The sequence below is a fragment of the Salvia splendens genome, chromosome 6 (assembly GCF_004379255.2).
Source record: "Salvia splendens isolate huo1 chromosome 6, SspV2, whole genome shotgun sequence".
NCBI lineage: Eukaryota > Viridiplantae > Streptophyta > Magnoliopsida > Lamiales > Lamiaceae > Salvia > Salvia splendens.
Genome location: NC_056037.1, coordinates 37442870 through 37705468, shown reverse-complemented (window position 1 = coordinate 37705468; position 262599 = coordinate 37442870). Strand labels below are relative to the sequence as shown.

At 37.7% G+C, this 262599-nt stretch overlaps 33 protein-coding genes, 2 long non-coding RNA genes, 2 other non-coding genes and 3 pseudogenes across 82 annotated transcripts; 20 read left to right on the top strand and 20 right to left on the bottom strand.

The window, feature by feature from the left end:
* The first annotated feature begins 817 nt into the window (after positions 1-817).
* LOC121807706 (serine/arginine-rich splicing factor SR34A-like) lies at positions 818-5540 on the top strand. Of its 7 annotated transcripts, none has more exons than XM_042207988.1 (15): positions 820-988; positions 1098-1182; positions 2019-2055; positions 2528-2648; positions 3282-3347; positions 3520-3594; positions 3695-3851; positions 3970-4016; positions 4107-4164; positions 4300-4349; positions 4434-4490; positions 4670-4752; positions 4867-4926; positions 5028-5088; positions 5244-5540. In XM_042207988.1, exons 4-15 carry the CDS (start codon positions 2562-2564, stop codon positions 5262-5264), a joined length of 822 nt encoding a protein of 273 aa, XP_042063922.1. In that variant the 5' UTR covers positions 820-988; positions 1098-1182; positions 2019-2055; positions 2528-2561; the 3' UTR covers positions 5265-5540. The 7 variants fall into 7 exon arrangements, with proteins under 7 accessions (XP_042063924.1, XP_042063922.1, XP_042063923.1 ...); XM_042207986.1 differs by having other exon boundaries at positions 821-988; positions 2118-2648; XM_042207989.1 differs by lacking the exon at positions 2019-2055.
* Positions 5541-6931: 1391 nt separating this feature from the next.
* On the top strand, positions 6932-8313 carry LOC121807707 (60S acidic ribosomal protein P1-like). Its single transcript, XM_042207991.1, has 3 exons — positions 6932-7090; positions 7193-7405; positions 8089-8313. Exons 1-3 carry the CDS (start codon positions 7022-7024, stop codon positions 8140-8142), a joined length of 336 nt encoding a protein of 111 aa, XP_042063925.1. The 5' UTR covers positions 6932-7021; the 3' UTR covers positions 8143-8313.
* An 8699-nt stretch (positions 8314-17012) lies between these two features.
* Positions 17013-21466, top strand: LOC121807702 (two-component response regulator-like APRR5). 7 transcript variants are annotated; one of them, XM_042207976.1, is made up of 10 exons: positions 17279-17410; positions 17806-17906; positions 18317-18479; positions 18588-18749; positions 18848-18978; positions 19116-19328; positions 19550-19721; positions 19820-20141; positions 20326-21082; positions 21239-21466. In XM_042207976.1, the coding sequence occupies exons 3-10, from the start codon at positions 18422-18424 to the stop codon at positions 21278-21280; spliced, it is 1857 nt and encodes a 618-aa protein (XP_042063910.1). In that variant the 5' UTR covers positions 17279-17410; positions 17806-17906; positions 18317-18421; the 3' UTR covers positions 21281-21466. The 7 variants fall into 7 exon arrangements, with proteins under 7 accessions (XP_042063907.1, XP_042063906.1, XP_042063905.1 ...); XM_042207977.1 differs by lacking the exon at positions 18317-18479; XM_042207973.1 differs by lacking the exons at positions 17806-17906; positions 18317-18479 and having other exon boundaries at positions 17013-17410; positions 18848-18975; positions 19119-19328.
* Positions 21467-22010: 544 nt separating this feature from the next.
* LOC121807704 (D-ribulose kinase) lies at positions 22011-24432 on the bottom strand. Its single transcript, XM_042207980.1, has 8 exons — positions 24354-24432; positions 23919-24139; positions 23596-23735; positions 23272-23524; positions 23066-23198; positions 22868-22956; positions 22444-22791; positions 22011-22374 (listed from the first exon to the last, which is right to left on the bottom strand). The coding sequence occupies exons 1-8, from the start codon at positions 24415-24417 to the stop codon at positions 22174-22176; spliced, it is 1449 nt and encodes a 482-aa protein (XP_042063914.1). The 5' UTR covers positions 24418-24432; the 3' UTR covers positions 22011-22173.
* Positions 24433-24826: 394 nt separating this feature from the next.
* On the top strand, positions 24827-27495 carry LOC121807703 (60S ribosomal export protein NMD3-like). 2 transcript variants are annotated; one of them, XM_042207978.1, is made up of 3 exons: positions 24827-24969; positions 25138-25231; positions 25760-27495. In XM_042207978.1, the coding sequence occupies exon 3, from the start codon at positions 25762-25764 to the stop codon at positions 27271-27273; it is 1512 nt and encodes a 503-aa protein (XP_042063912.1). In that variant the 5' UTR covers positions 24827-24969; positions 25138-25231; positions 25760-25761; the 3' UTR covers positions 27274-27495. The 2 variants fall into 2 exon arrangements, with proteins under 2 accessions (XP_042063912.1, XP_042063913.1); XM_042207979.1 differs by lacking the exon at positions 24827-24969 and having other exon boundaries at positions 25123-25231.
* A 643-nt stretch (positions 27496-28138) lies between these two features.
* On the bottom strand, positions 28139-31047 carry LOC121809224 (annotated as a pseudogene).
* Positions 31048-33372: 2325 nt separating this feature from the next.
* Positions 33373-33456, top strand: TRNAM-CAU. Its single transcript is given in 2 exon segments — positions 33373-33410; positions 33421-33456. It is a non-coding gene; the product is annotated as a tRNA-Met (tRNA).
* A 648-nt stretch (positions 33457-34104) lies between these two features.
* On the bottom strand, positions 34105-37376 carry LOC121806428 (uncharacterized calcium-binding protein At1g02270-like). 4 transcript variants are annotated; one of them, XM_042206466.1, is made up of 10 exons: positions 36916-37375; positions 36647-36751; positions 36475-36580; positions 35938-36158; positions 35777-35853; positions 35587-35695; positions 35388-35513; positions 35015-35125; positions 34795-34902; positions 34105-34708 (listed from the first exon to the last, which is right to left on the bottom strand). In XM_042206466.1, exons 1-10 carry the CDS (start codon positions 37048-37050, stop codon positions 34478-34480), a joined length of 1329 nt encoding a protein of 442 aa, XP_042062400.1. In that variant the 5' UTR covers positions 37051-37375; the 3' UTR covers positions 34105-34477. The 4 variants fall into 4 exon arrangements, with proteins under 4 accessions (XP_042062400.1, XP_042062399.1, XP_042062401.1 ...); XM_042206465.1 differs by having other exon boundaries at positions 34105-34711; positions 36916-37374; XM_042206467.1 differs by having other exon boundaries at positions 34574-34711; positions 34996-35125; positions 36916-37376.
* Positions 37377-38607: 1231 nt separating this feature from the next.
* LOC121809318 (40S ribosomal protein S4-1-like) lies at positions 38608-40918 on the top strand. Its single transcript, XM_042209881.1, has 5 exons — positions 38608-38702; positions 39289-39366; positions 39449-39629; positions 39870-39967; positions 40292-40918. Exons 1-5 carry the CDS (start codon positions 38700-38702, stop codon positions 40721-40723), a joined length of 792 nt encoding a protein of 263 aa, XP_042065815.1. The 5' UTR covers positions 38608-38699; the 3' UTR covers positions 40724-40918.
* Positions 40919-41802: 884 nt separating this feature from the next.
* Positions 41803-44648, top strand: LOC121809486 (60S ribosomal protein L9-2-like). Of its 3 annotated transcripts, none has more exons than XM_042210136.1 (4): positions 41803-42261; positions 42937-43059; positions 43364-43450; positions 44284-44648. In XM_042210136.1, exons 1-3 carry the CDS (start codon positions 41887-41889, stop codon positions 43448-43450), a joined length of 585 nt encoding a protein of 194 aa, XP_042066070.1. In that variant the 5' UTR covers positions 41803-41886; the 3' UTR covers positions 44284-44648. The 3 variants fall into 3 exon arrangements, with proteins under 3 accessions (XP_042066070.1, XP_042066069.1, XP_042066068.1); XM_042210135.1 differs by having other exon boundaries at positions 44233-44648; XM_042210134.1 differs by lacking the exon at positions 44284-44648 and having other exon boundaries at positions 41804-42261; positions 43364-43736.
* A 10045-nt stretch (positions 44649-54693) lies between these two features.
* Positions 54694-55469, top strand: LOC121809296. Its single transcript, XM_042209843.1, has one exon. It carries the CDS (start codon positions 54909-54911, stop codon positions 55290-55292), a length of 384 nt encoding a protein of 127 aa, XP_042065777.1. The 5' UTR covers positions 54694-54908; the 3' UTR covers positions 55293-55469.
* A 10639-nt stretch (positions 55470-66108) lies between these two features.
* LOC121809297 (protein RESPONSE TO LOW SULFUR 3-like) lies at positions 66109-66878 on the bottom strand. The gene has a single exon (XM_042209844.1). It carries the CDS (start codon positions 66715-66717, stop codon positions 66385-66387), a length of 333 nt encoding a protein of 110 aa, XP_042065778.1. The 5' UTR covers positions 66718-66878; the 3' UTR covers positions 66109-66384.
* Positions 66879-69006: 2128 nt separating this feature from the next.
* Positions 69007-70909, top strand: LOC121807322. Its single transcript, XR_006051798.1, has 2 exons — positions 69007-70026; positions 70606-70909. It is a non-coding gene; the product is annotated as an uncharacterized LOC121807322 (long non-coding RNA).
* Positions 70910-76207: 5298 nt separating this feature from the next.
* Positions 76208-79402, top strand: LOC121809679 (zinc finger-containing ubiquitin peptidase 1-like). Of its 2 annotated transcripts, XM_042210433.1 has the most exons (6): positions 76208-76341; positions 76509-76602; positions 77310-78067; positions 78175-78286; positions 78916-79012; positions 79198-79402. In XM_042210433.1, exons 1-6 carry the CDS (start codon positions 76283-76285, stop codon positions 79209-79211), a joined length of 1134 nt encoding a protein of 377 aa, XP_042066367.1. In that variant the 5' UTR covers positions 76208-76282; the 3' UTR covers positions 79212-79402. The 2 variants fall into 2 exon arrangements, with proteins under 2 accessions (XP_042066367.1, XP_042066368.1); XM_042210434.1 differs by lacking the exons at positions 78916-79012; positions 79198-79402 and adding an exon at positions 78641-78909.
* A 437-nt stretch (positions 79403-79839) lies between these two features.
* On the bottom strand, positions 79840-83730 carry LOC121809456 (transmembrane protein 120 homolog). The gene is made up of 10 exons (XM_042210091.1): positions 83373-83730; positions 83198-83276; positions 83005-83099; positions 82320-82424; positions 82156-82235; positions 81789-81879; positions 81518-81625; positions 81034-81120; positions 80839-80907; positions 79840-80285 (listed from the first exon to the last, which is right to left on the bottom strand). Exons 1-10 carry the CDS (start codon positions 83562-83564, stop codon positions 80130-80132), a joined length of 1062 nt encoding a protein of 353 aa, XP_042066025.1. The 5' UTR covers positions 83565-83730; the 3' UTR covers positions 79840-80129.
* Positions 83731-85605: 1875 nt separating this feature from the next.
* Positions 85606-88246, top strand: LOC121808098. The gene is made up of 4 exons (XM_042208456.1): positions 85606-86069; positions 86193-86246; positions 87013-87138; positions 87754-88246. Exons 1-4 carry the CDS (start codon positions 85692-85694, stop codon positions 87937-87939), a joined length of 744 nt encoding a protein of 247 aa, XP_042064390.1. The 5' UTR covers positions 85606-85691; the 3' UTR covers positions 87940-88246.
* Positions 88247-88392: 146 nt separating this feature from the next.
* LOC121808097 (aluminum-activated malate transporter 4-like) lies at positions 88393-92350 on the bottom strand. Its single transcript, XM_042208454.1, has 6 exons — positions 91800-92350; positions 91113-91250; positions 90558-90821; positions 90347-90483; positions 89985-90131; positions 88393-89270 (listed from the first exon to the last, which is right to left on the bottom strand). The coding sequence occupies exons 1-6, from the start codon at positions 92164-92166 to the stop codon at positions 88554-88556; spliced, it is 1770 nt and encodes a 589-aa protein (XP_042064388.1). The 5' UTR covers positions 92167-92350; the 3' UTR covers positions 88393-88553.
* A 1436-nt stretch (positions 92351-93786) lies between these two features.
* On the bottom strand, positions 93787-95742 carry LOC121809853 (60S ribosomal protein L13-1-like). Of its 2 annotated transcripts, none has more exons than XM_042210677.1 (5): positions 95698-95742; positions 94941-95053; positions 94664-94797; positions 94293-94451; positions 93787-94204 (listed from the first exon to the last, which is right to left on the bottom strand). In XM_042210677.1, the coding sequence occupies exons 2-5, from the start codon at positions 95044-95046 to the stop codon at positions 93983-93985; spliced, it is 621 nt and encodes a 206-aa protein (XP_042066611.1). In that variant the 5' UTR covers positions 95047-95053; positions 95698-95742; the 3' UTR covers positions 93787-93982. The 2 variants fall into 2 exon arrangements, with proteins under 2 accessions (XP_042066611.1, XP_042066610.1); XM_042210676.1 differs by having other exon boundaries at positions 95573-95725.
* Positions 95743-103683: 7941 nt separating this feature from the next.
* Positions 103684-106262, bottom strand: LOC121809559 (cell division cycle 20.2, cofactor of APC complex-like). Its single transcript, XM_042210263.1, has 4 exons — positions 105835-106262; positions 105049-105312; positions 104693-104962; positions 103684-104620 (listed from the first exon to the last, which is right to left on the bottom strand). Exons 1-4 carry the CDS (start codon positions 105934-105936, stop codon positions 103898-103900), a joined length of 1359 nt encoding a protein of 452 aa, XP_042066197.1. The 5' UTR covers positions 105937-106262; the 3' UTR covers positions 103684-103897.
* Positions 106263-108892: 2630 nt separating this feature from the next.
* Positions 108893-113130, top strand: LOC121806166. 2 transcript variants are annotated; one of them, XM_042206107.1, is made up of 7 exons: positions 108893-109087; positions 110025-110565; positions 110649-110753; positions 110851-110979; positions 111254-111430; positions 111516-112019; positions 112113-113130. In XM_042206107.1, exons 1-7 carry the CDS (start codon positions 108974-108976, stop codon positions 112544-112546), a joined length of 2004 nt encoding a protein of 667 aa, XP_042062041.1. In that variant the 5' UTR covers positions 108893-108973; the 3' UTR covers positions 112547-113130. The 2 variants fall into 2 exon arrangements, with proteins under 2 accessions (XP_042062041.1, XP_042062040.1); XM_042206106.1 differs by having other exon boundaries at positions 110845-110979.
* A 420-nt stretch (positions 113131-113550) lies between these two features.
* Positions 113551-122578, bottom strand: LOC121809613. 2 transcript variants are annotated; one of them, XM_042210333.1, is made up of 18 exons: positions 122139-122578; positions 121015-121073; positions 120798-120929; positions 120346-120486; positions 119985-120041; positions 119256-119350; positions 118932-119064; positions 118465-118620; positions 117928-118118; positions 117754-117820; positions 117255-117388; positions 117072-117138; positions 116906-116968; positions 116591-116835; positions 116331-116460; positions 114663-114755; positions 114369-114566; positions 113551-114030 (listed from the first exon to the last, which is right to left on the bottom strand). In XM_042210333.1, exons 1-18 carry the CDS (start codon positions 122458-122460, stop codon positions 113740-113742), a joined length of 2574 nt encoding a protein of 857 aa, XP_042066267.1. In that variant the 5' UTR covers positions 122461-122578; the 3' UTR covers positions 113551-113739. The 2 variants fall into 2 exon arrangements, with proteins under 2 accessions (XP_042066267.1, XP_042066268.1); XM_042210334.1 differs by having other exon boundaries at positions 120798-120933; positions 122139-122216.
* A 1210-nt stretch (positions 122579-123788) lies between these two features.
* Positions 123789-128623, bottom strand: LOC121807247 (ADP-ribosylation factor 1-like 2). Its single transcript, XM_042207468.1, has 6 exons — positions 128332-128623; positions 127326-127416; positions 126236-126351; positions 125263-125322; positions 125115-125180; positions 123789-124229 (listed from the first exon to the last, which is right to left on the bottom strand). Exons 1-6 carry the CDS (start codon positions 128386-128388, stop codon positions 124038-124040), a joined length of 582 nt encoding a protein of 193 aa, XP_042063402.1. The 5' UTR covers positions 128389-128623; the 3' UTR covers positions 123789-124037.
* A 768-nt stretch (positions 128624-129391) lies between these two features.
* LOC121808482 (NADH dehydrogenase [ubiquinone] iron-sulfur protein 6, mitochondrial-like) lies at positions 129392-132533 on the top strand. The gene is made up of 3 exons (XM_042209007.1): positions 129392-129631; positions 131873-131957; positions 132082-132533. The coding sequence occupies exons 1-3, from the start codon at positions 129497-129499 to the stop codon at positions 132189-132191; spliced, it is 330 nt and encodes a 109-aa protein (XP_042064941.1). The 5' UTR covers positions 129392-129496; the 3' UTR covers positions 132192-132533.
* A 261-nt stretch (positions 132534-132794) lies between these two features.
* Positions 132795-136960, bottom strand: LOC121808481 (annotated as a pseudogene).
* A 10201-nt stretch (positions 136961-147161) lies between these two features.
* LOC121807455 (FAS1 domain-containing protein SELMODRAFT_448915-like) lies at positions 147162-147877 on the bottom strand. Its single transcript, XM_042207691.1, has one exon. The coding sequence runs from the start codon at positions 147840-147842 to the stop codon at positions 147201-147203; it is 642 nt and encodes a 213-aa protein (XP_042063625.1). The 5' UTR covers positions 147843-147877; the 3' UTR covers positions 147162-147200.
* Positions 147878-148321: 444 nt separating this feature from the next.
* Positions 148322-148407, bottom strand: TRNAY-GUA. Its single transcript is given in 2 exon segments — positions 148322-148357; positions 148371-148407. It is a non-coding gene; the product is annotated as a tRNA-Tyr (tRNA).
* Positions 148408-148892: 485 nt separating this feature from the next.
* LOC121809453 (WEB family protein At3g02930, chloroplastic-like) lies at positions 148893-152522 on the bottom strand. Its single transcript, XM_042210088.1, has 3 exons — positions 152265-152522; positions 151515-151719; positions 148893-151349 (listed from the first exon to the last, which is right to left on the bottom strand). The coding sequence occupies exons 1-3, from the start codon at positions 152279-152281 to the stop codon at positions 149106-149108; spliced, it is 2466 nt and encodes an 821-aa protein (XP_042066022.1). The 5' UTR covers positions 152282-152522; the 3' UTR covers positions 148893-149105.
* Positions 152523-157523: 5001 nt separating this feature from the next.
* On the bottom strand, positions 157524-160654 carry LOC121806405. The gene is made up of 2 exons (XM_042206428.1): positions 160443-160654; positions 157524-157976 (listed from the first exon to the last, which is right to left on the bottom strand). The coding sequence occupies exons 1-2, from the start codon at positions 160610-160612 to the stop codon at positions 157853-157855; spliced, it is 294 nt and encodes a 97-aa protein (XP_042062362.1). The 5' UTR covers positions 160613-160654; the 3' UTR covers positions 157524-157852.
* A 4030-nt stretch (positions 160655-164684) lies between these two features.
* Positions 164685-166060, bottom strand: LOC121806765 (protein RGF1 INDUCIBLE TRANSCRIPTION FACTOR 1-like). Its single transcript, XM_042206897.1, has 4 exons — positions 165926-166060; positions 165526-165732; positions 165211-165435; positions 164685-165100 (listed from the first exon to the last, which is right to left on the bottom strand). Exons 1-4 carry the CDS (start codon positions 165926-165928, stop codon positions 164870-164872), a joined length of 666 nt encoding a protein of 221 aa, XP_042062831.1. The 5' UTR covers positions 165929-166060; the 3' UTR covers positions 164685-164869.
* Positions 166061-169996: 3936 nt separating this feature from the next.
* LOC121806580 (putative gamma-glutamylcyclotransferase At3g02910) lies at positions 169997-170960 on the top strand. Its single transcript, XM_042206685.1, has one exon. It carries the CDS (start codon positions 170201-170203, stop codon positions 170765-170767), a length of 567 nt encoding a protein of 188 aa, XP_042062619.1. The 5' UTR covers positions 169997-170200; the 3' UTR covers positions 170768-170960.
* Positions 170961-173410: 2450 nt separating this feature from the next.
* LOC121807689 lies at positions 173411-177012 on the bottom strand. The gene is made up of 5 exons (XM_042207957.1): positions 176622-177012; positions 176262-176394; positions 174836-174929; positions 173874-173954; positions 173411-173797 (listed from the first exon to the last, which is right to left on the bottom strand). Exons 1-5 carry the CDS (start codon positions 176806-176808, stop codon positions 173654-173656), a joined length of 639 nt encoding a protein of 212 aa, XP_042063891.1. The 5' UTR covers positions 176809-177012; the 3' UTR covers positions 173411-173653.
* Positions 177013-177161: 149 nt separating this feature from the next.
* On the bottom strand, positions 177162-185904 carry LOC121807688. 2 transcript variants are annotated; one of them, XM_042207955.1, is made up of 11 exons: positions 184904-185904; positions 182313-183083; positions 181641-181726; positions 181099-181562; positions 180441-180941; positions 179670-180339; positions 179343-179573; positions 179119-179243; positions 178561-178916; positions 177925-178350; positions 177162-177830 (listed from the first exon to the last, which is right to left on the bottom strand). In XM_042207955.1, the coding sequence occupies exons 1-11, from the start codon at positions 184970-184972 to the stop codon at positions 177339-177341; spliced, it is 4191 nt and encodes a 1396-aa protein (XP_042063889.1). In that variant the 5' UTR covers positions 184973-185904; the 3' UTR covers positions 177162-177338. The 2 variants fall into 2 exon arrangements, with proteins under 2 accessions (XP_042063889.1, XP_042063890.1); XM_042207956.1 differs by lacking the exon at positions 184904-185904 and adding an exon at positions 184400-184483.
* A 9038-nt stretch (positions 185905-194942) lies between these two features.
* LOC121808391 (alanine--tRNA ligase-like) lies at positions 194943-203246 on the top strand. Its single transcript, XM_042208857.1, has 23 exons — positions 194943-195309; positions 195533-195771; positions 195870-196010; positions 196484-196630; positions 196708-196860; positions 197093-197222; positions 197430-197526; positions 197727-197847; positions 198123-198182; positions 199030-199080; positions 199156-199251; positions 199527-199628; positions 199798-199920; positions 200471-200614; positions 200728-200799; positions 200884-200959; positions 201029-201171; positions 201278-201386; positions 201459-201646; positions 201894-201983; positions 202318-202500; positions 202579-202758; positions 202966-203246. The coding sequence occupies exons 1-23, from the start codon at positions 194955-194957 to the stop codon at positions 203035-203037; spliced, it is 3072 nt and encodes a 1023-aa protein (XP_042064791.1). The 5' UTR covers positions 194943-194954; the 3' UTR covers positions 203038-203246.
* Positions 203247-208501: 5255 nt separating this feature from the next.
* On the top strand, positions 208502-214023 carry LOC121807686 (septin and tuftelin-interacting protein 1 homolog 1-like). 17 transcript variants are annotated; one of them, XR_006052014.1, is made up of 7 exons: positions 208502-208671; positions 208906-211492; positions 211879-211976; positions 212074-212162; positions 212524-212603; positions 212720-212765; positions 213634-214023. XR_006052014.1 is itself a non-coding variant. In XM_042207953.1 (3 exons), exon 2 carries the CDS (start codon positions 208929-208931, stop codon positions 211467-211469), a length of 2541 nt encoding a protein of 846 aa, XP_042063887.1. In that variant the 5' UTR covers positions 208502-208671; positions 208906-208928; the 3' UTR covers positions 211470-211492; positions 213634-214023. The 17 variants fall into 17 exon arrangements, 1 of the variants encoding a protein (XP_042063887.1); XR_006052010.1 differs by lacking the exon at positions 212074-212162 and having other exon boundaries at positions 211879-211965; XR_006052011.1 differs by lacking the exon at positions 212074-212162 and having other exon boundaries at positions 211879-211965; positions 212720-213540.
* Positions 214024-214145: 122 nt separating this feature from the next.
* On the top strand, positions 214146-215614 carry LOC121809223 (annotated as a pseudogene).
* Positions 215615-216406: 792 nt separating this feature from the next.
* Positions 216407-221695, top strand: LOC121807697 (protein BOLA4, chloroplastic/mitochondrial-like). The gene is made up of 3 exons (XM_042207963.1): positions 216407-216716; positions 221172-221239; positions 221363-221695. The coding sequence occupies exons 1-3, from the start codon at positions 216465-216467 to the stop codon at positions 221514-221516; spliced, it is 474 nt and encodes a 157-aa protein (XP_042063897.1). The 5' UTR covers positions 216407-216464; the 3' UTR covers positions 221517-221695.
* Positions 221696-222128: 433 nt separating this feature from the next.
* Positions 222129-227334, bottom strand: LOC121809748 (65-kDa microtubule-associated protein 6-like). Its single transcript, XM_042210523.1, has 12 exons — positions 226716-227334; positions 225642-225845; positions 224846-225109; positions 224419-224634; positions 224190-224345; positions 223946-224105; positions 223696-223847; positions 223513-223600; positions 223358-223431; positions 223204-223278; positions 222612-222948; positions 222129-222528 (listed from the first exon to the last, which is right to left on the bottom strand). The coding sequence occupies exons 1-11, from the start codon at positions 226794-226796 to the stop codon at positions 222613-222615; spliced, it is 1806 nt and encodes a 601-aa protein (XP_042066457.1). The 5' UTR covers positions 226797-227334; the 3' UTR covers positions 222129-222528; position 222612.
* Positions 227335-232123: 4789 nt separating this feature from the next.
* LOC121806705 lies at positions 232124-238625 on the bottom strand. Of its 4 annotated transcripts, none has more exons than XR_006051702.1 (3): positions 236736-238625; positions 236517-236624; positions 232124-233638 (listed from the first exon to the last, which is right to left on the bottom strand). It is a non-coding gene; the product is annotated as an uncharacterized LOC121806705 (long non-coding RNA). The 4 variants fall into 4 exon arrangements; XR_006051703.1 differs by lacking the exon at positions 232124-233638 and adding an exon at positions 233646-235975; XR_006051701.1 differs by lacking the exon at positions 232124-233638 and adding an exon at positions 236195-236403.
* A 6770-nt stretch (positions 238626-245395) lies between these two features.
* Positions 245396-248652, top strand: LOC121807646 (D-galacturonate reductase-like). 2 transcript variants are annotated; one of them, XM_042207922.1, is made up of 4 exons: positions 245396-245885; positions 246873-247044; positions 247465-247644; positions 248345-248652. In XM_042207922.1, the coding sequence occupies exons 1-4, from the start codon at positions 245572-245574 to the stop codon at positions 248555-248557; spliced, it is 879 nt and encodes a 292-aa protein (XP_042063856.1). In that variant the 5' UTR covers positions 245396-245571; the 3' UTR covers positions 248558-248652. The 2 variants fall into 2 exon arrangements, with proteins under 2 accessions (XP_042063856.1, XP_042063854.1); XM_042207920.1 differs by having other exon boundaries at positions 245397-245885; positions 246873-247116.
* Positions 248653-256693: 8041 nt separating this feature from the next.
* On the top strand, positions 256694-260167 carry LOC121809591 (pyruvate kinase, cytosolic isozyme). Of its 3 annotated transcripts, none has more exons than XM_042210312.1 (4): positions 256694-256827; positions 257940-258215; positions 258626-259087; positions 259157-260167. In XM_042210312.1, the coding sequence occupies exons 2-4, from the start codon at positions 257955-257957 to the stop codon at positions 259967-259969; spliced, it is 1536 nt and encodes a 511-aa protein (XP_042066246.1). In that variant the 5' UTR covers positions 256694-256827; positions 257940-257954; the 3' UTR covers positions 259970-260167. The 3 variants fall into 3 exon arrangements, with proteins under 3 accessions (XP_042066246.1, XP_042066247.1, XP_042066248.1); XM_042210313.1 differs by having other exon boundaries at positions 256793-256941; XM_042210314.1 differs by having other exon boundaries at positions 256805-256922.
* Positions 260168-262599: the final 2432 nt, after the last annotated feature.

Sequence of the window (262599 nt, the reverse complement as noted above, 5' to 3'; positions counted from 1 at the left end):
GTACTAGTAGACTCTATAATGAGATCAATGTTACTCAAAAACATCCACACAATATTTATATGCCATTACATAATTGAAACTGAATTTAACAATAAGCCTATGTGACTATTTTCGAAAATATGGTTACATAATTTGGTTTCGAAGATAAACCCATATGCCTATATCAAGTGCACTACAAACTAAGCACACTAACGTCAATTATATAATCAAATATTTTAATTTTAATTTTAGTGACTAATCAATTTACTCTAATACGATATGACGTATAAGAATCAAGTCTATATAATAGACATGAAAGTATATCCAAAATTTAGCTTTCAACCACCTTCTTTTTATTTTTAGTTTAAAAGGTACACAATTTAAAATTTTGTTTGCATCTCTAAAATGCATTGCCTAATACTAACTCTGTTCTATAGAGTTGAATGCAGAATTTGAAAATAACATTTTAAAATTACCGACGATACTTTTCTAATGGTACATGCTTCAAAAATCTAAATTCAACTACAAAATTAGAGTTGTCCGTCAACAACTTTCAAGTTATTTACGTCCATTTTTAGTGACACTATCTATACAATTACAAATCCTTTATCGAAAAGGTCTTAGCAATACATTTGAAATGTATATATGATTCGAAGAATTATATTATTGATAAAATGGACTCCATACCATATCAAATTTCAATTTCAATAAAATAAAATTTTGAATTTTTATATTTGCTTTGAATATTTAACAGATAGTACGAAATGTAACTCAATTGATATATAGTCTCTCTTGGAAGGCTCGAACAAATAGATCGGGATTTGGAGTCATGGTCTCTTGTCCAATGTCTAAATACAAAGCACCAATTCATAGGTTTATGTTTATGGAGCTATATGCAATTTTACCAAAGAAGAGCACCCTCACAGCAAAACTTGAAAGGGGAATATAATATGCTGGTTGCGAAGGCTGAGCCCTAAACCAAGCCAGCAGCGAAGCGAATTCGAAAAAGGTATGTAGAAATCGCGCAGATTCTTCATTTTCTCAACCCTAATTACCGGCATTCATATTTCATTTCACGCTAAACTCACGATTTTTCATGACCGCTTCACTCGATTCAGCTGAAGAAACCCTAGCTGTACAAGGCATCGGAGTCTCTGCTTCAGTAGTTGATTTGTGTGTGAGGAGTTACTATTATTTGCTCGGGTATGTGTTTACTTCACGCGTCGGTGTAATTCGTTACCGGATTCGGGTTCATGATTGGAATTTTACCTTTTAGCATTCTAATTATGCGTGTTTTAAATTAGGCATTGTATTAGATTTCCAATTCCAAGCTTTCGAATGTAAAGCTAATTGTATCAGTAAATTTTGTTTGAATGCAATTCGTTGATGTCGGTTATGACCAATTTGACCAATTTTAAAGTGGTGGGAAATTCCAGAATCAGGCCAAAATTAGTGGTTTTAGGGACCAATACCCCAAGTTTAAAACCTTAAGAAGTAATGAGATACTAGTTTATTTGTATTTTGTGTCAACCATTTATGTAAACTTGAAAGAACGATTTCAAAATGGATAACAAGTTGAGGTATGATTACAAACAGCATTACCTGGTGTAAGTAGGCCAGTCATTTTGCTTTTCGTGGTCTTCTGGAGTGGGAGATTTATGTTGAATGCAAATCCACATGTATTCTGGGTCTTCTAGTTAAATTTAATGAACTATTGCAATGCGAGTCTTTTTTTTTGCTGACAATAGTCCAAGAAAAGGCCTAGGGAAAGAGGTGTCTATTAGTTTGTTTTGTATACACTTTTCTTTCAAAGCCCTCGTGCATATTTACTGGTTTTTAAACATGTCTTTTTCCATATCATTTCCCCACAAATTGCTTCCTGGTGGATAGCTGGCCATAGTGGCAAAATCATTAGCGATTCTTGTTTGTTCAGGCCATTTTGTTCTTTTACAAATAAACGTTTTACCTCTTACTGATATAAATATCATGTCAGAAAGGGTAATCAATACTGGATCCCTGAATGTATACATATTTTCCAGGACCATTTTTTCTGCAGCGTAAAGAGGTCTAAATAAGGTGAATACATCAGTATATGGCATTATTGTCTCATTTCATGACACACGCTTTGTTTATGATAGATGTCAAGCGCTTGGACAAATATGAGCGTTGCAATCATACATAGGGATGTAGAATGGGAGTGGGAGAAGTCAGGGTGGAGTTTTTGGTATATTTATATAATTGGAAGTACTTGCTCGCTCTCTGGAGAGTATTTGATCTGGCAAAAAATTAGAGGATGAGGAGATCATATTTTAATTCAAATAAATAATTGCTTTGGAGTATCTTGGAGCATATGAGCAACGGAGCTTGTGGAGCACTGCTCACCTCAAGGATTGCTCTCTTGGTTTGCTTCATAAGTTTTGTTCTTGTTTGATTTTTTCCCTTCATGTCAAACCATTCAGATGATGACGAAGACATATAGGGTTACCTAAGCTGGCACTGTTAACTGCTATAACTTGTCTACCCATTCATAAGTGTTTTCCATCTGCAGAATTTTTCTTTGACTTCACCTACAAAGACCAAAAATGAGTGGCCGATTCTCTCGCACCATCTATGTTGGAAACCTCCCTGCTGATATCAGGGAATCAGAAGTCGAAGACATATTTTACAAGGTTTGTCATTTTATCGTGAGCTTTGACTAAATTTGACTATGTATTATTCTGATTGCCAACTCTCCCTCTAATATCTCATGGACTTGAGTTGGGTACTTAATTGTTCTTGCTGTAGGAAGTTATTATCTGAAATTCTTCTTTATGTTTTATTCTTTTGTTTGATATGCTGAATCGCTGATATGCATGACAATTCTAATGTTAAAATAGATGGTTAGTTGCATAACAATTATGAATTTTTATCCAGTTTTCAATTGCAAAGTGAACTTCTACTGTTTCAATATCATTTAGCTTTCATGTATTTCAGTTTCAAAATAAACATTACATACTTTCTGAAAAACAGAAAGTTGACATTTATAGATTCAGGTGAGGTAAAGCCATATTTGATATTTTTGGATGCTTGCTGTATATATTAATATTTCTTCTATTCCCATTTCGCATTACTTATTTTATATTTTCAACCTTCAACCTTGAAAGTATGAATCTCTCTCTCTACTTAAAAAATTCTAATGGTATATCTATGTGATAGTAATGGACAAGATCTAGCATTTATATCAAATAGTAGTGTGATTTTGTTTTTACCTCGTCCAAGTGCATTAATAATAAATCTTATTTGCTTACACTTTTTTCATGTAGTATGGTCGCATCTTGGATATTGAACTGAAGAGTCCACCTCGTCCTCCTTGCTATTGTTTCGTTGAGGTACTTTTCTTCCCTGCGGCCTGCACAAAATTTGCTCTATGCAAGATGCATTTCAAATATAATATTCCAGATATTTCAATGCAAATTTCTATCCCTCTGATGTTATTTTCTTGTCCTGGAATGTTTGATGCAAAATATTCTATTCCTGTTTCGTCTATTTTCGTATATATAGTTTGAGAATGCTCGGGATGCTGAAGATGCGATAAGGGGCAGAGATGGCTATAACTTTGACGGCTGCCGTTTGAGGGTGAGAGCATTTTCTCAAACTTGAATATCTTCCCTATCCTTTTATTTGTAAATCGTATAGTGTCTTTTTCCTTCTCTAGCTAATTTGGTTCTGAATTCAGGTTGAACTTGCTCATGGTGGCAGAGGACCATCCTCTTCTAGTGACCGTCGTGGTGGTGGTGGTGGTGGTGGTTATAGTGAAAGGGGAGGTGGTGGGGGAGGCGGTGGTGGCAGCGGTGGTGGCAGATTTGGTGTGTCCCGCCATTCTGATTATCGAGGTATGCTGTTTCTGGTTGAAATTTGAAATGTTTCTATCGTTGTCTGAATATGGCTGCTTTTCTGAAAGTCTCTTTCATAATCTTATGATTTCCCTTGATCTGGTACCTCTTGCAACAGTGATTGTGCGTGGGCTTCCTTCTTCTGCTTCTTGGCAAGATTTAAAGGTTAGTTAATTAGGATTTTTCCATTCTAATTTTTAATACGGTGCATGTTTGACTAGGCTTGTTTACTAATCCTTGCATTAAATGCTTCAGGATCATATGCGGAAAGCTGGTGATGTGTGTTTTGCTGAAGTTTCCCGAGATAGTGAAGGTATCATTTACTGACAGCAGAGATAACAGATTCATGTTTGTCAGCTGCACTGTTGTAATCTTGATGATAATGTTTTCCATTGTCATTAATGAATGAGTAGCCTGAAATGGGTGCTGAGCTTTATTTTCTCTGCAGGAACGTACGGCCTAGTTGATTATACTAATTATGAGGACATGAAATATGCTGTAAGTTTATCTTAACTAGTCATATTATACTAATAATCACTCCAATTCTTTTAATTTCTTCAAACAAACTTTTTGATTCATCAGATGCGTAAGCTTGATGATAGTGAGTTCAAAAACCCTTGGACCAGAACTTATATCCGGGTATCCCCTTTCTTCTACTCTTTGCTTTATCTTGGTTGGGTTGTCTATAATCATTCAAAATTGCATTTCAGCCTTTGCTGTTCATTCTTATCTGTATGCCTTTGCTATTTGGTCAATGATGTTTGGTTGATCAATTGTATGCTTACATTTTTGGTTCGTCTGCTGTGAACTTTATTTAGGTGAAGGAATACAAGGGCAGTCCATCCCGAAGCCGAAGCAGGAGTCGCAGCAGAAGCAGAAGCAGAAGCCCGAGGAAGAGAAGGTATGAACATTGCTCTTGTTCAGAAGCAGACCGAGCACATGCCTCACTGCGGAAGATATTGTATGATATTCATATCTGGTCCCAGACACTGAAAAGTAGTCGTTCTTTATGCAGCAGGTCACTGCCCAGATCAGCTTCAAGATCACCCTCAGCTTCGCCTGTCAAACCATCTCGGTACGTTGGTAGATATGAAACTGCCGTGATACTGTTCTGCTGTTTCACTTTCTGAACATCTCTATTCATTTTCTTGGGCTTTGCCTGATATATATTTGCAGACCCAGATCGAGGTCCAGATCAAGATCAAGGTCCAAATCGAGGTCTGCATCTCCACTTCCGGTAATGCCCTGCTCCAAATGAAAACGGGATGTCCCTAATATATGTGAAGTGCATCATTTCACGCCCTTTGTAGTTTCTTCTCTCCTTTGGATCGGAAACGAGTAAAATGAATATTATAACTTTTTTTATATTTTCTTATTTTTTTTATATTGCAGGCGAGGTCCGGCAGTGCCTGATTTGGTGCGGGACGATGGCTTCAGCTGAAACTTCGTTTGACATCGAAAATTATTAGAACTTGGGGATGTTTGTTATCGAATTAGAGATCTAGTTTATTCACAATTTGATTTTCGATGGAGAGATTTGTTTGGCTTTATGGTTTTCTGCGACTAGATTTACTTTATTCGCATTTGGATTAGTATTGTCATTGCAGTGTTTCTAAGTGTTTTCTGTCATTAGTTAAAACAAACAGTATCTAGACAACTTTGAATGTTATGAAATTACTACTGTGGACATCTTGTTTGTTGATAACAGCATTTTATCTGATTCTATTATAAAATGTAATGTAATTGTAGAAATTGTATTTAGGACAGATGGTGGTCATGACTCATGTTTAGTGTTTTTGTAAATAAAAAATTTGTGATGGAAAAGGTGAACCTTAGAGCAACACCATGCCAAGATATAGTACATACAAATTTAAAGAGAGCGCTTCTATTCATTCTATAATATGACTAGTATATGAGAATGAATTATTATTATTATTATTATTATTATTATTATTATTATTATTTTTTCCAATTTTAAAGAGGTACATTTACCTATTCTATACACAAGATAAATATAGTAATTATTTTTTATTTACTTTTTTCAGTTAATTTTGACTACTTTTAAAAGGGAGTATCTTTATTTTTTTAAAAGGTATGATGCATATAAATTTTCAATTTAAGTTTATCCTACATAGATTTCTTATCAAATTGGCAGATTTTTTGTTTGGTAATTGCTGTTTTTACATCTACTATGTATGAAAGTGATTTACAAGTTACACTATCAAAAAGGGTTAATGGCCAATTAAACCATGAAGTTTGATCAATTATGGTTTATCCCACAAAGTTTAAAATTGGAATAATAAATCATAAAATTTCAATTTTTCTCTATTATCCCATCCATGCACAAAATGTTATCTTTTGATGATATTCAAAAATTAACTTTTTCATTAAAATAAGAAAAGGAAAGATAAAGAAACATAATTAAAAGAAGGAATATACTTATTTTCATAAAACACTTCATTTCGAATATCGATGATTTTTTGCATAGATGGGATAATTGAGAAAAATTGAAACTTCATGATTTAATATTCCAATTTTAAACTTCATGGGACGGACCAAACTTCGTGATTTAATTGGCTATTAACCCTATCAAAAATTGTTATATTGGCTATGAATAAAATTGCCATTTAGTACTAGTAACTAGTAAGGTATATGAGAATAGTAGCAGCAAAATTTATATTGAAAAAATGTAAAATTACTCTTGAACTATAATAATTTTAATAAATTAATACAAGTAATATAAACTTGTAATCCTTGTAATCCACTCTTGTTCTTAATCTTTGGCAGATAAATCAGAAGTTTGATATTTTTTATACTTGTTAGTAGTAAATTTTTTTGGTTAAACGGCAACATTTTATTTTATAAAAATTAAAGACATGGCTTTTATGCATTTTCTTTCTACCAAATACGACTTATTTTTATAAATACCAAATCATGGAATTTACCATAATAATCTTTTTTCCAGTTTTCCCTGCAATCTAATCAAGTAAATTCCCATCAATAAACCGAGAAAGCCCAAAAACTCTTTGATTTGGGCCACAGGCCTTTGCACACCTCTTCTTATATATAGATACATAGGTGACCCGTGTGTATGCAAACCCTAAATCACTCGCCGCAGCGTCTCCCTCTCTCATCTGCAAAACCCTAGTTTCCCTAACTGCAAGAGAAACATGTTGGTTGGAGAGCTCGCTTGCACCTACGCCGCTTTGGTCCTCCACGACGATGGAATTCCTATCACTGTAATTAATTTCTGATTTTACATCTTCGTATTTTTCGTTTTTGTTTTTCACTGGAATTTCGAGTTGTTCTTGTGTTTAATTTTGGTTGAATTCCCTTTTTAGGCGGAGAAAATCTCGACTCTGCTGAAGGCTGCCAATTTGTCGGTTGAATCCTACTGGCCGAGCCTTTTCGCAAAGCTTTGCGAGAAGAGGAATGTTGAGGATCTCATCATGAACGTCGGCGCTGGTGGTGGCGGTGGCGCGGTTGCCGTCGCTGCCCCTACCGCTGGTGGTGCTGCCGCTGCAGCTGCCCCTGCTGCTGAGGAGAAGAAGAAGGTATAATTTGATCTATTTTTTTATAAATTAGATTTTCTGTAGATTAATTTGAATCGTGTGTACGATCTCTAATAAGCAGGACTAGAACATAATTGTGATGCTCAGGATAGACTCGAGTATTGTTATCATGGAATTATAATTTACATAGAAGTTATTGATTTTGTGAGACTGTTTGTGCGTTTTGATATGGATTCGAGTCTTAAGCTAGTTCTCAAATAAGGCAAGAAGAGTAGAAGTAGTTTCTAATTTACATTATTTGATAATTGCAATGATATATATATTTCCTGAGATTGTTGTCAATTAAATAATTTGAGGTAGTTGTGTGTTTTTGGTATGGATTTGAATCTTGAGCTACTTCTGAAATAAGTTAAGATGATTAGAAGTAGTTTATGATTTTCTTAATTTGTGTATAGCTTACAGCTATAAAGGATTTTGGTGATATTTATAATGGATTCAAGGATTGTTATGATAGAATTGTTACTCCTATTATCTATGGTATTATATTGATCGTGTCATTGTGTGACATTGTCGATTGAACAACATCAGAAGTAATTTGCATGCGAATTAGTTCTTAATTAATTTTGCATCAGAAGATTAGAAGTAAATTTTAATTTACCCCATGTCTGTATATATTCTTATGAAGTTTTGTGGATTGATGTTGTGCTTTTTGTTTCTAATTACAGGAGGAAGAAAAGGAGGAAAGTGACGATGACATGGGTTTTGGCTTGTTTGATTAAGGGAATTTATAGTTTGAATTTGCATTTTGTTTTACATTTCTGTTGAACTTCTGTTAGGCCTTTTTGAATCTATAGCTATTATGCCTTACTGTAATGCAGTTTTAATACTGCTTGACAATTCTGGTACTCAGTTTTTGAGTGTTATCAAGGGATCTACTCATCTTACGCTAACATCAATTTTATACTACTATTTAAGTTCTGCTTTTGTATTCGTTATCTTATGTTTGAAAATCAACTAGATTGTCAATTCGAATTGTATAACGTTTAGAGTATCCACAATGGCGGATGTCCCGGCGGACGTTGGATCGGCGTGCCAGACGTTCGCCATTAGGCAGCATGCATACAGATGCGGACACGCTGATCCAACGTCTGCCATTAGGCAGCATGCATACGGATGTGGATGTCCGCTGCGGCTTGCGGTCACCGGAGTTCCGCGGCTTTCCGGGACGTCATTGCGTTGACACGATGGACGTCCCTGCGGACGTTTCGATTTTTTTAATTTTTTTGTGGATGTCTGCCATTATGCAGTTGGATGTCCTTATGACGTGGCAGGAGGTGTTTTGGGAAGTTCGTCGAGATGTCCGCCGGAACATCCGTCCCATCTATTAGTTTCATTTTTTTTCTTTGGCAAATAAACAAATTTTTATAGATTTCGCTAAAGCTGGGTTTGATTTTGCTACCTTAGGTTCTAGCATCATCCTCTGCTCCAAAACGTGCATAAATCTGTGTTATTTTACTGAAACTCTTTCCCTTAAACCATTCATGGCGTTGGTGGATTGCATGTCTATCATTAATCTTTTTGTAGACGTCATATTGTCTATTAGCAACACTCGTGTTGTACTTGTACTAGTAGATGGCTTACTGTTTACTATCAATAGTTTTGACAGTGTACATCATAGTACTATATTGTAATACAAAATATAAAGTATACATAGAGAAAATTCAAAACTGAGAGTGAGAGAAATCGAGGGAAAAATAATCGTATTAATCGAGGGAATTTAATCGTATTAAATTCCGTCTACTATCAAAAATCAGTAAGTATATATTGTAAAGCAATGGTTATTATTTTATGGCAATTTAATTGAGACTTCATGTCTCATGATTTAACTATGATAAAGTTATCCAATCACATGCAAGTATGTTTCGTGTCTAGTAAATATGAAATGGATTTTTTATTAATAAATAAATAAAATATACAATTTGGATTCTGTAAATATTTAGTTTATACATTTAAAATATGGTTATTATTTGATGGCAATTTAATTGGGAATCCATGCCTCATGAATTGTACCGAGGGATTTATACCGCAAAAAAAAATTCCACAACTATACCAAACTGATCATAGTATTATATTTCTATTGAAATTAAACCTTCACCCACCGACAAAAAGTTAAAATAAACAAATGTAGGCTTTGTTCTTGTAAGAATTCTCTATTCATGAATTGAAGAAAAGGATTTGTGTCACCACCAAATAAAAATTGAAAAAAAAAACAAATGGTTGAAAATATCCAAAACTACAAAGCAATGGCCAAAATAAATCCCACACAAAATGGGTCCTTCATAAACGCTTTATCTATACATTATCTAATCTAAAAACCATCTTCCCATTCATAATATCCCTTCCCTATATTCTCTCTTTTTAGATATTATCCCTCTCTCAATAAACACTAAAACAAACTTTGGAGCTCAAAAATCTGTATTAAAAGAAAAATCACAATGGCTCTAAATGGTGTTTATGTCACAGCACCTGCTGCAGCAGCAGCAATGGGGCTCTATTTATTTGGAAAAAACATCTCCAACACCAATGTGCGTACCTAATTTATTTTGTGTGTGTGTTTTTTTAATAATATTGGAATGTGTTGAAGTTTTGTGATTTGTAGGATGGTGAGGATGGAGGAATGGCCGGAATGACGGCCCCCAAGGACGAGGAAAATGAGAGGAGCGAGAAAAAGTCGACGGTGGCTGTGTCGCCCAAGTTGGCTCCGCAGTTTGATGGTTTGCATTGCTTCGAAACGATTGTTAGCCGTTAGCCGTGAGCTTTATTCAACCCAATCTATTTTTATTGTTTCGCAAAATATTTATTTTTCTCTCATTCATGTACATAATTAATTTTAATCTATTAAATGATGCAAATTCTTTTATTGAGGTTGAGGCTTGCCAAACTTTATTCTCTGTTACTTTTAATCTCTATTTAATTCACTAAATATCAAATTTTTAATTCACGTATCAAAATTAAATGCATCGCGTACATAGGGAGGAAGTGAATAGTATTATTTTATATTTGATATTTATAGTAAAAAAAATTTAAATATTACCATGTGCATAAAATTGAAGTATAACTTAAAAATCATACAACATAAAATAAATGAAGTAAAATACGAATTAATAATACTTCTACTTATAAAATATTGTTTCTACAATATCCTGTTTATCTTTATTTTATCCACTAATATCTAGATGAATATAAAATGGCCACTTAAAAGGTGATACATGACATTTTTTTTATAAAATCCACTTAACTTTGAACTAGTGACTTCAAAATCCTTTGGTAATGGTTTTTTTTAATACCCAACCTTCTATACTTTTTTATATTAATATATTTGTTGACATTTTGCAGGTATATTCCTAGTTGCTTCTTCGGTTTCCAAATGGCTATAAATTTATCAATGGAGGTTATTTAGTTTTGGCATATGATGTTTGTGTCGGAAGCCAAATATCGATTGTAAGATGAGGTTGTTTTTAAGCAAATTGAAATTTTTGTAGGTGATGTTTATTCCTGTTGATTCACTTCAACATAGTCCATGTGACTCTTTTTAGTGTTATGGAATAAAAACATTTGTTTACTATCATCGAACAATCTTTGAAATTTTGTCGATATAATTTTGGTGTGCTTAGAACTAGTGTAGAGTGATACAGCACTAGTGTCTTTAGTGTTCTTTAATTTTAGTTAAGACACTAAAAATAAGGATAAGAATCAAGAATAAGAATGTTTTAAAAAAAATATATTTAGACATCAAAATTTATATCCTTCACTCTGTTCTATTCTATGCCAAACATCATTAAAACCGTGGTACGAGAAACACATTGAAATAACCAAAAAAAAAACATTAGTTGCTACTTTAAATTTTAAAAGGCTCCAACTTCCGGTGAACACCACCTCAATCCACCCATCACCACGCGAACACTCTTGACTTTATTCCTTTCATTTTATGGTTCTGGATTCGCCACTGTACATATGACTAGGGCTGGGGAAAAATACCGAAATACCGAAATACCGGTCTTATCGTACCGAAAAAATATCGAAAATACCGAATTTTTAGTATACCGTGACTTTCGGTACGGTATGATACCTTACCGAAAAATTTCGGTAAGGTAACGGTATGGATTTTCAAATACCGCGGTATACCGCTCCATACCGAAATTCGGTATATACCGTAAACTAAGGTATATACCACAAAAATATAAGCAAAATTATATATAAAATATATTTTATATATTTTTAAATTATAAAATCTATTGTGAAATATAAATATAATTATGAATAAATTATATTTAATTTATTTTTAAAATTATAAAATATAAATAATATTCTAAAAGCTCTAATTTTCTATTTTAATTGATGTTGAAAGTCAGGTATACCGAACTTCGGTAAGGTATACCGAAAATGAGGTACGGTATCGGTAAGGAAATTCGTCATACCGAAAATAAGGTATACCGAAGTTCGGTATACCGAAAACTTTGGTAAGGTAAAGGTATGATTTTTTCGCATACCGTATTTACGGTAAGGTATACGGTATGGTAGTTTCGGTAAGGTATACCGTACCTACCCACCCCTACATATGACAATTTCGGAGAACATGTCAAAGTTCTTGATGTTTTCCCCTTGATTATTTTATTATTGTTGCCATAATCATGTGTTGTTAACTAGACTTAATTTCTTTGACCCATGTGTTATTACCTCTCTCAAACCAGCAACTAGAAAATATCAACGAGTCCAATGATCAACGTGACATATTCCCCTATCTTTCTCTTTGAATAGAGGCAAAAGATCCAAGAATGTAGGGTTTTAGGCATAAAGATGAATAGGCTACCTCAAAATTTAGGCATAACGAATGTTTGGGTGAGAAAGTAGGGCAAAATTTGTCCATATCTCCAACTCCCACCTCAATTGGATAATCCATGCTTTAAAATTATTCTCAAACGATGTAAATGGATATGCGTCAAATGGGCTAATGTAATTTTTGTAAATTACTTTAAAAGTCAGAAACTTCAAAATTATTAAAATATACTCCAAAAAAGAAAAAAAAAGTCATCAAAATAGAGTTAGAAGACATTGAGACATCATTAGTAGTATAATGCGTGAATATTCAAAATTATTTGATAGCTATATTAGCGCAAGTAAAGGCTTCTTATAATCGTGTGATTGGTACACATGTTTTAATCTACAGAATGAGCCATATTATTTTTATGGCTAATGAGAGTAAAATGTTGCTCTTCACTTAACTAAATTACCAAACATACCAACCAGATATATATACTAGCACAAACAATAATACATATCTTCCTACCCAATCGAAACATAGATAGTTTATCAAACAAATCCTTAGAAATAATAGTTGCTTAAGGTTACAAATTGTATATCACAGTCATTATCCTTGATGGTATTATTTGACAAAAATGAAAACATAAATCGATTTTGACTTAATGTATGCATGGCCACATTTATTTCAACTTCGATAATAAAAAGGCAACTTGTATGATACTACTTCCGTCCCACAATTAAGTGTCACATTTTATCATTTTGATCTATCCCACAAGAAGAGTTACATTTGACTTACATTTTATCATTTTGGTCTATCCCACAAGAAGAGTTACATTTGACTTTTACCATAAATGGTAAGTAGACTCAACATTCCACTAATCAATTTCACTCACATTTTATTATAAAAACTAATATATATAAGTGAAATTCATAGTCCACTAACTTATTCAACCCACTCTTCTTTACATTTCTTAAAATTCGTACACACACTAAATATGACACTTAATATGAGATGGAGAGATGGAGGTAGTATAATATTTCTTCTTCAATATGTGGAATGTTCTAGTTATTGCGGACTAATATTATTGATTCTTTTTTGTAAAAAACATAATGTTCTAATTATTGCGGGACTAATATTATTGATTCTTTTTTGTAAAAAATCTTAGAGCATCCGCAGCGGTTGAAGGACGGCGTCCGTCCGTCCGTGCCAGCTGCACGACACCCGTTGTCCGCCGCTGCGCTCTCGCCGCTGGCACGGCACTGCTCGATGCATCGAGCACGTCCGTGCCAGCGATCAGCTGACGTGTCCTCCTCTGATTGGCCAACGGCAATACCGTTGGCAATTTTCTTTTCTTTTTTTTAAAAAACTCGAATTTTAATTAAAAAATCTGATTAAAAATATAAAAAAAAAATATTTTCCCACTTCTCAAAAAATTATATCCGTTTTTTCTTGACTTTTAATTTATTTTTAAATTTTTCCCCCAAAAATTCGCATTTTCATCTATAAATACCCCCCACTTCCACATAAAAAATTTCACACCACACTACACAATTCTCATCTAAATTCTCTCATTTCCATTGTTACAATTCTCAATCTTTCTTTCACTCTTACAACAAAAAAATGTCCGACTCTGGCGATCACCCCTCCGACTCCCGAAGTTGGAACCACAAATGGTTCGGCTCGCAACCATTTCCTAGTAGGGTTGGCCCGAAACCCGGTGGGCCGGCCCGATTGACATCCCTATGTCCATGTGTCCAGGTCTTATCCACAAACCTCAAAAATATCTTCTATTTGGGCCCACATTAATATTAAAATTTGGGAAAATATTATGAAATAAAATGTGACCGAATATCATATTAGGAAATAAAACGAGGGTAAAAGCACTAAAAACCAATAGGCCGTTACTTTTTGATGTGGGGGTATTTTCGGTATTTTGATTATTATGGGACGTGGCATATTTGGGCCATACATTGGAGGCTTACAGATATTTTATATATTCAGCCAGTTTTACCCCTCACCATATTTGCATAAACCCCTAAAGTTTTGTATATTGCACTTTCCACCCTGTAGTTTGAATAAGTTCACACTATACAATTATTCGTATGTCAATCGCTTCCGAATATAAACCAATTGCTTTTGACTTAGCGTCTTCCCCCACCCTCAATGAATAGTGTCGTTCCCGATAAAATTTCCCACATCTTACTAATTCTTTGGAACTTAGAGCATCTCTACTGTTGCGCTAAAAATAATTTTATATAATGATGCTGCAAAACAAAAAGAAAACATTTTTTGTGTATTTGAACTACAGGGGCACGTCTTTGTGCTTCTCCAGCTCACACACATAAACCATCTTTAAAATTTATGGACTATGTAAGCAAATAGAGAATACAACTAGAAAGATTAAAATGATTAATTTTTGTCAAAAGAATAAATGACTCGTGATATTTAGAAAATAAATACAATGAATATATTAATTTGAGATAGAGGGAATACATGCAAAGCTAAATTATTTTGTTATTCTTGTTAAACTCTTGAAATTTTAGGTTTAACTATTTTTAATATACAAAATTATTCATTAATAAGATTAATGTATAATTTAGATAATAAAAACCATTTGCCTAACTTTTGGGGTGAAAAGGCATACATATAATTTGTTTAGGGGCAAGTCTGCAAAGACGTTAACATCAGAATTATGTCGAAAAAAAAAGTCTGAGATGAAAATAGTGAGAAAAAGGCGACTCCATTTCGAGGAAATCGGGTTTATAGGGTACTTTACGTTTAAAATAACGTAAATGTACCCATTTTGTTATCTCTTCTACATATGGGAAAAACGCCACCCACATTGGCGTTTTTTATTAGTGAAGACGCCACCCGCATTGGCGTTTTACCATTTTGAACCGTATGTCATCATATTTTATGGAAATACAGGTAAGTTAAAAAACGCCGATATGATTGGCGTGTTACAATAAAAAAACGCCGACGGGGTTGGCGTATTTAGTAAATAAGAAACGCCGAAGGGAACATCGTGTTTATATAAAAACGCCATCACGGATGGCGTTTTTCACAGATAAGCTGACATGCAAGGGAGAGAAAGTCATGGCTGTTTGATTTTCGTAGATTGTGCCGTAAAGGCTGTTTACACTACGTATGGAAAGTGGGAGGTTTTAGCAGCCAAATCTCAAATCAAAATTTGTCACATCGCTCACATTTAATGAATGCCATCATTTGATTTGATTGTAATCCCAACATTTATCTTTCTGAATTTTTATATTGTTCTCTCCATCATGTTGGTTGATCCATCCCACTAAATCGATGACATCCTTACGCAAATTGTGTATGATTAATACGTTACGGACAATTTTATATATAATCGGTTAAGATCAAAATAGTAATTTTATGTCAACATTTATAATTTACAATAATCTTTGTATCCTATGTGAATATATAGTCACATTAATTTATTCCCTATTAAGAGTTTTATTTCTTAGTGATACAAATTTTAAGAAATATTAAAAATAAAAAAAAAGTTAGTGGAATATATGTCCCAATTTTAAATGAAATATGACTGGAATAACTTAGTGGAATGTGTGACCCTATTATCATTGATTGTAAAAATGAATTAAAACTCCTGTTCATGAATGAACTAAAATGGAAAATCAAGACTCCTACTCCTATGCGTGAACGCATAGAGTATATAGTTCTCCCTCCGTCCCAACTTTGTTGGGAAGTCCCAAAAAGAAATACGACTCAACTTTGTTTGAGTTTATTGACGGAACGATTACATGTAGAAAAAACAAAGATAGTAGTTGACTCGATGTATTACATGACGTTGTTGAAGTAGGTAAACGTTTTGTCTAGTATATTTCGTTTGTCACATTATACATAACTTCTCCCAAATACGTAATTATGGTACAAATGAAAAAATATGTCAAAATTATTACTCCCTCCGTCCCGTGCTACTCGCACGTTTGCTTTTCGGCACGGAGATTAAGGAATGAGTGTATAGCAAAGTCAACAATTGCGGCTGTAGGTGATAATTTTTATTAAAAATGGAAAGAGTGCAAATAACTTGGGACGCCCTGAAAGGAAAATAGTGCAAGTAACACGGGACGGAGGGAGTACAATTCATCATATTCTTTGAAGTTACAAAATTAACCGAAAATTGCTTGGACTTTGCAGTTTTTTCAAATCTTAATCTCAATACATAAACCACAAATCTTACTATCAATATGTATAGGTGATCAATGTAAACTGCAAAGTAACAAGTTTCGTAGGTTTTTACTTTAACTTAAATTTTTTACTTTAACTTAAATTTTTATATGAAAAATGAAGTTTGTTTGCCAAATCATAACTCCACATATTTGCAGTAGTTCCATTTTGACGGAGTCAACTAGTGACTCTGACTACTTGTCCTATCTTCAACTAAAACTAGAACTAGTCATTATTACCCTCTCCCTCTCCCTCTCCCTCTCCCTCTCCCTCTCCCATCTCTCTGTTGACTTTCTGTCCCTTGCCTCATCTCCCTTAAGTGAAAAACGCCATCCGTGATGGCGTTTTTATATAAACACGATATTCCCTTCTGCGTTTCTTATTTACTAAACACGCCAACTCCGTCGGCGTTTTTTTATTGTAACACGCCAATCATATCGGCGTTTTTTAACTTACCTGTATTTCCATAAAATACGATGACATACGGTTCAAAATGGTAAAACGCCAATGCGGGTGGCGTCTTCACTAATAAAAAACGCCAATGTGGGTGGCGTTTTTCCCATATATGGAAGAGATAACAAAATGGGTACATTTACGTTATTTTAAACGCAAAGTACCCTATAAACCCGATTTCCTCCTCCATTTCTGAGATATTTTGGTGCTGAAGAAAGTATAATTCTCCAGTCGATTCAATTGTTGATCCTTGCTCACATTGCCACTCCTCCTCCCTCCTCTCAAACCACCACCAATCTCCAAAGAAATGGGACAAGTTGTGTTGAGCAGTGAAGACGGAGCCATAGAGATGGAAGCAGCCGCAGCTGAAAGCGACCGCCGCCAGAATATCGCGTCTGACGCCGCTGAAAACGTCGCTTCGGCGGAGGATGCTGCCGGCAGCTCATCTCTCGTCCGGTGGGAGAGGTTTCTGCCGAAATTGGCTTTGAGAGTGTTGTTGGTGGAAGCTGATGATTCCACTCGACAGATCATTGCTGCGCTTCTCAGGAAATGTAGCTACAAAGGTTGCTTTTAATTTTCTGTGATTGCTCTTATTTTTAGCTTTTGAGATTTTGATTATAAGGCATGCAGTGTGTTGGGGATATGTTTGGTTAGGTATTTTGTTGATTAGCTATTTTGAATTTTAGGTGAAGCTAGGGTTGATTGGTTAGTTATATATAGCTTCTATATAGGAAAGGTGGAAAAAGGTTTATTGTTTCTGCAAATCCTGAAAGCCTCTCAAGGTGATCATTTCATATGCTTATATGAGTAAATCATGTGGTTGTGTATTGGCACCATTGAGTCTGTTGTCACAAGAATTTGGAAAGCTTGGATCCATCGTACCGATACTTGGAACTGAAATTGTTGATTTGGACGTTTGAATTTACGCTGACACTTGAAATTAGAAACATATTCGCAGGATATATTTATTCGCTTTCGAATTCTGCTAGCATTTAAGGAGCTTTATATGTGGCAAAGAGGATAATCTCTAACTTGCAGCAACCAGGTTGAGCTGGAGAGGTAAAAGATGCATCGAACTTGAACTTGGGCCGTGGCCTTCAATCTTTAGATACGTTTGTTTTTAGCCAGCTGGGTGTAGATTTGCAGTTATATTTTGTTAATATCTATGTCAGTTTAATTCTGAGCTGTACAAGGTCAGAACAATAAATTTGGTAGACAACGCTTTCATTCCTTCAGGAAAGAGGATATGATCTATATACAGTTATCTTTCTGCCCTCATGGTGTTCATTATGATGGTCAATCATCAATAAAAGAATAAGCTCGATACCTACTAAGTTCTGGTTGGAAATACCTGCTTAAAAGATGTGATGTGAATTGCATCCTGTTTATCAAATACTGAGTCCTTCTGTGCATTCTTTTATCTCACTCCAGCTAATTATTGACGTAAGTAGTTTCCTGTCGTGGTTCAGATAATGCCAGCTAAACTCCTGGATAGTTGAATCTCAACTGACAGGGGCTTTAATGAGATACTGCAAATTTGGTCATCAGTACCTGTTTATGTTTGGACGAGGGAAATGCTCTACGAGGGATTTCTTGCGTCCGAGCTTTACTTCCGGCAATTTAACGTTTCTGGTTATTTAGTCTGTTTGATCTTGATTTAAATCTTCTACATGTGGATTGATACTGTTGCATGGTAGTTCAGAAATCACATACTAAGCACCTCTTCTTTTTTTGAAGCAGTTGCGGCAGTATCTGATGGTTTAAAAGCATGGGAGGTATTGAAAGCGCGAGCTGAGAACATTGATCTTATTCTGACAGAAGTTGAATTGCCATCAATCTCTGGATATGCTCTTCTCACTTTAATTATGGAGCATGATATTTGCAAAAAAATTCCAGTGATAAGTGCGTTCAAATATGCGCTGCCTTGTTTGGCTCTTCAAATATTTCTTCCAATATGGTTCAATAGTGATAGATTCAAACACCTTTCCTTGATAATGCAGTGATGTCTTCATATGACTCGGTCAGTATAGTTTACAAATGCATGCTGAGAGGTGCAGCTGATTTTCTCGTAAAGCCTGTAAGGAAAAACGAGCTCAGGAACTTGTGGCAGCATGTGTGGAGGAAACAAGTTGTGATGCCTTATCCATTTTTCTTAAACAATTTGCAGTTTCTTTTTTTTTTCGCATTTTTCTTACTTTTAGGAACAAAGTTTCTTGAAGATCAAGAATCTTATCTCTCTAGTTTCCTTCGTTTTTTTTTATCATGAAGCAGTCAAGTGGTGCTGGCCGTGTACCTCTGGATGAGAGCATGGCTCAACAAAAGATCGAAGCTACAGCTGAGAACAATGCTACTAGTAATCATTCAAGTCAACAGAAAATTGAAGCTACAGCTGAGAACAATGCTGCTAGTAATCATTCGAGTGGTTATAGGGCATGTGTTCAGAGAAATAGGGAGTGCATCGAGAAAGGAACCGATGCCCAGGTATTTTCAATTCTGTACACATTCTTTTTTTTCCTTCTAGGAGTTGATGCATCTCTGGATTCCAAATACTCTATGCAACCTCGCCTTATCCACTAGTCCATGTGATGGTACAGATGATAAAAGCATCAATTTTTATATTATCAATACCAAGTTGAATGAACACATGTCCAAATCATCCTGTGCGGTTATGATTAAATAGAACCTCTGGATTATATCTGCAGAGTTCATGCACAAGACCAGAGCTGGAAACTGATGAACCAGATGTTGAGCATCTGCATTCCCTCTTACAACCAAAAACCAATAAATGTCTTTCAGACGACGTAAATATTTATGTGCACAAAGAATCTCAAGAAGAAATTAGAAGAACAATAGCTCATGATAATGAGGGGGGAGGTAATGGTCTTATTGCCTTTCCTGTCTTTATCATTTACTCTTTCAGCTACGGATAGTTAAAGGCTTAACAATTTGCATTTTTGTCATTTTGATATTAGGGCTGCAGACTGTGGCTAGCATAGATGTTAGCAATGAAACGACACGAGGACAGGACAAGAACTCTGCTTCGGAACAAGTTAATGTCAATGGTCAGAGTTCTATGAATAGTCATGTCAGAGAGGCTATTGACTTAATTGGAGCTTTTAGTAACTGTTGTAAAGGCACTTTGCCCAGTCCCGCCTCAAATACTAGCACAAACAAGTTCGATATGTTGCCCCTGTTGGATCTGTCTTTGAGAGGATCTCATCCTAGTGGCTCAGTGAATCAAGAAAATGACGAAACCCACAGGATAAACCATTCTGATGCATCAGCATTCTCTCGGTGAGTTTGCACTTGTTCATCAATCTCATTGTTGTATCTTTAAGTATGATATCCTGTTAAGTATGGTCCCTCCACCACCATCATCTCATCGAAGATCTTCAAATCAAGTGTTCCCCCTACATTCCTTATGACTTTTGTTATCAATGTGAATGCAATTGACAGTGATGGATATGAACTCATACAGGTATGTGAACAAGTCATTGCCCAACTCCACATCTCGAAGCACTTGTAATCAACAGAAAGACCTCGAGACCAATTCTGAGAAACAACAATCCAATCATACCCCTGAGTATACTTCCGATGCACATGGTTCGAGAATAAGCTCACAGAAATATGCTTCCGTGACTGGGATCCAACCCGAACTACCTGAAACTCCATTTTCCGACCCTCAGCTAAAAGAAACATCTCAACCATTTCCAGTTAGAGGCGTAAGATTTGAAAATGTGATCAACGGATCAGGTGCTGTGATGCCTGAAATGCATTCTGCACAGTCTGGCCTGTCGCCTTTGCCTAGTCCAGGCGCAGCTAGTAACTCACAACCTTTTGCTTATTCGAATCCTTTCCATCAAGCAGACCATCAGCCCGCAAATTCCCAGAGTGTCCGTGACCTTCTTGATCAAAGGATCAACTGTACCATGCATCAGACTGATAATAAACAAGGGCAGGAGCAGGAAACTTTTGAGGATACAGGACATGTTTCTTTTGCCAATGATCAGAGTCGTAACAGTGGTTTCTATAACAGCTATACAAGCCACCATCACAGCATAGGTTCTGGTGACATTGGCAAGATTAATTCGATCTCAGTTGTCAATGCCACATCAGATGCTGCTAGCGAAGATGGAGTTCATGTTCATGATAGTACATCAAGCCGTTCCGTGCAAAGAGAAGCAGCTCTAACAAAATTCAGACTGAAGAGGAAGGAAAGATGCTTTGAGAAGAAGGTTTGTTGGCATTACTTACTTCAGGTCTTTTTCGTTTACCAAACCACAGTATGACGAAACTAACTAACTTGTTTGGTGATGCTGTGACTATATGTGGTGGATTTCCTTGAAAACTCTGGTCTACTTTTATAATCAATACCCGACTTTGTTTGACAGGTGCGCTATGAAAGCAGAAGGAAGCTGGCTGAGCAGTGTTAGTTAATAGCCGTATCCCGTCCCTGGATATAATGTTAGTTAATAGCCGTATCCCGCCCCATCACTCCCGATACATCCATTCCACAATTCTTTCAAGATAATCGACGTACATTGCCCCTTGTTTGGAAACCACCAGCCAGTCATATCACTATACTTTATTTAAATAAATTGAATTACTTTTGTTGTTGATCTGACTTGATGATTTACTTAATTACATGATAATATCGAATGTCAACCACGTGTGTTACATTACATTGGTGGTAGTGAATTGACATAAGATGATAATCCTACTAAATTGAATAATTTATTTGTTGAACAATAATTTATATTAAGAAATAATAAGATGGAACGAAGAAAACGAGAAAATTTGTTTATACTAATATAAAAGGCTGAGTTTTGGAGTTATTTTCAGAAGAACAAAGTCTATTCTTGGTGAACAATAATTTATATTAAGAAATAATGAGATGGAACGAAGAAAACGAGAAAATTTGTTTATACTAATATAAAAGGCTGAGTTTTGGAGTTATTTTCAGAAGAATAAAGTCTATTCTTGGTTATAAACGTATGACCATTTTACGTTTTGGTTCAGAACGTTATCTTCTACTAGATTTTTGATTCCCGAACAACGAAAACGGTCCGAAAATGGTCCTTTTTTTACGATGCCGTCTCAAAACTAACGGGTCAAATATAATTAAGTCATTTTTGACCTAATTAGTAGTAGTATGATAATCCATGATTAATAATTTCTTAAATAATTGACCATAAAGAACATGCCTTCTTATAATTACATAATCATTTGAAGTTGTAGTATGAGACTTTGATATCGGACAAAATTTGGTTAAGTTTGGGGGCCAAAATACTGTGGTTTATATATGTATAGATAAATAAGCATGTAATTATAGGTGGGCAGCAGCACCCTTGATGGCTAGCAATGCAGCTCCATAAGCAGCTTCCGTGTGCAGTGCCTGACTCACAGGCAGGCCCAAAACGCGCTGTCGGATAGCGATCCATTTCTGGTTTCTCGAACCACCGCCCGCAGTGAAGACCTCATCAGCAGGAGTGGCTCCCAATTCCTTCAACAAGGTGTAACCCTTTGCCTAGAATAACATGCAAGGATATAACTACTAATGTGAAATGGAGGAGTTGATTATAAATTTATTGACTACCTCAATGCGCGCTATGGACTCCAGTATACCGTGTAGGTAGTCGGCATCATTTTCTGGGCGAGGTTGCAACCTCGGCTCCATATTCGGGTCAGCACTAGGAAACCTCTCCCCGATATCTACGAGGGGATAATAGTCCAAAGGAGAGGCTTGTGCGGGATTTATCCTCTTGCTTAGCTCTCGTAGTTGTTCGTCTGTGAAAATTTTCCTTAGAACAGCTCCTCCCGTGTTTGAAGCTCCTCCAACTAGCCATTTATCGTCAAGCCTATGGCTATATACCCCAAAACGCGCATCTTCCACTCGCGTAGTGCTTAGTAGTTTGATTGCGAGAGTCGAACCCAAAGATGTGACCTGACCACATGAAAATTTTCTAATTCATAGATTAGTTTCAAACAATGAATCCATCCATCATGTGTTTGCATCTTACAGCTTTTCCAGGTCGATCGGCACGTGCTGCAAGGAAGGCCGCGATACTATCCGTCGTCCCTGTGCAGATTACACAATCCTTTCCGAAACCTAACAACAACAACAAAATTAATGAATGCCCTTAAAAACCTAGCTAGATTTGCATGGATTTGGCTTATAAGTTATATATATCTTGATGGAGTGAGATATTATAGTATACCATAACATGTTCTGATATTCTCTTTCATATAGCCAATTGTGGTTCCGGGAGCTTGTACAAGAGGCAGAACGCTAGAATACGGCTGAGCCAGCAACCAACGAGGATACGACTCGACTTCAGGATCATAACCAACCTGCCAAACAAGATAATCTTTTTCACAAAATCTTCACATGTTGTATAGAAAAAGCAAGAAATATGAGTACTACTTTCAAAGCATTGTTGTAATCAGAGACTCCAATCGTTCCGTGGAGAAGCGACAACAACCAGTCCGCTTGGTGCACCAGCACTGCAGAACTTGGACGCGTCTCAGCAGCATGCCACCATGAGACGAGCTTGCACAGCGTGGAAGAGCCAGAGCAAACCGTGTGATTCAGAGGAGCCACTTCCTTCACAGTCGCCAAAGCTTCTGGACAACTCTCGTTGTACAGGAGCGGTCTACACAACGATTCACCTGTTTCTCTGAATCAAACAAATATATAAGATGCATTTTTTGCCCATATTGGACGCAATATAAGAGCTTTTTATCCAACCTATCAACAATCATCGTCGTTGCAGAAGTGCCATCAATTGAAATCGAAGCAACAAATGGCCGAAGGCTAACTGGGATATCCTCCAACAGACTGTATAGTGTTGCTCTCCATGATTTCACCCAATCTACTCTTTCCTCACTCTTTCTAGAAAACACAAACAATCACTTGCAAACTCATCTTTACCAAAAACATGACACAACTAATCTATCAAATACTAGTAAAGTAGTAATAATCAAGTACAACAATAGTTGTGTCATTAAAATACTATACATTTCACTTTTTACTATAAACGGAAAGTAAGCCCAAAAAGAATGAGAATGTACCATAGACAAGGGGTACTCTCTCTTCCCCTCGGCATGTATCTCGCCTTCCTTGTTGATCAGAGCATACCGAGCACCAGATGTGCCGAAGTCCATTCCGAGATACAGCTTTTCCCCAACTTCAACGTCAACATCCATGTTCACACTTCTCATAATAAGCTTGCTTGCTTCTGATTTACTATTATTATTTATTGAAAATGATTTCCTTGCATTATAGCTCTTACCTGTTTATATACATCAAATTAGTACTATAATTTAGATATCAATAACTTAATTCAACTCCTCCTCTTCAGTCATTAAATCATGATTTTCTACATATGTAATCATATGGAGTATATAAGATTATAGAGTAGATTCATTCATATATGAAACGCCTCAACAAAGCTACAATAATGATAAAAAGCAGCAGAGAATATAAAATAGTTTGAGATAAATTACTAGGAAATTTTTGGTGAAGAAGCAAGGAGCATGTGCAAGAGCAACTGTAAAGTGAGGCCACCATTTCTCCAGCTATGGATAATGAGAATTCCTCTCTTTATGGACTATATATATACATAGCCAGATAGTTAAATTAACATTTCTTATGAAAATAAAAGAAAATTATCTACTCTGATAGGTCAAACTTTCTCAAAAATATTAAAAAAAAATTGAATTTTAAATATTATATGGTGTGAACCAGATCAAACTTATCACCGGTGTGCAGCCTAGCCAACAAGTTCGATTTTTAAAACACTGCCAAAAATTATAGATAATTTAGCCTTTTTCAAGCGATGAAATAAAAAAGTTTACTTATTACGAAAATAATTATTTTATAGTTCCTCACTAAAATTAATAACTAACTTACAATGATAGTATGATACTACTATACAATTAATTAGAGCATCCATAGCGGAGAGAAGAGGGGGAGCCCCAATGCCGGGAGAAAGTGCGGCAAGCGTCCCCCTCAGCTATGGGGGCCTGAAGACGAGCATCGCAACGAGTGCAGGGAGGGGTACAACATCCAATCGAACCCAAAATCCTTGGATTGGTTTGAATAACCCGGCAAAATTAACAGGTTAGAACTGTAGTTTTGCAATTCGAATACCAAACGGGCTAACCTATTAGGTTTTGATGAGTTAAATAGGTTGGCCCAAACCCAATTCCGTCTCAAACTCAAATAGTACTACTAATATTTTGATATATTTGAATCGAATCTTGCTAAATTTAAATCATGAAAAAGCAGTGAGCTGTGATCCCAGCCCAACCCTAATGGAGTATTAAAAAACAGAGCCCTTTTAAGCTAAACACACTCTGCCTCTCTGTTTGCTTCGGCACAGGTATTCTCTCTCAATTGTGATTGTTTCTTTATTCTTGCTTCGTTATTTGTTAAAATTGTTTCGTATGATGGTGAGTTACTATAGATTTTCGTTGACAAATTATGTAGATTTTACTTGTTATTTTCGGATTAAAGGCAGAGCTTCTGTTAATTTTATGAAGCATATGAGAACATAATCAATTTCACTGACAATTAGCTATAATGCTTTCTGAGTAGTAATAAACTAATACTATCTTGTTTTTACGATCCCCAGTTTCAAGTTTATGATGCTTCACATGCTATATTTGCGATCATTAGGTTAATTGCTGAAATTCATTTTGTATGATGGCATGATTCATAATCAATTTCACTCGCAATTAGCTGTAATGCTTTATAGAGGAGTAGTAATAAACGATCCCCAATTTCAAGTTTATGATGCTATATTTGCGATTCTTAGGTTATGGATGATTGTTTTTGGGTGATATTTAATTTGTATGATGGCATGATTGATGATCTGTTAATTTGCTCATCTTGTGCATCGTTTGTGTAGCTATGGCACAAGTAGCAGGTATGTTTACTGTGCCACAGACCATCGGCAGCGTTTTATGCTGCCGATGCGGCATTTTGATGCATCCGAACGCTGCGAATATGTGCGCCAACTGCCTGCGCTCTGAGATCGACATAACGGAAGGCCTTCAGAAGCACGTTATCATCGTTTTCTGCCCCGGCTGTAACTCCTTTATGCAGCCTCCGAGGACCTGGATAAAGGCAGAGCTCGAGTCGAAGGAGCTGCTGACCTTCTGTGTCAAGAGGCTGAAGAATCTGAACACTGTTCGGATGGTGCACGCGGAGTTCGTTTGGACAGAGCCTCATTCCAAGAGGATCAAGATCAAGTTGAGAGTCCAGAAAGAGGTTCTTCACGGAGCAATACTCGAGCAAGCTTACACCGTGGAGTATGTTGTGCAAGATCAGCTGTGTGAGTCTTGTGCGAGGGTGCAGGCTAATCCCGATCAGTGGGTTGCTTCTGTGCAGCTGCGACAGCATGTTTCGCACAGGCGCACGTTTTTCTACCTGGAGCAGCTTATCCTTAAGCACGACGCTGCGAAAGATGCCATCAGAATCACGCAGATGGATCAGGGTATTGATTTCTTCTTTGGTAAGCGGAGCCATGGTGTCAAGTTTGTCGAGTTTGTTGGTAAAGTAGCACCGACTAGGAGCCGTACGGATAAGCAGCTCGTGTCGAAAGACTCGCACACAGATCAATGCAATTACAAGTACACTTTCTCGGTGGAAATCAGTCCTATTTGTCGCGAAGATCTGATATGTCTTCCGCCTAAACTCTCTGTCAGTTTGGGGAATCTCGGACCGCTGGTGATATGCACTAAGGTAACGAACAGCATAGCTCTATTAGATCCACGGACCCTTCGCCAGTGTTTCCTCGACGCTGAGCAGTATTGGAGATCATCTTTTAATGCCTTGTTGTCGAGCAGAGAGCTTACAGAGTACGTGATCATAGATATGGAGGAGGTTCGGAACGTTGGTGGGTCGAATTGTGTTTTGGCCGATGCACATGTAGTGCGCGTATCGGATTTGGGGAGGAACGACCGCCACTTCATCGTGAGAACACATTTAGGGCATGTCTTGAGATGTGGGGACTACGCTCTCGGTTACGACCTGTACAGTGCCAATAGTAACGATTTCGAATTGGACAAATACAGAGGTGTGATCCCCGACGTGATACTGATCAAAAAGAGCTATGAAGAGACGCGACGGGAGAGGCAGCGCAAGTCTCGTTCGTGGAAGCTCAAGTCTCTTAACATGGAGGTCGATAATGGTAGGGAACACGAGGAGAAGATGAACACCGAGTACGAACAGTTCTTGAGAGATCTGGAGGAGAATCCTGATTTGAGATTCAATCTGTCCCTGTACCGCGATAAAGAATACGAGCCATCAATGGCTTCCGTGGCTGATGACGAGGACGTTCCTTCCGTTCCATTGGACGAGCTGCTTGCAGATCTTGATCTAGGTGATGAGGAATCCGAGGAGGATGAAATGATGGAATGAGTTGGAATTCGGAATCGCTGCTCGACTCCTCAGGTATTCTATTTTTTGACATGTTTTTGCAAGTTTATACTGTATTTAACCATTTATCCTGCTGTTATAGGCAATCAACAATTTTGTTCAATTCTGCGGTTAGAGAATTTACAGTTTGAAAATTGAAACATAGTTTATTTCAATTATGAATTTATATGCTAAAGTGTGTTTAAGGGTGAGGATTTATTATTATTTCTTGTATGATCTGCTATTTCACTTATGAGGTTCAATTCTGGTTCGTCTTGTAACTCAGCGGCAGATGCAAAAAAAAATGTTGTAACGAGCTTTATTGATAGTACTAAGTTCTTATATAGTCGAATATGTATATACATATTAAAAAATAGTTATATGGTATAAAGAATCACATCAATAATAGTGCATGTAAGAATATTTTTTAACTTTCTATTTTTCATTTTGAATTTTTTTTCTTCCTTTCTCAAAGCAATTTTTTCGATAATTTCAGCCACTTAACAATTTTGATAAAAGCGAATAGAAAACAAGGAAAAAGTTTGTGTGGTAGGGGCTTAAGCCCCTTCGACTTTATAAGTTGTGTCTGCCCTTGGCTTTAACCTTAAAGTTTTTCTTATCAATTATCTATGGCAAAAGATGCAGTCATCTGTCTAGTGTTGTTGATGTTTTTCAACTAAATGATTGTGTTTTCTTCATAACTCATTGACGGTGATATTATTATAGTATGATTTTACGATTGTCATATCATATCATATATAACTTTGAATGTTATATTGTGAACACGTATTAAAATAAGCTATAACTTTACCCAAACCAGGTGTATATATGATGAATTATTTAGAAGAAACAACATAAAGACTGTAAATTATTCAATCATGCGGTCTGCGACTATCAGTTTTCCGTCACCGGGTAGGGCTTCGTAGCAGTTTTTGAATAGTTTCAGGCAATGCTCATTGCTCCAATCATGGCAAATCCACTGCCAAGAAGAAAAGAGAAGTAACTATTTACGATAACTGAGTTAGGTGTGGAGAAAATTAAGAAGAGAGATAAAGAGTGAGGGTAAAGTAGAAGAAAGTAGATGTTTTATTTTTATTTAAAAATGGAAAATAATCATTCGTAGGGAACAACCAGAAAAGGGAAATCAATCATTTGCACTGAGCTGTCCATTTGAGTTGGACCGACCCATTTAACAAGTCTATTCATAATGAATAAAATCAAGATAATAGTTTGTTAGGGCACCCGCAACGCGGGCCGTGGGCGTTCCGCGTTTCGTTCCTCCGGAACGAAACCGTAGCAGAACGCGTTGCGGCGCTACGTTTCGTCACGGTTCCGTGCCCATGCCGTCCCGGGTGCCGTCGGCACGAGACGCGGCACGGTCTGTGCCGCCACGCGCTTCGGCGACGTGGCTCTCCCCGCGACGTGCGTGACGCCCACTCGCTGCCCCGCGAGTGGGCGTCGTCACGGTGACGCAATAATTCGATTTTTTTTTAAAAAAAATCGAATTTTTAAAAAAAATACTTTTATTTATAAAAATTGTTTTTATAATTAAAAACAATTTTTACAAATAAATGAATACAAGAAATTCGTAATATCCCATATATATTTGATGGACTTGCGAATTTATGAAACCATTCTTGGTTGTTTCTTTTTTATAGAGACAACCTTGAATGTTTTATGTTCCACTTTCGATGTGGGACAAACTCATTCTTGGTTGTTTCTCTTTTATAGATACAACCTTGAATGTTTTATGTTCCACTTTCGATGTGGGACAAACTCATTCTTGGTTGTTTCTATTTTATAGAGACATCCTTGAATGTTTTATGTTTCACTTTCGATGTGGGATAAAATCATTCTTGGTGGTTTCTCTTTTATAGAGACATCCTTGAATGTTTTATGTTTCACTTTCGATGTGGGACAAACTCATTCTTGGTTGTTTCTCTTTTATAGATACAACCTTGAATGTTTTTATGTTTCACTTTCAATGTGGGACAACTCATTCTTGGTTGTTTCTCTTTTATAGATACAACATTGAATGTTTTATGTTCCACCTTCGATGTGGGATAAAATCATTCTTGGTTGTTTCTCTTTTATAGAGACATCCTTGAATGTTTTATGTTTCACTTTCGATGTGGGACAAACTCATTCTTGGTTGTTTCTCTTTTATAGATACAACCTTGAATGTTTTATGTTCCACTTTCAATGTGGGATAAAATCATTCTTTGTGGTTTCTCTTTTATAGATACAACCTTGAATGTTTTTATGTTTCACTTTCGATGTGGGACAAACTCATTCTTGGTTGTTTCTCTTTTATAGATACAACCTTGAATGTTTTATGTTCCACTTTCGATGTGGGATAAAATCATTTTTGGTTGTTTCTCTTTTATAGAGACATCCTTGAATGTTTTATGTTTCTCTTTCGATGTGGGACAAACTCATTCTTGGTTATTTCTCTTTTATAGAGACAACCTTTTTATTTTTTTTTTATTTTTTTTCTTTTATAGAGACAACCTTGAATGTTTTATGTTCCACTTTCGATGTGGGATAAAATCATCCTTGGTTGTTTCTCTTTTATAGAGACATCCTTGAATGATTTTGTCTCACATCGAAAGTGAAACATAAAACATTTAAGGATGTCTCTATAAAATTATATTTTAAATTATGTCATTTTTTTTAGGATTTTAATTATGTCTTTTTTTATTTTTTGAATTTTAAGTTGTATTTATATTTTATGTTGTAATGTTATTTTAATTTTAATGAAGTGTGTTTGTTTTAATTGAATTGGATTGGAAATAAAAATAAAAAATGAAATTGAATGAATAGTAATTTAAGTAACGGTTAAGGAACGGATAAGAAACGGAGGGTTGCAGGTTTCGTTCCTTAGTTAAGGAATGGAGTAAAAAAGTACAGTGGGGCCCTCAAATAGTGGTTTAAGGAACGAGATAGGAACGGTATAGGAACAGCGTTGTGGATGGCCTTATATAGCCAATTTGGGCACACTGACTAACAAACATATCCCAGCTAATATGCTCCATCCCTACAAAATATTTATAGCCAATTTGTTATAAATAAATATGTTAGTAACAAGGGTATATGTGTTAAATCATGTCTTAACTATTAATCAATATATCCAATTAACTTAATAACATCCATCCTTACACTATTCTAACTATCTTATTATATCCAATCTAGTACTACTACTACTACTATATTAGCTAATTACCCGGATGAGATGGAGCCTCGTTGATAACGTGGGGCAAATCGAATCATCCAACATCTTAAGTGAAGCTCCAATTCCTCCTCCAACATCCACTAGTGATTTCACACCCTCAAATCCTTTGTATTTTTCAAGAATCTCTTGTACCAACATAGTGGAATGCCCTGCCTGACATAGCTTGATTGAATAGTTTATTAAATCTTGGATATTCGAATCCACCCATTCCATGGGCTCTTTCAAATGCGATTCCTCCTTCAACAATCGCATCTTTCAGATGATACCTACCAACAAACCAACTATATATGTAAACTCAAACCTACCATATATTTTTATCTGAACAAGTGAGTTTATGATACATACCAGGATTCAGCAAAGACCTTGTCTAAGTTGAAGAGCAATAAAGGAGCCATGGAAACACCATCATCATTCTTGATGAAATACTTACACACGCCCCCCAACAAATAGCGGCGGTCGGCGCACTCCATAATGCCGGCCGCGGCCAGGAGGCGGAGGATCCGGTCTATCATGAGGTGGTTATTAGCCTGGATTCGGGCAGCCATTTGAAGATTTAGTACTATGTTGAATTGAAGATTTATTAAAAATTTTGTATTATTATTTTTTTATGAATAAATAAATAATAAGTACAAGATTTTTAGTTTGATGTTTAAATCAAATATAAAATATTGATATTTTTCAAACACTGGAAAGTAAAGCTACTAGGAATCATATTCCTGAGATTCATTTTTCGAGAAATCATTTTCCTTGTCAACTTTACTTTCCGTCAACCAAACATGACGCGTAGGAGTATTTTTATACAACTAGTACAATTTAACTTAAATACAAACTAATATACTAAACATAAAATTAAAATAACTCATTCATATAAGTTAATCACCCAAAACTAAATAATTTATTTAGTACTACTATTATTTAAGAAGCATTACAAATCTCAACCCAGCTACTAAATGAGGCCTCTAAGTATAAATAAAAGGGAAATATTGTAAAAAATATTTTACTAAATACGTAGCAAGAAATGGAAGGATAAATGGAAATGGCCAGCTAAGAACAACCCATTAACTGATATGCTGTATATATTCAGAAATTAAGTAGGCCGAGTCTTTCTTTAGCCCAAAACATTAGACCATCCACTACGCGTCCCGCGCCGGGCTCGCGTCTCGTCCCGGAAGGACGGGTCCTCCGCGGGACGCGTTGCAGCGACCATCCCGTCCCTAGCCCGCGCCCGTCTCGTCGAGACACGGGACGCGCTGTCCCGCCACGCGCCAGCGACACGTGTCTCGTCCCCATGCGTGCGTGACGCCCACTCGCTGGCCCGCGAGTGGGCGTCGTCACTGATGACGCAATAATTCATTTTTTTTAATTCGTTTTTTTTTAATTCGACTTTTAATAAAAAAATCAAACGGTAATATTACCGTTAAATTTTTATTTTCGTTTTTTTAATTTTTTTTATATATTTACTCTATAAATAATCCTATTTCATACTCATTTCAAACACAAACACACATCTATTCCTCTCAAATCCTCTCTATCACTCCAATTTCCATCTTCAATCAACTCAAACAAATGGATCCTTTTGAGCAAATGCGTTAATTAATGGAACAATCACTCGAAGAAGATCGACGACGAGAGGCGGAGGAAGCCGCGCCACCCCCACGACGCTCCCGGAAGGACACGCGACTCTAGCGCCCACACCCAACTCCAAGAGGATCTAATTGAACACATTTGGGAAAACTTTGGCGGAGCAGATTAAATTATGTCATTTTTATTTTTTTAGAATTTTAATTAAGTCTTCGTTTTTTTTTTAATTTTAAGTTGTAATGTTGTTTTAATTTTAATAAAGTGTGTTTGTTTAAATTGAATTGGGTTGAAAAAAAATTTATAAATGAAATTGAATGAATAGTAATTAAGGGACGGTATAGAGACGGTTAAGGGACGGAGCGTTGCAGGTTCCGTCCCTTAGTTAAGGGATGGATGAAAAAAGGACAGTGGGGCCCTCAAATAGTGCTCAAATAGTAGTTAAGGGACGGTTTAAGAGACGGTATAGAGACAGCGTAGTGGATGGCCTTACACGTTCACTTATTAAAGTGACAAATAGTAGTTTTTTGGACTTATCTCATCATAATTAATTTGGTTTTGGCAATATTTAGAGCTTTATAAAATTAAGTGGCGTAAATTCTAATGCAAAATTGATAAAAGAAGAAATAGATAGATAGAGAGAGATAAAAAATAGATAAAATATCACTAATGAAATATTGAACCTAGCTCACAAGAGAGGCACTTGTCATACATGTAAAGATACTGCCATACTAATTTTAGTGGATAGATCAAAATAAAAAAATAAGATTATATTTTATGGATGAATATAGAATTCCTTTGTGTCAACTTTTTACAAATAAGTTTATTAAAGGACTGATTTTTGAATGGTAAGATGTCATTAACATGTAACAAAACAAAGATCTCGGCTTGGATAAGGTACATTATCTTGTATATGAGTTTTTTAGGCCCATTATTGTTAGTCCTTTTATACATGGGCTATAGTACCCATCTGTATCATATTAATTAGTACGGACTAGTATTTCTTTCTGGTTGTGTCAAATTAAATGAGTCATTTTTTAAAATAATCAATATTTAATTTATCTAATTTTATTCTCTCTTTATTTATATATTTTGTTCTAAATATACTTTATTCTCTTTTTTACTAAAAACAACATCTTATTTAACAGAGAATAGAGGGACTATGAAAATACAATATATTAAATTAATTAAGTCCATAATACCATACTATTAAATAAGAAAATTATTGATACATAATTTAGAGTTTTACCTTGAGTTTACAATTACATGAAATAGTTGAAAAGAAACACCAAGGGGTGGTGGCGCAGTTGGCTAGCGCGTAGGTCTCATAGCTTCGAGTAATCCTGAGGTCGAGAGTTCGAGCCTCTCTCACCCCATTTTATATTTTTTTTTTAACCCATTTACTATATTTTCGTGTATTGAATATTGGTTTTTACTTCAGCTTTTAATATGGTTTTTTAACCATTGACTTCACCCTTAATATTTTTTGTTTTTAACCCATTCACTTCATTTTGTGTGGTTTTTCAATTTGTATGGTTTTAATATACTCCCTTAGTCTGTAAAATGTTGTTCCGTTTTGCCATTTTGGACCGTCCGTGGTTCAGTTTTATCTACTTTGCTTTAGTATTTTGGTAAATGGACCTTACTTCCATTAACTCCTTACACTCACATTCCATTATAAAACTAATATATAAATGTAGAACATTTATTCCACTAACTTTTTCAACTCACTATTCTTCAAAAATTTTAAAACTTGTGCCGAGTCAAATTTCGATGAATATGGTTTTTTTACCATCTACGTCATTTTGTGTAGCAGTCAGTGTTTAGTGTGTCACTATTGAATCTACTTAACCTGTCTATTTTGCAAAAGAAAACTCTTCATTTGGTAGATGAATAGATCTTCTGCAAAATCCTTCACCTTGTAGTTTTTGTACATAAACAAAAGAAAATTGTATATGAGTTACCAAAAGTCACATAAAAGATAAAGGCAACAAAATTATATGTTGGGGGCATGACCAAACAAGTTTATAGCCACAACAATATACAAATTTAGACTCATCAAACTTGTCTGGTATTTACACCAAATCCCTTTGAATTTTGATGGTCTAAACATAACTGTAAAGAATATCAGTCTACTCATGTATTCAACGAACTACACTTGAATCTCTCTAAAATTCCACCACTCAAACCACACACCCTCAAAAATTAGAGTACATGCCTTTTTTATCTATCAATCACCACTCAACGAGATACCATCAACCCTCAAAAACCTCCCAACGCCACCACACTTCCTTCATACACCGCGGCACCGTAAAATCACAGTTTCACCCTCCATCATCGTTGGTGCCCGTGGTCTCAAATAGCGTGCCGGTGCATATCCATCCATTGCCCCTCAAGTCAAGTCGCCAGTTGGGAGCGTGGCATTCTCACGGGCGAAAACACCACTGTCAGCCGGGCGTGATCAGAGAGAGAGTAATCCTCGGGCCACAACCCTTTCTCCACCTCTGTGGGGAAGAGGACTGCGTTCTTGATGCTGAATCCTATTGTTTGCTCCGTGCCAAATATGGATTCGCCCCGGACCCCCTCGTTCACCTCCTCCCCTTGCCCCGAGTATGCATTCCATATCCGCTGCTGTAATGAAACCGCACCACAGAGTAAATAAACAAACACATGGCCTTACTCGGGAGACAAACTAAAAGCAGTCTATGTAGTACCTTGAATTCATCGTAGTCAAGAACACCATTTCCATCGATATCTGCTTGCTCCCAAAGCTCGTGAATCTCTTCCTTGTGGAGCCCGTAGCAGTGACCGACCAAATTCAGCTGGGTGTACAAGAAGAAGATGTGTTACTTTGTCTGTTTTCCGAGACATGCCGTGCAACATAAGGACTTCATAAATGAGGAAAGCTAGCTGACCTAGTAGAAATGCTCCTACCTGCTGCAATGCTTCACAGAAGTCATAATATGAGATGCCGTGGCCATGGCCATTCCCCTTTAGCAACGCGAATGCACTGTCCTCTGTGAATAAAGCTCGCTTCAGGTGATACTGAAAGACAAACATGAACCTGTCAAACATTATACGGATTGAGCAGGATATGGATGTGGCGAGGAAAGAACACCATTTATTGCTATTTTCAACTCAAATGCCGAATAAAACACAAGAAAGACGAATAAAACACAAATGTGTTTACATTATAAACACTAGTTGCATATCTAAAAAAGTTAAACTACACAACAATGTATCAAAAATTCAAGCTAGATTTATGGTGAAGACAAGAAATTTGAACATTTTACTCTGCTTGGCTTACCTTGAGCAATCCTGACAATGCTTCACCCCAGCTTGTTCTAAGTAATTTCCTATATCTATTAGGATTAAGGAGCCATATGAAATCCACACCACATATGTTTCCACGGTGATTACGGTGGCTCACCCACTGCAAGAAAATGAGAATGGCATCAGAAGCAGGATTTGGTTGTGGTAGCAACAAATAACTAAATGGTAAATACCTTGTGCGCATCTGCATCAGTATAAAGATGGGCAGCATCATATGATGAAATGAATCCTTGAGACCTTAGAAACTTGTAAATATGTCCACTCTTGCTCCCATTCAAGTCACTAACACATCAAACAGATACACCAAACACTTTATTCTCCTCTCATATAGGACTTGGCGTTTAAACATAAAGCAACACGTACCCGCAAAGTAGGATTGGTAAAGGGTTGAGGTTTTTGTCTTTCTGGTATGACTCCACATATTGCAATATTTTGTAGATCTTTCAAACAAATAATGGCACAAACCAATTCAGTAATGCCAATGGCTGATTTCAGTTTAATCATGAGAAGGAGTTTCAACATACCTGCCTTAGCCGCTCCAAGCACAAACTCGAATCATGTGGAAACAACAAATGAGTGTTCACTATGAGAATTTCTTGGCGTATGCAGTTGCTTCGCAATTGAGAAAAGCGAGGAATTAGCTCGACATGAAGTAGCTGAGCCACACGGTCACCAACATCATTAAACAGCAACTCTTTGTGGTTGATGACCCTAAAGTAGTCCTTATGCACAGCAATCAAAAGACCTTTCCAAATTCAAGAAATAAAAACTTCATGATGGGATAACAAGCTTGGTTTATTTATTATTGAAACTCCAGAGCATGAAACATTGTATAACAGACTAAACCTACATGTCCTACAAATCAGAATGCAGGTTACATTAGTGAACCTATTTTCCTCTATAGGAAGAGCATTCAGTCTGATCCCAATGATATGATAGCAAACACAACATCAATATGTATAAGAAATGAAAGATTGGTAAATTTTATAATCTACCAAATCAAAATAACAATAGACAAGGTAAAGAAACATCTAATCCCACAAATAAGGATGATAGAATACCATCGCCTCGATTATTCGTCCTGGCGAGCTTGAAACTGTCATATCCAGCATCTCCAAGCCTCTTATCATATATGCTCACAAGCTCCTCGTTCCCAACCCAAAATTCCTGCTCATTTGAAATCCGATCTTAATCAAACTTGCACTATTTCAGAAAAAAGAGGGAAAACAAAACCTGAAGGCAGATAATGGAAGATCTTTCACACAACAACCAATCCAAAATCCTTTTGTTCCTCTTTTGCCAAATTTCCTTCACGTCGCTTTCTCGACATTTAGGATCCTGCTCTCAGGATTGCAACCAACATTATTTCAAGGAAGAATACGAAATGAAAATTAATCCGAAACACACACCACCAACAGCAGCAGCTAGCAGCATGAAATTGCATAATTTCAAAATAGAAAACAGAGGAAGAATCAACTATATCGAACAAGTAAAACATATACCTCATGATCAAGTCGTTTGTAAATAGGAGCAAGGATGTTGAAAGTCGTGCAGGAGAAACAAGTCGCATCCGTGATCGAGGAAGCTATCGCGTAACTGCCAATTCTCGAAACCCTGTCATTGTTCTTCCCCCCCATTAATAACAAAGTATACGTGAGAAATTGAAGTTGCGATGAAACAATAGCTGAATAATGTATAATGCATAGGAGAGAGAGGAATGAATGACGATGTTTGCTTCGCAGGTGGCGATGAGAGGGAATGCAACCAACGAATGCAGAGAAGATGTTGGAGCTCCTCAGGATGATGGCGATGGCGATGGCGGTGGCTTTATTTGAATGAGAATGAGAGAAAGAGAGAGAGAGGAGAAGGGAGGGAGGGGAATGGTGGTGGTGTGTGGCTTTGTGTGTGTGTGTTGTGTGTGTTTATTGTTCATTGAAATAATTATTATTGTGCTCGAAAATCTTGGCAAATTCATGTGGCCAAATTTTCCGCAGTGTGAATCGCGTGTTGTTTAATCTATCCTATATTTCCTTTTTGGATATTATTATGATATATTTTAGATATTTTCATGATATTATTTTGGTAAAAATTAGAGGCTTAGAGCTCGCTAAGTAATCCATGTAATTCGGACGTATTGAATCATATACGATTCTGAAGATATTATTTAGAGGATCGGCAACGCTCACCCTCGCGCATTGCATGGGGACATGACTCATTGGCGAAGTGTCGGGCCATCACGATTATGCAGGGCATTTATATAAAATACATGAATGAACGCATATTAAAAAAAAATTGATACAAGCTAACTAGATAAGTTTTCCAAATTTCACTAAAAATAATAAATTTACGTTGTTTAGATGGTTGATATGGCTTTTGCATCATAATTTATGTACTCCATATTTTTGTAAATATGACTAAATTTTAAAACTCTATAATAAAAAATTATTTGGGGCTCAAGTACCTTAACCACACATCATTTGTAGCTAATGCCATTTTTTGCTGTTATTAGTTTTTATAAAATTATTATTTTTCGAGACAACCTAAAAGTATATATTATTTAAGACAGTCTAAAATAAATACAACTCAACTATTTTGAAATGGACCTATAATATCATTATAAGTATATGCATATATCATTAAAGTCTATATAACTCATAATCTCATATCTATAATACATTGATACGCACAATATCAATATACACCATAATAATTTTTCTTATAGCAACTACCTTATCTTTAATGACTAGTCACATGATTTTTATTTAAATTAATTAAAAACACATGCCTACATGGCATGCTTTATATCATTAGATCAATAAATGTAATAAATAATATTGGTCCATAATTCTCATTTTAGTTGTGTATCTTATTTGATAAGAACTCCTCTCTATGTATATGCATATGATTACGAAATCAATATTGTTTGAGTACTATTCCGTTTTGGACAAGAATGAATCATGAAACATTGAAAAAATAACTTTCTGATTTAATATTTTGTTCTTATGAAACCAATTTAAATTTTATCAAATTTGATTTAAATACCTATTTATTATTTCTTTATTAAAATATGCGGAGTAAATGAATTTTTATGGGCTCGGTAATATTTTCTGGGCCGAGTAGCACTTCAGCCCACTTGAGAGCAAATGCAAGTACTGACCTAATATTTCGTATATAAACCTGTTATTAGGGTTTTACAATTTCTCCGCAGCTTGAGTTCACCTGAGAGAGAGAGAGGGTGAGGAGTGAGAGAGAGGAGCAGCAGTGGTTGCTAACATTCGTCTCCAATATGGTTAGTTTCCGTCTACGTTTCATGTTACTGATGTATATTTTTGATCTATTATTCTTCCATACGCCTAAGGATTTTGTTTTCCTGCTGAATTGGCGGTTTCGGAGTTTTCATGTTTTTTTTTCTGGATTCGCTAGCTGGTTCATACTCAGATTTGGTTTTCGCTCGCTTTTTATTGTTAGGGTTGTAATTTTTATATGTTTCGACAATCAGTGACATAGAAACTGCATTAGGGAAGTGATTGGTCGTTTATCCTGGTCGTTTATCGAGAAACAGTTGCTACAATTATAGCATCGTGTTGAAAGTTGCTCGACTCTGGTGCGATACCTATGATTAGTTTTACTGATTACGGTTGGGATTAATTAAATATTTTGACTCACTTTTTCTGATCCAAATTGATGTAGTCAATTAAATTTCCTTCTACAAAAATATGGAATTCAAATTGGTATTGTCCGTGTTTTGCTGGTTTATGCTATTAACTTGTCATACAAAGTAAAATTTACAGGTCATATTTTTAGCCTATTAACTTGCTAACCTGTCACACAAAGCTTGTTTTATTTTCTGTTTTTAATGCCTTGTTGAACTTCAGGCTAGAGGTTTGAAGAAACACTTGAAGAGGCTCAATGCCCCCAGTCATTGGATGCTTGACAAGCTTGGTGGTGCTTTTGTAAGTAGTTGCTAGCCTCTTTTGTGATTGAGACAATAGTTGTCAATGTTTGTATTAATCGCCCTCAACCTATCTGTTACAGGCCCCCAAACCATCACCTGGACCCCACAAATCCAGGGAATGCCTCCCATTGATTCTGATCCTCAGGAACAGGCTCAAGTATGCTCTTACTTACCGTGAGGTTATTGCTATTTTGATGCAACGTCACATTCAGGTTGATGGAAAGGTCAGGACTGACAAGACTTATCCTGCTGGTTTCATGGGTATGCATTCCCCTCTTTACCTCTATCAGCATTTGTTTTCTAAACTATGTTGGGTGATTTAGGTACTCTTTATGTTATTTTTGCCAATGTCATGTTATATGCTTGATTAAATCCTTTTTACTTCAACTTGTTTAATGTGATAAACAGCTTGCATGAACTCTTCTTTTACTTGTGGAGTAGTTTGCTACCAGTTTTTGTGTAGCTAGTTTGATACCATACTTGACTCTTCTTTCATTACAGATGTTGTGTCTATTCCAAAGACCAATGAGAATTTCCGTCTTCTCTATGACACCAAGGGTCGCTTCAGACTTCACTCTATTCGTGATGACGAGGCTAAGGTATGTCTGCTTAGTCGTTCTTGTTTTTCAATAAAATTAAGTTTCTATAGACACGATGTGTACATGCTAGTTGTTACTGTTTTGTAGTTGAAACTTTTACTGTGTTTCTTGTTCAATAGTTTATGAACAAGATAGTCACTTTTATGCTATTTTTAATCCAATTTTACTATCTTTGTAAACCTGTTATCAATGTTTTGCTTGCTACCATTGTAGTTCTCATCAAATTATTATGTCATGCAGTTCAAGATGTGCAATTTTGTAAACCTATTATCAATGTTTTGCTTGCTGCCATTGTAGTTCTCATCAAATTATTATGTCATGCAGTTCAAGATGTGCAAGGTTCGTTCAGTTCAGTTTGGAAAGAAGGGCATTCCTTACATCAACACTTTTGATGGAAGAACCATTCGCTACCCAGACCCTCTCATCAAGGCCAACGACACTATCAAGCTGGACCTTGAGAGTAACAAGATTGTCGATTTCATCAAGTATGATGTGGGCAATGTTGTCATGGTGACTGGTGGTAGGAACAGAGGACGTGTTGGTGTGATCAAGAACCGTGAGAAGCATAAGGGAAGCTTTGAGACTCTTCACATTCAGGATGCTACCGGCCATGAGTTTGCAACCAGATCAGGTAATGTGTTCACAATTGGCAAGGGTACGAAGCCATGGATATCTCTTCCAAAGGGCAAAGGTATTAAGTTGACCATTATTGAGGAGGCAAGGAAGAGGCTTCAGGCTCAGGCTGCTACAGCTTAGTTGTTTAAATTGTTTTGGAAGTTTTACGATGAGATGATCATTGTGCTATATTATAGGATCTTTTGTTGCAAACTTATGTGTTTTCCAACCTTAAATTTTGACAATTTTGATAAAGTTATGCTACTATATTTCCCATTTCGTATGTTGGATAATCTTGTATTTTGGTATTTGCTTTATGAAATTTGATTTCTTTCACATGATTACTTTTAGTTTTATTCATTGTCTTGCGTTGTGACACTCATCCTTGAAAATAATTATTCTGCAATCCCTGAATTTCTCACTGGTTGAAACTATTTATTCTAGGATTCTTTTCTATAGAAAGTGTTTACTTTGATGTTTGACAAAACACATGATTGATTAATCATTGTCACTGTTATCAGTATTTATCTTAATATTTTCAATAGTACTTTAAGAATTATGCAAAATTAGTTCAAAATGTAAGTGTTATCACTTGCCTAAATTAATTTAAGGCTCAAATACTTGTCTTTAAGCTATCTAGTGATATATGGAGAAAGGATGACACAATTAAGGGTTGGACGTTAGTCCAAAATATACTATTACTTCCACAATTATATACTGTATCAATATCATAGATGATAGAGAAAGATAGGTAATAAAAGTGGAACGTTTCATAAATATCTTGTTCATAGATAGCTAAACTTACAAACTTAAAACAAAATCTGATTTTCCAAATTGACTTTGAAATAGGTCTTTAAAATGAGCAACTTAACAACTTGTGCATATCTTCCAATTTGATCCAAATCTTGAGCTAAAATATGTGGACTCCAAAATGCTTGCAAAGTTTGAATAGAACATACATGTGTCTGAAGAAACGACCGGTCAACGGAAGAGAGAAAGTCACCATGTCACATAGATTTGAACCACGACGAGAAACACTCACCCGTAACAAATTGGCTCACACCAATCTCCTATTTTATCATACTACTACCTCTTTTTTTAATATTATTTATAACCAAATAAAGTAAGGGGCATGGTTAAAAATAGCCGGCGATAGGCCCAATTAAAATAGAAATCAATTTAGAAAACCAGCCCATTTTGCAACGACCATATTTAAATCAAATTAGGGTTCTTTACATCAAATCCGCCATAGCTAGGGTTTTTGTTCATCTTCCCAGAGCTCACACACACCCACACACGAAGAAATGAAGACGATCCTATCCTCTGACTCCATGGATATCCCCGACGGCATCAAAATTAAGGTGAACGCCAAGGTGATCGAGGTCCAAGGCCCGAGGGGAACACTCTCCCGCAACTTCAAGCATCTAAATCTGGATTTCCAGCTTGTCACTGACCAGGAAACCGGGAAGAAGAAGCTGAAGATCGATGCCTGGTTCGGCAGCAGGAAAGCCACCGCCTCCATTCGCACCGCGCTTAGCCACGTCCAGAATTTGATCAACGGTGTCACCAGCGGCTACCGTTACAAGATGCGTTTCGTTTACGCTCACTTTCCGATCAACGCTTCCATCACTGGCAGCGGCACCGCCATTGAGATCCGCAACTTCCTTGGCGAGAAGAAGGTAGCACAAGTTTTCTGTTTATTTTTTTATGTTATGGATTTTTCGATTTTATATATTCAAATGTTGCCACAAGTATTGATAGTGTTGATGATTTTGTTGATGTTTGACTTTGCGCTTTTAAATTTTAGAAATATTGTTCTCCCTTCGTAGCTGCATCAGCGGTTATATAAATCTTAATTGTTTGAGCTATGGTGATTGCTCTCCTAAATTTTGGAAACAGTTGTGATGCATTTCAGAAATCCGGTTCTTCATTTTCAGCTGTGCCATATCCTATACCGTGCTTTTGAATTTCGAGTTTCGATTTAAAGTGGAATTCGAAGAAATTTTTATGTTTCAATTGATATTTGAAATGCTAGAGTATTTGAGATGAAATTGGTAACAATATCTGGGGACATGCTATGTTTTAGAGTACTCTTTAGATTTTATTTGAAAATATATTTTTTGTGACTTAACCCATTGCTGGAGGCCTTTGCATAACAATTTTCGTAAAATTTGGATTTGAATAAATTTTAAAAAAATAACTTTTGTATTGACCTAAGCCCCTTGAGCTCCTCATTTGCGTCTGTCCATGCTTGTTATATATCTCTCGATAAAGATTGCATGTCTTTTCTTAGTTAGATCTGTCCTTGGTTCTACTAATGTCTCACATACTTGTCCCTGTCAAATTGAACACAGGTGAGGAAGGTTGATATGCTTGAAGGGGTTTCCATTGTGCGGTCTGAGAAGGTGAAGGATGAGCTTGTTTTGGAGGGCAATGACATCGAGCTCGTTTCTAGATCATGTGCTTTGATAAACCAGGTATTCCAACATTGTTTACCAATGATGTTAAATTGAGAATATATCTTTTCACTATAATAAATGAACACTATTCTTGGATGCACTTTGCTTACCACCCATTATTTGTCCTACTTTGATTTTCATACTGACGTGTCTGTGTACTAGAAAAACAACTTTCAAAAATAAACATCTTATGTACATATGCCTTTCTTTAATTGCTATGCGCAACACTGGGCTGAATTCTTTAGTGGACTATATAATTCAGACCCGGATGTGTTGTATCATCCAATGCATACATAGTTTATGCTTTTTTTTACTTGTACAGAAATGCCATGTGAAGAACAAGGATATTCGGAAGTTCCTTGATGGTATCTACGTAAGTGAAAAAGGGGCTATAGCTGTTGAAGAATAAGTAAGTTGATTGCCTTGCTTTCTTTTGATAGTCTCTTTTTTGGACTAATTTTCAATTTAGTCAAATATTATTATAGAGCTTATTATGAATAGATAGGTGCTTGTGGTATTTACAGTTTTTTTTATCACGAGAGTTGCTTAATGGAAACACAGGTCATTTGATGTAAGAATGTTACTCTCCGTTTACATATTCAACGACTTCCTTGAATTTGTAAAGAATTTCATTTTTCTTCGATGAAAAATGACCATGCTTATCTCTTTTATACATCCTTTTTTTGGTGGTGAAATGTTTGATCTTGAAATTTTATTTTGTCGGGGTTCGGTTAATTTTTTGATGTTAAATGAGTTTTGGTTATGTTGTCTCTAAGTTTCAGTGTATTCTATATAATTTCTTGAACTTTTGTTTTTCGTAGAATGTTCCCAATTTTTTTATTTTTTCCATAAAATGTTCTGCACAACTCTTGACTTAATCTTGGTTTAGCAAAAAAAACAAAAGAAGGGTGGTATTGCCTTTTTCCTAACTTAAATGTTGGGGATGCATTCTAAAATATGCTAAAATCAGAGATATTTTTTGAAATATGGTAAGGTTGGTGATGTGAAATATAGGTACTCTTTTATTTTAAAATGAAAAATTTCACCTCAGTTTTCCAATCGAAATTTTTTATGGTGTTAAAACTCTATTATTAATATTATCTAAAACATGAATTAAATTTGTTATGGTTCTGAATGTTTAATTTCTTTGTTTCGTTTTGGCTTGGTATAATGATTAAAATTCCAAATTAGTAATGTCTGGGTGCTCACCTTCTCGAGTCTGGTGGCTTCGTATCCAAGTAGATTGCGAAATTCAACCCGGAAAATGTGAGTGCGTGCAATGTCCGTGTGCTAATCTTGCTGCAGCGCCGTGTGTGCATGACACGGCGCGCTCAATGCTTCTTTGAGAATGGCTCGCTTATGCTATATTGAAGTTGGATTAAGATTGACCTATCCAAGAATAGGACATTCTTTTTTTTGTTTTTGTTTCACATGGAGATTTGATTGTTCAAATTTTCTGATATGATCATAGATAAGCCATGCCTTCCCAATTAATGTTCTTTTGAATTATACTTAATTCATTCACTTTATAGAATGAATAGCAAAACTGATGATGACATGTATTTACCATAAATATAATAAATAAATGATTAACTTTATATCCTTAAGGGGTTTGAAAGACTTTGTCTTCCAAAAGTAATAAAAAGGTAAAAAAATCCTCATATATGATTATGATTATACCCTATGTTTAGAGTATCCACAATCGTGCTCTTGCCAGCGGCAAGGTTGTGAGCCCGGGCTACTTTTTCTGCCTGCTCTCTGGTAAGAGTACAACACCCACAGTTGTGCCCTTCCGCAAGGACGAGCACAATTAATTTAAAATTCAATTAAACAAAAATATTTCCATAATACTAAAAGTCATTAAAAAAACCTAAATAATATTACAAATGACAAATAAAATAAAAACGACATAATTAAAATCCTAAAAATTAAAAATTACATAATTAAAATACTAAAAATTAAAAAAACCACTACTTGTTACCGAATTGCGCCCACATGTGTTTGATTAGGTCTTCTTGTAGCTGAATGTGGGTTCGGGTATCGCGCATTGTGTGTCTTGTCTCGATCCTCTGGCCAACCGTCGTATGCTCACCTCGGCGTGGGGGAGACCTCGCTGTTGAGCTTCCGGCTTTATCCTCGTCGTAGTATTCTTGTTCTTTGCGCTCCGCTTCCGCCATAAGATGGGTGAAATCCATTTGAGGTTTTGAGTGAGGGATGAATGTGTTGATAGTTTGTATGAGAATTATGAATGAGAGATGATTTGATGTGATAAATGGATGATGAATGTGTGTATTTATAGATGATTTTGGGGGAAAAAATAAAAAAAATTCAGAAAAACGGGCAAAAAAACGGTCATATTTTTTGGGATTTGGATTTTTTTTTATCATTATTTAAAATTAAATAACGAATTTTAAATAAAAAAATATCATAGCCGTTGCCCAATCGCGTGCTGCCACGTCGCCTGCTCGCTGGCACGGTGCTGCTCGATGCATCGAGCAGCGGCGGCGAGCCTCGTCCTTGCCGTTGGCACGAACGGACGCGGGGCCGGTGATGAATCCGCGAATTATTGAGGATGATGAATGCTCGTAAAAATAAATTACGACACGGAAATTTTACGTGGTTCGATTTACTGAGGTAAATCTACGTCCACGGGAAGAAAAGAGGGCAGAGTTGTATTGCTTGATCTGTTTTCTACAGCTTACAATACAGACTTGCTATTTTGTATTTTATCTCTAGAGATCGAGAGAAAGTAAAAAATATCTATCTGATCTAGGTTCTACTTATACAAAGGACCAAGATCGTGGCATGCAGCTATTTACTAGGTAGTGGATGTCGTGGAGATCGTGGCGATCTTGCATGGGTCCACTATCCTGCATGAGTTAATGACTGCTTGACACCACTAAATAGATCGTGGGTGTAGTGGAGGTGGAAATCCTGCATGAGTCCACTATCTCCTAGTTCGGTCGAATACTGAGACCGAACTGCTGAATTATTGCCGAGCAGCTTTTTGCCGATCTGAGAGTAGAGCTTGATGCCGACCTGAGAGCAGAGTTTGATTGGTTGGCTTTTACCGAGCTGTAAGCTGGGGCCGAACTCTTTGGTTGTGCCGGACTGAACTCTTTAGTCATGCCGGACTGATACTCTTTAGTCATGCCGAACTGATACTCTTTCTTGGGCTTTAGGCTGATGGGCTTTACTGCTGTTGGGCTTGTTTAGTACGTACTCCATCACTACCCCCCCCGAAAAGTGAAGTGAATCACTTCGGCATTCTGGATAAAGGTACGGGGTAAGTTGATGTTTGTCCTCGGTTTGATGAAGTGAACTCTTCTTTGACCGGACTTGGTTTGTGTCCTAATTTGGCGAGTTTTATCGCTCGGATCGAACTTTCCGTTGTCCTAATTTGGGGATCGGACTTTCCCTTGTCCTAATTCGGCGAGTTTTATCGCGTGGATTGGACTTTCCCTTGTCCTAATTCAGGCAAGTTTTATCGCGAGAATCGGACTTTCATTGCAGTTCGTTTCAGACGAAGTGCTTGATTTTTAAGCCGAATTGTGGTCTTGTATCCTCTTTAGAAGCTTGGACTTCACAATCGTTGGCTTATTGCAGCTCGTTTCAGACGAACTGCTTGTTTAAGCTGAATTGTGGTCTTGTATCTTCTGTAGAAGCTTTGACTTACAATCGTTGGCTTGTTGCAGCTCGTTTCAGACGAACTGCTTGTTTAAGCTGAATTGTGGTCTTGTATCTTCTGTAGAAGCTTTGACTCACAATCGTTGGCTTGTTGCAGCTCGTTTCAGACGAACTGCTTGTTTAAGCTGAATTGTGGTCTTGTATCTTCTGTAGAAGCTTTGACTTACAATCGTTAGCTTATATATGTTCTAAGAAGGGGATCAGCCTTCGAAGAACAAGATACCTCAGTAACATTTGTAAGAGACGACACGCACAGAGACAGACAAAACACATAGACAAAAACGCATAGAGGCAAATTAAAAGCACATAGAGAAACAAAGATCAAGCAAACCAAAAAAAGCACATTGACCGGACAGGACTCAAGACTGACTGACCGGACTGTCTCTTACAAATGAAACTTCTTGAGGTTGGAAATGTGCCATGTTCGGGGTACCTGTTCTCCTGACATGTGAGCCAATTTGTAAGACCCTTTGCCGAGGACTTCTGACACCCGATACGGACCTTCCCATGTGGGTTCGAGCTTGCCCAGCTTTTCTGCTCGGCTTACTTCGTTGTTTCTCAAGACGAGATCTCCCACTTGAAATTGCAGCTTCTTCACCCTTTGGTTGTAATATCGGGCTACTTGCTCCTTGTACTTGGCTGCTTTTATGCATGCCAATTCTCTTCTTTCTTCGGCAAGATCTAGCTCGGCTCTCAGTCCGTCGTCATTCATTTCTGAGGAGAAATTTAGAGTTCGGGGACTGGGTACGCCGATCTCCACCGGAATTACGGCTTCAGTGCCGTACACAAGGCTGTACGGAGTTTCACCGTTGGAGGTTGTGGGTGTAGTTCGGTAGGACCATAGGACTTGAGGGAGATTTTCTACCCATTGTCCTTTGGCTTGTTCTAACCGAGCTTTTAACCCTTTCACCAGGATACGATTTGTTACCTCCGTTTGTCCGTTTGCTTGTGGATGAGAGACCGAAGTGAACCGCTGTTGAATATTCAGCTCTTGGCACCAATTCTTGAACGTCTTGTCGGTGAACTGAGTCCCGTTATCCGAGATGAGGATGTGGGGTATGCCAAATCGGCACACTATGTTCTTCCAGACGAAATCCAATGCCTTCGAGCTTGTTATCGTAGCTAATGGTTCAGCTTCCACCCACTTCGTAAAGTAGTCCACGGCAACGATTAGGAATTTCATTTGCCGAGGAGCTTGAGGAAGTGGTCCCACTATGTCTATGCCCCATTGCATGAAAGGCCAAGGGCTTTGCATAGTGAATAGATCGGTCTGCGGCATCCTTGGGATATTTGCATGGATTTGGCACTTCGGGCATGTCTTGACGAGCTGCACTGCTTCTTGTACCAAGGTTGGCCAATAATATCCCCATCTTAGAACTTTTTTAGCTAAAGCTCTAGCTCCGATGTGGCTGCCGCACGATCCTTCATGAACTTCTCTGAGGATGTAGTCCGTCTCTTCTGGTCCTACGCACCGCAATAACGGCTGGAGGTAAGACTTTCTAAAGAGGACTCCTTCATGAAGTTCGTACCGAAGTGCTCGGCACGTGATCTTCCGAGCTTTTCTCTTATCCTCGGGCAATTGTCCTTGATCCAGATACTGCAAGATCGGCGTCATCCAGTTCGGCGAGCTGGATACTGAATGTACCTCGGCTTCATCAATGCTTCGATGCATTAATTCTTCCGCCTTTGAGCTCGGATCTGAGGCCAACTTACTTAAGGTATCTGCTCGGCTATTTTCCGCTCTGGGAATGCGGATTATCCGAAAATAGGAGAAACTTTGGCTGATGCTTTGCGCTTTGTCCAAATACTTCTTCATTCTCTCGTCACGAGCTTCACTTGTACCCAACATGTGATTTACTATGACTTGTGAATCACAATGGACTTTGAGAGATTTGACGAGTAGACTTTGCGCTAACTGGAGTCCGGCCAGGAGGGCTTCGTACTCGGCTTCATTATTAGTAGTGGGGAATAGGAACCGAAGTGAGTAGGTTACCTCGTGTCCGTCGGGAGCGACGAGTAAAATACCAGCTCCACTTCCTATCTTGTTTGAAGCTCCATCTACGAATCCGCTCCAGCAGTCTGGCGGCTCTACTTCGGATTCCAAGGGCTGTGCTAGTTCGGCATTGGTAGAATTTTTCTGTTCGGCAATGACAGGGATTGCTTGATCGAACTTGGCCTCTGCAAGAAAATCTGCCAAGGCTTGTCCCTTGATGGCTTTCCGAGGTAGGTACTCGATTGAGTGTTCTCCCAGCTCTATGGCCCATTTGGCGATTCTGCCTGATGCTTCTGGCTTGGTCAAAACTTGCCGAAGAGGCAGATCGGTTAAGACGCATACCTTGTGAGCATAGAAGTATGGCCGCAGTCTCCTTGCTGCATTTACTAACGCCAGAGCAATTTTTTCCAGAGGTTGATACCTTGTTTCTGGACCTCTTAATGCTCGGCTTGTAAAGTAGATGGGAAACTGCTTTAGGCCTTCTTCTCGTACAAGCACCGCGCTGATGGTTTGATCTGATGCCGCTAAGTATAAGAATATTACTTCGGCTTCTGTTGGAGCAGAGAGAATAGGAAGCTCGGCTAGATAACTTTTGAGCTCGTCAAAGGCCTTTTTCTGCTCGGCTCCCCACTCGAACTTTGGTGCCTTTTTCAACACCTTGAAGAACGGCAGTTGCTTTTCGGCTGCTTGAGAAAGGAATCGATTCAGTGCGGCTAGGCATCCGGTTAGCCTTTGCACGTCATGTATGGACTTCGGCATTGCCATGTTCTGAACGACTTGAACTTTTGAGGGGTTTGCCTTGAGTCCGTCCTTTGAAACCCAACAACCCAGAAACTTTCCCGAATCTACCAAAAAGGTACACTTTTGGGGATTAAGTTTGAGGTTGGCTTTCTTGAGCACGCTGAGAGTGGACTTGAGGTTGTGCTCGTACTCCGAAGTGCTTTTGCTTTTGACGACTATGTCGTCGACATACACTTCAACCTGTTTTCCGATTAGGTGCCGAAAAAGCTTGTCTACCATCCTTTGATAAGTGGCTCCGGCATTCTTTAAACCGAATGGCATCTTTTTATAAGCGAAAATGCCGAAATCGGTAATGAAAGCTGTTTTCGGAGCGTCACTCTCATCCATCAACACTTGGTGATATCCTTTGTATAAATCAAGAAAACAGAAAATTTCGAAGCCGATCAAAGCTTCTACTTTTTTATCTATATTCGGAAGGGGATAGCAATCTTTAGGACAGTGCTTGTTTAGATCGGTAAAATCTATGCACATCCGCCATCCTCCTCCTTTTTTCTTGATCATCACAGGATTGGCCACCCAAGAAGGATATTTCACCTCGAATAGTACATCCGCTTTTAGTAATTGGCGGACTTCGTCATGGATGACTTGGCTTCTTTCTGCCGCAAAGAGTCTTTGCTTCTGTTTTACTGGCCGGATTGAAGGATCAATATTTAACCGATGAGTGATTACCTCGGGGGGCACTCCGGTCATGTCCAACGGAGACCATGCAAAGACATCTTTGTACTCCTTGAGGAGCTGAATGGTCTTTTCCCGGAGTAGAGGCGTTCCTGCGAAGCCGATCTTGACCGTTCTGGATGGATCATCTTCGTATAACTGAACGGTCATTGAGTTCGGCTCTGAAGTGACTTCGGTCATCTCGCTTGCCTCTGACTCCGGTTGCTGTGATTGCTATGCTTGATGGTGCCGAACTGATTGTTCGGCACTTTTAAGCGCAATCTGCAGACATTCTTTTGCTCTCTTTTGATCACCTCGGATGACCGCTATCCCACCTTTAGTGGGGATCTTGATGGTGAGGTGATAAGTAGAGCAAACGGCCCGAACTGTGTTGAGCCAGTCTCTCCCCAGGATGATGTTGTACGGGGACCGAGCTTTCACCACAAAGAACTCGATCATCGTATTGGAGCTTGTAGGCGCTTTTCCCACCGTGATTGGAAGGCTGATAATACCTTCAGGGCGGGTGTCCTCCTGGGCGAAACTTTTCAGAGGAAGCGGAGCCGGACTGAGCCGAGCTGGATCCACTTCCATTTTATCGAAACATTCTTTAAAAAGAATGCTGACTGACGCTCCTGTATCCACAAATACTCTGTGGATCAGTTTGTTTGCCACTCCGGCTTGAATGACAATAGCGTCTTGGTGAGGAGAGATGGCTGGGACGGGATCGGCATCTGAAAATGTAATCGCTTCGTCTTTCTTCAGCCTTTTATGTGTTGGCTCCTCTTGATTGGAACCTCTGCGTTCTGCTTTTAGGGACGACTTAGTCTTCCCGGCAGGGAGAGCATCAATAGTCAGGATTACTCCATCATATTGCGGCTCGTCGTCGTCTTCGGGATCCTCATGCCTTTTCGGATCCTGAGGATTGCAGTTCGCACCTCTCTGTCTTTTGTTCTTTTTCGGCTGCTTGCTTTGGTATTTTTTTAACGTTCCTGTTTTCACAAGAACATCAATACCTGCAGCCAAATCTCGGCACTCCTCGGTATCGTGTCCGTGGGCTTGATGGAAGGAGCAATATTGATCCTGAGGTCGCCGCGCGGCCGATTTCGTCATCCGCCTTGGTTTTTCGAACATATCGGAATGTAGTTCGAAAATTTCCGCTCTTGACTTGTTTAAGGGTACGAACTGAGCGGGCGACTTCTCAGGATTGAGACGTGGTCCCAATCTGCCTTGTACCGGTGCCCTTTGAATTCTTTCAAAAGGAGTTCGGCGAGGAAGCCTCTGATCGCTATGATCGGGCTTCTTTTCGTCTCTTCGGGATGAGCTGTCTAAAGACCGTTTTCGACGGTCTGCCTCATCCGCACGGGAAAACTGGTCCGCAATGTCCCACATTTCTTGAGCTGTTTGCGGACCGCACTCCACGAGCTTTCTGTAGAGAGCTCCGGGCAGGATTCCATTTTGGAATGCCGAAATGACAAGTAGATCATTGAGATTATCTACTTGTAGGCATTCCTTATGGAATCTCGTCAGGAAGTCGCTGATCTTTTCGTCGCGACCTTGACGTATAGAAAGCAGCTGAGCCGAAGTGATCCGGGCTTCTGCTTTCTGAAAGAACCTCCTGTGGAAAGCATCCATTAGATCTCGGTAGGATCTAATGCTGCCTTGAGGAAGGCTGTCGAACCACCTTCTGGCGTTCCCGATGAGCAGCTCGGGGAACAGCTTGCACATATGGACCTCATTGAGACCCTGGTTCGCCATATTATATTGATAGCGTCCCAAGAAGTCATGAGGATCCTCTAGCCCGTCATAAGTCATTGACGGTGTCCGGTAGTTCCGCGGCAAAGGAGTTCGGGTGATGTCGTCCGAGAACGGAGTCTTTAATGCTCCGTACATGGCGAACCCGACATCTCTTCGGTACGGAGGAGATGGAGTTCTCCTGTGGTTCCGGTACCGAGGAGGAACTGGAACATGTCGGGGTTGAGGATTCTTTCTCCTGGAAGACACGTCACTACTGCGGTAGTGACTTTCATGTCTGGATGAGGAGGGAGAATCCGCCGTTGTCTTCTCCGGCTGTTGGCTCTTCTGCAGGAAGGTTAAGAACTCCTCCTGCTTCTCGGCCAAGAACAGCTTGACAGCTTCATTTAAATCGGGCTGCTGGGAAGACTCGGTGCGATGACTCCTGGAGTGGCTTGTTCCTCCTTCGTGAGAACCGGAGGTAGATGTCTCCCGAGGCCGTTTTTCAGACCTGCGAGCTGGACTAGCTTCCTCACGGTGATCACGAACGGTATTACGGGTGGTATGTGATCTGGTATGCATTTTTTTGGGGTGGAAAAAGGGTCAAAAATTCGCTTTATCACAAATTTGGTTCTCTGTTTCCCACAGACGGCGCCAGTGATGAATCCGCGAATTATTGAGGATGATGAATGCTCGTAAAAATAAATTACGACACGGAAATTTTACGTGGTTCGATTTACTGAGGTAAATCTACGTCCACGGGAAGAAAAGAGGGCAGAGTTGTATTGCTTGATCTGTTTTCTACAGCTTACAATACAGACTTGCTATTTTGTATTTTATCTCTAGAGATCGAGAGAAAGTAAAAAATATCTATCTGATCTAGGTTCTACTTATACAAAGGACCAAGATCGTGGCATGCAGCTATTTACTAGGTAGTGGATGTCGTGGAGATCGTGGCGATCTTGCATGGGTCCACTATCCTGCATGAGTTAATGACTGCTTGACACCACTAAATAGATCGTGGGTGTAGTGGAGGTGGAAATCCTGCATGAGTCCACTATCTCCTAGTTCGGTCGAATACTGAGACCGAACTGCTGAATTATTGCCGAGCAGCTTTTTGCCGATCTGAGAGTAGAGCTTGATGCCGACCTGAGAGCAGAGTTTGATTGGTTGGCTTTTACCGAGCTGTAAGCTGGGGCCGAACTCTTTGGTTGTGCCGGACTGAACTCTTTAGTCATGCCGGACTGATACTCTTTAGTCATGCCGAACTGATACTCTTTCTTGGGCTTTAGGCTGATGGGCTTTACTGCTGTTGGGCTTGTTTAGTACGTACTCCATCAGCCGGCGTCCACCGTTGTGCATGCTCTTAGGGTTAGTGGTGTGAACTAGTTTTTCTGGAGACTGTTTGTCCACAAACTCATATCCTTTTTCCTTCTGCTTTGGTTAAACATTTTCTTCAACAGTCTCTTCTTTCTTCTCCGGCTTTAGGACAACATGAGTTACTACTTCATCTCTTTTCTCATTTGGTGCAATAGTTTCTGTTTTCTCCACCTAAACCAAGAAAGGACATCAATCAATTTAAAATAACAAGAACAACAACTCATTCGAATTATGCAGTGCTTGGAAAGAGAAGAAAATACAAGAGAAAGTAAAATAAAGAGTGGTGTTTCCTTTTCAAGAAACGTGTCACTTTAAGTAAGAGGTGAGCAAAATACCCGAAATTGAATATTTGACCAATCTAAATCTAAATTTTAAATTTAGTTTGATTATTTTTTTTAATTTCGACCGGTTTGGTTTACACTTTTTGGCAAATTTTGAGTTTTCTTAGTTTGAATTTCGATTTTTTTGATAATTTGGTTTGATTTTTTAAAAATTTTTTTCCTAAATTAAACCAAACCAAAAAAACTAAATGATCAACCTTGATTTAAGTATAACGTTTTAAAAAGAAAACAAGTCACTTCAAGTGGGCCGAATGAAGTATATATATGTCTTACTGACTTGTTTCATTGTTGATGCAGGCTCAAGCAGGGCGGGAGGATTCTCGACATCGGGCAAAGGTGTACCCAAGTTCTGCAGTTTGCTCGCGGAGCCTCCCATGATCAACTAGTTAGGTGAGTAACTTCAGAGACAACAGATGAGATGACGAGATACAAATATTTTGGCTCTTGTGGGATTTTTTCTCTTCTTGAAACAAAGTTTATTGCTTTATATATATATATATGTATGTGATGATCTTGAAACTATGAGATTCTTGAATAAAGAGAGGATATTTTGGCATGATAGTACATAAATTGGCTTTGCAAAATATTAGGATCTTAATTACATGTTTATTGGTTTGAAAATGTCATGTTCAAACAATAACGATACGGAAAATAATACCCACTAATTGAAACGTGGATCCTCTACTGTGTTGGAAAACACAGTAGGGAATGACGTGCATTAAACGCACGTATTTACCTATCAAACGCAGAAATGGAGGAAGCCAAGGCCCATATGATATAACCCATTTCAATAGTGTTTTTTTTATTATTTTATACGATAATGGTGTTAAGAAAGCACTACTGAACTGGGTGATATGTGATATCATATGAGCTCCTTGGCTTCCTTTATTTCTTTCGTTTGATGGATAAAGGCGTGCGTTAAATGCACAATATTTCCTATTGTATTTTTCAACTCAACAGAGGATCCGCCTCCACGGATTGACATTTTTATATTAGACTCAAATTTACACATTTATAAAAATGGAAAAATTGAAGTTAATATACTAATCCTCAAGAATTTATAAGTCAGAGTTGTAAGGTAAACTTAACTTTTCTCTCTCAATAGAAGAAAGGAATAAGTCCAACTGCCAAACAACTCCATCCTCTACAACTAGAAAAAATCCCAAATCGGATCCTCCCAATTAAAGAAACCCTAGAATTCGAAATTTCTAGAGAGAGAGAGAGCAAAATAGCTCAATTAAGGAAACGTCGAGGGCGATCTAATCATCAGGATCGCCGAAATGGGCCAATTCAGCTGGAAACCGCCTTCAATTTGCATAATCGCCGTGCTCCTCACCGCCTTTCTCCTCCTCCCCGCCGCCCGTTCCGAGCCTAGTATCCTCAAGCTTCCGTCCGATCACCCAGAGACCGACCTCTGCCCGTTGAATTCGGAACCGGATGCGTGCCCTGTGAAATGCTTCCGCCCCGACCCGGTCTGCGGCGTAGACGGCGTCACCTACTGGTGCGGGTGCGCAGAGGCCCACTGCGCTGGGGCGCGTGTGAAGAAATCCGGGTATTGTGAAGTCGGAAATGGCGGGTCGGGCCCCGCGGGTCAGGCGCTTTTGTTGGTTCACATCATATGGCTGATCTTGCTCGGGATATTTGTGCTGTTTGGGATGCTTTGATCCGATCCGGAGGGGGTTTTCCTTGTTACTTCTCTTACATTTGGATTGAGGTTAGAATTCGGCTCTTTATATTGTATGTATTGATTGATATGAGAGGTTATTTGTTGTATTCTTTGTAGTGGAGGATGATGATGAATTGATGATGATTCTTTTCTATATAAGTATACCTGTTGATTCTGGAAAGTTATTCTTATATTTTGAATGTGGTGTTTTGAAGATTAACTTTACCAATTATGGATTCATATAGAAAGAAAAAAGTTGAAGGTAGATTGGTTCTTGAAATATCATCTTTGTTATGAGTGTGATTGTTGTGTTAAATTTATCGATTTAAGAAAGTGGTGTTTGATGATTAAGTGTATGGGAATAACGTAGAAGAAAGAATCAAGTAGGGGAAAGAAGAGTAAGTAAATCAGTATAGAGAATAAAGCAGTAATAAAGATTAAATGTGTTGTTTTTTCGCCATAAAAAGGGAATGACTAGAGTAACATGGGACTACCCGAATTGAATACAACTCAAATATCATCACAATTATTCCATCATTTTGGCAATTTCTGATCAGAATCAGTATGCAGAGATTATATTGATGTAAATGATGAATCGATGATCCTCGCTATATGACTATGATGCAACTCTCTCAATCTTTGTGATTGAAAGGTTTAGTTTGCTGAATATGGATTCAGAGAAAGAAAAAGGTTGTATGATACGATACAACTCATCTTTGTTATGAGTGTGATTGTTGTGTTAAATTTTAGGTGTTGCAAGTTGTTTGTTTGAATGAAGGTGAAAATATTGTGTTGGTTAGATTAATCCATTTGTGAGTTGTTCATTTCAAGAAAGTCAGAGCAAACATGCATATGAAATTCGTTTCTTTCTATCTTTTTTCCTCATTGCCATTTTCTAATCAGAATTAAGCATGAAACTGAATTGAGGATCCTTTCTGTATGATTGCTACAACTCTCTCAATGTGTGTTCTTGGAAGGTTTACTATGCCTTATGGATTCAGAGAAAGAATAAAGTTAAATGTATTAAGTTTAGGTGTTTCAAGTTGTTTGTTTGGATGAATGTGACATTAGATGAATTCATTTGTGAGTTGTTCATTTTAACTTCAAGATAGGAAGAACAAACATACATATGAAGTTTTTTTTTTTTTTTTTTTTGCATTTTCGGGTCAGAATCAGTATTAAACAGATTGTAAATTTTATGTAAATGATGAATTGTGGATTCTCACTATATGATAGTACAATGATATAACTCTCTCAATCTTTGTTCTTGTGGTGTTTAGATTTGCCAAGTAATTTTGCATTTTTTTTGTCCGGAAAAGATAATGTTTAACACTTGTATGATAATGTCACCTATACATAGCTAGAGTTGGGTCGTTGGTACATTAATGTATAAGTTGTAAGTAGAGTTATTAAAAGAGCATGGAGCGAGGTCCGACTCGCCCCAAGGCGATCAATATCCAGGGGTGCAGCCGGGGCTGTAGGAGCGTGGGGCGATTGGAATTCCGACCATGGCGGCTAGGGTTTCTGGAAATTAGATCGAGTTGCTGAATATATTTAAAATTTAATGACATTGAATGATATTCACTTAGTGACATTAAATACTACTACTTAGCTAATTGTAAATCTAGGATTGGCAATCTCTTATATGACGTTTATTACATTTAGTATAAAGAAATGCATGCCTTTATTACTTTCTTTTATTCATATGTTAGAATTTTTTTGAATTGTGCCCTACCTTATTGTCTCGGTTCACCCCGTCACCGTGCACTTGACAACCCTATTTATAACTTGATCGATCAATATATATTACTACCAGATTAATAAAATTAATTTGATGTACCCAAAAATAGGTCAATAACAACACACTTTTATCCAAATTCAAATTCAAATTCACCCACCAATTAAGTTATTTATTTATATTCAAATATATCCACCAATAATATTAATCACATGTGAAATTGCATCGAAATTGCGGCCTATAAATCTTCATCCGTGTGGGCCCATCCCACAACGTTCTTCAAGTAATGACTAAAAAGTTAGCATATCACTACGTTAATTTGGTCGAACAGTGGACTTAAAATAAACAATCAATTTTAAAGTATTAGCTTTGTCCCATTATAAGTCTTACAGAAATATTTACGTACAGCACTTAGCATCAATAAGTATTTATTTTATGCCAGGTTTACAAAGGCAAAATCCAATACATAATTTTCTCTTATTGTATTCTTCAATTACTATCTTTTGTTGGGGTACAAATCCATCCCACATCGGATGAGTGAGGGAAGTTGGAAGGTGTATATAATTCCTGTCCAACCCTAATTAGTTTGAGGCCTTTTGGGAGTGACCCAAAAACAAATCCGTGCGGGCTTGACCCAAAGCGGACAATATCAAACTAATGTTGCAGTCGACGATCCTAACATCTTTGTTATCTTAGTAGGTTATTAAGTGATCCATATTCATTTTTATGGGTCTCAAGCTAAATTACTCACTTTTTTTTTGACACAAGTCAATACATTTAATCTCTTTCATTTTATTATCTCCAGTAGTTCTATTCTTTTTATACTTAATCAGCTAAAATACAATTTTCTTAAATTCCATATTCAATAAAAATATCTCACTGAAATATTTATTTATATTTATTTTTACTTCACTTAACTCACTAAATATTTGTTGGTTATAATATATATCCATCATTCATATTGAAACTTCACAGTATTGAAAGGGTTTCGAAATGTCAAAAATGACAAACTTTATTTGCTACATATTTGACAAAGTTTAATTTTATTCCTTAAATTGCAAATATTTCAAATTAATTTGTTATGTCTAGTTCTAGGCATATAAACAAATCAATAATGTAAGGCCATCTGCAGCTCTGTCTATTAACCGTTTCATCTATTAACTATTCATGAGCCTCACTGTACTTTTTACTCCATCTCTTAACTATTCATGGGTCACACTGTACTTTTTACTCCATCTCTTAACTAAGAGATAACACTTGCAACTCTCCATCTATTATCCGTCACTTAACAATCTCATCCCTTAACTATTTATTCAATTTCATTTTTATTTTTATTTCCAACAAATTCAATTAATAAAAACACACGTCTGAATCGGATCACCTTATCTTCGTGCTCTATAAATATCTCACTCTCCCTCCCCTTTTTCGCCTATTGTGTGCGTGCTGCGTGTGTGTGTGTGTGTGAGAGAGAGAAAGTCGGTGACCGTTGGTTTGCGCTGAAGCTTCCTTCTGACTGTGTAAGCTCTCTCTCCCTCTCTCTCTCTTCCTTTCTTCAATATTGTTGCTATGCGAGAGATTTGTATCTGTTATTTGTGCGTTTTGAGGTGATGATATGCAGCTAGTGTTATTTTTTCTTCATTTCTCTTGTTTTGTTGATGAATCTGATTGTAATTTGAACTGTTTTGTGTAATGTTGATGGATGAAGGATAAATCAATCTGCTTAGCTACGCGAGAGATTATATTTATGTGATTTCTGCGTTGTGAGGTGATAATATGTATCAATCAAATTGATTGATACGAGCACACGTATTCATAAGTAGAAACTCTAGATATTTAGATAAACAATTAATATTTTTGATTGTCATTACATGGATTGTTTGGCAGATAATATATTGCCTAGTTGCCCAATAAACTAGACTAACTAGTCACAGTATTTATTTTTAGCAAATATGCAATGCCAGCTTAGGATTTTAACGTACGGACTTCAATGTTCCATAGTACTCCCTCCATTTCTTGTTAATTGAGACACTTTTTTTATACGGATATTAAGAATAGTGTATTAAGTGGATGGTGAATAAAATAAAAAAAGAATAAAGAAAAAATGATGAAGAGAGAATAATCTAAGTGAGAAGATTACTTTTTACTAAAAATAAAAATGACTCAATTATCTTGGTACATCCTAAAATAGAAAAATGACGCAATTAATATGAAATGGAAAAATGACGCAATTAATATGAAATGGAGGAAGTAGTACTTATATAACTAGTGTGTAATTTATAATAGATCAATTTTTCCTAATAGATTATATATATATTTTTAATGAATTCTCATATTGAAATATAGGTAACAGTTATGCTTTTGTTACCTATATTGAAATATAGGTAACATTAGCATATACTCTTCTCGAAATCAATCTCTCAAAGAAAGATTCTACTTCTTCCTTCTTATAAAACTTTTCTCCTTTTTCATTCTCAAAAATTTTCTCGTCTTTCTTTCTCCAAAACTTTCTCATAAAAATTTTCACATAAAAAAAAAATATTACCTCTTTCTTGGTTGAGCATGGTGAAGCGGGATGTTGAGCCTTCAATACACAATTATTACTCTAATTTATTATCATTTTAGTCTAGCGAAACAAGTCTAGACTAAGACTGAATAAGACTCTCGGGTCCAGAGCGGAAAGAAAAAAAGCTCTGATACCATTCTGTCACGACCGCATTTTCTAAGGATAGAAAACACGGTTGATCGCGACTAGGGGAGGGTTAAAGAAGCGGGGAAGAAAGGGGTAAAACAACGCAACTCGACCATAGCTCGAAACAAACGGGAATAGCTCGAATAAAATCAGAGTATCATTTCAACAATCAACAACTCCAAATGAAAATATCTCAACAATACATGAACTCAAAAGAAACAATATTTAGCGGAAGCATTTCGAGAGTAGAATAATGCTATGTATGAAGACACAACATATTCTAGACATTTGATAGACATTCTTCACTTTTATGCTCAACACCCACCGCACTCGTCACCGCTCAACCTGCACATTTTTAAAAAGAAATGCAGGGCTGAGTACTTGATGCAATCAGTGGACTCATGCCGAAAACATTTTCAATAAAAATATTTATCATGCCATTAACGAGTGACCTCGGGTTTTTAACTTTGAAAGAGCCCGAGTCACTAAAACATTTCACTAACATCATCATCGCCATCAACCTCAACATCATCAACATCACTATACCATATCTGAGCATACATGACAAGGAATGTGGCCACATTCCAAGTCACTAGACCGGCCAACTCAAAGAGATAGCGCACGATCTACGGGGTGTACACTAGCCTGAGTAGGGACTCACTCCCTAGTCAAACCCGAATTCGATTAACCATACATGGCAAAAGCCACTTCAGATAGGTCCCATAGCAACACAAAAATATGGCATGACAAACATATTTCGCAAAAACAAATATACTTAGGACATAGTCCTTATTTAAAAAGAAAGCCCACCTCGTTCGTTTAAAGACTTAACTTGTGTTCCCTTTCATTATCGAAAAGCGTGCAAAGAGTCACTCATTGATCTAATGTACTCCAATCCACCTCCTTTACTAAAACAAAAGGCCCAATCCAAATCTATAAATTAATTCACAGTGCCTAAAAGATTTAAATAACACAAGGCCAACTTTCTTCTTTTTCTCACCTCACGTGAAATCCAAAGATGGGATTTGAAGTCCAACTCTTTCTCCCATAGTCACCTCAATTCAGACGCCTCCGTAAACCCGCCGCCGTCGCGGTCAGCCCCTGCTACCCCGCCGCCACTGCCAACGCGGTCATCCCCACTGCCCAGCGGGATGCCGCTGCCCCCTTGCTGCTCGGTCATGACGCAGCGCCGCTTGCTGTCACGGTTGTAGACAACCCTCATTGTCTCTGGCCATTCGAGCTCCAAAAGCACTCTCATCCACCAACTCTTTCTTCTTTCCAAATCTAACTCTTCTTAACCAAACTTTTCAAATAGCTAAACTCATCCAACAATGAGAGCAACTCATTTTAAAAGATCAAAACAGCAACAAGGCATTCTTCTTTTCTCCTCAACCAATTCTCTCGTCTCTTTCTCAAATCTGCCATCTCTTGCTCTCTCTCTATTTATTTTTCCTCTCGTTTAATTCACGCCACTGCCGTCTCTATTAAGCTCCGTCCATCTCTCCTGCTGTTCGTTTCAGGGGCACGTTGCCTCTTCGTTGTCTTTCCATAGCCAAATTTCCTCGCTGGACTGCCATGGACCAGCACGGCCTCTAATCGATCGCCGCCGAGGATCAGTTGCTGTCCGCCGTTGCTTCACGTCCAGGCCAATGACGCAGGCACCGTCGCCCTGCGCTGCTGCTGCTGTTCGGAATTTGTCGAGCAGCCGAGAAATGCCATCGCTGTCGTTCCGCTCCGCCGTCGCTTCTCCTCTGTGCAGCCGTCACCACTGCCGCCGCAAATCTTCTTTGGAGTACGGCGCCAACCATTCATCTCCGTCATCTCTCTTCTATCTCCAAACTGAACAAGCTCGTTGTCGTCGTTCACACGGCGCCGAAGTCCTTTTTTCTCTAATCTCTTATGCTACACTTGATGAAACTCTCCCCTCTCTAACTCTCTATTTTCTATGAAGTTTATTCCAAAACCTCCAACGTGGAGTTGTGGGCAGATTAATGTAAATTGCGGAGTTGTATTCTGTTGGGATTTGGCGGATTTGTTCCAATTTCCAAGTCATGGTTAATAACTGATTGTTGAGGCGAGGGTTCGGCGGTTTCTCATATGATTGGGCTTTAACACACGTAGGAAAAAAATGGTTTAGGCCCAAGTGTATTTCAATTCCCCTGCTTTGTAAAACACAGATATTAATCTATTTCTAAAATTTATACATATTACACCAACTACTAAAAAGATAGAAAAAGTCGGGTATTACAAATACACAGAGAAAAAAGAAAAAAGAGGTCAAAGTAAATAAGTGAATAAAAAAATATAATATGAGAGATTAAAAGAGTTTATTAAAAACAAAAATGGCTCGTCTAATTTGAAAAACAAATACATCCGCTCAAGTAAAATAATCATGTTTAATCATTTTTAGTCGTCCATTAAAATTAATTTTAGCTATTTACGATAAGCTTCTCACTCTATTAAGATTAAATCTATTTTTTATTAATAATATTTCGAACTAATTTTATTTATTTATTATTATATACGGAGTATTAAAATTTGTGTCTATCACAAAATTGCAGAATAGTACCAGGACTCCATAATTTTATGTTATCTTTTACAGAAATAAAATTCATGACTCACGCCAGTTGAATTTATCGGACTTTTGATTACATCACCATCAAAATTTCAAATTCTATACGAGACCAATAGTATAATTTTATTTAATCCCATCACCTAAGTCAAAGATGAAGTTAGCCACTATTGATGATTCTCGTTTGCGAATACATAGTCACCACACAATATATATCTATTAAATTCCAATTTTGATTTCATTTCCTTCTTTTTTTAACAATCGAAGGTTGTCTATTCCAGTGAGTAACGCACCACTAAACCATTAAATAATCCCTAAGTTTTCCCTATTCTTTTGTGGAAAATAAAAGTAGTGGCTCTTGGTGATTTTCATGTGCTACTTGTGATTTAAAATTTCATAGGGCCAACTAAACTATTTAACAAACAAAACCATAAATCCAAAACTTTCATTTGATAGGTGGGAAGCCAATTTAATGATTTCCAATTTGCACAAAGTGGTTAAATAGTCAAAAATTAGATTTTAAGTGTCTTAGGCCGGCCATCAAATTAAACTACGTTTAACAAGGAAACCCATAGATCCAAAACTTTCATTTGATAGGTGAGAGACCAATTTAAAGATTTCCAATTAGCACAAAGTGGTAAATAGTTGAAGTTGACTCATAAAGAAAATATTTCTTCAAACACACTTGAGTGCACTAATTGATAATAATGCATTGAAATGTCACAAGCACATCTATTCATAAGTAGGAAGTCTAGATATTTAGATAAACAATTAATTGTATTGATTGACATTACATATCACTTATTGAGGAGTAATAAATTGATAGTGGGTTGAACCATCACGAGCAAACCTATTCATAAGTAGAAAGTCTAGATATTTAGATAAACAATGAATTGTGATTACATGGATTGTTTGGCAGATATTGCCAAAGTTATAGACTATGCTAACTAGTCACAATAATTAATCTTTACCAAATATGTAATGTCATCCACCAAATATTTAATTTTTTTACCAAATATGTAATGTTATCCACTAAGTATTTAATTTTTTACCAAATATGTAATGTCATCTACGAAATTAGACTTAGAAATTTTTTTGTTATAGTAGCAAGTGGTACGTGGTAGAGAAAAAAACTAATTGTTTGGAGGTTTAAATTACGATTTAAATAATAATGTCTAAATTTTCCTTATTGCTACCTAAAGTTAGAAGATGGTTGAGACACATCTGAAGTAACAATTCTCGTCCTAGTAGTTAGCACGAACAAGACCTTCAAGCTCAATCCTTTTATACTTGATGAGTTGTGGTTCTTTAACTTTGTTGTTGAGGTTTGTCTCTTAGTGGTCTTTTAGTTTGCCGAGTGTTCGGGCTTACTTTTCTTGAGGTGGTTGCTAGGTTGTATTTAGTGTGTTGGTTTTTGTACAGTGTCTTTGCTTTTGGAGATTTTTTTATATTTGTTCTAACCTTTATAATTCTTTGTTTACCATTTTCTGAATGGTTTGAGGGTTTTTTTTAAAGAAAAATGGTACGTGATATAATAATAAAATGAATTCATTATCATAGTAGATTAAATTTATTCAATGAATTTTTAGGCCATCCGCAATGGGCGGACGATGGCACGCCCGATGGCGCGCATCGTCCGCGCCATCGATCGTCCGCGCCCATTGCGGATACGGACGATAGGTCGCGGACGATCGTCGCGGCCGATACTAAGGGCGCGGAGGATGGCGCGCCCGATGCCTATCGTCCGCGCCATCGTCCGCCCCATTGTGGCGTACACGGACGATGGCTGCGGACGATAGGCATCGGGCGCGCCATCGTCCTCCCCATTGTGGCGTACACGGACGATAGGTCGCGGACGATGGCACGCGGTTTGGTTGTTTTATAAATAGAGTTCATTCGTTTTACATTTCATTTCACAATTTCACTTTCGAAACTTACATTTACATAATTACTACGAAATGGCTTCAAGTCCAAATAGTCCTATGTTTAGTGGAGATGCGCGTTGGCCGGGTACAGAACCCGGCCAATATCGTTCGTTCGACACCAACGCCCAATACGATCCCGATTTCAGTACGGACTCGTATGGGTTGTCGGACATGGAGCCGTCTCCAACCCGACCAGTCGCCCCCTCCCGACGTGACGCCGCAGCGGCCGATCCCGACCCCGCCGCGACCGCTTCCGCCCCAGCCAAAAAGAAGCGGAACCGGCAGCGGGCGCAGAAGTTGCCGCCTCCCGGTGATTGCGATGAGTACGCCCCCGGTCGTACAAACTACACCGACGAGGAAACTCTCATTTTGGCCCGGTGTTGGGTAGATATATCGGAAGATCCGATATTCGCGAACAACCAGAGGCAGTTCGCGTACTGGGAGCGCATCGCCGACCTCTACAATGCGGCCAAGCCGCCGAACGCGTACAAGCGCAAGCGTGAGCAACTCCGCAAGCACTGGGATCAAGTGAAGAAGCAAGTGAACTTGTACGCGGCGGAGTTCGAGAAGTGCGCGCGGGCACAGGGGAGCGGCGAGAGCTGGGAAGACGTGCGTGCTAAAGCGATATTGTCGTACCGGTCGATGTTCGGCGAGTTCAAGCACGAGGCCATCTGGACGCTTTTGAGGGACAAGCAGAAATTCCAAGGTGGAATTCTGCACACTAGTGCGCCAAAGAGGATGAAGACCACCGAAGTTGGTGGTTACACGAGCAGCGGCAGCGGCAATCAACCGGTTGACCTCAACCGGTTGTACGTGGACGACAGCGGTTCCGGCACACCGATGTCCTCCCGACGTCCTCCCGGCGTCAAGGCTGCGAAGGCCAAAGGGAAGGCGGCCGCGACCTCATCCTCGACCGCTGCAACCCCACCTCCGCTCCCGGAAATGCTCCCGCCCCAGGCAGCCGAAGTGTATTCGTCGTTGGCGACAGCGTCGATGGCGAGGACGTTGTTGGAGACGCACAAGGCCCTCAAGAAGTGTACCGACCCCGACGAAGCCGAATACCTCCGGGCATTGATAGATGAACTGCGTCGGAAGTTGGGAATTGCACCGACTTAGTTTTTTTTTTTGTAAGTTGAACGGTGTAACTTCTTTTTTTATTAATGTGTCCCCGTTTGTTATTTCGACCTTTTTATTTACTCGTTATTAATTGTTAGTTGAAAACATTTAAATCAATTAAACAAATAAATAAAATGATGATGTGGCGCGCCATAGGGCGCGCCTTAGGGCGCCCCACTGCAGGTGGGGAGGTAGGAGGATAAAACTGCTGACGTGGCGCGCCATAGGGCGCGCCTTAGGGCGCGCCTTAGGGCGCCCCATTGCTAATGCCCTTATGCCTAATTTGTAACATTCATGCTTACATTGAGGGCTTGAAAAAAGAGCCAATTTTGAATAACATAGTTGTGACCAATGAAATCATTTGGAGGCCACGTTGGAATGGTGGATAGGTAAAAGAAACCAATTGTGACTAGTGTGACCGTGACCAAAAAGCACATTGATCCTTAGAGGAGCGATTGAGTTCTCATAATAGTAGATGTAGGACTTATAGATCAAATGAGTTTTCTCTCCATAAACTAATCTTTTAAGATTGAGTTTGGTTTACAACAATTTCGAGTTGGAGGCATTGGATATATAAAAACTCGTATTCCAAAAATCAGGAAAACCAAAAGTCTAGTCAAATTCTTGGATCTATGACGAAGATTACACACTTGCACATTCAAACAAAAATTTTAATTTTAATTTTGGCTATCAAATCATATAGAGTACTACTCCATGATTTTTGTTCGAATCAAAACTTGGGAGACAATGGCGAAAAATATTAAAGATCAATAATTTAAAATACAAAATATTCATTATATTTTTCCATGGTTATGGAGAAAAGATCAATAGTAGGAGTAATATACAAATGCATGATTAAACATACAAAATCAATAACACCACAATACATAAAATCTCCATCCATCTCTGTTACAAGACAACACTTGATCCCAAGGAAACTCCTAAAAAATGAAAATCCCAAGGATTTCAAATCCAATCGAAACTACAAATTACAAATTCGTTAATTCTCTAATTACATCACACACACAGATCTACAGAGATAGAGAGAGATTATTGAGTGAGAGAGAAAGCATCGATTGAAGCACCTTGAAGAAGCTTGTGAGCAGCAGAGAGCTTCTCCATCAGAAGCGTAATCTGAGCCCTAGATTCCCTGACGTGATCGACGGCCTCCGCCTCCAGCTCGCCGAGCTCGCCGCAGAGGCGCTCCTCCGCCTCCTCCGCCAACCGCACTCGCTGCCACGTCATCCGCAGCTCCTCCTTCATCCTCTCCTCCCTCTCCAGGCTGCTCCGGAGCTCCTTCTCCAGCTCCTCGTTCCTCCGCCGCAGCGCCTCCGCCGCGTCGCGGCGGTTGCCGGAGATCGGCACGGCGATTGTTGGAGCCATTTGTGTTTGATTGGGAAATTTGGGGGAAAAAGGCAAAAGCAAATGCAATGTTAAATTGCTAGCGATCGATTTAATTTGGTGTGTTTGGTTTAGTTTGAAGGCCTTTTATACAGAAAAATCTAACTAAGACTATTGAATTGGTTATATTTCATTAATAAGTCATCTTACTTTACTCGATAATCTCATTTTAATAGGTCTATATTTAAATACAAATTTATCTTTTATAATTCAATTAATCTTTTTTCTACATTATTTTTGGACAAATATTATCATCAATAAAAGTAATATTATCTCTCATCAATAAAAGTAAACAATAATAGTCGTAATATTAAATGATTGCGTGTTAAATCTATTGTGATCATCGTACATGCCGTTACTTAAATAATGCAGGAAAATATATAATATAAAGTATATATGTCATTATCATGTGGATTATGCTAATAATTAATTGCCTTTTTCTTTGTGAAGGAAGGGTGTCTAGGTTCAATGTATCTGAAAATAGCAAGAAAACTGGATCTGATAAAAATTTGATCGATTATGCAAGAATGCGATTTGTGAGTATTATTGAATTTGTCTCTACCCCCTTTCATGTCGTTATATGGCTTATTTGTGGGCAAATTTCTAAAAAAATCGCCTAATTTGGTTATTATCGTCTGCTTGAATACTTTAAAATCACGTGAAAATGTTTACAATTATCCTTTAACGTTGCAAGACATACCAAAATTAGGTGATTTTAATGAAATTATACTACATTTTAATGAAATTTATTAAAGGATTATAAGTAGATAATAGATCTTATATATCTTATTAAAATAATATGTTATGAAATACTCCACTTACAACAAAAGAAAATAAACTTTCATGAACCAATTAAAATGATAAAAAGAGACTAATTTCTTTTATGTGATTGGACCGAATCATGGAAGAATAATAATCCACCATTGGCTTGAATGAAGACTTTTTTCCTTCTACAAATTCAGACCACATAAAAAGTTATTTATTTAGTACAGTACTTAATTCTTCCTTTGGCCTTCTTTTTTTTGTGAATCTCTATGATTGGATTATTCTTGACAATAATTTATACAAATATTTTTAGTTTTACTTAATATTATATACTTTATTACATTTACTCTTTTGAGAATGATTTTTTTTTTACATTTACTCTTTAGAGAACGAGAAATTTTTTTTCCTTCACTTCTCAGCTATGGAGATTCTTGAATGATCTGAAGTGCTATCCTAGAAATTTTGAAAAGGATTGTAGCAAGAATTAAAAATGACAGTAAAAAATTATATGAAATTTGGCCAAATAATTATCTATTTCCTTATAAAAAATATTAGTTGAAAATCTTAAAATTTGAATTATTTGTAACTATCCATGTTGAATTTTTGACAAAACTATACTCCCTCCGTCCACGAATATGAGTCTCATTTCTATCCGGCACGGGTTTTAAGAAATGTTAAGAAAAGCGGGTGAAAGAAAATTAGTGGAATAGATGTCCTACTTGTATATATTAGTTTTAAATGATATGTGAGTGGAATGAGTTAGTGGAATGTGGAGTCTCTTTACCATTTATGGTAATTATGAACCGAGACTCCTATTCGTGGACGTACCAAAATGGAAAAACGGGACTCCTATTCGTGGACGGAGGGAGTACTTGATATGATGGTGGAAGAAATATAGGCTAGAGTTGGTAAGTTAAATGATATCGTTTATTGAATACCAACAATATATTAAATATATTACACGAATATGACTTTTTTATCATCAATTGCGATACATACAAACTTTGTAGTTTTCGAGTGACAGATAATAATTTTTAATCAACAATATTCGACATTAAAGTTTCTACTAGTACTTTGTAATCAACGATGACGGCACTATTACCCCTATTTCAAATGGAATATTCTGTGGACATTCCATAAATGTCCATTTCAATTTCTTTAACAGTAACAATAACTAAATATCTAGAAAAGAAAAACTCTATTCTTAAATCATCTTCATCTTATTTTTGAACAAGTATGAAATATATATGCTAAAATGTGTCGACAATAAAAGAATATTATTGTAAATTTTAATAAAATATGGAGTCTATAATAAACTACTAGCCTTATTTAATGCTTAACTCCCTTTGAATTACTGTCTCTTTCCACTTAATCTATATAGCTTAGCATTTAACTCCAATACCGTATTAAGTCATAAGAAAAAATATTCCTACAATCAACTATTTAAGGTCTTACTTTACTGATTTAAAAAAATATGAAAGAAAGTAAGAATCTGATTTTTTTAAATAAAATAGGAGTATGAATTTAATAATTTAATAGAGTGTGGGGTTAACTTACTAAAAATAGGAAAAGCTAAATAAGACTTTAAATCACTAAATTCTGAAATGGTCAAATGGGATATTAGTTCATAAACATAGAAAGTATTTTTTAGACAAATTAAATACTAGTAGACTTCATTTACTAATTAATACTAGTAAATTATAGTGGGACGGAAGGAGTACTACTAGTGCTTCTTTGATATATTGGTTTTGTTGCTATGTATATTGACACCGTTATTAACGGTGTTTTAAAAACCGGACCAATCGGTCGGACCGGTTCAGCCGCGAATCGGTGCCAAGTCCCAAAGGAATTCGAACCTTATACCAACTGAATGCTAGCCCAACCCAATTACCACTGCACCACTTGTATTGTTTTGACATAACAATCATCTTATTTATACTTAACAAGTAAAATTTCGTTTGTTTAATATTTAATTATATAGTACTCCCTCCGTCCCATTAAAGATGACCCACTTTCCTTTTTCGTCTGTCCCAACCAAGATGACCCCTTACTTAATAAGGAAATAATTAAGAAAAAATAAGGGATTCTAAGAGTAATTAGTTAACCCTAATTAATTCACTAATTACCTAAACATTAGAATCCACCCACCTAATTGACCGTCACTTCCAACTTCACTTTGGAGAAACTACCCTAGATCTAATCGCGATCCCGTCCAGCGGCAATCGTCTCCAACGCCGCCTTCCAACTTCACTTTGGAGAAACCCTAGATCTAATCGGCGATCTCTTCTCCGGCAATCGTCTCCTGCTCCGACACCACTGCTTTTGATAAACTCTTTCATTGTCTTTTCCTTTCACCGATCTTCTTTATGTTTGTGCTAATAGCGCAGAGGACGCCACCCTCCCCGCAATGACCGATGAGAGCGGTGCGGTTTCCGACGGTGCCCTTTCAGTTTCCCCAAATTTCAGGCGTATAGGCGATTTTTCCGACGGAGATGATGGATTAATCTAGCCGGGCCAAGTTTGACGGTAAAATGACTGAATTTATTCGTTTTTAGCATCGCATTTGGCTTTTGGTTATTGAATTTCTTGATACTTCGATTGTTTCTTCTTTATTATTTTCAAGAAATTCTCATCTTGAATGAAAATTCCCAGGTCTCGCTGCTTTTTTTCTCGTATGAAGCTGTCACCTGCTGCAATGGCGCTCGTATCTTTCCTCGGTAGACTTCTTTTCGTCTCTTGTCATGTAGAACCACTTCTCATCAATATATATTGTGTTGTGCATGTTTCTAAACCTCATTACATTGAGCATTCTGTCAAGCTCTATAGATTCAAGTGTAAATCTCAAACGTAACAGTTTGTTAGGGGCTGTTAAATTCGGCTTAATGGCTGATGTATGAGCTCTAATTAGACCCTGAATTACCCACCTTCCGACAGTAGATTTCGAGCACCCCAAACCAACGGCAAGTCGCCTAATTGTACCTCTCTTTGTGTAATGTAGACTAGACAACAAGTTCAAATCAAGAGTAACACGTTTAGAATTGTTTCTAAATTTCTTACCACTCACTAATTGCACTGCTTTGCCTTCATCTTGTTGTTTTTTTGCAGCAGTCCAATACCGATTGACGGTTCGTCGGGACAGTGAGAACTTGCGTTGAGCGTCCTTGAAGATGCCCCGAGGTGGTGTGCCGTCAACACAAGCCCCCATAATAAATTGGACGACAAGATTAATTTTTTGTGTGGAAGACTCCTTTTTGCCCACCATGACTTCCTTTAAATCTGTTAGTGTTAGTGTTAGGAAGCAATTTAATGTTCAAAATCTATTTATAGATATTGCCTCATCTATTCTTAATTCTGCCGCCAAACTTGAATATTTCAAAATGAAATGGATGAAAGTTAAATATGCCGCCAAGTTGAATTTCCATTACTGGATCTGCCGCCTAAGTTAAATTCAGGTTTTATAATCCATGTCTATTTTAAATTCACATAATTTTACACTGTAATTTTTGAATTTATTGTTTTTCACACTTTAATTAAATGAAAAATCAAATGGACAATATTAAAAACTCATGTTTTCAGTTTTGATAACTCATTAACTTAGAAAATATCAAAATTATTTCAAAAATTTCAAAATTTTTGATCCAGCATATCATGAAAAAAAAATCGATAATATTATCAATATTTAATTGTGTATTTTGATAATTTCTCTCTCTTACTTAAAACTTCCAATTATATTTTTTTCTCTTACTTTATTGCTCTCTCATACTTAAAACACCCACCAACCTTTTTCTCTTTCTACTTAAACATCTTAAATAAGTCTGCATAAAATCCCGTGCCGTCCCAGGAAGGGGTCATCTTCCCTGGGACGGAGGGAGTATTTTAGTAAACTAATTATTATCATTGTTTATTATGTCTTCTAACCAACTAATTTGTTATAATATTCTATGTATAAGGTATTTAATAAACTTTAACGCTAGTATATTATCATTCATTAAATCTTAATATTGACATATGTATATAATAATAATTTATTAGAATTTCATTATATTTATCATCAACTAGGTTTAATACTAATATTCCGTGATTCATTAAATTTTAATGTTACAAATATAGAGTTTGACCAAAATTTAACCATATCTTGTTATAAATTTGTATATATATATTTTTTAATATATTTATATATATATAGGGATGTATTCATTTCCTTTTCCTATATTTCCTCCTATTTCCTTCTTAATATCAGCCATTAGATTAGAGAAATGGACGGTCAAGATCAACATTGGGTAATTAATCCCGTGTTGCATTATTGGTCCTATTTTGTGCATTATGAGGGTACAATAGTAATCTAATAATGGCTGGAACATTAATAATGAATTGTAAACCACTACGAATAATGCACCACATGGTAACGAGTAATTCATATAATTGACTATATAATGCACAATTTGTGAACTGCAATGCATACGAACAAGATGTGCTGTGTTATGATGTTTGACACACGTTTCTTGTTTCCCCTAAGGGTTTAATAAGCTTAAGGGCTAGGGTATAGTACGTACGCATTAATAACAAATTATAAAACGATACGAATAATTCACCAAATTGTCACGAGTAATGGATGTTATTAACTATATAATGCACAATATGTTAACTGCAATGCATACGAATAAGATGTACCATGTTATGATGTTTGACACACGTTTCTTGTTTCCCCTAAGGGTTTAATAAGCTTAGGGGCTAGGGTATAGTACGTAGACACGTATGTAATCTTCACATGGTAACGAGTAATGGATATAATTGACTATATAATGCACAATTTGTGAACTGCAATGCATACGAATAAAATGTGTTGTGTTATGAAGTTTGACACACGTTTCTTGTTTCCCCTAAGGGTTTAATAAGCTTAGGGGTTAGGGTATAGTATGTACGCATTAATAACAAATTATAAAACGATACGAATAATTCACCAAATTGTCACGAGTAATGGATGTTATTAACTATATAATGCACAATATGTTAACTGCAATGCATACGAATAAGATGTACCATGTTATGATGTTTGACACACGTTTCTTGTTTCCCCTAAGGGTTTAATAAGCTTAGGGGCTAGGGTATAGTACATAGACATTACTAAATGCACGTATGTAATCTTCACTGCGTTGATTAACCCAAATACACAATACCTCTAATAATGCATAATATACTTAGATAATGACAATTAACAACTACATAATGCACTACCTAAACCAAATAATGCACATACGTATATTCCAATAACAACAATTTGTTAGTAATGTCTACGTACTATACCCTAGCCCCTAAGCTTATTAAACCCTTATGGGAAACAAGAAACGTGTGTCAAACATCATAACATGGTACATCTTATTCGTATGCATTGCAGTTCACATATTGTGCATTATATAGTTAATAACATCCATTACTCGTGACAATTTGGTGAATTATTCGTATCGTTTTATAATTTGTTATTAATGCGTACGTACTATACCCTAGCCCCTAAGCTTATTAAACCCTTAGGGGAAACAAGAAACGTGTGTCAAATATCATAACACAGCACATCTTGTTCGTATGCATTATACAGTCAATTATATCCATTACTCGTTACCATGTGGTGCGGTATTCGTGGCGGTTTACAATTCATTATTAATGTGTACGTACTAAACCCTAGCCCCTAAACTTATTAAACCCTTAGGAGAAATAAGGACCGTGTGCCAAACAACGAAACATTGTAGTTCACATATTGTGCATTATATAGTCAATTATATCCATTACTCGTTACCATGTGGTGTATTATTCGCAGATACCAAAATGTGGCAGTTCCTTTTCCGTCAAATGTCAATAATAACCATGTAATGCATACAACTACCTTCTATAATGCAACACGGAACCAGATTTATAGAATCAATCTGATCCGTTGATGCCTTAGATCTAACGCGTAATATTAAGAAGGAAAAATGATCTAAGAGGTGAAAAAGAGAATAAGGCTCCCCTATATATATATATATTTAATTATTATGCTACAGTAAAACGGTCCGACCAGTTGAATCGTGAATCGGTAGCTTCACCGGTTCGCTTATCGGTCCGGTTTTTAAAACATTGGTTATTAGTAATATCTGCTAGTCGGTCATTGACTTTGAACATTTTGTATTCATAAAAAGAGTAGTATTCCATATAATGGTGAATTTTGAAAAGTATTTCTATTGGTCTTTTTCCTAAATACCTTCATGACTTTCTTCAGTTAAAAACTTCACACTTTAAATAAATCTTGCAAACTTTTATTTCGATATGAGATGGACACGAACCTAATTAAAATTTTCAATGTCAAACTCCCATTCTGTTGAATTGGGCTAAACTATCAAAGGGAGAGAGGGCCCGTTTATTAAGAATTGGGCCGATTACATTAGCATTGTTTAATTTTATTGAAAAATAACTAACCCTGGTCTGAAATATGGGCCTAATGGAGTGCGGAATAAATTTTATTAGATGTATCACTTTGATAGTATATTGTGAATTCAAATAGTAGTGATTCATCTAGATAAAAATACACTAGTAGGTTTGTGTTAAAATGACAACACATTTTAAAGTGACATTGTAACACCACGTATCCTGCAATATTATAAACGTTACACTCCAATAGTATAAACGCTATAGATTGCTGTCTAGCGTATTGGATATTGCTGGCCGAGAAAAATTGTTGTCTAGCGTTTTGGATATTGCTGACCGATAAATTTACCCTTGAGCATTTTTTATGATTGCCATATGGCAGCTGATTATCCGTCCACGTGTATAAATGATTGACTGTAAATAATGGTATGGTGTTACTTTAAGAGATGTTGTCATTTTACAGTAGTATATATAAAAGTTGATATAAAAAGAGCAATATAATACATGACGATGTTAATAAATAAAATTGGTCTTTTTTTTATAGATATGCCAAAATGGTCGAAATTGTTCACCTCTAAAATATATGATTCATGATTAGTGAGTACTACTACTTATGTCAACTTTAAAATATAGAATAATACATTCTTAATAGTAGTACATATCGATATTCCTCACCTTGAAAAAAATACTGATTTTTTTATATAAAAAAAGTCAAAAAGCTATCAAAAGATGTCCCGTAACAGTAGAAATAAAATTAAAAATTAAAAACAACAATAAAGACTAAATACAAGAGCATAATTTATTTACACAATCTAATCAACTACTAAAAAAAGTACTCCATCCGAACCGGTTAAGATAACATATTTTCTTTTTATTTGTCTCAACCAAAATGACATATTTCTATTTGTGATAACTTTCTCTCTCCAATGAATACATTCAATCACTTTTTTCTCACTCAGATTAAATATTCCTCCTTCTTCCTCACTCCATTTAATACCTACACCATTATTTTTCTTCCTAATTTAAACACATTAAGTAGCAACTTCAAAAATCTCGTGCAGACTAATAAAATATATCATCTTAGTCGGGACGAAGTGAATAGTAAATAGCACGACTTCAAAATCACCAACCATCCAAATAGAATGAAGAGAGGTAGTAACAAACAAGGGAGACCTCAATACCTAACTGAACCATTCAAATAAACATGTGTCACGCACTAGTGTTAAATTTCATTGCGTCCTGTCATTTTGAAGTCCTTGACCCCGACTATTGCCTCACATTATCAATTATTGATCTCGGCGAGAATGGGCATCAACCTCGAATCCAATCAACAAGGTCCGAGAATAACCATTTCTTCTTCTCCTTCTTCCAATTGGGTTGTAGCTTTTGGAATGTTCGTCTTGTGAATGTGTCAATAGACCATGCTATGACAAAAAACATAGAGATTCACAACTTTTTATAAACTTTCTGAATGGAGCATCCAACCGATGTGGAAAGCACATCTTCAGGTCTTTAGGGAGACAAATGAAAATGTTCCAGCACTCTCAACAATAGTATCATCAATAGGTCTCCCCTTTAACGGACTACTGCGTACTCTGATTGAACCCCTTTATATGATGTCAGGCCGGAGTGTGGGGGCCGCCAAAGCGACTTGCTGCAATCAAAGAGACTGCTAGACACCATTCATAATAAATGATGTGTTAAATAATTTTTTGCTTCAATTTGTAAAACACAGATCTATCATCTTCAATGCCCGGCACAGTTAACTTGAACAACTTTTATTTAGCGTTGAGCCTTCCTTAGATAATAAACCAGACATGGAGTTGTGCTCATGGTCATACCATAAAATTCATCCATCCCAACCTATCGCTATGTCATCTTTTAAATGTAGACTTATACAGTTAGAGATATTCATTTCCTTTTTATATCTTTTGTTCTTTGTTCTTTTTAATCTTAGCCCCACGATTTTGTCATCTGACGGTTAGATTGGTGCCACATGTCATTTAATAATGCAGATTTTCAGTTGAATAATGCACACCGACTAATAATGCACCATTATAGTGTAATAATACAGATCATCTGGACCGTTGATGAATGAGATCTAGCGGCCCATATTAAGAAGAATAAAGAATATAATGGATGAATAGGAGAATAACGCTGCCCCAATTATTCATATATATTGGCATTATTCATTTAATTGCCGAAATATCCAAATATTCACAATATTTTCAGTTACGTTGAAAATACAACTAAATTAAATGGATCCCCATTTAAGAATTAATTAATTGAATGCATAAATGGATTACAAAGACTTCTTTTTCCGCGGTTAATCCAAATTCCAAACAATAAATCTATACATAAAATTTCAAATTCTGAGTTGGTGTTCATGGCTTTTTCAGCTTGCCCTTTCTGTAATTTCAGCGTTCCGACTCACGAACTCGAGAGGTGATTGTGTATTCTCTCTAATCTCTTTTTTTTTTTTTGGTTTAACCACGGGTGTAACGAACTCGCCTTCGGCTGAATTCGACTAATCCTGAGTTATTCGTTAACGCGAATTTTTTACATCGGATTTTGTTGATTATCATTGATTTTCAAGTTCAATCGATTCTCAGTCACGCGAATCAGCATTTTATCGGTGAAGATGAGGCGAGAGATATGGAGTTCGCGCGGCGAATCGCTCATCTTCCGCCCAGTCCATCTCCAACTGTGTGTTTTGTTCTATCTCTATTGGATTTTATATTATTCACTTTTTTCGAATTTATTTAGCTTTGTCTCTGCTGATTAATTAATAGTATTATTTTGATTTTTCTGTTTGTCGTATTAAGATAAAGTCTGCTGAAAATAAGTAAATAAGCTTGGCTTAGTATTGATCCGTGAGCTTTGACAGATTGAAGTGCTATTACAATTGAGATGAGGTGATTAGGCGTTTGCTTTGATCATCTGTGTCATTTACTCGTAGAATCGTAGTTATTTTCAAAATCGATGAATATATGACAGCCTGTTCAGAATAAATGTTTTTTGATTTGTTAGGATAGTGCTCCGAGCAGTTCTTATGGTATTGAATCTATTGGGTAGCTACAACTGCAAGTCGAGGGAATAAAAATGATCAATGACATGCTTCTTTGGTCCTCACACTGAAACAGGAGGTGTTCACAAAATTGGTTGTGATTTGATGGTTATTTTGATTTTGCTGTTTGTGGGATTAAATTCAGCTACTTTGCAAATTGCAAATGATTAAATAAATTGTCATATTGGCTTAGTATTGATCCTAAGCTCTGCCTTATAAATTACTCCTGAAGTGTTATTATAGTAATTGAGATGAGGTGATTAGGCACTTCTCTTTTATTATCTGTGTTGTTTACTCGCAATCATTGTTATTTTCACAATCGATGAATATATGATTTCTTGTGCAGAATAACTATATTTCGATTTATGAGGATAGTGCTCCGAGCAGTTCTTATGTTATTGATGCTAGGGTAGATACAACTGCAAGTGGAGGGAATAGATATGATCAAGTTCGCGCTTATTTAGTCGTCTCACAGAGACAGGAGGTGTTCTACAAAATCGAATGTGATTTGATGGTTATGCTGAGAAAATGTTTGGAATCGGAATCAGGAAGCTCGAGAACTGTGTTGTGTGGGTATATTGATCATTTCCAGAGCATTGTATCCCACGATCATGGTTGGGGATGTGGGTGGCGTAACATACAGATGCTCAGCTCTCACTTGATCAAACAAAGACAAGAAGCACGACAAGTCCTTTATGGTGGTTCTGGGTTTGTACCTAATATTGAATCGCTTCAAAGGTGGCTTGAACTTGCCTGGGAGAAAGGGTTCGATCCTCCTGGCTCTGATGATTTTGATCGTAGAGTTCATGGCACGAGAACTTGGATTGGAACCACGGAGTGTGCTGCACTTCTCCGTTCCTTTGGTCTGCGTGCCAGAATTGTGGATTTTTCTACGAGGAAAGCCGCAGGGGTTTATGGGCCAATGGACAGGTTTCTTTCAAAGGGAGTAGGCTCTTCAATTGCAGTATCCACTGGAAAAGAAAGCGATAGAGATTATGGGAAGGGTAAGGGTCACCGGGTTCTTGCTCGATGGGTTTGGAATTACTTTTCTAGCAGCAATACAGGTAGATCAGGCAATCAGCATGTTGTTCTTAGTGAGAAATCGTAAGTGAATTCTGTATTTAACGTTAAATTCCTCACTTTGAATACGATCCACTTTAATTTGAATATGCGTTAGACATTGTTAACTTATGCTGAGAATTTCCAACCAGGCCACTGTACTTCCAACATGATGGCCATTCAAGAACCATTGTTGGCATTCAAGCTAAGCCCGAGAAGAATGGGATGCTGCAGTACAACTTACTGATTCTGGATCCTAGTGAAGTAAGAAAACTTATTTGCAAGTCATATCCATCAACTATCAATGTTTTTTTATATTTATATGGAGATATGATGCTATTGACATGTTGTGTTTAAAGGTAGAACTTTCTAGCCTTTGTGAAGCCACAATTTTGGATATCACCTTCATGACTGTAGTTTGTCTATAATTTACTCATAGCGCCCATTGGTTCCTTCTATATGTATGTGTGTATATTTACCAATTTGCTAATTGTAGGACAATGATGCTTAAAATGTGAATATTTGGAGAGTGTGTTGGGGTTTGATTAGCACATAGATTTGTTCATCTTTACTTTCGTGCTGATTTTTTTTTTAAATCTCGGGCTTGCCTTAATCTAGTTGTGGCCACCACAGCCTGGGCTCTCATTCCTAAAGACGAATGTTGAAGCAAAATGTTTTGATCTCCTTGAGTCCGCGTCAACTTTCCTTCACTTACAGAGCTAATGATCTCAGTCATCAACCAGCGAATTCCCTTATCTATGAGACCTCCTCTGTTTGATCATTAATCTTTATAAACCATTTGTTGCATACACTGATACACCACATTTACTGCAAATCAAGTTTGCCTGCTGAAAATTTCCAATGTTTTGATTTCCGGTATAATTTTCTCATAGAGGACAAAGAGCTCTGGAGAAATCTCTCAGCGGAAATGGTGGTTGGCAGCAATTAATAAAGAGAGGAGTGCACACTCTGAAGAAGCCGCAATACCAGGTTCGTAATAATGTCTTTTACACTCAATTCTGTTAGTCTCTTTGTGACAATGAAGCCCATCTTACCGTCTTACTAAGACGCTTATTTATCGTCCAACCAAACCTACGGGTCCAGGGTTCGAGTCACTATAGTCACAGGGTAAATACGAAATCATTATTGATCTGAGAAATTGGTTTGTTTTCCAGTTATGCTATGTTGATCCTGGAATTGCAAGTGGTGAGGAGTTGAAGGAGCTGAAGAACATCCACAGTGTCCTTCATGAGTTGTAGAAACTAATTTTTCTGTAACTACTTTCAGTTCAAATTTCAAAATGTTGTATTCTTCTAAATTAAGAAACAAGGAGCTTTTGTTGGAACATTATAATATGCAGGTTGTATGTCTATCGATTAACCCTGTAAGTATGAGATCTACTCTGCAAATATAATTTTGAATAATTTGCAGAGGGAAATTGAAGCTATAACAAAGTTAGATTAATTGTCTAAATAAATGATTATGCTCCCATGATGAAATGTATAAATACGTTGATAATATACCATTCTTATCAATCTACAATCTACATGGTACCAAACCAGTATCATAACTTTTTCTACAATACCGAATCTTATCAATCTACATGGTACCAAACGAGTATCATAATAACTTTTTCTACAGTATCATACGTAATCGCATAATAGACGATCAGCCCTACTTGAACATAAATATATTTCCGCTTTCTTTATCATTGGTATTCAACACGTATTAATGTATGAGGCCATAAAGCATTAAGCACGCCGTTGCAGATGCTTAAGCACGTAGCTAATGCACTTGTTTTCGAGCATAAGCACGCATTCTCTACAACCAATAGGTTTCATTAAATAAAAATTGTGGGAAACTCATTGTACATGGGACAACATCTATAAAAGTTAAAAAAAGAAAAGAAAAAGAAACACACAATAAATTAGAACAACGTATGACAACACGACACTAGGTATAAAACAGACAACAAAAGTCAACCTCTTCAACTCCTGAAATCCAAGTTTCCTGTCACTGTCAGAAACCAACAGCTCATGAACAAAGGTCAAAATCCCTAAGCCTTCTTCTCCCCATTATTACACAAATGAGTGCCCTTTCTCTTTCATCATAAACTCTTACCCTCAGATCCACTGTTCAATTCTTGCCTGCTTTTACCTTTCCTTATCTTCGCCTTCACCTTAGACTTAGTCGCCAGTGTCTGCACTGTGTTTGCGAAATTCCCAACAGCCATGATTATGAATAGAGTCCCGCATGTAATAACCTGAAATAAGTGTGCGTCAACACTGATTCCATACGAAAAGGGACGGATGCATAAGAAAAGATTGGCAGGGAGGCCATGTTTTCTGAGTGTTATTCAAAAATATATATTTTAGGTGAATCGGATCATTGATATGAGGCTTTTGCATAACAATATGTAGTTACACTCGAATGAATCCTTGAGAATGTATATTCTGGCCTGGTCAGGTGTGGAATGAACTTATAATCATGGAATCAACTCAATCATCAGATTATAAGTTTATGACCCTAGCCCATTCGCATTTTGGTGGGTATCGATCTACTCAATTTTTTTGAATTCTCTTTAGTAGGTATTGAACTAAGAAAAAGTACATAGATAATTCTGAAAACTCTTCAAAAAGAGAAATTATTAGGGGGGTGGGAGGGATGAGCTTGGTGGGGGGGGGGGGGGGGGGGGGGGGGGCTCGAGCCCCTTGAGCACTTCACTTTGGCCCGACAATACATATGATGATATCAACTCTTACTCAAATATCTAGGTATTCGGCAATAAAGTTGAATATAATGAATACTCTATTTACCTGCCAATCTGGACTGAATCCAGAAAGTGCGGTTTTAAGCAACAAGACCCCGACATACGCTTCGAAACCCTACAATGGAGGGAAAAGTTACTCGCTGAATTAGACTGACAGTTTTGAATGGGTAGAAAATCGAGTCTTAACCAAGCCTACCATAGAGAAGAGAATGAAGAGGGGATGGTTAGTCGTTCAGAATACCTGCAATACGAAAAGTATAGGGCAAAGCAGCAACAACTGACCCTCCACTCCAGCAGTTTCTCCCCAAACAACATCCATTCTCCTTGCCTACGACAAAAAACAACAGCCGGAGATAGCTTTAGTAAAACAAAGTTCATGTTTGTTTTGAATAGTAATGGTTCTTTTTTACGTTCAAAACGACACATAGTTAATAGCTTGGCAAAGCTCTAGGTATTTCCCAAAAAAGTGAGAAGGCTGATAACTTTAACCAAAAGTGAAACAAACAGAATAACAATGTTGATTGATCAAGCAACAATGTTTTGAAAATGACATACCTTAATAATTTGTTAATAATGCAAAAGTGCCCACAATTATAATAGCAAATGACAAAGAAAATGTACAAGGGAAAAAAAATGGGGTCGAAGTTTCCCAAAACCCAACCCCTGCGGGAGAGAGTGAACTGGCAGAGCAACTCTAAACACCAAAAAAGAGGGAAACTTGTTACCTTGCCAAGTGCAATACGTGTATAAAGTCTTTGCCTCTGATACCGATTCTGAAGAATCATTGCAACTCCTTGCATGATAGCCCATCGTAGAAACAACTCAACGCCTCTCTGCATGACAATTTTGCCTTTGATTACACGACACTCAGATGAAGCAGAAGAAACAACCAGATAGATAAACAAAACAAAGGATCTATGGAAGTTTAGTTTTCCAGCTGGCTGGTTGTTGAGCACTTCTGTTTATAAGGGAAATTATCGATAATACATAAATCACCTGTTTCTGAGCACAACCGGGTCCTCTCTCAATCTCCCAAGTAAGACTAATAAGAGCCATAGCCATAGCACAATAATGGTGTTTAATCCACCTGCATAAATGAAGTCCGAAAAGAAAATTATGAAAGTCTAGACTTCATTATATTCCTAACTTGAGCAGTTATTTATGTAGTGACGGCAGCACAATTTGTAGGAGATTAACACTAGCAAACTCTGCTCTATCAGATAAATCAAAAACCTGATTCTTTCTCAAAAGACACATAAACAGGTGGAAAAAAACATTGCTTCCTTAACACCTAATAAGATGTTTTAGCTTAAATGGCTACTTATTAATAATAAAGAACAAGGTAAAAAATGTTTTTGATTACCATGGACGTATATCACTTCCGTTAACTCGCAAGATGTTTTCTCGCAAGGCCAAACCTGTGTAGAGGTACAGCAACCATGCCTGGATGAAGACATTCAGTTCGATATAGCTTTTGAACTTCCACAAGATGCATTGGTGTAAAAGGAAAACCTCGCCACATAATACCTGGTAAAGTTGAACTGGCAATGCAGGTAAGCATCCTTCCCACATCCACGACCTAAGGACTAGCAGCAAAGACGGAAAAAACAGGAACAGATACGACGTTCTATCCTGCCATTCCAACACTCAATTACTTTAACTGGCTAAGCTCATATAGCCCAAACGACATGGTACTTACATTATCAATACAAAATGTAACGACGTCGTTTCATGTTGGCACACAAACATACACAGCACAAAATACATATACACAACATTGGACGCACACTCACAATTCACACTCTGCGAGCACACACATGTAATACACGCACTGCACATACCCAACACACATTTCACACATTGTGCTCTCATACACACATAGCGGACACATACTCACACACACTGCATATACACACACATGTTGCACACTCTCACACAACACACATTGCACACACAATACACATGTGGCACACACTCACACAAATACTCACATACACAACACACACTGAACACACATTGCACACACACTGCATATACATCGACAAACACAAACACGCGCAAACACGCCCATAGCAAACACACACTCACACAACACACGCATTGCAAACACACTACATACACTGCATACACACATGTTGCACACCCTCACACAAATACACACAATACACAGATACATAGAGATTGACATCAGAAGATGCTAATAAGATCATACTCTGAAGTTATTGTATTCTTCTTTTACTTTCAACTGCACATCCTTCCTATTCGCCCGCACATTAATCGGCCCCAAAAACATCCTCAAAAACCTCCCTACATCCACACATCAAATTAAACCACTACACTAATCCAATCCATTCCCCAACACAACAATCACAATCGAAGTAGTAGTAAACAAAAACACCACAAACCGTGAGATTTGCTAGGAAGATACGCCGCCGCATCTCCTTCACTCAGCACGTATCTCGCTCTCACCAACTCATCCTCCAACTAGCAAAATTAAACAAACAAAAACGCAATGAAAGTGATTGATATACATTATACAACCGCATGCGTTTGCTTTGCAAATTATCCACAGAAACATACTGTATCATCGTGTTTGGAGCTGCGCAGCGAGTTGATTCGGGAATCGAGCGACGCCGCGCGCTGGCGGAGCGCATCCTCTTCGCGAGAGGTGCGGGAGATGAGCGACGCCGCCGCTTCCTGCAGCTCCTTTGCCTGCTCCACAAGGCTGGAAACTTCGCCGCCGCCGAATGATTCTCGCGGCGAGTCCCCCATCGGATGACGCTGGCCGTCCGATCAACCGATTCGAGATTTCAGATTTGATCGAAGAATTTTCTTAAACTTTTTTGCTTGCTTTTTTTTTTCCTGTCTCGTACTAACGCTAAACACAGAAATGGGTGCTGCTATGTTCTTGAGCAATTATTTGGGTTTTATTTTTATTTTATAATTATGGGAATTGGGAAAACTTGTGGAGATGGGCGTTTTAAGATATGGGGTCAGCATTTCAGCTACACTACATTTGTTTACTTTTTATCTTTTTAAAAGTTGCATACATTAATCACTTTATTAGTAGTAGTATAGTATTTTGCAAACACAACAACAATTTACAATTTTCTTCTTGGGAAATTATCAGAAAATTATCAAATTTTTGTCGATTCAGTTTTACATTCTTTGTAATTATCCCGTGATGATATTTTTTGGTGGAGTTATATTTCATACAGTAGCCGAAAGATCTTGAGCATGGGAAGTGAATTAAATAATACTTACTACATATAAACAATGTTTGTTGGTTAAAAAAGTCAATGGAATCGTTCGCGACCAAATTTTTTTACCATAGAATAATTGCGAACAAATCAAATTTCATGGTATTCTTACGAATTTTTAAATTTACGAGACATATCAAAATTCAAAAAAAATCTGATAATTTATTCTATTATCAACTACACAAATTATGCGTAAATATTTTCACATAATTTATTCTGATATTTGAGTTGTTAAGAACATTGGAAGCATCTTTGTTTAGCAAAAAAAAGAAGAAGAAAAAGAAAAATATAACCTGCCAAATAACACTATTAAAAAAATACTACTGCTACTAGTATTCGTTTAATGTACTAATATACAAATATACTTGAATAAAAAAATTATTTAAAATAATCTAAAATGAAACAAAACGTCAAAACTATAGTAGTGGAGTACTATTTTTAAATAATTTTATTGTCTGACGTACGATGATGCTATGGGATGGACCATATTACATTACTACTCCTATATTAGGTACTGTACTATAATGTATAGTCACATATTATCATTGTGTATTAAAGATAATTTGCCATCTATTATGAATTAGTAAATGATTTTCTTGTCTGACGTACAATGTTGTAGGAAGAACCATTTGATTGGAATGGTGTTCAATGGATTTCGTAAAAAATATTTCTTCGGTATCCTATACATAGAGACTTTAGATATGACATAACATCCAATATGAAATTGGTAAAATATGATAAATAAAGGGAAAAAATAGTTGAAGTAGTGTTAGTAAATAGCAAGACTTGCATCATTAGTACTATAATGTATGTCCTTCTTCCACGCTTTGAACATTGCCTTCAGCCTCCGTAACTCATGACCTGAGTCCAAGCTCGCCTAAGTTAATCCAAGGTAGATTATTAAATAAACTGCAATATTTATGACAATGAAACTGCATTTTGGCACACGGTTACCTCTTGCTCCAATTTAAACAAGAGGCGATTCAAGTGTTGTTGTAAACTTTCGTTGGCATAGTCATGTGAATCCTGGTTTTTAAAATTAATATAATACAATGTCATTGAGGGTCATAGTCAGATCTGATTCAAACAGTTATCTATCTATCTATATGATGTTCAAATGCACATCTAAGATCATTGTTTTCTTCATCTTCAAAATATCTTTGCATGAGTACCTTGACCGTTGGAATTCCATGGTACTTAAATTCCATGGACTTGAATTCGGATGTGATCATTAGAGGACAATGATACTTGAATTCATTAATGTGATCATTAGAGGATAATGATACTGAATTTAGACGTATATTTTATGTTCTTCTCAATATATCGACACATATAAAATTGGTTGCGAATGCGGGCGATATATAAGGCCACAACTGTCAATCCTCATGATCTAGATTCTTTAGAAAATATAGATGCAACTTTTATTAAATTCTCAAAATAATTGAATCATGACAATTATAACATTTAAACTGTCAAAATTCTCCAATGCTAGAATATATAGAGGTAAGAATCCGGCCTAAAATTAATATTACAAAGGTAAGGGGCAAAAACGCAACATTCGAAAACCTTCTAGAAAAAGAAGGGGAAAATGAAAAACCCGAAAAAAACTTAGCTCACAATCTTAATTCTTAGCTTATTCATGGCGTCGAGCCTGCCGTGGCAACCTCCACTGGCTGCGAAGCCCCAAAATCGCCCACTCCACCGACCTAACAATCCAATCCGCCACCGCGTGAGCATACGCGCCTTCAGGCGCAGCGACTTCGACGGATTCGCCAGGCGCGTGAAGTCCGGCGAGCTGTGGCGCGACGCCTGGAGGAGCGCCAACGACGGCTTCGAGCTGTTCGTGTACGAGACGCGGAAGACGGCGGAGCGGATAGACCGGAGATACGACGTCTCCAGGCGTGCATCCGCCGTGGCGGAGTCCGCCGCCGACCGAGCGCGCGAGCTTGATCGTGAATTTGAAATCACTCAGCGGTGGCGGACGTTTTCGCTGGATTTTAGGAGAAATTTGCCGAGGGTATGTGATGTATTGCAAGTGTTTGTTTATATGATGCAATTTATTGTGCCTCGGTGAATTTGGGGTTCTGCGATGAGATTAGGTTATAATCGGTAATATTGGTTTTCTGTTCATTTTTTGCAGTACAGGAAGGAGCTCAATGATTTTCTCGATACTCCATTGGGGAGAAGTTTTGCTGTAAGCATCTTTAACATTGTTAGTTTATGTATATGTATGTATTTCAAGTTCCTAAAAGTTGGAATTCAGACTGTGTAGAACAATAAAGATGAAATATAGTGCTTAGTTTATATTGATTTTGAAGTTAAGGAAGTTCATATATGCTTGCAACTTGGGTAGTTTGATGAAGTTGGATGATGTTGAGGATGGTGGAGTTTCTCATATGAATAAAGCCAGTATTGTTTTAATCTCATGTTTGTTACTCAGTCTAATGTTATGTAGTATATACAGCAGTCTTGTTACTTGTAGCTTTTAAACCGCATTGCTTCTCACTTAGTCGAGTGCCGTTTAGAAAAAAAAATGTTACAAACTTTTCCTAGTAAAATACATGATCTGAATGACTGATCTTCTCACTTAGTTGAGTTTCTTATAAAAAAGTTGCAAACTTTTCCTGTTAAAATACATGATCTGAATGACTGATCTTCTCACTTAGTCGAGTTTCGTTTTGGAAAAAAAAGTTGCAAACTTTTCCATTATCTGAATGACTGATCTTCTCACTCAGTCTAGTTTCGTTTTGGAAAAAAAGTTGCAAACTTTTCCTATGAAATACATGATCTGAATGACTGATGTTCGCTTGTTTTAGGGATATGTTCGGATTAATTAGAATCAATATGTGTGTGCCTTTCTGGATGTAGAGGAGAGAGATATTAGATGTGTAAAGTCCTTTGCTGGTGTACACTGTACACATGCATTCTGATTTGTGATTGGTGAAAATTTCTCCTTGCAGACACTTTTCTTTCTATGGTTTGCCTTGTCGGGATGGCTATTCCGAATTCTGATTTTTGCTACATGGGTGCTTCCTTTTGCTGGTCCTCTCTTAATTGGGGCGGTGGCAAATAATCTAGTCATCAAGGTAAACCTTTTGTTCATTAACTTCCTTGTTCCTTACTTCCTTATTTTAAAGATTAGCTCTGCTATTTTCATCCATGGAAACCCTTGAATGACTTATATTCCACATTCATAAGATGTTTCTTCATCTTAATTTGGTAGGTTAGCTGCGTTACTGTTATTTCCTTCTTGGACAACCCTAGTTGATTGGGATTCCGCATTTTGTGTTCCTCAATCATAATTCAATGTATTGTATTATGCCGTCTTTAATATTTGAGTACAGAAACATTGTACATGTAAATGAATTTATGGGACTTCCTAAATAGCTGATTGGAGCTACGGGCAAACACTAGATAGAACATAGCAGCTATGGTACAAAAAAAAGATGCAAGATTCTTGTATTGTTGAAGTCTCTATTGTTTAGATAATTTCTTCTTGTTTACAAGTCATCTAAGTTTACTTCTCTTTTTAGATCATAAATCTGTTACTAGTTTGTGAGTTAATTTAGTGATAGAAAGTTTTGCAATGCCTTCCGCTCTTATGGTTTGTGATCTCCCTTTGTAATCTTTAGAAAATTTTTTGAAACTTTTTTTGTACTATTTCCTTCGATGAATTTTTCACTTGGTCTGTTCTGTGGCAGGGCGAGTGCCCAGCTTGTAAGAAGCAATTTGTCGGATACAAAAGCCAAACTGTACGATGTGCTAGCTGTGGAAATATTGTCTGGCAACCACAAGGCGACTTCTTCTCAAGAGGCGGTAAGGGCCCTTCCTCGTCAAAATCAAAGTCTCAACCAGATATCATCGATGTTGAATTCGAAGAGAAATGAGCCAAGGCTGTGAGTTTAGCCTAGCACCCTTCATGTGGATATTCTTGAATTTGTTCTCTCATAGAAACATAGGAGAACACATGATTTCCTTTTATTAACAGTTTGTGACAATCATTCCCCATACCCTAATCTTTATTCAAGTTGGAGTATTTTATAGTCTTATAAATAGAGCTTTGTTTCCTACTTTTGCAATGTTCATAAATAAGTTTAGTTCCACCATTTTTGGTGTGACCTTTTCGAAGAATGACCTTTTATTCATAGGAGGAGTATTTATCTATTTTATTTTATTTTATTTTATTTCTTGATCCGTCAGCTTCTTCGTTATTTATCATGCCTATCGTACCCTATGTTTCGTACACTGATATATTACTATATTAGCGAGCGTTGAAGGTATGCCCGCTTGCAAACTGTGACTATTATTTCACTGTGCATGTATAATGAAAAACATAGTGATGATCTGATACCATTCTCATTGCTTGATTCAATAAAAAGTTTCTGAAAAAAGGGTGAAAAATTACATTTTGTTATAACTTTTATGTCCATAATTCACAAAATTGATTTAGTGATGATCTGAATGTTTCTGGTTAATGAAATAAAACCATATCACCTGATCATCATACAACTGCTTGGACTGTGTTAGTCTCTCTGCAGCAGCACAAGCATCCGAGCACTCTAGAGCAGAAACTGGTGCTCGTTTGCATTTCCGGCATCTCAACTGGCTCCCTGAACTTAGCCTTCTCACTGAGTTCCTCGAACGAGTGAACCAGGTTCTGAAGCCTGGCAACGAACTCTATCAACAAAGAGGTGAAATTCGCGAGAGACAACGCACTCGCACTTTCATATGTTCGGACCTCGCGCTCATTGAGGATGGAATCACCGATCAGAGAGAGGCGCGAAGGCCACATGGTCTGCTGCTTAAGGACATCCTCTCCGGAACCCAGTTCGGATTGGGAGAAGTTGTTGATGCTTCGGTTTGCAGTAAATGCATCGTAGTTGCGCAGTGTCTGAGTCGACTGTTGGTTGATTGAGCTGAGAGACTTGATCAAGAATGGCTTGTTTTCATTCTCTTTCATTTCGCGTATCTTTTCCGGGTCGAGATTCTCGGGGCGTTTGTCGCTCTTCCAGCTCTCAGCATTCACCAAAAGGTACGATTTCTCGTCGATCATCATCTGCAGATTCTCCGCAGCGTCGTGAATAGCTGCAAGAGGGTCCTCTGTGTCTAGTTTCTCCATCTTTTCGACTTTTTCACTAAGCATTTTGAGAACCTTGGCTCCTTCGGTGCCGACTCTCTGAATTACATCCTTGAAAACCTGCCTTAGTTCAGAAGGTGCCTGAAAACAAAAGAAAATATTATGATTACAAATAGTAACATTCTGCAAAATGCTATTTTTGCTATATTTGCATCACATCTTTAGATATACTCAATTACTCATATACATTAGGGATAATAAATGCATTTTTTATAGGATTTGTGACAACACATTTAATGTAAAGATATGTATGTAGATGACCAAGATCACTGCACAACTGATGTGAGACACTGGAGTCCGTAACAATCAACCTCTCTCATTGGTCATGGCTGTGTTGGTCACTGCTGCCTTCTTTTTACAGCCAAGACAACCACTCTGAGTTGGCTCCCAAACGATCTTGTTGGTCACCGCTCCGAGTCATTTAGCCTCAATAAAAGCATCATAGTACCAAATACGAGAACTCAACCCTTGTTTGTGAGAGAGAGTTCATTTGGTCTATAAACCTTACAACAGTTTTCGTACATAACTTAAGTGAGACGGTGGAGTCCGTAACAATTTCACTTATGGCACGCAAGGTTCCTAAAAGGTTCTACCAAGATCAAAATTAGAGTCACTTTGAAAATGTGTAAATTCCTATCACAATTGCGTGGTAGAAGCAGGAACAACTGGTTCCACTAAGACACTCTAAAACTAACAAAAAGATCAAGAGTAACATTTTCTTGCCTCAAAAGACTGAACTTAAAAATTTGGAAAACATAAACAAACAACAATTTCAAGGCTTACAAACTAAAATACCTGTATTTCTGAAAGAATACACCCGTGCATGGCCATCACCATGAACGCACAGTGCCTCAGAGCGCCACTGACCTTCACATATTCGCCCCAAGGATAGTTCAACATCCTATAACGGCCGTGAGGTGGTTCCCAAACAGCAAAGCTCATCTGTAAAGCAGGTAGTTGCAATCAACATCTCACCCCAACTACATTCTTGCTCCGAGAATTGAGTAAAAGGAAAGATTGTTGATTATGGACTATGGAGAGTACATAGGTCCACGACCACAGCAATCCAACTTGTTTTCTTTTGTGGATATGATTATGGTTCGTTGTTTATCAAGATTCTGTTTGTGTTTATTTCCTAACAAGGTCAAGAGGCGTACCAGAGTCTCCTCTTGGCTCGTGGACTCCACTGCAGTTCGATATCCCTTGTAAAGAGGATCATCAGAAGCTTGGTAGATCAGGATCTTCGATGGTATTCTTTCGTACTCGACACATTGCAAGTACATATTGATACAACCTGGAAACAATCAAACAAACACAACGTAAAACAAAATTAAATCTGATAACTTCTGCATAAGAGACGATCTTCACCTTCCAAAGACGTGGCGACCCCTTTAAAGTTCTTCACGACCAGCTTGTGCAGATCCTCACCGGACCAAATGGGGAAAATGCAGACATTCATGACTAAGCAGACACCAGCGCCAACTGCGATCAGCACCAGTCTCGAGACAGCAGTCTGAAGAAACTCCGAAGAATCAGACACCAGCACGATGCAGAACGTCAGCATGAACACCCTGAATCCATATTCGTACTGCTTCACAGCCGGGTGCAGCTTCAGATAACTAGACAAGGACCCTGGGGTCCACACATGCATAAATCAACAATTTCGGACACAAAAACAGAGATTTGCAGCTTCTTTTCATTAGATCTAACTTTCTCAAAACTAGTTTGATTTAAGACACAAACTGACCATACTTGTGCATAAATCATCAATCATTGTCAATTTCAGACACGAAAAACAGAGATTTGCAGCTACTTTTCATCAGATCTAACTTTTTCAAAGTCAGTTTGATCATCGAAGATTCAAATTGACAATATTTGTGCATAAAAATTTCTAATATATACTCCATGTTTCAAGAAACCGACCTGCGATAAAAATACTGATGACAACCACGACTTCATGAAATTCTCCAGCAAGCTTTGCCAGTTCTGCAATCCCTAAAGATAGTGCACCAGCCGACAAGGTCCCCAGCGCTCGATTAAACCCTTTGCTTAACGTAGCTCCTACGGAATCAGAATCACACAATCCGTTACTATTGCCAAACTAAACAAACCAATACATATCAACATAATCAGCTTAAATTTGCTCAAATTTGGCAGAGGTCTGGTGCAAAAATACAACCCCCCAAGCTTCACATTACTCTATCAATTACCAAAGAAAACAAGCACAAAGAAACCCAAATCCAAACAAAGCCAAGTGATCAAATTGAGAATTTCACTTGAGCTCAAAGACAACTACAGCAATCGAACACAAACAAACCTAAATCAAAACAAAATCACAACACCCCAACACAAGTGATCAAAAATTGTTGAGATTTACCTATGATGAACTCTCAAACAACTACTACAACAGTAAGAATGGCTACTCTATCAATCACCATAGAAATAGTACACAAAGAAACCTAAATCCAAAACAAAAGCACAACACCAATCCCAACTGATCAACTTGCTTATTAATTCTCTCTCCTACTTTATTCATCTCCATTAACACACAAAACAATACCAATTAGGAAAGAGATCCAACACAAATGAAAAAGAAATGAAGAATCTGACCTATGCTGAACTCAAAGACAACCACAACAGTGAGAATGGCCCAAATGGAATGCTTGGTGATATAAGTGGAGGGCTCCTTGAAAAAGATGAGCAGCGAAACCAGAGACAAAGCGCAGCCCATCTTAGCAGCAAACATGGCCTTCCTGGGATCCGATCTCCCCATCTCATAGGCGCTCACCGCAATCTCCCGGAGCCTCTTCCACCACCGCCACAGGCTCTCTCCCATCACTCGGAACAGCCAGTGGAAGCAGCCCTCGTGCCGCACGTAGTACCCCTCCGATTCCACCTCCGAGTAGTACTTCCGCGACAGCAGCCGCTCTTTCCCTCTCTCCACGAAGCTCTGCCGCAGAGACCCGAAATTCGCCATGTTTTTGGCTGGGAGAAGTGGGATTTTGGTGTGCCCCTTTTTATTATTGAGCTTTTTGGGTGGTGGATTTTTTAATTGGGATTGTGAGGATCTTGATGTTGGGAAATGGCTGTGAATATTTACTTTTTTGCTTGAGAAGATGAATGTTGTAATGATGCTTTTGTGTTTGGGTAATAATAAAAGGAATCAATGATATTCACACCAGGAAGGATTGGGAGTCAACTTAAATATCTAGCTGGATTGTACTTGGTCTACTATTATTTTGCGTTTTCCTTTTTAATAAAATTGAAAAACTAAAGAGATTGAAATTTTGAATAGATGAAAGAAAAAAGAGTTGAGAGAGGATTAGGAAAACTTGAAAAGTGGTCGATCCTGTTACCAAATACATGAAATGGGGTCGATCTTTGTAAACGAGTTAAAATATTACTTCATTCGTCTCATGTTACTTACACAATTACTTTTCGGCTCATCATAAACTACTTACATTATTTATAGTTTAAGTTAGAATTAATGTATTTAATTAATTCTCCATGTTAGATTAAGTTAATAGCTCTTTTATTAAGTGATGTCTCATTACACTTAAAATTCTAATTTCATTATACTAAAAAATCAATCCTAAATTTACGGTCTAAAATGAAAAGTGCGAATAACATGAGACGAAAGGAGTATTATATTTACGGTCTAAAATGAAAAGTGCGAATAACATGAGACGAAAGGAGTATTATATTGATGATAAGATGAGATATTTAAAAAATATTCTATTTTTACATATTTGGTTTTTGTTACATCGCATACTACAAATTAAATTTCCTCAAGAAGTGGTTCTTTTGTTTTAGGTGGAAGGAAATTCAAAAAAAGGGAAGGGAGTCAACTGAAATATATGTCTCGGGATATATAATTAAAATAGATTAAATGAAGATATAATTAAATTATACAGAGTAATATTTGATTAAAATTTAGTCAGTTGAAAACGGAATGTTAAATCACAAGCTTAACTTTTCTAAATTATTTGATTCGTGTTGTATTTATTTCTTTGAAATATTATTCATAAAATATTACTCCTAAAATTTTGAATATATATCTAAATGGTATTTGTACATTTTAATAGTTTAGTGGCAATATGAACACATTAAATATTTGATATAATATAAAAATGATTTTATGAACTTTTGAAAATTAAATAATATAGTATAACGATATCTTTCACATATCCAATACATTTACTATCTATGTCCATCAAATAGATATGTTGGAAAAAGACATCATACAGATTAAGTTGGTCAAAAACATGACAGCAATTCATTGAGATTTTATATCATTAACCCAAGTTTTTGAATAATCAAGTGAGGAAAGATCTCACTGAATTAGAAACTGTTAATTAAAGACGTCACGCAACTTGACAAAATCAAAAAACAGCCAATATTCGGAAATATTTTTTAATTGAAAGTCACAGCTAAAGCCTAAAGCTAATTAAAAGGTGACAGCCTTTACCAAATTATTTATAAGTTTCAACAAGGCACGTCTAATATAGACAGGAAAATTATCAAATTAAGCCTGCAATAGTAATTAGTTGGCTACATTTGTTCTAATCATAGACAAATCATAAACATGACAACCACATAAAATAATATTATGATAATAATATTAATAATTATAATTGTAATAATAACTACATATTCTAAAATAGTCAGAAAACAGAGACATGGCTACACGTTGTGCCAAAAAGTAAAGCTTGATAGTGTCAAAATGCAGAAAAATTTCAAAGATGCAAATCCAACAATTTGTTTGCCTGGTAACACTCACTCTAATGTGTGATTTACTTCTTCTCTTCCTTCTCGGCCTCGGCCGCCCTCTTGGCCCTAACACCGACATGGCGGGCATTAGTCCTTTCGAGACGCAGCTTGTCATATGCCCTGAACAATTTCATCTCTTCCGTGACCTTAACAAGATCCATAGCCGGCTTCTCACTAACAATAGGCAGGTAAGCTCCGGAAACTTGTGTGGCTGTAGCCAGCTCCTCAGGAGTAGAGTCACCCGCCTGAAAGAGGAAATTGTGCAATTGAGATGGAATGCAAATGCTAGGGACAAAAGGCTCATTCATTCAACCATTCAAGGGCTAATTTTACCTTGAATTTGCGAACACGTCTTGGGAAGACAACGAGCTTGGCCTTAAAGGTCTTCAGTCTCTGGACATTAGTTTGGAAGCCCTCCAATGAACTGTTTCTACGGCGGTGATCCACAGAGATGCCGATGGTTGGGGCAAGTTTCTTAGGGATGCCAGCAGCCTGGTTGATAAATATAGCAATAGCAAATTTAGAAAACTAAGACAAACTCATTGCTACAAATGAAATCAGGGATCATGTAAGAACAATACAATCAGAAACATCACAGTAAATTATTAAAGCAAATACACTTAAATCCTGATCTGATAAGAATATATGTAGATCATATTATCAATGGGGTCAATTAGATAGAGAATCAAGATAAGGTAATTCACCTTAAGCTCCTCAAGAGAGAATCCTCTACCAGCTCTGACTTTCATGTTGTACTTCAGTGTCTGCCCACGGACAACAGGACGAAGTGGTCCAGCGGTGGGTCTGGGGAAGATCTTAACAGCTTTCTCTTGTCGTGCTGAAAACGAAACATATAAGGCAAGAGTCAAGTGTATGATACAAGATGGTAAAATGGAGCAGTTGAAAAAATGATGATATGCACAGATTTGTCAAACCAGTCTAATAAAAAAGAATGTACACACGAGAAGACAAAATGATTACCGGTCCTTCTCCTGGCCTTCCGGGCAGGCTGGTTAAACCATGTTTTTACATAGTTTTGCCAGTGCTTCTTGAAGTGCCCATTTGGGATGACATTGTTATGCTTCATGATTTACCTAAAGCAAACAAGAAAATACTTCGATTAAAACCACCGACTAATCTAAAACTAGTACTCCATAGTCCATACTAAAACAATAAGATTAAAGAGAATCATATGATTAAAATAAATTCTACTCTCAAGTCTAAAAATTACAACTTCCCCATCCTTAATTAGCCTAATGATTTCAATGATAAATCAATATCTACCTACACATACTATAGAATTAATCCAGCAAACGTAAGCATGTAGTAATGACTAATTAAACAAAACCATCAAAACCCAAATTAAAAACATTCTGAGCAAAGAGTAATCTTCAGCTAAGTAAATCAAAGAACTGCCCAGTAGACCTCATTATGCATATAATGGTTTCAGGATTTAGAAATTAAAAAGAATAACATTAAAAAAAATATTGGCGCAAAGTTATGAAATCCAGATTTCGGTAACCTTATCACAAAATCATCTTCAGAGACATGAAATGGCATACACACACACACACACCAAAAATAACATGACCAATTCAAAATCTTAGTGTTACCGCAACAGATCAAATGAGCTAAAAACCCTCAAACCAATTGGACTTGTGCATTTCGTCCCATTAGATTTAGCGGAAACTTGTGCGACAAATAAATGCAACAGATCGAGATGACAAATTGGACTTACAGCGGCGAGGGGAAGGAGAGGGGCACTAATGGCGACTGCGGTTATAATATAATGTGGATACATCAAAACAAACCCTACCTCGTAAACTATTGGGCCGAATTGGTGGGCTTTTGAGAAGGCCCAGTGATATTTAAGTAATGGACTTAATTGATATTTTTTATTTGGGCCGATTAACAGTCACAAGAGCATATATTCTAGTTTTCGGTTCACTTTTTTTTGGGTAAAACGTAGGGGTGAATATTCGGGTTTGCGATAGGAAATTAGTGTTTTAGATTCATAAACGTGTATTCCACCTTTTTGTAGACTGAGAATCGACGTAAAAATGGAGCTAGGACAAAGAGGAGTTTTTAATGAGTCACGCGCCGGGTGAGCATCATGCATGGCCAGGGAAATTCGGGTGAGCTTGGCAGATGATGGAGTACGTACTAAACAAGCCCAACAGCAGTAAAGCCCATCAGCCTAAAGCCCAAGAAAGAGTATCAGTTCGGCATGACTACAGAGTATCAGTCCGGCATGACTAAAGAGTTCAGTTCGGCACAACCAAAGAGTTCGGCTCCAGCCTACAGCTCGGTAAAAGCCAACCAATCAAACTCTGCTCTCAGGTCGGCATCAAGCTCTACTCTCAGATCGGCAAAAGCTGCTCGGCAATAATTCGGCAGTTCGGTCTCAGTATTCGACCGAACTAGGAGATAATGGACTCATGCAGGATCTCCACGACTTCCGTTACACCCACGATCTATTTAGTGGTGTCAAGCAGTCATTAACTCATGCAGGATAGTGGACCCATGCAAGGTCGCCACGATCTCCACGACATCCACTACCTAGCAAATGGTGCTGCATGCCACGATCTTGGTCCTTTGTATAAATAGAACCTAGATCAGATAGATAGGGTTAGACTCTCTCGCTTTCTAGAGATCAAATACAAAATAGCAAGTCTGTATTGTAAGCTGTAGAAAACAGATCAAGCAATACAACTCTGCCCTCTTTTCTTCCCGTGGACGTAGATTTACCTCAGTAAATCGAACCACGTAAATTCTCTGTGTCGTGATCTGCGTTTTTCCTGCATTCATCACCACCAAAAATTCGCGGACTCATCACTGGCGCCGTCTGTGGGAAACAGAGAACCAAATTTGTGATAAAGCGAATTTTTGACCCTTTTTCCACCCCCAGAAAAATGCATACCAGATCACACACTACCCGTAATACCGTTCGTGATAACCGTGAGAAAGCTAGTCCAGCTCGCAGGTCTGAAAAACGGCCTCGGGAGACATCTACCTCCGGTTCTCACGAAGAAGGAACAAGCCACTCCAGGAGTCATCGCACCGAGTCTTCCCAGCAGCCCGATTTAAATGAAGCTGTCAAGCTGTTCTTGGCCGAGAAGCAGGAGGAGTTCTTAACCTTCCTGCAGAAGAGCCAACAGCCGGAGAAGACAACGACGGATTCTCCCTCCTCATCTAGGCATGAAAGTCACTACCGCAGTAGTGACGTGTCTTCCAGGAGAAAGAATCCTCAACCCCGACATGTTCCTGTTCCTCCTCGGTACCGGAACCACAGGAGAACTCCATCTCCTCCGTACCGAAGAGATGTCGGGTTCGCCATGTACGGAGCATTAAAGACTCCGTTCTCGGACGATATCACCCGAACTCCTTTGCCGCGGAACTACCGGACACCGTCAATGACTTATGATGGGTTGGTGGATCCTCATGACTTCCTGGGACGCTATCAGTATAACATGGCGAACCAGGGTCTCAATGAGGTCCATATGTGCAAGCTGTTCCCCGAGCTGCTCATCGGGAACGCCAGAAGGTGGTTCGACAGCCTTCCTCAAGGCAGCATTAGATCCTACCGAGATCTAATGGATGCTTTCCACAGGAGGTTCTTTCAGAAAGCGGAAGCCCGAATTACTTCGGCTCAGCTGCTTTCCATTCGTCAAGGTCGCGACGAAAAAATCAGCGACTTTATGACAAGATTCCACAAGGAATGCCTGCAAGTAGACGATCTCAACGATCTGCTTGTCATCTCGGCATTCCAAAATGGAATCCTGCCCGGAGCTCTCTACAGGAAGCTCGTTGAGTGCGGTCCGCAGACAGCTCAGGAAATGTGGGACATTGTGGACCAGTACTCCCGGGCCGATGAGGCAGACCGTCGCAAACGGTCGTTAGACAGCTCATCGTCCCGAGGAGACAGAAGGAAGCCCGATCATAGCGATCAGGGACATCCTCGCCGGACTCCATTTGAAAGAATTCAAAGGGCTCCGGTGCAAGACAGATTGGGACCCCGTCTCAATCCCGAGAAGCCGCCCGCTCAGTTCGTACCGCTGAACAAGTCAAGAGCGGAAATTTTCGAACTACATTCCGATATGTTCGAAAGACCAAAGCGGATGACGAAATCAGCCGCGCGGCGACCTCAGGATCAATATTGCTCCTTCCATCAAACCCACGGTCACGATACCGAGGAGTGCCGAAATTTGGCTGCAGGTATTGATGTTCTTGTGAAAACAGGAACGTTAAAAAAATACCAAAGCAAGCAGCCGAAAAAGAACAAAAGGCAGAGAGGTGCGAACTGCAATCCTCAGGATCCGAAAAAGCATGAGGATCCCGAAGACGACGACGAGCCGCAATATGATGGAGTAATCCAGACTATTGATGCTCTCCCTGCCGGGAAGACTAAGTCGTCCCTAAAAGCAGAACGCAGAGGTTCCAATCAAGAGGAGCCAACACATAAAAGGCTGAAGAAAGACGAAGTGATTACATTTTCAGACGCCGATCCCGTCCCAGCCATCTCTCCTCACCAAGACGCTATTGTCATTCAAGCCGGAGTGGCAAACAAACTGATCCACAGAGTATTTGTGGATACAGGAGCGTCAGTCAGCATTCTTTTTAAAGAATGTTTTGATAAAATGGAAGTGGATCCAGCTCGGCTCAGTCCGGCTCCACTTCCTCTGAAAAGTTTCGCCCAGGAGGACACCCGCCCTGAAGGTATTATCAGCCTTCCGATCACGGTGGGAAAAGCGCCTACAAGCTCCAATACGATGATCGAGTTCTTTGTGGTGAAAGCTCGGTCCCCGTACAACATCATCCTGGGGAGAGACTGGCTCAACACAGTTCGGGCCGTTTGCTCTACTTATCACCTCACCATCAAGATCCCCACTAAAGGTGGGATAGCGGTCATCCGAGGTGATCAAAAGAGAGCAAAAGAATGTCTGCAGATTGCGCTTAAAAGTGCCGAGCAATCAGTTCGGCACCATCAAGCATAGCAATCACAGCAACCGGAGTCAGAGGCAAGCGAGATGACCGAAGTCACTTCAGAGCCGAACTCAATGACCGTTCAGTTATACGAAGATGATCCATCCAGAGCGGTCAAGATCGGTTTCGCAGGAACGCCTCTACTCCGGGAAAAGACCATTCAGCTCCTCAAGGAGTACAAAGATGTCTTTGCATGGTCTCCGTTGGACATGACCGGAGTGCCCCCCGAGGTAATCACTCATCGGTTAAATATTGATCCTTCAATACGGCCAGTAAAACAGAAGCAAAGACTCTTTGCGGCAGAAAGAAGCCAAGTCATCCATGACGAAGTCCGCCAATTACTAAAAGCGGATGTACTATTCGAGGCGAAATATCCTTCTTGGGTGGCTAATCCTGTGATGATCAAGAAAAAAGAAGGAGGATGGCGGATGTGCATAGATTTTACCGATCTAAACAAGCACTGTCCTAAAGATTGCTATCCCCTTCCGAATATAGATAAAAAAGTAGAAGCTTTGATCGGCTTCGAAATTTTCTGTTTTCTTGATTTATACAAAGGATATCACCAAGTATTGATGGATGAGAGTGACGCTCCGAAAACAGCTTTCATTACCGATTTCGGCATTTTCGCTTATAAAAAGATGCCATTCGGTTTAAAGAATGCCGGAGCCACTTATCAAAGGATGGTAGACAAGCTTTTTCGGCACCTAATCGGAAAACAGGTTGAAGTGTATGTCGACGACATAGTTGTCAAAAGCAAAAGCACTTCGGAGTATGAAGACAACCTCAAATCCACTCTCAACGTGCTCCGAAAAGCCAACCTCAAACTCAACCCCCAAAAATGTACCTTTTTGGTAGATTCGGGAAAGTTTCTGGGTTGTTGGGTTTCAAAGGACGGACTCAAGGCAAACCCCTCAAAAGTTCAAGTCGTTCAGAACATGGCAATGCCGAAGTCCATACATGACGTGCAAAGGCTAACCGGATGTCTAGCCGCACTGAATCGATTCCTTTCCCAAGCAGCCGAAAAGCAACTGCCGTTCTTCAAGGTGTTGAAAAAGGCACCAAAGTTCGAGTGGGGAGCCGAGCAGAAAAAGGCCTTTGACGAGCTCAAAAGTTATCTAGCCGAGCTTCCTATTCTCTCTGCTCCAACCGAAGCCGAAGTAATATTCTTATACTTAGCGGCATCAGATCAAACCATCAGCGCGGTGCTTGTACGAGAAGAAGGCCTAAAGCAGTTTCCCATCTACTTTACAGGCCGAGCATTAAGAGGTCCAGAAACAAGGTATCAACCTCTGGAAAAAATTGCTCTGGCGTTAGTAAATGCAGCAAGGAGACTGCGGCCATACTTCTATGCTCACAAGGTATGCGTCTTAACCGATCTGCCTCTTCGGCAAGTTTTGACCAAGCCAGAAGCATCAGGCAGAATCGCCAAATGGGCCATAGAGCTGGGAGAACACTCAATCGAGTACCTACCTCGGAAAGCCATCAAGGGACAAGCCTTGGCAGATTTTCTTGCAGAGGCCAAGTTCGATCAAGCAATCCCTGTCATTGCCGAACAGAAAAATTCTACCAATGCCGAACTAGCACAGCCTTTGGAATCCGAAGTAGAGCCGCCAGACTGCTGGAGCGGATTCGTAGATGGAGCTTCAAACAAGATGGGAAGTGGAGCTGGTATTTTACTCGTCGCTCCCGACGGACACGAGGTAACCTACTCACTTCGGTTCCTATTCCCCACTACTAATAATGAAGCCGAGTACGAAGCCCTCTTGGCCGGACTCCAGTTAGCGCAAAGTCTGCTCGTCAAATCTCTCAAAGTCCATTGTGATTCACAAGTCATAGTAAATCACATGTTGGGTACAAGTGAAGCTCGTGACGAGAGAATGAAGAAGTATTTGGACAAAGCGCAAAGCATCAGCCGAAGTTTCTCCTATTTTCGGATAATCCGCATTCCCAGAGCGGAAAATAGCCGAGCAGATACCTTAAGTAAGTTGGCTTCAGATCCGAGCTCAAAGGCGGAAGAATTAATGCATCGAAGCATTGATGAAGCCGAGGTACATTCAGTATCCAGCTCGCCGAACTGGATGACGCCGATCTTGCAGTATCTGGATCAAGGACAATTGCCCGAGGATAAGAGAAAAGCTCGGAAGATCACGTGCCGAGCACTTCGGTACGAACTTCATGAAGGAGTCCTCTTTAGAAAGTCTTACCTCCAGCCGTTATTGCGGTGCGTAGGACCAGAAGAGACGGACTACATCCTCAGAGAAGTTCATGAAGGATCGTGCGGCAGCCACATCGGAGCTAGAGCTTTAGCTAAAAAAGTTCTAAGATGGGGATATTATTGGCCAACCTTGGTACAAGAAGCAATGCAGCTCGTCAAGACATGCCCGAAGTGCCAAATCCATGCAAATATCCCAAGGATGCCGCAGACCGATCTATCCACTATGCAAAGCCCTTGGCCTTTTATGCAATGGGGTATAGACATAGTAGGACCACTACCACAAGCTCCTCGGCAAATGAAATTCCTTATCGTTGCCGTGGACTACTTCACGAAGTGGGTGGAAGCTGAACCATTAGCTACGATAACGAGCTCGAAGGCATTGGATTTCGTCTGGAAGAACATAGTGTGCCGATTTGGCATACCCCACATCCTCATCTCGGATAACGGGACTCAGTTCACCGACAAGACGTTCAAGAATTGGTGCCAAGAGCTGAATATTCAACAGCGGTTCACTTCGGTCTCTCATCCACAAGCAAACGGACAAACGGAGGTAACAAATCGTATCCTGGTGAAAGGGTTAAAAGCTCGGTTAGAACAAGCCAAAGGACAATGGGTAGAAAATCTCCCTCAAGTCCTATGGTCCTACCGAACTACACCCACAACCTCCAACGGTGAAACTCCGTACAGTCTTGTGTACGGCATTGAAGCCGTGATTCCGGTGGAGATCGGCGTACCCAGTCCCCGAACTCTAAATTTCTCCTCAGAAATGAATGACGACGGACTGAGAGCCGAGCTAGATCTTGCCGAAGAAAGAAGAGAATTGGCATGCATAAAAGCAGCCAAGTACAAGGAGCAAGTAGCCCGGTATTACAACCAAAGGGTGAAGAAGCTGCAATTTCAAGTGGGAGATCTCGTTTTGAGAAACAACGAAGTAAGCCGAGCAGAAAAGCTGGGCAAGCTCGAACCCACATGGGAAGGTCCGTATCGGGTGTCAGAAGTCCTCGGCAAAGGGTCTTACAAATTGGCTCACATGTCAGGAGAACAGGTACCCCGAACATGGCACATTTCCAACCTCAAAAAGTTCCATTTGTAAGAGACAGTCCGGTCAGTCAGTCTTGAGTCCTGTTCGGTCAATGTGCTTTATTTGGTTTGCTTGGTCTTTGTTTGTCTCTATGTGCTTTTTATTTGTCTATATGCGTTTTGTCTGTCTATGTGCGTGTCGTCTCTTACAAATGTTACTGAGGTATCTTGTTCTTCGAAGGCTGATCCCCTTCTTAGAACATATACAAGCCAACGATTGTGAAGTCAAAGCTTCTACAGAAGATACAAGACCACAATTCAGCTTAAACAAGCAGTTCGTCTGAAACGAGCTGCAACAAGCCAACGATTGTGAGTCAAAGCTTCTACAGAAGATACAAGACCACAATTCAGCTTAAACAAGCAGTTCGTCTGAAACGAGCTGCAACAAGCCAACGATTGAGTCAAAGCTTCTACAGAAGATACAAGACCACAATTCAGCTTAAACAAGCAGTTCGTCTGAAACGAGCTGCAATAAGCCAACGATTGTGAAGTCCAAGCTTCTAAAGAGGATACAAGACCACAATTCGGCTTAAGAATCAAGCACTTCGTCTGAAACGAACTGCAACGAAAGTCCGATTCTCGCGATAAAACTTGCCTGAATTAGGACAAGGGAAAGTCCGATCCACGCGATAAAACTCGCCGAATTAGGACAAGGGAAAGTCCGATCCCCAAATTAGGACAACGGAAAGTCCGATCCGAGCGATAAAACTCGCCAAATTAGGACACAAGCTTAGTCCGGTCAAAGGTGTTTATTTCATCAGACCAAAGACGAGTTCGGTCAAAGAAGAGTTCACTTCATAAGACCGAGGACAAACATCAACTTACCCCGTACCTTTATCCAGAATGCCGAAGTGATTCACTTCGCTTTCCGGGGGGGGTAGTGATGGAGTACGTACTAAACAAGCCCAACAGCAGTAAAGCCCATCAGCCTAAAGCCCAAGAAAGAGTATCAGTTCGGCATGACTACAGAGTATCAGTCCGGCATGACTAAAGAGTTCAGTTCGGCACAACCAAAGAGTTCGGCTCCAGCCTACAGCTCGGTAAAAGCCAACCAATCAAACTCTGCTCTCAGGTCGGCATCAAGCTCTACTCTCAGATCGGCAAAAGCTGCTCGGCAATAATTCGGCAGTTCGGTCTCAGTATTCGACCGAACTAGGAGATAATGGACTCATGCAGGATCTCCACGACTTCCGTTACACCCACGATCTATTTAGTGGTGTCAAGCAGTCATTAACTCATGCAGGATAGTGGACCCATGCAAGGTCGCCACGATCTCCACGACATCCACTACCTAGCAAATGGTGCTGCATGCCACGATCTTGGTCCTTTGTATAAATAGAACCTAGATCAGATAGATAGGGTTAGACTCTCTCGCTTTCTAGAGATCAAATACAAAATAGCAAGTCTGTATTGTAAGCTGTAGAAAACAGATCAAGCAATACAACTCTGCCCTCTTTTCTTCCCGTGGACGTAGATTTACCTCAGTAAATCGAACCACGTAAGACTTGTCTAGAAACATGTAGTATATGATTTACACTCTTTTACAACAGATATGTACACACACATATATATATATATATATATATATATATATATATGTATATATATGTATATATATATATATATATATGTGTACAAGGTATTGTCTCAACAAAGATCATCATCTGATGCGGTTCAAGTGAGAGAATGGCTCTGACTTTGTCTTTGGTGCAGGCTTAGCAACTTCAGGTGTACCGAAGACATTCCAAAATCGAAGAGTCTCGTCTCCCGCTGCAGATGCAACCGTGCACCCATCCGGGCTCTGAGCCATGTAAAGAACTCGGGAGGTATGCCCCGTGAGCTCAGCCATCTTCACCATTGATGGGTACTTCCAGAGAGTGAGCTGATTGTGTGTGAAACCGTGTGAACTCAGCAGCTCGCGCTCGTTTTTGTTCCATAGAAGAGAGCAGACTTGTGAGCCAGTGTCCACTGAGTTCAAGCACGACCCGGTGTGTGTGTTCCAGAACTTGATGCACCTATCACCAGCACCTCCGCCCGAGGCTAGTAGGTTGCTCTGGAAGGGACACCACGCGAGTGCTTTAACAGCAGCGGTATGCTCTTCGAGCCTGTGAAGCCACTGGGTAGGAGCATTCGATGCTGCCATGGATCTGTCCCAGATTTGGAGGACGTTGTCGTTTCCACCACTAGCCAACTGCTGCCCGGATGCCGACCACTTAAGCCCACAAACTTCTTGGTCATGTCCGGTGTAGGTTTCGACAATGTGAGACCTCACTCTCACATCATTGTTGAAGATCAGACCATCCTGACCTCCGGTTGTTAGGATGTGATTGTTCCAGTCCATGGCACCAACTCGTGATCTGTGCCCTCCTTTCAAGGTTCTCAGCTGTAACGAAAACAGAGTTGAGTATTTGATTTCTTGAAAGATAACAAACCATATATAGTCACAAACACTCACCAGCCTGTTAGAGGTGGAATCCCAAAGCTGAACTTCTGAGTTATTGAGACCAACAGCAATATGCCTTCCATCAGGAGCCCATTTGACACTGGTAACCGGGCCACATTCGTCATCGATGGTAACGAGTTCAGAGGTAGCCCCATCTGAAGCATCCCACAGATAAACAGTGTGTCCAAGAGCGATGGAAAGAACGTTGCTGCCACCCCAGTCCAATAGATTCAGATAGTAATCATCCACAATATCAGGGGCATCTAGTGTCCTCTCAGAAGTCTGCATAAAGATACACAATACACAAAGTTATATAACCTAGTACTACTCAAACCCCCATGTACAAGATGCTTTTCATCAGCACGGACCTGGGGAATGTGACGACGTGGTTTGGCAGATTTGACTTGGTGAGCTGCAGACGAGAAATCGCTGGGGATTGCCTCTACCGGGGTTGGTGGTTTGTTTTTGAAAGCGAGAATCCGAGTTCTGTTCATGTTGAAGGTTTCTGCAAGCTGCTTCCTGTACGCTTCTCTAGATGGAGAAGAGCTGGTGGGTGGGTTTTCCTTACCTGTAAGCATGTAATTAGCGTAGTCGAAATCCATTGCCGACCTATTTGGGATGAAGCGATCCAACTGCAGAACAGGAAGAAGCCATTACAACATGCACAAAACTGACTAAACTACAGCAGAAAATTATGCAATCAACAGTTATTAGTGGATCTATAATGGAACCTCCCCAAAAACTGCCTAACCCAGTACCAATTCAAGATCAATCAAACACTTCTATTTAAACTCTAGTAGAAAAATTATCAAGTTATTAGTGAATCTTTATTGGAGTCCCCCAAAACTTCCTAATACAGCTCAAATCAAGATCAACCAAGCACTTCTAAACTCCAGCAGCAATTATACATTCATGAATTATGCAATCAACCAATCAAGTTATTAGTGTATTCATATTGGAATCCCCAAAAATTGCCTAATTCAGCACAAATTCAACCAACCAAACTCTTCTAAACTCAAGCAGAAACTATGCAATCAGTAAATCAAGTGGATTCGTATTGAAACCCAAAACGGTTTAACACAGCACAAATTAAAAAATGACTACGAATTAGCAGATGCAAAAACTCACAGACAATTTAGGGGGAAATAGCTTACATTCTCCTTGGAATTTCTTCTTTGGATGAGCTTCTCTTGCAGCGGGAGCTGCGACTTGCTCTTGTTTGGTGTGGAAGATGAGTTCATATTTCCTGTTTCCATATGTTAACACAAAAAAAAAAAAAAACAATAGCAGAATATGCAAATATAATGCGTGTATGTATACAGTAAATCAATTTGAGATAAATCAGAGCCTGCAGAAAAAAAAAATCAGTAAAAAACAGTTCAAAATAGGATCAAATTAGTGCAAGAACAATGATCGGAGACAGATTGCGAGCGAATTTTCACGATTGAATTGCTTGTTTGTGGGAAAAAACTTGTTGAATCGATGGGTTTACCGTTTATACATTGGAAGAAATTTGTAATTAGGGTTTTGCGGGAATGGAAAGCCGCTAACGGATTAGTTGTGGAGGGTTTAGGAATAGAGCCGTTGGAATTGACTTTACGAAATTGCCCCTTTTAGTATCTGAATAAGAATAGTTGTTGGCTAATTGGTAACTAATTGTATTACTATTGGGTGTGGGATCGATTCTGAATAGCAAGATGTGTTAGACTTGATAATCGGTTCTAATCGATAATTGTTTGATTAAAATCGAATTTAGTTTGTAATGTAACTAATCAAAGTCTAGACAACCTAGAAGAAAAAGAAAAGGCTGATATATTCACCATTTAAATTATATTGTAATCTATCTTTCAATAACACAACTAATTTAGAGAAGGTGTTGAATTAGTTAGTATTGCCAATATAATATTAATATAAATTATTGAAGATTAACTACGTTTACAATTGGGACACTGACTCTCTTGGGTGTGTTCGGTTTCCTAGACAAAATAGTACCAAGATATAGGTGGCGTTCGGTTGCCATGACTAATATCATAAGACTATTCATCTAGGATTAAGTTGTGGGTTTATTTTAGTTGGAGAGGGGAGGCTATGACTAATTATCATGAGACTATCCATCTAGGATTAAGGTGAAGAGTTCAATCTTATGAACCAAATATGATACATATTTAATCATGAGATTTAATCTTGCCAACCGAACACCCTCATAATATAAGATTGAGTTGTGAGATTATTTTAGTCACACGAGGTTAGCTATGACTAATTATCCTATGATTATTCATCTATGATTGAGGTGTGAGATTGAATCTCATGAACCAAACATAAGATATATTTAATCCTGTGATACAATCTTGCAAACATGATGATTTTTTATTGAGGTGTTGTGTCCACTATAAGGTGGACACGCCCAATAGCCCCGCCCCAGTTTTTTGTCCATAGCCCCAGTTTATTGGCCACAGCCCCAAAATTCTATTTCCGTCACTATAGTGGACACCTCCAATAGCCCCCAAATTTTATAATCAACTTTCATTTTAAAATGTTTCAAGTAATTACGAACAAATTTATCGGGCTATACGTACGTAGAAGAAGTCGACTATACGAATTAAAAATAAAAATAAAATTTAAATTTAAATTTAAATACAAATTAAAGTGTAAAAAAAAAATTCAAAATGAAACCGCTGCGGCGGTTGTCCGCCGCTATAGGAGCCGCGCCTATGCTATACGTACGTAGAAGAAGTCGACTATACGAATTAAAATTAAAAATAAAATTTAAAATTAAATTTAAATACAAATTAAAGTGTAAAAAAAAAATTCAAAATGAAACCGCCGCGGCGGTTGTCCGCCGCTATAGGAGCCGCGCCTATAGGCGCGGCTATAGCCACGCCCGCCGCGTCCTCGCCCCGCACGCGGCGAAGCCTCGTCCGCCGCCCTCTCCCCCACCAGCCGCGTCCGCCCTCGCGGCGGACACCCCTCCCACTATGACCGCCACGTCGACCGCCCCCACCGCTCCCCTTCGCGGCGACCGCCGCGTCCACCTTATAGTGGACGCTCTAAGTATAAGCCATGATGATTTTTATTAAACTTGATATAAGATGGAATTTAGGATATTACGGTCTATGTGTATATGAGCCTTAAATTGAAAATTTTGAATACGTCATTGCGGATTACTACTACTACAAGGGCGTTGTCATGATACAATTGCACCGCGCTCTTATAGTTAAGTTTCAACATCAACTTTTTAAAAAATATTTTCTTTTTGTTTTAGTGAATTGTAATTCGAGAAGATGAATAAGGAGTGGTAAAATATTATTAAATGTCATTACACATTATACTCCGAGAAATAATATCACATGAAAAAATTAGTGAAATTAGAGAAATAAATATATATTTGGTCAAATTTAATCTCTAATTCGATTTCGGTCGAATAACCATCTAATTGACTACCAAAACAGTTCGGTTTCGATCGATTAACTAACTAATCGACAACCACAACAGTTCCAGTTCCGGTTCCGATTTATTAGCATTTTTTTGTCATAATCTTTCAATTTATCCTACCCCATAATCAATTACCAAAATTATAATATAATTAATTAATATGAAGGATATTGCTAATTAATTCAAAGTTATTAGGAAAAACATTGTAATTAATCATTACTCTAATTACTTTTCGAGCAATTATTTAAACATCAATCGATTCATAACATAAAATCTCCAAAACACCCCCAATCATTATTTGTTCTTTTGTTCTTAATTATGCATTTTGTGTGATTATACGAAAATAATCATCAGTTTCTATTTCTCTCATTTTTATCACAATCTTTAATTCATCCTAAACCACAATCAATTAATCTAAATACAAAACTATATAGTCTAATTAATTCATAGGAAGGAAATTGTTAATTAATTCACAATTTATTTAGAATGGCGTTAAATTAATTCAAATTAGGACATTGTTAATTAATTAAAGAAATTACTATATTTACTAATTAGAGAGATTATGACACTAATGCACATTCAAAGGAAGGGGACATTGTTAATTACCAATTCACAAATTATTATACTTTAAAAAACCAAAAAATAAATACTCGGTACTCTCCCACAAAATTCAAATTTCAAACATTCAACGGTCATATTCGACAAGGGCTTCCATCTTTCAACCCTACATTTCTCTACCCCACCGCACACTATATATACCGACGCTCCTTTCTCCTTTCTCATTCATTGCCGCGCCTTCATCGGCAGTCCAAGCTAGCCGCTAAAGGAATACGTTAATCGTGATTCTTACTCTTCGAAGCAATGGATTTCCACAGCCTTACAAGGAGAGAGCTGCAGGCGTTCTGCAAGAGGAATAAAATCCCAGCCAACATGACCAATGCTGCCATGGCCGACGCTCTCAGTGCTCTCGAGATCGTAAGCTCATTTCCTCAATTTTTCGATTTTAATTTCGTTTTTTCAATGGTAGAGATAAGGCTCGAGGCGGTATGAACATATCTAGCTGCAATCATATTCGTTCACTCTAGTTAATCGAACGCTTTTTTGTTGATTCACTGATAAATGATGTGACGCTCTCAAAGCGCTCCTGCTCACGTGAGCTAATTTCCAGAATTTGTGGATTTTAATTTCGTTTTTTCAATTAGCTCATTGGTAGAGATAAGGATCGAGGCTGTATGAACAGATCTAGCTGAAATGATGTTCGTTTCGCTCCTGTTAATCAGCTATTTGTTGTTTGAATGGCTAGTAATTGATGTGACGCTCTCAAAGCTCTCCAGATCGTGATCTCATTTCCTGAGTTTTTTTATTTTAATTTCGTTTCTCAATTACTTATTGGTAGAGATAAGGATCTATGCTGTATGAACTGATGAGCATATCCATCTGCAAACATGTTCGCTTCACTCTATTTCATTTAATTGGCTAACTCTATCTGTTTGCTCTGTCATTTCATTTATATGTGTGCGAGATGGTTGTAGTTTTAACTTTGAGCTCATTTTGCTGAACTTCTTCGAACGCCTAATTGATTGTCAAAGATATGCATATTTTAGAAGGTTTTATTTGATTTTTTAGCATATGAACGGCGAGGTGATAATGATTAGAAGATCTAATCTAATTTCAGAAATTTAATTAGCTTTGTTCCTCGAGAAATTTCTGCTGGAATTTGTGCTTATTCTACTGAACTTCTTGGAACACTCGATTGATTGTCAAGGAGCTGCATACTTCAGAAGATTTTATTTGGTGATTATGAGGTCTAATCGAATTTGAGAAACTTAACTAGCTATGGTGTTGCTTTATTCTGCTGTTATTCAGTATCCACTTTGTTGCTCAATAAATTATTCTGATATTTGATTTGCAGGTTGAAGGAATTGAGGATTTTATGCAGACATCTCAAACAGAAAGCACACAATCATCCATTGAGCTACAAGACAGCTTGGAGGTAACATCTCCATATGTTCCTCCAACTGGTGGCCGGAGCACACGCCGGAGAAATGTCTCCAATGCTGAACCTGTGGTAATGACCACGGCTCGGTGCACTACCCGGAAAACCACTGTCAAAGCTCAGGTCGATGCAATGGAAACTCCGGCAGTGGCAGCGCAGGCTAGCCGAAGGAGGGTCCAGATTGCCCCAGCGTATCTTGAACTGGATTCGCAGTTGGAGAAATGCGTGGAACAGAAGAAGGATGCTTTGATGACCCCTGCTGCAGTGGGGGCTACTAGCCGGAGAAGAAGAGCAGAGGAGACTGAGAAGAAGGTGTACAGCACGCGACGATCGGCCAGGTTGGCAGTGAAAAGTATGCCAATGTTGAGTGGAGAAACTGAGCTTTCTAATGAAGAATTGTTTGCTAAAGATTGTGAAGACCAGGAGGTGAATCAGAAAGAAGTGTCAGGAGTTACTGGTATATTTCCTTTTCTGATTCTTTGTTTTTAAATATTTCATGCTTTTTTGCAATGATTAAAGATCAAACTGTATATTTTTCAGTTGAAAATGTGGAGGATAGAGAAAAATCTGAGCTTTCCAATGAATTATGTGCTAAAGATTTTATAGATCAGGAGGTGAATCAGAAAGAACTATCAGGAATTACTGGTATGTTTCTTTTCTGATTCTTTCTTTTCATTGTTTATTTCATATGTTTGTTTGATATGGAATGGTTAATGATATAAGGTGTGTTTTTTAGGTGCAGATGGAGTTGAAAATATGGAGGTGGATATAGAAAACTCTGAGCTTTCCAGCAATGAATTATCTGCTAAAGATTGTGAAGATAAGGAGGTGAATCAGAAAGAAGACCATATTGAACTGTCGGGAATTACTGGTACATTTATTTTCTTAATCCTTTCTTTTCAATTACTCCCTGCATCCACGATTACTAGTGCCATTTTTTCCAACACGAGTTTTAAAATGTAAGTTGAAAAGTTAGGGGAATGTGAGAGTCTCACTTTTTTGTGTTAATATTAGTTTTTTTAATAAAATATGACTCCTATTAGCGGTTGAAAGGGAAAAAATGAACTCATATTGCCGGACGGAGGGAGTATTTCATATGTTTGTTTGTTGTGCAATGAATAATGATCAGAGCTGTAATTTTCCAGGCGCTGATGTAGTTGAAAATATGGAGGATAAAGAAAAATCTGAAAAGGATATAACCGTGGGAGAAGTAGAAAAGGGCACTGATTCTGCAGCTGCAGTTCAACATAATGAAGAGATATTTGATAACACAGAATATCCTGGTGATGAAGACACAGAATTGCTGGTTCAACAGAGTGAAGGTATGTTTTCATCAGATTCAAGATTTGAGCTTGTTGCATTGGCTGAACTGAATTTCAACTTATTTAAATGAAAAATCTGATACAGGTTGTGTCGATGTCCCCAAATGTGAAACTGAAGAAGTCACAGTTGAGAGATCAAAACAAGTAGAAGATATTGAGACCGATGCAGGATCTAAAGACGAGGCTGTGGAGTTTGAAAGCAAATGTGAAACTGAAATCACAGTTGAGAATTCAAAAGAAGATTATATTGAAACCGATGCAGGATCTGCAGACGAGGCAGCTGAGTTTGAAAGCAAATGTGAAACTGAAGTCAAAGTTGAGAACTCAAAAGAAGTAGAAGATGTTGAGACCGATGCAGGATCTGCAGACGAGGCAGCTGAGTTTGAAAGCAAATGTGAAACTGAATTCACAGTTGAGAACTCAAAAGAAGTAGATAATATTGAGATAGATGAAGGATCTGAAGAAGAGGCTACTGAGTTTGAAAGCAAATGTGAAACTGAAGTCACAGTGGAGAACTTGAACGAAGTAGATGATGATGAGACAGATGCAGGATCTGAAGAAGATGCTGCTGCTGCGTTTGAAAGCAAAGGTATGATAGAGATAAAATTCTTTACGTTGTTATGATGATGAGTTTAACACCTTTTGATTCTAAGATAATAAAGTTGAGCCTTTGATTTTGCAGTGGTAGTAGTGTGTGATGATGAGGTTGAGGTTGAGGTAGAGTGTGAAGATGATCATGACTTGAATGTGACATTAGGCAAACTCACAGAGATGAGTCTGGAACAAGAAGTTGATTTTGGTATTCATGAAGAGACAAAGAAGACTGAAACTGTTCAAGTCGAAGAGAGTGAAGAAACGGAAACTATGGAGGTTGAAGAAAGTGTTAAGGCTAACGGGACCGAATTGGTGATCACAGAAGATGATACGATCAAGGCAGGGAAAGACAAAGTGCGGCGTTTTGAAGAGGAGAGCTTGAGAAAGCTCTCGAAGATGTTGAAGGAGAAGCTACAGATCTCGAGTAAAAGATCAAGCAAGAATGGCGGCAACGAGGTGCGCCAGAGATCAGCTTTGCAAGAGCTCCCTGAGAACACATTGATCGGTGGGAATGGAAAGTGAAAAAACCAAGTTAGTGTGTGCACTGTGCGTGCACCATTGAGGATAGAAGAAGAGAAGTGATGTTACTGTATTTGAGTTAAAAGTTCTGATATTTCATCAATCTGTAGTACTCTACTGTTGTAGTTCTTGTGAGGCAAGTTTTTGAAATTTTGGAAGAGTGAAATTTTACTAAATACCATTATCATAATAATATTCTGGTACAGATCCAAGCCCCCTAGCTCAAGTGGTTGAGGAGGGTGGCAAGGATATGGCGCCATCCTAGAGGTCTTGAGTCGGATGGCGCGACTTTGGGATTAATTTCCCTGTGGGCCTGTTCAAGGTTGTTTCCTTGGGGCTTGGCAAGCTTTCGAGTCTGGACACGCCTGAGGGTGGCGGGTAGTCTACCGGAGCTGAACTCGTCGGAGGGGAGCAGTCTACGAGCCAACATTGGCTAGTTCACGGGCCAAACCCGTTAGAGGGAAGCTAAAGTATTCGAGCCACGAGGGGCTGTGGCGGGCTAGTTCGCTTGCCGAATGTATCTCGAACTCCTATGTATGAAAAAAATAATAATAATAATAATATTCTGGTACAGGTTCTCTCCTTAATTTAAGGTCCAAATTTAACATTTTTTTGTGATTTAATAGTATTTGTTGGTCGATTCTAATGACACCAAGTTAACAAATTTCTCTTGTATCAAATGTAGTAATAGACTGAAGTCTAAAATTGGTTTTGTACATCTTCTCTAAAATTGGGTTTGTACATTCTCTCTCTCGTATGAAATGTAATAAGAAGTAATAATTCGTGTTTGACCAACGAATATATAAATTCTAAATGGATTTCATCATTTGAAGAGAGCTATTACAAGACAATATATAACACCAAAGCACACATTTTAAGTGATCGGCACAAATTCTTTGAAATGTGAGTGATCTTCATTTTGATTTAGTATTAATTTTATAATGAGACGCGAGTGAGAATAGTTATTTGAATATGAGATCTATTTCTAAATAGTAGTAATAGACATCTTAAAATAATACAATGAGATATTTAATGGCATGCGAGAAGAATAATTATTTCCCGCGAATTATCTACATGCTATACCTACTAGTTAGAATAGTACAAATATTAGAATTTACAATGTACAGTTGCAGCTGCCAAATTATACACATGGAAAGAAAATGGAGTATGTACTTGGCCAAATGTGAGACTAATATTTACAGCCTGACTTCAACTACATCACCATCTTTCAACTCTGTGTTGGGTAACACCAGCATCCCGTTTATCGACACGAGCTTCCCGTCAAGTCCGATCCTTCTAGCAGCATCACCGGCTGTGCTACCATTGCGCAGTCTCATTATTTCCCCGTGCGGCCAGCACACCACTGCAACCTCACCGAGGGAAAGCGACTCTGCATTCCTGAATTTCCTGTCGAACTTTAGCTGTCGTAGCCCTGCTTCCGAACGCAGCTGCTCCTCCCATTGAAGCATTGTTCTTAGAAGTTGTACCTGGTATTCGACAAAAACCAGATACGGAGGATGAGTTATTCGGGTCTACTCAGCTTGGAATCAACTTTAACTGTTTCTCTTAAGATAGTTCAAAAAGACTAATAGTCCAAACGAACTTTTCAGTCCTACATAGCATGTTTGGTACCTTTTGGTTTAATATATACGGGGTAATTAATTTGAAGACTAAAGTCTATTTTTGGTCCCGAACATTTGCCCAAAATAACTTTTTGGTCTCAAACATTTGCCCAAACATAATGGGCAGGATTCAAAAAGTTCATTTGAGAGCATTTTTGGACTTTAGTTGTTCAAAAAATATAATGGCTGTGAAGAAACCATACCTTGTTATTGATGCCACTGTCCAGCAAAGCAGAATTAAAAGCAGAGGTAGGCTTCACAGAGTTTGAGTTGAAAACAGATGGAGTAGTCGGTTTCCCCTCAAAAACAGCTGAGACAACAGCCCAGTATTCAGCTTCTTCCCACTCTGTCAACTCGATGACTTGGATGAAAGTAGGCAAACATCGTTCAAATTGGTCTTGCTGCATGGTATTATATGGTACTGTTATAGTGTTCCTCTTTAGCTAGTAAAAAACACAACCTATCGTTAGGACAAGGAAAAAACTGATTAAAGTTACCTTGTGGTATATACCGTCACGACAAAGGGTGTACTTTTCCAAGTTAGTACACCAATCCCCGTGTCCTGGTGCGCACCACCATTGATCCGATACCTGGAAGATGAAAACATTCAGGGACATATAACCAAAAGCTGCTGAACTCTACTGATCTATCTATTATTGTAGTTATTCCACTGTGTAATTCAATTTTGTTAGACAACATTTGATCAGGAAATGACATTCCTCCTTATATATTTACTTGTATTTCTACAATTCTGATGACTTCAGACAAAGCATTATTTGGGTAATACAATGCCCCATACGAAGTAAGCAGCATGGTAAGAGCATCCACAACGGTGGCGTCCGTCGCCACGGCCGTCCGCGCCACTGGCACAGCGCTGCTCGATGCATCGAGCAGCGCCGTGCCGCGAACAGCTGACGTGGCGCGCTGGGATTCGTCAACCGCATAGCCGTTGTGTTTTAATTTTTTTTTTAATTAAAAAATCGGTTTTTAATTAAAAAAATCGATTAAAAAAAATTCACTTCCCAAAAAAAATATATCCGTTTATAACCGTTTTTTTCCACTTTTTAATTTTTTTTTAATTTTTTTTACCCCAAAAATACACACTTTCATCTATAAATACCCCCAATTTCACTCCCAAAAATTCACATCAAACTACACAATTCTCATCTCCATTCTCTCATATCCATTTTCATCTTCAATCTCTCATATCCATTTTCATCTTCATTCTCTCATGTAATTTTAGCTAATAATCATGTAATTTTTAATTTTTAGGAGTTTAATTATGTAATTTTTAATTTTTAGTTTTTTAATTACGTAATTTTTTATTTTTATGATTTTAATTATGTAATTTTTAATTTTTATGATTTTAATTAAGTAATTTTTATTTTATTTGTAATTTGTAATATTTATTGTGGTTTTTTAATGAATTTTAGTATTATGAAAATGTTTTTGTGTAATTGAATTTTAAATTAATTGTGTTCGTCCTTGCGGAAGAGTACATCTATGGGTGTTGGGCTCTTGCCAGAGAGCAGGCAGAAAAAGTGGGGTCGGGCATACAACCGTGCCGCTGGCAAGAGCACGGTTGTGGATGCTCTAAGATGCCGGTAGAGAGAACCTACAAAATATCTAAAGGAAAAAGGAAGAAAATGATAATTCAATTCTTGAAAAGTTAGGTTGTAAACACTGGTGTATCGGGGTATAGAAATGAATAAGGAGGCAAGCATTAACCTATTTAGTCAATTTTCAGGTATATATATTTTGAAGTATAGGATTAAGGAAATAATACCTTTTCAGAGCATTTACAAGAAAATGCATCTAATATGTGATGCTAAACATAGTAACAATAATTAAACTTCTTGCAATTTGGAAAAAGGAACAAAGTAAAACATGCTGACCTGTCAATACTTTGTCACCTTCTACTAGTCAAAGTCAAAGCAAGTTCTTGTTTTTTTTTCTGTATTAGGCCCTTCCTTACTTTTTAAATTTTGAAACTGAGTTGGTGCCTTCATGTCTGTCCCTATGTTTTTATGTGAATTACAATAATATTTAAACTTCAATTTATATTAGAACTGGACCTAATATTAATATATATGGAAATTACAGCACCCACCCAATTTATACTTTATTCCTTTAACAATGAAATTTGCTTATTACTTAAATTGCACCTTTTTAAATAGATCTGCATGAACTTCCCATCTTTTTATTTGGTATGGGGATCTTCTTTCAGCTACTGCAGCATAAGCAGCTAGACCAAAACCCACAGCAACAAGCAATTCTCTTCCATCATTATCTACGCTGAAAATCATAATTCAGTTTCTAAATCAGGGCTTTGATCTGAAGATTCTACTGACCTGTGGCGTAACCCTTGCGGAAGCAGAAAAGTTAAGAGTAACAGGTCTCGAATGATCCACGAATGATGTCATACCTGACAATAACTGCAGCAAGCAATTGGCCAGCTTCCACTCTAAGAACTGGATGACCTACTTTAAGTGAGCTATATTTTAGTAGCATATCACTCTCAATGGAAGCTTGATTTTCTATTTTCTCAGAAAAATCTGGCAAGACCCCAATGTTAGAATCATCTACAAATATCTTTGATGGCAATATATTCTCTGTTTCCTTGTATAGCCAATGTGCAGCAAGCCCATGTTCAGCATACTCATGCATTCTCTAAGTCAAATAAAAATCAGTAAGAACCCGAGATTAGCTAGTTGAAGTAAGTATATGGAGGAAATTGTACCTGTGTTCGTATTTGAACTTCAAGAGGAGAAGAGTCAGGCCCTTGGACCGCAGTATGAAGTGACTGAGACCGCGGGAATCCATCAGCATGAGAAGTCGTAAAGAAACAAAATGCAAGAAGCATTTTCTGACAAGCAAGAAGAAACACTTTATCATAAATAATTTACCTGGTAACCACTTGGTTTTGGGTTGACAATGTAATCATCAAATTCGCCATCGATTGGGGCCCAAAGTCTGGGGGATTAAAAGATGGCAATAGCCAGTTAGTATCACACCATTGACCATAACATTACCACAGTGAGAAAAGATGAGCTGGTAGAAAAGAGGATAGGCAAATTCTTGATATGTACTTGTGTATAATGTTAAGTAGATTGTAACAACATTGAACCGCCTGTCCATGCAAAGTTCCATTCTTATCTCCAACAACGACCCTCAATGCTCTGGCATCATATACTTTCCTGATTCCGACATCTTTTCTTATCATCTACAGAGTAAGACAAAAAATCAGGTGATGGTTAAAATCTAGAATAGAACAGCTAACTGATAATCGTCAATCAAAACAAATTGTTATAGTAGAGACTGCATAATTTATATAGTAGAACTTAACAACTACAAGGAAGTTGCTGGGGCCTGCGAGTGGGAGGACAACTCAACAACTAAAAGGAAGTACCTTTTAATATATTGGCTAAAAGTAGTAGATTAATCTTAGGTTCCATTCCCGTACAAAGTCCAGTTTATCTTTCCTTTACATGACATACCTATGCTTCGTGTAATTTGCAACTCAAATCTCAGAAAGAACTGAAAAAATTTGTATTTTATCTTTAAAACATCCCATAATCGCATCCATACCTTACTGTAGATGCTATACAGACTTTTTAGCCGTCCAGATAGCGATACTTCCATGCCAGGAACATAACTGCAGGACAGGATTCACAATAAAGCAAACTTTTGGCATTTAACAAACTGTGCTGAAAATTAGCTTCATGAAAATTTCAATTTGTATAGTACACAGACAGAACCTACGATGTTGAAATAAATAATTCTCGCTCCAATGCTTCTTCACAAACTACTAGTGATGCCAAAGCAACACCAGCATCCCTCACAACTTTGGGTTTTTTTGGAGTATCCAAGCATGTTGCAAAATTGTGAGAAAAATCTACACGTTTTTTTCTATCCAATAAGAGATCAAATGGAAGCACAGCTTGCAAAAGAACCTGCAGATTTAGAACAAGCGAGATTATTTAGTAGAAAGGACCAATAAAGCAAACCGGCAAATGGATACCATGGTCAGCACAAATTCCAGATAAGATGGGGAGTATTTTTTTTATCATAGCAGCACGCAAAAGGTACAGATACCCCATGATTGTTTGATGTAATCTATGAAGACCTGATTATATTATCACTGGCTATGTTTCAATTTGACAACACATTATATAGTAAGGGAGCAGTAAAAAGATCCAAAAAGAGGTTGAGTCGGTGACCTCATGCAAGTATAACCAAAGTAGTCAAAAAACCTCTATGTCATGATTGTCATCTAAGTTTAGCATCTAAGAACTACACCTTCATGCTATTTTCCTCATCCAAATCTCCAGATTCTTCACATTCTTGAAAGTGTACAACACCACTTGACTTTGTTGATATTCTTCTTAGGTTGCCATTGTTACTAGGGCTCCACATGGACACAAGGTCTGCCCTCAGTTGACGAAACACTTTAGGCTGCAACATGAAGATACATACAGGCTTACTAGATGAGGACGATCAAAAGTATCTATTTCTGGAATTCGTCCTCTTCCACAAAATATTTAAAAGATACTCCCTCCGTCCCACTAAAGATGACCCACTTTCCTTTTTGGTTTGTCCCATCCAACCAATAGTATAAATGGAAACATCTTTATCTCTACTTTATTCCCTCTCTCTTACTTTACTCTTTCCACTTAACACGCAAAATAAAACTGCATAAAACTCCGTGCCGCCCAAGGAAGGGGTCATCTTCCTTGGGACGGAGGGAGTACTTAATTAGGTCTAACCTGAAGGACAGCAAAGCACAGATCTTCAAGTTCAGCTTTAAGAGCCCATAGACCCAGTCGGGAAGCAAGTGAGCACCAGATAGCTAATGTCTCCTGTGCCACAGCCTGGGCTTTGCTGGGAGGTAGAGCATATCTGCAGTAAAACAAATATATAAGTTCCACACTCTATATTTAGCTTTCACTGTGCCGAGGAAAATGTGGAAAATAGAAAATTTAAACTGATAATATGGAAATACTAGTTAATAAAAGTATAATTATTCCTATAGATGTCAAGCCTTGTAGAACATAGAGTCAACGAAAAAGTAAAAATATTCAAATATGTACATGGTTCTCATATTGTGAAGTCGATCTGCAAGCTTGATGAGAACGACACGTGGATCGTCAACCATGCCCAGAAGCATAGCTCGTAAATTATTTGCCTACACAAGGACGAGACAAATGAGTTTTTAATTTCAATTGAGTTTTAAAATAACAAATTATCTGTTCAGCAACATATTTCACCCAGACCCTATTATTCAGGTTAGCAATGTAAAATTATTTATAAGTATGATTTATTCAGGTATATTGGTATTTGTATAACCAAACTAGATGATCAAATAGTAACAAGGGGAAGAAAAACCATCATGCTGCACTAGTAGCACTAAAAATTTGAAGTATCAGGAAGCCACGTTAAAGAATAAATATAAGGATTAAGAACATATCATATACACTTAAAAAAAACATTCACAATAATATTACTGCCATCTCCATTGTGATCCTTTGAGATGCTCTTGGTCATCTTGAGCACATATTAGCTACTATCTGTTTGGTTTTAATAAGCTAATATCTACAACATAATATTGGTTCAGGTATATTTTAGCAACTGCAAGCCTAGTCAGGAAGAATATTTTTTTACATGCCATTTTTCTTGGCACCATCTTGCTTATCTCTCATCTTGCCACCTCAACCATTCTACTGACCCTGTGTGAACAGTTAGCAAAGGCTGGCACAGACTCATTGGTCCAGCGCATGACACTTTAGTTAATACTTAACATGGAATACTTGCAAGATTACCTCTTCATGGTTGAGTGTATCTTGACCTACACTCATTCTGCGGCGTCTTCGTAGTAGCTGCAGAACAAGTAACTTTCAGTGTTAGTACATAGCATTGGTAGTCAATCCAAAGAAAGAAACCAAAGAACAAAATGATGGGAGTCAGAAAAACAAATGTTTTGTGGTAAAATATATGTAGGGCGGATTAGGTATTCATCGCCACAGGCTCATACTCCACATTTATTTGCCAGACGACTTCAAGCTCTATATTTCAGAAGTGTTTTAACCTATAATACCTTGCTACTAAAGAGTTTGGGAACCTGCAGAGGTGTTTAACCTATGATTCCCTCTGGAGTTTGGGATATGTGCATAAAGTGTTTACCTGATTAATATAGCTCAGTCGGGAGACTCCAGCCACCAACTTTGCAGCATCAGAATCAAATTCTCGCTCTATGCTGTCCAAACTTTCACACGTGTCATCAACTATGTCATGGAGGATCCCAGCTACAATTGTATCAATGGCCTGAACAAAGAGCAGTTACTACCTCTGGATATGGATCAATAGGAAACACTAGGAATTACATTATAGGCCACAAAATGAGAGACATACAGTCACACACTAGAGAAGCCTCAAATCGTATTCAACTGAACCATGTCGTCTATCGCTAACAAAGTAGTTTTCATATTCATGATTCATCTATATCATATGGACACAATTTAAACATGCATCTTACTTGTCCACATAGGTTAATGACTTGAGGGAAATTGCACCATTCACAAGATAATCTAGCAGTACAAAATGCAAAATAAATTATATGAAAGAGGATTACATACTCTTTTACCATCTGATGGGACTAAAACAGCTAAAATTTTGCCTGTGTGAATACAGTGGGATATATAGGGGTCCCCTGTTTTTCTCGTCTGACCATGGTGAGCTTTCCTTGCAAATGCAACAGCCTTTTGCACCTGCCTTCACAGGTTCAGAATCTAAGTGTCTTACAGTAGTGGAATATTTTGGTGCAAATAACATAAACGAGTGAAGATGGCAAACCTTTGTGTCATTGAATATGGGATACCCAGTAACATCTACTCCATCAAGAATATGAGATCCTGCCCAAAAGTGCAATTTCATTTCAACATAGCGAACAACTTGAAACTTCAATTGTGAGTTGTTAATCCCATGATCCCTTCATTAATAATATGGACTACTAAGATTCTAATGATTTACTATGATTCATTTGGGGACTCATCAACGATAATCAACTAAATAGATGAACAAACAACAAAACATGAAATGACTTTTTACAGCTATGGACTAGTTATATAATCATACATTAGAAAAAAAATACTTTCTGACATATAGAGCAGGACAAATCAAAAAAATATCAAACACCTAGGATTGCAACCATGGCAAGCTCATACATTGGGCCATGGGATTTCTGTCTCTTATATATTTTCCTTTGTAATTTGTACCTCCTGGCTCCAGAAACTGGTTCTCTCATCTCTTAATCCACCTTATTTCTGAAGTTATGTCCTATCAAATGAAGCTAAACATTCTCCAGTTTCTGTATCAAGTGCAGTGTTCAGCAATCCTTTCCAACTATTTTCTTTAATTCTCTACAACTCACTGTGTTCTGTTTCTAGGTTCGTTTTCATCAGTTACAAAGAAAAGTTCATTTCATGTACTAGTTGTCACATGGCAACCATCACACTGAATAGGAGTAAGAGTAACCGTACTATTAGTTAATGGAACCTTAAAATTAGAGTTGTAGCATACTGCAATGGATTTCAGAAAATTAAACATATCTTCGTTACTTGATATACTTGTAAGTAGGTAAAAGTTTCAGTTTCAAAAGGAAACATTCAGCACAAAGCCACAAACAAAACTTCAGATCAACATTTGAACCTAATATATAGGCTCAAAATTTGGCCTTCAACTGATCACAGAAATATCATTATAGCTCCGCAATTCACTTCAGTACAAAAATTCAGCACATCTTCATAAGCTAGTGAATAAAACCAAAAGCATTAAAACTTAACACTAGAAACTTATCCTTCGACCGATCAAAGAAATATCGTTATAGCTTCGCAATTCGCCTCAATACGAAAATTCAGCATATCTTTATAAGCTACAGAATATCAAAAGCATCAAAATGAAGCATTAATTCAATTTACCTGGTCGCTCATCAACTTTAGGCCACAGAAACTCCACCTTCGTGGAGAGACAAGCGCCTGAAGCAATCGCAACCGCCGTCACCGCCACTTGCGTGATAGCTGAAGTCACAGCTCCATGAGCCGTGCTCGATCCAGCGGCGGCCGCAATCATGTTTCCGGAAGACAAAACTGAGCTCAGAGACGCCGTGACCGCGAATTCCGGCAAAATTGGACTCAAAAGGCACCGAAATTTGGCTGGCTTGCCGATGAAAAAACGACTTCTCCGGATGATTATGGAAGTTTTTGGACCGATGAACATGGCGGAGGAGCGGCATGAAGACATCTCTTGCTTTGGTGGTTGTGATTTTGGGTGAAATTCACATTTTATTGTGAGAGAGAGTGAAATTGTGTAGTGATAATTTTGTTTGATAGAGTGAAAAACAAGCGTGAAAACGAGTGGTTGGGATTCGCGAACACCAAAGAAAGGAAATAGTTAATTAAATATTTAATTCTTAGCTATAGTTTATTAAATATGATATCTCCAACCAAGACTTATTTTAGTTGCAATTATTGAACTGGATAAGTTTTGAAAATATATATTAATATTATATTAGCTCTAACTAACGATAAAAAAACTACCACGATTTGTTGAACAAAAATACTACAGTATGTTCAGTCAAATTAAAAAATTAATTGAAAATAATAATAAATTTAGATTCTTGTCGAAATTATCTTAAGACAATTTCTTTGGTAATATTATATACTCCCTCCGTCAACGAAAAATTGAACACATTTGTCATTTTTTATTGTACACGAAAAATAGAGCACATTTAAAAAAGCCAAATTTTCAACCACTTTTGTCTTACTTTTTTCTCTTCTCTCATAGTAATAATATGGACCTCACATTCCATTAACACTACTTTTCTCATACTTTTTTCCCTTTTCTCTTACTTTTTTCACTTATCTCTTACTTTACCAATTCCACATTAAAACTCGTGTCATTCACAATGTGTCATATTTTTCATAGACGGAGGGAGTAGAATATAACAGCAGAAAATTATATCTTATACTAACCTTATTGTTGGTGAGTTAAACCATGTCATAATATCATAGAGAACAATATTGTTTAATTAAAAATATATTATGGAGTACATAAATAATTAGATTTTCATATTGTAGAATATTATAAACAAACCAAAGTTTATACTAATTATTTTGACTGATTTTTAAATTACTAAATGAGCTGCGTATTAAATAATAATGATAATTTACATTAGTGCTAATATGTATAGATATGTTTTCTGAATTACAATCAATATTTGATATGAAACCTTCTCATGGATCAATAACACTAATAAATAGTTCTGCTTTTAACAATTCACAAAAAGTAGTCATTTTATTTTTGATAAATTTCTCCTATAATAGTAAAATACATTATCCACTACCAATTATAGCCATTCCTTATCTCTATCTCAATCATACTTTATCGATTTTGCATTAAAAATCTTGTTTTTCTCAATCATTATATTTCGGAATTCATCATCATAAACCACACCAACAATTTCATACATAAACGCAACTGCATTTTCATACATCATACAAACGCACCAATTTGCATTAAAATCGTGTTTTTCACTATCGATCTATCGATATTTCGGTATTCAATCATCATAAACCACTCCAACAATTTCCTAAATCAACACAACTGCGTTTCCATTCATCATACAAAGCATAATCCAAGTGTTGTAGAGGCCTTGGTTAATAATACACTGCCAAAAAAGATTCAAAGGGGGGAAAAGGGGGCAGAATTTCTTTGGCAATATACAGATTTGATCAACCTACAAAACAGAGTCTATGGAACTCCGGAAACATGCTTTATAGTTTCCAGGAGTTGAGTAGGGCAAACGAGACTTAACCACGTTAGAACGACGAAGAGGCCACCGAAGAAAATCCAGTAGCCTTGTGTTCCTTCAAAGTGCTTGATAACCAGTCCAACCCTTCATACAACCCATCCCCTTTGAGGGCACACGTCCCTTGTATGTGCCATTTTCGATTCTTGAGATCGTAAAGGCCCAGCCCCTCGCAAACTTCCATCGGGGTCATTGCGCCTTTCTGAAAGGAAAAAAGCAGACTTTTCAGAGACAAACAGAAGCAAACCATGTTATAATTTGCTAATGCATATTTCAACAGACATTGTAAGAATTGGGGTTCAGAGTGAAAATATTGTTTCCCCCTATTACATTTGGTAAACTAAGTTTGTTAACCCAAACAAACAGAAAATAATAGTTATGACACAATTGGACCCGGTCAGATGTACAATGTCAATTCATATTCACACTTTCATAATTTTCGTAGTAGTAATGATAATACAGAATTACAAATTGGCAAGGAAATGTATCTATATTTGTCAATGATAGAATTTTCTAAAAATTATAGTAGTAACCTAGAGAGGCAATGTAATCAAGTAATAAATTTGAAAATTGATCGAGGAAGAATGTATGATGCGATAATGGAAGCAAATGAGATGACATCAAATTTGGATGACTAGCAAGTGGCTGGCCCTATTACCCGAGGTCAAGCTCAGAATTTCCAAACAGAGATCCAAGGACTGATGGCCCTAAAATTATCTATATATTCCTCATCAACAATCTACATCCTGTCATGTTGTAGGCGGTTCATCGTGTATTATAATAATAGTTCCCCGTTTAACCTCATATTTCTTAAAAATTTGGTCCATCACCAACCACCTTCATCTTGACGATGACCACAGTTACATAACCTAATTGTCAGATTCTCATCTTAATTTTCAGACATGAAGTTCGAAGTTCATAAGTCACCTATGTCCAAAAGAAGTTAATTTTCCCCCACCCACACATTTCTACCTTTCTCCCACAGACAAACCGAATTGGATTAATACACAGAGCCATAGTACCTATAGTTCATTAGCTTTAAAAAAAATCAAATTTCAGCTGTTAAGAGATTGACAGAGATGCGTACCATGTCTTGTTTGTTCGCAAAGACCAATATAACAGCATTAAGCATGAACAGGTCTTTGATAATGGCCTGGGGATTATTATAATCAACTTAATATAATGCAACTGGAGAAAATGAGGCATACATATGAATTTTTCAAGAGGATATAAACCTGAAACTCCTCCTTTGCCCTCCCAATTCTCTCTCGATCCAGAGAGTCAACAACATAGATCTGCATAACAGAAGAGTGGGCATCAAGGAACGGTTAGAGAATGAATTCATATGACCAAGAAAGCAAGGGCATAATTATGGAAATTATACCATTACACTGAAATAAAGAGAAGAACATTTCATAGAAGATAACAAATAACAAGTTGGCCCTTCCAAATAAAATTAAACATTTTCATTTTTTACCACAAAAGCTTTTGATATAATTGCACCAAACCCTACTCTAAAAAATCACAATAGTTGAAATTCCTTATTCTACGTTTCTCTTGTGGGAAAATCTTGATAGAAAGGTGATAAGTTTTTGAAAGGCTTGTAATAAGATAGAAGGTCAGTCAGGCTGAGAGGGAGAGGAATATATGTGATTGTAGAAATTTATTATATAGTGGAATTTCTTTCGTATGTCATGGTTTTTCTCAGCTTTTGGAGTTTTCTATGTTTTAAATTATTGTATTGGTGATTGTTATCTATCTTCTTCTTCTTACTTCTTGTTCTTTTTGTTTTTCCCAAGAATTAATGAGGAATTGATTCCCCAACATCACATAATATCTGAAACAAAACTGACAAAATCTCTGTCACCATGGATACTTCCTGTCATATAAATGATATTCCTCCACTTCATGTTACAGATCTAAATTATCACATATAGATCAGTAGAACTAGGCAGATTAAATCGGGCAAGGAGCGGTAGCAATAGAGTGGCATTTCAGGTGTTAATGTATTGCAAACAATTAAGTTTTCCGGGTATTATTTCATTTGGGAAATGTATGGGGTCAAACATGTTGCTCCATCGAACACGTTGAAATATATTTCCAAGTTATCTCTAGACTTATGTTGTTGGCATCTTAAAGATGCACCTACGTTAAGTATAACCAGTCAAAAGAGGTATAATCCTACTATCCTAGTAAATTGAACCTTACCAGCCCATCAGTATTATTGAAGTAATGTCTCCATAAGGGTCTTAACTTCTCTTGGCCACCAACATCCCACACTGTAAAGATCACATTTTTATATTGAACTTTCTCTACATTGAAACCTGCATAATAGCACAACTTTGATCAGAACAAATTCTTCTTTAGGGCTTATGAGCCCGAAAAACCATCAGAAGAAACACATAGCACATGCACATGTAAAGATGCATGGCCAGATTCTATCAATTGTGAACAAGCATCCATGCAAATCATATTATTTGTGAAGTCTTGAAGAAGACAACATCAATCACAAGGTGAGTTGAACCGAGAACAAGAACCTAGATGCAATGAAGCCAACTGTTTCTATGAGAACATCAAGTTGATGTCTATTAATATGAAACAGGAACTTGTACCCAAAGCTCATGGCACGGGAATGTGATGTATACCTATTGACTATTCACATCTGACAATACTAACACTACAACAAAAAAGAAACGGCAAATGACACTAATTTGTGTGTATAACTATACCACCAACGCCTTCATAAAGTATCCTCATTGTTGGTGTCCCAACTAAAATTAGGAGACACGAATAGAAGCGTCTTTAAAAAGCAAAAGATTATGATAATTTGTCCTCAATTTAGAGACGCTTTCTTTTGCGTCCTTAATCATGGCTATTTTAAAAAATTTCAATCGCTAGTAATAGCGTCTCAATTTTTGTGTCCTTAAAAGATACACCGTCTGTCCCATTTCATGTGACACGTTTCTTTTTCGCACGTGTTTTGGGAAAATCATAATAAATAGTTAAAGTTGAGTGTGTTACATGTTGAACATGAAACAAATTGAGTTAACAACATAGTGGCTTGGGCACATTTTGGTGATGGTTATTACACTACAAAAAAACATACTCGCTCTGTCCCATTTCATGTGACACATTTCTTTTACGCACGTGTTTTGAAAAAATCGTATTAAATAGTTAAAGTGGAGGGAAACTAAAGTAAGAGAGAGACATATGTCTCAAAATGGATATAATGTAAAAGAAATAACAACGGATAATGTGAAAGGGAGGAAAAAGGAGAATATATAAATTATAAACCAACCAATGGTAGGAACAGTTGATAAAACCTCTCCAATGTGAAGCTTATACAGTATAGTGGTCTTGCCAGCAGCATCCAGCCCAAGCATCACAACCTATGAAAGTAGAAATTATTATATGAAACTAACCCTATAGCATGAGTGAGCATAGCATCTACACATATCATTTTGGTTTGACAGAAGTCATTATGATCAAACTAACAAACAAGGATGTTGAATCTGATTACAGAGGTTGCACATACAAAATAGTAACCGCAGTCTAAGTAGGTGTAGCAGCTACCTCTGCATTTATTAAACAATAATACAACGTACTGTTCCAGTAAGTACATCAATCAACATATGCATTATTAGTTTGATTGCCTACACTAGCGAATACAGCTGATATACCACTCTAGTCTAGCTGGTTCATCAAATTCGAACATGAAATATTTCCATGTTTACATGTTTCAGCTAGATAACACATAACTATGTACCCCATAACTACAATTTAATGTTCATATACCATTTGGCACTAATTTAATGTCACATTATTTGAGATGCCACATCTGGCTATGGAGCTCAAATTTCTTTCACAAAAAAACTGCTTCATAAGTGGAGTTACTGGATATAGCCAAGGTAGATTCGACAATATAATTGAAGTGCATTTCAAATTCAGAAAACCATAAGGAAAAACAAAATTATAATGCTAATCAACAACGACTGCTAGATCAATAGAGCTAGTATACTGAAGCTCGCATAGTTTTAGAATCAGAACCAACAATTTTGACAATAAACAACCAACCTCACGCGATTACCATTTCATAAACCAAATATGAAGATTTCGCCTAATAATCACTTCTAATCTGAACAATCAAACTTTAAAGCGCATGAAACGACTACATCTGAGTTTTCTCCTTCCAATAAAGTTCATAATGTTGCAGAACAAAATACCAGCACCAAATTCTTTTAGAACAAATCAGAACATACAGTTTTCGCGAATCCAGCTCTGGCTTAGTAATGAAAAACACCTACCCGCATCTCTGAGTTTCCGAAGAAAGTATCGAAGAGTTTGCGAAACGCTTGTCCCATTCCCCGGCTTTATCCTTTTCCCGCACCTTCAATTCTCTCACTACGCAAACAATCGGAGAAAATCAAACGATCGGAGAATTAGCAAGAGTTTATGGTGTATTGAAACTTGAATTAGCTTTGGAATTGAAGAAAATGATCTGGTGAAATTTACAAAGCAGAGAAATGTCTCTATATGAGAGAGAGAGAGAGAGAGAGAGAGAGAGAGAGAGACGGATTCTTTCACGAAGAGGAGAAATTCAAGAAAGGGCTGCGTTTTGTTTTTCCTTTTAAATATCAGAGCTCGAAAATAATCAATTGATTGGATATTATGGAAATTAAATTGTGCTAATTGAAAATTTGTACAGTTAAATTTAAATTTAAATTTAAATTTAAATTTTAAGTTATACTGCAAATCTAATTTTAAATAAGTAATTGATAGTATAATAAAAGTACTCCAATTTTTTTATTTAGTATGTCAAACAATCAACCAAAATTTTATAGTAAAGAATTGATTTTGTCCTACTATTTAAGTCCGTTTATTCAGAATGACGCATCGTCTAAGGAGTGTCATTTAATACCTTTCATTTAAAAAAAATGTTGTATGTAAAAAAAGTTTTGGCAATCAAAATATTAATGTGCCAGCTGAAATTACATGTCGATTATCTAAAATTACACATCATTTACTCAATTAACATGTAAGTTCAACTGCCTGCGTTATATTTCAAATTGATAATTTTTCTAAAATTGAAACGATGATACTAAAGAAGTGGTATATTTCCAAGTAAACATTGCAAATGAGACAAAATTAATCACTTACACTTATAAATTCATATATATCAATATATTTTGAGGTGTTTTAAAAAGTGTAAACCGTTGTGTGTTCAATATTGAGTGCTTAAAGATGTATTTTTCCACAGTTGTGGACGCCTAAAATTATAAATAATTCAATTTATTTTTTTATGTAATTTCCATATAATTTGCATATTCAATAGTGAAACATAGGATTCAAATGAAACTCCCTTGAAAATTTTAGGTCCCAAACGCAATTACTGAGATTTCATTTGCCCCCTCTCTCTTGAACTAAATCGAGCTCTCTCTCTCTCCGCAGTCTGCACCTCAACCCTCGACAATGGCGGCAATCGGGAGAAGGAATGGATTAAAAATGGCCACGCACCTCATGAAAACCCTCACCGGATCTTCGAGAAGCCTCAGCGGCATCGTTAGTAGCGAAGTTGCCACCTCTCATACCCAAAAATGGATGCAGGTATCTGATCATACATACGTTGGGGAAATTCGTGTTATTTGATTTTTACTGAAGCGTGATGAAAATTATCCAATTATTTTCGAGCTTCTGATCTTATTCAATCAAAAGATCATTTTTATTGACGCGACGGCTTTGTCGATTTAGGTTTGGAGATCTGTAATCACGTTTTTTTTTCGTAGGTATTCGGTGTTATAGTTTTCAACCTTTTTTTATCAGGAAATTGATAGAAAACGCCGGAATTGATATGCCTCTTTTGTAATAATTATTTTGGCAGTTCAATATTTTTTCCGAAAAAAGGGGAAAAGTAAAAGGTAGAGAATTGTTCTTTCTAGATTGAGTCTATGTTACGGACTTACTGCTGCAGATGTTTATGGCTGTCACTCTCCTTGAGTTGAGTGTATAAAACCGAAAAACACACCGCCTTCTCTCGCATGATGAATAATGTTGTGCAATTTGGTTTAATAGAAATTGTGAATACTGTAAGCTATAGTGCCTGTGTTGCACTCCTGTTGATATTCTCGCGTATAGGCAGGATGTCTGCAAACTAATGTAGTATATTTCTTTATGCTTGCGTCTTCAATTTAGAAATATAGCTTAGGAAATGCGAGGAGTGATAAGTTTGTTGGATTTTTCCATTTGTTCCTCGTTTAGGAACATACGAGGAGTGATGAAATCTTCGAGGGTACTGAATAAGAGGACAATAAAAATGTTTTGAGTATTCAGTAGTGTATTTGGTTGAGTAGGCTGTGATGTTTAAGATCATACTTGAGTTGGCCATTGATCTCTACACAAATTGCATGAATGGTCAGTATGCATGCCGTTTACCAAGCTACGAGGAAATGGTTCCTTGTTCTATCTGGCTAGCATACAATAATAAGTTGTGATATGTGTCGTAGGTGGTTGCATACCTCCCTAAGGTGATTACTTACTTTTAGGCATCATGCGGAGGGATGATCTGTAAGCATATGTATTTGTTTGTTGGGTTTCAGTGTTGTTGTATTCAACCTTTTGTTTTATCTATTACCCAAATGGATAGGAAGGTGATAGAGGACTCAAGAACTGATATGCCCCTTTTGTCATGATTATTTTGGCAGTTCAATATTGTCTTCCCAAAACCGGGAGGGGCAAAAGGATAGAGTGTGAATATTCTCTTCTTATTTACCTTTTTGGTCCTATATTTTACTTACAGATCGAGTCTCTGTTACGGCTGCAGATGTTTCTGGCTGTCACTCTCCTTGAGTTGAGTGTATAAAACTGATTGAAGGCGCTGCGTGTGATACATAATGTTTTGCTATCTGGTTGAGTAGAAATAGTGAATAGTGTGAGCTATACAGTGTCTATACCTGCACTCATGTTGATATTCTTGTGTATAGGCAGGATATCAACAGAGTATTTTTTTATGCTTGTTCCTTCAATTTTAAAATATAGCTTAGGAAATATGAGGAGCGATAAGTTCATCGGAATTTTCCATTGTTCCTAGCTTAGGAAAATACGAGGAGTGAGTTGAGTGACAAGATCCTTGAGGGTACTGAATAAGAGGAAAAGAAGAAGTGTTTGAGTATTGAGTAGCATATTTGGTTGAGTTTGCCGTGATGATTAACTAAGATCACACTTGAGTTGGCCATTGATCTCTACGCAAATTGCATTAATGTGCAGTATGCATGGCAAGCTACAAGGAAATGGTTTCATAGTTCTGTCTGGCTAGCATACAAATATAAGTTTGTGAAATGGTTTCATGGTCGCATACCTCCCTAAGTTGATGGATACTTACTTTTAGGTTATATCACTGAAATTATCTTTGAGGTTTCAACAAATTTATCACTTATTTCTCCTGGTTCTGTGTACTGCTTTGTTTTGAGTACCATATTTGGTTGAGTAGGCCGTGATGATTATGATCACACTTGAGTTGGCTGTTGATCTCTACTCAAATTGCATGAATGGGCAGTATGAATTGCATTTGCCAATTATGAGGAAATGGTTTCCTTTGTTTGATCTGGCTAGTGAACAATAATAAGTTGTGATATGTGCTGTAGATGTACGTGGTCGTGTACCTCTCCCTAAGTTGATGGCTACTTACTTTTAGGTTATGTATTATTTGAGGTTTCAACAATTTTGTCACTTTTGCTCCTGGTTTCATGTACTACTGTTTTGTTCGTATATTAGCATGTGTGACATATCATCTCCCGGCTGGGCACTAATGCGGTCTCTTATTCTAATTATGGTTTTCGGATGCTAACCTAGGATACGAGTAAAAAGTCTCCAATGGAGTTGATCAATGAAGTTCCACCAATCAAAGTAGAAGACAGGATTGCTGTTTGTGAAGGAGGTTTGTGTTGCTAATATTCGTCTCTATGGATACTGGCCATCTTTGCAATTTCAAGTGTATTATATGCACCCACATAATGCTAGTATATTTTACTAGGTGTCTCACCATTTCGACTTCACTGCAGATAGTAACCCGGCACTGGGTCATCCGGTTGAGTTCATATGCCTTGACAAGGACGAGCCAGCTGTGTGCAAGTATTGTGGTCTGCGATACGTGCAAGACCATCATCACTAGACGACCTGGTTTGTGTGCAAGTATTGTGGTCTGCGATACGTGCACGACCATCATCACTAGACGACCTGTCTCATGTTGTGTTGTTTTATGGCCCTTCCTCCTGGATGTTATAAGCTGTAATATTCAGATAACATGGTGTTTGACATGGTTATTCTCTCTCCTTAAAATAAGGATTGCCCATGTTTGGGGCATTGGCACCCTCTTTTACTCAGAATGATCTAACATCTTCTGATCATCCACAACTATTTTTGCACATGAAGATTGTTCACACCTCATTCCTTTGTTTGAAAGATAACTGTATCACCAAAAATCATTCTATTATTGATTTACCTTCCAAGTGAATTCTTTTTGTGTAGTGCAATTATTATACTTAAAATCTGTAGAAGGCATTACAACTAATAAAACAGAAGACAAATTATCGATCAAATTTTAAATCTCAAAGTTAATGTTTTAATCAAATCTTAAACTCCAAATCAAAAATTCTGAATACGCCATTGATCAATGACTTTTTTCTTCAAGTAGGAAATTGGTGATGATTTTATTGTTTTAGTTCTAAAAAAAACTAACTAGAAAAGAATACTCAAAAAATTTAAAATCACTACATATGAGATAAACTTATTGCAAAATATTCATTGGCTCGAATTAATAGACATTACTATATAAAGAATTGATGTCTCCAAAAATATTACATGATGAAAAACTGTTTCCTTATTATAAATAAACATGGAAAAAAGGTAACAAACGCGAGGCAATAAATGATAAATCTAAATTGCATATTTCATGTGGTTGAATATATGTAATTTAATTATTAAGAGGAAGCATGAGCAAGCTTGGCTCTCAAATCCTTCCTCAATATTTTACCAGATGCTGACTTTGGAATCGAAGGAACAAAGTACACTTTGTGTAGTCTCTTATAGAACACAACCTTCAAAAAAGAAAAAAAAATAAATAAATAAATTAGTTTGTGACATATACAAGAAGTGCAATAAAAATATTGGTTCAAACAACATTTAATTAGAAATATTATTTCCCAAGGGTTTTTAATTCTTTATACCATATGCCACCTTTTGGTTAATTTTTGTCAATGCCATAACTTTCAAACTCGGCGAATCAAATCATAAATTTTGCTACTATAATTCGCAATTGTCCCGTCCCATGAGACTAGTTTTTCAGTAAAATCGGTGATGACGTGAAAGCTGGATTTTCTAACGTGGACAAAATGCTGAATCTTCAAATCGTTTGATATCAAGGTAAACTTAAAACAATGTTGTTTCCATGATTTCAAACAATTTCAGGATTTTTTTAAAATTGATTTGCGCCTGAATTTTAGCTTTCGGAATCGAGGTTAGCATCTTCGATTAGTGACCTTGGTTCGTAATTCACGAAGTCGAATTTAGGTTCGAACTCTAGCAAAATTTGGTATTCAGGACTTGGAACAATTGCGAACTATAGTAATGTTGTAATGCAATTCGCTTTGTTTGAAAGTTGGAGTACTGTACCTGTTTGGAGATGAACACTTTGACAGATTCTTCAGTAAGTTCGGATCCATTTGATGGAACTACAAAAGCCACAGGAACCTCACCAGCAGCTTCATCTTTTTGCCTATTAAATATATGTATAATTATAAAAAGGGTATTAATTAGATATTTTTTTAAACAACGAATAATTGAGTTTAAAAGAAAATAAATGTACAATTTTTTTGATGACTTACGATACAACTGCAGCATCAGAAATTTGGGTATGGGATATGAGAAGAGCCTCGAGCTCAGCAGGTGGCACCTGCTCTCGTGTAAAAGACGTTCACATAAGATATGTAACAGAACATTTCTTTGAGATATAGATTGACATAGATATATGTTACCTGAAAGCCTTTGAATTTGATGAGTTCCTTCACCCTATCTACGATGAACACATCATCGTCATCATCCACGTACCCTATGTCGCCCGTGTGGAGCCAACCGTTCACGTCTATAGTTCTAGCAGTTGCCTCCGGATCATTCAAATACCCTATTTCACATTATTACACATTAACATGAAAATACATAAAGTCAGTAACATTTATAGTTATTGTCGATTTGTCGTCATTGTTGTTGTTGCTTTGAAATGAGAGTATGTATCGAAATAGTTCTGAATAAGAAAAGTCACGTCTTTGAAATAATACTAATTCCGATCAAATGTCTATGCTTGAAACCTTTTGATCTACAATTAAATTGTCATGTACACGTTGATTTGAACAAATAAATTTATTTGCAATTTGGATTTTGCATTCTTTTTACTAGGTTCCCATAGAGATGCCCACCGGTTCCGGTTCCGGCGGTTAACTGGAACCGTTCCCACCTTTATTTATCGATAAACTCTCATTCTCATTAAATTTGAATTGTTATTGTTAGTATGTGCAGTACAAAAATATTAAGTACTGTATATCAGTAATTTATATAGTAGTACTAGCTTGTAACATAAATAAATTTATTTTTCTCAAATTAAAGGTCACAATTGTACAACTAGTGTAGTCAAAACTAAAGTACCTTTCATGATCTGAGGTCCACGGATGCAAATTTCACCGGGTGGTTGCGGGGGAGGGAGCAGCCGGTGTTGGGGTCGACGATTTTGAGCTCGGCATTGCGGACCACGTTGCCACAAGAGCCTGACCTGGTTGGCAATGGAAGCTTCGCGAAGGACGGGCACATGGATAAGACCGGCCCGGCCTCGGTCATGCCATAGCCCTAATAATCGTAAACCAACGTCAATTGAACACTAATTAATTAGATGAATAGTAAAATTGCTTTTTTGTCTATTTAGTTGACATAATCCAAACTGGTTATATACTCCTATATACAGAGATTGACGTCTAACGTTACATTAATTAGTTGTACTCCAACCTTAAATAATTAAATTAATATTTGTCGGGCCCACAAATTAAGCAATTGTACTTTTACACTTACATCACATAAATAAATGAAATAATTAAGCAAATTAATCGGATATTTTTTAAAATTACGGAATTAACCAGAATTTATCAAATTTAATTTGTATGACAATTTTCTGTTTAAAATTTTTGGAGCATGACTAACGAACTTAAATTTCATAGTCTTTTAGGCTTGACTATTTTTAATAGTGTTCAATTATTTTATACGTAATTGCAAGTTGACAAAGTAACACTAATATATGTGCAACACATCAATATTGAGAGACCATTCATTCCACCACCTCCACTTCCCACATACCAAGTCAATTTCTTTAAAAGCACAATTCCAAAAACTGTAAAAGAATATAATATAATAAAAACAATTAATATAGTATTCTTGTCATCTAAGTCTTGTACTATATGAAAATGAAAGCAACTACATTTTATATAGATAGATATATATTTATGCACACATAAAGCCAGCCAAGGAGGGAAAAACACTTATATGACATTATCTGATATACTACTACCAGAATATTCAAAATTAAAAAATATTATATTTACTAGGACCTTATGTCCTAATAAATAAAGTAATTTTTTTTTCACATTAAAATAATGATAATTTAATAGTAGTAAAATAATCGTGATTTTAAAAGAATAAAAAAAATAAAGTTAGTTAAATCGGCAGTTACGTGCAAAGAGAGGTGAATACCTGTCCAAGCACCGCGTGCGGCAGACGGCTGCGCAGCGCCGCTTCCAGCTCCTTCCCCAGCGGCGCTCCCCCCGAATGAACCATCCTAATCGAGCTCAAATCAAAGCCATCCACCATCGGATTCTTCGCCAGTGCCAGCACAAGCAGCGGCACCACCGCCGCCACCGAGACGCGGTGCCGCTGAATCAGCTCGAGCAGAGCTCCGATCTCGAACTTCTGCATCAGCAAAATCGCTGCGCCGGCTCTCAGCGAGCACAGAAGCACCGAATTCAACGAGAAGATGTGGAACAGCGGCAGCACGCACAGAACGACGTCGTCTGATTTTAAATACAAATTAGGATTCTCGCCGTCGACCTGCTGCGCGACGCTCGAGATCAAGCTCCGATGCGTCAAAATCACCCCCTTCGGCAGCCCCGTGGTTCCTGAAGAGAACGGCAGCGCAACGGCGTCGTTCGGATCGATCTCCACCTCCGGCAAATTCGCCTCATCCGCCGCCATTAAATCGGAGAAGCTCAGGCAATCCTCAATCGGCGAATCGATAGTGACGACGGAGAAATCCTTCCCGAAAACAAACGATTCGTCACCGGTGTCTCGGAGCTTATCGACGTTCGCCGATTGAGTGACGATCATCTTCGATTTCGACGCCTTTAACTGCTTGTAGATCTCGCCGGGGGTGCAGAACGGATTCGCTGTGGTCGTGGTGGCGCCGATCATCGACGCTGCCATGAACGTGAAGACGAACTCGGCGCAGTTCTGGAGGAGCGTCATCACGACGTCGCCTTTCCTAATTCCGACGGCGGAGAGGCCGGCGGCGACTTTCCGGCAGATGAGGTGCGTTTCAGCGAAGGAATATGATTTTCCGGCGCTGGAGCCGGCGCCAACGATGAGGCAGGGGCGATCTGGATAGTGAGAGGAGTGCTGGAAGCAGTAGGTGTGGAGAGGAATGTCGTTGGAGATCGGAATGGCGGGGAGTTTGGAGACGAAGATGTGAGTTTCCTCGGCTGATTGAGGCGGCTGCGGCGGCGCGTGAGATGAGAGCTCTGGATTCTGAGCTTCGCTTGCTGCTACCTTCAACATTGTTGATTGATTTCGAAAGAGAGAAACAGAGAAGTGGCGGTTTCTTTTGGAGGAAGGATTGAAAATGAAGAGTGTATATACGAGAGGAAAGGGTATTTTGGGTAGTTCAGAAATATGATTCAAGAGAGATAAGATTTAACTGAAATGCAAGAGCTGACGCGGCGCAATTGGTCGCCATTCGATCCAACTACTTAGGCATGCACAAATCGAACCAACTGCCGGTTCATAACCCGGAACCGGAACCGGCGACGGCGGTTCGAACCGTCGGACAAAATATGTTGAATTATTTTCTTTTATAACTATATGTTTAGATCATTCATTAATCTTTTTCCAATGTAAAAGACTAAACTTTCTTTATTTTTTACATTTTATTATTTACTATTTTTATATTTATTTTTGTCATAATTCCTTTTCTAAGACAAATTTATAGTTAATAATAGTATCAACTAGAATAGTTTAGTTATAATAGTTTAATTAAATTTGAATGTGGCATGTTGCTCATAATTTGTATATTTATAGAATGTGGACATGTTCAAATAATTGGATTTAAACGTAGGTATGTTACTCATTTTTCTCAATGTATTGATTAAAATGTGCAAAAAAGCAACAATTAATATAATTTGTATAAGAATGATAAAAATAGACGATTAAAAAAAACCAATATTTAAATTTATTATTTAAGGTTTCAAGTCTTTAGTGATTTGTAATTGTTGTAACTTGTAGCCTCGCTTAACTTTATATTAATAAAGCAATTTTCTTCGTGGTTTTTTGAATTTTATTTACGCACATTCCATAGATAAATAAAGAAGAAAATGCAAAAATAAAACTGAACCGCCAAACCGGCGGTTTTGAACCGTCGCCCGAACCGGCGGTTTTTTTAACCGGAACTGGAACCGCCTAAACCCTTGGCGGGCCGGTTCAGGTTCATGATTTTTTTGAACCGTGAACCGTGAACCGGAACCGCCTAATCCTGGAGAAGCATATCCGACATTACATGGAGTATCAAATAAGATAATTTCATCAAAAATTAATTTGTTAAAGTGAGAAAACCCATTATATCAGTTGACCTCCACAAGCAATGTGGGATATCAAAGTTTGTAGCATCGGTCCTCCATTATGTGTTACATCTTCGTTCGTCAAGTTTTTTTGTTAGATCATTACTCCGAAGTCAGCTTTAAAGAAACGTGTCATTAGTCATAGCCATGTTGGTTTTAGTTGTCTTCTATAGACCATTACCCAAATTGTACGATTCTCAATGAAAGCATCAATGTGACAAATCAAATAAAAGAACAAATCTCAAAAGATTAGTACTTATGATATTTTGATAGGATACATAGATAGCTTATTTTTTCTGTAAACCCCACGCAAGTTGATATTCACAATGGACGTGAGAGTTGAAACATTAGAGTTCGTAATATTTGGAAGACATAACCATAATCATCCTCACAAGTAAATTCATGCATCTGACAGTTTTGAATAGATAATCGATTATTCCATTTTCGATTCAAAATTGATTGTTTTAGGCAGTTTTCAACAATTCCTCAATTTCACCATTTTTTCCAACTCCGAATCATAATTAGTGGTTACATGTCGTTTAAGGTTTCAATTTTTTTGGAATTGGACCATACCGACAAAACATGGCATGTCAGAGTTACAATACAACATACTCCCTCCGTCCCGCACTACTCGCACTTATTTCCTTTTTGGGCGTCCCAAGTTACTTGCACTCTTTCCATTTTTAGTAAAAAATTTCACCTACAGCCGTCATTTTTTACTTTCCTATACACTCATTCCTTAATCTCCGAGCCGAAAAGGAAATGAGCGAGTAGCCCGGGACGGAGGGAGTATGATAGACGGTTACAATTTCAAAAAAAAAAAAACAATCTGATTTCAAACCAAATTGACGGCACATCCCTAAAGAAGGAGCCACACAAGAATCTAGCCTAGCATCTAGGGATGTCAGTGTAGCCCGCTGCGACACCTCAACCCCTCTGACGTATGCACTTACTATAAATAAATTCCTTATCATAAAAGAAATCAATACACGTGTCTAATTCATAGAACACACATAGTCTATAACTCTAAAATTCAACATTCATCAAGTACATATTTCAAAACATTCTACACAGTAGTGAAACCCTCTCACCACTCTATATACTATACGTTTATCTACATGCAAAAATGATGAGGAGGAGAAGGTTGCCAATATGCGTCAGCCGCCGAACCTGATAACACGTGGAGTTCCTATGACCCACGTCAGTCAAAAACTTTACTGCTATCTTATTCCTGAAAAATTTAGTGATTTAAATGAGCCACAACTCAGTGTATATAAATTTCCACCTTTAATTTCACATGATACAAACATCAAGCATATTATTTTATCAATACATATAATCAGAAATAAAATATAACATAATTTAAAAACAAACCATTTCATATTCATATGCATATGCTACTCTATTCAGTTTATTATTCTGTAACAGTCAAGCCTGGTATCTGCCCGGGATTCCTCTATGACCCGAAGGTCTCTCTGAAATTGGACTCATAGGTCCCTCTGTATTTGACCCGAAGGCCTCTCTGTAATTGGACTCATAGGTCCCTCTATATTTCAGATCCAGTACAAGGCTGTCACAGATCCTCTTTAATCACATGATTCACATAATCGGTATCATAAACATATCCTTTTCACCAATAACATATCCATATCATATTCCATCAAATTATCCAATATATATCTAAACAAACATGTCCATTTCAGCAATCAAATATCCATATCATATTCGACCATCAAAATCAAATAATTCATAATCATACCAATTTCACACCATATAATCCAGTAATTCACTCCAATTTAACATATAACAATCAATCACATAACACATGTAAAACTAAAAGTGTGATTTATACACACCTTATCACAATAGGTAAACTTATTGAGCTCCTGATTCCAACTCTTAATTTATAACCCTCGATCCGAAACCTTTCTCTTTACTTTTGTTTTTCCTCTAAACTTTCTCAAACCCCCCTTTTCTTTTAAGATAAACTATATAGTGTATATATATATATATATATGTACATAAACATGTACGTCGGCTATTTAGCCGACTCAAAAAAAATAATAAACAAAAGTTCACAAATTTTACATTATCTAATTAGAAGTGAAGATAAGTTCTAAAAAAATGGTGCAATTCCTTTCCTATTTACACGTGTAGTACCTATCTTCCATGCATATATATGTGTTGTGTCCCAAGCACAACACCTACGTGTCCCTTGCACACCCATTCCCATAGTATTACACATACTATTAAACATACACACACATTATTATTACACATACTCATTTATAACTATATTTAGTTGTGCATGGCTATACGTAGCCATATACACACATTGATATTGTACACATATTTATATATATTATATATTACTACTTTAAATCCCATGCACACACTACTACTTTAATTCAATGATTTAATATGCTAAACAAATTTATATTATACATAATATCTTCATTATTTCAAAATACGGAATAAAATATGCAATAATGCAAAATGATGCATGTTTCGGGTCAGGGATATTACACCCGCAACCCGTGGGTTGGCCTGAATAGCCCGATAAATTTATAGGGTTAGGGTTGAAATTTTCTAGCCCGATAAAATCAAAACCCGATTAGTCTGCAACCCGTTAGGGCCAGACCCAAAAACCCGATGGGCTGGCCCAGAAGCCCAATATTATTTCTAATGTTCTACTCCCTCCGTCCCTGAAAATTTGTCACATATTTCCTTTTTCGTCCGTCCCTAAAAATTTGTCACCTTTCACTTTTACCATTTTTGGTAATGGACCCTACATTCTACTAACTCATTCATACTCACATTTTATTATAGAACTAATATATAAAAGTAGGACTCGCATGCCACCAACTATTTCAACTCACTTTCTATTACATTTCTTAAAACTCGTGCCGGGTCAAATGGTGACGAATTATGAGGGACGGAGGGAGTATTTTTTACTCCCAATTCGACATTTCATTTATTAGTTTTATAATATATATAACTAAAAAAAATTCAATTTTATATTAAATATAAAAATTATATATTGAATTTTTATTAATACAATAATTGATAAATAAATTAAAAACTTCAAATTCACTAACAAAATATTTAAATTTCTAAAACATGCTTTAAATTTCACGAAATATCTAAAATATTAGTTATTGAACATGTTTATGATTGAGTTTAAGCATATACCTCAAATTTATCATAGTTATTTTTTTCATTTTATGAATATAACTAATTTTAATCATTATTTATTGGATTGATCGCATGTTAACATTATCTGTAGCAACCCGATCAACCCGATGGACTAGCCCGAAACCCGCGCATTTAGGGTTAGGGTCGAACATTTATAACCATAAAGAAATCACAACCCGATTAGCACTCATCCGATTGACCCGCGACCCGAATAGGATTGGTCTGAAACTAGATGGGCGGACCCGATTCACATTAGAGCATCCGCAGCGGTGCTCGCACCGACCGACGGCGTCCGTGCCGTTGGCGCGGTACCACCCTGCTCGCCGCTGGCAAGGCGCTGCTCGATGCATCGAGCACGTCTGTGCCAGTGAGCAGCTGATGTGGTGTTTCCTGATTGGCCAACGGCAATGCCGTTGGCAATTTATTTTTCTTTTTTTTAAAAATCAGGTTTTAATTAAAAAATCTGAATAAATATTAAAAAATATTTCCCACTTCCCAAAAAATTTTATCCGTTTTCTCCCACTTTTAATTTATTTTTCAATTTTCCCTCAAAATTCACATTTTAATCTATAAATACTCTCACTTCCACACAAAAAATTTCACACCACACTACACAAGTCTCATCTAAATTCTCTAATCTTCTCTTATCAATTCTCAATCTTTCTCTCTTACTTACAAAAAAAATGTCTAGCTCCGGCGATCACCCCTCCGACTCCCGCGGTTGGAACCACAAATGGTTCGACTCACAGCCATTTCCTAGTCCGGAAACGCAATTTTCGGCCCCTCCTCAAACCCAAAGTTCTTAAGTTTCGGGTGGCTACCGGCCTTACCCGGTGGACGACCAAGATGCCCCCGATGGGCGATACGGGTAGACACCCGAACCCAGATCGGGAGGGAGCGGCGGCGGCGGCGGCTCTCAAACTCCTCATCTTCCTACTCCTACTCCTACACCTCGTGGTGTCCGCACCTCATACACTCCAGCGGAGATGGATCAATTATTCAAAGTCTATTTGATTATCTCCGAAGATCCGGAGATAGTCACAAACCAAAGTGGGGATAGGATTTGGTGGCGCGTCTCTCGCCGGTACAATGAAAACCGTCCGGCTGGAACCATCGAGCGCAATGTCATATTCAGAGCCAACGAAGAAATCCAAAAGTTTTAGGGGTATTACCTTCAGGAAGAGCGGTCGGCGGGGAGCGGTCGGAGCGAGCTCGACATCATCAGTGCTGCCTTGGCGACCTACCGATCCATAAATTACAAACCGTTCAAGTACCTCAGCGTTTGGCAGGAGGTGCGTGTGCATCCGAAGTATAGGGGGGGCGTATCATCCTCCTCCAGCTCCTCCAGCAAACGGTCGAGGTCAGTATCCCTATCAGACACCGGCGAGGATGATGTGGCTAGCCAGTTCGCCGGAGCTAATTTGGATAGCTCCGACGCCGGCCCGAGCAGTTCCCAACGCCGGCCGCAAGGAAGGAAGAAGGCGACGAACAACCGCCGCACCCTTTATGCCACCTCAACCCCCACCAACTCATTGTGGACCCTTTTGGCCCAACTCAATTTGGCTGATGGGTCAAATATGACCCCCGAGCAACTTGATTCACATTTGGCAATGATACGGGGTCTCCGAAGAACATTGGGGATAGGGCCAGAGGAATAGTCTTCCACGGGGGTATTTTTTAGCCTTTAATTATGTAATTTTTATTTTTTAGGATTTTAATTATGTAATTTTTAATTTTTTTGTAATTTATAATAGTATTCCGGATATTTTTAATGCATTTTTAATATTGTGGAAATGTTTTTATTTAAATTGAATAATAGAATAGTGAGACTCTTGAGCATGTCCTTGCGGAAGAGCATGGATGTGAGTGTTGTGCTCTTGCCTAAGAGCATGAAGTAAAAAAGTAATAAAAGTGGATTCGGATCCACATCCGTGCTCTTTGGCAAGAGCACGGATGGGAATGCGCCAAAGAGCACAGATGAGAATGCTCTTAACATCAACCACAATTTCTTGTTTTTAAAAAGAGAAATACTAACATCAACCACAATTTCTTGATTTTAAAAAGTATAGTACCTTATTCTATTGAATTATAATTTTGTGTTATTTGTTTAATAAGCAATTTAAGTTGATTTTAGATTCTTTTAAATCGTGTGTGACTTCACCCTTCTCGTATGGCTTTGGGGAATATTGTGTGTGAGATGTTTGGTTGGCACAAATAATACTCCGAATTTAGGAAGAAATTGCCAAAAAATTACAAAATTTAGTTAAATACTATCCCCACCGTCCCACAAAGATTGTCTCATTTTTTCATTTTCATCCGTCCCACAAAATTTGTCCTATTTCACTTTTTACCATTTTTTACAGTGGACCTCATATTCCACTAACTCATTATTACTCACATTTTATTATAAAACTAATATATAAAAGTAGGACTCACATTCCACTAATTTTTTCAACTCACTTTTCATTATATTTCTTAAAACTCGTGCCCGGTCAAAGTGACACAATCTTTATGGGACGGAAGGAGTATCTAATTATGATACCATTGTTATTTTTCTCTATTGGCCTATTTATTTGTATCCGGAAGATATTATGTATGACGAAGAAGTCAAAATCAATAGTGATTTTTTTTTGCAAATTTATATATTACTCACAAACACATTAATATTAGTATAGAAAATACAGAATATCCCGTATATGAATTGGCTAAAGTATATACTATCACTTAGAATTGTGAAACACGTTATTTTAAAAATTGTAGAGTTGGCTAAAATTTGATCAAATTTATTATCAGCTTTTTCTAAAAAAATCCTTATTTATATGAATATAATAAAAATTATCATCTTAATAATATAGAACTCAAAACATGAAAAGTTGAAGTCAATATCAAAAACAAATTCTACCCGACACAGTTGAGCCTTTAATTATGGAGTATATAATAGCATATAATTCTACGATTATATTTATGCGTATATGTATATCGGATCTTTGTCTCCTAAATTCCCTTTCGACGAGAATATAGAATCAATTGAGTTTATTGGATTGAAAAATAGATGATTTAAATTTATTTATTTCATCGTTAGTCACCACTAGATAAGTTCCTATCTCTGGAGCTCAGCTCAAAGCCTATCTCTATTTTTTCCTGCCACATCAGCAGGCTTATTTCATAGTCTATCTCCCTGCAATATCTTAGAGCCCATTTCATTTTCAAATCATCACTATTTTTATATATTTCACTTTTAATTGTTGGAATAAATTAAAGACAACGTAATATATGCAAAAAACAAATTTTATTTAAAATAAAATAAAACATCCTACATTGAAAAAAACAAAAAAAAAAGATAAGATAGATAAGATGTGAATTGAAGTAAAATTGCTGAAGTTCATATCATTGTGGAGAGAAGTAGAATTAAAATGGATGAATGTGAATTGATGGGGAATGACTAATGATATATATATATATATATATATATTGGATTAAAAATGAATTAAATTAAAAAAAGAAAAAGAAAATGGGATATCGGCCCTCCCTCTGCAGTGGAGGCCGACGGGCGCCGATGAGGTGGCCGATCGCTCAGATGTGACGATCGGCCACAATTGCCAATGCTCTTATATTTATGTATATATGCCTATAGGATCTTTGTCTCCTAAATTCACTTGGGAGAATATATAAACGACTGATAATTACTAGAATAAAATAGTTAAATAATATTATATTTACAAAAAAAATAATCACGTGTATCGGTAATAATGTGATTTTGTAGTTTTGTTGTTATTGAAAATTCTTTTTTTCAGAGTACTCGTGTCCCGTTGCAACGTCCAACTCACTAAATGTAAATTGCAAGGCATTTTTATCACCTCTTCTAACTTACTGCCTACATTTTTTTGTTGTAATATGAAGAAAATCACATTATTATCGACACACATGATTATTATTTTTTTGTAAATGTAATATTATTTAATTATTTTATTCTAGTAATTATCAGTCTTTTAAAATTAAATTTTCTTATGAGAAATATATAGCACCAATATAAATATTTGTGGCGTAGGAGAGATAAACGTGTAAATTACAGCTAGCTATTGATAATCGAAAATGATGTTGTCTCTCATTCTCTGCCACTTCTTCTCCACTTATCAAATTAAATTTTATATAAGATTGAAAAATATTCACATCCCTCTCCATTAAAAATTTCATTTGCTTTTGCACATGTTTTCAATGAAGAGTCTTGTGTAAATGTAGCTTATTATATTTAAGTTTTTAAAAACAAACAAAAATACACATTCCTCAATCAAAGATTTATGCATCGGTTTAACATATATAGAAGCGAACAAAAAAAATAGCAATATTAGTAGGGGTTAAGTTTTCGAAATTTTAAATTATCAATTTTTGAAAATCTAATATATTGTAAATAAACGTATATATACATAAAAAGTTAAAGTCCATATCAGAAAAAAAAAATGCGTGCCCATTCGTAATTAATTCGTAATTAATTTCACGTGATTTTAAGTTTATACGAGAAAGGTAAATATACAACAATTTAGAACCAATTTATGTCTGGTGCTATTGATATCTCGTAATATTCCGACCATTAGATTAACACATAGGTGGTGGTCTAAATCTGTCTAAAGATAAAATTGAAAAATTCACTATTTTATTAAATTCCAGATATAATTTAATAAGGCTACTTTTCAAATTAACGTTTAAGTGGGCTCAAAAACAGGTACAGTACGTAGGAGTACTATATTACTACTTCTCCATTTAATAGAAATTAATATTTGCAAACACAGCGTGGGAATAGAAAGGTTTATTTAATTAATTGATGAATTATTTCTATGTTTGATTACAAAATAAAATTTACTAACATTTTTATATATACGTACCAATAATTTAGTAATTTCAACATGCATTTATAATGATTGTCCCAGTGTTTCTTTACATTACGGATACATGGAAAATGATCAATACAAAACTTGATCTCAATACAAAATTCAGACCAAATCCTGACAATGAGATTTGACAATCCAATGGTCAATAATTAAACAAAAACACGGAGGGTCATTGTAAAGCAGTTTTAGGTCATATTATAAACTTTGGGTTTGAGGTCATGTTAAGATCATTTCATGTCATCCTTACTATAATGACGTAAAAATAAGCTTACAATGACCTAAAAATGACTTTTGTATGCTTGGTTCTGCATTTTTGTATTAAGAATGGTTTTGCATGGATCAAAACACACGGATACATAATTCAATTATTTATACATTCGAACTTGAGATTTTACACTAGAAGTGTACCATTGAAAGGGCGGGGACGGAGATAAGCTCCTGGTAGCCAACTTCAAACCTGAAGAAGATTAGGCGAGATCCGTTGTGGACTTTGTTGCGTGTCTACCACGACGTGGTCCGATCACGATGTGGACAACGTGGACCTTGTTACGTTTGAAGTGGTCCAAAAAGATTAGGCGTGGCTCAGACCAAACTCGACGACCAATCCCAAAGAACAGCCCAAAGACCAATTGCTAAGATCCAAGTCCACAGGTCACGGCGTGCTTGCGCGCACTTAGTGGCCCCTACCGCCCATCTTAGTCCACGATGATTATCACACGTAATAATTCATGTTATTAAATGGAATACCTCTTTGATAAGGTTATCATTTTCAATATGTGATTATTAATACTTGGTTAATTAATCATTTGGTTTTTCTCATTGCTCATTTTTAGCTTTATTTTGACTAACTTTAATCGACTAACTTTAATCCATTTATTTCTCATTCCCAGGGAACCGGATTTGAGAAAATGAATACTATATCAAGATCATATACTCCGAACACAGATCGACGCAATAATATTTAATTTCACAAAATTAAACGTTTCGTTACATTTATTATTGTTCAAAGTTCTTTGACCAAACACGATTCCAACTCTAAAATGTATTACCATATAAGTTTAACACTACCCCGTTTCATTTTTTCAGTGATATATTATATTTTTAAGTTCATAATACAATCAACTCATATACAATAAAAAACAGTTGATTAATTTAATAAACATGCCATTTTCCATTCAATTACAAAAACAAATTAACAATACATATCATTATCACTCCTAATACCATTCCCAAATCAATAACCTCACCCCTACTCGAAGATTTCTGCCTACTAACTTGCACTGCCGGCGCCGGCGCCGCCACATCGCCGCCGCAAGTAGGCGCCGGATGTGGTATATCCGGCCGCGGAACCATTACCGGGTCCGCCACTCCGTCAACGCCGTGACACCTAACGGAATATCCCCTCGTGCATATGTTAGGACTCGTGATCCTAACATTGCCGAGGAAGTAACGGCGTCTCCCGCCGTTACTGACCCTGAACATGAACCCGGGCTTCGAGGCCGGGATCATTGTCCCAGTCGGGAACCGCTCGAGGTGGTCGAGGAGGAGGGCCGAGGGGATGGACTGCCGGAGGAGGAAGTCCAGCACGGCAGCGCCGCCACCGCCGACGGCGGCGCCGGCGAGGGTTTTGTCGTTGGGCATTAGGAAGGTAACGTTGCCGCCGCGGAAGGCTTCCGGCGGCGCCATGTTGAGGAGCATCACGAATGTGAAGTAGTTGGCCTTTTGCATTTCTTGGGTGGCGGCGGCGATGTCTTGGCTCATGGCGGCGGCGGCGGCGGTTGAGAGTGAGATGGTTAGGGTGAGAATTGTTGTTAGTGTCATTGTGAAAAGTAAATTGATGAAGTTTTGGATTTGTGGAGATGTGATGAAGATTAATTAATATTGTTATGGGAAATGCATGATTGAGAACATGCATTTGTGGTGTTGTAACAACTAGTCATTCATCAATTTTGCATGATGGTTCTTGGTTATTTTGAGATGTTAAAAATAGTTTATCATTGGGCAAATGATAAATAAAAGAGAAAATTTGGTTAAATTTGAACACTATGAGGAAGAGATGTAAAAGAGAAAAATAATTTTAGAAGTCTCTATGTTACTCCATTTGTGTCCCTTTATGTTCGACCTTCTCCATATCTAAATATCTTACAAAAACTCTCATCAATGATATCTAAATCACCTAAAATATATAATTAAAAAATATAATTATGTTAGTCTGAGCTCTTAAACATTTGTTTATATATCTGGATTATAATATGAATTTCATTTCACAATACAATAATTAAGATATAAAGTAAAAAAAATCCGACCTGCCGGATTCGAACCAGCGACCTAAGGATTAATCTGCTAATACTACAGTCCTCCGCTCTACCAACTGAGCTAAGGTCGGTTGTTGAGTAATAAACCGAAACAAATATATATATCTATGAAAAAGTGGTAGGAGTAGTATGTAATTTATTAAAATCAATTCGATTGGTAGGTATGGCCGTAGGGGGCTTTAAAATTTGAGTTTTTGTGGATATAGGTATGATATCGATTAATTTAATTAATACTAACATTTTTACAGTCACTTAATAAGCTATATTCACTGCAATACTCCTTATCTCATCTAGTTTTACAAATATTATCATTATTAGTATAATTATTTCATACACACATGTTTGAGGTAGCATATATCTGTAGATGACCTACAGTGAACTTTTAATCCGTAATATTTTAAAAGATTATCAATGATAGTAGTCTTTACCCCTCGAACCCCGACCTATTGATTGGAAGGGAAGCGTCTCAACAACTAAGTCACACTTCATGATTGTCTCATCCGTAGTTAAGGTGGCCTACAATTCCAACTTCAAAGTAAAACTCAGCAAACACGAGTTTGAAATAAACAAATTCACACTCGAAGTCGAAGGCTCGTGGCTAATCACATTGTGAGATAGGTACAAAATAATCTAAAAATGATACAACCCTTTCATATTCAGACCCCATCAATCAGAGCCAAAAAAAAGATTTTTAAAAATGTAAGTTTTTTTTTAAAAAAAAAATCACAAAACATATTGGAATATAATATCTCTTGTATAAACATATGTATTACTTCTGATTGGTGGTTCCCTTCTTCTTCAGTAGGTTCCCAAATTTATGAAGCAATGGTTTCTTCTTCTTCTTCTCCGCACTATTTTGCTTCGTTGGCGAGCTTTCGCCATTCGCCTGCTCGTTGCTGTCTGTGCCCCCGGCTTTGTGTTCCACTTCGTCCTCGAAAGATTCCTGCTCCGTGTCTCCCCCTGGAGAGTAGTCCTTCTCTTCAATGTTGCAACTACCCCACATTTTAAGATCAACTTCTGTAGCTTCGTCATTGCCCTTCTCTGACTCTTTTTCTTTCAGATTATCCGTTTTCGAAGCTGTCTGAACAAATTCGTCATTAATAACATCATGAACTTCATGTAGTGGTGTCTCCTCTGCAGGTGCTGGTAGCTCTTCAGTGCTGTTTTGTTCATAAAATTCGACGACTTTTGGGAGCATGTCGTAATCTTTTTCACTGTCCGTGAGCTCACCGTTTTCCTCTTCATGCTTCTTCACCGGAGCTTCTTCAAGAAGTTTAGATAACTCCTCGATCTTCTTTAGAGAAGAAGCTTCTCTTTTACGCAGCTCGTCATTTTCCTGAAGAACGTTCTGCAGTTCGTTTTCCCTTTCCATCAGACCCTCTTTCAGTCTCATGCTCTCAGCCTTTGCTTCACCAAGGACTCCCTTTAGGTAAATGGCTTCCGACTCAGCTTCTTTAAACGAACTTCTCCAACGTCCCTCCTCTTCTCGTGTTGCACAAGCTTCTTCCTCAGCCATTTTTAGCAGATTGACCAGCCTGTTGATTTCACTTTCAACAGATGATTTCTCCTCTTCGGATTCCTTGATAGAGTTCATCAAATGAAGCTCCCTCTGCTCCCACTCATCTCTCGAGTTCTGGTGATCACGCTTGGACTGTTCGATTGAACCATTCAGCGCATCAATTTCTTGTCTCGCGTCACCAAGCATGCTTTCATACTTCTCGTTTGTTCCTTTGAGAACCAGCTTCAGATCCTCTATCTGCGTTTCATAGTTTTCATGCTCAACTTGAAACGACAACAACTTTTCTTTCGCATCTCTTGCTTCTGTAGAAACTTCATGTAATGCCGATGCTAGGCTTTCTAAAGCCCTCTTGCTTTTCTCCTCTTCATCTCTCGAATTTCCCAACTCGTTTATGAGTTTGTTCTTTTCTTCCAACAGAGTTTGCACATTTTCAGCTGCAAGCTTCTCGTTGTTTAAAGAGTGAGCTTTTTCTTCTTTCAAAGTCTCAACCTCCAACCTCAGAGATTCAACATTCTTCGCCATTTCCGAAGCTTCTTCTTTCGCGAGGTCAAGGAGGATATCCGACTCCTCTAGATCCCTTTTCTGCCTTTCGATTGAGATTTCCAGCAAGACCACCTTTTCCTTAAGCGATCCAATCTGTGATTCCGCATCATGCAAAGAATCATTATTTCCTTCCAGCTGTTTTATCACAGTTTCCAGTGATTCTGATGCAGATCTCTCCAATCTCTTGGCTTGCTCAGCTTGAGATGCTAATTCCTCGACTTTTTCTTGCAACTGATCCACTCTGCTACGAGCATACGACTCGCCCCTTTTTGCAGCCTCGAGGTCAACATTAAGTTGCTCTAAGATAGCCTCTTTTTCTGCCAATTTCTCCTCCAGCATCTCAGCCTTTTCAAGCTGTTTCTCCAGGGAATCTATCTCCAATTTCAGTTCTGATACAATTCTCTCTTTCTCACTTACCACCGCTTCGACTCTAGAATCGAGCACAGATTTCATATGGACCAACTCAGCTGAAAGAACTTCAACCTTTTGGGAATGAGCCTCTGCTATTTTCGTTGCATCGTCTACGTGCTGCAGTGCCTGGTCTTTTGCCTCACCTATCTGAGCCAGTTCTTCCTTGACCTTCTGAATTTCCTGAGTGGCGCATAGAAGAGCAGCAACGTCCGCTGCATGCTCGTCCCTAAACTTTTCGAGCTCTCTCCGCCATTCCTCCTCGTTTTTCTGAGCAGCTTCAATGCTGGCCTGCTCCATCTCAACTGCTCGAAACTTCTCAATCTCAGAATTCTCTTCTGCTCGTTTCTGTGCAATCAAGGCCTCCCGGAGCTTCTCGTTCGCTTCCTCAGCCAATCTCCGGGTTTCTTTCAATTCATCAAGAGCCTTCTCCTTATCACTCTGAGCCAAAACTAGCTTCTCCTCAGCCTTCTTAAGCTCTTCCTTAGCTAGAATCAATTCAGGCTGAACTTCAGCTGGTTTTGAAACACGAGTCGCCTTTTTCTGCGAATTAACAAAGAATTCTGATCAAACAAATACTCGTTTTTCTCATTCACAATCTAGATAGATAGATCAAATTCATTTCTTATGCCGAAGCCTCATATTTGCTTCCTACAATTGCAAATTGCTTGTCAAAATCCATCATCAAATACAACAAATAAGACTTACTTCTGGCTGGGTGGTGAGTCTGGGCGACCGGCGCTCGACGGCCGGCTTCGACGGAACAGATCTCGGGGAGCGATCAGCTGAGAGGCGAGAGCTTTGCAGGGGAGAAGCTGCATCCGCACTGGATTTTGCTGCTCCCCTGCTGCTAGCCTTGCTCACGCGAGTAGTTGCCATTGATGCTTTAGCAGGAGCTCCAGATACAGCAGATCTATAGTCCAGCAGCAATCATGAGTTATCACGAAATCAAACCTCATTTTCATATCAAAATCGAGCATAAAAGATCAACACAATCCATCAATTTTCTCATAAATCATCAAGTATAATCCAGCTAACACGAACTTCACCTGTCTCGTAAGAGTTACACATCACACGACAATATATTGAGCAAGCAATTATGAAAATCAGAAAGCATCAAAACGCAGCATTTCGAAATTAAGGATTCCAACGGCAGAATTCACACAAATCAGCAAGTATAATCCAGCTAACATGAACTTCATTAACCTGTCTCGTAAGAGTTACACACACATCACACGACAGTAAATTGAATAGTTACGAAAATCAGAGAGTATCAAAACGCAACATTTCGAAATTAAGGATTCCGACGGCAGAATTCCGAAAATCGAAACTGAATTTCTAAATGAAAACACCGGATCACGAAACGAACGGTGAATTTCGGCCGATTGAACTATGATCTACTTAAAAAAACATGAATCGCGCATCAGATCGGCGCAAAACAAAAATAATGGCGCTTACTTAGGCTTGGTAGACATGATGTATGGCCAACTGCGTCCGATTGTGATTCGTTGGGTGGGGAACGAGCGAGAATCAATGAAATGCAGCCATTTTGTGTCTCCGTAGAAGAGAATATAAATCTGAGTGCGAGTTTGTGAAGGTGTTTGTATGCGAATTACAGTTTGTAGAGAGAGAAAGGAGGGAAATGTAGAGAGAGAGAGATGGAAGTGGGGAAGAAGTTACTGCAAAAAGATGATTTGGAAGGTGTAGTCTGTCTCTGACTTCACAGCAACCTCTACTTCTCTGTATATATATTCCGTATATAACTCTCTCTCTTGTCGGCGGCTGAAGGTGTGCTCCATATCGTCAGTTTGTTTTATTTTACATTTTCTTTTTTGTTTACAATAAAATAAAAATATTAGTATAAAAAATAAAAAAAAATTAATTATCATTATACTATTAGTATAATTTATTGTTGATTTTTGATCGGTATCATAACTTTAAACTAAACTGGAGTAAGAGTAATACTTTTTTTTCATACAATTAATGTTTTTCCATTTCTTTACCTAATAATTATACTAATAAAAATAGCTCTATAACGACACCTTTAATTGTTTTTTTTATAAAATTCAAATACAGTAGGAAGGAGTACCAATTTATTATGCACAACACAAAAATGCAAATAGATTGAAATACACATTTCCCTGTAATAGCATGAGATATATGGAAGAATTGTCTTTTCGAATCTACAGTTCATGGGGGCTCCACACACTTTACAAATATAGAAATAGAATTAATTGCTCCACATATTACTTTACAAATATGAGAAATATAATTAATTGATATACATATATTAGTAGTAATTTATATATCGCCATTGTTGACCTGTTTAGCAAATTTGATAGTATTATTTTTAAAATAATTTAATTAAATCCTGGATCAATATCAATTTAACCACTTCCATCTTTCTTCCAAAAAAAATTGTCACCGAGAGAAACTCAATTCTATCTGCTAATCAGTATTTTAAAAACCGGACCGGACCGGCCGGTTCAACCGCAACTGGCAGACAGTCCGGTCCGGCTCACGCCTAAAAACCACTAGCACATTGAATCGCCGCGAACCGGAAATCGGTTTTTCACTTTTTCGAAATATTTTTTTAAGATTTGTTATTGCTAGGACTTGAATACATGACTTCATATCTAAATACCTACTCCTTTACCACTCTACCACATGGTCATTTTGAAATATTATAAACATTAATTATCCTTATACATTAAATCTGAAATTCTTTTTCCACCGAAACTAATAATTCATTTTAATTTTATATTCTTTTAAGAAATTGTTAATTATAATATATTTCTTATACTTTAATTATACTTTTACAATCACTAATATTTTACAATATAGGAGTTTATAATTATACATAGAGTTTAATACTAGTTTTTAATATTGTGCATTAGTATAATTTATTATTGTATTTATACTTAACGTCATTAAATATTCCAATATACTAGTAGAAGACTTGTTTTCTATAATAATACTATTAAATGTATAATACTATAATATTTATTGATAAAACATTTAATTATATTTTATTATTTAGTACTAAATAAATATATATATATATAAACAGTATTCCGGTTCAACCAATGGTTTGACCAGTGAACCGATAACGACGCCGGTTCGCTTGCTGGTCCGGTTTTTAAAACATTGTTGCTAATGCAATGAAAGGAAACAAATTAAATACAAATACTATATAAATTACAACGAAAACAATAAAATACGTCGATTATTTGCCAAGGAGAGCACTATTTCCACAAAAGAAATTATGTTTACGTTGGTTCTTTTGACTTGGTATGATGTTTCCAAAAATAAAGTGGCATTCTTCTAACTAATAGAAGCACATAAAACCAGTAAAATATCGAAGAACTTGATAGGGTTCCGAGATTCGAACAAATGTTACTTCTAAAGAAGCAAAGTCGTAGTCGTAGTCGTAGATGCACATGCTGCAAATACTAAGCTTTGAGAGAAACCAAAATTTTTTTGGACAATGGTTGAATTTGTACTCATTTATTAACCCCATGCCTATGTATAAACTCAATGATAGAAGGCATGAAAAGGCACACGGCCATCGTCACAATATAATAATAATACTCCTTCTGTACCTAAAAAATAGTCCACATTTACCAGTTTGGGATATCCCTTAAAAATAGATCAGCTCTATTTAAGAAATTTTTTTCACTCTAATGTGGTGAGTCTAATGGTATAGATTCGAGTTACGAAAATAATAGTATGCGCCAAAAGATTATTTCTCGGTGAGCTTGATTATGCCTTTGTATTTTTATTTTCTATTTTGTGAACATGTATTTTTATAAGCACGAGTACTTTTTTACGGAGTATGATTACAAATAATTAATAATAGTACTATATCTACTCCTCTCTACTTTTAACGATGATTCAACTCCAAAAAAATGTATCCTATTCCTGTCAGTAGTTAATTTCATGTATATTCCCAAATCTAATGCCGACAAATCCAACGTAGACTATGCCACCGACAGAGCTCACATCAAAACGATTTAGTAATAAATTATATATGTATGAATTAAATGATTTTGGGAAAGGGATGGAGAGTTGACAAGGAAACAAACTGGTTAGTAGTACTTGCAATTTCACTCCAATTATTATTATAATTGGTAAATAGATTACAATTAGGTGAACTCTGATTCTTTGGCTACCGTGTTTCTCACATCATATAATTATCAAAATTGAATTAAAGTCCTAATCACAATTATTAGTTTTTACTTTTACAAAGACAAGTCTTCTTAAAAGTCACACAAACACTCAACTTCCATTTCGGCTATATTTAACTATCATTATATTTACTAGAACTAATTTTCAATTAACGCGAAAACTTTTACAAAATGTGGAGTTGGAGTATAATAATTGTATCCTTTTTTTTAAAAAAAAGTGCAATATTAATACTCCTAAATAATATTTGATCACCGGGAATTGACGTGGCATATACTCCTAAATGTCCAATAATACGCCACGAGCAGCGGCGGATCTAGGTGGGGTCGGCCGACCCCACCGCCAGCTGTGGAGAATCGCCGGGAGACGCCCTCCATCGCCCGCCGACCCCATAGTCTCCGCACCTTCGACCCCATCCTCAACACCCATCCGACGACGGCCTGCTTCTTGCTGTGAACTGGAGTTTAATTTCCTATTAATTTTTTATTAGTTGGGCTTTATAAACTGGATCATCTTATTTTATTATTGATTAAGTTATAGCCTAACTCATTTTTCACCTTGTATTTTAACAGAAATTCCAACATTAATTCAAGGTTTCATAATAATTGAAGCTGAACAAAAATCGTGTATAAGTTTCAAGTTTCTACACTAATATTGATAACCTTTAACTCACTTTTCTATAATGAGTATTATTATTTTCATTCTTTTCACTTTGGGGATTTCAGTTTGCAAGATTGTATCCGTGATTAAATTTAGTGTGTTTGGTTCAAGAGATTTAATCTCACAACTCAATCCTAGATGAATAATCATGGAATAATTAGTCTTAGCTAACCCCATATGACTAAAATAATTTCACAACTCGATCCTAGATTATATCTTGGTACTATTTTATCTTGGAAACCAAACACCACCGTTGTGGACTAATCAATAATTATTATAATCCGTATTCCATATTTTGTTCTCTTAGTCATAATTTTTTTTCTCTAATTTAATTACTTTTGCTTTTGATTATTCATTTTATTATACTCTCCTGTTTTTTAAAAATAGAAATTTTTGAAACAGCAAAATTGATAAAGTAAGAAAAGATAAAAAGAAAAGTGTGTTAAAAATTCTTAATATAAAAAGTTTATATTTTTAGGTGACGGAGGAAGTAGTAATATTTATCCTATAGACCACATTAATAAGTGATACTATATCTCGACTATTAGTAATTTTGTTAAATCTATTCAAACTATCACGAATAATTTTTAATGAAATAATTTCAAGTCATTTTGTTGGAGTCAACTTTCGTGTACAATATAACATAGTTTTATTTAAAATTTAATATTTTTATTAATAAAATAATATTTAAATATTATATTACTGTCTCGTTTGATCCGACCCCACGAATATGAATTCCTGGATCCGCCATTGGCCACGAGTGTGATGATGTCAAAACCACCGATTCTAATTTCCAAATCATAATCACCTCTCATGGGTTGAACTAAAAATCAACATCCGATTCTACTTGGTTAGAATCGTAATCAGCTATTAATCGCTAGTTTTAGCTTAAAACCAATAAAAATCGAGAAATTGTGGGAAAAAATGAGAAACCCTTGGAAAATCATTGAAAATAGAAAAAGATCAAAACTAGTGTAAACTGCCAAAAAAAAAATTCAATGTTTATGATCGAAAAATCAATATTACTACGCTTAATATCATATGCCAACTTCTTGGTGATTGAAAAATGGAAAGTGAATTTACCCTTATCATTACAACTCATTCAATTTTCAGCAATTTATTAATGTTGTTATATTTGTAGCAAGATCTGCCCCTCCATTGCCAACTGCGCTACGCCCCTGCGGGGATTACTGTTGCTATACTTGTTAATAAGCCAAGACTCCAAGTAGCCAACTAACAAGTTGAGCAAAATTAAAATGCTAACATAAAGAAAGTTCAATACAGTACAATAAAGAAGTATGCTAAAATCCATAAATACTACAAATATGACAGCAGAGCGCATCGATTTAATGATATCGAATTTAATCACCGATAATAATTAATTAATATTAATAAATACAGAAAGTGACCCTCCTCCTAACTTCTCTCACCCCCCCCCCCCCAACATTAAATTTCAAATGCCAATTTATTTAGGATTAATTGCCTATAAACTCACTAAGTTTAATCAAATTCTAATTTATCTCACTCTTCAAAATTTTGAAGGACAAATCATAATATATCCAAAGTTCTCAGCTGTTCTATTTGATTATATTTGTGCTATTATTTTTAATTTCTTAAGCTCAAAATAACGTCGTTTAGTCGTTTGCATGATCATATTAATATACATTTTACATTACTATTTTTTGGACAATACCGAAATTTTACAAGTCTACACCACTTTAGCAATTAATTTGCCATTAAAAAGTTATTAGGAGATAATTTAGAAATTTTTGAAATTTCATGATTTATCATTCAAATTTTAAAAATTATGGAATAAACCAAAATTTGATCAAACATCTTAATTTTATAGGCAATTAATTTAACCCAAAAACATAAACAAGAGAAGAAGACTATATTATATCATTATTATATCATTATTTATTTTACAACTATAGCAGAAAAATAAATAATGCAAGCCCAAGCACCACAATATGTCACATTGAAATTTGTAGCCTATTTAACTAAATGAAGAATGCAAGCATACACATGTAGGTGAAAACGTGGGGACAGAAACAGATAAAAAGAGGTGTACCACTTATGTTTATCTCTCTCATTTATTCTTCTTCATGCCAGCCAGCTTCAACTAGAAAAGTTATGTAGTCACGAGGCTCTTTCTGCATTCTCACCTGCTTCGATTCATGTTTCACTGATGTCGACCGTGCTTATTCATCATCGTATGAAATGTGGAAACTGGTGTTGCAGCCGGGTGCGGCCGGGTCTTCTGCTCCACAACAATCGTAAAACTTGGCTGCATATGGTGGATCATCGGGTCCCAGTTCGTAGTACCTTGAATACATGACATAGATATTTGTTAACTACAGAATCTATAGCCCGACAATATCTCGAGAGATATATCGTTGATGTGGTTATAGAAAAAGACAACAAACCAGTTTCAGGTATAATAACACAAACATCAACAATGTCCATCAATTCAAATATAGCCCAATGTGATCAACTAAATAGATGGGTAATCAAGAAACCAACCCTCAGCTGCCAAGAATCTATTCTTTTAGTAAGAAATAAGAAAGCGCGGATAAGAAAATACGATGACTGCTTTAATCTAATTTCAGAATTTGTTCATTGAAGAAATAAGAAAGCATGGATAAGAAAATATGATGACTGCCTTAATCTAATTTGATACTGCATGTGTAGTGCATTCTCATTAAGGCCAATCCCTCCTAAGACCATATTTCACTGTCGAGAACGTAGTGGAGCTTTAAAAAGCCCTCTCACAGTGATAAAAACCAGCTCCATCTACATAACAAGTCAATGAAACAGCCAAAAAGAAGCTGCATTAAGACAATCAAAGCACGAAACAGGGTAGCTCAGCATACTTCATCCTGGGAAGACTGTTGATGGACATATACTCCATTTGAAGTCTAAAAGGAAATGAGTGTTCGAGTTATGTTTGTCATGTCATTTCATGCCTCTTAGTGCATGTTTGGTAGGGAAGATAAATACACAAAACATGAAAAGAACACACATTTTAGATCGTTTTGGTCAGATTACTCCAACATAGAGGAGTTATCTACCCTACCAAACTACCCTTTAGAATACGAGGGAACAGCAGATTCCAGAACTCACCATGCAAAGACAATTGATAGCAATAAGAATCTTCCCTTTTGGGTGTGCGACAGAGAAAGATCAATCAAATCAGTTGATTAAATAATTTATTTATACTTAATTTGATTAGCTTCAGATACTTTATTATGCAAGGAAACTTGTCCAACATTGGTTGTAAGCAACAATATGGGGTTTATAGACCAAATAAGCCGTCTCTCCTCATAGGCTAGTTTTTCTGTGGATGAGTTCTCCCGTTAGATCTTAACACATATGGCAATTCCATTGCACACTCCAACTCTAGTTCAAGGTTCTTCATGCACCTTTACCCTGTTTTTAACAGAGTGAATTGAAGAGGAAACTAGTGAGTGGTGAATAATTCCTGACTCTACGTTGGCATGCTGTTTGGTCTACCATGATTATCTAGTATATGCTGTTTTCTCAATTATTTAATTCTAAGCAAGTTCAACAAAGGCAAGGATTATTGGACAAGCTTGACTGCGTTGATGGATTGCTTATTTCCTTTTGTAAAGGAAAACTGATCTAGGATAATGAGCAGACTTGCCACAAAGAAAGTCAATAAGACAAAGTCAGTCAAACTATAATCACACGATTCACACCAACGATTAATCCAATTTGACCAAATCTTGGGCTAGAACATGGAACTGCCAAATTTTAACAATATTGACACTTGGTTGGAATGCCAACACTTATTTAACATCGTCCAGTTCTAACAATATGAGAGAATCAAAGATAAATTTTATTGTGGTGAACAATGGTCAGTAGCTGTGGTCCAACATTCTCCAATCATGAATGTGTCTGATGTAGCCAAGAAATCACCAAAGCAATTGTTACTAGTGTTGGGGGAATCCCACAGACATGGATGATTCAAAATGGTAGTTTCCTTATCACACATAAGGAAAATGATGTTTTCTAGAAGGTGGTATTGAATATTGATAGCAAAGAGAACATTTTTATGTACCATATAAGGGAAATAGAATCAAATGATCCATAAACTGAATAATTTATTCATAGTTAAGATTTATTTTGATCGTTTTAGGAAGGATTATGTCCTAGTTAAAGAGTAGATCATACAAAGAAGGAATGATGAAGGAAATTAGTGACCTATTAAGCTTAGTTTCCTTACATTACCAACAATGAGATATCAAGGAGTTCAGAAATGGGAGAGGAACTCTCACTACATTGAAGAGGGAACGGTCACGATGATTACAACAAATGAAAACTCTATGCAAACATGATACACCTCACAGATCTCACCGGAGTTATTGAGTCTCTCTCTCTCTATTACAATTTCTCGAAAGTTTCTTCGCCTTCTTAGCGTTTTCAGCTGCTCTTAACAACCTCTAACGACTCTAACCTTCACTCTCTTATCTCCTTCCCTCATTTTCTTCTTCCTTCTATTAGCAGTTAGATCAATTGCAAACAGAATCATGGAAAACGCAGAACCGACACAAATGAGATAATACAGATGGAAATCTTAGCTCGTGAATGCAAAAAAATACTACTACAATTCACATCGAAAACTGGTAATATGACATGGCTTTGCACCAGCTACAGTAATCGCAAATATAACTTGAGTCGACTTCGATTTCCAGAGTTAGAATCGGTATCCTCACAATTGCAGCGAAAACAGAGAATCATCATAGCGATAAGGTGTAGATATGTATATACCTCTTTTGATCGTCGTGGCGGCGGCAGACGAAGAATGAGGGGTGAAATCGGCAAGAGCTAGGGGAATTGGACACCGCCGTGTACAGCTCTTTGCACCGCTTGCACACCGTCGGATTTTGATTTTCCGCTTCTTTAACGGCTCTACCGTTGCAATTCCGGCCGTCGTCCATTCTTATCTTCGACAGAATTCCCTTTCACCGGTTTATGCGATATTACCGTGTGAATACTTTGTTTTATTTTAGAATATAAAGAAAATGAATTAAGAGCATCTCCAATGGCGGACGTTCGGTCGGACATCCGGTCGGACTTCGCGACGGGCGACCGGGACGTCCGCCATTGTGGCGTTTAGGGTCGGATACAGACGTCCCGTGAGGACGTCAGGTGTTCTCGGACGTCGGCGCGACGGGCGGGCGGACGTCCGCCATTGTGGCGTCCAGTCGGACGTCCCGTTTTTTAATTTTTTTAAAACTCTATATATACGGCTCGTTGAATTTTATTTCATCGAAGAGGTTTGGACTCGGAGGGGTTGACATGATAATGTATGAAGTTTTTTTTATTAGTATGTAATTTTTTTTTTCGAATCATGTATGTTTTTTCCGATAAAGTTGTTAATTTTTCCCGTTCGTATTCTCGGTCAAATTTTATTTCCGTAAATGTAAATTGTTTTATTTGTAAATGTATGATTTTTTTTTATTGCGGGATGTCCTAGTGGGAAGGGCGATGGGAAGGGCGGATTGTGCAGGGGATGTCCTAGTGACGTGGCAGTGGGATGAGAAGTCATAGTGACGTGGCAGGAGGTGTTTTTGGGATGTCCTAGTGAATGTCCTAATGGGACATCCGCCCACTAGAGATGCTCTTTCTCGAAACTTTTATTATTACTTCACATTTTTTATTCGTACGAAAATAAGAAAGACTACAAAATAAAAGCTATATTAAATCATGTATTTTTCTTTGAATGATGTAGTAAGAAAAGCGTCGTTCATCATTTTTAACTTAAATTTTATGTGTGGTTTCTTAGTGCATCCATAACGTGTATATAAAATTCACGCATATAATGGCGTATGTTGAATTTTTTTTGTGGATTATTAAATTTTTTATAACTAATATAATTAAGCATGGCATACAACTAAGTATTATTCAATCAAGAAATTATATTAATAAAATAAATAAATTAAATAGATACATAAAGTGAAAATTATAAAATTAAATATATCAGGGTGAACTCCGTAGCCAATACTTATACCCAACTATGTTAATCAATTATTGATTAATCAATAATTAAATGAACGGTGAATTATGTAACCAATACCGATACGAACTATGTTAGTTAATCCGATAACTTACATATTTAGGTTTGATTCTTCTTAATCCTCATGCATCATTCTTTCTATATATTCCACATATTTTATACACATATTTAATTTTAACATTTAAAAGTATTACATTGGAAAGGACAGAAGTATGGAGCTGAGAATAATTATCCAAACACACGCACACACACACACTTGATATGATATATTGAAATGTAATGGGCCTGGCCCATTTACTTGCATCACATATTTACATGGAGCCTATTATCCATTATGAATATCATTTTCTACCCAACTTAATACCAACCCAAATCAACTTAATTATTCTATAAGTAAAACATAAAACACAACTTAGCTGGTAACACGGATTCTATCTACTACCTCCGTCCCATAATAAGAGTCCATTTTTGTCATTTTAGTTCGTCCCACGTTAAGAGTCCACTTTCACTTTTATTATACTCCCTCCATCTCGCTTTAAGAGTCCCGATTGATCAATTTCGTGTGTCCCGCTTTAGGAGTCCCGATTGAGATAAACTAATAAAAAATGCTTACAATTCAATTTAAAGAGTGTTAAAAGCAGGTCTCAATATCCACTACAAGTATTTATTTATTACATACGCAAACACTTTTTAAAAACACGTGTCAAAGTGGGTCTCAATATCCACTACAACATTTATGAATTACAAACTCAAACACTTTCTTAAAACATGTGATCGACTCAACCGGGACTCTTAAAGCGGGATGGATGGAGTAAATGGTAAGTAGGCTTCACATTCCATTTCATTATAATATTAATATATAAAGTGGGACCTTTAATCCACAACTTTTTAAACTCTTTTCTTTTACATTTCTTAAAATACGTACCGAGTCAAATATGAACTTATATTGTGGAACAAAGGTAATAGTTGAAAATCCAGGTTCGAGTTACTAGAAAAAAATTTAATTATTCCATCCTCACTCAGTCAATAGATCGAGAGTTCAACTTACGTTAAGGATTCCAAGTAACCATAATTCAAGAATAAAATAAGGAATTATTATTGATCTTATTTTAAGAAGAGAAGAAAACTCAATTATTTGAGTCTCTCTCAATCATGGTTAAAACAAAAGTGGCATCGAATCAACCTCTAAGTTAGTGTGTCTATTGTGTAAAGAACTAGTACTAGTTGTTTTCGTCTTTATCAAATTGATACAAAAATCATTGAAGAAGATCAAATTTTAATATTGTCATAATAGTAGTACTCCCCCTGTCCCATTAGAAATGAAACGTTTTTCTTTTTGGTATGTCCCATTAAAAATAAAACGTTTTTAAAAATGGAAACAATACTCTCTCTACTTTTTCTTCTCTCTTACTTTACTCTCTCTTCATTAACTCACAAAACAACACTACATAAAATCCTGTGCCGAAAAGCAAATATTGCATATTTAATGGGACGGAGGGAGTATAATATAAGACAGGACACTGAGATGACGACACTTAAATCAAGCAACAATAGTGGAATTTGATGGTAATCGTCTTTATTTCAATCAAATTATAATTAGTTATAATAGGACATTGATTTGATTGTTTGATTCATCTCCATATTCGGTTATTTATTAGTGATAAAATGTTTTGTGCTGAAGTTTGGCATACGTCCATCACTTTATGAGTTGCCTTTATGAATAAAAACTGAAAGAAATTTAATTTTTCATATATTTATTTTTCAGGATCACTTTAGGTGTCATGTCTTAAAAGAGCAGATTAAATGGAATAATATCAAAATATAGTTCTCCGTACTAGTAATTGTATGAAAAGATGATGAAAGGATGGAGGCATGAGCATTTTGGCCATTGAAGAATATAGTAATGAAATAAATGGGCATCTTTTGATAAGACAAAAAGCAAATTGTGAAAAAAAAAAATGAAGTTAAATTAAATTGTAGTAGTACTATTTAGCCTTGCATCTTTCACTATGAATATTTGTTTTCAATTGTCTTTTGGTAAAATAGTATTGTATATAGCATTGAATATCATATATTGACGCTACAGCATCAGCTAAACAATGTTATTTATTTATAAAAAAAACAATACGTTTTATTCAAAATATGAACAATATATTTTTTATATGTGACAGATATTTTTTATTATAAAATAATTGAGAATAAATTTAAATTTCATGATTAATTTTCAAAGTTGGAAAATATGTTAAGGGATGTTACGATGTTAGTGCCCCATTAGCAAAAAAAATTACTACTTTCAATTAAATGGAAACACCACTGATGAATGTTAATTCTTGATTTGGTGGCTGCCCCTTTATTTCTGCCAAAAGTTACTGATTATTTTCTTGACCCAAAACTAAATAAAAATTGGAACCTCAGAAAGAACTTTTCCACATAAAAACAAGAATATTCAACTGAAACTTTCCAAATTATTGACTCCATTCTCCACTACTAGTATTTTTCAAGTCCTACAAGAATAAGTCAATAATCCATAATTTAATCAGTATAATACTCTCTCTTTGTAAAATATAAAATCAAGGCTTCATTTTCCAACTCACTAAATAAATATGAAATCAAGTTTTTCCTTGTTTTTCTTTTTTATATTGAAACGGTTGCAGCCGATTATAAAACGACCAACGAATATAAGAAAATATTAATTTATTACTATGAAACATTCAACTATGAAGACCCAACCAAAATTGGATATATTTATTTGTCAGAACCATCATATTACAAGTACAATTAGTTCATACTTAGTCACATACATATTTCGGTTAAACATAACTATCCGATCACAAGTTGAGGAATAAGAGTGGTGTTTTTGCTTATCCATCTTCTCCCTCGTGGTCTTTATTAGTGCGGGTAAAACGAGAGTCAGGTGTTCGGAAATATTTAACCTCAACCTGACTACGTATCGAATACCTGCACACTTCGAGATCAGATATTACTATGCTTGATACTCTGATAAAAGGCCTTTTATTTATTTTTTATTTACTACATACAAGTATGATACAATTACAAATATGAAACAACTAGTCTACACAGCTTATTTTGCTAACTTTTTTATTTACTTATTTTATTTTCAATTTTAATTTATCGTGTTCACTATGTAACACATACTACTAATAAACATAATGCACTATTAAGTTAAAACGGCGCCGGTGGGAGCTCGGCGAGGAACGCCTTTCCGCCGCTTTGCACCGGCAGTCTGTGGCGGAGTCGACGGAGTGAAGCTCTGCGCTTTCCTTCCAAAAGCTTGTTTGTGGATGCAGGCGGCGGTCAACGTCTCCGACGACTCGTCGGAGTCGGAGGCCCTGCCGCCTTCATCAATCCTCATCTTCTCCTTATCGAAATTCTTCGATGTTCTGACGATCTACAGAAAAAGAGTGGTGAAATTTAGGGGATTTTATTTGGATTTGCATAATCAAACAATCGACCAAATTCGAATCAGCAAAATTCACATTCGAATTCGTAGATTTAGACCTTGCAGCCAATGGAACAGAAAGTGAAGGAATCGAGGAGGCTGCGGTCGCAGACGCAGCAGGAATTGGCGGCGGCGCCTTTCCCGGGGCGCGGCTGAGGGCGGCGGCGCTGATTCAGAAACACGATTTTCGCGCTGTTGATAATGTAGGTCTGAACACCTCCGATATCCAGAAACTTCTGAATCTCCCCCACTCTAATCACGTCGTGGTACGACGATCTCCGTATCTGCGGATCAAAATCAAGCCCTAACTCGTCAAAATCGATCGGCGCGAGGTGAGATTTCAGCGATCGGAGCCGAAATTCCGAGAATCTAACCTGAATGCGGCGGTGATCCTTGTGAAAGTCAAGGCAGAGTGAGCAGAGCGGCGCGGCGATGCAATCCAAGCAGAACATGTTGCACTCGCTCTTGTGCGCCGACGCCGCGTGCGCCTTGCATTGGCCGAAGAAGCTGCTCTGCAGCAGCGGCCGCAGCCACGGCGGCCACTTGCTGCTGCCGCCTTCTTCTCCGCCGTAGAAACTGACCTGAAATCGTGATCGGAGAATCAATAACGAATCTATTCATCTCAAAACTGTACTAATCCGAAGAACTCATCGGAAGAACACACACATAATCAATGATCAATGAAATGCATGAATATACTGTTGAAATCGTGAAGTGAGGGCGCCGATCGACGCGGTATTGCTATTAATTGAAGCAGAGAGTTGGATTACTCACCATTGATTGCAGGGGCAGAAATATTGGAGTTTTTGGTGAAATTTGAAGAATGGGAGGAAATGAATGTGGACAGAGTTTTTTCTATTGAAATGAAGACAGGGAAAGGAAAGGCTAAGCCAATAGAAAAAGCCAATACGTTTCTTTTTTTTTTTCAACTGTAAGTAATAATAATAATTGTAATTAACTAATATTATTATATTATATAATTATGAATTTATGATATTTTTCTTTTTCTTGCATAACTAATGCCAAGCTACTCAATTTAATTCACGTTATTCAGTAACATTATACTTTTTTACGTTTAATTAAAATCGTTTGGTCCCTAAAGTATTTTCACAACCTCAAATTATGAGATTTTTTATTTTGCCATGAGATCATCCGTAACCTAGCTCTTAGCCGTCTCTATCTCGTCTCACGGTGCCCTCCACCACGTGGCGAACTTGGATTGGGGTGTGACGATCCGCGAGTGGGCGTCGTTTATTACCGTATTTATTTATTTTTTTAATAAAATTTTCTCAATTTTCTAAAAAGTTACCGTTTTGTCATGATTTTTTTTAATTATCAAATTCATCTTAAAAATCTTCTATAGGTACCCCATGCCTCGCATAAATTTTTTTTTATACCAAGAAACACTATTTCAATTTTAATTATATATATTTGAAAAAAATTAAATTTGAATTGAAATAATGGGACTCATAAATAATTAAGAGATGAGATGATTTGGAGTTGGAGGATTGCAAATGTTATCTCTTGATGAACATATGAAATAAAAAGTGGTGTGGGCCTATGGGGGCCATTAATAGTATGGAGACTAGATGAATTGGAGTTGAGTTGTGGATGCTCTTAATTTTACTCATCAAGTTTATGACATTTATTATTTATAGTTTATTTTATGAAAATAAATTATTTATAGTGCCATTTTTATATCGATATTTCATAACTTTTCAATATATTTTTAATAAATAAATAAATATAACAAAATTTCAATATAGTTTCTTGATATACATCTTAAAACGATGAGAATAACAAGTATAGATGAATGAATTACTAGTATTACTATCATTAAATTATACAGTAATTTGAACACAATAGTACTAAATTTATATTTTTTCTGACAATTTATCTAAATACATAATGATATAGTGGGAACTATATATAGTGGAGTACTTATTAAAAATGAAAATAATACAGAAAAATATGTGGTCATTACTCATTACAAAATGATTTGAGATTATCTGGTTCTGGAAGAAGATCAAAAGATTGCAGTTATTGCTAAGTACAAGTGACTAGATTGTTCAAATTAAATAATTAATGTTTCATTAAAGCTAAACGACCAAATTTAATGAGTTCTACATAATTTGGAGACACCTATTTTCTTCATTACCTAATTGCTCATTGTGACATCAACTTTAGCGGAAATGATCACATGCCAGAGTGGCTTTGATGCTACCATAATAAAAATTTATTTAAAATCCACATATACAATATTCATGTAATTCATCTTACTACAAGTTTTAAACACTTTTCTATTCGGCCGCTGTCACATGCCCTACCTTTATCGCGATTTAAATTTATTTTGTTTACAATAGTTGAGAATAAAATAGAGAAATGGAAAGAAAATAAAATAAGAGAGATCAAACACTAAATGTAGTATTTCTTATTACACATAATTTTAAGCTGAAAGAGAATAAAATATAAAAAAATATAGATAGATTGATATTTGTATTTTAAAAAATAACAAATAAATTAACTTCATAAGTTGTATAAATAGTCGATGAATTTAAAAATAGTAGTATAAATAGTCGATGAAAGAGAATAAAATATAAAAGAAAAAAAACGTATAGATTGATATTTCTATTTTAAAAAATACCAAATAAATTAACTTCTATTTTATCGAACACATTAGCTTTTATTTTAAACTTTTGTAAGCGAAAGAAAGCAATGATAATGTTGTTCAAGGTGAGTTTTCGCAAGCTGCATATTCTAAGGCCAACTGCAACGCTGTCTCTTATTAATTCCTTAACCGTCTCTTAAATTACTATTTATGGACCCCGCTGTACTTTTTTACTTCATTTCTTAACTAAGGGATAGGACCTGCAACCCTCCATCTCTTATCCGTCCCTTAACCGTCTCTTAAATTACTATTCATTCAATTTTAATTTTTATTTTTATTTTCAACAAATTCAATTAATAAAAGCACACTTCATTAAATAAAATAAAATTACACCATAAAATTCGTAAAATCCTAAAAAAATTAAAAATACATAATTTAATCATTTCCTCCGCCAAATTTTGCCCAAATGTACTCCATTAGATCATCTTGGAGTTGGGCGTGGGCGGTAGAGTAACGTGTCCTTGTCCGAATAGACAACCGTTCTTGTATAGACGGATGCACTCCACTGCGAGGCGGACTACTTACGGTAGAGCTTCCGGGGGCTTCATGGTCGAACCAATTTCCCGCCTCAGGTCCTTCGTCTTGGACAATCATGTTGTGCAAGATTATGCACATATACATGATGTCGACCATACTCTCCATGAACCACGTACGAGACGGAGCTTTGATTATGTTGAAGCGCGCTTGGAGAACCCCGAATGCCCTCTCCACATCCTTGTGAGCAGCCTCCTGCTTCTGCGCAAAAAGAGCTTGCTTTGCGTTCACAGGCCTGTTGCACGTCTTCATGAAGATTGGCCACTTCGGGTAGATGTCGTCGGCAAGATAGTACCCCATTTTATACCGCCGGTTGTTAGCGATGAAGTTGATGGCCGGCGCTTTACCATCCAAAACTTCGGCGAAGAGGTCGAATTGGTGGAGCACGTTTATGTCGTTGTTCAATTCGGGGACCCCGAAGTACGCATGTCAGATCCATAACCGGTAGTCGGCAACGGCCTAGAGTATAACGGTGGGGTGGGTGCCTTTGTGGCCGATAGTGTACGACCCCCTCCACGCCACAGGGCAATTCTTCCATTGCCAGTGCATGCAATTGACGCTGCCAAGCATCCCGAGGAATATGTGAACTTCTTCGTGAAGGTGGAGCAGAAACTGACAATCTGTCGTGCTTGGCCACCGGAGAAATTCGTCGGTGAAGGCTGCCCGGACGCCTTTGCAGAATTGGATCAAGCATATTCTCCCAGTGTTTTCTCCAGTGTGGAGGTATTCGTCGAACACATCCGTCGTTTGTCCAGTCGCAAGTTGACGGATTGCTGCAGTACATTTCTGCAGCGTCATGTGGCTGGGACGGCCGACGGCGTCGAACCTTTCTTGGAAGAACTCTTCTCGGGCTGCCAATATATTTGCGATGTGGAGAAATAGCGGTTCCCGCATGTGAAAACGTCGACGGAAGTAGGTATCTCCCCAAACCGGGTTATCGCAGAAGTAGTCGCGGACTAACCTTGCGGCGGCTTCCTCCCGGTTACGATGGATGTAAGTCCGGGAGCGTCTTTGGGGCGGCGCGGTTTCCTCCGCCTTCCGGCGTCGATCTTCTTCAAGTGATTCTTCCATTATTCGACGCATTTGCTCATATGGATCCATTAGATCGATTAACTTTGGGGAAAGAATAAAAGAGTTGATTTGAAATGAAATTTGGAGTTGAAAGAGAGCTGATTTGAGAATAATAGATGTGTGTTTGTGTGTGAAATGAGGATGAAATAGGAGTATTTATAGAGTAAAAAATTAAAAAAATAGGAAAACGGTCGAAAAACGGTAATATTACCGTTTTCAAATTTTATTTTTTTATTAATTTGAATTTTTTTTAAAATGATTTATTACGTCAGCGTGACGAAATCACTCGCAGGGCGGCGAGTGGACGTCATGCATGGGGCCGGAGCGCGCCACGTCGCACACGCGTGGCGAGACGTCTCGCGGGCAGTCTCGAAGAGACGGGTGTCTCGGTGGGCTGGGGACGCGACGGGACGCTTCAACGCGTCCCGCGCGCGTCTCGTCAAGGAGGAACTGGCTTCGAGCCACCCGCGTAACACGTTGCGGGTGGCCTAATGCCGCAATCGAATCCGAATTTCGTTTTGCTTTAATTGAATTGATAAGGGCAATGGAGAAAAAGGAAGAGGTGAAATCAAATAAGCGGGCCCATTTCATTTCATTTCATTTCTCAAATAAAAAAACGGCCAACCAGATACCACGGATACGTACACACATTATAAATATATATAGTGCCGCAATGATTTCAATGGTAAATTACCGTACGAAAACATCATAATTCTCTCAAATAGAGAGAGAGAAATCTCCACAATTCCCGAAGCAAGCAAAAAGCGAATTCCGCCATGGGAGTGCCGGCCGCGGCGACGCTGATATTCACCTACGGCACTCTGAAGCAGGGCTTCTCCAACCACAACCTCCTCCAGGACCTCATCTCCTCCGGCGACGCCGTCTTCGCCGGCTCCGGCCGCACCGCCCTCCGCCTCCCCCTCGTCTGCGGCCCCTACCGCGTCCCCTTCCTCCTCAACCTCCCCGGCCGCGGCCACCGCGTCTCCGGCGAGCTCTACGCCGTCTCCCCCGCCGCGCTCGCCAGGATGGACGACCTCGAGGGGATCTCGCGCGGCCACTACGAGCGCCGCCCGATCCAGATCCAGATCCACACCGATGACGACGCGGAGACGGCGATCGTCGAGGCGGAGGCCTACTACGCGCACCGGAGCTACGCGGAGGCGATGTGGCGGAGGAGCGGCGGCGAGGGGGAGGAGGAGGCCTATAACTGCTACACGGAGAAGGCGGCAAGGGGATACGTGAAGCGTAAGGATCGGCCTCAGCATCTGACATTTCTGGATCAAATTCGCCTCTTTGTTTCGTCCGGTTCGGATCCGACCCAGCCTGAACCCGTCCTTCTCTAGGATCCGGGTCGGGTTGGGACTCCGCCTCCTATTTTTATGTTTTTTTTTTGCTTCCACAGATTTCTGTTTCTTTTTATTGTTGGATGATTTATTAAGTATGAAAGGAACGGAAAAGACGTAAAGAATTCTGCTTTTGAGGCAAATGTTACGTGTCTCTCTTTTATTTCCCCTAAATGAAGTGAATTATGAAGAATTCGAATTGGAGAGTTTATGTCAATTACTCAAATTTAAGCAAAATTTTGGTTTTGTATTCCCAAAAAAAATTGGATTGCAGATTACTCATGTTAAAAGTTTAGGAGTTAGAAATTAATAATTTTAATTCTAAATGTTCAAGTTTTGGACTAGTTCAATAGGCTGACTGACCTTATCACCTAAAATCTATGATGATATTTCTGTTTGTTTCACCCGCTGTTTATTACCAAAAAAAAAAGCATAAAATTCACAATCTAAAAATTTTATGAAAAATAAGACTAGAAACTTAGGCCATCCACAACGCTGTCTCTATACCGTCTCTTAAACCGTCTCTTAACTACTATTTGAGCACTATTTGAGGGCCCCACTGTCCTTTTTTCCTCCATCTCTTAACTAAGAGACGGAACCTGCAACGCTCCGTCTCTTAACCGTCTCTATACCGTCTCTTAATTACTATTCATTCAATTTAATTTATAATTTTTTTTAAAACCCAATTCAATTTAAACAAACACACTTTATTAAAATTAAAACAATATTACAACTTAACATTAAAAAAAACGAAGACATAATTAAAATTCTAAAAAAATAAAAATGACATAATTTAATCTTCTCCGCCAAAGTTTTCCCAAATGTGCTCAATTAGATCCTCTTGGAGTTGGGTGTGGGCGCTAGAGTCGCGTGTCCTTGCCCGAATAGCCAACCGTTCTTGTATAGATGGATGCGCTCCACTTCGCGGCGGACTACTTGCGGTTGAGCTTCCGGGGGATTCGGGGTCGAACCAATTTCCGGCATCGGGTCCTTCGTCTCGGACAATCATGTTGTGCAAGATTATGCACGTATACATGATGTCGACCATGCTCTCCATGAACCACGAACGAGCCGGGGCTTTGATGATGTTGAAGCGCGCTTGGAGAACCCCGAACGCCCTCTCCACATCCTTGCGCGCAGCCTCCTGCTTCTGCGCAAAAAGAGCCTGCTTTGGGTTCGCTGGCCTGCCGCACGTCTTCACGAAGGTCGGCCACTTCGGGTAGATGCCGTCGGCGAGATAGTACCCCATTTTATACCGCCGGTTGTTGGCGACGAAGTTGATGGCCGACGCTTTACCATCCAAAACTTCGGTAAAGAGGTCGGACTGTTGGAGCACGTTTACGTCGTTGTTCGAGCCAGGGACCCCGAAGTACGCGTGCCAGATCCAATGTCAGTAGTCGGCAACGGCCTCGAGTACAACGGTTGGGTGGGTGCCTTTGTGGCCGCTCGTGTAGGAACCCCTCCAAGCCACCGGGCAATTCTTCCATTGCCAGTGCATGCAATCGACACTGCCAAGCATCCCGGGGAATCCGTGCACTTGTTCGTGCAGGTTGAGGAGGAACTGACAATCCTCCGTGGTTGGCCTCCGGAGAAATTCGTCACTGAAGGCTGCCCGGACGCCTCTGCAGAAGTTGAGCAAGCACAAGCGCCCAGTGCTGTCTCCGATGTGCAGGTATTCGTCGAATATGTCGGCCGTTTGTCCAGTCGCAAGCTGCCGGATGGCTGCAGTACATTTCTGCAGCGTCGTGTGGCTGGGACGACCGACCGCGTCGAACCCTTCTAGGAAGAACTCCTCCCTGGCCGCCAAAGTATTCGCTATGTGGAGAAATAGCGGTTTCCGCATGCGGAAACGGCGACGGAAATAGGTATCTCCCCAAATCGGGTTATCGCAGAAGTAGTCGCGTACTAACCGTGCGGCGGCTTCCTCCCGGTTCCGATTGATGTACTTCCGGGAGCGTCTTGGGGGTGGTGCGGCTTCCTCCGCCTCTCGTCGTCGATCTTCTTCGAGTGATTGTTCCATTAATTGGCGCATTTGCTCAAAAGGATCCATTTGTTTGAGTTGATTGAAGATGGAAATTGGAGTGATAGAGAGGATTTGAGAGGAATAGATGTGTGTTTGTGTTTGAAATGAGTATGGAATAGAATTATTTATAGAGTAAAAAAATTAAAAATTTAAAAAATGAAAATAAATATTTAACGGTAATATTACCGTTTGAAAAAAAAAAAAAAATTTTATTAAAAATCGATTTTTTTTTAAAAAAAATGAATTATTGCGTCATCAGTGACGACGCCCACTCGCGGGCCAGCGAGTGGGCGTCACGCACGCATGGGGACGTGCCACGTGTCTCGGGCGCGTGGCGAGACAGCTCGTCTCGTGTCTCTCCGAGACGAGCTACGCGACGAGACGGTCGCGAGCTGGAGACGAGATGGCCGCTGCAATGCGTCTCGCGGGGGTCTCGTCTCTCCGAGACGAGACGCGAGCCCGGCGCGAGACGCGTTGTGGATGGTCTTACCGGGTTAAATTTATTAGCCTTAAAACTCTATATTTAACAGACTATTTAGATCAACCTGTAGGTTTCGGGTGAATGAAAATCCCGAGATCGCCAGCTGAAAATCCGGGTGGTCATGTGAGCACCAACAATATACGGTACCACAATCTTTATTAGGAAAACAAAATGTCAAATAGTAGTAGAAAATAAGCTCCTCAAATATGCCATGAACAAATAATTTCTAAAGTTGAGGTGTTCTTCCTACTCATAATGAAGTTTGCCAAAGGAGATAAACTGTTATGCACTGAAAGCATCCATTCACATGCTCAACAAACCAACTATTAAAACGGGAAAGATCGAACATGCTGCAACCATGGAGATGTAAGAAAACCAGTTCTTACAGTGCAGCTTCCTCTGCATCAGTCTCAAGACTCTCGTCAGGCACCTGGGGCAGATTATTGCCGCCTCTCAAACGGGTGGAGACGTTGTCAATAGCTGAGTTGAGTTGGCCGATTTTCTCATTTAAGGTCTGCCGGGTTTTCTGTAATTTCAGAAAAGAGAATGGTCAAGAAATCGGTCAGTGATCAGCGCAAAAAAGTTGCAGATACGACCATTACCTCTAAACCTTCATCATAGTATGCCGGACGCTTGGCCCGCCTGAATCCAGCTTCGTCTTCATTTAGCAGAGATCTTCTTATCTTGAAACAGAAATAAAACAGAGTGTATACATTGAATCAATGAAATGTATGATAGTGGCATAAGTTTTGACGTGCATCATGTTTGTGTGCCTTTCACAGCAGCATTTTCCTTCTGCCAAAGCAGTATTTTGTGTCAAAGAGCAATTTCTCCCACATAACATAAGAAGCACTAAACTCAATGTGATTAAACAGCTCTCAATCCATGTGGAAACTAATGAACTGTATTGAGTAGAAAGACTTGGTTCAAATTTACTATTAGTGGCTCCTAGAGGTCCAAACATAATTGGTGTTCAGTTCGACCTACTATGCTGAGTTCAAACAGGTTTGACTTAGGTCAACATTCTAAGGCATTTGAAACACATCTTAATGATGAAGACGGGTCTAATATTCCTGTTCTCATTTACAAAGTTTTAGAAATATCTATTCAAATTGCATGTCATGTATTTTGCAGAAGATCCAAATGATGGACCTTACGAAAGGTATGCAAAGTGCCCCATCCAGGCCAAAAATAAAAGATATAGATGCTTAATGACAGCAGAGTTCCCAAGAGAAAAGAGATGCCATGAGCTAAACTCAGTTACTATTTAAAGTTCATACTCAAGTTGTCCAAATTTATCAATATGTGTGTGTTTTAGGGAACCTTCCAAAATAAACACCATTCCTAGCACAGGTCTTTCTGAAATATGCACTAGCACTATATTCGACAACTGACTCTCAAGAGTCAACAACTTTTTTGACTAGTGATGTCAACAAATCCAAAACTTCCACCTTTTTATCTCACAAATATAATACAGCATGGCCAACAGAGCCCCAATGTGCTTTAGATTAAGCTTCCGTATTAAAAAAAATGTAGCACGTGAGATATAAAAGATACAACTTACCTGTGGAGCGAAAATATATGCGAGTGTTCCAAATACTGCACCTCCTATAATGAAGCCAGCTGCAAAATCAGCACCATTTCCACCATTGCGGTCACTGCAAGTATAAAGAAAGATCTTATAAATCAACAGGTAGTGCCACTTATAGCTGGTAAATGGCACCAATGATTTATGCCTTTAAGAAATACATATAATCATAACAGTGTAAAATCCAAATGTTATTACTATTAGCACATTGGTTACTCCAATAAACATATGAGTGTAAAATCCATATATCACAAGACTGAGAGATTATCTTCATAGACTTATGCCATGATCCACGGTTGGTGCTTGCATAGTATAGAATGAAAAGGAAGAGAGCAGAATTTCAAATCCATATGCAGCAGCCAGCCACAGCCCAAAGGCAATGAGTACAAGTATAACAGCCATAGCAGGAGCGATATGGATTTAAGTTGTAAAAAAAACATCCACATGAATACGACCAATTTTCTATAATAAAATGATAGATAACTCCAGCTAGACATAGAGAAGCCAAAACGCAAGCAAGGTGGTTAACTTCGACCAAATATAACAAGAAACTTACTTCCCAGTTCCCACTAAAGCCCTAAACCTGTTGCGACACACTTCACGAAATCCATGACCTATAACACCAAATATACTTAACTAGCCAACTGCCCCCAAACAATTTTACTCAAAACATCATCCTTCATGCCTGCATCAAATCTCTTTGTATTAAATGTTTGAAATAATATAGAATAGACACAAATATGATTTCCCAATATACAATGCTTGAAGGATGAAGGGTCCCAAATTTACTATTGAGCAAGGGAATGCTAAGAAAGCAGAAGCATGAAAATAGCAAGCCAGATTAGAGTAGCATTACATCATTCCTCATGTCAAGATAGAAGAAGGATGAATGACTAGAAACTTTAGCTAAAACAACCATATGTAACTCATCAAAGCCATTAATTACATGACCACGAAGTCCATGATCCAGACAAGTCACCAAAAGCGTTCCCCTCAACAAAAAAAGTAAGTGAAGAGTGGATCATGAAAATGACTCAGACAAATAACCTGCAAATAACCCTAAACAAACCAGGCAAAGTAGAGTTGAAGAGCATTCAATAGAAACCCAAAATGGATCGATAAACCAATTATCAATTCTAATAGCATTCACTGTCCCTTTCCCCCTATTTTCTAAATATAACCACTACCACAAAACGACACATATACGAAATCAGTTTTCTACCGAGAACCCAATATGGAGGGTTTTACCTCAAAGACTACTATCATCTGATTCTGTAAAAGAATTCAAGGGATCTGCCGTGAGCACACAACACAATTGCATCATTATAAGAGTGCGTATTAATATATATTCATCCTATTAATTCAAACAAAAAACTACATATTCTAGCTAGGGATTTCATACTTATACTCAGCACAAACGGACAAATCACGGTTGTTGCGAGTGCGAGCCTTGCTTCGAATTGCTAACAGCTGCGCCTTCACCAAACCACCGGAGTTCGCCATCGAAATACCGCTAGTCTTTGCATGATTTCCTCCTGCGATAGAACCGAGGTAATAGCTTACAATCTTAGCCGGCACAAAAGACAAACAGAACACGCATTCCAAATCTCGTGGTTAGAGTTGAAATCATTTGGATATAGAAACATAGAATAGAGTATTACTGAGGCACAAAGCGAACATGCACAGTATTAATGGGGGGAGGGGAGAGGAGTTTCGGGGAAGATCGCAACTAATCCACAAGCAGAAGCGTCTAAGTTATTACCGGAGATAGAAAACGGAACCACCGCGGATGCCATCGGAAATGTGATGAGCGGAACCACAGTTTCAGACGCAGAGCTGAGAGAGAGAGAGAGAGAGAGAGAGAGAGAGAGAGAGAGATTTTCAGTAAAATTAGTAGAAAGGGATAAGAATTGGGATTTATTGGAAAAATATCCAGTTTTCGCAAACATTTCTTAAGCGAATCGACGCAAAAATAAAATAAAAATACTCCCAAACTTGAAAGAGTAAGGTTTTAAAAATCCGATCGAACTGGCAGATTTGGTTGCGTATCGATGCATTATCTGGTTCGATTTGGACTTATAAACTACTAATATGTTGAGTCGTGTTATAAATTGATAAAAGAATTGTAAAATTCATTCCTAATGGTTGAACTAGTGTGATCGATTGAATCATGAATCGATAATTTTATATATGTTCAGATCCAACCTACATCCAGTGACATTTTTGTAAATAGTTTGTTTCTGTTCAAATCCCACTATTGATATCAGCAGATTTTCTGTCATAAAAAATTAAGTAAAAATAATGAAAATGGAAAAAAAGCAAATTGATGAGAGAAAAAAATTTCATATCAGTGTCACGGCTACTATACTCTACATATATACAACCAGCCATTTAGGACTCTATTGAGTTGCAAACTAAAGAGACAAAAAAGGCCTAGCAAAATTATAGAGTGATGGTTTCCAGTTCAAAGCAACGCGATCTAATTGTCTCTCAATTTTCCAAAGAGAAGCCTTGAGGAAGTTGTATTCACATGTTTCCTCTGAGACGCGAGCTCGCGTCTCGCATCCCCGTCCTTCTCCGGGAAGGGGAAAGAGAGGGAAAGGGAGAGAGACGCCGATACATCCTCCTCTTCCTTCTTCCTCCTTGTCTCTTCAAGAATACGTTCCTCGTCTACTTTATGGTCTATTTTACTGACCAATGGCGACTCAATGCCCAACGTCAGTAGTTTTCTTTCACCCCCTAAAGCAAGCTCTAGATTCGGTGCTTTGTCACTGAGCCTATCATCATCTAGTAAACGCGTTTTCCAGGGTATAGATCCGTCGGGTAAGGTTGAGTCTGTCACAGGCTGCGATTGCACGGGGAAGAAGAACCTTTCACCGTGTCCGTGTTCATAGTACTTAGGGATGGACCCGAGATCAGCTTCGACATGTTGACTCTGCAGTGAGTAGGGGGGCGTAGCAACGTGGTTTACCTATGAAACAAAACCATCCTCGTTACAAGTCTATGCTAAAAATATTATATTGTCATGAATACAAGCGAGTTAGACTTCGTCTGTCTGTACTTACTTTTTCAAGTGGTTTGACCGTTTTGTTGTGCATATCGTCCTTTCTGGGCGATGCATAACCAGTGCCAGAAGAAAGAGTATGATTCCCTAAAGATGACGGTCCAGGAAGCATCGGTTCATTCTGGATAAAGACCCATTTGTCGGGTTCCACATTTAGGTCTTTAATGCCCTCCATGGGCATTTCTGCTTCTCTTGATAGATCGATAGCATCCATTCTTGATTTTAAATCATCTTTATGACATGTTTTCTCCAATATAGCTCCTTCACATGCGTCACCCTTAGAAGTGCCAGCCACCGATTTGGATGAATCGAGCAGTGAATGTGGATTGCCAGGTGGAGTGACCGGGTCCATTAGCGTTTGCTCCCTTCCGACATCAGGACTAGTCACAGCAACAGCGGGGCTGCAGCTGGAACTGATGCTGCTTTCCTGTGCGAAATAATATAAACGCCGGCAGAATAAAGCTTAGTAAACATCAGTTAATCAAAACTACAAATTTGTGAACATCGAGCTAAACCAAGCAAAACATTCCACCACCACGAAAAAAGGAAGAGCAGGAAGGAATAGGCCAATTTAGACGACACCTCGAATCAAAGAAAGGCAATGTGTGAAGCCAGAAAAAACAACACAGAATAGTACCTGATAAGTATCCCTCACTTCTGCACATTGCTTTGGACCATCACTTTTTTCTGCAGATGACGAACTAGAATTTAGCCCACGTTCAAGCTGATCCAAAGGAGATTTATCCATACTAACGTCTCTTTTGACAGCTCTAGGTAAACCCCATAACTCTTCTGAAGCAGGCACTTCAATCCCTGGATGTTCATCTTGGCTTGCACTATCAGAAACAGGCCTGAGTGACCATTTTTTCTCAGGCAAAGACATTATAGGCGGAGGGATATCTCGAGGTGCAATTGTGGAATCGGGCATTTGCCGCGGGCTAGGTTCTTTCTTTTCTCTGAAAACACCCCAAAGGAAGAAAAACCTATTCCATCCTGCACGTACATGAAAAAAAATAAATTGTACAACGTTAGATAACAGCAGAAGTATGACTTAGTCACTTCTACATTCAATTTTCTACGACGATTATCATTCTCTAACCAGATTCCTAATATCATAAGTTTATGTTAAATAACTGTCCACTTATTCTGCAAAAGTGCAAATTGGGATGAAAATAGAGACAGTTGCTCCACTTACGTTGCAAATTAACAGGAAGCTGATTAGATGGAAATACGAGGAGCTCAACACCGTTAATATTTCCTCGGAGAGCAAGGTCATTCTTCATCATATTATCCAGTAAAACTTTGTACATCTTCTCATGGCTGTACCATTAAACAGATGTCAATTTTTAGTATACAAGTCAATACCAATCAAACTGATAAAGATTATTTGCGACTAAGGTAAAACAACAAAAATGGTACCTCTGAAGATCTTTAGCAAAAAAGAAAAGGGCTATGTTATCGTCTCCAACACCATTTTTTTGAAACTGAATAGGCCAGGTGCTTGCACGAGGAACTTCATAGAGTGAAATTCTATTATTAAATTTGTTTATAGCTTCAATAACTTTAGGTGAGGCGCATGTCGATCGATGAGCTTGAATTCCATCCCACAACTCAAATGTTTGACCACTTCGACAAATCTCAAAACTTCCCCTGCACATATAGAGCGCAGTGATGGAGAATATGAAACTACCAACTTTTTATGGAGGCAAAGATTTAAAATAAAATTAGTGAGAGATAAGTGCATACTGCCAAAGATATTCATGCTCAGGGATTGCTATGGATTTCAACAAGATAGGCAGTACTATTGGAACATTACTGAGTGCATCTCTTGAGGACAGACCAATATGGACACCATCTCGAACTCCAGAAGAAAGACCCTCCGCACGAACCAGCAAGGACTGCTTTACGCTATTGAGAGTTTCCTCTTTACGAGGGTCAGCAATGAAATTCCGAGATACTAGAAGCCTCTCAGCTAGCTCCACATCAGAAGATAGTTTTCTACTTTTGGCACTTGCCATGTGGTCTATATGAGAAGCTACAGGAGCTGCAGTTCGTACGGATGACTCATCAGATTGACAAGAAGCTCTATGCTTCCTGTAGACTCCTGGTTTCCTCAGAACAGCAGCTTCAATTGCAGCTTTCAGGTTGTCACTTTCATCTCTTGAGGGCCGTGGGCCCAACCGGTTTCCAGAAGAGTCCCTCGGTCGATCAGCAGAATTTGCTAAATCCTTAGACTGAACCACTCCATCAGATACACCTTCACTAGCACTAATAGATAACTTTTCAGAAACACCACATGAGGGAGGATCCTGCTTCAGGTTAGTCTGATTATGTTTTTGTTCAATATTATTAGCTCCATTGGCTGATGAAAGTGCAGATTTATTATGCCTATGTTTTGACGGTCTCTTGAATTCACCTGGTCATGCAAATATCAGAAAACATGATTCAGACATATTAGTAGTTCAAAGACCAAAGTACTAAAAGAAACCAACTCAAAAAGCTGAAATCAAACTCTACCTGTAGTACTGGGTAAATCTGCATTCCTTCGAGATGCAAGACTAAATGACCTTGATAATGCTGCTGATTTACCATCAGTCTGTAGTGGCTTCACCTCCTGGTGATTGGTAGGGGAGGCAAGTGAAGATGATTCTGCCCTGGAGGATGGTCCTTTACCGATTCGCGATGTCGAATTCATGGAATCACCCATTGCTGAATTATGTGATGGGTGTTCTGTTCTGAAAGAGCGCTGCCGTTCAAATGCGCTCCTCTCTTTTGTATTTTTAACGTCCTGGATGTTAGAAGGTCTAGGCGATAACATCTTTATGTTTGATTCAGAACGATCAGAATTTGTAGATCTAAATGACATAGATTTGCCTATAGATCGAACTGCACCCTCCTTAAGACGGAAAGAGCCAAGTTCCTTAGCTGATTTCTGCCTCTGAATATCAACTTGATCTACAAGCTTGACCTTTGGCTTTGAATTCAGAGAATTAAAAGAATTAGATTTTGAGAAATTACCTGCGAGAACAGAAAGAAGATGTCAATAATGAAGACTAAGAACTGAGATGACTGCCAGTGGAAACCTCAAAGTCATGAAAGGCTAACTTAACATGTCAGACCACATGTCCACTCAATGCCAAAATTATAAGAAAAAGAGCAAGGTATGCATTATAACCTCGTAAATTGAGCCCCCGTGCATCTAAAGCAGGCTTTGCAAATTCTGTAGCATCATTAACTGGGATTGTGTCTAAACTAGAACGATTTGGAGACCGTAGTCTACACTTATCTAAATTCTTTAAGGAACTCTCGCGAGAAAGAACAGCTAGTTTGGAATTGGACGTCTTTGGCGACCCAATTGTCAACTCAAGGGCAGGCTTTTTTGCAATAGAAGAAACTTCGGCATCTTCATCATCTCTACGCCTTTTAGAAATATTTTTTGTAGAACTCTTTGTTCTGTGTCCCTCAAAATCGGAGTTGTTTAAATTTTCACTTACTCGGCCAGGCGAAATATTTTTCTCATTTTCATCCATACTTCCAATCTTTTCTTGCTTTCCATTTCCTACCAGCTCCAGTGTTTGGCATTCTTCACAAAGCCATTCCCCTTCGGGGACTTTCTCCAGCATTTCCTTCATACAGTATCTGGGAAACAAGTATCATTTCAAATGCACAGTTTTGCAACATCACATATTAGAAACTCCAGAGAATCCAAAGACTTACGTGTGTTCTGCTCCATCACTGCACCGAGAGCATATAGCAAGTAAATCCTCCCTTCCGGCATCCCCACAGATATCACAGACTTTTACCTGTTCAACAGAAAAGAAATTTTATCAGATTTTTATGTCTGAGAATAATTAATAAATGCATGACAATTTTAAGTGACAATTCACTCTATAAAAAGAAAAGGGATAATAGCAAGATCAGGAGCAGATGTTATTCATCAAGTGTTTAGTACTATTATCTTATATCAATTCAGAAAAAAAGGTCCAGAAATGATCATCAGAAACTATATAAACAGTATCAATTAGTACTATATAAAGTTGTAGCATAGAAGAAAAATAACTATGTAACTGAATACCAGTATTGTAATGAAACTTGTGCAAACATACATTAAAATATAAGGGTAGCCCACACTACATAATTTTAGTTTCATGATCTCCGGACTTAATGAAGAGAAGACTAGGAAGAAATTAATAGTTTACTGAATAATCATAGGGGGTATAGATCCATAATGAGTCATACTTATACAGATTATAGTTTTATTAGAGAGATCTCCAGATATATAAATATTTTTGTTGTTCCAGATTTATGGGTAGAATTAATACCACTGAAACATAATGATCGACCAGATTATCAAATTATGCGAAATATGACTGAATACCACATTCTTACATCTTCTTCCACCATATCTGAGTGATCACTCTCATCAGCTGGATGAAGTTCAATCTCCATGTCATCACTCTTCTCAGTGGAATTGAGATCCATTTTTGGAGGATCGCCGAAAACATTGACAGAAGCCACATTATTAGGTGGTGATGAATTTAAATGCTCAGTTGAACCCTTCAACAGCTCAACTTTAGTATCTGAAAGCTTATCATCATTTACATTCATTGGGCTTTCTTCCTGTGGTAGGTTCTTGCCATTGGAAGCTTCAGAAGTATTCTGATCCTTCTGCATCTCAGTAGCATCAGCAGTTTGTGAGCTACTAGGTGACATCTTCCTAAAAATTTCTCCACTGTTCTGCTCATTACACTTATTCCCACTATCTTCCATGTCAGATATTCTAGTAAACTGTTCATCAGTTCCACTGACAGACAAGCAATCATCATGCCCTTCCAGAGATCTCCTGCCATCACACTTTGAGTGCACGGCACTATCATCGAATGCATTGGAAGTCGTCGAAGAAGCCTTGCCTGCTGCATTTTCAGAAAAAGAGTCAGCAGTTGAATCCATGCCTCCAACAGTGCTCAGTATGCTTAGTTGCTCAGTTTCAGTGTTCCCAGCACAGGTTTCTCCACCATGCACATTATTTGACTTCAGCAGAACCTTATTAACATGAAAACAGGACGAGCAAGGAGCAGAGCACACGTTACACGTCCCAGACTTCCCTCGATAGTCCTTTAAGCTTCTACCAGAGCAATGGCTGCTATTTTCAGATGTTGCCTGATCAATTAACATATCATCAATATTAGTTAACTTCAGAGAATAAATCAAGCCAGAAAGATTGGGTGATGGAAGTATCATAGTGGAAAGCAGGATCACAATGTAGTAAACAGCTGATATCTTGCACATTTAATGATTCAACTGCTAACAAGTATATAGATCGACCATTGTCATCAATCAAATAAAAACAATTATCAAATATGCCAAATGAGTAAAAGACGAGTACTCTCCAGATAACATTTAAAGGGCTCTGGTATCCAACACAAGTCTTCGATATTGAAATAATAATTGTTGGACTTGGTTCTCAGCAGATAATTCAGAGTTGATAACAAGATATTATGTGATCTCTGATAAATTAGAACTGATGAACAACTCTTCCAAATAGGACTGCTAAAGAGATAAGAAAGTAAATACACATACAGATTGATGCCTAAAATACCATTAACTAATATGTATCGAATTATTTTCTTATACTGATAAATGTCCTAACACACCAATTTCCGTTTACATTGCAATTACTTAGTTCAGAGTATAGAGGCAAAAGCGTATAATGATCGCAAAGACAGTATAAAAGAGCTACTAATCACTGAATCAGGAATGCAGAATCAACTAACATATTGTACAGAACATATACTTACTACGCAACTTAATGAACATTGCTTGCCATAAATTATAGCCAGACCACAGTAAGAAACTAAGAAAGGATTTTGTCGTATGAAACCCAACATAGTTCCGCTGATAAATATAATATGGATACAACAGATAAAATAAAACAATAAAACAGATAATATAAAAAGATGAAAAATACAAGTTGCCCAAATATCTGGGATTAAATTTACATAGATTCTCAGAAAATATGAATGGTAGCAATAGATTGATTGCATTGCTTCATTACTAGTAGTGAACACCAGAAGAAAGGGCAGCATAAATGGGAGAACCTCCAAAGAATTAACTTCACACAGACTTAACTCAAGCATTAGGCCTGACTATCTTTATGGAAAATACCAATGACCTTCATTTTCTAATTGTAGAGACACTTAAAAAGTTTTTTCTTTCCTTTTTTTTTAATCGAAAATCAAGCTTCTTCCATTATTCAGAATTGACACTGGAATAGCCAACGGAAATATCGAACTTAAATTCACTAATTTCACCTAATCTGCCTAAACCAAACCAAACCAAACCAAACCAAAATATTCTAGTACCATCTTAATCCATCAAAACATTATGGATAGAAAGGTTAAGCACTTTCTGACAATTCAGGGCAACTACAAACAAGAAGAGCAAGACGGAAGAGATAAATGCGGCAGGCATGATACCCAAAGTGTTCACCATATTGGACGGCAGAGTCACAATTTGCTTCATCACTCGGTACTTCCATCCTAAAATTTCCTCAAAATACGGGGGTAATCTGACAACACACATTAAAGTACAATAATGAAAATTGAAACTAAAGTTCCAACCGCTAGCACACACAACCGGAGCATCTATACACATAATACAGCCAACACTCCAACAACACAACTGCATTTAAATCCAATAAAAGATTCTGTACACTTGTCGAATAATAACGATTCCAGACTAATTATGCATCCGTGTGTACAGACAAATCCAGTACCCAATACCCATAAATTCTGCAAGTTCGTCACGTATCTCACATAAATTAAACAATAAACTAAATCAAAACCGAAACTTGAGACATAACCACGACAATGAGCGTCCAGATATTTGCAAAAGATCAATAAAAAGGCGATAAAAATGCGAGGAATCAAGTGAACCCTAAAAGAGTAGGTTTCAAAAAAGGGCAGCGAAAAAAAACATGCCTGCGGCTGAGATAGAGTGGGAGTGACATCGCATAGGTCTTGGAGAGTTCGCTCTCTCCGATTTCTCATCGACTGCTGCCGCCGGTCGATCAGGCATTAATTTTCCGAAATCGATCAACCCTCACGCGATCATAGATTAAGCCAAATTCGGGAAATATAAATTGTTTGCCTCTGGATATTAATTGATTAATAGGGGAAATTGGAGTGGATGAATCAAAAATCATTCACTGGAAATAACATCTGTGGTGAAAGGATCTAGAAAAAAATCCTCAATACAAAAACTTGTTGAATTTGCTTCAGAGAGAATGTTTGCTGGAAATCAACGGGAAAATGAAGAAGATGGGAGTTTTATTTTAGGTTTCTATCATGGTTTTGGCAGTGTTGCCTCTCTTTTCTCCTAGATTTATCTCTCTACAGAAAATACAGATATTACACAATCGTCCTTACACATTCCATTTATCCTTCTCCTCATCTTACTCTCTTATACAGTTCCAAATTCAAGCTCATGTACAAATAAAGTTGCAAATTTTAACAAAAATAATGAAGTTTAATCAAATTTAAACCAAGTACTGATTCTTAATTATTTCATCCATGCCTTGAACATTTTGGAAACCCATTCAAACCCGACCGAAACCATCTCGAGATATACTACTATCTCTCATTGGTCGCCGTCGACCTCCGCCGCCCCTTTGACCTAAGATTCATCTCCTCCCTCCTTGTCGCTCGATCTGATCGACTAAATCAATCACACGTGAATAATGAGATTAATAAGTAACAAGAATTGAATACCATGCTGAATAGGGGGCGTGTCTCAACAACCAAACAAAACATGCACTAACTCTTAAAAAAATTTTAACATGAGATTTATCAAATTTACACTAATATTTAAACGTATATCACATAGGAAAAAAAACACGTCGATATTCGAAATACGCAATGAATAAATATCCTTTACGCAATTGAAAGGATCACATAGATGCGCAATGTTATTCGCGATACAAACATTGACTTTACGAGAGTGTTTGATGTTTGATTGCATAAAATTGAATTATTTTATAGATTTCTTCGAAATTAAATTGTTCCAGTATACTAGTACATGATATTACTAATATCAACAAACAAGTACGGTATGATAATGGTAGATTAGACTATTTAACATACATTATTGATCATTTGGTAGCATAAATTGTTTATTTTTAAAGCCTATGATTAATGATGGACCCGATATAATAAACTCTCATATTATAGATAAATAAATAATCTGGTCTTCATGGTCTGATTATTTATCTCCCTCGATTTTAAAACTTGACAAATCTATTTCTTGAACAAATACCCTCATATTAAGATATTTTTTTAATAGATATAATTTGTTTTTTGTTCTCTACATCCGTGTAATCCATTTAAATTTCATGAAAAATTACTTTACATTATTTTAATGACCTTAGCGTTAGGCTATCAATAGTCTTTACATCAATTAGTTCATTGACTTATTTAATTAAATGGCGGAGAGTACTACTCCCTCCGTCCCCTAATAGGAGTCGCTCTTTGACCGGGCACGAGTTTTAAGAAATGTAGAGAAAAGTTGGTTGTAAAAGTTAGTGAAATGTGAGACTCACATTTTTATATTGGTTTTATAATAAAATGTGAGTGGAGTGAGTTAGTGGAATGTGGGGCATACTACCATTTATGGTAAAAATGAAGAGTGACTCTTAATGGGGGACGGCCTAAAATGGAAATTAGCGACTCTTATTCGGGGACGGAGGGAGTATTTTTTAAGGAGATATATTCTCGCATGCAAAAGAGTTTCAAGATCTGTTTCACATATATTGGGCTATGAATCTGTAAGATTAGTTCAAGTCTTCGACTGATCATCCGAAATTTGTTAAAGTCCTCAACAACTTCTATTAAACAAGTAGAGATTAGTAGACTTTGCTTATTAAAAATATAAATAGGGAAGTAGAAGATCAATTTCTCTGCGGCCTAACTCATTCATTATTGCATCCTTGAAACCTTCGGATCCCTTGGCTAATAAAATGTGTTTGATATACCAATGCAAAGTACTCCCTCCGTCCGCGAATAGGAATCCCGGTTCTGTTTACTATATTTAGAAATAAGTAATGGATAGTTGAGAGAATGGAGAAGTGGAGAAGGAGACGTTAGAACACATCGTCTTATCTAATTTTAAAAATAACCCTAATTACTATGAAAGTTAATTAAAAGGATAATATTATCTTTCACCTATTTTATTCTATTATTTTAGAATCATATCAAACAACATAAAAAATAAAACAAATATTTCCTATAGTCTACCAAATGTGTAGAATAGATTATTAATCAAATTTATTAAGATAATTTGTATAAAGATAATTTAACTTAGGATTGTTTCACTAATCTGCCAAACTATGCCTAAGCTAAAATTAATTATACATAACATTGCATAGAGATTAGTATCTGATTATATATGTAAACTGATGGGGTACGAACTAAACAAGCCCAACAGCAGTGACGGCCCATCAGCCCAAAGCCCAAGGAGGAGTATGAGTTCGGCATTACCAAAGAGTTCGGAGGAGTTCGGCATTACCAAAGAGTTCGGCCTCAGCCTACAGCTCGGTAAAAGCCAACCAATCAAGCTCTGCTCTCAGGTCGGCATCAAGCTCTACTCTCAGATCGGCAACCAAAGCAGTTCGGTCTCGGTATTCGACCGAACAAGGAGTTAGTGGACCCATACAGGATGTCCAACACACCCACTACCACGTGATGTCAGTTCAGGCCACGATCGTAGGCCATGACCTACGCTTCACCCACGATCTTAGGCCATAACCTACACGACATCCACGACTTGGGGTGGTGATGCAAGCCATGATCTGAGTTCATTATATAAATAGAACTTAGATCTGATAGAAGAGGTTAGAATCTCTCTAGAGAAATAATCATATAGCAAGTCTGTGTTGTAAGCTGTAATTCGCAGATCAAGCAATACAAACCTGCCCCCATTTCTCCCCGTGGACGTAGATTTACCTCAGTAAATCGAACCACGTAAAATTCTCTGTGTCGTAATTTATTTTTACGAGCATTTATCATCATCAAAAATTCGCGGAATCATCACTGGCGCCGTCTGTGGGAAACAGAGAACAAAATTTGTGATAAAGCGAATTTTTGATCCATTTTTTCCACCCAAAAAATGCATACCAGATCGCAGAGTACCCGTATTCCTGCCCGTGAGAACCAGGAGGAAGCCAATCCATCCCATAGGTCGGGAAAACAGCCTAGGGATAAATCCACCACCAGTTCTCATGGTGGAGGAACAAGCCGCTCCAAAAGCCGTCACACCGAGTCTTCCCAGCAGCCCGATTTGAACGAGGCTGTCAAGCTGTTTTTGGCGGAAAAGCAGGAGGAATTCTTAACCTTCCTGCAAAAAAGCCAAAAGCAGCCGGGGACAAAAACGGCGGATTCTCCCTCTCCCTCCATACGAGACAGTCACTACCGCAGTAGTGTCATGTCTTCCAGAAGAAAGAATCCTCGGTACCGGAATCACAGGAGAACTCCATCTCCTCCATACCGAAGAAATGTCGGGTTCGCCATGTACGGAGTATTGAGGACTCCGTTCTCGGACGATATTACCCGAACTCCCCTTCCACAGAACTACCGAACTCCGTCGATAACCTATGACGGACTCGTGGATCCTCATGACTTCCTGGGACGCTATCAGTATAATATGGCGAACCAAGGTCTCAATGAGGTCCATATGTGCAAGCTGTTCCCCGAGCTGCTCATCGGGAACGCCAGAAGGTGGTTCGACAGCCTTCCTCAAGGCAGCATTAGATCCTACCGAGATCTGATGGATGCTTTCCACAGGAGGTTCTTTCAGAAAGCGGAAGCCCGAAATACTTCGGCTCAGCTGCTTTCTATACGTCAAGGTCGCGACGAAAAGATCAGCGACTTCCTGACGAGATTCCATAAGGAATGCCTACAGGTAGATAATCTCAATGATCTACTTGTCATTTCGGCATTCCAAAATGGAATCCTGCCCGGAGCTCTCTACAGAAAGCTCGTGGAGTGCGGTCCGCAAACAGCTCAAGAGATGTGGGACATTGCGGACAAGTTTTCTCGTGCCGATGAGGCAGACCGTCGAAAACGGTCTTTAGACAGCTCATCTAGAGAAGACAAAAGAAGCCCGGTCATAGCGATCAGAGGCATCCTCGCCGAACACCTTCCCCACTAAAGGAGAGATAGCGGTCATCCGAGGTGATCGAAAAAGAGCAAGTGTGTTCGCAGATTGCGCTTAAAAGTGCCGAGCAATCAGTTCGGCACCATCAAGCATAGCAATCACAGCAGCCGGAATCAGAGGCCGGCGAAATGACCGAAGTCACACCGGAGCCGAACTACATCTGGCCGAAGAAAGAAGAGAATTGGCCTGCATAAAAGCAGCCAAGTACAAGGAGCAAGTAGCCCGGTATTACAACCAAAGGGTGAAGAAGCTGCAATTTCAAGTGGGAGATCTCGTCTTGAGAAACAACGAAGTAAGCCGAGCAGAAAAGCTGGGCGAACTCGAGCCCACATAGGAAGGTCCATATCGGGTGTCAGAAGTCCTCGGCAAAGGGTCTTAAAAATTGACTCACGCGTCAGGAGCACAAGTACCCCGAACATGGTACGTTTCCAACCTCAAGAAGTTCCATTTGTAAGAGACAGTCCGGTCAGTCAGTCTTATGTGTTTTCTTTGTTTTTTACTTGTTCTTGTCTCTACGTGCGTTGTGTCTGTCTATGTGAGTGTCGTCTCTTACAAATAAAACTGAGGTATCTCGTTCTTCAAAGGCTGATCCCCTTTTTAGAACATACAAGCCAACGATTGTGCGTCAAAGCTTCTAAAGAGGATACAAGACCACAATTCAGCTTAAACAAGCAGTTCGTCTGAAACGAGCTGCAACAAGCCCACGATTGTGCGTCAAAGCTTCTAAAGAGGATACAAGACCACAATTCAGCTTAAACAAGCAGTTCGTCTGAAACGAGCTGCAACAAGCCCACGATTGTGTGTCAAAGCTTCTAAAGAGGATACAAGACCACAATTCAGCTTAAACAAGCAGTTCGTCTGAAACGAGCTGCAACAAGCCCACGATTGTGTGTCAAAGCTTCTAAAGAGGATACAAGACCACAATTCTGCTTAAGAATCAAGCACTTCGTCTGAAACGAACTGCAACAAAAGTCCGATTCTCGCGATAAAACTTGCCTGAATTAGGACAAGGGAAAGTCCAATCCACGCGATAAAACTCGCCGAATTAGGACGACCAAGTTCGGTCAAAGCAGTTTACCTCATAAGACCGAGGACGACCATGTCTAGTCAAAGAGGTTTACTGCATAAGACCACTTCGGTTAACTGGGAAAGTCCGATCCACGCGATAAAACTCGCCGAATTAGGACAAGGGAAAGTTCGATCCCGGCGACGAAAATCGCCAAATTAGAACACAAAGACGAGTCCGGTCAAAGATGTTTATTTCATCAGACCAAAGACGAGTCCGGTCAAAGATGTTTATTTCATCAGACCAAAGACGAGTCCGGTCAAAGATGTTTATTTCATCAGACCAAAGACGAGTCCGGTCAAAGATGTTTATTTCATCAGACCAAAGACGAGTCCGGTCAAAGATGTTTATTTCATCAGACCAAAGACGAGTCCGGTCAAAGATGTTTATTTCATCAGACCAAAGACGAGTCCGGTCAAAGATGTTTATTTCATCAGACCAAAGACGAGTCCGGTCAAAGATGTTTATTTCATCAGACCAAAGACGAGTCCGGTCAAAGATGTTTATTTCATCAGACCAAAGACGAGTCCGGTCAAAGATGTTTATTTCATCAGACCAAAGACAAGTCCGGTCAAAGAAGTTTACTTCATAAGACCGAGGACAAGTACGATGAAATTTTTTCGCTAAGCTGTAAATACACAGTGTTAGAAGCGAAAACAAAAACAAAATTTCATTTTCAAATCTTGTTCGGCACACAACTCCGCTACCCTACAAAATGGCGTTACGCTATTACAAAGGACTATTCTACTGTCCAGGGTTGCTGAAGTTAAGCCACCTATCTGCAAAATCCTCTGGAAGCCGATTTCGGTTGTTCCGAGCAGATGAAGAATAAGCAGGTCGACGAGATGCTATCCTCGACCCAACGCCTCTTCCCCGAGCTCGAGAAGTCCTAACACCTCGGCGATGAAGAGTCTCTGCAATAAGCATCTGCTGATCTTGCTCGCTCATAGTCACAACTCCTCGGCGAATTTCAGTCCGTCCCTGTCTTGACGATTCCGGTTGCTCCTGAGCCCGTTCTCGTCTTGACGTTTTCGGCTGTTCCGGAGTTCGTTGTTGGCTGGGAGTAGGATTTTGAACAAGGGAACCAGAGGTTTGATCTGGAGTGCGAGCATCTGTTGGCGCGATATGCCGAAGGAATCTTTCTATGGAGGGGCGCCGAGAAAGAACAATGTTGTACCGAGAAGCCCAGCGCCGCAATGATGTCACGACTTGTTGGCAAGCCGAGCTCTCCAGCGCATTGTTCCTCCGGAGTACATTATATTCCTCCCACAGTTCGTCAACTCGACTCTGAGCATCTGATATGGTCATTCCCCCGCGCACACGGATGTAATCCTCGTACGCAGTCCTCTCAGCAATGGTCGTATTCAGCTCGGCCTCCAGATCATTCTTATCGGACTCTAAGTCCTTATTATCGGCCTCCAGCTTCACTAAACGAGCCAGAAGCTCGTCATTCTTCGTCTGATCGGCTATAGCTCTTTTCTCAGCTTCGTCTAAAGCCGAAGAGTACAGCCGTTTCCAGTGAAGTATCTCCAGCTCCTTGAGAGTTAAGAATACAAAGCAGCTACGTCAGTTCGGCATTTCAGCTTACCGAGCAGGTAGTAAACCACAACAGGAGTAAGAGAGTACGAAAGGCTATACGAAGACACAAGAGCAGAAAGAAGAATTTTTTCATTCATAAGAAAAAAATTTTTCTATACAAGGAGGGCTTCAAGGCCATTTTACATAAAGGAAGAAACTAAACTAAGAGAAGGGAGACGAAATCATACTTCGCTAGCTTCGTCTCCACCTTCTCGGTGAGGTTCAGCTTCCTTCTCATCTGCTTCAGCTTCAGCCTCTGCCTCCTTGCTCTCCTCAGCCTGCTCGGCGCCACCGTAGCCGATCTGCTGCGTCTCCTGATCGGCTTCCTTCTCCGGATGCCCGGCTCGCTCGACTTCGGCCTCCCGCTCCAGCGGCTCGGCCTCACCCTCTCCGTTGTAAGTCGAAGCGGGTGAAACGGGTCCCACGGAGGCAAAGATAGCCTCCAGGTTCTCGTCCCGATCAGCTCGACAACTCCGGACTCGGTCTGCAGAAAGCAGGACCGAGGATGAAGCGAGCTCCTCAAGGAGCGGCAGATTCTGAAGCCGAGCTGCTATCTCTCGGCTGTACAGAGGCAGCACGACATCGGCCCCCTGCTCGCCCTTATCGGCAATTAGCCTTACCAGGCTACCGACAAAGGCCGAGAACTGGCTGCTCAAAAAGAGTTTCTCCGTGTAAACACGGAGAGCCTCCCCTTGGGCAACCACGGCAGCAGCATCGCTCCGCTTCGCCTGCTCTCGCTGGATGACGAGCTGGTTTTTGGCAAACTGAGCTTCATCCTGGGCCGAAATCCTAGCAGCTCTGGCCTTCTCAAATTTAGCCTCAGCCTGTTCGGCCCGATGACAAGCAGCCGCCAACTTCCTCTGCATCTCGGCATAGTCATTGGACGCTTTGGAGAGTTCGACGGCGACGAGCTTGGAGAGCATATCGTTCCTCTGAAAATGGATAAGGAAAAAAGTCAACAGAGGGCACCAAAAATACAGGACAGAAGCCAGGCCAAAGAATCAAGAAGACAATTCACCTCGGCGAAGTCCGTGGGCCATAAAAATGGCTCACAGATATGCTCCGAAGGAGGCGCCAAGACCACGTCTTTCTCTGGCGCTCTCGGGGGCTTCTGGGTCCTCCCCTTCCTACTTGCCGAAGTCGACTCCGGCTTCTTTGGACCCGAAGAGGTCTTTTGCCTCTTCGGATTCTTCTCGGCATCAGGCGCCGAGCTGGTAGCCTTCTCTTTCTCCGGCTCCTCAAGCTCGGAGGACTTTCGGATAGCCTTATTCAGCATGAACACTGCCAAAAAGCAAGAAAACAAGGTTAGTTTTCTTCGTTAAAGCAGTAGAGCATAAAGATAAAGAGAAATCCTCACCCTCGGCCTCTTCGTCCGAAGACGAGATATTGAACACGAGGTCGCCCTTGACGAGCTCAGTTTCCGAATACTGTTTCCTAATCATAGGAATCTTATTGAGCTCGCCCTCGAGCTCGGCCAACGGTTCTAACCGAGGATGGGGAATCACGGACTTCGGCCTTCTCCAAGGAAAGCCCGGAGCCGAAGTCCTATTATAAAAAAAGAAACGGTTTTGCCATTTCGGCCACTTGGTTTTGCAGAAGGCCCTAAAAGGCTGTAAGGGGATCAAGTAAAACCAAGATCCCTTCCTTTTAAACTGGAAAAAATTAAGGATTGCCCTCAGAGACAGATCCTTATCTAGCCTACGCAGTTCGGCAGCAAAAGCCGATAAGTGCCTCCAAGAGTTCGGAGTCACCTGACCTAAAGGGAGTTGAAAAAAATCAAGAAGCTCTACAAAAGGTGGGGGAAGAGGAAAACGAAGCCCGCATTCTAAGCAGGCTTCGTAAACGGTGGCATAACCCTCCGGCGGGTCGTTAGCCCTATGATCATCGTCGGGAACCACCGCCTTCCCCCCAGGTAAAAAATATTTCTCGTGAAGGGATATCACAGTATCCTTACTCAAGATACTGTGAAAATACTCTACGGTCTTCTCCCCGGATTCTTTCCGGCTAGAAGACCCCTTATCCCCTTTCCTACCGCTACCCGACACCGAAGAAGAAGAAGAAGACATTTTTCTTACTTTTTGAAAGTGAAGAAAGTCTGAAGAAGCTCTTGAAAGCGAAAGAAAATTTCTCGAGAAAGAGAGAGTATAGAAGACGCAACAGCAAAGATGTTCAAATGAGGAAGAAAGAGCATATCTATCAGATTCGGCGAAGATTTCAAAATCGTCGCACCGTTTCGAATCCCACCTTTTCAGGATTCAACGGCCGGATTTTACTGTCGCATTTAATGCAGTCACATGCAAGGCACGTCCCCTGACGTCAGCCTCCCCCGTACCTTTATCCAGAATGCCGAAGTGACTCGCTTCGCCGAAGTGATTCACTTCGTCTTTCGGGGGGGGTAGTGATGGGGTACGAACTAAACAAGCCCAACAGCAGTGACGGCCCATCAGCCCAAAGCCCAAGGAGGAGTATGAGTTCGGCATTACCAAAGAGTTCGGAGGAGTTCGGCATTACCAAAGAGTTCGGCCTCAGCCTACAGCTCGGTAAAAGCCAACCAATCAAGCTCTGCTCTCAGGTCGGCATCAAGCTCTACTCTCAGATCGGCAACCAAAGCAGTTCGGTCTCGGTATTCGACCGAACAAGGAGTTAGTGGACCCATACAGGATGTCCAACACACCCACTACCACGTGATGTCAGTTCAGGCCACGATCGTAGGCCATGACCTACGCTTCACCCACGATCTTAGGCCATAACCTACACGACATCCACGACTTGGGGTGGTGATGCAAGCCATGATCTGAGTTCATTATATAAATAGAACTTAGATCTGATAGAAGAGGTTAGAATCTCTCTAGAGAAATAATCATATAGCAAGTCTGTGTTGTAAGCTGTAATTCGCAGATCAAGCAATACAAACCTGCCCCCATTTCTCCCCGTGGACGTAGATTTACCTCAGTAAATCGAACCACGTAAAATTCTCTGTGTCGTAATTTATTTTTACGAGCATTTATCATCATCAAAAATTCGCGGAATCATCATAAACCAAAACTAATTAATAATTATGCTTAACAACATATAGCAATAGTATCTGATTATAGCAAAACCAATCGAAAAATATTTAAGAATCCTTGTTTAATCCATAAAATATGTAAGTCTACAAATTACGGAAAATAAGCGAATGGATGAGGGTTTACACTATCACAGTTAGCATTTCCTCTTTAGCGTTACCACTCCGCAGATTACTCAATCTTCCGCCGCCGCCGCAATCGCACCGGCCGCCGGCTGCTTCTGCCACAGTCTGCCGGAGTCTCGTGCTTTTCCTGCCAGCTAAATCCTACAGCAGCCGCTGCGGTATTATCGTGGCAGAAGAAGCACCGTCAACGCTTTCCATGGGGTCTCAAGCGACCGAAACCGAGTGGCCGGCGAATAAAGTCAGGAACACATTTTTTAAATTCTTTGAGGACAAAGATCACGTCCATTGGATATCAAGCCCTGTAGTTCCCCACAATGACCCCACTCTCCTCTTCGCTAATGCTGGTAGCTTTTCTCGTCTCGAATATCCATGTTTTTCTGTTATTCGGAGCTATTTCAACTGTTTATAATTGTATTTGAATGATTAGTGAGTGAGAGCGTTGTACGTAATTTGAAATTTGAAGTGGAGTGGCTATTTGTGATCCAAAGTTCTGCAATTCAGTGCTCTTTTTAATTGTTTTGGATGATGATTTGTTGTTACTGGCGTGTGTTTGATTGTAATGGTTAGGTATGAATCAGTACAAGCCTATCTTCTTGGGGACGGTTGACCCTAACACAGAGTTGAGCAAACTCAAACGTGCTTACAACACTCAGAAGTGTATTCGTGCTGGTGGCAAGCATAATGATCTCGACGATGTGGGCAAGGATACTTACCACCATACCTTTTTCGAGATGCTTGGGAATTGGTCTTTTGGGGATTATTTTAAGAATGAGGCCATTGAATGGGCTTGGGAGCTCCTTACCAAGGTAAAAGTTTCCTGTCAGGTTTATGTATGTTGATTTTGTTCTCTTCTTCACTGTTTCACTAATTCCACTTCAAATTTGATTGTTGTTCTTCGGAACAGGTGTATAAGTTGCCTAGTGATAGAATTTATGCAACCTATTTTGGTGGTGATGAGAAACTTGGTCTTCCTGCTGACTTTGAAGCGAGGGATAAGTGGCTCCAAGTTCTTCCTCCCAACCGTGTCTTGCCTTTTGGTTGTAAAGTACAAACCCTTCTCTCTTCCTCCTAATTTGTCTGCACCATGCATGATTTTATATATTTATAAGTGTGCATGCATATATAGCTATATATATGTGTGTACCTGTGAGTTGATGTTCGTTGTCATGGAATGAGTTGGAAAGAGTGGCTTAAATTGATGCTTGAAGTGGATCCGAATTCCTACACCATCGACACGTTGTCTGCATTTGGACCACAAAATTAAGATAGCTAGATAGTCGAAAACAATAAAGATTTGAACATAAATAATATTTTCGTTAGTTCTATGTTTCAAAACATGTTTGCATTCATGTGGCTATTTTATATATATATATATGTATGTATATATATATATATATATATATATATATATATATGTATTTGTATCGTTTTATATTAGTGTCCGACATTGCATTCAGTTTATGTGGCTATCTTAATGATGTCTACTTTCAGTATTCACTAAATTTTATTATTTTATAGGACAACTTTTGGGAGATGGGGGATACTGGACCTTGTGGGCCCTGTACTGAAATCCATTTTGATAGGATTGGCGGGCGTGATGCTGCATCCTATGTGAACAATGATGATCCTACAGTGATTGAAATATGGAATGTTGTGTTTATTCAGGTGGTTATTTACTCTTATACTATGGTACTTAATTATTTGCCTATGGTTACAACATCTGAATTGATAGCACATTGCAGTTTAACAGGGAAGCGGATGGAGTACTGAAACCACTACCTGCGAAACATGTTGACACTGGGCTGGGTTTTGAAAGATTAACTTCCGTTCTTCAAAATAAGATGAGCAATTACGATACCGACATTTTCATGCCCATATTTGATGCAATACAACAGGTAATTGGATATATACATCTTTGGCAAACTAACCTATTCTCAGCCTGAAGATTCTTTTGAGATAGATAAGAAGTTTTTCATGTTTAAATGCTTAAGGCTGTGAAATATGTTCTTGTATATTAAGACATGACTTTTCAGAAAATAATGAGGGATTTTGCTCCCAATCTCTGTTATTTTTTACTTGAATATTTATGTTAGATATTTGTGGTTAAGTAATTTATACTCTTTTTAGGCAACTAAAGCCCGCCCATACTCTGGGAAAGTTGGAGCTGATGACCTAGATGGAGTTGACATGGCCTACAGGGTTGTTGCTGACCACATTAGAACAATTTCAATCGCCATAGCTGATGGTTCTTGCCCAGGTGAAGTACTAATGTTTGTAATCATGATTTTTTATGTGCCTAGTTCATAAGTTGTACTCTCATTCATATTGCCATGAATAGCATATTACCACACTCTTAGCATCTGAATTTCTGGACTTATTTGAGGGACGTCAGTATATAGCTGCACGGTTATGCCTATCATGTGAATCTTTTAGATGATCTGAGAAGCTGATAATTGATCTGCAGGTAACGATGGGCGTGAATATGTGTTGAGGCGCATCCTCCGGCGAGCTGTCAGATATGGTACTGAAGTCCTGAAAGCTCAACCAGGCTTTTTCAGTGGGTACACACCTACCACATTATGCTTATTTTTTGTTATATTTTTATTTTCCCTAGATATATCCTTTTTATTTTGTACTGTACGTTTCCACTATTGAGGTATTGCAGTATATACTCCCTCCTATCTCCTCGATTATGGTCTTTCATATTTTGTTTCAATAGAGTTGTTTATTGCTTTCATAATAATATATTGTTATGTGAAAGGCTGGTGCAAATTGTGGTGGATGTCATGAGTGATGTTTTTCCAGAGCTGAAAGAACATGCCATGAAGATTAGGGAGACTATTGCAGATGAAGAGTCCAGCTTCAGCAGGACTTTAACTAAAGTATGTCCATTGATTTCCTTTATCTTGTTTTATAATCCTTCCCATTTGGTCATTTGGTGGTCAGTTTGCAGCTTCATTTTTTATATGCAGACAATCGTTCCATGCCTTGACTTGTTTTTATTTGGGTTATATTAGCTTCAGTTAGCAGACATCTGTCATGACTCTGTAGCCATCCATCTTCTACTACTGACATCATTTTTGTCAAAGTACTGATTTTAGATCCCCTAGTAGAAGTTATGATTCTATCCTAATGCATTGGTCTGTTTTTTCCACAGGGAATTGAGAAATTTAAGAAGGCTGCTCAAGAAGTCCAAGGGAAAACACTTAGTGGACAGGCAAGTATTTAACCAGTTTTGTTGTCATTCATCTCTATCCTTTTATCGTAATTTGGTGCTTTTGTCTAGATTTCTCATATGTAGGCCAATCTAGCTTTTGTAGCTATTACATTGGCACTCTCATCCACATATTATTCTTTGTTAAATTGCTTCCTATAGACATGTAAAAGAGTTGATTTTGCCATTCAATTTCATGCATTAGCATGCATGCAGTTTATGTTTTTATGACCTAATTGATTAAGCAGAGGATCATGAATACAATTTTTGTTTGCGGCGGAAGATTTGTTTTTGTGACTGGTTGGAGCCCTTGCAAGAAAAGAATAATAGATTTATTGGAGTTCCTCTTCCATCTACAACTAACCACATATCCCACTGCATGGGATAGCATATATTGATCATGTTGCCACCATGTTCAAGCAACACACATATTGTAGAAGTAATTTTTTAGTAAAACCTTTTTTTTCTCGAGTATTATTTTCAATTCTTTTTACTGATCTTCCCATCTTTACTTAGTTAAGGAGATGATTTATATGTTCTGCTTCTGCACTTCATGTCAAAGCATGGAAGGGCTTCACACACATGTCTAAAACATCCTGACTTTCTTTTATATTCTCATTTATTGGCTACCTCCACGACTCCACATGGATATTTTTCATGTACTCCCTCCTTATTTCTTGATTCTCACTGATCTGATGCGTAGTTTATATTTGATAAGCCGAAATTTGGACATGCATAGTTGCATCGCGCAAACATCTACTACGTAAAAAATTGGTCTACTGACGTATAATTACTGCAATCAGGAAACTAGTTTTTAGCTTCTAACTGCCAATTTCACATTCAATTTCAGGATGCATTTGACTTGTGGGATACCTATGGATTTCCTTTAGATTTAACTCAGGTAATTGCCTCTCCAATTATCAGTGTGAAAATGATTTTGTTCCTTTGATTGTGACCAAAAACTTGTGTCTATCAGCTGATGGCTGAAGAAAGAGGCTTGACAGTGGACGTGGAAGGCTTTAATCTTGCAATGAATAAAGCACGAGAAAGATCAAGGAGTGCACAGAATAAGGTAATAATACGCGCTGCTACAAATAAATAATCAAAATGCTTATTCTTCAGATATATTTCTCTACCTCTGTTGATTCTTTAAGAAACTAAGAATTAAAGTTCTTGAAGTAGAAAGTATATCTTTTTGCTGTTAAGTTTATTTTTGTATAAGCAAATTTGAGAATAATTCTTGGTATTGATGCACTGAGTGAAGTAACTCTGTAACTGCCAATTGATATTCAAAGATTGTAATTCCTCTTACTGTGGTTATGCTAAAATTATCTGTGGGTTTTCTAGCAAGCTGGTGCTGTTATTGCCATGGACGCTGATGCTACTGCCTCGTTGCACAAGAAAGGGGTTTCTGCTACAGACGATTCATTTAAATTTATCTGGTTCCAGGTTTGTAATCATTTTAATGAATTGCATCCTATTATTCTTGCTACTCTTTGTAAGTCAAAATTGGCTTTTAAATTTGTGTCCCCGCTGATTTCCTACAAATGAATCTTGCTACCATTTTGGTCTTGGCCATAAACAATTCACTTTCGATTTGTATATTTTCATTTTCTAGGACCACACAAGTGCGATTAAAGCTATTTACTCTGGTGCTGAATTCTTCGAAAGTGTTGTTCCTGGTGAAGAAGTTGGGTTAATCCTTGAAACCACTAGTTTTTATGCCGAGCAAGGTGGTCAGGTAAACATCTAAAGTCAATCTGCTTTGGATTTCATCTAGTTTCTCACAGATGCCACTTATTGTTTTTCACCTTCAGTGTCAGCTCTTAAATTGGTTACATTTTTCAATTTGTTGTGGTGGATAATTTTTACTAAGCGTAAATTGGTTCTCATATTTGCTTTAAAGAAACTCTGTCTCATTTTCATAGTTAAAATAATTACATTAAACTGGCTGTAATTTCATTGCTGGTTACCCAAGATTGATTGATGGGTCATTCGCAGACTGAATTGTGTTCGAATGAACTGTAATTGTTCTCAACTATGTTACACTATAATGCAAGTTTTCATGAGATGGTCCACAAGACACAAACATAGTTAAAGAACACTAATTGTATACTATAACTCATTATCCTATGTAAAAATTTCTAACTTGAATTAGTAGGTTTTCTTTTTTGCATTGTGAAATTATAATACACAACTCTTTCGGATTTTGGGTTTTTTTGTGCAAATGCAAAACCATCCATGGGTTTGGAGCACGGTTTTGTATTCACCCGCTCAATATTGTCTTGTAGATATATGATACAGGAATAATTGAATGCCCTGATGGAGCTTTTGAAGTCAGTAATGTTCAGATTTATGGCGGGTTTGTTATTCATATTGGTTCTTTTAGAGGAAAGACTGGCAGGCTTTACATTGGCGATAAAGTGGTTTGTAAGGTGATACATGATTTCATTCTTAAGGATTTCATCATGATAGTTCAGATACACGCAAATTGGGTACTTTTGTTGGCCGTTTAAGTAGTGTTTTTGTTGGGGCTGTTGCTGAGCAGGTTGACTATGATAGACGTACATTGATTGCTCCCAATCATACCTGCACACACATGTTGAATTTTGCTCTAAGGGTAAGGACAGAACAGGCGCTTGCTCTCTACATGGGGTCTTGTTTAATTTTGAAATTAGCTTTCAATACATTGTGATAAGTGCAGGAGGTACTTGGTAACCATGTCGACCAGAAAGGATCCATTGTTCTTCCTGAGAAGCTGAGATATGACTTTTCTCATGGTAAGCTCACCTGTTTTAGTTTTTCCCGTCCGTATATTAGATAACTGAAACTCCCACTATTTAATACAGGGAAGCCTGTGAAACCTGAGGAACTAAGAAAAATCGAGTCCATTGTGAACGAGCAGATTAAGGCTGAACTGGATGTTTTTGCAAAGGAGGCCAAGCTTGCTGATGCAAAACGTGTAAATGGTCTAAGAGCTGTTTTTGGGGAGGTGAGATTGGAGGATCTTTATACTGGAAGCATTTTGTCTGAATTTTCTGGTTGCTTACATTTTGTCTTTCATCTTTCAGTTATGAATTTTCCCCCCTTTTCTGTAGGTGTATCCTGACCCTGTTCGGATTGTATCAGTCGGTCGCAAAGTGGAGGATTTACTTGCAAATCCTGAAAGTGATGAATGGTTATCAATCTCTGCAGAGCTATGTGGAGGTAAGTAAAGGACTTTGATCACCTTTTACAGGGAACTTCTGCTGGGTTAATAAAGTTGAAATGCTCGGTCAGGGACACACATATCGAACACTAGGGAAGCCAAATCATTCGCACTCTTACAAGAGGAAGGAATTGCTAAAGGAATTCGTAGAATTACAGCAGTCACATTGGATTTTGCTTTCAAAGCTTTTGAACTGGCGGCATCACTTGAACAAGAAATAAATGAAGCATCGAAAACTGAAGGAAGCATTCTAGAGCAGGTTTTTGTGTTTTAAATTTGAAATTTGTGTCACTTCCCTTGTTTGTCTTAATGCCTGAAACTTTGACATGCAGTCATACTTCCTTCAATTCCTCCAGTCATGTTCTATAATTTTACCACTCCTGAAGAAGTGGCATGTTGTTGAACTTTGAAGACTTAATTTCTTTTAAGTACTAACTTGTTAGTCATCACTACTATGCCTTAATTTTTTATATTAAGAGGTGACTTCTTTCGGAATTATTTCTCAGAAAGTAACTGCCTTAAATAGTCGCGTGGAAGGAGCATCAGTCCCTTCTGCTACAAAAGCTGATCTCAAGGCGAAAATTTCTGTGCTTCAGGTACTTCTCACCCTCAAGTCTGCTTAGTAATAATGGAGTTATATGTCACTCCCCCGCAGAGATATGTGAACTGTTTTATTTGAGAAAATAGTTAGGTAGGGTTTCATGTGGTTGTTTCCATCTGCACTTAAAAATTAATGCAAGTCATTCACTCGATGGTGATTCTAAAATAAATTTTGATAATTTCCTGATAGTAAGTGATTGATCCTGTTCTTTGTCAAGTAGTACTTCTTATGTATTGGCTTACCTAGATGACTCTTTTACATTCTGATGACATACTTTGGAGGTTTTATTGTGAGGAAGGAAATGAATACAAAATTGTGCTTTTTGTCAGAGCCAAGTCATTAAAGCGAAAAAGAAGATAGCCGAAGAACATATGCAGAAAGCCATCGAAGCAGCCATACAAACAGCTGAAGGTGCTTCATCGAATGGAAAGACCTTCTGCATTTCACATGTTGATGTTGGTTCTGATACTTCTGCAATCCGTGAGGCAGTTGTCAAAGTCATGGAGCAGAAGGTTCTCTTTTCACCTTCCTACTTAAATTAACAGCCACTTCCCACTTGTTCTCTGAATCCGATTTACTTGTATTTATAGGGGATGGCAATCATGGTCTTTAGCAGAGACGAAACAGTGAACAAGGCTTTTGTTTGTGCTGGTGTACCCGAGAAAGATGGCAAGTACAAGTCGTTAAATGTTACAGAATGGTTGAAAAAGGTTTTGGAATTGATAAGTGGAAAAGGAGGTGGAGGAAAAGGAGGTCTTGCTCAAGGCCAGGTGAGTAATCCCATTTTAATGAACCTCTTTGGATAATGAAGCATAAACAATCTTTAAAGCGCGTTTTAATACGTCAAGATTTGTATTCATGCTCATCTGGGGAACAGAAAGGGTATATTTTCTCGCGTGCTTGCATATAGCTGCTAACTGCTTGGAGCTGAACGCTTTGTTTTATTTTCTGGCTCATGGATTTTGTCACTCTTTCAGGGGAGTGATGCATCTCGTATTGAAATTGCAATGGATGTGGCAGAATCCTTTGCGGCAATGAAGTTGAAATGAGGAGACACAAAACCTCTACATATTTCAAATTTATACACGATGCAACAAACACTTTGTAATTTGATATAGATTTGATTACTTTTGTTTTTTCTGTTGAAAACAATCAGGCTTCTTTCAAGATTTGGTTAGTAGTAAACTTCCTTGTATAATACCCATATTTTGACAGCAAATTTTCTAGTTTCTGTCTTTGCCTTTTTTTTAATGTGTAATCATTCTCTTGGATATTTGGTGCTGATTAGGGTTTCTGGTTATCAGAACGGTGACCGAGAATGTACCTACACGAAAGGAAATACTCACTGAAGAAGAGGAAGAAGGGAAAGATTTGATTTGCATTAATTCGATGGAATAGTTCTTAGCTTATTTAAAATTGATACAGTTTGTTGTCGTGGTTGGCTTGATCAGCTCGGCTAACAATGAATTGATACGATCAGTAGAACAATGAATTGATTGTGGCGTATGAGTATTTCGTGGATTGGCTATTATATGTTGGAATTTCATCCATATTTTTTAGATCCGAATGCTTTGGGATCTTCATAAAGTTGATCGTTATGGACTTATGATGTTATGATGTCTAGTTATAAACCTGATTGGTTTTTTTTTGAAGGAACAACGGTGGATTAATTAAAAGTATTTAACGATACAGTCCGAAATAAAAGATCAAAACATACAAGGAGGATACAAAAAGGAACTACGAGCTATAATATGTGCTACTATATTGTTTGAACGACGCACCCAAGCAACTGCCACATCTGGTCAGGTCTCTGAAGTAGTAATTGTTGACATTCCGATATGACGGCTCTGTATTCGGACCAATTGGGTGATGTGTTCATAATGGAGAAGACTACTCCTTGTGCATATCTGTGTATATGATACCTGAGAAACATACTGAAGCGTAGTACGAATGACTATCGCTTCAGATACACGGGGAAGAAAAATCTCATACTGACAAGATGAAAACGCATGAAGAAATAAACTATCATGCGATAACAATAAAGAACTTGTACTGATCATCTTGGACTCTGCGAATGGAGCTGCATCCGTGTAACACCGTCAGCTTTCGGATGGGGCTGTTCCAATGGCGATTTGTGGAGGTTCGCGAGGAGCTGCGGGGACTGCAGGGGGACATGTTTGTTTTCCACCTTGTGTCGTTTGCCATTCTACAAGCGTTTCCCGAGCTTGGTCAACTATTACTCTAGGTGGAACACAATTTTCATTCCATATCGTCTGGTTGCGTGCCCACCAAATCCGCCAAGAAATCATAATAAACTCCTCCATCAAATGTTTGTTGTTTAACTCCCTGATAGTTTGATAACATTCTACAAAAGGAACTGATAAAGTTGTTTCACATTTTTCCCAATTTTGCCACACGGCTCTTGTTTTATGACAAATCAATAGGGCATGATTGAGATCTTCATCCGAGGTGCCACACTCGGCAAATAGTATCAATAGATATGTCGCGTTGTTGTAAACGACATTTTGTTGGTAACACATTGCGTAACACACGCCATAGGAATTCAGAAACTTTTGAGGGAATGTGGAGTTGCCATATCTTCTTCCAATCAATAACATGGACGGGTTCGGATACTCTATTGAGATGTGATGCAACATAATAACCGGACTTCACCGTGTAAGTGCCGCATTTAACGAAGTGCCATATACATCTGTCTGGGGTGGTCGAGGAGATAAGGATAGATAGAATGGAAGGGATGTCGCGTTCGCTGAACACAGTACAAACTTATCCAAATCCCATTGTGTTTGAGACTGGTCAAGTAAGTCGACAACGCGGAGTTCGGAAGGGATAAAGTTGTTCGCCTGATCAACCATGAAATCATACTCTCTTGGTAGCGCCGGCCACCTGGTGCTCGAACACCAGCTTTTTTTCTGTATAAGGGGTGGAAAACTAGCGTGACCAAAAACCAAACTCTAAAGTTGAAAGTAACATAAACAGCCCGTAGCCGCAATAGTGGTTTCACAAAAGTATGAAATGTTAGATTAGAAATATAAAATGTTAAATCAATGACTCCACACAAATATAGGATTCAATTTAATGATGAGCTATGATACTTGCGTTTTTTTAACAAGACTCATAAAATAATGATTCGAAATTAGGTTCCAATAGTCAAATATCAACAATCAAGAGGCAAGTAAAGGAAACCAATATCCCTCTCTGATTACACAACATTCCACTACAAAGAAATATGGATCGTTCATATCTTCCTCAGGTACAATTCCGGTGCAGTTATACTGCTTCGAGTATCTTTTTCTACTTGTGATATTCTAGCATATATTGAGTGCCAAAATGAACCCTAAGTTATTGCAAAAGGCAGCCCAAATATCGCTTAAATAAATCGAAATAATTTTAAAATAATAATAATAATAATAAATCGAAATACTTACCTTTTGTTGTTATTAAATAACGTGGAAGGGTTATTTCACATGGAAACTCCTTAAATCAATGTAACTTATATTATTTCGTTTGATTACTTTATCTCTCTTTCCTTTTATTTATTTAGGGGCACACTACAAGCATAGAATATTCTATCCATAACATTTATTTTTCATTCCAATCGCCATTGAAGAGTAGTAAAGTTTCATACATTCGTGTTGGTTTCTGGGGATTACAAGAGATAATAGTAGGGCGTAATACAACCCAAAAGAAAGAAAAGGAGAAACTGAACTAAAGAAATTACAATAGAAATCGAAACAACTAAACCAGTATGATAGCCGAGTCGAGGAGACCTCTTCCCGCAAGACGAGATACGCCCCGGTAGTGCTCTCGGTTTGGCGTGTCGTCCCCAAAGGTAAAACGGCTACGTCTCTTTTGATGCAGCACCGCAATCAGCAGAGCTCCGGTGAACTGGATGGAGGAGAGGGCAGAGCTTCGACAGAAAAACTATACAGAGAGAGGGAGAGAGCTTATGCTTGTGAATTGTGTTGTTCTAATGCAGTGGAATGGCTAGCCTATTTATAGGCCAAGCCACCATGCAGGGTCAACCAAGCCATGAAGGCTCATCATGGCAGATTCGTAACCGCCGGCGGTTACGAGCGTGTGGCAGGAGTGTGCCTTTCGCGTGTGGATTTCTTATGTGGCAGCCGTGACTGTGCCTCGCTTGACGATGTGTCAAGCCACTTGGACTGCTGACTCGGCGGTGGTCTAAAAAGATTAGTTTGGGCCAAGCACCAAGCCCAAAGACCACCCAAAGACCAATTGCCAAGATCCAAGTCCAAGATCAAGATCGAGATCGAGATCGAGATCGGGATCGGGATCGGGATCGGGCCTGGGCCCGAGGCCCGCGACCGCGAGCACGTGCACGGGCACGGGCTCGGGCTCGGGCGGGCGGGCGGCGGCGCGCGCGTGTGGGCTCTTTCACCTATCTTGGTCCACTATAATTATTAAGTAACATAAAGGCACTTAATTTAAGCACATTAAAAGATGTGTTAATCCTCCAATATGGGATAATTAACACTAGTTAATTATTCCCTAAGCTCCAACTCCAAGCTTTAATTAAAAGCTAATTATGCCCAACTTTAATCCACTATTTCTCACTAACCGGAAATCGGATTTGAGAAAGTGAATATACTACATTTATCTACGTAAAATGTAGATCGACGCTATGTCAATTAATTTCACAAAATTAAATGTCTCATCACATTTATTATTTGGTCAAAATCCATTGACCGGACATATTTAATCCATGATTTTTACAATCCCCCACATGAGTGGAAATAGCCAAATGCATATGCATGCAGACACAAGCTCAACCCTCGAGAGGTATATAAGCATAATGATAGGTAGTTGTTGGCTTTGAACCCTCCATAGTCGACACCATCGGATACACAGGCGGCTTAGTAGCGCGATGCTTTGAACTAATCCCCCACGGCGTGCACCGAGACAATGGTGTTAACGCTTAAACACCTCAACCTCATCCGTTCTCACGTTTTGTGTCCATTGCGGTCTTGGACACCACTTTGGATTCATAAGTGTGTTTTATGAAGCGACCACACTTCGCACTTACATAGGTGATTCTTAGTCAAGTACCTTGCCATACTTGGTCTCTTTGAGAACTCTATCTCTTTGAGATCCTTAAGAACCATTAAAAGTCATAGACTTAGCCTTTACCACTAGGCAAGTTCTCCAACACTCTATTGCTCTCTAGGGAATAGATATAGTTAGTGTTTCTCATGAACTCTCATAGCTTAGTTGTCCCTTTGAACCAAGTTCTTGGGATCTCCAGTCATCATGGTTGGGTTACCACTATGATAATTCTTTAGTTTGTGGATTTCAAACCCATTCCCTCTAGCAACTTATTCATTTGATCCCGGTTTAACCCTTTGGTTAGCGGATCCGCTAGATTATCTATTGACTTTACATAGTCAAGTGTAATCACCCCTGTTGTGATCAAATGTCTCACGGTGTTATGTCGTCGACGTATATGTCGAGACTTACCATTATAGAAGCCATTGTTTGCCCTTCCAATCGCCGTTTGGCTATCGCAGTGGATTAGCACTGGTGGCACTGGCTTAGACCAACATGGAATATCTTCAAGGAAGTTCTTAAGCCACTCGGCTTCCTCACCCGCCTTATCTAAGACAATGAACTCCGATTCCATTGTTGATCGGGCTATACAAGTCTGTTTTGTGGATTTCCACGATACAGCACCACCCCCAATAGTAAAGACGTATCCACTTGTTGAAAGTGAGTCTCTATTATCGGATATCCAATTGGCATCACAGTACCCTTCAAGTACCGGGGGGTATCTCGAGAAGTGTAGCCCAAGATTCTGAGTATGTTTTAAATATCTCAAAACCCTCACAACACAAGAGCTCTCCAATGCTCTTTGCTTGGATTGCTCGTGTAATGACTCAACTTGTTCACGGCACAAGCAATGTCAGGTCGAGTGCAATTAGTCAAGTACATAATGCACCCGATGACCCGTGCATACTCTTCTTGTGCAACGGGCTCGCCTTTATTTTTGCTCAAGTGAACGTCGAGTTCAATTGGAGTCTTAACTGGCGCGCCATCATAGGCTTTGAATTTATTCAATATCTTCTCAACATAATGTGATTGTGTTAAGATGATTCCATCAGACGTTATTAGAATCTTCATTCCAAGAATTACATCGGCTACCCATGTCTTTCATGTCAAAGTTTCTCTTTAACATGGAGAAAGTAAGAGTTATTGAATGGCACGGAGAAAGTAAGAGTTATTGTATTTTTTGAATAAAATTTATACATATTATAATAAATAAAATAACTTAGCATAATCTCACTTATTTTGATCAAACTCAAATTCAGGCCCTAATTGAATAAACAACTCAATTTAAATTTATATCTTTATCTAAGTAACACATTAATTAAACACCAAGCCCAATCATAACTTTGGATCTGGCCCAATATATTGTTCCAATCTAAAAATATACTCCTACTTCTAATTTGGAGTAACTTAAATATTGTGCCTCACAAAAATAACCTCAGATTTTTATTTCCCCCAAATCAAACCTACAATCCCTAAATTCTAACACCAGAAAAATCCGTTAGCTTGCTCTCTCTCTCTGCGATCAAGGCAAACCTCTCCACTGCAGCAATTGTCATCAGGAAAGAGGCTATTTCGGCTCCTAAGCTTCGATTTCGAAAGTGAGTTAGTGGTTTCATCCCTTGTTGAATCGTTTTCTGTTTTTTTTTTGTTCCTTGTTTCACAAAGCTAGTACTGCCATCAAATTCTCATTTTTTGTGCTTCTTATGATTGCTTGATTGGATTTGGTGTCTATCTTTTGTTAGAACAAAACTAGGGCAAACGATTGTAATTTAATTTTGTTGTCTCGGCTTGAATCCTAGCTTGTCGTTTGATTGGGGTTTTAATTTATTCAGAGGCTACCAAATTTTAGTAGAAGATGGATGAGTATCAGGAGAGGGAGAGGTTTGGCATGGATAATGATTATGAGGATGGCCAGTGGATTGGTGGCGAGTTTTATGGCAAGCGCAGACAGAAACGTGCGCAGACGAAAGACGATGTTCTTTACGGCGTGTTTGCCTCTGGTGACAGTGACTCCGACGAGGGGTTTGGGTCGAAGAGCAAGCGCAGGAAGGATTCGTCGAAGAAGGCGGATTATTCCAAGCCAGTCAGTTTTGTTTCGACTGGCACGGTTATGCCCAGTCAGGAGATTGAACATAATTCCAAGGAGGATATTGATGTAATGGATGAGGATGATGTCAAACCTGCTGGTTTAGGCCTTGGGTTTGGTTCTGCTTCTTCGAGAAAGGCAAATGAAGACAAGGAAGAAGATGATGACTTCTTGCCTACTGCCTTTGGTAAGATTATCAGGGAAGGTGCGAAGTTGCGGGAAGAGAAGGAAAAGGAGAAGGCTAGGGCAGCCAAAAAAACATCTCAAGCTAGCAAGAGGGACTTGGACCCGAATGGTGTTGGTGAATTTGAGAAACATACCAAGGGTATTGGAATGAAGTTGCTAGAGAAGATGGGCTACAAGGGTGGCGGTCTTGGTAAAAACGAGCAGGGAATTACGGCTCCTATTGAGGCCAAGCTTCGGCCTAAGAATATGGGAATGGGTTTTAATGACTATAAAGAAGCCGTTCGTCCAGCAATACAGGAAGTAGATGAAAAATCTGTTCCACATCCCAGCCATTCTCTAGAAGGTCGCACTAATGAGAAGCTTTGGTCGAAGAAAGTTTCTAAGAAGAAGGCTTATATAACAGCAGCAGAACTGTTGGCCCAGAAGGAGGAGAAAGGTTTCGAAGTTGTTCAGAAGGTTTTTGACATGAGGGGGCCACAGGTTCGGGTTCTGACAAATTTGGAAAACTTGAATGCAGAAGAAATGGCCAGAGAAAATGATGTACCGATGCCCGAGCTTCAGCATAATATCAAATTGATAGTTGATATAATTGAGCATGACATTCAGAAACTTGATAGTAATCTGAGGAACGAAAGGGAGACTGTGGTTGCTTTACAGAAGGAAAAGGAGAAGCTGCAACAGGAGGCTCATGACCAGAAACAGCGGCTTGGAAACATGGAGGAGATAATAGCTGTATTGGATCAATTGGGTGAGAAGAGCTCTTCAGGATTGTTAACTCTAGAATCACTTGCTAATTCATTTGTAGACTTGCAGACAAGATTTCCCGATGAATACACATTGTGCAACTTATCTTGCATTGCGTGCTCGCACGCTCGGCCTCTATTTATTAGAATATTTCAGGGATGGGACCCACTTCAGAATCCAACTCATGGAACTGAGGTTGTATCACTGTGGAAGAAACTGTTACAAGGTAAAGATTCTTTGAATTTCTCTGGTACAGCTTCTCCATACGTGCAGCTTCTTATGGAAGTTGTATTTCCTGCCGTAAGAATATCTGGGACCAACTCTTGGCAAGCAAGGGATGCAGAGCCCATGCTTAGGTATTTGGATTCTTGGGAAGAACTCTTGCCTCCTTCTATCCTACAGGCCATACTCGACATGGTTGTTATGTCAAAAATATCAGCTGCTGTAGACTCTTGGGATCCACGTAGAGAAACTATTCCGATCCATGAATGGATCCACCCTTGGTTACCATTGTTGGGGCACAAGTTTGAGAGTTTCTATCACACAATTCGCCATAGATTTGCCAGTGTTCTTCATGCTTGGCATCCAAGTGATGGATCAGCTTTTGCCATATTGTCTCCTTGGAAAACTGTCTTCGAACCTGCCAGTTGGGAGCACTTAATGGTTCAGCACATCATTCCAAAACTATCGACTGTCATGCATGAATTCCAAATAAATCCAGCTAATCAGAGTCTCGATCAATTTAATTGTGTCGTAAAATGGGCGTCTGCTATTCCTACTCATCACATGCTGCAGTTAATGGATGTTTTCTTTAATAAGTGGCAAGAAGTGCTTTATCATTGGTTGTGTTCGAAACCAAATTTTGACGAAGTGACCCAGTGGTATCTCAACTGGAAAGAGCTCCTTCCTCAAGAACTTCAGGCAAATGAGCATATCCGGTATAGGCTTAATCTTGGTTTGGCCATGATGAACCAGGCGGTTGAAGGCATGGAGGTGGCTCCGCCTGGATTGAAAGAGAATATTAGCTATCTCAGGGTGCGCGAGCAAAGGCAGTTTGAAACTCAGAAAAAAGCCGCTGCGCAAGCTCAACATAGGACCATGCCAGGTTTGGATAATGAAATTCCAGCAGAGGGCATTAGTGGTGGAAACAAGATGAGCTTGAAAGAAGTTATTGAAATCTATGCTCAGCAAAATGGTTTGCTGTTCAAGCCCAAACCTGGTAGAATGCAAGATGGGCATCAAATATATGCATTTGGTAATATAAGCATAATCGTAGATTCCCTCAACCAAAAGGTGTTTGCCCAGACCGAGGACAGGTGGCCCCTTGTATCACTTGAGCAGCTGCTGGAATTGCAAAGTCGTTCTAAGATGAAGCGATAATGAGCTTCAGAAACTCCTTAAAAGTACGTCCATCAGAATCATAGTCGTTATTGCATATGACAATTTCTCCACTTCATTTCCTGATTCAGAAATCTAATTGTGCCTCAGTTTTTACTCTGCAGATCTTTACCTTATTATTAAAATACAGACAATGATAAATTGTTCCCGTGACTTCTTTTTGCCAACTTGTGAAATTAGTAGATAGTTTTAGTTCCTAGTTTCATAGGGTTTTACTTTAACTGTCCTGATAAGAGTTGCCTACTGTGAAAAAAGAATATTATTGCTCATGTTGAAATGTTATAAAATGATCTTTATTGAGGCCATATCCTCATGGCTAAGTTTTCTCTATAAGTTTAGTGCTTGATCTATTTACATCCGTATGGAAATGTTAACTCGCAGTCACTGCTAGGTATTAAACTGCACGATTCTCTTCACAATTCTGTTGTGTCTGGTGAAGCTTGGCCTCTAGATGTTGTCATTACCATTTGAGTAAAAGGTAATCATCAGGTGAAGTTGCATGATGCTACTACTCTTTAGTTTGATAATTAAGATAGATTTTGTGGAAACTGAATGCTGAAGATAATAGTCGTTGTTCTCTTATCAGCGTACGCGGCCATGTTTTGGTTATCTTGAAGACATGTGAGATGTGTAGCTCTTTCTTTTGCTTACTTTCAAAGAAATTATGAGATGCAGGTGGTTAATTTAAACAAACCTGTGGCCTATCTATTATGTGTTTCTCTCAAGGTGGACCTAGGTGTTGATTTGAGTATAGTCGTGCCTGTTTATATTTATTCACAGCTGTAATTTCTTGGCAATTTTTATAGTTTGAACTTCTTCTATAGAGTTGGGGTTGAGAAAGTGAGGCCACTTCTCATACATATATTAGATTGCAAGAAAATGAAATTATTACCATAATTATGAAATGTTTGTTTTCTTAGAAGGAAGGTTCCCATATGTATTACTGCAAGGGGTTGTTTGTTTGAGCTGAAAATGGTTGAAAAGGATTGAAAAACTACTTTTTGAGCCAACTTTCAATCGTTTGGTTGGCTTGTAGGTGTTTCTCATGGACCCGGTATAAAAAAATGACCCGCTGCTTTCATATGATATCTAACCAGCCTTGCTACGAAGGACGAGGTATAGTGAGTGGAGATTATATCATTTGGCTTGAAAACATTTTTCTTTCCCCTTTAGCCTCTCGATCTCCGAGGTGAGCAAGGACTGACCCCCCTCAATAAGCTTGATTGAACCAGATGCCGATGCCGACCTGGTGAAAACTGGCGACAACGCGGATTACAGGTTTGGTGCCCTAAATAAAAACGATGCATTTGGTATGCATAAACCTTTGATTTGTGTAAGAATGGAATTTAATTGGTGTTCATCCTACTCGCTCCGTCATCTACAAAAGTTGAGCCCCGTATAATTAAAATAGCTAGTTAGGGTTATTTGATGGGCGAACAACAGTATTATTTTCCAAACAGCCCAAGTAAATTAATTTTGGTTTGTCGTTGCATGTGGATGGCTATGGTTCAGTAGACGTCTTAAAAATTATCAATGATCGCTTTAGGTGATTGTTGTCTGATTTTTGTGTGCAAATTTGGTTGTTTCTCTGCTCTGTGAGTAGATGGAAGTTGACTATTTGATCATGTGCTTTATAGTTATTCATGTACATTATCAATGATTTTCATCTAGGAATAAGTACATGAGAAAAAATTGTTTATGTATGAGATATTGTTTTTATGAGTTCTTGCTGAAAAATGTCTGCTCTTTTAGTCATCGATAAGAAATACAGGACTAGTTGGCAATTTGATGGATTGTGTTGACGAATCAGATGGGGTCACTATTTATTTGTGGGTATGGTGACTTTTATCGTCTTCTACCGTGAGTTTTGTTTCGAGCGTGGGCGGTCTCATGCCTTTTTTTGATGAAATTCATATTTACCCTGCTTTTTGCGCTTTGAGATAATGGGCATTTTTCAGATCAGTTTAGCTGTCATATGCAGCCGATTGTTGTGCATTATCCCTTATTTTTGGCTGTGCCATGTTGATTTTGGGCATTGTTTCAGATTAGTTGGGTAATTTCATTCAGGCCTTTGTTGTGCTTTTGTAGTTTAAGGCAAATCTGAGGCATTTTGCATACATTGAAACAGATTTTGTTTTGTGTGTAGTCTCATTTACGAAAAAAGGAAGGAGACGGAGGAGATGGTCATGCTGGTGACTTATGTTGTTGCTCGGTCTGACCTGTTTGGTGCGTGAGAGAAGGGACTATATGCGGCAGAGAATGGGACGCTGCTAGTGAGGTATGAGCTGATGTTGAGGATCCCCGAGGCCACATGTACATGATTGTTGGACTAACTGGCAGGGATTGCGTGAACAACATCCGGATGGATTGCAACTCCTTCGGATATCTTAGGGGAGCGCAGCGCAGCGCAGCGCGCTCAATAATGGAAGCTAACAATGGCCAGCCCTCTTAAAATGGCACTAGAATCTAATCAAACAAGAAAGACTTAGAAAATACACTATCTCTAATTATATGAAAATCTCATTTTCACGAGTTTCATGTTTTGGGCTTACAACAAACCAAACACACGCTCATAGATTTCCAAAAACCTGCAACCGGCAACTTGGAGGGGTACGATACCGGCACGCAGGTGTCAAGGTGCAGCACGGGATGCGGTCGATGTCAAGAGAGGGGTGGGAGATTGGCCTCGGAGGTGCGGTCCAGCACCAAGAGAGATGCACGTTGCGGAGGAAAGGGTTAGGCTGGTTTTGGAGGGGTTCGATGTTTTTTAAAAATCAAAGACTAAAGTCCCAAAATGGTCCCTAACATTTGACGTTTTTTTTTATTTTGGTCCAAAACATTATCTTTTGAATTATTCGGTCCCTCACATTTGAAATCGGACCACATTTAGTCCTAAATTGACGGAATGGTTAAAATTTGACGGAAGGTGACAGTCAACGCTATTTTAATCAATTTTGACCAGATTAATATTTATAAAAATTCGTTTTTTTTTTTTAAATAAGTGCAAATTTGGGGTGGTTGCTATTCAGCTCCGCCGTGGGGTCGCTGGTGGTGAGCCGGCAGCTCTTCAATTCCATATTCCTGCACAAAGACGACGCCGCCTGCCCAGCCAAAGATTTCTACACCTACGACTCATTCAAGCCACCAGATGCTTCCCAAGATTCGGCCGCACAGGCAGCCTCTCCACGCTGAGGCGCGAGGTGGCCGCATTTCTAGCTCAGATCTCCCACGAGACCACCGGCGGGTGGGCTACAGCCCCCGACGGCCCCTACTCTTGGGGGCTCTGCTTCAAGGAGGAGGTGTCTCCACAGTCCATTTACTGCGACCCGGCCAACACCCATTGGCCTTGCACTCCCGGCAAGTCTTACCAAGGACGAGGTCCGATCCAGCTATCGTGGAACTACAACTATGGACCTGCCGGAAGAGCCTTGGGATTCGACAGCCTACGCAACCCAGAGATAGTCTCCAACAACTCAGTGATCTCCTGGAAAACTGTCCTCTGGTTTTGGATGACGGAGCAGAAGTCGAAGCCCTCGTGCCATAACGTCATGGTCGGACGCTACGTCCCCTCTGAGCTGGATCTGGCGGCCAACCGCACAGCCGGTTTTGGGCTAGTGACCAGCATCATCAACGGAGGGATCGAGTGTGGGGTCCCGACCAGTGCCTCCGTCTTGGACCGGATTGGATACTTCCAACGATATGCTGCCATCTTCAATGTCACAACCGGACCTAACCTGGATTGCCAATATCAAATTTGCATTTATTTCAAAAAGAAAAAAAAATCAAATTTTTATAAATATTAATCTGGTCAAAATTGATTAAAATAGCATTGACTGTCACATTCCATCAAATTTTAACCATTCCGTCAATTTAGGACTAAATGTGGTCCGATTTCAAATGTGAGGAACCAAATAATTCAAAAGATAATGTTTTGGACCAAAATCAAAAAAGCGCCAAATGTTAGGGATCATTTTGGAACTTTAGTCAAAATCAAATTTCAATTATTAATACAAATAACATTTATTTCATCCATTTCCTGTCTTTCATTTACAATTTTTCCAATCAAGTCCCCATAAAATTAATCTCAATGATGTCAATTTTAGATTAAAATTTCAAGTATACAAAATTAAATTACTTCGTCCGTCCGTGAAATGCTGTCCAGTTTAGTCATTTTGGTCTGTCCGTGAAATGTTGTTTACTTTGATTTTTTGGAACTCATTTTTCACTAACTCAATACACTCACATTTTATTACAAAATTAATATATAAATAAATGTATTTCACTAACGTTTTTCACTCACTTTTTTTTCCATAATTTTTAAAACATGTGTCGGTCAAACTTGGATAATATTTGATGATAGAGGGAGTAGTATGAATAGGTAGTAGGAATTATAACGATGCAGAAATAAAAGGAAATGATAATATGAGTACATGACAGAGTAGGAATATTAAATGAGATATGAGATGTGATTTGTGAATGATCTTAATATGGAGTAGCATTTTTAATAGAGTATATGTTTTCATATTTATTAAATAAGTATCAATATAATAGTAATAAAAGGTATATAATGCTTTAAATTGTCCTCCAAAATAATTTGATTCTTCTTAATTCTCTTTTTACTTACAAATCTAATTTTTTTTTCTATTCTATTCACTTTTTATTTAATTCATTAGACATTTTAAAAACCCTTGCCAAAAAAGAAATGATCGAGTTCAATGGAATAAATAGAATAATATTTATAAGAGAAAAAAATAGTAAGAAAATTAAATTTAACTGAGGGAGTATTTTATTACACTAAAATTGAATAATTATTAATTTTGATTATTTAAAAGTGAGATTTGACAATATTATCACTTGAAAATTAGTGTTTAAATTGATATTTATAGAGATATAAATATAAATTTGAATACAGGGAATGAAACAACAGTGACAAAACAATCAGCCCTCACCACTGCACACATACACATCCATCCAAAAATGGCGGCCAAATCGATGCTTTTCCGCCCTAACGTCGCCGCCCTATGTCTCTCCGGCAGCCGCTCCTTTCTCCGCCGAGATCCCTCGCCGATGATGATCTCAACGTCGGCTACAACCTCCAACCGCTCGCTACTCAGCCGGAGCCTCGCTCGTTCCTCCTCTGCTTTTGCAATCAGACGGAATTTCTGCGTCCGGGCGACCGACACTCCGGCCCCAATCGAAACTCCTTTGATGGAAACGATGGAGAAGAAGGTGCCTTTTCTGTAATATACCTAATTTTGTCTTTTATTTGTAGGCTAAATTTTCCTGATTGATTGGGGATTTCAGTTATGAAATTGGATGGGTAGCTTAATTATGTCTTTGAAGTTTGAACAACTCAATCTATACTCTGAGGCACATAATTTGATCAAATCGCTTTTAATTGATTGGAAATGCTCTTTCTTGGCTAAATTCCACGAATGTACGTCATGGGAGATGATATCCGCTATTTGTACCCGGAAAAAAACATTTCCAGTGATGGGAAAGACATAACCAAACACGCGAGAGGCTCTTGCGTGTTTAATGATACACGCATTAGGCAAATGCGTGTTTGGTTATCACATCCTCAGCAAAATTCCTACTCAGCCGCCGACACTACCATGCAGGCTTCCATGTCTCTCCTCATGGGGAAGGAACAACATCACATCAATCTTGGAAAGGGAGGCTGCTCACCAACGCAGCATGGTGCTGCATGCACCGACTCTATCATTGTCACGCCCGCATTTCCTAAGGATAGGAAGTACGGTGGACCGCGACTAGGGGGGGATAAAGAAGCGGGGAAGAAAGGGGGTAACAAGAATATTTGACCCAAAAACATTTAAAAAGGAAGTTCACTTTTAAACATTGTACTTAAGACGACATTACAAAAGTTAAAGTATTCAGAGTTTAAAGGAAAACATTGTATCGGATTACAAGCAGCGGAAAGACCAAAAGACAGATGCTGCCATGTATGACGACACGACACCATCCAAAAGACCAAATAAAAATACTATTTCAGCTTTGGCTGCTCATCATCCGTCATCCCCATCGTCGCTCAACCTGCACATTAAGAAAACAACATGCAGGGCTGAGTACTTATGCACTCAGTGGACACACGCCAAAAACATAGTTTGTCATGCCATAACAGTGTAACATTGGGGTTTTGAGTATAATGAAAAATAACCCAAGTACACAAAATACATTTCATAAATTCGACTGCGCAGTCATTTTCCGATATTGCCACCCTTATTCCCTCATTCATACACTATCTGATCCAAACCATGACAAGGGGCGTGGCCACACCCCAGGTCATCTAGACCGGCCAACTTGCTCTCAGATGGCACCCAGTCTCGTGTACACTAGCCTGAGGGTTCGCAGCCCAACAGACCCGAATTCGATTAAACATATGTGGTAAACCACTTCAGATAGGTTTCAAAATAAAACAGTTGGCAAGACAAACAGTTCACCTCCATAAAAACATTTCCGGAACAAAGTCCGTATTAAAGATATCCCACAGTATATTAGGATAGGAAAGCCCACCTCGATTGCTTAGCTTTTAAAATAATTCTCTTCAACCACACTTTCCTCGTAAACGATCACCCTTTTGAAAGATAAATAATATCATGATTAGAGTCAGGGTAAACGAGGTTTAAACGACAATGCATGATTCCTACGTGGACGACTTCAACATCTAGCACGCTACACGTACATACACTTAACCACATGTTACAAAACAAACACACAAAGTCACACGTTCGAAACACACCCCGCACGCAAACGACGTACCCAAATCGCGCACACGACACACGAACACAGCACTCCAAGTCCTGGCATACCCTTACTGTGCAAACGGCTCACTTGGCCCGGACAAGGTTCGGGACAACTCGAAAAAAAAAAGGATCGGCGTCTTGACATGGCTCGGTGCCTCGGCCGCCTGGCTCGGCACGTCGGCCACCTGGCTCGGTACCTCGGCCGCTGGCTCGGCACCTCGGCCGCCTACTCGACATCTCGGCCGTCGGTTCGGCACCTCGGCCGCTGGTTCGGCACCTCGGCCGTCTGTTCGGCACCTCGGCCGCTGGTTCGGCACCTCGGCCACTGGTTCGGCACCTCGGTCGTTGGCTCGGCTCCTCGGCATCTTATGCTCGGCGCCTCGGCCGTTGGCTCGGCTCCTCGGCATCTTATGCTCGACACCTCGGCCGCCTACTCGGCATCTCGGCCATCTGTTCGGCACCTCGGCCGCTGGTTCGGCACCTCGGCCGTCTGTTCGGCACTTCGGCACGGTACCGTCTCAGCTGTGGTGCGGCGCCTGGCGCGGTCCCGTGTACACTCACTTTCCTTCAACTTCCGATTCTCAAACCCTATACGACATTCCCACCACGCATTCTACGTCCCAAAACACACCCAAACACCTGGGATCATCCCTTCAAAACTTCCCACCAGCCTGCCCTAGGCCGGACCCTAGATCTCTCGGCCAACCCACACAAAACCCTTGAGCCAAACACAGATTTCCCCGAGCCATCTCTTGGCCAAACACGCCCACATACTTCACAAAAACATAGCATTCAGAAACACGCCAAAAGCACAAGAAAACATCTCCCAAAAACATACAACTCGCGAAGCTGCGCAGATTACTTGCAAAAATCATAATAAATTCATACGACATCCAAAGGGGCTGAAAATTACACACCATACAGAAAACACATCCAAGATTATACAGTTAAAAAAATTGTACCGAAAGGAGATCGTTTGCTCAGTCAAAAAGGGGTCGGAACCCACTGTCAGTTACCAACAAAGACATGCTTCACACAGACACATCATCCCACAACCTATTCAGCACCTAAACCCTCCAAAACGTCCTATATGCATGAGGTTTCGAAATGAACAAGGGTTAGGGGTTACCTTTCTCCGAATAGTTCGAAACGTAGGTCAAAGCTTCCCTACTCCGATTTCAAAACGGTACGCGAGAGTTTGCTACCTTAATGAAATCAGGAATCAATGAGAGGGAGTAAGAGGGAAGGTAAAAACCGAGAGGGAGAAGAAGGGAGACTTACCAGAGAGAGAGTAACTTTGCGAGAGAGAGAGCGAGCGAGAGAAAGAGAGAGACCGAAGAGGGAAAGAGATTGGAAAAGGGGAAAAGAATCGGTTAAGAGGGAGTGGGGGAGGTTGAGAAATTAGTGGGGAGAGGGGGAGGGGTTTTTTTTTTTGAAAAGGCGAGAGAATTAGGGAGGGAGGGATTTAATTTGTTATTTAGGATTTTAATTCTAGCTTAATTAGTTAATCACTTTTAATGCTAGGTAAAAACACCCCATCCGCAACAATAGTGTAAAGCAATTAATATTTCCACACCATATATTAAGCACAACACATAAGACATTCATTAATTTAAAGAACCAAAAACCACAAGATCTCGGATATTACAATCATGATGGAGGAGTCTATCCTCGAGAAGTGTTCAGCCGCCAAGATCCTTGCCTATACTTGCATGGGGAGTGAGGAAAGTTTAATTAAAATGGCTGAATCTTCATCATTGGGTAGTACACCAAATCAAGAAAGTAACCCTTATTTTATGGAAAAGGAGCAGCAATTGACAGATGGGTATGGGCGTGGGTTTTGTGTCCAAAACAAACACGCATTTGCCTAATGCGTGTATCATTAAACACGCAAGAGCCTCTCGCTTGTTTGGTTATCAAAGACGCGAGAGGCTCACGCGTCTTTTCTATCACTGGAAATGTTTTTTTTCCGGGTACAAATGGCGGATATCATCTCACATGACGTACATTCGTGGAATTTAGCCCTTTCTTTCCCGGTGCCTTTTCTCAAATATACCTATTTGTTTCTTTCATTTGTAGGTTAAATTTTCCTGATTGATTGGGGTTTTCAGTTATGATTTATGAAATCGGACTGGTAGCCTAATTAGGTCTTTGAACAACTCAATCTATACACTTAATCGCGTTAAATTGATCGGAATTGCTCTTACCGGTGCAGCTATTGGATCATATCTGCTTAGCATTTAAACTTTGCTGGAGTTACTACAAAGTTATGCTGATGATATTGCTTACCTTAGCTTAGAATCCTAGAAACAGTCTTATGAATATGATTAAGGGAATAAGCTTCGGTTTTTAGTGGAAAATAGGCAAACGTGAGATTAAGAGAGATTGTAGGAGTGTATTTATATGCTCTGAGGCTGTATTATGCTTTAGTCAGCTTTGAAGCACCATATCTCTTATAAGAAGTGATTCTGGACCAATAGTCGATGAGGAGAACTTAAGTCGAAAAAAAGCATCATAAAAGGTTTCTGTCTACGTATTAGCATGGATTTGAATGAATTATTTTGAAACTGGTTGATCTTTAAGCTTGTGAGCTCTTAAAGTCCTTGGATATTTTGAGGATCCAGTTTTGATACGTTCTGTTCATAAATTGGCCCTAAATTGAGCCTGGAACGAATAGGCATCATCCAATGTAATTCTCTAATGATATTCTGTCGTCGGTAAATTCATTTAGAATATACTAGCACATTTTCGAGGATTAAAGTTGCAAGTTTTCAAGAAACCTACACAGTCGTACATGCAGTGCTTGGGAAGTGCCATTACTGGTTACAACAAGAGATTGCCTTTTTTCAATATGCACTTCCCGTTGTATTCTTAGCATGAGGCTCGGTTATCTGAATATTGTTAATATTTCTGGTATTAGATCAAGGAACATTTGAGTGCAGACTCAGTTGTTGTGAAGGATGCTTACGGGGATGGTCGCCATGTCAGGTAAGGTTTCATTTTTTTGTCCTTACTCCTTATTGTTGGTTCATATATAGTTAGAATGTTGTACTACACATTATCATTGGGTTGGTAAACTAAAAGTTTGATTTCATCTTCTAATTTTTGCAGCATAGATGTCATATCCTCATCTTTCGAGGGGCAATCGGCTGTGAATAGACAGAGGGCCGTATACAAGGCGATATGGGAAGAACTTCAGGATAGAGTGCACGCTGTCGACCAGATGACTACACGGACTCCATCTGAAGCAGCAGCAGGGAAGTGACGAAGCATTAGTCACGATTTCATTCACTTTGTCGCCCTTGTACCAATAGTCTTATATTCTTGTGTCTTGTTCTATCTGAATAATGTGAAAGTTTGATATTTTTTGAGTGAGGAACCTCACTCAATAAGCAATTTGCACTTTCGAACTATGGGTAAAGGTGGATTCAGACATTCATTTCATTAGTTTTGTTAAACACAAATGATGCTTCTGAATCACACACTATTTTAGAATAGGTGAATAGAGCATTTCTTTTGGATACATGGCTTAAGAAATTGATGCGCTAAATGTTAAAGTGTAGAAAAAATAAAGTTAGAGAGATAAATAAAATATGAAAAAGAATAATAATTTTGTAAAAAAATGAAATGACTCAACTATCTTAGAAGATAATCCAGAAAGGAATACAATCGATTCAACTATAAGGATTATTATTTTTAAAAATATTTAGATATAGATGTAGAATATCTATAATAGTAGGATTCGTTTCAGACTTTTAGGTAAAAGAATACTTTATACTGATAAAATTAAGTTTGGTTTCCAATTTTGTTTCAATTCTTCGTATACCCAAACTTAAAAACTACAATTTGTCAAAAATTTGAATCAAACCAAACCAAATTTCTAATTATAGTTTAATTCAAATTAAATATTCGATTATTCAGGTAATGATCCAAAATGCAAACATCTGAAAAATCTATCTTTGAAACTGCAACAAGCAAATGAGGCAGCCAAGTCAAATCCCAACAACAACAGCAAGCCTCTCTCTATATACAAACATAACATCTCCTAATTCAACAACACTATTTCCAATTAGCTATTCCCTATGAATAAACACCTCTATACTTAGCATCCCATCTCTTCTTCAAACACCTCATACATACTTCCATAAATCAAGCAAGAAGCAAGGTAAATACGCACCGACGCGTTCGTACGCCACCCTCGGTCACCATAGTTTGCATCACCTATATTCACAAGCCCCTATCGATTCCTTTCAGCTCGAGCCGATACTTCTCAAGAACTAGAAAGAGTGAATAGTAATGAAGATGTTCAAAACCTTGTAGATAGTGATAGTATGTTTCTCTGCTTAATGTAAAAACTCACTTCAAACTTGAGGAGGGGACTCGGGCTCGGAGCCACCGATCGAGGAAAACGACATGGTGTCTTCCTTTGGTATAGCGACGAAGTTCAGAGGAGCAGTGGAGAGCCTTCTCATTTCCTTGAAATAGCCATTGTGACGGCCAGAATATGAGCGTGGTGTGAGGAGCTCGGGAGTCGCAGCGCCAAGGGAGTTGCGACGGGGTGAGGGTGTCACCGATCCATTCCCATATGCTCGATATCCGTTTTGATTCCTGAAGCTGTTGCTTCTCCTCGGACTTGGCTTAGACCCGTACATAGATTCTTTCTCGGTAAGGAGCACATCTTGCAGTTTCTTGTGATCCTAAATTTAGGAAAGGTAGAAACGGAAAAAGAACATGAGAATCATCGAAAATAGCCTCTCGATTGTTTTCCTTACGAGGCGTTGAGCAAACGTATGGCTGAGTTTTTTACTCTGTTTTCCCCAAGATTTGATATTTTACAAGAAAGACTATATATATGTTCCTTTATTTCTGAACTATGTTTTTTTTTTTTTTTTTTAATTTCTGAACTATGTTATCAGCAAAGATTTTCTCTAAGAAAATCTAATTTGAATTACCCGAGCTCGCTTCTTCTCCTCTTCCTTGAGTCGTCTGGCTTGTTTGTAGTCCTCCAGAATCGACACCAAACGCACCTACACACGACACGCAGGATGCAATTAACAAAGCAGTCAAAAACGTCGAAACACATTGGAAGTTTTTTAAATCACTTACTCCATCATAAAGAAACAGTTTCTGTTTCTCCTCCTCCCATGAAAGAGTCTTGCTAATTAGATTATCAACCATAGCTGCAAATCTCATCTCGTTAACCTCGGAAACACAAACAGCTCCGATAAGGAGAGATATCGTCAACGAGTCCAAAAAAGTACCTGGAATCTTATTTATCATGATCCTGGCTCGCTCTGCACGTTTAAGGTTTATATGTGCACCTCTTACAGCACTGTAGCGATTGTGATCCTGGATGATCGAACAATAAAAGAGAAATTATAAATTGCTAGTGACGGACTTCTGATAAATGATTTGCATATCTCGAACATGATATGGTAGCTTACAAGGTTATAATCGTCAAGCCACTTTTCCTCGTCACAAGCAGAAAGCCACCGGTCTATCCTTTCCATTATTTCTTTGCGGCTAAAAGCTTCGTCTTTGACTTTACATATTTGTGCCTCGATGTTAGCTAAGAGCTCACAGGGATCCACCAAGCCTGCAGTATGATAGAGTTCAAACGATTAACTTCACTAAGAATCAACAAGACTGTAGGCAGGGAGAGATGGGAAGTACTTATTGAAACAGATTAATCACCCGAATCTATCAAAACACTGGTTTTCTCGGCAGCTGTGCTTTGATCTGGTTGAATATGAATTTTACAGCACAGATCTTCCAACTCCGACCTCTTCTTCATCACAAGTTCCTTCAACCTACTCGTTTTTAGTTTCGTGAGCCTCTCGACCTCTGCTGATACCTGTTGGATACGACATTATAAACAATCAGCTCACGTTTCTGGAAAGAAGCCGCAAAGTTGGGTAAATTCATACTGATCCCGTACCTGCTGAACTGTCTCCGGTGAAAGAGCGCCTGGTTGCATAATTTCTGATTCGGACAAACCAAGGACTGAAGTAATTCTAAGGAAGCTAGCCTTGTCTTCTTTCGATGTATCCATCAAGTTCCATAGTTCAAAGAGAGACCCGGCAACATCTTTCAACTGCAGCAACAATAGTTCTTAAATGAGCAAGAAAGCAACACATTTGGACAAAAGAATACCAGAGTTCAAATACCTTTTGAAACCGGAACTTTTTCTCGGTTTTTAACTTAAGGACAGCCTGATCAAGCCCCTCCAATGTGCTGTCACTGATATTTGTGACAAGCCCCACACTTGATCCGTGCAAGCTTGGGTGGATATCACTCACAGTTTGGCCGAAATCTATACTAAGGACACCACACAAAGTATGCACTTCGTTCACATAATCCATCACTTTCTGGAGGCGCTCGGACTGCCAAGAAGAAGAGTAATTTTAGAACCACAGTCAAGGAGATTTTATCCTTAACTGAAAGCAGTCGTTCAAATTGTGAGGAACGCACTTCCAAATTAAATAATAAGGCCATAATAAGTTTCCAAGCTGTAGTTCAATATAAAGACTGGAACGAAGTATGCACAAATACAGAAGATATTTTTTTGTATGTTTAACACACTACTTCATGAACCTTCTCTTTCTGAAGACTACGTAGTTTTGATTGATGTTCGGTGAGTTTTCTCACTGATAAGTCTTGTTCTTCCAGAGTCAAGACGCTCATGGAACTGGAAGTACTGCCATAACCAGAAATTTCGCCACTAATCTTCTCGATTTGTGACTTAATATCTGCAAATTGCTTCATTCTTTCCTCCTCCTTAAGTTTTAGATCTTCCACTAATGGTCTGACTGAGGCTAGCTGCCCTTTCAAAGATTTCGTTTTCTTGTCAGACTGCACCTGTTGGTTCGCAAAATATCAGCCAAGCAATATTATACAACCAATCAAATATCTATAAGGGAAATCGAGTTAATGTCAATATAGTTTAAGATAAGACAGAGATAGTATAACCAGAACAGAACGATGAAGTCAATTTGGTAAGAAGTTCCCCCTCAAATCAATAGGTCGGGGGGTCGAGTCACCTCAGGTGTGTGAGAGAGAGAGTTGTAACTCTAAAAATAATCAATACACCATAAAAAACTACTGGCCACTCAAAACAATATTCAGCAATCGAGGACCGAGGTTGTTTGATTTATGTGTAATAGGTTAAAACCAGTAAAGCAAAACTCTCAAAGCTCTGAAAATCTTTGATTTATATTGTTTTATGTTGTTTTACCAGCTCAATCTAAGACTCAATTATCCTTGACACACCATTAGACGAGAATCGGGAGCATAGTCTCATTTCTCTCACAAACATTCTTGCACACCGCATTCTATTAATTACACAAAATGGAAGTGCTAGTTGTCTCAAGTGTTAAAGATGCTTCATTACCGGCGAATTTATGTTGATTTCTCCAAGAGTTGCAATAAGCATTGCAGCCTCAGCTTCCATAGAAGCAATAGACTGATGAAGGCGTGCCTTGTCATTTGCGGCCTCATCAACCTTTCTTCTGTAGATCTCCAAACACTCTCGCTCGAGCTCCATTAACATGCGGTCTTTATCCGCTTGAGTCTCCCCAATTTCAGTCCATAATTGCTGGTCATCAAAACAGTTACAAAAACCACCAAGTAAATTACACTCCATTATCAAAAGTCTTACCCAAAGAAACTAGAAAATTGTGATATTCAAACAAGAAAATATGAAATTCATCTTTTCTTTTTCACTAGAAAAACTCGGGTTATACACACAAGCAGTTTAGACATGATTTGCTATCAACAATGTAAAGAAATTCCATTTTTGCCCATACCATCATATAATTAACAATATGTAAACTTTAACAGATAAACTATCATAAAAATTAATCTTTCTTCAGATTAAAACCAATGTTTTGGCTTCTTCATACAAAAAAACAAAATAAAGTCTTACTGATAGGAAAAGTTTTAAGATAACACTTGCAAGGGAAAAAGAAATTGTGAGAAATTAATGAAGTAATAAATTACATATTTATAATATGATAGTACATACTCTAATAAATTTCCACCCTTATTATCCTATAAACTTATCAGAATGAAAAAAATCAAAAGTTACACAAGCAGAGAGACATTATTTGCAACCAACAGTGCAAAGAACTCCAGTTTTCACCCTTATCATCACATAATTTATAAATAATAACTTTAACAGAGAAATTATCTTAAAAATTAATCTTCTTGGTACTGGATAGTTAAAAAAATCAAGATAACAATTCCAAGGGAAAACAAGGAACTGTGAGAAATTGATGAAGTAATAAACCCTTATCCTATAAATTTTAACAAAAGGAAAAAAAAAACAAATCAAAAGTAAGAAAGTTCAACAGAAATCATAGAAACATCATGACAAGAACCCTTTCACCCCCAAACAACATCATGAAAACCTACTCTACACTAACCAAAATAAAAGTGTGTGTGTGAGAGAGAAAGAAAGAGAAACCTGAAGTTCTTTCAGCAGAGTATTGCAAGTATTGCTTGTGTGGAAACTGATGGAATTACTCCCAAATGCAGCAGTCATCATTTTTCACAGCTTAATCCAAAGGGGCTTTCCAGAAAATGCTTAAAGGCTTCACCTTTACACTTTATGAAGAAAGGGCAGCACCTTCCAACATCTTCTCTCTCTCTCTCTCTCCTTTGGTAAAAGAGAAGCAAAAAAGAGACTATGTAATGTAATGCACCACCATTTCTCTCTCTCTAAAAGATCTGAAGCTAAATTCAACGCAAATGGACAAACAAACTTTGTTGCTGAATCCAATTTCTTTATTTAAAGGAAAGGAGAGGAAGAATTAGGTACTGTGGAGAAATATTCTAGATTATAAATATAAAAAAATTGTAGAAGACGGTAGCACAAGCTCAATTATTATGAAGCAGCAGCTATCACATTCACAATTACTGTTGAAATTGCTGCGATTTCATGTACTTTGTAGCAGAGGTGGAAGAAAGAAGCAAAAAAAGGAAGATATTGTGATTTTAGGAGGTGGTGGGGGCTAACTTGCGCAGATGCAGGTGGATCTGTGCAGATTAGATTTGCGCGGAGTTCTATGCTACAGTGCGCCTCCGGTGTAAAAAGGAATATTTTTCATTAATTATTTTATTGGAGAGTTTGTATATTCCCGTTAGGCGGAATTGCTATCTCCACTCCGTGTCTCACTACCGCCACTCTCCTCTTGTTTTTACGTCAACGCGAAGAAACTATTATGTGGACGTTTGAACCATTTTTGTCTACACATTAAATTATTAAGCTAAAATTCTCCACTTATTTTTGTAAACAAATGATTAAGTACTTTATTATATAAAATAAAAGAAAATGGCTAAAATTGGTCAAAAGCAGAGTAATACTATTCCTTTGTCGGTGCTAAGTTATCTTATTTGGAATCGATAAGAGTTTTTAAAAATATGAAAAATGTCAGTAAAAAATAGTAAAATGAGTTTTGTGATAAAATGAGGTAATGGAATACACGAAATACTTACTAAATTTAACAAATAAACTGAGAAAGGTAATGACGAATATCTTGAAATAATAAAATGAATTTTTAGCTTTCGACAAACTAAATATGCTCTTGTTCGTATGTTCTAAATGGAAGATCATTACCGAATATTGGTATACAAATGGAAGATCGTCATTGATAATATATTGGTAGTATATACTCCTACTATACAAAAAAAGATTAAATAGAGTAAAATTTTATTATTGGACCAATGTATAACTGTCGTCCTACATAAGAATAAATATTACGGAAACTAATGCTTAACTTCACCTATATTTTCCCTCTATCAATTATTTATAAGACCTCGTGGAAAATGACAAACCACCCAAAACTCTATTTGTAGAAGTCAATTTATATTAAAAAAATTGAAAGTTTCCAATTACAAACAAAAATAATATCCCAGTCCGAATTAACGTTTTACCAATATGGTATTCTTTGATGAGATTAACAATCCAAATGATTTTATTGTACTTTTCAAATTCAATTGCTAAAAGGGTTGATTAATGAACAAATTAAGCGAAGGTACCTTTTTTATCATGAGAAATTGAATAACAACAACAACAATAAATAAAAAAAAAATTGAATCTTGATTTGGTGTGAGTTTTTTAAAAGTTGATGCAAAGTGACACAGCCACATACAATGTTATATAGATGGATGATGCATTCATCATTTATCTCATAATTAAATATTTCTGACGATTTATCTTTTTTAATAGTTAATTGTACATAATCCAAACTCCAGAGTAGTACTACTAAAAGACATATTGATATTAGATTCAAGAAATTAATTACAGTAATAGCTTTTTTAATTACGATAAATTAGTTATAATATAACTATATTTAATTTTTATATAAGTGCATAAATTTCAAATTAATTGAAAATAACTCTAAAATAAAATAAGTATTCAATTAATTCGAAATAATATCATTAAAATTTCAAAGTGCTTTAATACTTAAATAAATTATAGAATTATAAAATAATTAATTATAGAATAAATTGTTTTTATTTATTCGTAATTAAAAACCAAATATTTTACAATCTTTGACTTAAAATGATTACAGAATACAAAAGATAGTCTTTAATAGATTTAAGGGAAAATGGAAAAAAAATGACTCATGGTGATATTTTCAGTTTTCAAATATCTCTAGTGATAATTTTAAATTTTCAGACTTAAAAAGTGTCTATTGCTACAAACACTATTTTCTGTGTGCATCACACGATAAACTCACTCATCGTTATCTACTGATTCTACTGTACATAATACCCAAAAACAAGTGTTCTAATCTAAGTATCTAACTGATAAGAATGAGGCAGAAAAATAATATGCATGTGACCATTATTTGGATATATTAGTCAGAATTTTTCTTAGCCAAAAATATCCCAAATTTGTTGTCATCATGTATAAAGAAAAGAAGATGTTGCATGTACTAAGTAGGATATAGTTAAGAAATTTCTCTTTCAATCAGTAAATTGAGAATTACTACTGTCACGAAATAAATGAAGAATTATTATTAATTTACTAAAAAATTAAAGTAGAATATGCAAATGCATAGGTGCAATAAAGTCTAAATACACTCCATATATTATATAATGAAGTAAATGAGAAATTATTGTTGATTAAAAAATGGGTAACGACCACATAATAATCGGGAAATCAATATTGTTCTTTAAAAAAGAAAGTAGGGTATGTTACGTATGTATATGTGCAATAAAGGGTGTGCAATAATGTCTAAATTAAATACAGTCCATAATTATAACATAATTAATTGTATACGTGACGAAACATGCAATCATATTTATATGTTGCATGGGACTCTAAAATACTGTATTAGAATCAATTATTGTTGTAGAAAAATGTCAAAATACTTTTAATACATATTGCGTATGTATAATCTAGTGGAGTAGGCTGCTGCAGTGCAATCATTGCATAATGACGATTGACAAATATTAATGTACTATGAAGCATGAACCAACCGATCTCAATAATGACGATATTAATTATGATGAATTAACTAAAATACTATGTATAGCAATTATTCCCAAATGAAGAATATCAATATTAATTTAAATGAAAGAATCTTCTTAAGATAAATATGTTTTCACTCAATTCCACGTTTGTTTCAAACTACTTGGAGTCATTTCTCTATATGACAAGTATTAATCGCTTTCATGAACTATCTATTTTATTTTCTGTTCATTTATCTAATTTATTCATAGTTCTCTCTCTATCTAATTTCCTAAAAATCATTTTTAAAATCACGTACCCAAAAAGCGCTTCAAATAAAGTGGGACAATATTGAAAATACATATTTTGAAGACAAGCATTTATAAAGTATAATTAAAAAGATGATCATAACATTCATATTGAAGTTTATTATACTGTTGTAGAAAATATATTACTCTCTATGCCCATGATTATACATCTCATTTTTTTTCATGTTGGTTTATCAATTATAATTATTTATTTAATTTCATTTTTACTATATAGAAGTAATAAAATAATGAAAGCTACGTTTAAACATGCTTTCTAATCACATTTAATTAATATAAAAAATGAGATAAATATTCATTTATTTATTAGTACTTTATTAAACCCGTGTAGCCAAAAAATGAAAAGTATAATCGCAGAAAGAGAGAGTATATATGAAGTCTACCTATTTAAGAGAGAGTATTTAATTGTGTACATATATTGGTACTTGAGAATATGACTCTGTGCAAGAAAATACAATGTAACTATTGCTTAGAAAGTATAGAATAATGGACCCATTGCATTCTGTTCAACTTTCATTATCCTATGGAGTGATAAATATAATCATATAAAAGCTGGTGCCCTATCATAAAATACAGTGATTTATTTTTTCCAGGTGGAGGGGTCCATTTGATCTTATCTATCCTATAAATTTATTTTATCTTCATTGTTGAAATTAAAAGGTAAGAAAAATAAGTTGAAGATGAACTCAATACCATTAGGAATTTATAAACAAAATAATTATATAAGTTATCTATTCTTTCAAACTACCTCTTAAGTTGTATATTCTGAAACTCAAAATCGTTGATTATGATGCAGTATGATGATGGGCCGAAATGTCAAAATGAAAGTCTAATCTTTTGGATTTGTGGAGAATATACTCATCTTCATTAATAGACGGAGTACATCATTTAGTTAAACAGTTGGATGCTTTTGATTATTATATGTAAATTGTAATTTTATCCAATTTGGACAAAATATCATACATACATTTACATATATCATACTCTGGTTAATTACCTTTACCTGAACCAGTTCGATTCAGTACGTACCACATTCAACATGTCAATTATCTAGGGGTGTGCATTCGGGTTTCGGTTCGTTTTTTTACTAAAACCGAACCAAAACCGAAAAACCGAATTTAGTTCAAAATTCAAACCGAACCGAACCCGAAAAACCGAAAACCGAACTTAAAAAACCGACAATAAATTGGAGAATAATAACATAATCTAATAGTACAATACTCCTACTTAATATTTGTAGGAGTATTAAACTGTAAAAGGTTGAAAATTGTTGCATGGACGGTCAATCAACCCCAAAAAAGGTATACAAACACAACGAACGATGAACCAACTAATTTAGCATTGATTAACTTGCAAGAAAAGATTTTTATTTACGAAGTGGGATATTAAATTTGTTGGTATTCGTAGCATTTTATAGATGAAGACAAATTATGGTACTATATCTAAATTTGAGTGCAGTCACTTTCCTTCTACCAATAAAAGAACAAAAAAAGAGGACTAGAAAAAGACCAAGTGGTTTTTTTCTCTTAATTATATTTATGTTCTTCTTAGGGACAAAAGGTGATTCGCTCACCCCAGGCGCCCCCATAACCCGGCCCGACATCGCTATGGAGGGGTTCAAACACGGTACCTCAGCGGCCCATTAGGTGGGAGGAACTTACACTGGTAACCAGCACACAAGGAGCCACCACAGTGGTGAAACTCCCACACTGCGGCTGCCAGCATTCGATCCTGTCTGCTTAGGGACAATCTACCACCCAGGAACCAACTGAGTTAAGCCCGTATTTTTAGATGATGATCCTCATCAACTTAATTACTTACAAAATACTTACAAGCTATAATCTTATTTTGCAAATTATCAACAAGGAGATGGTTTGTTTACCATCGATGTTATTTGTTAAAAAATGTTATAAGTACTATACTAGTAACAAATTAGTTGGTATAACTACAACAAAACAAAAGAACAAAACAACCATAGTTGGTATACCGTAATAACTACAGCAAAACAAAACAAAAAAGCGTGGTTGTTTTGTAGAGTGACATATATAGCGACTATGATAAATTACTTGGTTTGTTTATAAACTTGTACTCCTCCATTCTATTATAAGTGACGCATTTTGCTTTTTGGGATGTTTCATTTTTAAATGACACATTTTTAAATATAATATCACTCTCTCTTATTTATCACGCAACTTCCGGTGCAGTGTGGCAACCATTGTAGGTGGAGGGAGGGGGTGGCGCCAAGAATGGCCCCACTAGAGAAGGGATGGCGCGACACAAGAGGGTCTTCCGTTGCAGCATTCCATTTCACAGCACAATAATAATTTAAATTCAAATAAATAGAGAGTAATTTATACGAGTAGAGCGCAAAAGGTGGAATCATTTATTATATTACTTCCAAAAATTCGACCATCATCTTCACGTGTGTGACAAAATATTAGGAGTATTAGTCATTAGATTGATCATCGTGAGATTTCACACTTACGATTAAAAAGTTGTTACTCCTACTACAATTCACCCACCCGCACAGCCACCTCGGAGGTGGATCATGTCACAATTTATTAGTAACAAAATACTAACTACTTCTATCACACTAACGTGACTCATTTTCCTTTTCAAGACATCTCAGTAAAGTGATATATTTTTTTTAAAATAAAAAATATCATCATCTTTACTTTATTCTTTATCTTAACATTTAATTCATAAAACAGGACTTCATAAATTTTTTTGATGAAAACGAAACAATCTACTTTAGGGTGTATAGTTAGTGCGTTCTAAAACAATTAACTTGAACAAGGTTTAACATTATATTACCCACTCAAAAGAAAACAAAAGGAAAGAACAAACTATGTATTACCATAATGAATTTAGATTAATGACTTTAAATGAAGTGATATCATTTTGTTCCATTGCACTAATATCTAACTATTTTAAATTGACACTATCCTATTCCTATTGTAGTTATTGATCCTTCCAATTCCAAATTTCTCAAAACAATAGTATACTTTTTGCACAATCACATGATTAGTTTATAAATGCTAAAAATACAAGCATAAACAGGTAGAAAGAAAACCATGTTCAAATGTTTGTCAATATTGAGAATATATTTAAATGGGTAGTTTGTAAAAAAAACATGAAATTTACTCAAATTCTTATTAGTCCCGTGACTTCAAATAAATCAGTATGAAAATTATGAAGTTTGGACTATTCATAATTATCTCACGGCAAAAAAAATTTGGTAACATTAAGTGTAATATCACGTTGATGTTTCTTTAACCAAATAAGAATGTGTTCTTTAATTATGAATTGACATCTTGATGATATCATTTAACTCACTAGCGGTGACTTTCACATATAATTGCCCGACTACTATATCATAGTAGTATACAATTTCATAAAAAAACAGTTCGTAGTAGAATAAATTGTGAACAAATCCAAGTTTTACTTTTTTTTTCAAGTTAGAGGACAAACCATAATATACCATTTTTAATATTTTTTGGATAATTTACCCTTCAACCCGATGTGGACACAATAAGCATACTCATATTATATCGTCATATCATCCAAAACTTACGTCAAATGCCGCATTTTCCTGCCTGTCACCTTGTCATCGGTCCCAAGTCCCAACATGCCAACCCACAAAGACCCAAAAAAAATTATTGAATAAAACTATAGAAACTAAAATTAATAGTGGTCCGATATATCAAAACGTAAAAATAGGGATCAGTATAACTAGGGGTTAATAAATTTAACCATTAGGCCTAGTCCAAAATTCTATAGTAAAAATATGCCGTCACAGAATTCTAGTAAAACAGAAGCAAAGATAGAGGATGATGATTTTGCAGTGAATTAAATGTCATACAACTAACCCATCCATTTTATTATGTAAAACTCCCTAGCTTCGTTCGCGAAAAATAATCCTATTTGTGGACGATAAAATTTTAAATCACAGTTGATAAAATATGAGAGAAAAAAAAGTATGTAGAGAATGAGGAGAGAAAAAATGGTGAGAATGTTTTTCATAAATAGAAATGGCACTAATTTTGGTGGACGAATCAAGATCACAAAAAGAGAATAATTTTCGGAATAAAAACCATGAAAAACAGAATGTGACGCGAATTGATTTAAGTGAATTACTACATGAGGTAAACAGAAAAACATCAACGAAGTGGGGAATGCAGGTAGGAAGAAGGACAAGCAAGTAGAAAAGCTAAAATTAAATTCATGTCTTGATAGGAAGGAATCATGGATGGCCCTTTGTGGTCCTATGCCCTAAATGTCAAAATATTATCTTTCATACACCAGACAAAATCCATAAACATATTTTATTTTTATCAAACCTTTACAATCATATGTACATTTTATCTATTTGCTATATAATATTCCGCTTGGGTTTCGAATATATGCCCTAGGATCATCAAATTTTTGGCAATTGTTTAGTACTCATCCCTACCGCCTTAATTGAGGTGTTTTGGCACATAGATTAAATCAAGAAAGAGCGTGTAGTGAATTATGTATAGATTATAAAGTATAAGACGGTGTTAAATGATATGGAGTAGGATAAAATTAGGATTTCAAATCAACATATCTGGATTAACAACTAATCATTAAACTATGTGATGAACAGCAACCCTTCAAAGGGTGGGGTATATAGCTACGTTATGAGAGGAGTACATATAACGAGAGTTAGGCGGAGATCTCCCTACGCCTAGGTAATGCTAAATTAATAATGATAGCTCAAGCTCAAGCTCGAATATATCTGGACAGACACAACCTAGCTTCTCTTTCTTAAATGCAACATGGAAATCAAAACTCAAAAGGGTTAATTTGCATGTAAAATCATAAAATTTGACCAAATTCTGATTTGTTCTGCACCTTTCAAAATTTGAATGGCAAATTCAATGTTAAGTTGGTGCACACGTGTTAAATTTGATGATGTCGATAAATAGCGACAATGCATGCGACTAAACGACGTCATTTTGAGCCTAAGAAACTAAAAGTGTAAAGAATAAAATAAAACAAATTTGGTCAAATGAGACAATTGAGAAATTTTGAAACTTTATGATATATCATTCAAATTTTGAAAGGTGCATTACAAGCCAAAAATTTGGCCAAAATTTGTAATATATAGAGAATTGACCCAACTACTGATCAAATAAGCAATAGCTTATAATTTTTGCTGTGGTTAGTGTTAATGAGCATACAAATACACGAATTCATAAGAATCAGTGTATGATTTACTTTCTGATTATTCATATACTTGCTAGCTAGAATGAAACCTTTCCAGTAAACGTTATTATAAATTATTAAATCCGATGAAACAAAGTTTTAGTTAAGAGTGAAGGGATCAAGGGAACACAATACTATTTGTCTTGGCCATTTAACTCTAAAAGACAGTGGCTAGAGAATTGGTTGAATCGAATGATATTATAAGACAGGCTCTCTCAAAGTTAGATTCTTGTGTTAAACTTTGTCCAATGGTCCAAGAAAGTGGTTAGAAGTTTTAGCAGACTTTGAGAAAGGATAGGCATATATAAATGACTGTATGATTAATGTGAGGAAAGGAAGAATCAAATAATGGTGATGGATGGTTGGTAGAAGGGGGCACTCTACCAACCATATAGACGTCAATGAATAACCAATTCATTCAATCGGTGACTAGTCAAATTTGAGATAATTTGTATGTACATTTAAGACTAAGATTTTCAGATGATAATCCTTCTCAAGCAATGTGAAACGGCCTTATTTTCTCCACAAGTATGGAAATATGATCTCATTCAATTAATTTGGTCGTCTCAACAAATGTCAGACTGTACTTAAACTAACTAAAATTTATGTCTCACTTTAAATGAAATAAAAATAGAGGCTTCGAAGAAATTCCATAAGATTTTGTTTGCCTTAGACTTAGATGATTCAAGAGTTGAACAAATTGTGGCTAGCCTGCATTTATGAGGAGATTTTCCAATTATTTAATAAATCCAAAATCTAGTGGTCAATGGTCAACAGGTCAAGTAATTATTAACCTCAGTAATCAGTATAATCTACATTGTTCAAGCATTATTAACTATCTAACTTAACATATCGGAGGTCGTTCTAAACTTCTAATATTGAGTAGTTTCAAGCTTTATAGGTTGAAAAACTAAGATTTGGAGAGAGAAAAAATGATGGAAGTGGAAGAATGTGAAAAAAAATGACAAAATAGTGTTGGAGTTGGACTAATGTTCGTCTGTAATAAATTGAGTTATCCAATGTTAAGAACTTCATTTATAACTTATTGTTGCTTTCAGATTAGCAGCTGGCTAGAGTGATGGTGCATGTGCTAAGGTTAATGACAGTGCCTCTAGGAAACTCCGTCCTTTGTAGAGGTGCTGTAATGATTTAAGTGAAGGGTGAAAAACACCTTTCAAAATAAATAGATGCTAATGGATAATAACTTGATAAATCTCATTGCAGCTGAAGTAAGTGAGCACAATGCACATACCACTACTGGTGCAGCCAGAGCCTCAGGATTGCTGTAAAAGACTGATGTCTCCATTATCATAAAGCAGATCTATAACATCCATTCAAGCTTCAAAACTGCCCTGAGTAACTGAGTTAACCCAAAAAAACAAAATTCAATAATTAGGATTTACACTTCAGTTTAAAATACAGTTTCAAACAGCAGAGACAGAAAGAACTCCATGTTGGTCAGAAAGCTTACTTGAATTGAACAAGAAGCTCTTAAACTGAAGTAAAAGAAATGTTTGACATGCCAATCCCAAATTGCAGAACCTTAAAGAAATTTTATTACTGTGGAGCACAAATAGAGTCAGTAAGGACTAGCACATCATACAATTACCTGCATCAAAACCATCTCCTTGTAGATTTCTTGGCAACTATCATGCTTAATAGAAAATGGAGCAGGATATCACATACATTAATGAAACAACGATCCAACGGATTTCAACACATCAATGGTCGTGTAAGGTTGGGTCCTTGATAAACTTGTCTCCCAAGGATTTGAAATTTATAACAGATAGGGAAGGAGAATCATGTATCTGACAATAATAATCAGGTTAAAAAAGAAAAAAAGATGGATGTAGATCAATTTACCAACTTGGTTTGATATCCATAATGAAACAAGAGCAAATAACTGCTAGCTACATTCTCCAATCGGATGTAGAAGCCAGTTTTTTGTGACCTTGCTATCATTAAGTCTTTAAATAGACTCTAGATTTGCATTTTGATTGTGATTAAGCTTACTGTTCACTTTAGCATATGCTCTCTTTAAAATTAATTGGTGAGTGATCAGTACAAGGCATAATGAAAACTTCTAAAACAGCAAAACCTGACTAGCCCAAAAAAATTATACAGGATTGAATCTCCTTCTCCTAATTACCTACTGGAATAGCCAATGAACAAATATTAAGCAGGTTAGATGAAACAAAAGGAGAAGAAAATTGATGATTTGTCAAGAGTAACTGAAGATTTGTGAAGATTTGTCACGAGTAACTGAATGAACAACAAGGCTCTATTAAAGCATGAAGGCTGCAAGTGAATAAACTAGTCAGAGTCTAAATGAATGCTTTTAGTGTCGTTAGCACTGTGGAACATAAAACTATATCTCAAGATCTCAGCCATGCACCACTGCACAAAAATATTTTAACAGAATGAACAATCTGCATAACTACTAGATGAAAGGACAACTTCCAAGAGATGCCTTCACATTTCTCGTCAAAGTTCAAACAAAAATTATGGAAAACAAACATACTTTCTTGTAAAATCTAAGATAAAAGCAATTTGTGTGAGGCATACATGGATAACAAAAATAGTAGCAAGAACTAAGAATCCTCAAGATCAACATTGCAGTGATTCAACTTTGAGGTTCTTCTGGTGTATGAGAAACACTGTTGATATATCGACAAATGCTAATCATTCACAGCCACAGGGTAAGTAGTGTGTTTAATCTGTTCGTTAAACAAGATTTTAACAGTAAATGAACAGAATCATACACAACAATAGATCGTTGATGCTCCGCGTTCCGTCATATTACAAGCAGAAAACCTTAACACAAACACCAGAAATGCTATTTAATCACATAACATACTCAATCGGGAAAAAAGTACTACTAGTAATTAAAAGAAAATTAGAATTTCCTGCATAAGCATACTCATCAGTAATCCCCGAAGCATTTAGCTACAGATTTCGCAATGAAATACTAATAAAAATTCGGATAGATGCAAATGAGTTACTCGGAGAGAGTATGATAAAAGCGATCGGCGAAGAGCGACATCGCCGATTACTTGGCTATTGGAAAACGTCCAGCAAATTATTCCAAACACAACAGTGAATAACTGGAGAAAATCAAACGGAAGCCTAAAATCCATGCTGAATGCTCCATTTTTTAAGGGAAAAAAAATCAAAATGCACAGGAAAGCTAGCAGATCTAAGCAGATCGAATGGGGAACTTGATCACTCGAGATCGCAGGCATAGGCATCGAGCTTTCTTCATGGCGCCACTGCTCTGTTCTGCCTCAGAGAATGTGGTGAAAGCGCCCTCTTCAAACGCTTTTTGTTGGAGGGAATAAGAGCATCCACCGTGGTCGGCGGACAAGCCATAGCCCAACAATGCCACATCATCGACACTAAATTTCTCTTAGCAATCAGCTGCAATAGCCCAGCCACAACCATACCACATCATCAGCACTAAAAACAAATAATTAACAATCACACAAAATACGGAATTAAATTCACGCCACATATATGCGAAAATTCAACAATTTTATTTAAATTAAAAAGGTACATAATTTAACAAAATTACATAATAAAAAAATTACATAATTTAACAAAATTACATAATTAAAAAAACCTATCTTCGTACAGTCCTCCGTGCCCACAACTCTTCAATTAAATCATTTTGGAGTCGAATATCAGCATCCACTTGGCGCATGTCGGCATGTGCCTGGAGGCGGCCGGCTTCATCGTGAGGTACCCCGCTTCGTACGTTGGGGGCGGCCGCGCCGTGGCTTGGACCGACTTCATTATCGTTGTTGGCTCAACTAGTCAGTTGTACACCTTCATCTTCGACAATCATGTTGTGCATGATAATACAGACGTACATTATATCAGCAATGCAGTCGACATGCCACAAACGCGTTGGATCCCTATCTGCCGCCCATCGAGACTGGAGCACACCAAATGCGCGCTCCACGTCCTTGCGCGCCGACTCCTGTCGTGCCGCAAAGTAGGCCTTCCTCTCATCTGATGCGCATCAGATCGTCTTCACAAAGACGGGCCACCTAAGGTATATCTCCGTCTAACTTTAAACTGACGTGGTTATTGATAAATCTATGTGGATATGTAGGAGTGTTGGTAAAATAGCTTCGTTTTCGTTTTATGAGATGGCTTTAAAAGAGTATTATTTCAAGTAGTTTGATTCGTAATTATCCAAATAAGTCCATTGAAGATGAAAGTTTAGCCTGCCTGAGTTGCATCGATTCATTTTCATGCAAATAGGCCAAAGATTGCAGATAAATGGACCTATAACCTATTAACAAAGAGAAGAGCCCATGAAAAATAAATAATCCAATATCTTCTTCTTAAAAAAAAAATAAAAATAACTCCTATATGAGGGATAAATTCATATACTATAGATATGAGAAAATTACAACTGATGTAAAGAGGGCTTGAACTCAGCACCTTATGCAATAATATCTAAGCTCCTTGCCGCTAGGACAAAGGCTCTGGACTAAAAAACCGACCTGCCGGACCAATATCACATAGTAGTATATTGGACGGAATCTCTCAAATTCATGAAAAATGTTGATCAATATTAAATAGTCTGAATAAATAAATGAAAGTGTTGTATTAAGTAGTTTTGATTTTTTTTTCTTCTACACGATTCAAATAGTTTGTCTTTGTTTAAGCGTTAGACTTAGTAATAGTAAGTTTTATTCTTTTTTTGAACTCTCACTTAAATTTCACAATTCTTAAATCAATTTATTTTTTAAACTTCTTAGTTCGAGCTCGTGTGACTATGATTGGCTCTTTAAAACTCGACACTTGCATCACTTTAAGCCACAAGGTCAAAGTCAAAACCATCCGCGCACCCCAAATTTGAATAAAATGTAGCAATTTAATTATGTTATAGAAAACGCTAGAAAAAAGAGGACATGACTCAATCAACACAGAGAAAATGAACCTCTTTAATGATTTACTAACTAATAAAACTGGAAAAAAAAGGTTTGACTTTGAATTATTGGTCCCAAAACAATTACGTACTCTAATTGTATTTGTTTTAGCCCGTTATAATTAAATTAGTAAACATTAATGCCAATATAACAAATATTCTCTTGCCCACAAAGATTGGTTCCATTTTTATTTTGGTAGATTTTTTAAGTAGCCTCATTTTTAATCACGAAAATTAATACACCACATTTTCTATTTCTCTTTCTCCTTTCACATATAATTTTCATTTTCTATCTTGTAGTAGTATTTTACTAATTGCGTATTTAAATATGTGTCGTCTACAAGTGAGACTAATTTTGTTGTTCATCTTTCCTATTTTGCACGAGTTTTTCATTTTCTATCATATTTTACCGATTGTACAATTAAAATATGTGTCGTTTTTAAGTGAATGCAAAAATTTCTTAGACTAGATTGTATTTTTACCTGCTCACCCATTTTATATGTGGTTTGAGCCTTTACTTTATCAGAAAAAACTAAGAATTTATTTGCAACTCTCAAGCGGAATTGAATATTTATTGGGGAATGTAAATTTAGGGTAAATTGATCTTCAACCCTTCAAACACGCAAAACGAACATAGAAAACGAAGTAATAATATCTTGACTTTTTCTTTGTAGCAAGATTTTATTTATTCCCCCAATCCTTCTTATTTTATCAACTGTATAATGTATATAAATTGCAGCGATCCCATATAAGAACCTCAGTTTTTTAACAAGTTGGTTTAATTAATTAGAGAAAATTTAAGTTTGGAGAGATGATGAAATTGGCGAGGAACATAGTGATTCTTGTCATACTCATATTGCTTGGTTTTTCAGAAGCAAGATCAATTGCATTTTCAGGTATCATCATCATCATCATCATCATCATCATCATCATCTTCTTTATCTAAATTTAATCCAGGCTCGTGTGTGTGTGTGAGAGAGAGAGAGAGAGAGAATCACAAACTTTAATATATATATTTTTAGGATAATTCATTTGAATTTGTCTTATCATTGTTAAAATTGAAATTGATGCCATAAAATCAAATGTGACGTGGTAACAAGATTGCATTGTTTTAATGATGATGTTTTAATCAACACCCGATATAATGACATTATTTTGCACAGAGTAATGTCCTTTTGTTGTCGCATATTCCCATTTGATGTTGCAAATTAGTTTGATTTTGGTGATATATAGTAGAACAACTGTGAAAATTTTAAAAATATGATTATAAATTCTAATTTCTGGATTGACTAGAAGTTAACAACAAAATTGCTATTCAAATGGCAATAATCTCTTATTTTTATTTAAGTATCGAATGTTGATTCTCAACTTTTAGAACTTCAATTGTAATTTCAATATTAGTATTGAATATCGAATTAGGTCGATTCTTAAATTTTAGAGCTTTACCGGTAATTTTATAAATGATGTTTTCTTTGTGATGTTTTAAATTAACTAATCGACAGTCATTTGAATCGAAATTAAATTTTTTTTTTGGTAAATGAAATTTAAAAATTCTATTTGTTATAATTAATTTGATGTATTTCCAGAGCTGGTGTCCGTTGATGCAGCTTCCCGGGATCCAACACCACCGCCGCCGCCGCCGGCATATGCACCGTCGCCTCATACATGATTAATTAGATTATGACTAATGGAGTGTATCTGATGAGAGTATATTTTTATATAAAGAGAAATAATCTTATGGTTGCCTCAATTTAAATTCCAAAACGTTAATATTAAGTGTTTTATTTTTATTTTTTCCTCCATAATTTTCTAATTATTTGTTAAGACTGAGTGGCCTACATTAATTTATTGGGAAATGCTATGTGGCCACATTATGGCTGGCCATAAAATGACATTTCAGTAAAATTTAGATGTTATAGCTCAAATAGGTCATTTAATGCTCCAATACCTTTACACTATTACCCTTTCTATTTAATTGTAATTGTTTTCCAATTTAATTTCCTTAATCCGATATTTACATTTCTTTTTTTAATTTTTTAATTTTTTAATTTTTTATTTTCAGTCATTTATTTTTAAACAATTTTTTAGTCTATGATTAAGTTTTTATCTTTCGCTAAATGTTTTTCTATTAATCATATTAAATTGAAATCAATAATAACTAAGTTGTATGGTGCATTATAATATAATTTTAAAAATAAACATACTAATTATTTTTATATACTATGATATAGTTGTGTTTACATAATTATATTTTTCTCTTTTATTTTGAATGTTAGGTTCTAACATAAATGTTATTTTATAAATAATAAAATCTTAAAATAGAAAAAAAAACTAAAACATGAAAATTCCCATCCCCAGTAAGTTTCTGCCATGTCCCACTGTCTTAAAAAAAAATAAAAATAACCCCCCGGTGCATTATTTCTTTTTTAGTCCGTCCCATAAAAAATATGTATTTTTTAATTTTGAAAACTCTTTTATCTTTATTGAGATGTGACTCATTCTCGACTAACAAGTAACAATACTTTAATTATTTTTTCTGTTTTCCTCTCTCTCTTTTTTCTTTCTTCCTTTCTCTTATTTTACCAACTGTGCATTAAAACGCATGCCCAACCAAAAGTACATATTTTCATTGGACGGAGGGAGTACTAAAACATTTTTAAAATAATTAATAATATCAAAATGTAACCTTATCTTAGTACATAATTGTTTATGTATTTATATACTTTCCAATTATAAGTTGTGATATAATATAATAATAGCAATAAATATTATTACTGTTAATATAGAATATAATACTATGTGCTACTCCATTACTACATTAACTTAATATAACTACTATTAGTCCATTTACTTTGTAGACGTTAGCAATAATGACGATGATAGTATAAATCAATCAGTCAATCACCTACATTTCAAAATGAGCTAGTCAATGATTGATGATGGAATTACTTCTGAATTATGATTATTAAGATTAAGTTTATAAATGATTACTACTCCCTCCGTCCCCAAAAAAATACATGGGTTATACTTATATTTGCATAAAAAGATATTGAGTTCATGCAATAATAAAAAATTAATATTTTTTTATATGGAATCAAACTATAATATGGTTAATAATTAAAATTTAACAAAAAAAAAGAAAATGAAACCGATGCATTTACGAACTACGGAGTATAATAAATTAAAAATATAAAAAAATATTCAACTATATGGGTTATACTTATATTTGTATAAAAGATATTAGGAGTTGTATATTTCAAGTAAAATGGCACAATAGTCTCAACATGTTTACTCTTTTTGAGGTGCGTTGATTTTGTTGAATTAGCATTAATCATACAAATATTTATTAATATTTTAAATTTATGGCTAGCCATATTACGGCCATTTAGCATCACCCTAATTTATTACTCGTGCATACTGTTATTAATGCACAAATTTTTTTTGCCTTGATGGAGTATACTATTTTTTTTATTCACAAAGACTTGTTGCGTGCAAAATTCTCAATTGATAACTTTATGATTATAAGCTTCAATACAATATTTCATTAGCTGTCATTTTTGATCGTCGATCAGCGTATAATCATGCGTGCATACCATAGTGTTTTGCTCATATTTAATTTATAGATCATAGACATGTGAGCAACTATCTTTAAATAATTATTATAAACTTTGACGAAATCAATTTCTGAAGATTCTTCCGGCCCAGGCCGGTCCCGGGTTCCGGCCTGGCGGGCGATGGAGCTTCCGGTTGGAGGAGGTTCGGGGCGCTACTGTTCACCAATTTCTGAATTTTTACAGTTCGGAAGAGGAAGAAGAGGGAGGGGGAGAGGAAGAACAGGGAGGAAGATGAAGAAGAAGGAGAGGGAGAGGGAGATGGGCGACATCAATTTTCTAATTTTTGCATTTTTTTGCATTTTTTTGCATTTTTTTATATTATAATTTTTAGTTTTTTAGTTTATAATTTATTATTTTTGAATTAAGAATGAATTTCTCGTGTTATAATTGTTCAACGTTTTCAATTTTTACACGTAAAATAGGTCGAAGTTGTGAATAATGTCATTTATTAGTTGCGGCCCGGGTTATGGCCTGCAGGGTTAGAGCAGTTGGGGTCTGGGCCGCAACTGTAGAGGAATTATGACTTGGAGGGGACTTGGGGCCTGAAAACGGGCCGGGTTTAATGATGCTCTAACTTACCAACTTATTTTAGTTTTTTGGGCTCAATAATGAAATTCGATAAGGAGAATCTCTATGATACTTTACACGACATTTAACATCTTTTATACACCACCTATCACATATTGCTTTCAATCAGTCATACTTTATCCATTTATAAAGTGTTGTGGATAGACTTTACTATTTAAATAGGTGTCATTCGGTTGTTATGACTACTTATTACATTATAATCCATTTAAGATTCATTGTAATATTATTTTAGTGGGAAATGTGTGGCTCTGACGAATGCATATAACATGATTATCCATCTAGATTAAGTTGTGAGATTCAATATCATAAACCAAACACAATACATATTTAATCATGAGATATAATATTGCAATCCGAACATCCCGAACGTTAATACATCTTATTATTATTCATCTAAACCACAAAAAAATTATATGTGAATGTGCACCAATTGAGAATTTGATCAAAGTTAGTAATTTTACGTGTAATTAATCCAAAACAAATTAATGATACTACTTAGTTAAGGGGGTAGGTCAACGAACCCTATAGTTAGAATAGTTCCATGTTGTTTCTTCGCCTTTGTACAATAATTAGTCCTTTCTTTACATGTTCTAATCATACTTTAGTTATAAGTATATCACTTATCATTTATAACTAAAGTATATCATTTCTATAAAAATCTATAAGTTTCATCCTAAAATTAATTGGTGATAGAAGGGGAGTCTCATGAGATTTATATAATTAATTAAATTCTTTATATAGACAGATATTATTATATTTATTTTTATATTTCACGAATTCCAATCTTCCATGATTATGTCGATCCAAACAAATGCCTGTCATTTTCCAATAATATATTACTACCATGTCGATCCAAACAAATGCCTGTCATTTTCCAATAATATTACTACCTACCAGTCTGAATAGTTTGACCTTGAGACATGAGAGTTGGAACCTTCCATAGCCTTTCTTTCTATGATAATCTTTTTTAAATAGCGAAATCCGCCATTGTAGACCTTCATCTCTTCCACGCCTCCAATTTTGTAGGCATTCATTCATTTTGTCTCTACCTATAAATTCTCCCTGATCTCTTTATATATATATATATTGATAAAGCTACTGCATTAAATCGTGAATTAATTATACTCTCTCCGATTCATTTTAAGTGACACATTAATTAAGATAAAATGGCAGCGATTCCATCGGTGAATCTCGCCGGAGTGGAGAAGGAGATGCCGGTGATCGGCATGGGAACGGCGTCGTTCCCGGCCGCGGACCTTGAGACGACGAAGGCGGCCGTGCTGGAGGCGATCAAGGCCGGGTACCGCCACTTCGACACGGCGTTCGCCTACGGATCTGAGAAGGCACTTGGCGAGGCTGTGGCCGAGGCCCTGCGCCTCGGCCTTGTGGAGTCGCGGAGCGACCTCTTCATCACCACTAAGCTGTGGGCCAGCTTCGCGGGCCCCGGCCAGATCGTGCCTGCTTGCAAAATGAGCCTGCAGTAAGACCCTATTTCCTCTGTTGACTTGTACAGTGATTTCAGTTGTGTTGTGTCAGTTACTTTTTATGTTTGGGCTCAGCTATAGAATAAAGTTTTAGCTCGTAGCTGGAGATTCAATCTGATACTATGATAGTATATCTTGTAGTGTCAGTTTGCAAAAGAGCCAAGTAAGGGTCCTTTCCTTTTGACTTATATAGTCTCGATTTATAGAAATTCATGGGTTCCATCCTTTTTAGATCGGTTGGATCACTGGCCTAAATTTTCAGTCCAGTTATACTGCTCGGTCAATCATTTTTTTCGGTTTCAGCCCAGATATACTGCTGGGTCAGTTAAATATGACCCACCATCCTAAAACCAATTTTTTTTTGATCGGTTGGACCACTGACCCAAATTTTCAGTCCAGTTATACTACTGGGTCAGTCATTTTTTCGGTTTCAGCCCAGATATACTGTTGTTTTTGATCGGTTGGACCACTGACCCAAATTTTCAGTCCAGTTATACTACTGGGTCAGTCATTTTTTCAGTTTCAGCCCAGATATACTGCTGGGTCAGTCATTTTTTCGGTTTCAGCCCAGATATACTGCTGGGTCAGTTAACCTAAAACCAATTGGTGATAGGAAGATAGGCCCACGAGACTTATATAGTAGATTAAGCTCTTTGTGTACAACCGATGAGGGATATTTTTATATTCATTTTATATTTCAATTGCCAACATCGGTTATATTGTTGTGTCATATGAAGTTGAGTCCGCTTGTAAAATGTGCATGTATTGCGATCGGGTTTTCCTTCTGACTTAAATAATGGTTCATTATGCTTTGGCACAACTATATTGCTTGATCAGTTAAAATTTCAACTGATAATCAATGATCCGATCTGAAGATATCATGATAGTAGACATTGAAACTAATTGATGATAAGCAACGATCCGATTTGATATCAATATTCTCTTTATATATATTGATGTGTGATGTTTATTTGTTTTATTAGGAATTTGAAACTTGAGTATGTGGATATGTACCTGATCCATTGGCCGGTGAGGATGACGGAGATGGTGTGGAAAACTCCGGTGCCGGAGGAATTGGTTCAGGCTTTGGATATGAAGGTGGTGTGGGAAGGCATGGAGGAATGCGTCAATTTGGGGCTAACAAAGGGAATCGGTGTTAGTAATTTCTCATGCAATTTGCTTGACCACCTCATCTCCATTGCCAAAATCCCTCCTGCGATCAACCAAGTCACTCTCTCTCTCTCTCATACCATTTTTAAAAAAAATAAGAAAATTTAAATGAAAAAAGTATTAGTATTATTTTTATGTATTATTTATATAATGAAACATGAGTGAATTGAATATAAATTTAAATTCATCTAATTTTATATTTAAATTAAATTATAGTATTTGGAATTTAAAATAGTTGTTCGTTGAGTATTTTCAAACATACATATAGTATAAACGCCGCACACACAATTTACTTAATTTGACAAACAAATTAGTATTTTATAATTACATATTCTACAACTTCAAGTCCCAAATCCATTATACCAAACGCACATTAATTTTTGTTATTTGTGATATGTTGATTAGGTGGAGCTGAACCCATTTTGGCAACAAAAGAAACTGAGGGAATTCTGCAAGGAAAAAGGCATTCATATCACAGCCTACTCTCCTCTTGGTGCAAACAACACAAAATGGGGAGATAATAGAATATTGGGAAATGATGTTTTAGCAGATATTGCTACAGCCATGGGAAAAACCACAGCTCAGGTACTTCACACTTCCAATCTTAATTTTTCTATTCAATAATAATAATAATAATAATAATAATAATAATAATAATAATAATAATAATAATAATAATAATAATAATAATAATAATAATAGTATTACTTTAGAGCATTTTGTTGAGTATGGATATGAAAGGAACTTAATTAATCCCGACAGAGTGATCCAACTTGCCCGCTACCCGAGGTTATCGTACAGTTATATTTTAGGCCCAATTCGAATCCTGCCTTGACTAGAATTATGTTTCACTATTTTTGTCTATAAATAAATGTTACTCCATTTGGTTGCATCGTGTATCTGAAAGTTATAGTGAAAAATAATTGGTTTGGTATTGCATAGATGCAGATACACATCGTATCGAATTGTGTAAAGAATTTCTTGTGTTTCGTATTTAATATCCGTGATCATATACTTCCTCCGTCCCATATTACTTGAGGCGTTTCTTTTCGTCACGAGATTTAAGAAAATTGTATTTAGTGAATTAAATAAAGTAGAGGAGGTAATAAAGTAAGAGAAAGAAGAGAGAGTAAAGTAAAAGAAAGAATAAATTAAGTGTGATTAGATATTTTGTTTTTAGCCAAAAAGAGGAATGACCCAAGTAACTTGGGACAATCCAAAAAGAAATACGATCCAAGTAAGTTGGGACGGAGGGAGTATGTGCTAATTTCCCGACATTTGACAGGTGGCGTTGAGGTGGGTGTACGAGCAAGGAGTGAGCATAGCAAGCAAGAGCTTTAACAAAGAGAGGATGAGACAAAATCTTGAAATATTTGATTGGTGTCTGAGTGATGAAGACTTGGACAAAATTAGCCAACTCCCACAAACCAAAGGGGTCACTTTGGCTGCTGCTTTGGGACCCCATCCTCTTGTTTTGGAGATAGATGCATCACTTTAGATTTTAGTTTCTTTATAAACAAACCACATACAAACACTTCTCTTTTGCAATTCCCTACACATTTCTATCCAATAAAATTATTTTCCATTTACACATCTATTTGATTGTAAAATGATGTTTTTAGTTGAGCACCATAATCATGTGTCAACCTCAATTGATTTCACAATTAAGATTGCTTTGAAATTTGGGTAGGTTTATGTCTCAAGTGGCCCGGGCCAGGTTCGGTGAGGCCCGATGGGGTTCGAAACCCTTTGTATGAAGTGGGCCGAGCTGTGCTGAGTTTGAAAATGTTTTAGTTTCCATAATTAGAAGTATAAGGATTAGAGCTAGAGTAAACTTGACCTAGCAAGATCAATTATTTATGGTGTTATGATTTCATTATTTTCAAGACAGGATGGTTGATGAAGCTTGTTAGTTAGTTGGGCCTTTGTTGGCCCGAATTTCTAATGGACTTGGGCCGGAGCCCGTCCTAGGTTTATTTAGAGGTTCAGTTCAGTTGAACCACATACTACACCCGATAAGCCGACCTTGTTGTTTCTAAGGTGGTGGCCCGACTCATACTAGATCGATTCAGTCCATTTGACAACTCTAATATCTCATAATTTGATATTGTGATCACCAAATTTACAAGATACTTCTATTTATACTTTGAAATTCCAATTTTTTAACTTTGAAGTGATAGACATAATAATAGACCCGAATTATGAGATTTATAATTTGATGGTGTTGACGATAGTTTACGGGATATTCGAATATCAAACAACATTAAATTAAAAAATCAGCATGGATTAAATATCATCAAGTTATTTTATTTTATTGAAATAAATAATTTGTGTAACAATTAAAATTTGGGCCTAATAAAGCCCAATAAGTATATGGTCTTCGTATATCATTTCTGTTCATTTGTTATTTTTTCACTTTTAATGGAATGATAGGCTTCCTGTCCAAAATTAATAGGTTTATTGTTTTCACTTTGATACGTCCCAAAATTTGACATTATCATCCATTTTCAAACTGAAAAATATTTAAAAAAACTAGTAAATGATAGAAAATAATGTGGAACACAAATTTTACATGTCAATAAATCAATAAGTTTAAAAATAAATTTAAATACTACTAAAAAATAAAAAAAGTGTTTATCAAAATATTTTAAAATTTACCATGATATGAAAAAAATGTGATTTCGTTGCTACCATTTTTAACAAAATGTAACAAAACACAAATTCAACTATCGACCGATTCACGATCGATCCAATTATTTTACCAATATACAAACTGTTGAATATTGGTGGACTTCATTTGGGCCTGGTTTATTTGTAGCCCATGTGTATCTTAATTGGGCCTGACCCAATTCACTCACCTCTCACTCCTGGATGCCGCCACGTGCCCCTCTCACTCGGATCCTTGTCTCCAGCCGTTGGATCCAGGTTTGTGTTTGTTATGAGAGTGAGACCCTTGGTCTTTCTTGATTATTCTCATATTCTCACTCTCTCTCTACTCTCAGACGCTCTCTCTCTGTTCTCTCGCTCCCTCTCTTCTGTTCTTCTTCTCCGACGGTTCTCCGCCGGATTTCTGATGCTCTCTCACGGTTGAAAGTGTAGAGGAGCTTGCTACAGTAACTAGGGAGGCAACTGCTTCGGTTGCTGAGTAGTTGGTGAACTAGGGTTTTGTTTTGGAGCGTGTTCTGTGAGGTTTTGTTTCTTGAACGGTTAGATCTGGTGTTTAGGGGTTGTGTTGGCCTGGAATCGGGAGTGTGAGGTGATTCACCGGTTGATTCGGCGGTACTCCTTTGGATCTGAGTTCTGGAGAATAGGCTGTATCATCGGCGGGTGTCTGAGCCGTTGATTGTTGTTTCTTTCATGTGTACTTAAGTTCTCTTGTCTATTTGTGACAGATCTGAGAAGATCTGTTTTCTTGAGTTACTGACTCGTTTACTTAGTGTACAGGTTGAAGGAGCTGGAGATAGGAAGCTATCGTGAACATGTGTAATAGATAGCTTACTTTTCTGTAATCTGTATTTGAGATTGGTTGTAATCTTGAATGTATTATCAGTCGCTTGGTTGGAGTTTGACTGAGCTCCCTATTCAAGAATAAAGAGGTCTTGGTAATTAGTGAACCCGATCTAGTCTGATCCCTATAGTGGTATCAGAGCCACGGGGGGACTAGATCGGCACGCCAAGTCGCATAAGGAGGTGGGCAAGTGGAATCCTCCTTCGAGAGGGGGTTCACTCTGGTAAATTGGCTGTAACCTTCTTGTTTTACTGTTTTCTGTTGTAGTTGCCAACCTTAGGCTTGGGTTATTGTTGCTGGTAGTTGGTTCTTGGCAAGAACTTAGGTTTTATTTGCTTTCTTGTGTTCTGTTGTTGCTTCTGCTGTTGTTTGGTAGTGCTCTGTGTATATGACCTCATTTCACTTGGCCATCAAGCACTGATACTGCCAAAGTGACCCCCTGCGCCCTCCAAGAGTGAGTGATTGCGAACTGGGATAGCCTTTGCCAGTGTGCTCGTGACAGTCAGGGATTTTGAGGCTGGTTGTCTGTGAGAAAGTGTGTTCTAAGTGTTTGCTAAATGTCTCTGTGCTTTAAGGTGTGTAAGGCTCTCTGTGTTTGTCTTGCTTCTTGTGCTCTTGTGAAAATCTTTGCAAAAATGACTCAACTTGTTGGTTTGATCCCTTTCAATGGTAAAAATGATTTTGTGATCTGGAAACAGAAAATGAAATGCGTTTTGATTCAACAAAAGGTGTTTAAAGTTGTTGATGGTTCCTTACCTGAGGGTACTGATCAGGATAAAATTGATGAGATGAATGAGTTGGCTAGAGCCACTATTGTGTTAAATCTGTCTGATTCTGTGATTAGTAAGGTTGATCATATTGAATCTGCTTCTGAAATGTGGAAAAATCTTGATACTCTGTATACTGAGACTTCTATGTCTTCTAGAATGTATCTGCTGGAAAAATTGTTCAAATTTAAGCTTGATTTGTCTAAAGACATTGATGATAATATTGATAAATTTCAGAAGCTTGTGCAAGACATTAAAAGGTCTGGTGATAAAACTATAGATGAATACACAAGCATAGCTCTTATGAATGCCATACCTGATTCCTATAGTGATGTTAAAGCTGCCATTAAGTATGGCAGGGATTCTGCCCCCCTTGATTTAATTGTGAGCTCCTTAAAATCTAAAGAATTGGAATTAAGGGAAAGAGCTGCAGATAAGAGTGCTTTTAATAAGGCTCTAAATGTTAGAGGTAGATCTCAAACTAGAGGGGGTAAAGACTCTAATAATGGATCAGGCTCCAACTCTAAGTCTAGAAAAAAGTATAGATCTAGATCCAATAGCAGGGATCCTAAATCTTTTAGGAAGTGTTTCAATTGTGGGGAAGTAGGACACTATAAAAAGGAGTGCACTAAGCCTAAAAGGAAGAAAACCCCCAATAATGACACTCAAATTGAAAATCCTGCTAATGTGGCTAAGTATGATGCTGATAATGAATGTGTTTTCATGGTGCATGATCTGATGTTTATTAATGCCTCTCCTGATTGCCCCTTTACCTCAAATGACTGGCTCTGTGACTCAGGTTGCACTTATCATGTTAGTCCTTACAAGGAGGTCTTTTCTGAGCTAAAACCTGTTACTAATACTTATGTGTCTATGGCTGATGATAAGAAATGTGAAATTCATGGTATTGGCACTGTGTGTTTAAAGTTTGACAATGGTTTTGTGCTCTGTCTGAAAAATGTGAGATATGTCCCTGATCTTTGCTACAATTTGATGTCTTGCACTGCTCTTGAAGCTGCTGGGATGGGGGGAAAGTGGGGGGATGGTGGCATGAAAATTTGCAGAGGATCTATGTGTCTCTTTAAGGCCAGCAAGAAATGTGGTTTATATGTCTGCAATGCAGTGCCTCTGTCATGTGAAAATGCCTATGCTAATGTGGTTAAAAGTAATAAAACAATGTTATGGCATGAGAGGCTAGGGCATATGAGTCAAAAAGGTTTAAACATTCTGAAAAAGCATGCCATTTTATCTGATTCTGATGTGGTTGATAGTTTACCTTTTTGTGATACTTGTGTGCTGGGTAAACAGCACAAGGTCTCTTTCCCTTCTCCTGTGCCTACTAATGTGAGTAACTGTATTTTGGAATATTTGCACATGGATGTTTGGGGGCCTGCCTCTGTGTCTTCTCACTCTGGTTCAGTGTACTTCCTATCCGTTATTGATGATTTCTCTAGGAAGGTGTGGTGTTTTCTCATGAAACATAAGTATGATGTCTTTGAGAAACTAAAAACCTGGAAGATTTTGATTGAAACTCAAACTAGTAAGAAGATTAAAGCAATCAGAACTGATAATGGCTTGGAATTCTGCAATAAACAGATTGATGACTTATGTGCTGCATATGGTATTAAAAGACATAGAACTGTTCCTTATACACCTCAACAAAATGGGGTGGCTGAAAGGATGAATAGGACTTTGCTTGATAAAGTAAGATGCATGCTTAGTAAATCTGGTTTATCTAAGAAATTTTGGGGTGAGGCTTTGTTGACTGCTGCTTACTTGATAAATAGATCTCCCTCTGTGCCTCTCAATGGACAATGTCCTGAATTTGTGTTTACTGGTAAACCTATATCTCTTTTTCATCTCAGGGTGTTTGGCTGTGCAGCTTTTGTGCATAACAAAACTGATAAACTTGAGCCTAGATCTAGGAAAGGTGTTTTCCTTGGATATCCTGAGGGTGTTAAGGGTTATAGGATCTGGATAAGGGATGAACCAGGGTTTAAGGTCATAATTAGCAGGGATGTTGTCTTCAATGAAGCTGAATTCCCTTGCCTAAGGTTGACAGTTGACCAAACTCCACAATCTGTGGACAATGAACCTCTTATGGAGGTGGAGTCTACAGAGCCACTCACTGGTGTGGAGAATCAGAATGATACTCCAAGTGAGGTGGAACAGCCATTCTGGAACACTTACCCAGTCTTTACACCTGATGAGACACCCAATGAGGGAAATTTAAATGATATTGTGCCTCAAAATGTGGATAACATGGCTGATAATAATGATATGCATGCTAGTCCTGTAAGGAATAATTCTCCTGTCCAGAATATTATGCAAAGTCCCTCTGGGGTGCAAAATGCCATTGATGATACTGACTTGAGCAATTATGTGTTAGCTAGGGATAGAGCTAGAAGACAGAATGTTTCAAAACCTACCAGATTTGTTGGCTTGATTGCTCTTATTAATTTGGCTTTTAATGTGCATGAGTCTGATGGGGATGAACCCCAATCTTATAAGCACGCAACTAAATCTATGTTTTGGAATCAATGGCAAAAGGCTATGTTAGAAGAGATGCATTCTCTTAAGATTAACCTTACCTGGATACTTGTTCCTTTGCCTCCTGGAGCATCTGTGGTAGATTGCAGGTGGTTATACAAACTGAAAAATGAGGTGGAGGGTCTGAGGTACAAGGCCAGATTAGTTGCAAAAGGGTTTACTCAACAAGAGGGGGTAGACTACACTGAAATTTTTGCTCCTGTTGTTAAATTCACTACTGTCAGATTGATGCTTGCTTTGTGTGCTCACCTTAATTGGGAATTAAAACAGATGGATGTCAAAACTGCCTTTTTGCATGGTGATTTAGATAAACCTATCTACATGAAACAGCCTGAAGGCTTTGTTGATCCCAAGTTTTCCAATCATGTGTGTTTACTAAAAAAGGCTTTGTATGGTTTGAAACAATCTCCTAGGCAATGGAATATTAAGTTTAACAGTTGTATGCATAAATTGGGTTTTGTAAGAAGCACTTTTGATGCATGCTTGTATGTTAAGGATCTTGATTCCCCTGAGCCTGTGTTCTTGTTACTGTATGTTGATGACATGCTTATTATGGGACCTTGTCTGAAAACTATAAAGTCTGTTCAGTCTGCTTTAAGTGAGAATTTTGACATGAAGGATTTAGGTGATGCTCAGAAGATCTTAGGGATAAATATTTTCAGAGATAGGAAGGCTTCTACCCTTGTGTTGCATCAGGAACCTTATGTGTGCAAAATTCTTAAAAAATTTAACATGTTTGATTCAAAGCCTGTCTCAGTTCCTCTGGCTTCTCATTTTGTGTTGAGTAAAGATCAGTGTCCTCAAACCAAGTCTGATATTGATGCTATGAAGAAGATTCCTTATGCTAATGCAATTGGGTCTGTAATGTATTTGATGGTAAGTACTAGACCTGATATTGCCTATGCAGTTTCATGCCTCAGTAGATATATGTCAAATCCTGGATCTGTGCATTGGGAAGCTCTGAAATGGCTACTGAGATATCTCAAACATACTGCAAGATATGGATTGTGTTATTCTAAGTGTAAAGATGGTGTTTCTTTAACTGGTTTTGTGGATTCTAACTATGCTAATGACAGGGATAAGAGGAAGTCAACTACCTCCTATGTGTTTACTGTTTGCAGCTCTTGTATCAGTTGGAAGTCTCAATTGCAGCATATAGTGGCATTGTCCACTACAGAGTCAGAGTACATTGCTATCACAGAAGCAATGAAAGAAACAGTTTGGTTAAAGGGAGTTCTCACTGAGCTCAAATTTCTGAAGCTATCTCCCTCTGTGTTTTCTGATTCTCAGTCTGCAATACAGGACATAGTAGAAAAAGGTGAAGTTTTTCTGCATAAGGTGCACACTGATAAAAACCCTGCTGATATGGGTACAAAACCTTTGCCTGCTGAAAAACTTATTTTCTGCATTAAATTCCTGCATTTTGATTTAGGATAGTTGCATGTCCCGGGGATAAAAAGACCTCAGTCATCCTACCTTCCTTGGTAAAGCTGGTATGAGGACTGAGGCAAGAAGCCCTCCTAGACTAATGGGTTTAGTCCCTCTGGTGTCTGGAGGCAGTTTGGTGGTTCCCAAAAAGCCAGTGGACTTTGTCCTTTGGGGTTGAGGGGGCTGCCATATAGGCTGTGATGAATTAAACCTTAGCCGGTTGATACTAGCTGGTTTCACAGAATGGAAGTCCAAGGTGGAGTATGTTGAATATTGGTGGACTTCATTTGGGCCTGGTTTATTTGTAGCCCATGTGTATCTTAATTGGGCCTGACCCAACTCACTCACCTCTCACTCCTGGATGCCGCCACGTGCCCCTCTCACTCGGATCCTTGTCTCCAGCCGTTGGATCCAGGTTTGTGTTTGTTATGAGAGTGAGACCCTTGGTCTTTCTTGATTATTCTCATATTCTCACTCTCTCTCTACTCTCAGACGCTCTCTCTCTGTTCTCTCGCTCCCTCTCTTCTGTTCTTCTTCTCCGACGGTTCTCCGCCGGATTTCTGATGCTCTCTCACGGTTGAAAGTGTAGAGGAGCTTGCTACAGTAACTAGGGAGGCAACTGCTTCGGTTGCTGAGTAGTTGGTGAACTAGGGTTTTGTTTTAGAGCTTGTTCTGTGAGGTTTTGTTTCTTGAACGGTTAGATCTGGTGTTTAGGGGTTGTGTTGGCCTGGAATCGGGAGTGTGAGGTGATTCACCGGTTGATTCGGCGGTACTCCTTTGGATCTGAGTTCTGGAGAATAGGCTGTATCATCGGCGGGTGTCTGAGCCGTTGATTGTTGTTTCTTTCATGTGTACTTAAGTTCTCTTGTCTATTTGTGACAGATCTGAGAAGATCTGTTTTCTTGTGTTACTGACTCGTTTACTTAGTGTACAGGTTGAAGGAGCTGGAGATAGGAAGCTATCGTGAACATGTGTAATAGATAGCTTACTTTTCTGTAATCTGTATTTGAGATTGGTTGTAATCTTGAATGTATTATCAGTCGCTTGGTTGGAGTTTGACTGAGCTTCCTATTCAAGAATAAAGAGGTCTTGGTAATTAGTGAACCCGATCTAGTCTGATCCCTACACAAACAATGAAACATTCTAGCGATTTCAAATCGGACTGAACAATGCACCGATTCACAACCGAAAATTCGAAAATAGGCTTTAGTATAAATGCATACTTAAATTTTCTTTTGCCCTTTCCATGAAACTGAAAGAAACAATTATACTAGAATTAGTGAATTACTATTATCAACAATTATAAGTGGAAACTATCTACCTAAAATAGTGAGGCAATAATTGAGGTGTGATTTCTTTTGGAAAAAGTAACCACCAAAATTAAACAACTAAAAAAAATCTGCGGCTCAGAGTTCCGGTTTCCGGTTTATAGCACGTGGCGTTTGAGACACTAATCAACTTATTTTCGACAAGGAAATTCACACAGATCTGCAGCGGAATTTTCTCTTTCAACAGGCTAGTCTCTTTTTCAACTTCAATTTCAAACTAGATTTGTGCCTTACAATTTCATGCTCCATTTACACTCGGTGCTTCCTTGAATTTATTTGTGGGTTGGTTCTTGAAATCTTGGTAAAGAAACGATTTTTATTGGTTGTTGAGTTGAGCTTCACTTGCTGTATTTGTGTGGTTTTAGACTGTTGTTTATCTGAATAATGTTGTCTAAAAGGGGAAAGAGAATCATAAGGGCATATTCGATTTGATTCCATTTTTATAGTGTGATTCATGCTGTTTTGTGTACTTATTTGAATCTGAGTTCTTGCTTTAGTGTGAGTTTAATTTGCAGGTAAAGATGAGATTTTTTTTACTTGTTGAGCTTCATTGTTGTATTTATGTGGTTTTAGGCTTATGTTTATCTGAATAATGTTGTGTAAAATGAGGGAAAATGAATCATAAGGGCATATTCGATTCGAATAATTCGATTTATTCCTTGTTTATAGCGTGTGTGATTCATGCAGTTTGATACTCCCATTTGAATCTAAGTTCTTGCCTTTAATTTGCAGGTAAAGAAGATACTTTTTAGTTGTTGAGCTTCACTTGCTGTATTTGTGGGTTTAGACTATGTTTATCTGAATAATGGGAAAAGAATCAAAAGGGCATATTCGATTTGATTTGATTGATTCCATGTTTATAGTGTGAAATATGTAGTTTGGTTTTCCCATTTGAATCTGAATTCTTGCTTAAGTGTAAGTCTAATTTGCAGCTAAAGAAAAGATTTCTTTAGTTCATTGAGCTTCACTTGCTGTATTTGTGTGGTTTTAGGCTTGTATTTATCTGAATAATGGTGTCTAAAAGGGGTAAAAAAGAACCATAAGAGCATATATGATTCGATTCGATTGATTACATGTTTCTAGTGTGATTCATCATTCATGCAGTTTTGATATCCCCATTTGAATCTGAGAATGCTTGAGTGTATTTTTTTGGTTTTAGGCTTATGTTTATCTGGATGTTGTCTAAAAGGGGAATTAGAATCATAAGGGCATAATCGGTTAGATTCGATTGATTCCATAGTGTTATTGATATTCTCACTTGAGTCTGAGTTGTTGCTAAAGTGTAAGTTTAATCTGCAGAAAAGTTTTGAAGCAATGGCGAACGTAGACTTCGAGGGGATCTTGAAGGGGCAGGCAAGTGATGATATTAGGGTTCCAAAGACGAAGATCGTGTGCACCCTGGGGCCGGCTTCTAGAACGGTGCCGATGCTGGAGAAGCTGCTTCGAGCTGGGATGAACGTTGCTCGTTTCAACTTCTCACACGGCACCCATGAATACCACCAGGAAACGCTCGACAACCTCAAGATTGCTATGCACAACACTCAGATCCTCGCTGCTGTCATGCTCGACACCAAGGTTGGTTGATTGGTTGCTCTTTCTTCTTCTCTTATTCGAAGGATATCATTTGTTGAGCTTCACTTGCTGTATTTGTATTTGTCTGGTTTCTTGATCTAGTTAAGTGCTTTTTTCGCAAGTTTGTGTAGTTTTTACGATAGTTGTAATCGATAGGTCATGCGATTTCTTGAATCATTCTTTGTTGGTTGGATATATAAAGCATGAATGGTCTTTATCCCAATCAATCTATCTGCTTGGAAGATATAACCGTAATGGCTTTGATTGCATTTTCGTGATCTAGTTTAGTGCTTTTTCTTCCGTAAGTAAATTTGTGTCGATTTTTACGATAGTTGGAATCGATAGGTCATGTGATTTCATGAATCATTCATTATCAACTTGGGATATATATATCATGTATTCTTCTTGATCAGGGCCCCGAGATTCGAACCGGTTTCCTCAAGGATGCAAAGCCAATTCAACTCAAGGAAGGCCAGGAAATAACTATAACCACTGATTACACCATAAAAGGAGATGAGGAGATGATCTCCATGAGTTACAAAAAGCTTCCCATCGACTTGAAACCCGGAAACACTATTCTGTGTGCGGACGGTACCATCACATTTCACGTGTTGTCATGTGACCCTGCTGCTGGAACTGTGAGATGTCGGTGCGAGAACACGGCTATGCTCGGTGAGAGGAAAAACGTCAACTTGCCTGGTGTGGTTGTGGATCTTCCCACGCTTACGGATAAGGACAAGGAAGACATCCTCGAATGGGGCGTTCCTAATAACATCGATATGATTGCTCTGTCATTCGTGCGCAAGGGATCTGATCTCGTTAATGTCAGGAAGGTCCTCGGCCCTCATTCCAAGCGTATTCAGTTGATGTCAAAGGTTCGTTCGACTTCGATTTTGTCAATATGTTTTCGTGTTCTTGATTGATTCTTGACTTTTGTGTTCAAGGTTGAGAACCAAGAGGGGGTTATCAATTTCGATGAAATCCTCCGCGAGACTGACTCGTTCATGGTTGCTCGTGGCGATCTCGGGATGGAAATCCCGGTCGAGAAGATATTCCTCGCGCAGAAGATGATGATCTACAAGTGCAACCTTGCGGGCAAACCCGTCGTGACCGCCACGCAGATGCTCGAGTCCATGATCAAGTCTCCGAGGCCGACCCGTGCCGAGGCGACCGACGTGGCCAACGCCGTCCTGGACGGCACTGACTGCGTGATGCTCAGCGGGGAGAGCGCCGCGGGGGCCTACCCCGAGCTCGCTGTGAAGATCATGTCCCGGATCTGCGTCGAAGCCGAGTCCTCTCTCGACTATGGGGCGATCTTCAAGGCGATGATCAAGTCGACCCCGCTGCCGATGAGCCCGCTGGAGTCGCTCGCCTCGTCCGCCGTGCGCACGGCGAACAAGGCGAGGGCGAAGCTGATCGTCGTGATGACGCGCGGCGGGTCGACGGCGAAGCTGGTGGCGAAGTACCGGCCGGCGGTCCCGATCCTGTCGGTGGTCGTCCCGCTTCTGACGACGGACTCGTTCGATTGGTCGGTGAGCGACGAGTCCCCGGCGAGGCAGAGCCTGGTGTACCGAGGGCTGATCCCCGTTCTTGCAGAAGGGTCGGCGAAAGCAACGGATACCGAGTCGACCGAGGTCATTCTTCAAGGGGCGCTGAAGTTTGCGACCGCGAGAGGGCTCTGCCAGCCCGGCGACGCCGTCGTCGCCCTCCACCGTATCGGGGCGGCTTCGGTGATCAAGATTTGCTTGGTCAAGTAATGAGAGGCGGTACCTCAATTGAAGAAGACATATAATATATGGGCTGCCATTTTTAATTTAAATGCTTACTACTATATAATAATGCAGCCAGACATATCGAACTAGTTTTGTAATATTAATATTCAACTATTTTCTTGTTTTCATCTGTCTTGTCACTTGGAATATGGAATTTAGTGTAGTTTTTATGTTGTTGATGAATTTAGTGTACTAGTAGTTTTTATGTTGTTGATTTTTTTATCTCGGGAAAATAAAAAAAGATCAAGTCTTTTTATTATTTGCCCCTAAACCTATTAAAGACGCATCTTTTTACTCCCTAATTTACTTTAGGTTGAAAATTGTATATTTAGTTTTAATTATAAAGAAATAATTTGATTTATTTTACAATTTTTAAAATTATTTTTAAGTATTACACCTCCATCCACCATTAGTAGTTCCGGTTTACCATTTTAATCCGTCCGCCATTAGAAGTTCCGTTCACTTTTACTATAAATTGTAGGTACACATCACTTTCCACTAACTCATTCAACTCGCATTTTATTATAAAATAAAACTAATACTATATAAAAGTGGCCCAAATATTCCAATATCTTTTCTCACTCACTTTTCTTTATAATTCTTAAAACTTGTGTTGAACTCAAACGGGACTCCTATTAGCGAACGGAGGGAGTATATTCTTGAAATTTAAATAATATTCTTTTAAATTAATTCGATATTTTAATTATTATTTTGAGACATTTTTAATAGAATCTAAGCCATATTTCAATTAATTTTGAAATGTATAAATCTTTGTATAAACAAAAGAAGTTTATACTCAATCAATTTATGATATAAATAAAAAATAATTATTTTGATTAAATATTTTAGGGATGTAAAAAGTACGAACCTTATTTTGTAGACATTAAATTTAAAGTTTATTATTATAATATAATATAAAAATAAAATTCATATTCTGTACACAACTATTTTTTTTACATTTCTTAAAATTACATTCCGTTGACCTTTTTATACTTTATTGTATTGTCTGTCTTATTGGTATATTGAATCTAATGTAGCCTTTATGCCAATGACACTCCTCAATTCTCATAGTCAATTCTTACTACTAACATTCCGTTGACCTTTTTATACTTTGTTGTCTTTGTCTTATGAAATGTTTAATTTGGTGTAGCTTTTTTGCCAATGATGTATACTTCTTAATACTCCTATCGTCCTATTATGAGTCGTTTAAATAAATTGGATACACAGAATAAAATACTTTGTGTATATAATGATTGAATTCACTAAGAGTTGACTTAAAATTATTTTAAAGTATCACAAATTTTATATTTCGTGTATCAACATGATCCAAATAATATATTCTCGGCAAAAACTTATTATTCTATATAGGCTATCGTGAACTGTTAATGATATTTAATACAATACCACTTTTTAAGTTCGTGACAAATAGAATAAAAGCCGAGTAGAAGTAACGCTGATTTAGTTGTGCAAAGTAGGAAGAAAAAAATACGTTAGTCGGATATGGTAAATGACTTGTCGTGAAAAATAACACACAAAATGTAAAGTTTGTGATATTTTAATTCAATTTAAAAATTCGTGGAAATATCAGAATTAAGCCAAAGTTTATAGTTTTAAAAGACCAATATCTCACTTTATAGTGGGACGAATTTTTTTCTATTTCCTTTACTTTTCTCTTTTTGTTTACCATTTTTCTCAAAAATGATTCAGTGACAACTCTTTATTTATGTCACTATGATTTGAATTTTTGACCGGTTGAATGGAGGACAAAAATTTTTATAGACTAAATTATGTTTTGTCGTCGATTATTCCTTTTCGACTGAGGTCTAAATTCTCGCCAAAAATTCCGAACACTTTAAATTCTGAAAATTTTAAAAAGCAAATGGCGAAACTGAAAAAGTAAAAATAAATTGGAAAAAAGCAAAAAGAAGTTGAAAAGGGAAGAATCTATCATTACCTGCCAAAACAAACAATTGTGTTCACCAACCACGGCACTAACGCAAGATAGAGAGAAGGCTTGGTGGAAAAATGAGTTGGAAATTGGAATAGTGGTATTGTGAAATATTCAAAAAATATATTTCAAGTATATATGGAAGTCTTTACAAAAATTTGAAAAATAGGTTAATTAGATATTTATGTATGTATATAATGCACTATTCAAGGTAGGATTTCATCATATATGAATCATGTGATAAGAAGAAGGAAAATAAATGCGGGTGAGAATGATTAGCAAAAATTTATTTGTATTTTCGTGTGCATTACATTTGTCTTTATCTAAATCGGGTGTTTTTTAGAAAATATTGATAAATTATTACTATTATCCTTAGCATTTATATGAAATTTCAACCAGATCCTCATGCATTCACCTCTTAATTATTCTTCTTTTTCACACACGCACGCAATGGAATATTTATGATTTATGGCAAATCAACCATTTTTAAATGAACAACAAATATCTTAATATTATTGGTTAAAGTTGGATACAATCATATAAACAAATAATAATGAAAAATGGTAATGGACATTTTTTGATGGGACATGTTTCTTATTCCTTCTATTAATCCAAAATGGTTGAAGCTGAATTAATTTGTGTGTATATTATTGTCTTGCAAAGTATG

Coding starts and splice junctions, on each gene's coding strand:
- LOC121809456 (XM_042210091.1), bottom strand. CDS start 83,564: ATGGGGGACTCGCCGCGAGAATCATTCGGCGGCGGCGAAGTTTCCAGC. Junction 81,880..82,155: donor GGAAGTGATATACGTCCATG/GTAATCAAAAAC, acceptor TCATTTATGCAG/GTGGATTAAACACCATTATT. Junction 80,286..80,838: donor GATTCAGTCCAGATTGGCAG/GTAAATAGAGTA, acceptor CACTTATTTCAG/GTTATTACATGCGGGACTCT.
- LOC121807704 (XM_042207980.1), bottom strand. CDS start 24,417: ATGGTGGCCTCACTTTACAGTTGCTCTTGCACATGCTCCTTGCTTCTT. Junction 23,736..23,918: donor GAGAGTACCCCTTGTCTATG/GTACATTCTCAT, acceptor TTTTCTAGAAAG/AGTGAGGAAAGAGTAGATTG. Junction 22,375..22,443: donor AGTCCATAGCGCGCATTGAG/GTAGTCAATAAA, acceptor ATGTTATTCTAG/GCAAAGGGTTACACCTTGTT.
- LOC121807702 (XM_042207970.1), top strand. CDS start 17,155: ATGGGACAAGTTGTGTTGAGCAGTGAAGACGGAGCCATAGAGATGGAA. Junction 18,979..19,115: donor ATGTGTGGAGGAAACAAGTT/GTGATGCCTTAT, acceptor TTTATCATGAAG/CAGTCAAGTGGTGCTGGCCG. Junction 19,722..19,819: donor TCATGATAATGAGGGGGGAG/GTAATGGTCTTA, acceptor TTTTGATATTAG/GGCTGCAGACTGTGGCTAGC.
- LOC121806428 (XM_042206465.1), bottom strand. CDS start 37,050: ATGGGGGGGAAGAACAATGACAGGGTTTCGAGAATTGGCAGTTACGCG. Junction 36,581..36,646: donor CTTCCATTATCTGCCTTCAG/GTTTTGTTTTCC, acceptor TCAAATGAGCAG/GAATTTTGGGTTGGGAACGA. Junction 34,903..35,014: donor TCTGTGAAGCATTGCAGCAG/GTAGGAGCATTT, acceptor TTGTACACCCAG/CTGAATTTGGTCGGTCACTG.
- LOC121807646 (XM_042207920.1), top strand. CDS start 245,572: ATGGCAGCGATTCCATCGGTGAATCTCGCCGGAGTGGAGAAGGAGATG. Junction 247,117..247,464: donor TCCCTCCTGCGATCAACCAA/GTCACTCTCTCT, acceptor TATGTTGATTAG/GTGGAGCTGAACCCATTTTG. Junction 247,645..248,344: donor TGGGAAAAACCACAGCTCAG/GTACTTCACACT, acceptor GACATTTGACAG/GTGGCGTTGAGGTGGGTGTA.
- LOC121809559 (XM_042210263.1), bottom strand. CDS start 105,936: ATGGAAACAGGAAATATGAACTCATCTTCCACACCAAACAAGAGCAAG. Junction 104,963..105,048: donor CACGTCGTCACATTCCCCAG/GTCCGTGCTGAT, acceptor ATCTTTATGCAG/ACTTCTGAGAGGACACTAGA. Junction 104,621..104,692: donor ATTCCACCTCTAACAGGCTG/GTGAGTGTTTGT, acceptor TTTTCGTTACAG/CTGAGAACCTTGAAAGGAGG.
- LOC121807707 (XM_042207991.1), top strand. CDS start 7,022: ATGTTGGTTGGAGAGCTCGCTTGCACCTACGCCGCTTTGGTCCTCCAC. Junction 7,091..7,192: donor ACGATGGAATTCCTATCACT/GTAATTAATTTC, acceptor TTCCCTTTTTAG/GCGGAGAAAATCTCGACTCT. Junction 7,406..8,088: donor CTGCTGAGGAGAAGAAGAAG/GTATAATTTGAT, acceptor TTCTAATTACAG/GAGGAAGAAAAGGAGGAAAG.
- LOC121809297 (XM_042209844.1), bottom strand. CDS start 66,717: ATGGCTCCAACAATCGCCGTGCCGATCTCCGGCAACCGCCGCGACGCG.
- LOC121808097 (XM_042208454.1), bottom strand. CDS start 92,166: ATGGCGAATTTCGGGTCTCTGCGGCAGAGCTTCGTGGAGAGAGGGAAA. Junction 91,251..91,799: donor TGTCTTTGAGTTCAGCATAG/GTCAGATTCTTC, acceptor CTGATTCCGTAG/GAGCTACGTTAAGCAAAGGG. Junction 90,132..90,346: donor CGAGCCAAGAGGAGACTCTG/GTACGCCTCTTG, acceptor CCTGCTTTACAG/ATGAGCTTTGCTGTTTGGGA.
- LOC121808098 (XM_042208456.1), top strand. CDS start 85,692: ATGGCGTCGAGCCTGCCGTGGCAACCTCCACTGGCTGCGAAGCCCCAA. Junction 86,070..86,192: donor TTAGGAGAAATTTGCCGAGG/GTATGTGATGTA, acceptor CATTTTTTGCAG/TACAGGAAGGAGCTCAATGA. Junction 86,247..87,012: donor CATTGGGGAGAAGTTTTGCT/GTAAGCATCTTT, acceptor TTCTCCTTGCAG/ACACTTTTCTTTCTATGGTT.
- LOC121809679 (XM_042210433.1), top strand. CDS start 76,283: ATGGCTTTTTCAGCTTGCCCTTTCTGTAATTTCAGCGTTCCGACTCAC. Junction 76,603..77,309: donor CGCCCAGTCCATCTCCAACT/GTGTGTTTTGTT, acceptor TTTCTTGTGCAG/AATAACTATATTTCGATTTA. Junction 78,287..78,915: donor TGATTCTGGATCCTAGTGAA/GTAAGAAAACTT, acceptor ATTTTCTCATAG/AGGACAAAGAGCTCTGGAGA.
- LOC121806166 (XM_042206106.1), top strand. CDS start 108,974: ATGGATTTCCACAGCCTTACAAGGAGAGAGCTGCAGGCGTTCTGCAAG. Junction 110,566..110,648: donor AGAAGTGTCAGGAGTTACTG/GTATATTTCCTT, acceptor TATATTTTTCAG/TTGAAAATGTGGAGGATAGA. Junction 112,020..112,112: donor TGCTGCGTTTGAAAGCAAAG/GTATGATAGAGA, acceptor TTGATTTTGCAG/TGGTAGTAGTGTGTGATGAT.
- LOC121809453 (XM_042210088.1), bottom strand. Junction 151,350..151,514: donor GACTCACCACCCAGCCAGAA/GTAAGTCTTATT, acceptor GTTAATTCGCAG/AAAAAGGCGACTCGTGTTTC.
- LOC121809296 (XM_042209843.1), top strand. CDS start 54,909: ATGGGCCAATTCAGCTGGAAACCGCCTTCAATTTGCATAATCGCCGTG.
- LOC121807697 (XM_042207963.1), top strand. CDS start 216,465: ATGGCGGCCAAATCGATGCTTTTCCGCCCTAACGTCGCCGCCCTATGT. Junction 216,717..221,171: donor TGGAAACGATGGAGAAGAAG/GTGCCTTTTCTG, acceptor TTCTGGTATTAG/ATCAAGGAACATTTGAGTGC. Junction 221,240..221,362: donor GGGGATGGTCGCCATGTCAG/GTAAGGTTTCAT, acceptor TAATTTTTGCAG/CATAGATGTCATATCCTCAT.
- LOC121807688 (XM_042207955.1), bottom strand. CDS start 184,972: ATGAGAAATCGGAGAGAGCGAACTCTCCAAGACCTATGCGATGTCACT. Junction 181,563..181,640: donor AGTGATGGAGCAGAACACAC/GTAAGTCTTTGG, acceptor CTTGTTTCCCAG/ATACTGTATGAAGGAAATGC. Junction 179,574..179,669: donor GAGCATGAATATCTTTGGCA/GTATGCACTTAT, acceptor CTATATGTGCAG/GGGAAGTTTTGAGATTTGTC.
- LOC121809748 (XM_042210523.1), bottom strand. CDS start 226,796: ATGATGACTGCTGCATTTGGGAGTAATTCCATCAGTTTCCACACAAGC. Junction 225,846..226,715: donor CTCTGCTGAAAGAACTTCAG/GTTTCTCTTTCT, acceptor TTTGATGACCAG/CAATTATGGACTGAAATTGG. Junction 223,601..223,695: donor GGCTTGACGATTATAACCTT/GTAAGCTACCAT, acceptor TCGATCATCCAG/GATCACAATCGCTACAGTGC.
- LOC121806580 (XM_042206685.1), top strand. CDS start 170,201: ATGGGAGTGCCGGCCGCGGCGACGCTGATATTCACCTACGGCACTCTG.
- LOC121807703 (XM_042207978.1), top strand. CDS start 25,762: ATGGCACAAGTAGCAGGTATGTTTACTGTGCCACAGACCATCGGCAGC.
- LOC121807247 (XM_042207468.1), bottom strand. CDS start 128,388: ATGGGACAAGCGTTTCGCAAACTCTTCGATACTTTCTTCGGAAACTCA. Junction 126,352..127,325: donor ATCAACTGTTCCTACCATTG/GTTGGTTTATAA, acceptor GCTATTATGCAG/GTTTCAATGTAGAGAAAGTT. Junction 124,230..125,114: donor TTGCGAACAAACAAGACATG/GTACGCATCTCT, acceptor TTTTCCTTTCAG/AAAGGCGCAATGACCCCGAT.
- LOC121807689 (XM_042207957.1), bottom strand. CDS start 176,808: ATGTTTGCGAAAACTGGATATTTTTCCAATAAATCCCAATTCTTATCC. Junction 174,930..176,261: donor TCCGTTTGTGCTGAGTATAA/GTATGAAATCCC, acceptor TTATACTTGCAG/TGACCGCAATGGTGGAAATG. Junction 173,955..174,835: donor CATATATTTTCGCTCCACAG/GTAAGTTGTATC, acceptor TTCTGTTTCAAG/ATAAGAAGATCTCTGCTAAA.
- LOC121806765 (XM_042206897.1), bottom strand. Junction 165,436..165,525: donor AGGATCACCGCCGCATTCAG/GTTAGATTCTCG, acceptor TTTGATCCGCAG/ATACGGAGATCGTCGTACCA. Junction 165,101..165,210: donor TCTGTTCCATTGGCTGCAAG/GTCTAAATCTAC, acceptor CTTTTTCTGTAG/ATCGTCAGAACATCGAAGAA.
- LOC121807455 (XM_042207691.1), bottom strand. CDS start 147,842: ATGACACTAACAACAATTCTCACCCTAACCATCTCACTCTCAACCGCC.
- LOC121807686 (XM_042207953.1), top strand. CDS start 208,929: ATGGATGAGTATCAGGAGAGGGAGAGGTTTGGCATGGATAATGATTAT.
- LOC121809613 (XM_042210333.1), bottom strand. CDS start 122,460: ATGTCTTCATGCCGCTCCTCCGCCATGTTCATCGGTCCAAAAACTTCC. Junction 120,042..120,345: donor GACTGAGCTATATTAATCAG/GTAAACACTTTA, acceptor CTTGTTCTGCAG/CTACTACGAAGACGCCGCAG. Junction 117,389..117,753: donor TGTATAGCATCTACAGTAAG/GTATGGATGCGA, acceptor CTTACTCTGTAG/ATGATAAGAAAAGATGTCGG.
- LOC121809318 (XM_042209881.1), top strand. Junction 39,367..39,448: donor ACAAGCTTGGTGGTGCTTTT/GTAAGTAGTTGC, acceptor TATCTGTTACAG/GCCCCCAAACCATCACCTGG. Junction 39,630..39,869: donor TTATCCTGCTGGTTTCATGG/GTATGCATTCCC, acceptor CTTTCATTACAG/ATGTTGTGTCTATTCCAAAG.
- LOC121809853 (XM_042210677.1), bottom strand. CDS start 95,046: ATGAAGCATAACAATGTCATCCCAAATGGGCACTTCAAGAAGCACTGG. Junction 94,798..94,940: donor GAAGGCCAGGAGAAGGACCG/GTAATCATTTTG, acceptor TTTCGTTTTCAG/CACGACAAGAGAAAGCTGTT. Junction 94,205..94,292: donor GACGTGTTCGCAAATTCAAG/GTAAAATTAGCC, acceptor TTCCTCTTTCAG/GCGGGTGACTCTACTCCTGA.
- LOC121808482 (XM_042209007.1), top strand. CDS start 129,497: ATGGCGGCAATCGGGAGAAGGAATGGATTAAAAATGGCCACGCACCTC. Junction 129,632..131,872: donor ATACCCAAAAATGGATGCAG/GTATCTGATCAT, acceptor ATGCTAACCTAG/GATACGAGTAAAAAGTCTCC. Junction 131,958..132,081: donor GATTGCTGTTTGTGAAGGAG/GTTTGTGTTGCT, acceptor ACTTCACTGCAG/ATAGTAACCCGGCACTGGGT.
- LOC121806405 (XM_042206428.1), bottom strand. CDS start 160,612: ATGGACGACGGCCGGAATTGCAACGGTAGAGCCGTTAAAGAAGCGGAA. Junction 157,977..160,442: donor CGCCACGACGATCAAAAGAG/GTATATACATAT, acceptor CATGTATTCAAG/GTACTACGAACTGGGACCCG.
- LOC121807706 (XM_042207989.1), top strand. CDS start 2,562: ATGAGTGGCCGATTCTCTCGCACCATCTATGTTGGAAACCTCCCTGCT. Junction 4,927..5,027: donor TCGCCTGTCAAACCATCTCG/GTACGTTGGTAG, acceptor ATATATTTGCAG/ACCCAGATCGAGGTCCAGAT. Junction 5,089..5,243: donor GGTCTGCATCTCCACTTCCG/GTAATGCCCTGC, acceptor TTTATATTGCAG/GCGAGGTCCGGCAGTGCCTG.
- LOC121809486 (XM_042210136.1), top strand. CDS start 41,887: ATGAAGACGATCCTATCCTCTGACTCCATGGATATCCCCGACGGCATC. Junction 42,262..42,936: donor ACTTCCTTGGCGAGAAGAAG/GTAGCACAAGTT, acceptor AATTGAACACAG/GTGAGGAAGGTTGATATGCT. Junction 43,060..43,363: donor CATGTGCTTTGATAAACCAG/GTATTCCAACAT, acceptor TTACTTGTACAG/AAATGCCATGTGAAGAACAA.
- LOC121809591 (XM_042210312.1), top strand. CDS start 257,955: ATGGCGAACGTAGACTTCGAGGGGATCTTGAAGGGGCAGGCAAGTGAT. Junction 258,216..258,625: donor CTGTCATGCTCGACACCAAG/GTTGGTTGATTG, acceptor CTTCTTGATCAG/GGCCCCGAGATTCGAACCGG. Junction 259,088..259,156: donor GTATTCAGTTGATGTCAAAG/GTTCGTTCGACT, acceptor TTTGTGTTCAAG/GTTGAGAACCAAGAGGGGGT.
- LOC121808391 (XM_042208857.1), top strand. CDS start 194,955: ATGAGGGTTTACACTATCACAGTTAGCATTTCCTCTTTAGCGTTACCA. Junction 196,861..197,092: donor TATTTGATGCAATACAACAG/GTAATTGGATAT, acceptor TACTCTTTTTAG/GCAACTAAAGCCCGCCCATA. Junction 202,759..202,965: donor GAGGTCTTGCTCAAGGCCAG/GTGAGTAATCCC, acceptor TCACTCTTTCAG/GGGAGTGATGCATCTCGTAT.